The sequence below is a fragment of the Podarcis bocagei genome (assembly GCF_964188305.1).
Source record: "Podarcis bocagei genome assembly, chromosome: 12".
NCBI lineage: Eukaryota > Metazoa > Chordata > Lepidosauria > Squamata > Lacertidae > Podarcis > Podarcis bocagei.
In genome coordinates, this window is record NC_138137.1 from 37,178,304 (window position 1) to 37,449,521 (window position 271,218).

Consider the following 271,218-nt stretch of genomic DNA (forward strand, 5'->3'; position numbering starts at 1 on the left):
GGTATGTTACCATTAGCAGTGTTCTTGTTGGTGCTGTGGGTTAAACCACAGAGCCTAGGACTCAGAAGATTGGTGGTTCGAATCCCCGTGACGGGGTGAGCTCCCATTGCTCGGTCCCTGCTCCTGCCAACCTAGCAGTTTGAAAGTTGCACGTCAAAGTGCAAGTAGATAAATAGGTACCACTCCGGCGGGAAGGTAAACGGTGTTTCCGTGCGCTGCTCTGGTTCGCCAGAAGCGGCTTAGTCATGCTGGCCACATGACCCGGAAGCTGTACGCCAGCTCCCTCGGCCAATAAAGCGAGATGAGCGCCGCAACCCCAGCGTCGGCCACGACTGGACCTAATGGTCAGGGGTCCCTTTACCTTTACCTTTTCTCCTCTGTTCACAGGATACTTAGCAAGTATCTCTAGCCCAACACTCAGGTTCCAGTCCAGGTAAAGATAACTTAGCAATAAAAAGTTACTTAGCAATAAAAAGTTCTTGGGTCTGTACAGTACTGCATTTTCTTTGTTGTTTAGGTGCACAGCATCCTATTTTAGCTCTCGTTTTTTCCACATTTTCACCACTGCCTCTTCTGGTCCAAGTGTTGAGGGAAATGAAGAAGACTCAGGTGGAATCTACACACATGTTAAAAATGTTGTGAAAATGCTTTTTCTTTTAACTGGTTTTGAAAATTGCATTGAATTTGCTATAGCTCACATTCGCCTTCTAGTATCACAATTGTATATTGCACTTTACAACACATTCAAAATGTTATATAGTGGAGTCTCAACTCCTTTCTGTGAATCTCAGGTCTTCCTGCCTTCAGCCACTAGAGGGAAACCAAACCCCATTTGATGATCTTCATATACCCAAAGAGAAATACAGTACAGTACTCCTCAGATAAGAACAATTGTTCTATTTCATTACTGGCCTGAGGACTTACAGCTGACAGTGATCTGTGTGTGTGTGTGTGTGTGTGTGTGTGTGTGTGTGTGTGTGTGTGTGTGTGGTTTGAGCAAGTGTTACAGGCATAGCCTCAGACTCAGCTGATAAAAGTCGTGTGCTACAGGTAGCAGGTTGATCTCAGCAGACTCAGTTGAAAAGTGACAATCTAAAGGTGAAGCACTCACTTTGAAGGAGCAGGTATGCAATCTGGAGATGTTCCTGGATCCACGTTTGCCACTGGAGATCCCAGGTAGCTTGGCACTTATTGCCAGTCTTGTTTTTTAAAAAATAAAATTTTAATTAGGGTTTTCTCATTTTTTTTTAGACAAACACAAAAAACATAAACATACACATTGACACTACACACAAATAACACGTATAACTTTAAAACCTTATTTTCTTAACCACTTTCCCGGACTTCCCCCACCTCCCCTTCTTGCATCCCAATTCCAAAAATTTAGCTCAGCAAGTTCTTTATACCCAAATTATCCCTTATTGATATTTTACTTAATTCGTCTTAGTTAGCCAGTTTTAAACTTCTAAACCTCATTTTAATACTCGACATTAACCCCTTTTTCTAAGGTCGACCCAAGTTCCCTTTCACGAGGTTCCCAATTATTAAAATAATTACAAAACAACCTGTCAAATGAAAACATATAATTGTACCCCTTTGGATTCCAAAGCTTTCCCCCCCCCTTCCCCAGTTTCGATCCCCAGAAATTGTCCTTCAGTCTGTCAGTTCTCAGCCTGGATCTATCACGTCCGAGGCCCTTAAATTTCTCTCGGTCCCTTTCAGCCGGTTTTGTTGACAGTCCTTTATGTTGAACATCAGGTCTCGGAGCATCTTTGTCCCAGTAGTGTCTATGTTTTTTCCAACCAGACCTCCATATTCAAAGAAAGAGTCCAGGTCCTGCTTCTTACTCTTTCTAAGTCCAAGTGTCCCAAATGTCTCAAACATTCCAGTTTTCACCTTGATCAAATTTGTAATCCATAGGTCTTCCGGTCTCCCCATAGGGAAAAATCCCCAATCTTCATTCTCCATTTCGAGCCAAAATTTCATCATCCAAACCTTGCTTTCCTTATATTCCAACTTAACAAACCTCTGGTTGTCCTTTTTCACTTGCAGCATTTCCGCTCCTCCTTCGCATTCCTCCAAAACAGCACATGTATCTTCCTTTCCAGCTGCAGATTTTTCTTGAGTCAAGTCCTTAACCGCTTCCGCAGATTTGTTTATTTTAAGGTTCAAGGTTGTAAGATTTGTAGCCATAACATCACTCTGCTCTTGCAGCTTTCCCGGGAAATCAAACACCCTATCCAACTCTGCCTGTATTTTTCCATCTGCAGCCATTGTAATATCTCAGAACCCCCTCAAGAGGGATTCTGGTTACTAAGTGTTCTTTCTCCAACAATCAGGTTATTTTGTTCTTATTTCCTCTCTAATTTCAAAAACTTACAGTCCAATGTAACAAAAATAACCGGCACAAGTAGCAAAAAATAGAATTTCCTGACTTTGACAGCTCATTTGACAGCTGTCAAACTCTGTAAATATCTTCTACAGGCTCTCTCACGGATCGCTCCCGGATCCGGGGGGGGGGGTTACACTTCAACTCTAACGTTCAGTTCTAATCCTCCAGTAATAAACTTATATATCCAAGTCGTGAAATTAAAAAAATTTGTCTCGAAGAGAGGAAGACAGTCTCTCGAACTTAGTTATCTAATTCTTGCTTTAAGTTGTCTGCAAGGGGGGGGGGGGAGGCGGACTTCCTTTTGGCACCTCCCCCGGTCATACCGAATTCAATTGAAAGAGATTTTTAATTCCAATTTCCGTATTACTCACGGGTTGTTACTTTTTGTAGTCCAAATGATCAAGGAAAGAAGTCAGCGCTCTCCAGCCATGGCTTGCGGCTTCACTCCGTGGAAGAAGCGGTCTACTCACAGCACCACGCCACTCTCCGCCACCCGCTCCAAAGCCTTTAAAAAGGCTTCTTTGCAAGTCGGAGGGGGCGCAAATGGTGCCCATCGAGTCACCAAGTCCACAGGCTTCCGCGCCTGTGGTTTCTGAGGGTCCCCGCGTCGCCGCCGCGGCAGGACCCCTCTTCCACCGAGCCCATTCCCTCCGGAGCTCGGAGGGAATCCACCATTTGCTGATCGCGCTAACCCGGAAGTCCGTCTCACTTATTGCCAGTCTTGGTTGGGATGGCTTGGCCACAGTACTTCAAGCATTAGATTACTGCAATGCACTATTTGTGGGTCTTCCCTTAAAAGCACTCTGGAAGCTATCCTTAGTACAGAATGTTGCAGCGCAATTGCTAACAGGGGTAAGATTCTGGCAGAATAGTACCCCTGCAAAGATCTGTTCTGGCTGCTGATTTGTTACTGGGCCTTATTCAGCATTTTACTACAGTGGTACCTCAGGTTAAGTACTTAATTCGTTCCAGAGGTCCGTACTTAACCTGAAACTGTTCTTAACCTGAAGCACCACTTTAGCTAATGGGGCCTCCTGCTGCCGCCGCACCGCCAGAGCACGATTTCTGTTCTCATCCTGAAGCAAAGTTCTTAACCTGAAGCACTATTTCTGGGTTAGCGGAGTCTGTAACCTGAAGCGTATGTAACCCGAAGCGTATGTAACCCGAGGTACCACTGTATTGGTATATAAAGCCCCTTAACAGCTTCGGACCAGTTTTCTTTCCACATCTACAAGCAGTCAATCTTTTAATGTGGCAGCATATATGTCTTGGAACTCCCTGACTATTGACACTAGGTGGGTATTCTTGGTGTATATTTTTAGACACTTTCTAAAAACTTTATTTTAGCAAGCCTACAGAGACAGATAATTTAGTTATGCAATTGTGTACTGACTTTTAAAATTTTGCTGATTTTATCTTTGTCTTATTGTTTTATTACTGCTGGGGAACATATTTACCCTGAGGGCCATGTTGGTCATGCTCTCGAGGTCTGCCTGGCAGTGGTTGGTGGGGGTTAAAGCAGAAAGTGGGCGGGGCCAAGGCATCCATACACAATTTACACACACAGACCCTACTTACGTACACATGCAATGTATTGAGAAGGGCTTACTCCAACGTAAGTGTGCTTAGTGTTGTAGTTTTATTATATATTTTTGAAACCCACTTGATGACAGTTCTAAAAAACTGCTAGTAGGAGGTTTATATAACATTTATGTCTTTTTCTGAATTATCTAGCAATAGTCTGACAAGACAGTTGACACTAGGGATTGGAATAAAAAAGTCCACTTGAATAATGGCTCCAAAATCTTCAGGGAGCTTCTTAATAGCAGAGATTACTTTCATCTCTCTCTCTCTCTCTCTCTCTCTCTGTGTGTGTGTGTGTGTGTGTGTGTGTGTGTGTGTTTCCGTTTGATTCACATTATCCAGATATTGTCAAGAGAGGCACTTTGGCATTAAAAAGAAGACGTCTGTTGCCCAACACAGGTGCTCCATATCCCCTCACTCCCCTCTGAATATGTTCTCCTGGATATTTGAACTCATTATAGTAGCTAGGTGTTCCCTTACTACCTCTTTTCCTATCTGGAATGGATCCAGATAAACAGTCTCATCCAGGAATGTATGTCTCCATTAGTTCCACCTGAAATTGCTTCCTTAGAAAGTGGGTATTTGCAAGTATGCAATAGTTGTGACAATCAATTTGGTCAAGCACTGGCTTTTTAAAATAGTGGCAGTCCTGTTACCTCCTTTAAGATGGCAAACACCATTCCCTCACACAGTGAAGCATTAACCGCTCCCTGTTGTAGATTATTTTTATATTGAAATACACCCACCCACACCTCTTATGGCACATCTGGAAATTACTAGCACTTTTTCCCTCAGCATTTCAACATCTGTTGAGTGAGTTCTTCTGAATTAGCTGATAGTCACCTGACCAAGACAATCACAGCAGCCACCAGAATGAAGACGTTACTTGAATAATTGTTTCAAAATTTCTACGGAACTTCTTAATATCAGTTTACTTTCACTTCACTTTTTTGTCTCATTTTTGTTTTGCGTTTGTTTCTTATTTTCCAGCTAACACTCAGGGTGGAACAAGGCACTACTTCAAATGCACATGAGAGAACAGCAGCCCCATTTCCCCCTCATTCTCCCTATAACACGTGGTTCTTTAAATCTCATAATCTGGTGTTGTTTCTTGCCCCTGCCCCACATTGGTGGCTACTAGTGAGGACAAGGAAAAAACCCACACTCAGTGTAATGATGCCCAGAGGAAATGGAGCCTAATGAATTAGATGCTGGGGGGGGGGCATCAATGGAGAAGAAGGCTGTCAGTGTCTTCTAGTCATGATGGCAATATTACCTACAGTATCAGATGCAGTTGCTGAGGACCACAAGTGGAAGAATACTGTTGCACTTGTGGACTTCATGCTTGTGGACTTCCATGGGCACGAGATTGGCCGCTCTGACAGCAGAATATTTGACTACACAGACCTTTGGTCTAAACCAGGGCTCTTCTTATGGGAAAGGCAACTTGATACACAGCTCCTCTTCCTCCAAGTCTGGTTTTTTGTGTTGTTGCTTTTTTGGTAATGTGAAGAAGATATCAGGAGCACCTCAAATGGCAGATGTTGGGGGCGGTGGCATCAGTCCTCTGCCTAATCATCCTAAGGCCATGACCAATCCCACTGCTTGGAAGACGGTTAGCTGGTCAAACTAACCTGCTCCATTGTGTGCAGTGCAGGATGCCACCCGATTGCTAGTGTTGAAGTAAGGTTCAACTGCCAGACCAATCAGCTTCTGTATATGGATTGGCGAAGGGCAGAATTGCAGCTTGGTAATTATAGACCCTGCAGTCAATGGTCTTACAGGCTCCTCCTTTTAGATGGCAATATGAGGCTCAACAAACTTGCCCCACCCACCCACAAAAAATGTCCTACCTAAAAATGTGGCAATCCCACCTAACAAGGAAGCCTGGCTATGGAGTGGCCATGAGTCAGTCACTGTACTTCCATGTAACCCACAGGGTTCTTAGGATGAAATTGGAAGTTGGAAAACCACGTACGCCATCTTGAATTCCATGGAGGAAAGGCAGGATATAACGAAAATAAGGCAGAGATTTTCAGTTGCAAGAATGATGCCACACTTTCACATACAGCTGATGGATAAGCTGAATGTGTGTTGACTTTGCTATTTACATTTTTTTTTGGGGGGGGGAGGAGGAATTGTTCTGGCAGCCTAATCCTAAATATATTTGCTCAGAAGGAAACTCCACTGAGTTCAAAAGCACTTACTTCTAGGGAAAAATACTTAAGCTTGCAGGCAGCCTGATATAAATTTAATAGAAAAAAAATAGCCCCTTAAGTTTCTTTGCTGTAGTGCCTTTTAATAATTTAACTCTAAATTCTTCTCTTTTTTGAACTTACTTCACCTTAGACACAGCTGCAGAGGAAATATCATTTGCTTGTTGGTTGCAATTTACTCCTGGGGAGTTGGAAACGGGTTTCTTAACATCCTGTTGCGAAACAAATTTCCTGAGAACAGTTCCTTTGACTTAAATATAACTTTAAATTAATATAACTGCAGTCCTAAGAATATTTACTAGGAAATAAGGGGCTAACTACTTCTTACCTATGAATTGTATATAACAGTGGCCAAATCAGATTTGCCCGCCGTAAGTGACTTCCTCTCACCTACCCATCCTAGGGTTTCACATGCATGTCTGTCGTTGCAAAAAAACAGGTTTTGATTTGATTTGACTTGGAGGTAGGCTGTAGTGGAGGAATAATGGAGAGAAAGCAAGTGTTGTGACCTCACCTTCCCATGCCAGCTTTTCATTCTAAATTCCTGAATTATGGAGCATCTTTGCTTTTTAACAGGGCATTGGAGGCACTCTTACATTCCCCAGCGTTACACAAGTTACAGTTGGTTCCTAAGACATTTCATTTGTTGTTTGATAAGTTTAGTATTGAGCTAAGCATGCAATCCTAAAACAGGTGGTGGGAAATCTGAAGACATTTTAAACTGTTCATCCAACAATCTGCTGGGCTTGCACTAGGCTAAGTGAAGGGAAATGGCCTCAATAACCCATGTTTTTTCTGTCTTTTCCATGGAAGCTGATTAACAGATCAGCAAGATCATGGTGTGTGTGTGTGTGTGTGTGTGTGTGTGTGTGTGTGTGTTTGCCATGTTACGGTGCGTTTCCTAATGTCAAAAACAGAAGTGAAATTTTCATTCTGCCTGACTCATATATCAAGGAATTCTTGAAAGGCAGCAAACTCTGATTTGTCTTATTTCCATGGGAGCGGTGTGGTAGGTTTGGTTGTGGCCAATGTCTTCCTTTTTGCTCCTAAATCTCTTGCTTCTCATCCAGCCGGCTTTTCAGGTATCAGGTAAGCTCTTTTTCACTTCCATCACCATTGTGAACTTAGCACTAGGTGCATTTTTAACTGTTTACTTTTAAAGCATCTTATGGAAGCTAAAGTTGTACTATTAAAGCTAAATCAATGAAATTTCAGCTTCAAGGATAATTGTTTAAAAGAACAAAATGCATTTTAAACATGACAACAATACTATGGACCACTTATAAATACGGCACAGCGTTGGATAGTTTAAAATAAACTACAGAATTAGCATGAGAGGCATTTCTCTGTTCTCCATCAATCTTATTGCCTCTTATTCTGAATCCTTGTATTATCATTTTACCAGCAGTTGTCATATTGGAAGGTATGTGAAACATTCTCTCCATGTTCCTGTTATTTTTCTTAATTTTACAGACAGTGAGAGCTTTCTGATACATAATGAAAACCTCAAGCTTTGTATACAACCTCAGAAATCTGGTTCCATCATTGTGGACAACTGTGATGAGGATAATGAGGGGCAACATTTCAAGTGGGTTTCCAATGACCAGATTTTGAACATGGCAGTGAAGTTATGCCTGGCAGTGCCTTCCAAGTCAAACCTGGTTGCACTCACCCTCTCCCCCTGCAATGAGACGAGTGAACTTCAGAAATGGGAATGCAGAAATGAGAGCCTCCTAGCTCTCAAACAGGAAGACTTATTTTTAAATCCTGAAAGTGGCCCCCAAAGCCGTGTTACACTGTCTAAAGCAGCCACCAGTACCTGGAAGATCTATGGAATGACAGACAGTTTGTGTTCCAAGGGCTATGAAGGTAAGATTAAGAGAATCTGTTCTTGATGATCAGCTTGTATATGCAGTTCAAGCATGTTGCATCTGGGGTGAAAATAGACATGATGCTACTTGCATAACTTCAAATCATGTCAATAAACAACCCAAATTGGATAGCATTTGGATTTCAGCCACAAGTTTTCCCCACCCCTACCTGGAGATATCAGGTGTTGGTTCGCTTCAGTTAAAGTGGAAGTTGCATCCATGTATTCCTCCAAGCATGCAAAGGAATGGATGCTGAAAACTCCATGGATGGTGGAAACTGACAGACACAAAAAGTGCCTGTGTGTATCTGAGCATTCGTGGAGCTCTTGTATTGAGGACTTTGTCTTAATCATTTCTGCTTTGCCTAATTCTGTTCTCACCAGTATCTATCCCGTTTTCTCACTGGTATCTATCCAATTTCTTTCAGCTCTGTATACCTTAAGAGGCAATGGTTTTGGAGCCCCCTGTGTGTTTCCATTCAAGTATCAGAATAAATGGCATGCTCAGTGCATAAGAGAGGATGATGAACATGGACAACTTTGGTGTGGAACAACTGCAGATGTGGATAGAGACTCTTTACGAGGATACTGTCCAAGGAAAGGTAAACACTTAACAAGGTTTTATTTCAGGCCTTACTTTCCCACCATGTGATTGCTGCTTAGAGGAAAGTTTCTCCTACAAAGAGAAAAGGGAAACTGGTGCCATTGCCAAATTGTGCAACTACAGCAGAAATGGGTGGGGGACACTTCCCCCCTGTGAGTCGAAGCAAAATGAATTGTCCGTAATGTCAGGGCTCCCCAACAGAATCAGGCCTGCAGTTGTTCATTTGGGAGGATGAAGTTCCATTCAGATCAAAATTGAGTTCCGGAGCTGTGGTGGAGAGTCACTGAATAAAGGAAGCAGACAGATTACACCCCAAAAATTAGGTGTTTGCTGGGGAGCATCTGAGAGAGGGAAAGATTTTGATATTGTACCAAACATGCAATGGTAGTTTCCTTCCTTGAGGCAAGGAAATCAAAGCAGAGGGGAAGTGTCTCAGAAGATTTGTGCATTTTGAAATTGCTTGTGTGCAGTTTTCAGGATGTGCTTACACACTGACATTTAAGCCTGTTACGCAGGGCTCTCCATTCATCCATACATTGACTCTATATGCCTTTATATGCATTAGGTGTCTATGTTTACAAGCAGAAAGCCAATTCACAAAAACTAGCCTAGGATCTAAAATGCTGATTGCATGTGGGGTTCCAGGTTATTTATATGTGTATGTATATGTGTTGGTTTCTTCCTTGGATGCAACACGAAATGCAGGAACACTTGTAGGATTAAGGGACAATGCCAGTGGTTCTCCCCATGAACACATAAGCACCTCTATTTCTGCATACTGTTTTGGGTATTCTTCTGAAAAGTGGCATCGAGATTAATAAATATTCAAATATCCATCACTGGAAGATTTAGCTTCATCACTGATAATTTGATGATTTGACACTCACGTTTACAGATGACCGTGATGAATTATTCTGGACCAGAAACCAATGGACAGGGGATCTCTACCAGATCAATTACCTCTCAGTTCTAACATGGTACCAAGCAAGAAAAAGTTGTCAGCAACAGAATGCAGAATTACTGACTATCACAGATCTACAGGAACAAGCGTACCTGGCAGGTAGGACATAACAAGGCATGCCTGAAGAAGTGATTGGTATAATTTGATTTCTGCTAGTTAAGAAATGCTGTCTAAACTGTAAGCAGACATTACATGGCATAATACTGAAGTATCCTCCCACACAGTACAAGGCGATTTAATTTAGATCCAGCATGCCGGCTGAAAGCATTCATCTGATTAATTTTTTCTTGGCACAAGAAGGAAAGCTGGGAACCCTAGTAATGTTGAAATGAGTTTTTTGTTTCACCCCACCCCCGGCAACAAAATGCAATTCAACCAATTTTTCTTTTCCATAAATAGGATTAATAAATGATATATCTACTTACTACTGGATTGGTCTGAACGCTTTGGATCTTGACAATGGATGGCAGTGGATTGGCAACCATCCTTTTAGATATTTAAATTGGTCTCCAGGTGAGTGAGCATCTACAATGAGATCGACACTGAAAGCCACCCCCATTTAACAGTCAGTCACCAATGTAAAGCACTTCCAAGGATTTATTGGTGGTTTAAAACCCAGTGGATAGTGCTTAAAGTAATTCCTTTTAAATAGTCCAAGTGGCATTTGAAAATAACTCTTTGTGGTCCAGAATGCAATTCCTGCTGGGATTAGACAGAACCCATCTCTCACATTGTTAACGAAGGCTTTTCAAACTGTTGTACATGTACATTTATTTATTTCATAACATTTATATAATGCTTGATTGTAGAGAACAATAAAAAGTGGTTTACTATTATTTAATATTTAATATTTTAATTTAATATGGAAATATTAAATTAAAAACTTACGAACAATTACAAACATTTAGAATAAATTTGTTACAATATTATCAATTAAAAGCAACTTATGAAAAAGACATAAAAAGGGGGGATTTGAAAGTAAAACCTCAAAATTAGAAAAGGAAATACTACAGAGCGATCAAAAAATACTTGCAAAAATGTATAGACTATTAATGAAAACCACCCTAGAACAAGAGACGAAAGGGGAAAACATGTTAAAATGGGAGCACGATTTGGGATATGAGATAGATCTGGAAAGATGGAAAACTTTTGGGAGGAAAATATAAATTTTACTGCTTGTGATTTATTAAGGGAGAATTTCAGAAAAATGCACCACAGATGGTACTTAACCCCTGACAGATTGTCAAAAATAAATAAAAGGAACAACGACAAATGTTGGAAATGTAACAGAACAAAAGGTACATTATATCACATGTGGTGGACTTGCCCAAAGATTAAAATCTTTTGGGACATGATCCATGACGAAATAAAAAAATTGATAAGGACATCACATTAAAAAAAGGCAGAGGCATATTTATTAGGAATCTTAGATAAAGATATCCCCAAAGAGAAAATTAACTTATTTCTATACGCGACAACAGCGGCAAGAATTTTGATTGCTAGCTACTGGGAAGAGGAAAGCATCCCAACAAAAAGAGAATGGTTGGGGAAACTTTGCGAGTACCTGGAATTAGCAAAATTGACAGATATAATAAGGAGAAAATCCAAAACTATGGTTATGAAGCAATGGGAGTGTTTAAATGATTATTTACAAAACCAGGGCTCAACCACAAAAATCTGGTTGTGTTTAGAATAACCTTGTGCGTAATATAAAAAAAAAATACAGAGACATTAAGGAAACCCAAAGGGAAAATAGGAAGAACAGCGGCTCTGGAGAACGGATTATAAAAAACGCGTGACGTAAATGGTGGAAGTCGGTTTTTTTTTCTTTTTTTTTTCTTTTTCTTTTTTCTTTCAAAAGAAACAATTTGTTTAAGGTAGATATGGACAAGATGAAATTATACAATTGAATGTAAATGTGGATGGGAAATAGCTATGTATTGTGAGTGCTTATCTATTTTGAAAAAAATTCATATATGATCTGTTTTTTTTACTTTTTTATTCTCTTTTTGTTCCCTTTTTCTTTATTCTGATATCTTACATTTCATTTCACTGTGTTATCATGAATGGCATTTTATAGAGGTATAAATAACTGTAATTATGAAAAGAGACAAAATATTCTCTAATTCCTTTTCCTTGGATAGATGTATTTGTTTTTCTCTTTTGTATTTTCTTTTGTTGTGATTATGTATGTATTTTAACTTGTATTGAATAAAAAATTATTAAAAATAAAAAAATAAAAAGTGCTTTACAAAACCTACGAGTGACTATAGTTAAGTGGCTAACTTACTGTTGTGCTATGCTAGTGACTTTAAATTATATTGTTTTGACTATGTGTGTAAAAAGGTTTTTATTAAAGGTGGATGATGATATCTTCTAAAGGTGGAGTCTTCAAATAAATCATAAATAAAATTAGCACAGGGCATAAACAATGATCATTTATATCCCTCTTGCTTAAAGGCAGCCCATCCCCAGAAACAGAAAAAATCTGTGGATCAATGCAGTCTACAAATGGCAAATGGCAGAATGAAAAGTGTCAACAGAAACTTGGATACATTTGCAAAAAAGGAAACTCTTCACTGGATGTTTCTCTTATTCCCACAGGTAGGAGATTAAACCGAGAATGCTATTCATTTACCAAACCAAATTTCAAAAACTTGTTTCTAGTAATGGAGGTTTTTGCTATTTGTAGCATTGGGGCAATCCTTTGTTTTGGATGGAGGGGAGGTTGTAGTCTCCACCTGTCCCTCCAAATGCTGGGGTATCCCATTAAAGGAATCTGGGGGGAGTGGCCATATCTGCGGGACCAGACGGGACCAGGGCCAAAGCCACTCCCCCAGACAGCGGTCCCTGCGGGGGTCAACCCTATTTGATGTAAGTCTTAGGAACCCCCGTCTGGAATGACCTACGCATCACTTCTGGTGGGCGGGCCGGAAGTATTTTGATTGCCCCATGCCCAAGCCAAACCTCCTTCATCTGTATTCAATAAAGTTGTGGCCTGATTTGACCAAAAACCCAGTCTTATTGGTCTCTTATTATACAGGTTGGGGTATGGGAAGTCTGATGCCCAGTCCTGCAATGCTATTCATTTACCAAACTAAATTTCAAAAACTTATTTCTAGTAATGGAGGTTTTTGCTATTTGTAGCAGTGTACACGATGCCAAACGTTTCATTGGATTGAGATGCCAGAGTAGCAAAAAATAAGTTATCTATCAGGAAAGATCTCAAGCATGGTCTAAAGGCATATGTTGCAGAAACCTTGCTAAAGCTATATTTTTATGTAAACTACTGTGATATTGGTGAAAGGAGATATGTTCTCAAGTTGATGTGAGGGTAAACAAGATGACAGATCCTATGACATGTTTCCTCATGCTTCTAATGGCTCATTATCTTCCGCAAGTGGAATGATGCTTTCAGGTTTAATTTCACAATTTAATTCAGTAGAGGAGGTGATCTTCAAACTTTTTGCCTCTCCCACTTGCTGCACTATGCAAAACTACGCAAATTCAGTGTGAGTGACCCCAAGGACTGTTGATTACCACATTGGCAATAATATATTCACAGGATGAAACAGATCACCCTGTCGTGTTAATACAGATGTCTTGATTTGCCTCTGCTGAATTCTGTATATTTAAATTAAGGATGTGAGTCAATAATATTGTAACAGCAGATAATTCCTATTTTTTAAATCCATTAAATCATGCTGCCTTAAATATTATTATTCTCTTTTTAGATAGCTTAAAGCCTATTAAATGTCCAGATGGCTGGGCTGCATATGCTGGCCATTGTTACCGCCTTAACAGACACCCCAAGACATGGAAAGGGGCATTGCTGTCCTGTCGAAGGGAACGTGGAGATTTATTAAGTATACACAACACTATGGAACACAGCTTTGTCATTTCACAGCTAGGCTACCGTACGTATGTCCAGCAAGTTCTGCATTCCTGTTATTTGATGTTTGTGTGAGTATGAGAGTTGGAGCAAGATGTTTACATTTTTTGCTACCACATGTGAGTATGGAATGTTATTGAGACCTTGCCCCGATGAAGAACACAATGGAGGGATATTCTTTTGGAAGCACAACAAGGCATAAGCCATTTAAATGTGAGACATGGCACTGGCTTCTACAACCTTCCCCAATTAGGTTCCCTCTACCGCTCCGGCGGGAAGGTAAACGGCATTTCCGTGCACTGCTCTGGTTCGCCAGAAGCGGCTTAGTCATGCTGGCCACATGACCCGGAAGCTGTACACCGGCTCCCTTGGCCAATAAAGCGAGATGGGCACCTCAACCCCAGAGACGGCCACGACTGGACCTAATGGTCAGGGGTCCCTTTACATTTACCTTTATATGTTTTGAACCAAAGCTCCCATCAACCCCAGCCAGCGTAACCAATGATCAGGAATGATGATTGGAGTTTGAACTCCAAAATATACCAGAGGGTACCAGGTTGGGGAAAAGCTGGGCATTAGATGCTGTCTAGTTGTAGTTCTGCATTTCTGGACTGATGGTCCCCAGTGTAGTTTGTTATACTCAAACATGCGTAATTGGAAAGCAGAATACTTTCTTTTGCTGCACTTATACACCACAAAGCTGTGTGTGGTAGGATTCTGTTCAACACCTTCGAAAATAACATCTGGTAGCAAACAAATAAGATACATTTGTGTTTTTAGAGCCAACAGATCTTCTATGGATTGGACTAAATGACCAAAAGACTCCGATGTATTACGAATGGAGCGATGGCTCTACAGTGAGATTCACCAAGTGGCAGAAAGGAAAACCTACACAAATTAATGGTGTGCAAATCGACTGTGTCATCATGAATGGAGAGGTAAAAAATATGGAACCTCTAATATTGTCAGGAGCTGGAGTCAGGCGTACGTCAGCAATGAAACAATAAAGCACCAAATGTCAGTGAAGTTCACTTTGATTCAAAGAAACAAAACAGCTCAGTCCTAGTGGTCACAGCAACCCTTCCCAATAGGTCTTGCCCCAATGAACCAGTAGCGAGGACTGAAGTTCCTTGCCTTCCCACTGCTTTCTAAGGCTCCCCTCCAGGTTCCTTCCCTGGCAGCCTAAGACTCCATTGTCATGTCTCTCGTTGCTCCTCCCTCTTCATTTCTCTCTGTGTTCTAGGAGACCATAGGAGAGGGGAGCTGGTGACAGAAGGAGGAGGGAGGATCCCTGGATTCTTCAGCAGGCTACCTCATCTCTGTCTCCTGCCCCCTCTTTTCTCCTGCCTCTGAGTCTAGACTGCCCTCTGCCCCAGCCTCTTCCTGTTCACTAAAGCATGTTGCCTCTTCAGCTTCTGACATCTCTCCCTCCTGTTCTGCTCCCTCTTCTTCCTCTGACCACGCATTGTTGCCCCACAACCAATTTCCTGGCTCTGAGCCTTCTTCCCTTGGAGCTTCCGTGGCCAGTGCCTCCCACCACTCCTCAGCATCCAGCCTATCCATGATGGATATTTCCATTGGATTCATTTTTGTGTGAAAGACTGGACTAATAAAATATTGAGGATCTATCTTGCACTTCCACTGGTGTGCCTGCACAGTCCCAACTTGCAACTATCCTGTGCTACCTTTGCATTGTCCAGGTAAGCGGTAGCACTGGGGTCAGGAGAGTGGCTCTGCAACACGGCCCCAACATGCCAACTGCTTTTCTGGAGAGTGTATGCTAGAATTCTGTGAGAACAGAAAAATAGCATGTAGCGTGGTGCTAGAGGCACAATTTGTCTTGATAATCTCACATTTTTAAAAAGTGATTTCATAGCTTTGGTACCAGTGCTTGGGTGAAAATTGTGTGTTGAAATTTTGGAAGCCAAAAAAGTTGAAAAGCATCCTATTTTGGGTGGCAATGCTTCAATCCCCTGCATTTCTGATGTTCTTAACCATAACCAGAAAAACCCCAAAATGAATTATGCAATTAGTAAAAAATAAATTGCAGAATACATTTTGCAAAGTTAAAGACAGCATATAAAGAGAGTGGGATTCAGCTGGTCTTATAGCAGAATTTGGATTGCCTAGATAAATATTTTTTAATAGAACAAATGAATGCAGTCCTGAATTTTTGACTTTTAAAATTTTTCATAAGTGTGGATTAGACCACATTAGCCTTAAGTTCTCAGGATAGAAATGTATTTTCAAATGATACAAACTCCTGTTTGTCTGTCATTAACAACTTCTCATTATTTTTTCTTGGTAATTGTACTTCATTGGTTTAGACGCTAGATTTCATGCGATTGCAAAATGCAGTTTTCTTTTTTTAAAAAAAAAATAATATTTATTAGTTTTTCAACAAATTAAACACAACACTACAAAACACCAAAAAAGAAAAAACATACAATGCAATACAATACAAAGAAAAAAGAAACAAACAAAACAAAACAAAACAAAAACCATTTAAAACATAATCCAATTTCAACATCTTATCTTTCTTTCCCTTATTTCCTCGACCTCCTCACACCTCCCCTTTTGTATTCCACTTCTGTTAATTGTTTCAGCAATTCCTTTCCATCTTCCTCTGTTTTCTATCCTATAATTGTCTTAACACATTCTAACCATATTTTTCTCTTTAAAGCTCTATTAATCTATTTATACTTAATTCCTTGTAACATTTCTACTAAAGCCATATAACTTCATTCCACTTTTTCTAACATTCATTAATTTTACAGTATTTCTATAAATAGTCTTTAAACTTTTTCCAATCTTCTTCCACCGACTCTTCTCCCTGGTCTCGGATTCTGCCAGCAAAATGCAGTTTTCTAGCATGCACAACAATAGTTTTGCATTGACCAAAAATACATCAAACATAAAAAATGAAAACATTTAAGGCAGTGGGTCCTTCTTCATTGAGATTTATATTTCTTCACTTTTCTATCTCCAGAGGGGCTACTGGGCAGATAATTATTGTGAAGAGGAACTTGGTTACATCTGCAAAAGAGAACCATTGGCATTTCTTTCTGAAGAAGCTGAAACTGCCAATCCAGATTGCCAGAAAGTAAGTCTAAAGTAAACTGTGTAAGGTAGAAAAACAAAAAAAGGTAAAGGACCCCTGGAAGGTTAAGTCCAGTCAAAGGCGACTATGAGGTGTGGCACTCATCTTCCTTTCAGGCCAAGAGAACCAGTGTTTGTCGACAGACAGCTTTCCAAGTCTTTCCAAGTAAGTTAGGTGCCCTGAACTTAATATGGCAATAATGTGTGTCTATTGACTTTTTGAATAGGGCTGGAAAAGGCATGGATCCTATTGTTACTTAATTGGACAAACATCTGCAACATTTTCAGAAGCACAGGCATTCTGTGAAACAAACAAAGGATCTCTGACTTCTGTGGAGAACAGGTATTATTCTCCGCCCCCCCCCCCCATCCTGATGTTGGTTGATGCAAAGTAACATGCAAAGTAACATTTATGTCATGGGAATCAAGAAGTAAGGTAAGCTGAGGCTTGAGCATGCTCAGTTTGAAACCTGCAGGTGCTGCCTTGTGATTGGCCAAAGATCCGCAGGATACAGAAACCTCTTTTGGAGCAGAGACCTCTTTTGGACCTGACTAGGGTCACCAGGTGGGCCTGGACCTATTTCCCTAGGAGCAACCCCTCTCCATCGACTTCTATTGTGATTTGTGATTGGATCACCCAGACCCTCCAAATGTTACTATTTTCCAGGAACGTCCCTAATTTATAGAAGCCATCCCGGTTTCTGATTTAATCCTGGAATGTCCCACTTTTCCTTAGGATGTCCCTATTTCCAATGGAGAAATGTTGGAGGGTATGGAGTTATCTGACCCTCTAAGTTGTCTGAAGGCAATCCTGTATAGGGAAGCTTTTTAAATGTTTAATGTTTTCTTACGTTTTTATATATGTTGGAAGCCGCCCAGAGTGGCTGGGGCAACACAGTTAGATGTGTGGGGTATAAATAGTAAAATTATCATTATGGAATGGGACGTTCCTATTTTCATTGGAGAAATGTTGGATGGTGTGGATCACCCTCTTTGCTGGCATCGGTCCCACCAGCTTCTCAGGTCACGTGACTGAGTGGAACAGTCCTAAGATCCAGTTTGAATCCTCCTCCCTCCTGCGCTGCCCATCCCATGTCCCTGTTTCAGGGCTTATGATGGTTTAAGGCCCTCCAGGCTGGGAGGAACCAGGAGGGTCCTGGGAGATGTGCCAGCATAGCCTGGCTGAGCTCCACTAAGTAACCCAGGTAAGGTCAGCCCAACAAATTATGTTTCAGGATTCTAAACTGTCATTTTGAATTATCCGTTCTGCGTTTCTTGTGAATTTCCTATTTGAGCTGCCATCTGTGGCTTGACTTCCTACCCAGAGAGTCTTTAATTCCTTGTTATAGATTTACTGGTGGACCTGGACAATTTAGACTTTCAGCCTCCATGTGTTTCCACCTTAAATATGTACATGCTTTCTAGAATATATTCTAAAATTCTTAATATTATGCTGTACAAATATGAGTTCCATACAGTGTTTTATTTCTAAAAAAAATGTTTAGGGGTACTCTCATTTTCCTTCCCAGTTTGAAATATTGCCCCTCAATGAGGCCAAACTTAGATTCACAAAACGTTTAGGGGTATGTGTACCCTTGTGTACCCCCAGAAAAAAACACTGGTTCCATATATTACCTGAGCGTAGCTGAGGTTCACCCACTTTCAGCTACATGCTCAGGTTGCAATGTGTAAATGTATTGATCCGTGATGGTGGAGCTATAAGCGTAGCCACTCCCCCTTGCTCACTGTGATCCACCCCTTGCCCTTTGAATTGGTGAGAGCTGGCCCATCCATGGTAAGCCATTAATTTAATTTTAAAATATGGAAATTGGAAAACACAAACACACACAAACACAAATGGATTTTTAATACAATTGTTATGCATTCTTCTCCACAGATATGAGCAGGCCTTCCTGACTAGTCTAGTTGGCTTTCGTTCTGAAAAATATTTCTGGATCGGCCTTTCAGATGTAAAGCAACCAGGCACATTCCACTGGACCAATGGAGACGATGTTCTGCTCACCCACTGGAATGCAGAAATGCCTGGTAGGTGCTGCCTGAAGCCTAACTGAGATTGTATTTCACAAAGGGTTTCAATTGAAGTGGCTCTTGTCTTGTGTCTCCAAAAGGGCAGCTTCCGGGCTGTGTTGCCATGAGAACTGGGACTGCAGCTGGATTGTGGGACGTTGTGAACTGTGAGGAGAAGGCACCTTTCATCTGCAAACAACAGGCAGAAATTGTGACAACAACTCCTGCCCCAACAACAATTCCCCCTCCCCCATGCCCAGAAGGATGGCACCCAAGCAATTCTAGAAGTGTGTGCTTTAAAGTAGGTATAGCGCCTCTTGAGTCAAAGTTCTTGTATTTTTCAGTAGCAGAGCAAAGAGGGAGATAGTGGCTTTTGTCTGTCAGCGAACTTTTAAAGGTTTTTGGGAGTGCTATTTTTAGTTTCAGTATAACTGCTCATTGTACATTATTGTTATTTTTTTTATTGTGCAGTTTCATTAAGTTTATTTGAAGTTCAAGATTTAGAAGGTAGAGGGCAGAAGGTAGATTTCTCACTGGTTTGGAGGAGGCTGGGAAGGATTTCTGCCTCCCAAATATTTTAACATTATCAGCAACAAAATGCTGATATTGTTCCTGCCAGGGCACAAGCAGCAAAACGGGATGCAATGCCCCGGCTGCCGCCATCTGCTGCACAATTTGTGAAAACCTTCTTCCCTCTGCCATCAGTAAGTATTCTCAGTCATTCAGGACCAAGTGGCAGTCTGCTAAAACCATGTAGATGACAATCTTCTCCCCAGTGCACAATTTGCCAAGAATATATCAAATTCCAACATTACTATGTGACCAGGATCCAAACTGACCCCTGAAGACAACCCCACTTTCATAGTAGCGCAGTAGGAGAGCCCATAGCTCAAGCATAGGAAGCTGAGGGGTAAAGGTATCTGAACAGGGCCTGGAGATCCATGGTCCATTCCAAGCTGCAAGCCCATTACTACAATATAGATTATGCTTGAGGATGTTTATGGAAACGTCCTATCTATGGCCCAGATCCTGTGAGATTTGCTAAAGCCACTAATTCAGGAGTGGTGTTAAAGGAGAATGAGCAGCATTCTTAGTAGTGAGTTGCTGGCTCAAGATGTTCTCTAGAAGAGGAAAAAAACTGGGCTTGTGCATTAAACGAGGACTTGTAGTTGGAAAGACAGAAAGACATCTGTGACATGATGTCTCAAGAATGACCAGTTCCAGAGTTCCTCCAGGCAGGAGAAAGGACCAGCTGCACAAAGGAAAGGAAAGCTTGTGCCTCTTTCCTTAGTAAGCAGACCTTTCCATTCCCATGCTATATCCAGTTTCAGTTTTAGAAACATCTGGACAGACCCCAGTCAGACTGTCTCCCTTCTCAGCCTTGCCGCTGCAGAGATCCATCAGTCACCCTCCTCCAACGTGCGTCCACAACTCATGCTACCGTACATGAGCACACATTACTCAGCAGTGTAAACACACAACAGTGCTGGCTTGAGATGTGGATACTAGGCTACGTTTATTGAACATAAATCAGGACAAAGAAAACATGGCTTCTCTCCTTGTCGTTCTTCTCAGAGAGAGAGAAAAACAAAAGTACAGTGGTACCTCGGGTTACATACACCTCAGGTTACATACGCTTCAGGTTACAGACTCCGCTAACCCAGAAATAGTACCTCGGGTTAGGAACTTTGCTTCAGGATGAGAACAGAAATCGTGCTGTGGCGGCGCGGCGGCAGCAGGAGGCCCCATTAGCTAAAGTGGTGCTTCAGGTTAAGAACAGTTTCAGGTTAAGAACGGACCTCCGAACGAATTAAGTACTTAACCCAAGGTACCACTGTAATACAGAGCAGATGTTCCGCTCACGGGACTCCAGCAATCTGTACTGAAATGTCAACACAGGCATGTGACATGTAACAATCCCACATATCTGCAGCAAGGGTGGAATGGTATTCCCAACACTCCACACAGACAGGATAGAGAATTAAAAGTGATATAACATGAAGGGTGTTTTTTAAAAAAAATCAAAAAATCTAGAGCAACCTTGTCCATCATAAAATTTTGTAATCATCGATAATTAAGATAAGCTTTTTGCTTTGTTCTTCAGCCTGTTAATTGATGCCTCTTCTTACATCAGCAGCTAATTTGTGTTCTGGATAAACCAGTTGTCATTAGTTCCAGTCTCAAAAAAAGGAAGGGAAGTTTTGCTGACCTGATGCCTTAATGGCTAACCTTATTATGGGCTATTGCGCAGTGTCTGGGCCCAATGGTGGTTCTTCTCTCCAAAACACTCCTCCAAATCCGAAAACAACTCCTTCTCTCTGCGGAGGCGTAGGAAGGGGGGGGCGCCCTGGGTGTCATCGCTGAGGAGGGTAACATTCAGCGCACTGCCCGCCCGCAACTCCCAAGCCTACCCCGAGCTGTCGATGTGGTGATGGTGGGGTGACAAAAAAAAAATATGCACGGGGTACAACCTGACTTTGCTATGCCTCTGTGTCTCCGTGTGCAGCAAGTGAGGTGAATCCCAATTAATCTTCCTAAAAGCTGGTGTTTGTGACAAATATCTAATTGTATTCATATGCATCTAGGGCTATAACAAAGACCTTCGGGACAAGAAAACTTGGCTTGAAGCAGAAGATTTTTGTAGAACAATTGGGGGGAACCTCATGTCTGCTCACAATGAGGAAGAACATCAGCTGCTAACAAGGTTGGAAGTTCCATAAAATGTTTATTCACGTTGCCTCAGAATCAAAAGCAATGCTGATTAGGGATGGGGAAGAAATTTGTTCTGTTTGCATCTTAATGTGAACTTCCCAATTTTATGTATTTACACCCCTAAACCAGTAGCTGGAGCAAAATTCACATCTTTTTTAAAATTCACACTCTAAACCCCTCCATGTCTCTCATTCACACACTAACTAACGACACAGCACCAGAGGGATCCCTCCAAAATGCTCTTTAGAGAGCCAGCGTGGTGTAGTGGTTAAGAGCTGTAGTTCGCAATCTGGGGAACCGGGTTCGCGTCTCCGCTCCTCCACATGCAGCTGCTGGGTGACCTTGGGCCAGTTACACTTCTCTGAAGTCTCTCAGCCCCACTCACCTCACAGGGTGCTTGCTGTGGGGGAGGAAGGGAAAGGAGAAGGTTAGCCGCTTTGAGACTCCTTAAGGGGAGTGAAAGGTGGGATATCAAGTCCAAACTCTTCTTCTTCTTTATTCCAAAGGGTGAATCCACATCCTAAACGGGCAGAATCAGAGATCACAAAAGCAGTGTCATCCCTCTCTTCACCTTGCCAGGCTTTCCTGAAAGCAGATGCTGAGACTGGCACCTCCCAGCTTCCCTTTCATTCTGCCACTTCTTCTACACTCTTTCCAGTGGCAAATGGCTAGAAGCTGCCATGTTGTTTCTTAGAAGTCCTCCTCACAGAACAAGCTCTGTTCTTTGAAAGGGGGAGCCTCTGGGAAGTTTGAAGTGGCAGCTCCCAGCCAGTAGCTCCTAGAAGGTGTACCACTGCTATAACATTAAATTGTTAGGTCATAAAATTGTGGGTTTGTGGGTTTTGTTTTGTTTTTAAATGTACAGTGCAGCTCCCTGCTCCTGCCAACCTAGCAGTTCGAAAGCAAGTCAAAGTGCGAGTAGATAAATAGGTACCGCTCTGGCGGGAAGGTAAACGGTGTTTCCGTGCGCTGCTCTGGTTCGCCAGAAGCAGCTTAGTCATGTTGGCCACATGACCCGGAAGCTGTATGCCAGCTCCCTCGGCCAGTAAAGCGAGATGAACACCGCAACCCCAGAGTCGGCCACAACTGGACCTAATACCTTTACCTAGAGAGTATCAATAGTCCTTATTTTGAAAGTTTCAAATCTCTGTATTGAAATCCATTCTTTGTTTCCAGTTTTCTGCACTCTATAATTATTTTTCATATATTTTAGAATTTGTGACAGCTTGTGTTGGATTGGTTTAAATGAGTTGGAGCCCGATAAAGGATTTTCTTGGACTGATGGATCTCCTGTAAGTAAATGATTAATGCTGATGTATTGATACCAAAATTATTATTAGTTTTAAGGTTCAAGCACTCCTGCCCTCATACTAAACTCTGACAGATCCCATAGCAGTATTTTAAATGTTTAGCCACTGACATATCCAGCATTAAAGTCTTTGAACATATGCTTTCTATGCTATAACATTTTTGGACCCAATATTTAACAGCAGTTCCTGCAGAGTTGCTTCAAGTTGCTGCTTGCCCCATTGGATTTGTTTTATTTTTTTAAAAAAATAGTTTTATTATTAAGTAAGGAATGGTGCTGGAGGAGACTCTTGAGAGTCCCATGGACTGCAAGAAGATCAAACCTCTCCATTCTGAAGGAAATCAGCCCTGAGTTCTCACTGGAAGGACAGATCCTGAAGCTGAGACTCTAATACTTTGGCCACCTCATGAGAAGAGAAGACTCCCTAGAAAAGACCCTGATGTTGGGAAAGATGGAGAGCAAAAGGAGAAGGGGACGACAGAGGATGAGATGGTTGTACAGTGTTCTTGAAGCTTCCAGCATGAGTTTGATCAAACTGCGTGAGGCAGTGGAAGACAGGAGTGCCTGGCGTGCTCTGGTCCATGGGGTCACGAAGAGTCGGGCACGACTAAACGACTAAACAACAACAACAACAACAACAAGGAGCACTACATAAAAATGAACATTTGGCGCAGGAACGTTATAACAGGAAAAAACACACTGACAACCCAGTTTGCATGTAGCGCAAACCAAACTATGGCTGGATCTAGGCACATAAAAAAAGCATTCAGTTAAACACAGTGCAAACTTTGTATGAGAAAGACTGTCTCGCCAGAGTGGTGCATGCTCTAGTTATCTCCCGCTTGGACTATTGCAATGTGCTCTACATGGGGCTACCTTTGGAGGTGACCCGGAAACTACAACTAAGGAGCAGATGAGCTAGTTACTGCTGTGCACCCGGGGGTGGGGCCATGGGGGCGAGGCGAGCGTCCAAGGGGGGTGGATCGAGCTGCCCATGGCAGGCTGCTTCCTGGGGGGGGGGGCTGCAATAATTTGCCAGCAGCCTTTGTCCGTTTCCTCTTCAATTTGACAGCTCAGGGGTTTCCCCTTCCCAGGAAGCAGCCCGGTAGTGGTGGCAACGGCACACCACCTGCCTGCGACACCCAAGCCTCCCCTGAGCTGTCAAAACTAAGGGGGAAGGCCGCCGGCAAGGCGGCGCAGCTCCCCCCTTTCCCCAACGGCTCGGGGCAGGGTTGTGAGTCACAGACGGGCGGCGCGCCAAATGTCACCCCCCTCAGTGAGGACACCCAGGTTGGACCGTTCCCACCACACCCCTCTTCCTCCACCCCTGACTGGGAGTGGCCGCTGAGACCATATAACACCGGTCCTAAAGGATCTACACTGGCTCCCAGTACGTTTCCAAGCACAATTCGAAGTGTTGGTGCTGACCTTTAAAGCCTTCAATGGCCTCGGCCCTCTGACCTCTGAAGGAGCATCTCCACCCTCATCATTCAGCCCGGACACTGAGGTCCAGCTCCATGGGCCTTCTGGCGGTTCCCTCGCTGCGAGGTATAAATAATATATCATCATCATCATCATCATTATTATTATTAATTATTCCGCTTAACAAAAATGGAACTCCATATCATCATCTGGTGTCAAAGCGTGAGAATGCATAAACAATGCATATAAAGCACTTTGTCTTTGCCAGTGTAGCTGAGTCTCCTTTTCTGTAAATCACTAATGAAATCTTTATTCCTATTGTAGCTTGACTTACAAAAATACTTTTCGCCTAACTATTACAAAGACAAAGATTGCAGAGGAGTGATTCTACATTATTCATGGTGGAAACCGGAATGGTGTGAGAGTTTTCACAACTGGGTTTGTCAAATAAAGAGAGGTAAGATTACATTTATTTATTTGTTTGTTTGTTTATTTATTTGTTTGTTTAATGTTTTATTCGTTTTTACACATATTTTCCAGCATATCATCCTTTTAAACATCATTTCAAAATCTTTGGCTATCACAGCATAAGACTTCCTTCAACCTTGACCGATGTTTTTCTAAAATCTTTTCTAATTATGCATTTTGTTACTAGAGTTATTCCTATAAATTCAAATCTTAGTACCTATTCTTAATTCTTTTCACAATAACTTATACCGTATATTACTCTTACAAAGCTTCTTTTAAATCTACAAGCGATGTCAATTGCTTACAGTTGCTTTCCAAATATGTCAAAAACTTCTTCCATTCTAATAATAATAATAATAATAATAATAATAATAATAATAATAATAATTTTTATTTATACCCCGTCCTCCCCAGCCAAGGCTGGGCTCAGAGTGGCTTACAAGCAATAATAAAAACAAGTTGAATGATTACAACTTAAAAACAAAATTAAAATACAACATTAAAATATTGAAACATTAAAATATTAAAATGTATCCTCATCGCAGGAGGAGAAGGAAAAGAAAAAAGAAAGAGGGGGAGGGAATCAAATGGGCTCCAAGCCAAAGGCCAGGCGGAACAACTCTGTCTTACAGGCCCTGCGGAAAGAAATCAGATCCTGCAGGGCCCTGGTCTCATGAGGAAGAGCGTTCCACCAGACCGGAGCCAGAGTTGAAAAGGCCCTGGCTCTGGTTGAAGCCAATCCAACTTCCTTAGGGCCCAGGACCACTAGGGTGTTGCTATTTATGGACCTTGAGGCTCTCCATGGGGCGTACCGGGAGAGGCGGTCCCGTAGGTACGAGGGTCCTAGGCCGTGAAGGGCTTTAACGGTCAAAAGCAGCACCTTAAATCTGACCCTGTACTCCACCGGGAGCCAGTGCAGCTTGAAAAGCACTCCCAAGGCAGAGACCCCGTGAGGAGCCTCGCTGCAGCATTCTGCACCCGCTGGAGTTTCTGGGACAGCTTCAAGGGCAGCCCCGCGTAGAGCGAATTACAGTAGTCAAGCCTGGAGATGACCGTCGCATGGATCACTGTGGCCAGGTCGGGGCGGGAAAGGTAAGGGACCAACTGCTTGATGCGGCGAAGGTGGAAAAATGTCGCTTTGGCTGTTGCTGTAACCTGCACCTCCATGGAAAGGGAGGCGTCAAGGATTACACCCAAACTCTTAACGGAAGGCAATGGCACTAATTGGGCCCCCGCAAGAGAAGGGAGTTGGTCCCTCATCCCCATGCCATCCCGACCCAGCCATAGGACCTCTGTCTGTGAAGGATTTAGTTTCAATCGGCTCCCCCGAAACCATCGAGCCACAGCTTCCAAGCATCTGGTCAGTGTGTTCGGGGCCGAACTTTAGGAAAGTCTGGTCCTGCTAGTTCCAAATTTTCCCGGTTAATCTTGCCATCTCAGCATACCGGATTTTTCGCCCTATAGGACGCACTTTTCCCCCTCCAAAAATGAAGGGGAAATGTGTGTGCGTCCTATGGTGGGGGGATGCAGGCAGGAAAAGCTCCCAAAAGCCGCACACAAGCTCCGCACGGCTCTTGCGGGCTTTTCCTCAGGAGGGACAAGGGACTGACGCGGCCAGTCAGTCCCTTCTCCCACCTCATAGAAAAGCCCACAGGAGCCGCGTGCTACTTAAAGGGTGCGTGGCTCCTGTGGGCTTTTGCGGGAGGTGGGGGTATTGCCATAGCCGCGCGCAGCCTCTCCCGGCTGGAGAGGTGGCGCGTGGCTATGGCAGCAGCCTCTTTAGCCGTGTGCCACCTTTCCAGCCCGGAGAGTGTGCGCGGGGCTAAGGAATAGCCCTTCAACCCTCTCCCAGCTGGAGAGGTGACGCGTGGCTATGGCAGCTGTCTCTTCTGTTCCTCCTCCAGCTTCGCTTGAAGGGCGCTGCGCAGTTCTCCCTCTCCGCGCAGCGCCTCTCCTTCACAGGAGAGGTGTTGCGCAGAGAGGGAGAACTGCGCAGCGACCCTTCAGCCACGCGCTTGTCCTGCGAAGCTGGAGGTAGAACAGAAGTGTCTTCCTCTGCATCCCGAAGCCTGGGGCGAGCTTCGCGCAACTCTCCGCAAGCCGTGGGAACCCGGCGCGACTTCGGGGGAAGCTCAGGCTTCCCCCGACCCAGCCCCGCGCCGGGGGGGGGATAATTCCCCCCTTTATCCCCCCCCCCAAAAAACTAGGTGCGCCCTATGGGGCGAAAAATATGGTAGTTCATCAATTTCTCTTGCCACTCTTCTTTAGCTGACAAAAACAAACCCCTGTGTTGCAATGAGAACCAATCACAGAAATATAGACACAACACGTAGGCTAATAACTGTTAAATCATATATGATAGAATAATGATATCATTCCAAAGGTAGAAATAAATCTATTAGAGTGTTCATATATACAATGTAACAGACTAGTGACGCAGAACGTTGAGCCATATGTTCAAAATAGGCATCAAAGGTCAGTATTATGGGTAAATCAAAGGAAATTTGGTATTAGGCAAGATTTTGAACGGTGGTTATGTTAAAGGCCTTTGCAGATGACTTAGTCATAACAGTGGAAGAACCATTAACTAGTGCTAGAAAAGCACTAGAAAGAATAGAACAATTCGGACAAGTAGCAGGTTTCAAATTAAACAAGAAAAAAAATGTTAGTGAAAAATATGAACTGAGATTTGATTGATACATTGCTGCATCTGAGTGGAATAGAGGTTGTTAAAAAAGTTAAATATCTAGGAATCTGGTTAACATAGAAAAATATAAATTTATTTAAAGACAATTACACACCGGTATGGAATGGTATTAAGAGGGACTTAGAAGTGTGGAGAAGAATGAAACTATCCTTAATTGGTAGGATTTCAGTTATTAAAATGAGAGTGCTACTGAAAATGTTGTTTTCGTTTCAATCAATCCATATAAACGGAGTTGGTATCTTTAGAGAGTGGCAAAAAGCAATTTCAAAATATATCTGGCAAGGGAAGACGCCAAGAATTAAATTTAAATGGTTAACAGATATAAAAGAAAGAGGAGGCTTCTCCCTACCAGATTTGAAATTGTATTATTAAGCATCATGTCTTTGTTGGTTAAGGGACGGGATATTGTTGAAGAATACAGATATTTTAGATCTAGAAGGATTTGACAACAGATTCGGATGGCACGCATATCTATGGTATGGCAAAGTAAAAGTTCATAAAGGATTTGGAAACCACATATTTCAAAAGTCATTGTATGAGGTGTGGGATAGATATAAAAATTTATTAGAACGTAAGATACCATGGTAGCTCTCGCCGCTTGAGGCAATGAGTGTAAAAAAGAGAAATATGAGTAAAAATTGGGCCACCTATGAACAATTACTAATAGAGATGGAGAACCAATGGAAGCTAAAGCCATATGAAGATGTAAAATGTATGGCGAATGACTGGTTGCGTTATCATCAAGTCAATGAGATGTTTAAAGAAGATAAAAACAAAAATGGATTTGGATATACAAAATCAAGGTTTGAATTGGAGTTGGTAAGATTACTTTTAAATTACGACAAGTTCGTGAAGCAAAGTGAAGAGGACTTTTTTCTGCACTGCTGAAACTGGCTTTTTATTTTTTTATTTTTAAAAAAACAACATACTTGCTACTCACCTGGCCTTTTGTGATGAGGGAAAAAATAATGTGAAATTAATTTAGCTTTCATTATGAATGTTGCAGAGTCCAGAGCTTTGGCTGCCATTTTGATGAGAACAAGCTTGTTGTGAATACAGGAAGCTACTGATAGTTCTTTCACATAGGGTTATTAGCTGTGCCTCAGAAATGTAGAAATGTGAAATGCTAGAAATAACCCTTTCCTTTCTTTGTCATGGACTCCTGTTTCGTTTTTCAGGTGTACCATTAAAACCGGAACCAAGCGATGACTTTGGTATGTTGGCCCATACTGTCTTCTCTCACATCACACAGGTCTTCCTTAAGCAGCATCATGAAAGGTGATGGGGTGGGTCTGCTTAAACAGCTCTCTCAAGTCGAGGGTGCTTCTGTCAGGAGCCAAAGATACTTGTGCTCCCTGAGCCTGGGCACTCCAATTCCTGTCTTCCCTCAGAACAAGCAGCTTTTAAGTAGCCCTAAGGAATGCTGGGGAGGAACTGCTCTAGCAGTTCTCGACAGCCATTGAAAGTTTTCTGATGATGAATACGACAACAACAACAACAACAATTTATTTATGCCCCGTCCATCTGTCTGGGTTTCCCCAGCCACTCTGGGTGGCTGCCAACATAATATTATTATTAATAATAATAAAGTGATAAAACATCAAACATTAAAAACTTCCCTAAACAGGGCTGCCTTCAGATATCTTCTAAAACTCAGCTAGTTGTTTATTTCCTTGAAATCTGATGGGAGGGCATTCCACAGGGAGGGCGCCACTACCAAGAAGGCCCTCTGACTGTTTCCCTATAGCTTCACTTCTTGCAGTGAGGGAACCGCAAGAAGGCCATCGGAGCTGGACCTCAGTGTCCGGGCTGAGACACTTCTTCAGGTATACTGGGCTGAGGCTGAGGAGCCAATGGTAGATCTCCCTGGTCTGGGCTTCCTCACTCCTCTGAAATGAGTTACACAAAAATGTAAAAGGACTGTAGCTCAGTGGTAGAACATCTGCTTTGCATGAAGGAGGTCCTAGGTCCACCATATTTCCAGGAAGGACTGGGAGAGATCCCTGACTGAAACCCTGGAGACCACTACCCGGCAGTGTTGACAGTATACTCAACTAGATGGAGCAGTGGTCTGCCTTAGGCAGCTCCCTATGTTCCTAAGTTTCAGGTATTATTGGCTGCTCATTGTCTTATTCTCATATTAGTGAGCCTTGGGAGTGGTTCTCCTGCTGGGATCTTCAGAAAAACCTGACTGTCTGAAGTTTGGTTGCACTAGGTAACTATTGAGTGTGACTGAGAGTTAAGAGGGAAATTATCTCATAGAATCATGGAATTGTAGAGTTGGAAAGAGATCCTGAGAATCATCTAGCCCAAATCCTCTGCACATCTACTTGGAAGTAAATTTCACTGATTTCTGTTAAAGAAGAATGGTTCCATTCCTACTCTCCCTCTCGGACACAAACAATATCATCCACCAGGGATGAAGGCTAATCTGGTGCTTAGCCCAGACTGAAATAGGTCAAAACCATCCGTTCTCCTCAAGAGCATCTGAACCATGACCAACCTTTCACACACCTTGCCCAAAAACAAATATGGGTGGCTGACTAGCCACAATATGTGGAGACATAAGCTAGTACCTTTAAGCACGCACAGAGTGCTTTTTCTTCAGTCTTACATACTTGCATTTCAGCCCCCACCCCAAATCATGCCATGATCATCACCACTGAACTAGTCAAGTTTTTCTTCAGAATCTGTTGTTCATGGCTCCAAGGTGCTCTTTCATTTTAAGTATATATTATTACGGTCATACAGCTGTTTTGTTGTTGGTTTACTCTAATGTAGCAGTGCTAAAGCATGGAGTGCTGGGGGCAGGAGGGTGGACATGTTCACGGTGTGCTTCAAAACTGAAATAACACACATCACTGTTGGGGTCACCCCAGTTAGGACTATTAAAATTGCTTGGCTTCACCTCTGGTTGTGCGAAGTAAATTTATTTGTACTCTTGTATTTCATTTTATAATATTTAAAGTATCTTAAATTAAATGGGGAGGACATTTATTCTTCTTTTGCAGCATATCCATTTCAAGTAACTGAAGACGGCTGGATTGCATTCAGTGGCACTGAGTACTATTTCAGTAACACAACTTTAACTGCAGGAAGAGCCCGGAGATTCTGCAAAAAGCACGCTGGAGATCTTGCTGTTATTGAAAGTGGAAGTGAAAGCAAGTTTTTGTGGAAATATGTAAGAAATATATGAGATATATTTTCCCTTCTGATCACATATCACTAGGCTTTTTGTGTTTTTGGTTTTTGTTTTTTTTAAAAAGCCAGATGAATTGTTTGATCATGACCATTTTGTTGCCTGCTAAACCCTTTCTTCAGGATGTCACCAGAAGCTTGCAGAGATTAACGGTGCAATCCTATGTGAGTTATACTGCACACATCTTACACTCTGTGCAGCTTCCAACATATATAAAAACATAATAAAACATTAAACATTTATAAAACTTCCCCATGCAGGATTGCCTTCAGACAGCTGGGGGGGGGATCCTTACACTCTAACATTTCTCCAGTGAAAATAGGGACGTCCCAAGGAAAAGTAGGACATTCTGGGATCAAATCAGAAACTAGGGCAGCTTCTCTAAATCAGGGACATCCCTGGAAAATAGGGACACTTGGAGGGTCACTCAGCACTTCACTCAGCGCTGAAATCAAAGCTCTGTTTCTCCCACAGCCTCGATTGCAGCCTGAGGCTCTGCCCCTAGAGAGAATCATTTGCCCATCCTTTCTTCTCTGGTGCTTGAGAAAGAGAGAGCAAAGACCGACCCACACAAAAAACGGAGATTTGTAACTGAATACCTTTTTCATGTGAGAGTCAGCAGAGATACATTCTAAGTAAATTATCAACTGTCAGGCACTCTGCTTCTCTAGCATTAAGCTTCAGTGGAAGTTTCCATGCTACGCTTTCAGCAGAATGCATACAGAGAACACAGTTATTTTCCATTTCAATGTACACTTAAACACTTATACTTAACAATCATGGCACTTGGGAAATTCACGGGACTTTGGAATCAGCAGATTCTGCTGACTACTGCTCGTGTGGGGACGGGGGACGGGACAACTACGACTACCAATGGTACCTTCCCACTCTGCTGGGCAAAGCTGGGATCTCTGCCACAGCAGAGACATCTCAACCAGCAGCATTCCTCTCTGGGCAAGCATTGAGGTGACCATATGCCACCCTAACACACACACACACACACACACACACACACACACACACACACACACTGTCCAGGTATGAATTGAGAGAGGAGCCAGGATTGCTCTCTAACTTAGTCTGGATTCCAGTTGTTGAAGAAAAGAAATGAGTTTCATGCCCTGCTTTTAAACTCAGTTGAAGAGCACAATCACTGTTGCTCTTGTTTATCATTACTAGCTTCTTTCCATATGGCCTGATTTGTAAACTCTGAACTTCGTGTGGAATAACTGACATATTTTCAACTGGAGAACACCAGTAATTTATTGTGTTTCTTCCCCATCTTCCCCTGTGTATGTTGTAGGACATTACTTTCAGAACTGAAGGAAACGTTTTCATTGGTTTAATTCTGGGTCCGGATAGAAGTTTTGGGTAAGCGAACAGAAAAATAAAAAATGGAAATCAGATTTTAAAACGGTAATTATGTATTACGTTTCTCTTAGATAATAGCTAGATTGGCATTAAAATAATCTGGATATAAGGATTTTCTGCCAACATTTTGACTGTTTTGAGCAGATACACTGCGATGGTGCTACAGAGGCCATAGGAAGCTTGCATTTCTTGCTCTGGGAGTGCAGAGGGAGGTCTGATCTTGGAGAGAGAGATTCCATTCAACTACTTTGTCCCTATCTTGTCCCATTGCTATGAAAGCTCAATGTCAGTAAAGCTGGAAAGTGAGTGTGCCAGAAACAGGCTAGAGGGAAAGCCTGGCTCCAAAGGATCCAGCACCCACATGCCCCCAAACTGCAGAGAAATCTATGTTTCCAATGGAAATGAAATAATTTCATGGTCGGGGGGGGGGATTTATTTCCCTCTATCCATTCCCATCCATCTCTGGCTTGCCACTGGGATTGTATGGATTTACCCACACTTACCTTTGCACTCTTTTCCAGGCATGATCCATGCTTTAAAGTTCTGTGTCCATGTCTGAGCACCCCCTTCCCAGCGCTTTTGCCATGAAAACCCACTCTTTACTGCTGAATCAGAGCTAAGGACAAACTCTGGAAACCCCCCTCCCCTCTGAATGTCTGTTTGCTCCAATTGAGCACTAAAGAGGAGGTCTTCGTGGGGCTATCTCTGGGCAAGGAAAACAACAATGCTCGGACACAGAGCTTTAAAGTGTGGAAGCACGCAGTGCAAGTAGATAAACAGGTACCACTCCGGTGGGAAGGAAAACGGCATTTCCGTACGCTGCTCTGGTGTTGCCAGAAGTGGCTTAGTCATGCTGGCCACATGACCTGGAAAAACTGTCTGTGGAAGTGGACAAACGCCGGCTCCCTTGACCTTTAAAGCAAGATGAGCGCCGCAACCCCAGAGTCATTCACGACTGGACTTAATTGTCAGGGGTCCTTTACCTTTACCTACCTGGAAAGAGCAGGGCAAAAGGTACCGTATTTTTCACTCTATAGGATGCACTTTTTCCCCTCCAAAAAGTAAGGGGAAATGTGTGTGTGTCCTATGGAGCGAATGCAGGCTCCCTGGCTTCAGCGATAGCAAAGCGAAGCCAGGAGAGTCTGGTCTTTGAGGCTGGCGGTGGGGAAAAGCAGCGCTTCCCCCCACGCCAGCCCTACAGGCTCGGGGGGCAGCGGGAAGGCGCGTGACGCCTTCGCGCTGCTCCCCAACTTGGTTTTGAGGCTGGCGGTGGGGAAAAGCAGCGCTTCCCCCCAGCGCCAGCCCCACAAGCTCGGTTGAAAAGCCCGCAGGAGTGACGCGCTCTTTAAAGGGTGCGCGGCTCCTGTGGGCTTTTGCGGGAGATGGGGGAATTCCCCCACCTCCTGCAAAAGCACGCAAAAGCTGTGCGCTCTTTAAAGGCTGTGCGGCTTCTGCGGGTTTTCTACGAGGTGGGGGAATTCCCCCACCTCGTAGAAAAGCCCGCAGGAGCCGCACAGCCTTTAAAGAGCGCACCACTCTTCGGGGCGTTTCCCCAAGGAGGGAGAAGGGACTGACTGGCTGAGTCAGTCCCTTCTCCCTCCTGTGGGCTTTTGCAGGAGATGGGCGAATTCCCCCACCTCCCGCAATAGCAGAGAGAAGGTCTGGGAGAAGTGCACAGGCTGCGTTCAGCCTGTCCGCTGCTCCCAGAGCTGGGGGGGGGATCATATTTTTTTCATTGATTTCCCCCTCTGAAAATTAGGTGCGCCCTATGGTCAGGTGTGCCCTATAGAGCCCTGCTCTTTCCAGGTAGGTAAAGGTAAAGGACCCCTGACAAGCCCTAAGAATTATCTCTTTTATTAGGCTGTCAGCACTCCTTTGCCTCTCCTATTTACAATAGGGCTAACGGTGCCAACCTCTTAATTACAATCATACAATGTTATATTTCCTCCAAGGCTGTCACACTCCTTTCTCCCTGTACTTTCTTTCTCCTCTGAGAAAGATGGCACCACCCTCCTCTCTTCCTGAATCCTCCTGTTCCTGTACATAGCTTGGATGTCGTGCACCCCTAGTTTCTGTTGCCCTCTGCTCCCAACCACACTCTGAATGTGGTTCAGCAATAACGTTCAGCTTTTCATGACATACAGGAAGAGGGAGAAAGTACTTTTCAGCTGGTCTTCCTATCACACTGACCCACATTCAGACCCCATTCCTCACCATAGGAAGGTTTTTCAATGTAATGTTTTTTTTAAAAATTGCCATTATATCCATTAATCCTGCTCAGCATTCTTAGTGCTGCCAGCTTTTCTTGAAGAGTCAAGTCGCAGGCTTGGAAATTCAACGCCTAAATATTTCTTTTCTTAGCCTGACATTCTCTTTGTTAAAAACAAAACAAAAGTCACCGTAAACTTATGAAGTGCAAATGAAGGACTAAATACCGCATGTTATTTTCTATAGCTGGGTGGATAGAACTCCAGTGACCTATGTAGCCTGGGCACCCTGGGAACCCAACTTTGCAGACGAAGTCGAATTTTGTGTGGTCATGTATCGTGAAACAGGTAATTAGAATAAAATGTTACTATTATAAGCAGTTATTGAGAATGTGCATGCTTAATGGTGAGGATTAATGTGAATAGGCACCACACACTGAACCACAATCACTATTCCATCCAAAATTAAAACATTAAACCGAGGATAATCCATTATGTTATACCTCAATCATTGTCTTCCTTTGGATAGGACAGGGTATTAAAGTGTTTTAAAGGATACTGAGGCATGGGGCCTCTTACTACTACTAGCTATTTTTGCTATTATACAAAAGAAAACTCTGGTACTTGGAGACATAGGGAAGTTAAACAGGAGAAGGATTTTATTTTACAACAAAACAGTTAAAACAAAAGATTTTGTCAGGAGATAGAGTTCTTTCAAGAAACATAATAATAATAATAATAATAATAATAATAATAATAATAATAATAGATGTCACGGAGGGGTCACAGGACTGCGCTGTGCTGCCCGCCTCCCTGTGTAGGTGGGAGCCCAGGCGGCCACTTGTCAGGCACCCCCCCCCCCCGTGTTGGCCACGTGGCTATTCAGTGAGGGATTCGGCAGCAGGCAGGGCAGGGTGGGAATCCCTGTGTAGGGCACTTGGTTCGTGTCCCCCCTGCCCAAATTTGTGGGCCCAGGCCTATGGTCCTCCTGCCCACCAAGCTACGCCCCTGTCTGAAACAAGTTGGTACTTTCTGTCAGTTTCCCAACCTTCTGTAAATCAAATTACTGAGGCTCCTCTATTAGTATACCAGACCAGGGGATCACCCCACCCCACCTATCTTTTGGGAATTATACTTCTCTCACTGGAAGTTTCATTCCCTTCCTACTGAACTGAGACCCACGTAGAGTGTTCCCTTGCAACTCCACTTCTCCAGCCTCGAATTCAGCTACCTGGTTCTTATACTCTTGAAGGACACTCATCACTAGCTTTCAATCTAAGCTCAGAGACTTCTTTCTCTGGCTGTGGATATTTTCCTCAGGGCGGAATACACCCTGCTCAGAGGCTATTTATAGTATCCAGATGAATGCCAGGAACTCAACTCTCAACTGCTTTTCCTTTTTCCCTCCCAAAGTGGTGAGCCCGCCCTGCTCTGGCTAGCTGCACCCGCAGCCAGTCAGAGTAAGGCTGCAACTTAGCTCTCTGCATCATCACACTTTGGCCTACCTGAGCTTTCCATCACAGATACCAATCAAATACTTCTGACTAGACATTGTTAGGATTGGGTTGTAATTCAGCATTCTCTGAGCAAAGGAGTACAGCAAGAGAGAGTTTAGGAAATACTACCCCGACTTGTTGTTTATATGTTGTTTTAATAACTTGGAGGCTTTAATTAAGTCATTTCTAATATGAAGTACTCCATATATATATATATTACATTATAAATCACCTTCTATATGAAACAGCATAGTATACTTGCAGTACAGCTGTTATTGTTGCATTTTATTTTTGTTGCTAAGCTATCACTTGGAATACGTACCTGATGGGCTGTACTAGTGATTTGAGCTTACCTGTTGACTCATAACAACTTCTCTGTTCAGGCTTATGGAATGACATCAATTGTGAAATGGAGCATAGATTTATCTGCGAAAGGCGTAACAGTTCTGCCCCTTCAACTGTTGCTCCGACAACGCCTGAACCTCTTGGAGGCTGTCCTCAAGGCTGGCACTTCTTCGGTAACAAGGTAACTAATACAGCTTTTGCAAATATATTGGTATATCAGCCTTTTTTCAGATACTATGGCACAGACAATGAATACTTTTCCAGAGTAGTTGAATATGCACAGATTGCCCTCCATGTCCATAGTTCTATTCTACAGATTCCACATCCTCCCTCAGCCTTCAGTACATGCCATGAAGACTGAAAAGGTCTGTTGAGCTGCGAAAAAGGAAGTAACAGTGAAAGTGATAAATAATGTAAACTAAAACAAAACAAAACCTAATTGTCAAATAGGGGAATTGGCATTTTAAAAGCTCAAGATATATGCAAGCTACAGAAAAGAGCATTGAAAGTGGCTTCAAACTAAGTGTTCAGCATTTTTTCGTGCTTTAAAGTTAAATTAGCATTTATTAAATGACCATCTGAAAAAATACAGACTGTTTTGCTCCCTAACGCAGAGCCCAAATGCTGTTTTTCCAGGCCTCCTAGAGCCAACACTTTGAAGAGCCTTGTTCCTCATTTCTGCCTTCCTCCATCCTTGTCTGATAGCATCATGTGATGTAGGCCCTCTCTCAATGGCATATCTGCACTTGCAGAGCTATCAGCAGAGATAACTGCCCTTTCTAGAGTACATGATTTCTCCCCAACCCTGATCCCATTGGATTCCCCCTCCAGTTCGTGAATCGGGGGTGGGGGTGGTTACAATGACTCTAAAACCCAGTTAAACTATCAGTTTCTGCTACTGCTAACCCGGCACCATTTCGTGACTCTTGACTGCATTAAACAATTCATGGGTGATGGAATTTTGAAGTTTCCCCTGTTGTAAACAAAAATTGCCCTTTTCCCTTATGGGGTATCCAAGAGCCCACATAGAGTCGTTACATAGGTTCCCTATTGGTAGGAGAGAAATAACAGAGGCCAACCAGAGAATATTGAGAAGCAAAGCAGCTAGTAAGCTTGATCTTTATTGATCTGTTGCAACAGGGTGCTCCCCTCACCCGCAGGAGAGAGGAGGAACCCATAAAAATGGCGCAGAAGGCCTTATAAAGACTTTTGAAATTGCCACCCTGTAGATCAAGACCACCCCCAGAAACATCATACATACATCACAGAAGGGGTGTAACCTAAGACCACCCCTCAGATACATCATACCTACATCACAGAAAAAGGCAGAAAAGGCGGTCTTAAAACAGAAATTTGAATGTTGTTTTTCTCCTGTCGTTGTTTATCTCCTATCTGGCAGGTTACTTGATTGGATAGCCTGGGTAGCCTGGCCAGTCTTTTGTAGTGATAAATACTTAGTTCCTGGACCAGGTCACAGGGTCACACCCTATTCAAACAAAAACATACCCTTAAGACAGGATTTGTGAAGGAAAAGACAATGGGGAGGCTTTTCCATTTTCCTTTGACCTTACAGAGAAAACATTTGGTCGGTTTAGGAATCAAAATGGTTCCAGGTTGGTCTTCTTGTGCTGATCTATGTATGTGCTTGGTTGGTACGTGTCAGGGAACTGCCATCAGAGCATCAGGTGGTGGAGGGACTCAGGCAGGATGAAAGAGACTCAACTGCTGAAGCAGGGACCAGCAGGGGGAGGAGTGGGTCTCTGAGGGAATGCGAGCAGGAGGGAGGGCTCAGGGAGGCTTCCAGCGAGAACAGTGGGGAGGTATCGGAGTCTCCCATAGGGAGACCCATACCTCGCAGGAAACTGTCACGCCGTGAGTCCAGGAGACGCGTTTCCGTTAAGGAACTTCTTTGCTGGAAACGCTTCCGCAGGCAGCCACTGTCGGACTCTACTAGTGACTAGAGCAGACATGTCTGAGGAGCTCCGTCACACACGGAGGTTTGTGGGGGCGCACAAACTCTGAGGGAGCACGTTTTCACGCACAAGCAGCTAATCAAACCCTCACAGCAGTCCGACAGTCTTTGTACGCTGCCTGTGCAAGAGAAGGCATCATGAGCGAACCAACCGGAACCGGAGGAGCAGGGGCTGGAGCTGGTCCAAGCTTGGAAGATAGATACCGAGCGTTGGAGGTTCAACTGGCCCTGCAGACGGCGAGGCTGGAGGAGAGAAGGGCTCAGGATGCAGACAAGAAGGGGAGAGCCACTCAATTCCCCAGAAAGGTACCAGGATTGGTGCAGAAATTTGGGGGGGACCCCAAGGACTACCATGCTTTTAGGACAGAGATGCAATATGCCCTTAATGTGCAGTTCGATGAGTTCCCTGATGAGGAATCGCGAGTTGCTTTTGTAATTGGGCATCTTGAGAAAGGGGCTAGAGACTGGGTTCGACCCCTAATGGCAACGCACAATGACATACTAAAGGACACAATGAAGTTCTTTCGTGCAATGGATATCATGTTTTCCAGCGATATTGAGGAAGGGGTGGTGCGCAGACAGCTAATGGCTTGTAAGCAGGGGAGTCGATCTGTCCGTGAATATTGGACTGAGTTTACCATGCTGATTCACAGACTGAGTTGGGATTTATCGGCGGCACCCGTTCAAATGCTATTTGAAGAAGGTCTTTCTTCGGGGGTGAAAGACGAGCTGGCACGGAGCCCCAGGGCGGAGTCTATGGATCAGCTGACCAAATCTGCGCTGACCATAGGAGCGCGGCAGGAGGCAAGAGCCTTGGAGAGGCGGGAAGGGAGAGGGGAACGTTGGAAGGAGTTCCGCATTCCAGACATTCCTGAGCCAGCTTTCCCGCCGGCAGAGCCGATGGAAATCGGAACAGCGCGCGCGCGCGCATTTTCAAAAACCAGCGAGGGAGCTAAGAAGGAGGGAAAGGGCCCCCGGAAATGCTATCTCTGCCAACAGCCAGGCCACTTTGCCAGAGTCTGCCCCCAGAGGAAGGAATGGCAAGGGATGGTGGGAGCTGTTGAGGGGGGAGAAGAAGGGGGAGCGGAGCAGGTAAAAGCCAACGCCTGGTTGCCACAATTGGGGCACTGCAGCCAGGCCAAAGAGCAGTGAAAGTGCCCGTGCCAGAAGCTCCTCGACCTGCTCTAGTGATTGAAGTGTCGCTAGAGCTGCAGAATGGGCACCCCCTAAAAATAAAGGCGCTATTGGACTCAGGCAGCTCCTGCAATTTTATGAGCAAGGAGTTTGCTGCTGAACACCAGATACAGACCATCCCTTTAAGCAACCCCCTGCAGGTGACCACGATTGATGGCAGGGAGTTGTTGGGAGGAGGAGTCCGCTTGCAGACTGTCCCAATGATAATGAGGGTGGCAAGGCACACAGAACTGATAGCGTTTAATGTGGCCACCCTGGGAGGCGCTCCCATTATTTTGGGAATGAGCTGGCTAGCTCTACATGATCCGCTGGTTGGCTGGCATCAAAGAGTGGTGTCCTTTGGTTCAGCACATTGCCTAGAACACTGCAAAGGGGAGAAGGGTTCAGTAGGGGCCCAAGCCACCCTAGCAGGGACTGAAGTAATGGGGAAGGTGAAGGTACCACCACAGTATGCAGATCTCAGCGACGTGTTCAGTGAGAAGGAAGCTGACCAACTACCACCTCATAGACCCTTTGATTGTCAGATCAATTTACTCCCTGGAGCACAGCTTCCCGTGGGCAAGTTGTATGCCATGTCAGACAGGGAAATGCAGGAGTTGCGAGGGTTCATTGACAAGAACCTGAAGAGAGGCTTCATCAGAGAGTCCAAAGCAGCAGGGGGGAGCCCAGTGTTCTTTGTGGACAAAAAAAATGCGGACAAGCCGAGACTTGTATGTGATTTTAGGCGGCTGAATGCAGTGACTGAACCGGTGGCGTTCCCTATGCCCAGAATTGATGATATTTTGACCATGGTGAGGAAGGGAAAGATTTTCACAAAGCTGGATCTAAGGGGGGCGTACAACCTGATACGCATAAGGAAAGGGGATGAATGGAAAACCACCATGTTTACCCCTTTGGGGGCGTTTGAATACCTCGTTATGCCATTTGGATTACAAGCAGGCTCCGCGTGTTTTCAATCTTTTATGAACCACGTGCTGGGCCCTTTGCTCTACAAGAATTGCGTTGCCTTTCTAGATGATGTGTTGGTGTATTCTGAGAATGAGGAGCAACATGTGAGAGACGTCAGAGAAGTGTTGAGCAGACTGCAAGCCAACAGGCTGTGGGTCAAACTGGAGAAGTGTCGGTTCCATACCAAGGAGGTGGAATTCCTGGGGTACCGCCTGTCAGACAAGGGATTGGCCATGGATCCCGGCAAGGTACAGGCAGTGCTGGAATGGAAAACACCCAAAACCAAGAAGGATGTGCAGAGGTTCCTAGGGTTTGGAAACTTTTATCGTAAGTTCATCCGCAACTTCGCCCATCTGACGGCGCCCATCACTGACTGTCTCAGCAGTAAGAAGAAGTTTGTATGGACGGCGGAGGCGGAGCGAGCGTTTGAGGAACTGAAAAGGGCCTTCGCCTCTGAAGAACAACTTCTGCATGTGGATTTACGAAAGAAGCTAAGGGTTGAAACAGACGCATCTGACAGAGCCATAGGGGCGGTGCTTCTTCTGCAGCCGGGGAAGGAGGAGTCGGAGTGGCGTCCGTGTGCCTTCTTCTCGCGGAAGCTGAACAAATCCGAGAGGAACTACACGGTGTACGACCGAGAACTGCTTGCTATTCATGAGGCGTTCCGGAGATGGAGGCATCTGCTAGTTGGTGCACAACATAAAGTGCAAGTGTGCACGGACCATAAAAATCTAGAGTACTTGAGAACGGCGCGAGTGCTCAACCAAAGGCAGTTGAGATGGGCCCAAGAGTTCTCCAAATTTAGGACTTCCGGGGGCGGCGCGAAACTGTAATGGCGGTCCTCTTCGGGCTCTGAAGAGGGGCTCCGCGGAAAAGGGTCGCTCGCTGCGGCATAGCGACGACCCATTAAGATAAACCACGGGTAGAGTGAGCCCGTGGCCGTGGGACTCGGCGGGCACCAGAAGCTGCTCTGAAAGCACAGAAGGGACCCCGTAAGGAGACCCGGAGTGAAGGAGGGGTAGCGGTGCTGTGAGTTCATCGCTCTTTCCGCGGAAGCGAAGCCGCGCGGCTGTTACAGATGAGCGCTGATCCTTCTTCCTAAAATCAACGCTAAACTGCAAGCAACATACCCGTGAGTAAAGGGGATTAAAATTTGGCAAAAGAAATTCGGCTAATTTGGCTGAAAGCGGGAGACGAGAAAAGGGAAGTCCGTCTTCCGACATTGCTGACAAGATCAAAGCAAAGCTTTTAGAAACGGAAGCATTTGAAACGGGACTTTGGGAAGTTTAAACTTTTTCGTGCTATAAAATCTGCCTATTTTATTGAGCTGAAGGTGGAAATGGATATTGACTAAAAGAAGCAGCAGATGGTGACTTTCCTCCTATTTTTTTTCTTCTTTGGGCTGTATTTTTAAAGAGCCAGATTGTCGGGCTGCCAGAGAGAGAGACTGTGTCAAACTGCGGAAACAGTTGCAAACAGTGCTAGAAAGTAATTGTTACATTTGAGCAGAAAAGTCTGATTGGGATACTGTTACAAGCACCTTTCGTGAAACTCTGTCGATTTATAAAAGGTGCCTTGGGAGATCTTGAATTTATGAAGGGACTTTTGGATTAACGAATTTACTGTTCTGAAACAATTTGGAACTTTAATGGCGGATTACTTCCTTCTTTGTCTTTGAAACCGGGTGGCACTCCCCCTACAGGGCTTTCGGATTATAAAATCCTGGGAACTGACTTTTGTTTTGAATTCCATCTCACTGGCTGTTTACTCCTGAATTCGTCTTTCCCATGGAACAATAGACAATTTGACCTTGAACATTGACAGATGTGTAATGAGTGGTGCAGGGAGAACAAGAGCGTCTAAAGCAAAGGAATCTAAAGAGGCTAAGGAAAAAGAAAAGGAAAAGGAAAGAAGACCAGCACAATTTGTACAAACAACATTGACCCAAGGACGCCGATCGTCGGTTCCAGCTGTACTGGTGTCTTATAGAGAACAAGGGGAAATAACTGAGAAGTCCACTGAGGAAGATATGGCAGCAGGTGGGTCAGACACACTATTAAAACAAATATTGGAGCAACTATCAAGTTTAAATCAGAAGGTGGACGATCAGTCTGTGAAGATAGATAAAGCAACTTCCTCGATCCAAAAACTGACTGACCAAGTTTCCCAGCACACGCAAGCCATAGAGAAATTGCAAGGAGCAACAGCGGAAAATCGAGAATTAGCTGGAGAAGCAATCCAGAAAGTGGGAGTCCTACAAAAAGAGGTTGAAGAAATAAAAGGAGAAGTTAGGCCCCTGCACAAACAGGTGGGTGAACAACAAGTCTATCTGTCAATGGTGGAACTGAAAAATCGTGAGAGCAACATCAAATTGAGAGGTATTCCAGAACTCGAGCAAGGAGACTTGATTGGATACTTAACACAGGAATTCTCGAAGTTCTGGGGTTTAAAGGAAGACACGGATTTTAGGATTGTCTCGGCATACAGATTGGGAAGACTGGTAAGGAAAGACAGATCCAGAGACTGCTTGATAATTTTAAGAACAAAGGAAGAGAGAGACAAGATCCTAGGCCTTCACTTCAAAAAAGCAATTGAAATACAAGACAAAAGAGTGGAAATTTACAGAGATATTCCGAGGCAGCTGCTGGACCTTAGAGCCACCTATACAGAATTAGCAAAATTGCTGAGACACAACGCAATTCCCTATAGGTGGGAGTTTCCACAGGGATTATCCTTCACCTACAAAGAAAGGAAGGTTAAAATAAGAACACCTGAAGATAACCAAAGGTTCCTTCACGACCACGGAGAAGATCTCCAAAAAGGAGCGGATTGGCTTCCAGTTTTACCAGCACTAGCACCGCCCGGAAGTGGGCCAACGCCTATACCTTCGGGATCTGAACAAAAGAAAGACACCCCATCTTAAGAACATCTTAATTAGAACAGGATGTCTCTGCAGCTACTTAGTTGGAACATAAATGGCGGGAATTCTCCGGAAAAAAGGAGAAGGATATTTCATATCCTAAAAAAAGAACAATTGGATGTAATATGTTTGCAAGAAACACATGTGACTAGGCTCCACAGGAAAGTTTTAATCAATAAAAGACTTGGCCAAGAATTTATCTCATCAGACAAAGTTAAAAAAAGAGGTGTTGTAATTTATGCAAAGGAGAACCTGTCGCCAAAATTTCTATTTAAAGATGATCATGGAAGAATTCTCGCAATTGAAATCCAAACACAAGGGGAAAAGATTTTGATATTAGGAATCTACGCGCCAAATGATGGAAAATCAGAATTCTACAAGAAGCTGCATGAGACAATGATGGACTATCTGGACTATGCAAATATTATTGTGATGGGAGACATGAATGGGGTGGTGTCTACAAATATGGACAAATCTCAAAATCAAAACTTAACAACAGACGGCAGACTCCCTAAAACTTTCTTTGAAATGACAGACAATATGGACTTGATTGACATTTGGAGGACAAGGAACCCCTTGGGTAAAGAAGGAACTTTCTTTTCTGAGGCCCACTTGTCATGGACACGAATCGACCAAATTTGGATATCTAGAGGGCTGGCTCCGAAAACGAGAAAAGTGGAAATCTGCCCAAAAACCTGCTCCGACCATAATGCCTTAAAAATGGAATTGAGACTTTTCCCAACTGGATCCTTCAGATGGAGAATGAATGACACCTTGCTAAGAGATCAAGAGATTGTTAAGAAGGCCCAAAAAACGCTAAAGGACTACTTTGAAATAAATTTGAATACTACGGTGGAGAAAAGAATAATCTGGGACGCTAGTAAAGCTGTAATGAGAGGGTTTCTGATACAACAGAATACAATAAAGAGAAAATTTTGGAATGGAAAAAAGGAAAAAATTCTAGAGAAAATAAGTGAAGGAGAGAAAAAGCTGAGAACTAATCCGAAGTCAAAAGAGGTGCTAAGAGAGATCAAATTCCATCAAGCACAATATTCGAAATTGATTAACCAAGAGATTGAGTGGAAAATCAAACAAATGAAGCAGAGATCGTTTGAATCAGCAAATAAATGTGGAAAGTTGCTAGCTTGGCAATTGAAAAAAAGACAAAAGCTAAACACGGTCACAAACTTGGAGATTCAAGGAAAAATAGTTCAGAAACCAGAAGAAATAAGAAAGTGCTTCCACAGATATTTCAAAGAACTTTACGCACAGGGGCCTCAGAAAGAATCGGAAATAGACCAATTTTTGAGGACAAATGGACTATCCAAAATAAGTCAAGATAAAAGATCAATTCTCAACAGTAAAATAACTCAACAGGAAATTGAAGGTGCCATACAAAATATGCAACTTGGCAAATCTCCAGGCCCAGATGGTCTCACCTCCAAATATTATAAGACTCTGAAGGATTGTTTGATACAACCGTTGCTGGAGGTTTGCAACCAGATTATGGAGGGGAGAAGGGCACCGGAAACGTGGAAAGAAGCATTCATCACATTGATTCCTAAGTCAGAGAAGGAAAAGACTCAGCTTAAGAACTACCGTCCCATCTCACTCCTGAATGTGGATTACAAAATATTTGCAGACATTTTAGCAAGTAGACTTAAAAACGTTTTAAACGAAGTAATTCACAAGGACCAAGCAGGCTTTCTCCCTGGTAGACACATGTCTGATAACATCAGGAACATTATTGATATATTGGAATTGTTGAGAATTAGAAACACAAGGGCTGCTTTAATCTTTATTGATGCGGAGAAAGCATTTGACAACATTTCTTGGATGTTTATGAAGAAAAACTTGAAGGGGATGGGAGTGGGACGGGGGTTTGAAAATGGACTAGAAGCAATTTATTCAGAGCAAAAAGCCAAGTTGATAGTGAACAATGTGGTGTCGGATGAACTCCTAATTGAAAAAGGGACACGACAGGGGTGCCCTTTATCCCCTCTGCTATTTATCTCTGTTCTGGAGGTATTGCTGAATATGATTAGGGAGGACCAGTTGGTGCAAGGTATAGAGGTCGGAGCGAAACAATACAAACTGAAAGCCTTTGCAGATGACCTTGTCTTGACAGTACAGGAGCCAGTATCTAGCACAAAAAGAGTTTTGGAACTTATCTTGGAGTTTGGTCGGGTGGCGGGATTCAAGTTAAATAAACAAAAAACTAAGGTTTTGGTCAAAAATTTGACATCTACAGAGATAGAGGGGTATCAGAAAGAGACAGAGCTAAGTGTGGTTAAGAAAGTGAAATACCTGGGGGTATATTTGTCCACCAAAAATTTAAATCTTTTTAAAGATAACTATGAAAAATGTTGGTTGGAAATTAAAAAAGATCTGGATATTTGGTCAAGATTGAAACTTACCTTGTCAGGCCGAATTGCAGCTATAAAGATGTGTGTTTTGCCAAAAATGCTGTTCTTATTTCAAACCCTTCAGGTCGTGGACAGAATGGAATGTTTTGGAAAATGGCAGAAGGATATTTCTAAGTTTGTCTGGCAGGGCAAAAAGCCCCGAATAAAATTTAAAATACTAACCGACTCAAAAGAAAGAGGGGGGTTTGCCCTGCCGGACCTAAGGTTGTACTATGAAGCTGCAGCCTTCTGCTGGTTGAAGGATTGGTTCCTGTTGGAAAACACCGATGTCCTAGACCTGGAAGGGTTTGACAATGTGTATGGTTGGCATGCATACTTGTGGTATGACAAGGCGAAGGTTCATAAATTGTTCAAAAACCATATTGTCAGAAAATCAATTTTTGCCGTCTGGACGAAGTACAAGGACTTATTAGAAAGCAAGACCCCGAGGTGGCTATCACCTGTGGAAGCCAAGATTTCAAAAAAAAAGCCCAATATGGAGGCCTACTGGCCAAAGTATTGGGAACTGATTGAAAGAGTTGGAGATAATTGGAAGCTCCAAAGCCAGGACAAATTAAAAGGTAAGGTGCGAGACTGGCTACATTATGCTCAAATTCAAGAGGTATTCAAAATGGACAGAAAAGTGGGTTTCCAGTTGGAAAAATCGAAACTGGAGACGGAGTTGCTAGAACCAAAGATTAAGGTACTTTCGAGAATGTATGACCTGCTGCTTAAATGGAACACACAGGATGAGACAGTTAAATCTGCTATGATAAAATGGGCACAGGATGTGGGACACAACATTATGTCTGAAGACTGGGAAAGGTTATGGAACACCGGTATGAAATTCACGGCATGTAGTGCCTTGAAAGAGAACATTATGAAAATGGTATACCGGTGGTACATGACTCCAGTCAAGTTGGCTAAAATATATCATCTTTCTGATAATAAGTGTTGGAAATGCAAGGAGGCAGAAGGGACATTCTTTCACCTCTGGTGGACCTGCCCGAAAGTAAAGGCCTTTTGGGAAATCATACATAATGAGCTGAAAAAGGTATTTAGATATACCTTCTCTAAGAAACCAGAGGCCTTTCTCTTGGGCATGGTGGACCGGAAGGTGCCAAAGAAGGATAGAACCTTGTTTATGTATGCAACCACAGCAGCTAGGATTCTCATCGCTAAGTTCTGGAAAACACCAGATTTACCCACACTGGAGGACTGGCAGACGCAGTTGATGGACTACATGGAGTTGGCAGAAATGACTGGCAGAATCCGAGATCTGAGCGAAGAAACTATGGAGGAGGACTGGAAAAAATTTAAGGACTATTTGCAAAAACATTATAAGTTGTTTGAATGTTGAGATAGCGCACGATTAAGAAATGCTATGTTTCCGTAATTTATTTTAAGAAATGATAAAGTAAGTATTGATAGAAAAAACGAGAAATATTTGAAACAAATTATTATGTTTATTAACAATGTCAAAACTAAATTACAATTTTTTGAAATTGGTAACATAATATATTTAAAGGTACAATAAGATGGGAAACAAGATAACAAATTGCTGAACTGGTTAGAATAATGAACGCAATGCTGAGAGGATGTGAGGAGGTCCAAAAGTGAAATGCTGAAGGATGTTAAGGAAAGTTTCATAACATTTTTTCTTGTTTTTATTTTTTCTTATATATATATATAAAAAATGTTTCTTGTATCTTGCCATGTAAACAAATTTGTAAATCTATGAAAAGAAACGCAATAAAAAATCTTTAAAAAAAAAAAAAAGAGTTCTCCAAATTTAACTTTGAGATTTGTTATGTGCCAGGCCCAGAGAATGTTAGGGCGGACGCTCTCTCACGCAAACCTGAATATTTGGAGGGGGAGGGAGCACCCGAAGAAACCCATATCATTCCAGAGGACCGCTGGGTGTGTGGGGCGACTTTGGTGGGGCAAAGGGAATTGGTAGAGGGTACGGTGCAGGATGCATACGCCCAGGGGAAACTCAGGGATCTCAGAGGGGAGGAAGACAAACCCGGTGGTTTTGAGGAGAGAAATGGGGCATTGTATTATAAGGGAGCGTTATATATACCTGAAGGGGAATTGAGGGAGAAAGTACTCAAGCAGCTGCACGATAGCCCCACAGCAGGGCACTTTGGGCAACACAAAACCATGTGGCTGGTTACCAGGGAATTTTGGTGGCCCAAGGTCAGGGAAGATGTGCGGGAGTATGTGAGAGGGTGTGAACAATGCCAAAGAGCCAAGGGGGAGAGGCAGGCGCCGGCTGGTTTATTAGAACCACTGCCCACACCTGAGAGACCGTGGGAAGCAGTGGCAATAGATTTCATGACTGATCTGCCAAGGTCTAGAGGGAAAACAGCCATCATGGTTGTAGTAGACCTGTTAACTAAAATGGCCCACTTCATAGCCTGCTCACATGCGGTTACAGCAGAAGAAACCGCCAAATTGTTTGTAGAGAATGTGTTTAGGTTGCATGGCGCCCCCTTGAGGGTGGTTTCAGACCGAGGGAAACAATTTACTTCCAGGTTCTGGAGGAAGCTCATGAGCTTACTGCATGTAGAGGTTAATTTCTCGACGGCCCGTCATCCTGAAACCAACGGGCAGGCGGAAAGAGCAAATGGGGTTCTCCAACAATATTTGAGGTGTTATGTTAATGACAGAGAGAATGATTGGGTGGAGAAGCTGGCGTTGGCAGAATTTGCCTACAACAATGCAGAGAACGTGTCCACGGGGATGAGCCCCTTTTTGGCTAATCACGGGTGCCATCCCAGAGCCTTCCCAGGGGGGGAGGGGGAGAACTGGAGCGTTCCAGCTGCAGAACAGTTCGTGGAAGAAATGGAAGCGATCCATCGCCAGCTCCAACTCAACTTAAACAGGGCTAAGGAGGAATATAAGAGGCAAGCAGACAAAAACAGAAGGGAAGGTGAAAGCATCAGGGTGGGGGACCAGGTGTGGCTGTCAACCCAAGGGTTGCCATTCAAAGGAGGTTGTAAGAAATTAAGACCCAAAAGGCTGGGTCCGTTTGAAGTCATACAGCAGGTCAATCCAGTGGCTTTCAGGCTCCGGTTACCGAACCACATGAAGCTGCACCCAGTTTTTCACAGGTCGTTGCTGTCACCGTATAGAGGAGACAGTGAGGGGAGGGTCACTAGGGGACCAGCAATGGAGGAGAAGGAACACAGCTACCATGTAGCGGAGATCCTCGATTCCAGGTGGAAGGGAGATCAAGTAGAGTATTTGGTAATGTGGGAAGGGGAACCGGAGTCGGAAAACACCTGGGTTAGGGCAGAGGATGTCAATGACGAGGTTTTAATAGAGACTTTTCATCAGAGGTTCCCACGTAAACCTCAGCCTGTAGCGAGGTTCCGAAGGGAATACTTTGCCACCACCGACGAGGAAGAGGAGTTGGAGGGGTTCCCAGATTCTGAAGAGGAGGAGGATTCAGCTGGCCAGGACGACGATCGATGGAGAGAATTGTTCGAGACGTCAGAAGATGAGGAAGATTCGTTTCGGGGTTTTAGCCCTTCACCTCCCAGGGGGGAGGAATTGGGAGGGGGTGAGGGGGGCCCTGGAGGGGAAGTGGATGTCAGGGAACTGCCATCAGAGCATCAGGTGGTGGAGGGACTCAGGCAGGATGAAAGAGACTCAACTGCTGAAGCAGGGACCAGCAGGGGGAGGAGTGGGTCTCTGAGGGAATGCGAGCAGGAGGGAGGGCTCAGGGAGGCTTCCAGCGAGAACAGTGGGGAGGTATCGGAGTCTCCCATAGGGAGACCCATACCTCGCAGGAAACTGTCACGCCGTGAGTCCAGGAGACGCGTTTCCGTTAAGGAACTTCTTTGCTGGAAACGCTTCCGCAGGCAGCCACTGTCGGACTCTACTAGTGACTAGAGCAGACATGTCTGAGGAGCTCCGTCACACACGGAGGTTTGTGGGGGCGCACAAACTCTGAGGGAGCACGTTTTCACGCACAAGCAGCTAATCAAACCCTCACAGTACGCTTATGAACATTACCATATATCTAAGACCATAAAATTCCTATCACACCCTCTCCCTCACAGTGCTTCCAACTATTTGGCCTTCATGAAGAAGAAAGAAAAAACTGGTCTGATGCACAAGCTACTTGTGAAGATCTAGGAGGAAACCTGGCTAGTATTCCAAACAAAGTCGTTCAAGGTGCGGTCAGTTGTTTTAAAACACTCTAGGGGCTGCTGCCCCTAGTAGCCAACTCTGCCTACCCACCAGTTTCCATTCCATTGCCAACTTTTCTTTCTTTATGTAACCACCTCACCCCAGCTCCATGTTCCCCATCCCCCCACAGCTCCACAAACCCCCACCCCAATCCCTATTCTCCACTACACCCAGCCAGTTATGAGCGTGACTGCAGATGTGTGCAAATATTGTATAGGGAGTGGCCTCATATTTGAAAAGTCCTGGCACTCCTACTCAAGGTATCTTCCTGTCAGAGGAATTACTGGAATGTGATTCTAGCCATGACTAGTATCTAGTGATACTAACCATTTATTAGATAAAGGGCATTAGTTTAACAAATCTGTCATGTAAATATGTGTCTTTATTTTCATTCAGCATTCCTGACACTGCATTTACAAAGTGCTTCCACTGATCCTTGGATTGGACTGAGTAATACTTTTAGTCAAGGCACATTTGTATGGAAAGATAGAAGTGTTGTCTATTATACAAACTGGGCCAAAGGCTTCCCACTTGGGAATTATGGTGTAAGTACTGCCTGTGTGGGCTTTCATCTCTTTCTTTTGGATCCATGAAGCTACTGTCATAGTGGATATCTAATCCCTCCCAGCAGATTGCAAAATTGCAAGTAAAACTGGTGTCGAAAAGGAGCAGAACGCAGAAATCCCCAATTACGTGCATCCTATAACAGAACCCCGGTGTAAGTGGCTTCCATAGGGGAGCCACAGAATGAATGTGGTTGGTCAAGGGAGCCATGGACTCAAAAAGGTTGAAAACCATTGCTATAAAAGAATTGGGATTCAAAATGACTGCAACAGATTAGACAACGGATTCAATGGGTCCAAGAAATCCCAATCAAAATGTAATCAATGTTACTCTCCGCCTCCTGCCCCTTAAAACAAGAAATGTCCTCTGTAGTATTTATTTTATTTTTATTTATTTAATTTCTATACCGCTTTATATTTTTAAGAAAAACCTCAAAGGGGTTTACAGCATATTAAATCAATAAAACTTAAATAAAACAATCTGAAGAAAGTCAAATATAGAGTATACAGTCAAAGCAACGTAACAGAAAACTAAAATATCTTGAAGATTTCAAAATAAAACATTGCAAAGGAGGTCAACTACAGAATGCATACGGTATTTAACATAGTAGGGCTGGGTGAGTCTGGGCCCTGCCTCCTAGGCCAGGTGGAAAGGGCCTTGCGATACAAGGGCTGTATAACAAATTTGACCAAGTTTCAGACCAAAACACAGACCAGAGGCATTTCTTCTTGGAATAATAGTCAGACATCCCCAAGGACACCCCCCCCCAAAAAAAAAGAGAGTATTTTTCTATGCAACAACTGCAGCTCGGATTTTATATGCTCAAAAATGGAGGGGGAGAGAGCAGTCCCAATGAGGGAGGAATGGCAGTTGAGGATGACAGAATATGCAGAACTGGCTAGTTTAACCAGCAGAATTAGAGAACAAGAGGAAAGCATATTTAAGGAAGGTTGGAAAATGTTTCTAGAGTACATGAGGAATCATTGCAAACAGATTAGAACATTAGCAGGTTTAAATTCAGCAGTATAAGTTATGTTGAGATAAAATGAGAAAGAAAAGATAAGGAATGACTAGAATGTGCAGCTGCAATGGATGGTTGGAGGAAGCTGTGGAAAGGTGGAAGGGAAGTCAATGTTTAATTCTTTAATGTATGGTTATAATGAATGTAAAATAATTTGAATGATGAAAATCACAAAAAAATGGGGTGGGTGTGTTTCAAACCAAAACAGGCTGATTTGGGGAGATCCAGGCATTAGTTGAGTAAGGCTGATATAGCTCTGGATCACTGTGGGTTACATCTGGTTGGGTGGTCCAGAGTAATCCATGGTTATCAGTGGGTGGAGCATTAAGTAGGGAAGAGAGGCAGACATCAGGTGTGCAAAGGCAAAGAGTAAGGTGGCTCTTGTTTGACTTGTTACTTTCTTACATTTTCGTTCCTTAGAAAACCGTCTGCGTTTTTATAACGAAGGAACCTGAAAGAGAGGCAGGAAATTGGAGAAGTGGAAATTGTTATTCAAAGAAAAGCTACATCTGCCAAAGAAACACCGGTACGTGTTTAGAAGAGAAGTAACAGAGAACATTGCTAAATCCATCTTAATGAGTCCCAACCTGTTTTCTGTGCCATTTCATTTTGGCCAGAAAGAAAACCGGATTGTCAGCAATGTAGTAGAGATTCTATACTGCCTATTATACAGCAAAGAAAGCAGCAGTCATGACAGCATAATTTTATACATGCACTGAAGTGAACCGTGATGCCAAAGAACCGTAGTTACTATATGTGCCTACCAATATGCAACTTGATTTTTCTACAGCTCATCCTAAAAATAGGACAGTATGAGGCTGCTGACATAGGTTTAGTTCTCTTCTAGTGTAATAATATGGAGCCCAGTTCAGTTGATCAAATCACCGGCTTCTCCACTGACCTGTTCATTTTTTTAATTTTTTTTTAAAAGACCCAAACCCCATTTGTACAGCCACACTCCTTGGAGGGTGTTTATTGAACCCACCTTGAATAACTGCATAGTCTTTGGAAACAATGAAGATGGGTTTCAAATAGGTCTGTGAATACTTATTAGGAATTTGTTTGTAAAGAAAATGTATTCTGTGGTCTGATCCAGATCTGTCTTTAATTAAAACTTGGACTTGTCTACATTTAAAAGTACACAACAAGGTTTCTAAATGTTTCATTTCAGCTTTGTATAAGATGTTGCAGGATGATTGTATTCAGAAATTTAACAGAATCATAGAATGGCAGAGCCATCAAGTCCAACCCTCTTCAATGCGGGAATCACAACTAAAGAATCCCTCACAGGTGGCCTTCCAACCTCAGTTTAAAACAGAACTGTTTCGGTGTCAGGTGAAATGAAATTTAAGGATAGTGTAATGTGTAAAATGAGCTTTTGCCTTTTCTCTTTATTGCTTTCCTATAGACCTTGCATTATCACGCTCTAAAATGACGATTCCAGTCTCTGGCTACACCCTCTTTGGAAACAGCAGTTACTCTCTTGCTGGCCCCAAAATGACATGGGAAGAGGCCAGGAAAAAATGCAATTCTGAACAGGCAGAGCTTGCCAGCATTTGGAATCCCTACATTCAGTCATTCCTGTGGCTACAGGTGTTAAAATATAGGCAGCCCATGTGGATTGGCCTGAACAGCAAAATGGTGAGTATATGCAGTTAACATTAGTGTATTCACATCAAAGGTTTGTATTCAAAGGTGTGTAGTTAGAAAGTGCAGGGCTTATATAAACTCATTTTATTGAGCATAACTTCCCCCAAACAGCTTTGGATATAACCAATTGATAATGTATAAACATCCATAATAACCCAAAAGGTTTTGCCAAGAGAGTCCCTCCACCAAAGGCAACTCAACCACTCTGCATTTCTTGTTTATCTCCCAGAGAGAAAATCCTTTTCTGTTTCTCATACACACACCCTCAGAGGAATTGCCCATTCAGAAATAATATCCATTAAATAATATCATTTAAAGCACAGTAATACCGTTCATGAGCATTCTCAGAAGTACCAACTCCTGTACAGAATCCTGCTAGGGTGGCATGCATGTGATTAAACAGAAGAAGAAGAAGAAGAAGAAGAAGAAGAAGAAGAAGAAGAAGAAGAAGAAGAAGAAGAAGAAGAAGAAGAAGAACCTTTGCCTTCACTCTCATCTGTGAAAAGAAAAAGGTTCCTCATGCAGTAACTTAGTTCTCCAACGCATAGGTCTTATCTCTTGTAAATCCTATACCTCCCAGAGTGGCTGGGGCAACCCAGTCAGATGGACGGGGTACAAATAATAAAATAATAATTATTATACATTATGTTTATAAGTCCTATATAAAGGTCAGTTGTCAGACAAGAAGATAAGCAATTCAAGATGTTTTCTGCTGTGCAGGTGCATTTACATTCTCTTTTCTTCATGGAGGCAACTACCTTTCCATATTACTTCAGATGTTATAAATATAACAATGCCAGAATGACTTTCCTGAAAGATTATTAAGGGAGTGAATGTGTGTGGACATTAGAATGAAGGAGAAACCAAAGTAAATCACATGAAGTGGGAAATGAACCTCAAAGGTTTTTTTCAAGTGTTGTTCCACTGTGCATTTGTATTTTAGACTGGTGAGCAATACAAGTGGATCAACAACCGGAGACTGACATATACTAATTGGGCTCCTGAAGAGCCAAAGCAGAAGATAGCCTGTGTCTACCTAGACCTTGATGGTCACTGGAAAACAGGAACTTGCAATGAAACATTCTTCACTGTCTGTGACCGACATCATGGTAATCAAAGAAAAATATCTGTTTTAATGTGAGACATCAAACTCTAATTTCAATAAGGTCCCCATTTGAGCACAGAGATGAGAAAAGTGTTCTTGGTACTTCTGCCTCTTTCATAGGAAATAAATGAACAATATGGTACTATTCAAACTATCAAATGATAACAAATAGATCAGTGAAAATAGAGTGGAGTTTACAATAAAGAATCCAGTATCAGATAACTCCATTTAGGTCCCACTGGTTTTAACTGAAGAGACATAGGAGCGTTGTTGTTTTTAAGAAAACATTTACAACTTTCTAATTTTTATTTTCAGGCGATGTTGACTTTCTAAAGCTATTAATCCTTCCATGTCTCAGGAGGTTCACTGCAATGCTTTACCCACAAGAGCAGATGTTACAGTTTTGGGATGCATAACATTATCCCATAATTCTTTGTAGACAAATTGGTCTGAAAAATGCAAACATGAGAGAAGCATATGTGGGTTAAAAAGCACACCCTGTCATCTGTCCAGGGGTCTTTGAACTAGGCACCTTGAAAATTCATTTTGTGGTGAGAAAGAATGAAAGGATTTTCTTTCCACCTCTGATGCAAGTTTGACCTGTCAATCAAAACAAAGCTCTCCTTCCTTGTCCCCTCCCCACTGCGATGTCTGCTGTACCTTCCCCCGTCATGTGATGCTGGTGTTCTGGTACACTCATTTTCACAGTCAGCAAGCTCTTGTCTGAAGCAGTTTGTTTCAATCGTTGCTCTACATGCCCTTGTGAGTGGAGCACATTTGTCCAGTGGCATGGCAGCTCCAGGACGGGGTGAGCATCAGCTTCCTGCTTCTCACAGGGCAATTTCAAGATCCAGTTGGAGGCTGAGAAGTCTCAAGGGATTTCACGAGGGGCTGGTGGGCCAAGGGCTTCAAAGCCTCAAAGACACATCTGTCGGGACCATTTTCTTGACCATGCTTCCTGACCTGCCCCTCCCCTCGGTGTTAGTACTTCATCAAACTCTTTGGGTGTCTTCCTGTTTTACCTTCATAAGCTGCAAACCTGCAGCTGCTGCACAAATATCTGGATTGCCATCAAGCACTTCCATGGCCCCTGCTTTGTGCAAATAGTGCAAACAGATTCCATTTCTCCTTGTACAAGCCCAAAATTCCTCTAAGGTACCCTGCTTCATCCCCTGATGCATGATTTGTCCAAATGTTTTCCACACCCCTAGTATTTATAGATTTTTCAGGTAACTATATTTTTTTGAAAAAAAGAAAAATATGTTTTTTCCATAACAGGTGACATCCCAGCGGAAGCACCACAGCGCCTAGGAGAATGCCCTTCATCAAAAGGATACCCAAAAGCTTGGGTTCCTTCTCGGACTCATTGCTATCAATTCTACCCTACGTCAAATACATGGGCAGAAGCATTCATAAGATGTGCTCAGCTAGGTGGGTGCCATTTCGAATCAGATCAGTGGTAGTGGTGGTTAGTATCCAATACTATAGATAGAACAGTCCCTTTGAGTTCAGTGGGGCTTATAGTGGATACAGGATTCTGAACTTTGACCAGAGACAGAGGCTGAAATTCCTGCCAACAACAAATGTGTGCTATCTTTGGGGCAGTGGGGTTCTCTGGATGAAAACTGTGTTGTTTTAATCAGTAAGATTCATAAGGTTGGACAAACCAGGAGGAATGGAAGAAATAACCCTTCACCCAGAAACTTATTTCTTATTTCCTGAATCCAACAACAGAAAGTTTTAGCATTAAAAGAATATTGAGAGAGACCAGTATACAGGCCGGACACCAGGAATCAACACCATTAGGCTGCTGTCCTGAGCCTTCTCCTCTGATGGACTCACCATCCAGTCTTTCTCCCCTTCACTTGCTTTCTCCCCAAGCAGGCATGGTGTGGTCAGAAAGCTTGGTTTCTGTGGCCTGCCATTTTAATTTCCCCTAAACACGTATGAGCCCAGACTGAGTATTTCTCCACTGTTGGGGGAATTACAATGGTATGTGCAAATGGCAGTGCCTTTTTCCTGGTGGTGATGTAGGTGCCTAATGCAAGACTTGGTGAATGAAGGGGAGATGAATAGGGTAGAGAGAATAGGGGAGATGAAGTGGGTAGAGTTGCCAGTGCCTTGAAAATGAGTTTCACTAACTCATGTCTTCATTGCCCTAGAAAGATGCTGTCACCCACCCCACTGTTGCTGCCATCTTGGTCTGCCAGCAAGTCTCTATTCAGTTTTCATTTCCTTCCCACCATATCTACCAGTCCAGATTACTTATACTATTATTTCTCCTTGCATCACTGCAGCTCATTAAATGAAACTTGTATCCTGCTTCAGACTGATGGATCACATTGCAACAATTTCTATTTGATTAAAAAAATGAATTAATTAAATTGCTTCTGCTTTAGAGGCTGGCACAGCAGACATGACATCAAAAGCACACTGTACTTTTGCTTCTGTCTTCTGATGATCTTTTCCCCAACTTATCAATATAAAATATCTTGATAGAGTGTTAGCTTTCTCTTGGGTTGATGCTAGAAAGCTGTAGAAATGTTTTTAGTGTACTGTAACTTGAAGAACAGGGCGAATTATGGTGGTTTTTTTAAGTATTAAAGCTCCATTTTTTGTGAAGCATCTACCTTGCCAATTATTTTCTGTTGAAATTTGACTGAATGGCTTTCTTTTTCATTATGCACTTAATAAACGGACGAAGTTACAAAGGTTCTTCTCCACTAAAACATTAACCAATTGAACAGCAATCACAGAGATTTGAAAGACATGGATATACAGTAGAGGCTGGTGCCCATTTGGACTCGGAGGGCAGAAGGCAGGGAAGCCAAGAGTAAGTGAAGCCAACACAAGTTGGCAGAGCTAAAGCCAATGATAGGCAGAACCCAACCAGCTCCAGTTTGTCCCCATCCTCCTCCCTGCTGACTTACGCAAAGGCAACTCTGAGACAGACAGCAAGAGCAGCCCCTCAGTTATAAGTAAAAAAGTGGGGCTGGCCGAGGGCACATTGAGTTTGGTGGGGCAATGCCCTACGTGCTTTGAAAGGACCAGCCTCCACTGGGCAGACCCTTTCTCTTAGATCTCTATAACTTCATATTGTTGCCAGTACCAGTCTTAGCCTAATGGGCTGCTTCATGTTTATTTTTAATGGGAAGACAAATTTTAATGAGTTGACTTTACCCATTTGATGTTTTCTAGGTAGCACCTTGACTTCAATAGAAGATTTAGCTGAGCAGGAATTTTTGGTGGAACACACTCAGCAATTCCGTCGACGACAATTTTGGATAGGATTATTCAAAAATATAGATGGTGATTGCTTTACATTTAATATTTATTTTTAAGATAACAGATTTGTAATATTTATCCATGTATATAAGTATGTTAAAATATGGCACACATTTATTTCTTTATGAAATGAAAGAGCTCAGCTGGAAATACCGTCAGTGTTAGCAAACAGAGCTAGCAAATTCATCCCTGTTTGCATTTATGACTACTCTTGGCAAGCATTCAGGGGGGAAAAAACCTCACTCATGTTCAGAGTAATATCTCCTGGCATGTCCGTTATCATTTTGCCTTCTGCCCCTCCAAGGGAATCGTCGTTTGCTTTCTTGTACCCTTTCCCCACATCCTAGTGCAAGCCATGGAAGAGAGGTGTCTAACAATAATTAAATCCACAATAAAAAGTCATGATAAAGAAGCAATATCAAACCATTGGAGAAACAACTTTAAGAAGAACATTTAAATTGGCTGCATGTTAAAACTTTTTTAAAAAATTACTGATGAAAACAGAGAGTACTTCCAACCACATCATCTTAGTAGGCCAAAACTCTCTTTAACTCAAAAGCATGTAGTCCCTTCAGCGAGGGGGCAAAATGAGCCTTCCTTGGCAGGGAATTCAAATCCTTGGAGCAGCTGTTGAGAAGGTCCATTATCAATTTCCTCTAAAATAGACACCTGGTGTAGGTGGGACAGATAGAAGGGCATCTTAGGAAGATCTGCGCACTTTTAAAATAGGTTCAGGTAGTCTTCAGGTTGCCTGATCCCAAGCCATTTATGACTTCTGCCTGAGTAAACATGCATTGCATTTGACTGCCTGAAACTTCCATATTGTCAGACTTAATAAAATTAGGGGGGATAGTTTCCTCTTCTCATTCTACTACTTGATTGTTAATTCAGTTCATTATATGAAGATAGAAGAGCTAGTCATTTGCCACCAAAACAGAGTTGTTGGGATTTGCTACTGATTTAGCAAAACAGTTTTCAAGTATGAAAAACATGTATTTCCTAGTTTAGAGAAAGGAGAACAAGAGGTTTAGCAACTGACAATGTTAATTATAGTTTTGATCTGAAGTGCCCCATCTTTCACAGGACAACCACATAACTTTATCAAAATGTTGTTTCTGAGAGCCAGTAGCCATTCGAAAATATATGGTTTAGGGACAAGGGGGGCAGTAATGACAGAAATCAGAGATATCCTCACCATTTTTCACAAGCAGAAAAATGTAGGACATAAGCTTATATCAGCAATGTATTATACAATAATTGAGGTTGCATGCATATGTTCCAGACTGAAAAAGCTTCAGAAGAAGAACAGCAAGTATACTTTTAAAATGAATTTCCAATATAGAATGCATTACAACGTGTTGCTCTTCCCTTTATAGTCATTATAACAATCATGTATTTTTGTAATTAGGAGAATGGGTATGGGAAGATAACACTGCATTGGATTTTATTAACTGGAAAGGTGAATACCCCATATTTGATCCAGAATATGAATTTATGGGACCTGCTTCTAGTCTTCCTGACTATTCGAACGCATGCATTTTCATGTACGGTGATAGTGGAGAGTGGATCAGGGGAGACTGCGTACATTCACGTGGATTTATTTGTAAAACAAACAAAGGTAAGACTTCAATGTTTATTATAGTTGATTTAGTGATACCTATGATACAAAGCAGTATCTGAACGCTGAGAAGATTTGCAGGTCTTTTTTCAGCCATAATTCACTGGAACTCATTTCCAGCACCTATCAGGCGGGTGCCATTGCCATTATAAGAGAAGAGAGGCGTTCATGGTGAGTTCCGGCATCTCTTTTTCTAGAAAAATAGGACTGGAGACTTGTATAGAATCAATAATACACTCCTGTCTAACTTTTCTCTGGCTAGATTCATAGTACTAGAAGTATATCTTTATCTGTCCTCTTCTTAAATTTATCCATGAATTCACGTCTATGGTTCTGCTGCCCAGATGGGGTGGGTTTCCAGTTTCAAGCCTGCTTACGGGACTGAGATGGCTTTTGTGGCCTTGGCATATGACTTATACCAGGAGTTGGACAGGAAGAGTGTGGCCCTGTTGGTTCTGCTGAACCTTTCAGCAGCTTTTGATACCACCAACCATGGTATCCTTTTGTGCTGCCTTGCTGGGATGGGACTTGGAGCCACAGTATTGGCTGTTGTCCTGTGTTGTCCCTCAGAGTTCTGTTCTGCCCCGCATGCTATTTAATATTTATATGAAACTTCTGCAGGCGGTTGTCTGGGGTTTCAGGGTTCAGTGTCACCCATATGCTGATGACACCTACCTAGCTCTATTTCTCCTTTCCACCTAAATCCAAGGAAGCTGTCTCGGTTCTAAACCATGCCTGTCATCTGCAATGGACTGGATGAGGGTGAACGAACTGAAACTCAATCCGGCAAGATAGAGGAGCTCTTGGTCAGTTGGAAGGCAGAACAGGGAATAAGGATTCAGCCTGTAACATGCCCCCTGAAGACATAGGTTCACAGTTTTGACATGCTTCTGAGCACAGATGCCTAGGTCTCTCTGGTGGCCAGGAGTGCATCTCTGCAGTTAAAGCCAGTGCATGAGCTGCTCACATTCCTTGAGATATCTCATTTGGCCACACACCTTAGTTAAATCCTGCTTGGATTATTTTCATGTGCACTAAGTGGGTCTGCCTTTGAAAAGTGCTCAGAAACCTCAACTATCTCAAAGAGATGAAGCCAGACTCTTGACCACGGCTGATTATATAAGGGAACCTAGAAATCCCTTGTTACATTAGCTTCATTGTGTAATTTGCTATGGTATATTTTATTGCCCCTTAAGCATATCCTTTATTTTACAGTTTTTGAAGAGGCAAGTGGAGTACCTACAAAAAGTACAGGTAAGACTGTTTTATGAAAATAACCAAGTTAAAAGTATAGGCATGTATGTTATCTGGAGCACTGGACTAAACATCCCCCCCCCAAAAAAACCTTCCAATTCAAAATTAAAGAGACAAATGTCTGAGGGTATTTTGAGAGGTATTTTGACAGGTAGTGGGCATCCTTAAAATGACTGCTGGCAAACATTTACTCCCATCCTACCCCCCAAAAATTAATTATCCAGATGTAGCATTGTTCTAGGGCATTCTGGGAGGGAAACGGCAGCTGCCACACAAAAACAGAAGTGTCACTCCTAGCTGCTTACTCACATAGGCTATGTTGAGGAATCGCTGCGCCAAACCCCTTCAGACTAGTAACTGTAAGTTGTCACAGACTCCAAAGGCAAGCTTGTACTCTGATTCATTTCCATGTGTGATCTTAATATCACAAATAGGACATAGGATGCAGGTTTTGTTTGTTTTTATCTGATCAGATTTTTCACAGAAAGAGTATATCTAGATTAAATTAGGGTGGAGGGGAGATATAGGTACTTTGATGCCAATGTTGTCATGTAGATACTGCAAAATAAATCTAAAAAGCACAGGAGGAGCACTTATCCCACCACAGACCAGCACAGTCCTTTTTGGGTCCCACTATTATAACGCATGTGACAAAAAATAACAAGAAAGCCCAGACCACAAAGAAAAAAGAATTGCCGGAAGAAATATCAACAGCCTCAGATATGCTGATGACCCAACCTTGATGGCAGAAAGTGAGGAGGAATTAAAGAACCTTTTATTGAGGGTGAAAGAGGAGAGCACAAAATATGGTCTGAAGCTCAACATCAAAAAAACCAAGATCATGGCCACTGATCCCATCACCTCCTGGCAAATAGAAGGGGAAGAAATGGAGGCAGTGAGAGAGTTTACTTTCTTGGGCTCCATGATCACTGCAGATGGTTACAGCAGTCAAAAAATTTAAAAACGCCTGATTCTTGGGAGAAAAGCAATGACAAGTCTAGACAGCATCTTAAAAAGTAGAGATATCACCTTGCTGACAAAGGTCTGTATAGTTAAAGCTATGGTTTTCCCAGTAGTGATGTATGGAAGTGAGAGCTGGACCATAAAGAAAAAGAAGGCTGATCGCCAAAGAATTGATGCTTTTGAATTATGGTGCTGGAGGAGACTCTTTAGAGTCCCATGGACTGCAAGAAGATCAAACCTATCCATTCTGAAGGAAATCAGCCCTGAGTGCTCACTGGAAGGACAGATCCTGAAGCTGAGGCTCCAATACTTTGGCCACCTCATGAGAAGAGAAGACTCCTTGGAAAAGACCCTGATGTTGGGAAAGATTGAGGGCACAAAGAGAAGGGGACGACAGAGGATGATATGGTTGGACAGTGTTCTCAAAGCTACCAACATGAGTCTGACCAAACTGCGGGAGGTGTGGAAGACAGGAGTGCTTGGCATGCTCTGGTCCATGGGGTCACGAAGAGTCGGACACAACTAAACGACTAAACAACAACAACAAGTTAAAGTCCAAAGCTAGTAATTAAATTAAATTTACATTGCACTCACCGTAGGTGCCTCCCTGGGGCCCTGGATGCCCGAGCACCCACAAAGTTCCCCATGAAGGGGCCGGGCACTCACTAATTTCGGTGCCAGGGCCATGCATGCTGCGAATCAGAGACCAGGCTGAGGAGTACAATTCTGATGAGGAATGGTGGGAGCCTACCCCTCCCCCTGCTCATGGCCAGGATCCTGAAACTCTCTGGAGCAGTGAAGTAGTGTTGATTTGGAACAATGGTTCACTGAGGGGCACAGTTCAGAAGGCAATAGTTGGGCAGAACTGGGAGGTAAAAGCAAGAAGACCAGGAAGAGAGTGAGCTACCAGACTCTCTTGCACTGGAAGATGTGCAGCCTCTCAGTCCCAAGGCTAGGGACTGATAAGATAAGCTGGCTGTGCAAAAGGCTCAATGATTGAGAGGTCAGGTGGCTAGGAGACGAGAGGATGGAAGTGACTAGAGGGAAGTAGGAAGAACCTTAATTGGGAACACCTGCACTCTGAGAATGGTCGCTTGTTCCTTTGCTGCATTCATTAAACATTTCTATTACTGATAAGAGACTGCTTTTTCTTTGTACTGCTTATCTACGGCCGGGGGTGGGGAGCCAAGCCCTGAAGCCTGACACTGCATGGCCCCCACAGTCACAGGGCCAAGTTGGCACTCCTGGCACTCACTCTGACCCCATATTGGAGGGGCTGTAGCAGCATGGATGCCTCTTTTACATGGGATAATTGGGGCCTCAATGAACTCTCTAACTGAGGCATCACTCATCATCTTGGGTGACTCCTTCTTCTTGAGTACAAGAATTCTGAGTTGTTCACTACTATTTTGTTCACTTTCTTTCTGAAAGTGTTCATTTAGGGTTGTCATATGTCCGGAATTTCCCAGACATACACGGAATACTGCAGTCAGCAGCAGTGTCTGGGCAGAAATCGGGAAAATGTCCGGGGAAATCTGGGTGAATGGCAGCCCATATTGGTAGTGCCATTTTTGCTGATTTCCCATAAAAATAGTTTTAAAATGGCTTTTTTTTTTTTTTTTTGAGATTTTGCAAAACAACTTTTCTGTCCGGATTTTCACCGTTTGAAATATGGCAACCCTATGTCTTTAGTAGTGACATGGCAGGCAGAATCAACAGCTCAACCTTCTGTATGGGTCTGTATGGATGTTCTGCTGGGGAAGGTATTTGATGCTCTTTCTCTGTGTCTTACATATATATATTTCCCCCCCTGGTAGAGCAAGATGATGTTCCAGCATTACCGCAAGACAGACTGATGATGGTGATTCTTCCGGCTCTCCTCATCGTTATTGCTGTGGGTGTTGCAGTCTATATTTTCTACAAAAGAAGACACAGACAGCCATAAACTTTACTAGCGGATGTCGAGACCCTTTCGCATCAGGACAGCACAATAGTTTCTCAGAATCAGTACTCAGAATTTATTGTGGAGAAGCAAGAGGGGGATTAACACATTCAGGCTCAAATGCTATGCACATTTACATAAGAGTAAGTGCCACTGAACTTAATAGGACTTACTTCTGAATGAGCAGGTTTAGGATTATACTGATAATTCATTTATTTCAAAGAAGTAACCATTGTTGGGAATTGTCCCAATATGCAGGGGCACTTTCTACAAACGGAGTCAGGATGCAGAATGCTCTGAATGTGTAATGTTTATTCAATAAAAATATATTCTATGCAGAGTATTTTCTACTGGAATATTTTTTTTCCAAGCTAAGGATCATGTTGTTGGTATCCTTCAGTTTTGCCACAAAACAGTGAACCATTCACACATAAAGCCCTTTAAGAAAGCTAAGAACCCACTCATCAGGTAGGGGAGAAAAGGGCCAAGGATGGTGAACCTACTTCCTTCCTCCTCCACTCTTTTCTGAAGAGCCAGTTGCAGGTCCAAGCATCGTGCTCCCCAATCCCCAACTCAGATAAATAAGAGACCAATAAGACTAGTTTGGATGAAAACAGGCCACAACTTTATTGAATGCAGATGAAAGAGGTTTGGCTTGGGCATGGGGCATTCAAAATCCTTCTGGCCTGCCCGCTGGAAGTGACGCCTAGGTCAATCCAGATGAGGATTCCTAAGACTTGCATCAAATAGGGTGACCCCCGCAGGGACTGCCGTTTGGGGGAGTGCCTTTGGCCCTGGCCCTCCCTGGGCATGTGGACATGACCATCCCCCTAGATCCTTTAAAAGGCTCCCCCAGCTTTTGGAGGGGAGGGGCAGGCGGAGACTACAACTTCCCCTCCATCCAAGACCACGGATTTCCCCAATGCCCAAGTCCAGTTGTGACGGTTGCTATGAGGCAGGCAAAACCATCGGGTCAGAGGCACTTTGCCCAGTGGACAAATTCCTACCTGGCCCCGTAAAGAACAGCGACCACCGTAGCCACAGCAAAATTCTTGACTATCAGCCTAAACCAAGGGTGGGTGGGGAAACCCGATGAAGGAAAAAACAGTGCAGGTTGCTTAAATGGCCAAGGGGCGGACCCAGTGGAGCCTCCACGCTCTGTCAGCTCCACCCTCTGGCACAGCCCACATCCCAGCCGGCATCCCCATTCGCCAGGGTGCAGGCCAGGATCCGGTTCCTGATAGGAAGGGCACTGAAGCCATGGTTCCGTCGTCAGGACCCTTGTGGAACCTCTGCCATCCTGCAACGCTGCCGCACCAAAAGGGGTGAGCGGACTTGTCAGGATTCACAAAAGACTCCATATGTGCAGCCAAGGTGCTGATTCAGAAAGAGCAACTGCATGCAAAACAATTCCTTGTATATGCAGTTTGTTTCCATCTGGATTGTGCCTCAGCCATTTTACTTGTTTGGATGCCTTTCTGATTAGGGCTTAAAGTTCTACGCTTTTCTTTGTTTCCTTTAGTGTGATAAAGAAATATTTCTTTGCTCCCTTAACCCAGAAACTCACATTGGCTGCTGCTCTCAGCATAATGAGGCCAGGAGAAGAAGAAGAAGAGTTTGGATTTGATATCCCACTTTATCACTACCCAAAGGAGTCTCAAAGCAGCTAACATTCTCCTTTCCCTTCCTCCCCCACAACAAACACTCTGTGAGGTGAGTGGGGCTGAGAGACTTCAGAGAAGTGTGACTAGCCCCAGGTCACCCAGCAGCTGCATGTGGAGGAGCGGAGACGCGAACCCGGTTCACCAGATTACGAGACTACCGCTCTTAACCACTACACCACACTGGCTCTCAAAGTGCAATGAATTAGATGCTACTGGGCTGGGTAGAGAGGCTGTCAAAAGAGAAGGAAGTTTTCAGTGGCATCTAGTCATGATGGCTATGTTACTTCCATTACTGTAGGCAGAATCCCTCTGATCACTCACCACAAGTGAAAGAAGACTGTTGGACTCATGTCTTGCTTGTGAGATCCCCATCAGAAGCACTGGAGGGCCACCCTGAGAATAGAATACTAAATGGGCCTTTGGTTGATCAAGCAGGGCTCTACTTATGGGTGGGAGAAACTTGATTCACAGTTACTCCCCCTGACCACCACAAAGTCTGTGTATTTTGTAATATGAAAGCAAGAGTGGGAGCAGAGCTAGCAGAGGTACCAGGGAGGGTTACAGCACTTAAACACAATATTGAAAACAACTGAAAACAACTAACAATTATTAAAATGAGGTGGGCCCTCAAAAATACCTCAAAGGTCAAAAGACAGGGGAAAGTGGTGTGTCTTCAGCATCCTCCAGAAGCAATATAACGAAGGTGCCATGTGCACCTCTGTGGGGAAGGAGTTCCACAGTTTAGCGGCTGTCAGAGAGTGCCTTCTCCTGGCTACCTTCTCCCCTGAGCCTCTGAGGGTGGGGGAACTACCAAGAGCTGTTCTCTGCCGATTTCAGCAGCAAAGTGGGTCTGTATGGAAGGAGGTGGTCTTTGAGATATTTGGGGCATGAGCACTTTGAATTCGGCCCAGAAATGAACTGGCTGCCAGGGCAGCTGTTTTAAACAGCTCCTGAGAAGTAAGTCTCATCGATTTTAACAGGCCTTAAATGTGTAGGCGATTGCAACCTAAAGGTTCTTTCTGGTCATAAGCTTCCATTGTTGGCATCAGACACTGACGGGGAAGTGATTCTTGCTAAATAATAAATAATAAAAAGGTAGACTCCATTCACCCCAGTTATCTGCACAGGTCTAGGCTTGATTCACAATCACAGCAATGGGGTGAAAACTGCTTCTATGTTATCAGGGTTCCATGCTGCTCTGAAAATACAAATCTGATTCCTGGTTGAACTGATCTGATTGTGTGGTAGTTGCCAAATCTAGTAGTACACTTTTCCAGGTATTGCTACTGCTGGTGTTGATCACAATCTGCCCAGCCATATGGGAAAGAAGTTAACAGGAGGGAGGGTTCAATGTCCACCAATCGCTTTCTGATTATGATCCTCTTGTTAGACCTCGTTATAAGTTATATTGCTGATTACCTGATGGAACTGGCTGCATTATTTTCTGTTGCTTACACTCCTTTCAAGCACATTGGATTATTTAAAAACATTAAACTAAATATCTCAAGATGTATATTTGTGTCAAAGAATGTAGTTTTAATAGCACCAAATAGCACAATTTTTCTAAGCAGCAGGATGTTGCTGGTAATACACACAGAAATGTTTGAGAAGAGCAGTAACTTCTCAATAGATTCTTAGGGCATCCATTGCTATGAGCTCCTTTTATGACCCTCAGCTACTACAACAGCTGCAACTGTTCCTGTGCTAGAATAACTTTGCCTTACTAGTTCATATCCTCCAACATTTCTCCAATGAAAATAGGGACACCTCATTCCATAATGATAATTTTACTATTTATACCCCACACATCTTACTGGGTTGCCAAAGCCACTCTGAGCCACTTCCAACATATATAAAAACATAGAATCATAGAATAGAATCATAGAATCATAGAGTTGGAATAGACCACAAGGGCCATCGAGTCCAACCCCCTGCCAAGCAGGAAACACCATCAGAGCACTCCTGACATATGGTTGTCAAGCCTCTGCTTAAAGACCTCCAAAGAAGGAGACTCCACCACACTCCTTGGCAGCAAATTCCACTGTCGAACAGCTCTTACTGTCAGGAAGTTCTTCTTAATGTTTAGGTGGAATCTTCTTTCTACTAACTACTAATGTTTAGGTGGAATCTTCTTTCTACTGACTATGTGAAGCATCAGTATGCACAACATAATAAAACATTAAACATTAGGGGGGGGGCTTCCCTATACAGGATTGCCTTCAGACAGCTCAGGGGTCCGATAACTCCATACCCTCCAACATGTCTCCAATGAAAATAGGGACATCCTAAGGAAAAGCAGGACATTCTGGGATGAAATCAGAAACCAGGACAGCTTCTCTAAATCAAGGACGTCTGTGGAAAATAGGGACACTTGGAGCGTCTGCTAGTCTTCAAGATTGGATTACTGCAGTGGACTCTTTGTGGGTCTTTCTTTAAGTCTTGTCTGGAAACTGCAAACATCTACAAAGTTAATGAATACATAACTACTAACTATGTGAAGCATCAGTATGCACAACAATTTTACAGAACAGTCCTGCATCTCATGGGTGACGAACCTGGCTTGAGACACCTGGCTTGAGAGCAGTACATGTGAAAAGGATATAGGAGTCTTGGTTGACCACAAACTTGACATGAGCCAACAGTGTGACACGGCAGCTAAAAAAGCCAATGCAATTCTGGGCTGCATCAATAGGAGTATAGCATCTAGATCAAGGGAAGTAATAGTGCCACTGTATTCTGCTCTGGTCAGACCTCACCTGGAGTACTGTGTCCAGTTCTGGGCACCACAATTCAAGAAGGACACTGACAAACTGGAACGTGTCCAGAGGAGGGCAACCAAAATGGTCAAAGGCCTGGAAACGATGCCTTATGAGGAACGGCTAAGGGAGCTGGGCATGTTTAGTCTGGAGAAGAGGAGGTTAAGGGGTTATATGATAGCCATGTTCAAATATATAAAAGGATGTCACATAGAGGAGGGAGAAAGGTTGTTTTCTGCCACTCCAGAGAAGCGGACACGGAGCAATGAATCCAAACTACAAGAAAGAAGATTCCACCTAAACATTAGGAAGAACTTCCTGACAGTAAGAGCTGTTCGACAGTGGAATTTGCTGCCAAGGAGTGTGGTGGAGTCTCCTACTTTGGAGGTCTTTAAGCAGAGGCTTGACAACCATATGTCAGGAGTGCTCTGATGGTGTTTCCTGCTTGGCAGGGGGTTGGACTCGATGGCCCTTGTGGTCTCTTCCAACTCTATGATTCTATGATTCTATGAACCATCTTTCCCAGAGAGCCACATTTCTTCATGGTTTGGGGCTGCATATAAACATTCTTTTATAAATTCTTCTGAATTATCTGGTAATGGGCTAACCAGGCACCAACTCAGCAATTTGAATTGGGGGGGGGGAATCATTTGACCACTTTTAAAAAATATTTAGGAAACTTCATAACATCACAGATGACTTTCACTTCTCAATTCTTTTGAACTCATTATACTTTGCGGTTGATCCACATTTTCCAGATGTGATTGAGGAAGGAACTAGGCAGTGCTTACCAAACAGAACAGCTGCCCCATGTCCCCCAATCTCCTTTGAACGTGTTGCTCTTTATTTGCTTCCTGGTGTTATTTCCTTCTCTAGAAATGCACATTGGTTGTTGCTGGTGAAGACGAAAAACAAACAAAAAAAACCCCCATACTGCTTCATGATGCCAAGAGAACACAAAGTGTGCTGAATCAGATGCTACAGAGGGTGCTATCGATGGAGGAGAAGGTGGTCAATGAGAAGCCATGGTGATGATATTACCTGTAGTATCAGAAAGTGTATGTGTCTGATTAAGAGCTGCTGAGGACCACTGCAATTGCATCCCCCTTGATCCTTCTCACAGGATCTAGTTGGCCACTATGCAAATAGGACTAAGTAGGCCCTTCGTCTAACCAAGCAGGGCTCTTTTCATAGGAAGGGGAATTTGCTACACAGTTGTTCACCTCCCTCCAATGTCTGTATTTCCTGTAATGTGAAGTAGACATTGGGATCAGAGCCAGCTCCACCATTAAACTAAGGGGACAGTTGTTCAGGGGCAGTGGCGTCAAACTTCTGCCTCTGCATCCTAAGCCCCATGACCATTGTCCCTTAGTGGAAGACAGAGCAGTGTGTGCTACATGGCCTGTCCTGGCCTCACTAAACTAGCCTGTTGTGTCAGGCACAGTGCAAGCTGCTGTTTCATTGCCAGTGTTGAAGGAAGATTTGACTGCCATTCTAGTTGGCCTCTGTATGTGGAATACAGAGAGGCAGTGGGGCAAGAGCTTGGTCGTTTTAGACACTGAACTTAATGATTTTCCAGGATCCTCCATTCAGATGGTTATTTGGATTACTTCCGTTGTGAAGCACAGAATAAACCTTTCTCCCACCATTCCATTCTTTACAGTTGCTTCTACATTCCTGACATCTTATAGCAAAACTACTAATGCTACTACTACTACTACTACTACTACTACTACTACTACTACAAAGCATTTCGTAAACCCTGGTGGGGGGAGGGAAATAATATGGTGAGAATGTGCAGTTTAGCATTTTAAACTCACTTAAATCATAACAATATCATGAGTTAATGACCATAGGAATAAAATGGGGTCTCACATACATTGTCTCTCTTACACACTGTGCCAACAGATTCTCACTCTGTGACTTTTGAGCAACTTAACAACAAGCATCCACAGCAAGAACCATCCAACCTGTGATGGCCTGGGACTCGGGTTTGGGCTCGGAGCCAGAGGAGTCTCAGTCCGCACCGGATCCTTTGCCTCAGGCAGCAGCTGCACCTAGTCTGGGGCCTGATTCTGAAGAGCCCCAGTCGGCACAGGTTCCCCTGCAACAAGCACCAGCTGGGCCAAGTCAGGGGCCTGAGCCTGCCCTGGCTCCAGATGCGGGGATTACCTTGTTGCCTTCAGCTGGGCAATCACAGCTGCTCCACTACCAGTTGGGTCAGGAGAGGCTGAGGCGGCCTCTGAGTCTAGTAACCTGCCGACATCTCCCGAGCTGCAGAGACTGAGAGGTCTGAGAGAAGGAGAGACCTGAGTACTCGCAGGAGGAGACAGGGAGGTGATCAGGACCAGCCGTTACCCTGACAGAGATAAAAGGCTGCTGGACCCTGCCCCAGGTTGCGCAAGCAACGTTGCTATTTGCCAGAACCTGTCTGTCATCCTGTGCCTGGCCTTGCCTGGTTTCCTGCCTCGTGTCCTGCCTTGGCCCTGTCGGACTCACTCCTCATGGAACCCTGGGATTCAGGACCGGACCAGGACCGCTTTACTCAGGTTACCCCCAGGCCCAGCACACAACCCTTGTCCATAGCAACAGAGAGGGGGAAAAAACTAAAGACAAAAGAGGGTGGTGTTTCTCTCCCCTTCCCAGTCATGAGGAAACTTCTGGGCCTCAAAGGGCTGTTGTTGGCTATCTGCTTATGATGGACGTTATTCCCAGCCAACACTTCAACTTGCTTGGCTTACATCTGACAACCAAGACTATAGGGATGGGGAATCTCAGGCCTAGGGACTGTGATCCTCCAGAACCCCTAAGTGACACTTGGATCTTTCCCCCAGCCACACACACTTCCCAGCCACTGGCCCTGTTTTGTACCCCCTCCCCCTTGAGTATTTTGCCTGTCTAGAATGTATAATTGAAGTGTGAAATTAACATTTGCTGCTCCACCCACTGGTATGTGGTCCTTTGAAAGTCTCCTAGAACAGAATATGGCTCTCAGTCTGAAAAATGTTCCCCGCTCCTGTTATGGATCAAGACTAGATTACTTCTCTGGCAGGCTTCTTGGAATCAGATCCCTCCCCCGGTGGCAGTAATTAAGCAGATCAAAAGAAAGGAGCGTTCTTACCAGATAAGTTCTTTAATAATCACAGCAAGATACAAAGGAAGACATAGCATGCTAAAAAAATGCATTGTTCCCAGTAAAGGTTTTCCCTCTGTCCCCATTAATCTACGTCATTCCTGTGTCGGGTAATCTGATCTTGTTGCCGTCGTGCTTTCTGTTCTATCATTCTCAGAGCCCATCTAGTCTTAGGCAAAGGAGGAGTCAGGAATGCTTTCGAAGGACACTGAATCTACCAGCTGTCTCTCTCTCCTGGTGTTTTCTCTTCTAGCTGCTCCTCACCCAATATTTCCCAGCTTTTCCACTCTGGACTATGCCCTTCTACAAACCACTGTTCTAAATCAATACTGTCCTTCTGCCCTTGGAAAGGTTCAGAAAAGTAGGGGGCTCCCACTATTCCTCCTCAGTCCACTCCCTGACAGTCTCCTTCCACAGTGTTTCCTCTACAGGAGGAAGTGAGCACTGGAACAATATAATTATTTAATATGAACCATTAACAGTGTTTTTATCTAAATTGCAAATGCAAGGGTTTTCCATATACAGTGGTACCTTGGGTTACATACGCTTCAGGTTACATACACTTCAGGTTACAGACTCCGCTAACCCAGAAATAGTACTTCAGGTTAAGAACTTTGCTTCAGGATGAGAACAGAAATTGCACGGCAGCAGCGGGAGGCCCCATTAGCTAAAGTGATGCTTCAGGTTAAGAACAGTTTCAGGTTAACAACGGACCTCCAGAACAAATTAAGTACGTAACCAGAGGTACCACTGTATAAGCTGATTTACATCACTGACACAAAATTGAAAGGACTCCAGTAAACACATGAACATTGTCTACAATCACTGTAAGGTCTTCACTGTAGCCACACAGTTGCTCCCTCTCAATCAAGGATCCAACTCATTTAGGAGCTCAGAGAGCACTTAGAATACTCTAGTGGAATTTCCCCATGTTAAACCTTTTCAGCAATACACACAGACATTCTCCATTTCAGCATCAATCAAACAATTATACTTAACATAGTGTTCAGAACATTATTGCCTCCAACTGTGGAGGCAGAGCATAGCCATTATGGCTAGTGACGATTGATAGCCTTTTGATCTGCCTCTGGTCCTTTTGATCTTCATTTCCTGAGGCCAGAATCAGACCTCCAGCTAGCGGCTCTCTCAGAGCTTGGCCATGGCTTAAAAGCAGCATAGTTATCAATGAGGATCTCCTATGTACATCCTTCCTTAGCACTATGTACTGTTACCTTGTTTTGTTACCTTGTGGAGTTGTACCAGCCAAAAAAACTAAATGACTCATGGGTTTTCTGCAGAAATAGATCTTTTCCATGGAAGCTGGTTAGCAAAAGTGTGTGTGTGTGTGTGTGTGTGTGTGTGTGTGTGTGTGTGTGTGTGTGTAAGAGAGAGCCTAAGTTCCAGCCTAAGTGATGAGAAATGAATCTAAATATCCCACAGATGATATGCAAAAATAGATCTTTTCTGTGGAAGCTGATGGGTTAGCAAAAATCTGTGAGTGTGTGTGTCTGTGTCAGCACACACACATTGCAATCCATTTGTACTACTACAGTGAATTTCATGTAAAACACAGAAGTGAAAATTTCATTCTGCCTGACTCATTTATGAAGTTCTTGAAAAGCAGCAAACTCTGATTTGTCTTATTTCCATGGGAGTGGTGTGATAGGTTTGATTGTGGCCAATGTCTTCCCTTTGGCTCCTAAATCTCTTGCTCCTCATCCAGCCGGCTTTTCAGGTATCAGGTAAGCTCTTCTTCACTTCCATCACCATTGTTACCTTAGCAATAAGTGGAGCTGCATCTTTCACATAATTTTATCTGGTGAAATTTAAATCATCTTCAGAAAGTTAATGTTGTACAGCTAGGAAGTTAAATACATGAAATGTTAGATTCAAGGTTAATTGGTTTAACATTTTTATTGTTTATAACCATAAAAAAGGTGTGGAAGTTATTACAATAAATCAATGGCTAACATAGTTTTGAATACAATTTATTTATTTGTGTTCTATTGTTGAAATAAAGAATTTACTTCTCAGTCGGCACAGGTTCCCCTGCAACAAGCACCAGCTGGGCCGAGTCAGGGGCCTGAGCCTGCCATTCAGATATATATATAGATATATATTGTATAGAAGTTAGTCTTTTCCCTGTTACTTATTTTTGCACGATACAGAAATAAATTGTAAATATAAGATAAATATTTTTTGATCTAACAATATCACACAAGCAATATATCCAACACCTGCATTTACATCATAAAAAAGCATCTGGTTTATATATCAAGGGTATCCTTTGCACTGACACAAAGCTATTTGATCTAGTGGAACCTTCCATCAGTGAAATAGGGAACGTGACAATGTTTTCCATTTCTCACTCCCCTTGTATCTCCCTCCCACCCCCATGTGCCAAAGATCCCCCAAGAGTGCTGGGGTCCTCCCCATTCGGCTAATGGAGGGCTCCACTGGATCAATGAGCTTTCCTTCAGTGTGAAGGACAACACTGGTTACAGCCCTTTGGAGCCTCTTTCTCAGGAAGGGAAATCACCATATTGTTAGCTATACTTCAATAGAAGAATCATTTTTTGAAGTGGCTGGAGTTCTTTAATCATGTAGATGATGGTCTATTAACCTATGTAGTTTTATTTTCTAGATATGTTAGATAACCAATTGCTCAATTCATACTCCTTACTGTTGATACCAGTTTTAATGAATCAAGGATTAGTCATGCTTTGTTTTTGTATTATATTGCTTTTAGGGTTGCTGTTGTCTTTATTTGTAATTCACCTCTAGATTAGTTTCAAGCAAAAAGGTGGTACAGAAATTCTTTTAATTAACTAAAGCAATAATGTATCAGTTGTTCACCATATGTTTTCTTTTATTAAAAGCAGATGACCCAAAACATTGGTCACCTTTACCTAAATGAAAATATATGGCACAATACAAGGGTCATATGTTTTTCCCTGCACAGTTAAATTGTTGGGGTTTCGGATGGAATTGGCATCAGAGAGGGAAAGGATCAACTCACTCTTCCCTATCTGCACACCAGGTTGGCCCCAGCACTGTGGTTTTAACAAAATAGAAAGATGTTAAGGGAACCAATTTCAGATCTCACACATGCCTACTTTGTCCTTCAAACACATTAAAGAAATATAACATAAAAATATTTCTGTTGGCATGGTTGAGGGTTTTTAGAAGTTTTATTTATAAATATTTTTTTTAAAAAAACCCTCACCATGAAAATGAAATGTCGCTTAAAAATAGATGCCAACAACAATAGGTAAAGGTAAAGGGACCCCTGACTATTAGGTCCAGTCGTGGCCGACTCTGGGGTTGCGGCGCTCATCTCGCTTTATTGGCTGAGGAAGCCAGCAAACAGCTTCCGGGTCATGTGGCCAGCATGACTAAGCCGCTTCTGGCGAACCAGAGCAGCGCATGGAAATGCCATTTACCTTCCCGCCAGAGCGGTACCTATTTATCTACTTGCACTTTGACGTGCTTTTGAACTGCTAGGTGGGCAGGAGCAGGGGCCGAGCAACGGGAGCTCACCCCATCGTGGAGATTTGAACCGCCAACCTTCTGACTGGCAAGTCCTAGGCTCTGTGGTTTAACCCACAGTGCCACCCGTGTCCCTTGCCAACAACAATAGCATAGTAGTTAGAATAAAATAAGCTGCAAACTATATCTGCCACAAAGAATCAAAATTAGTGACTTATAAATGGAATAGGTTATTGACCACTGAATAATAAGGCACTGTACTGGATCATGAAAATAAAGTACAGTATTAACATGAAAGGCATTTCTCCCTTTTCTCTTTCAATATCACTGCCTCTTATTCTGAATCCTGGTATTACCATTCTACCAGTGGTTGAGATATTGGAAAGTATGTGGAACTTCCTCCCTAGTTTCCTATTCTTCCTCTTGATTTTGCAGATAGTGACAGCTTTCTGATATATAATGAAAACCTCAAGCTCTGTATACAATCTCAGAAATCTGGTTCCATCATCGTGGACAACTGTGATGAGGATAATGAGGGGCAACATTTCAAGTGGGTTTCCGACGACCAGGTTTTGAACATGGCAGTGATGTTATGCCTGGCAGTGCCTTCCAAGTCAAACCTGGTTGCACTCGCCCTCTCCTCCTGTAATGAGACGAGTGAACTTCAGAAATGGGAATGCAGAAATGAGAGCCTCCTTGCACTCAAACAGGGGGATTTGTTTTTAAATCCCGAAAGTGGCCAAAAAAGTCGTATTATACTTTCTAAAGTAGCCACCAGCAAGAGTACCTGGAAGATCTATGGAACAAAAGACAGCCTGTGCTCTAAGGCCTATGAAGGTAAAATTCAAATTCCTCTTTCTCTAGATGATCAGACGGTCAAGGCTGACATATACATGGTGCTAACCACATAACTTCAAAACATATCCAAAGAAAAACCATCTTGTAGCAGTCATGGGAGTCCAGTTTTCATCAGGACTAGAGCAAAGGGAGAGCAGCTGTTTAGCCCTGTTTGTTTCTGTCATGGTTATGACATAAATGTCTCAGCCCAGCCTCTTTATCTCTCTGACCATCTCTTTCTATATCTCTCTAACACACACACACTAGCATCTTACTCTTTCCTTTAACAAAGTACAGTGGTACCTCGGGTTAAGTACTTAATTCGTTCTGGAGGTCCGTTCTTAACCTAAAACTGTTCTTAACCTGAAGCACCACTTTAGCTAATTGGGCCTCCTGCTGCCGCCGCGCTGCCAGAGCATGATTTCTGTTCTCATCCTGAAGCAAAGTTCTTAACCCAAGGTACTATTTCTGGGTTAGCGGAGTCTGTAACCTAAAGCGTATGTAACCCGAGGTACCACTGTAGTGATAATCTGCATCCAGCCAAATTCAAGTACTGTACTAAGAAAGCTTTCATGTCATATTAGAAGTGGATGGCTTTATTTTTTGGTCTTGGAGGGCCCAACACTTGAAACACAAAATGCTGCTACCAGGACTGGGGTCTCTGGGCTGTAGACCTGGAGGTTCAAGGGTAGCGATGGTGTGTGTAAAATTCTATTCAGTTTGCATTTAAAGCTGAATCCAGCACATCTGAACTTTTGAAAAGCAATACGAAAACTGAAACACAGCTACCCTTCAAAATTCGCAGTTATCTAAATTTTTTCAATATTGTTCTCTGAGTATTCGCAAAAAGGGATCTAATAGGAAAGTGCATTAAAAAAAGAATATATTTGTGGAAATAACATACAAAATGCATTATGTAAGGGAAATTGCAAAAAAAAAGTGCATTAGTCAAAACTGCATATAAAAATGTGTGTATTAGGAGAAATTCATACTAAAATCTTATGACGATTTTTTAAAATCAAAAATTGCTGAATCTCTCCTTCCTCAGTAGACATATGCACCCTTTCCAATAGATGTTTAAATGATGTTTTAAAACTGTAAGAATTACCGGGGTGGGGGGACATGCAAGGATAGAAATATAGCCCAACAGTATCAATTCAATTTCTATTAGTTCCATTTGTTTCATTGGTTCCACTAGTTCTATTTGCCTGAGCAGGAAATGCTTTCACTTCCTTTGCATTGCTACAAGGGGCCAGATTTACCAACACTGGGTGGTTGGTAGCTTTCTGTTTATTTCGCAACTCTACTCCTGTGTAGAAATTTCATGATGGGCACCAGAGTTTACGTGTGCATACCATGCAGCCTACTTCAAAAAGTCTTAGGAAGACAGCAAGAAACTTTGTACCATGTCAAAACTTTGGCTCATCCACATTGTATTGTCAGCAGCTCTCCAGGGTTTCATTCAGAAATCTTTCCCAACCTTTCCTGGGGACACCAGGGACTGATGATCCACTTCAATTAAAAGGGAAGTTGCACATGTGCATTCATGCAACAGAATGAATGTTCAAAACCCAGTTAATGTCAGCGGGGAAGCCTGTCCACACAGAAAGTCAACATATGCATCTGAGTATATCTGGCATTCTGTATTGAGGACTTTGTCTTCATCTCTTCTGCTTATCTACTTCTGTTCTTATCTCATAACAAATTATTTCATCATTGCATCTATTCAATTTTCTTTTAGCTCTGTATACCTTAGAAGGCAATTCTTTTGGAGCCCCCTGTATGTTTCCATTCAAGTATCGGAATGAATTGTATGCTCAGTGCATAAGAGACAATGATGAACATGGGCGACTTTGGTGCGGAACAACTGCAGATGTGGATAGAGACTCTTTAACCGGATATTGTCCAGTGAAAGGTAAACAAAAAGGGTTTGTTTGAGCCTTTGCCATTGTGCGTTTGTTGCTTAGAGGAATGCCCCTCCTAACAAAGAGAAAAGGGAACTAGTCGTTATTGCATCTGTTCTACAGGTTGTGCAACTTAAGAAGAAAATGAGGAGAGGGATCTTTCTCCTGTGAATCAGAACAAAATGAATTGTCAGTAATGTCAGGGTCCCCTTACAGGATCAGGCTCACACTTCTTCAATTGAAAGGAACAGACATCAAGCCAAAAGCAAGGTCCACAGTAGAGGTGGCAAACTGCTGTATGCAGGGTACAGCCAGTTTTCCTCTGGCCCTATCATCTCCTTTGAGCCAATCAGCTGTTCAGTGGGGAGCAGCTAAGATGGAAAAGGATTTTTATATTCTCCAAAGTGTGCAATTGCAGGTCTTTCCCCTGCTGCAAGAAGATCAAAGCAGAGGGAGAAATGTCTTGGCAGACTTCTGTCCCTTGCAAATAGGCTTTTGCATTTTTTTCAGTTGCATACCTGCAATTTTCAGGATGCACTTATACCTTGGCATTTGACACATTGAATAGGTGTAAGGCAGGGCTTGTAGTTTACCTGCACATTGACCTTCTTTGCATTGTTTTCATGGGATTACTGCACGGCTGCCAACAGAGAAGAGGTCAGATTTTGGGGAGTCAGCTGGGGCCCTAGACTCTTAGCTTTAATTTTTAAAAGATGGAAGCCAGTTGCACAGAGTTGACTAAAGACTCTTTAAGCGGACATTGTCCAGTAAAGGGTAAAACCGAGTTTGTTTATTTATAATATACAGTTTTATTTTTAAAAAAAATCATGGGGAGTACAACATATAAGAATAAGCCAGGCCCTTACTTTGCCATCATGTATGAGCTGCTTAGAGGAATGTTCCTCCTACACAGAGAAAGGGAAATAGTCATTATTGCCTCTGTTTTACTGATTGTGCAACATAAGCAGAAGATGAGGGTGGGGGGAACTTTCCCCTAAGAGTGAGAGTAAAATAAATAGCAAGAATGCCAGAGCTCCATACAGGATCAGGTCTGCACTTCTTAACATGAAAGGGATTGAGATGATGATGTAGTTCAGTTCAAGACAAAATCAAGGTCTAGAGCAGAAGCGGGGCAGCCAGATTCCATTTGTCCCTTGGTCTTCTCCCAACCCTCAGCTGTTCAGTGGGGAACAGCTGAAAGAGTTTTTATGCTGTATGAACCATGCAGCTGCAGATCCTTTCTCTTAGGTAAGAAGACCAAAGCAGAGAGGGAACCAGAAGGTACAATTTGAGTAGAGCTACTAAAATGAAATATATGCCTTTGTTTCTATGTGGAACAATGGTCTCTGTGTGTGATGGTGTGTTAAAGATGAGTGTGTCTGGTCCTTCCTGTTTTGGGATCTGGCCAGTGGTGACTCATGCAGTGGGTGGGGTAGAGTTGATAATACATCCATGCATTAGGTGTGAATGTCTACAGGGATTAAGCCAACTCATGTAAACTAACCTGAAACCTGAAGTCCTCTTTGCACACAGGGTTCCAGGAAGCGTAAATAGAAATTGATGTGGTTAAGTTGCTGCGCCTGAAGATATCACCACCTAATGCTTAAATATTGCAAATGGGGCTTCGGAAGCCACATTATTATGGAGGGAGGCCCAGGGTGCTGCTCTATATGATTTGGGTATCCTCTGGAAAAGTGGTATCTTGATTAATCAGGTTTGTCTCACTTGCAGATTTAGCTTTGCCATTTGTGATTTTATAATTTGACACTAGTGTTAACAATGCTTACAGATGATGAATTCTTCTGGACCAAAAACCATTGGACAGGGAATCTCTACCAGATCAATTCCCGCTCAGCTCTAACATGGTACCAAGCAAGAAAAAGTTGCCGGCAACAGAATGCAGAATTACTGAGCATCACCAGTTTACATGAACAAGCGTACCTGACAGGTAGAACATAATAAAGCACACCTAAAGAAGTGATCAATTCTAATAATATTTTGCTACATAATCAATATTGTCTCAACTATAGGGAGCAATTTCATAAACATAATATAATAAGTACCCTTACTCCCAGAAGAATTAATTTGAATGTCATCTATTTCAAATGATCCCACTGCAGATTATTCTTTGCATTCATGGTTACCAGATCTCCTAGCAGGTCCTCTGTGTCTTTGACAACAGTAGAAGCAGAAATTAATTGATTAAATCTAATAAAACATAGCATCTGTATACTAGATGAAATGTTTCATCATATTAATTTCTGCTTAATATTTAGCTATACTGGAATAAAAGCTGCCACCCTAGAAGCGACTTTTGTTGTTGTTTAATTTTGCTTCCTTCCCACCCAGCTTCATAACTACGGATCCCATAGCTACATAATACCAGACAACTGATTTTCTTTTCATTGAATAGGATTAATAAATAGTATGACTGCTGCCTACTGGATTGGTCTGATCAGCTTTGATGCCGAGAGTGGATGGCAGTGGACTGGTGATCGTCCTTTCAGATATTTAAACTGGGCTCCAGGTGAGTGAATCGTAATATATATATTCTATCTGAATCGTAATATATATTATTTCTCCCGTGTTTTAGTGTTTTGTCCCTGTAGTTTCTTGTATAGATATTCCAAGAATACTATTTTCTCTTGAGATATAAATACTTCTGCAAACAGGAAAACAAATAACATGCATTTATATTTAAAACATTACGAGCTACTTTTTAGCAGAGCTCCTAAAAATGCAGAGCCTCCAAATGAATGATAAATACAGTGTTGCTATGTTAACACAGGGCATAGATAATGATTGTTTCTCTCAATCTTTCTTAAAGGGAGCCCATCCCCAGAAACAGAAAAAATATGTGGATCAATGCTGTCTAAGAATGGCAATTGGGAGAATGATAAGTGCCACCAGAAACTTGGATACATTTGCAAGAAAGAAAACTCTTCATTAGATGTTTCTTTTATTCCTTCAGGTAGGATGCTAACCTGGGAATGAAGGTCACATATATTTCATTATGTCATAAGTTGTGGAGTTTGCCAATGACAATATTAAATTTTTAAAAATCTTATCTCTAGCAGTGGAGGTTTTGCTGTTTGTAGCAGTATATGCAATATAGAACACTTTACTGATGTCAGGCAGCAGAGGAACCAACCCCCATGGCAGTTTGCCAGGAACAGATAAGACAAGGAAAAGTCCTTACCGTCTGCTTTTTCATTCAATATTCACAGAGAGAGGCTTGGGAATGCAGCCTTTTGGAATAATGACATTGTCCCAAGTAAATCTTCACACACACCCCTCACTCCCACTTCCTCATTCGTCAACAGCACCACCACCCCTACGGTAGCTGCTTAGGGCCATTTGTCTTCGAGCCCTTTGCTCTCCTGCATTTAAGGTTCACTGGGTTCCGGTAGATGGTGGGTCTGGAATGCTTTCTAGTGACAACGTATCAGCCAGCTGCTGCTCCGGCTCTGCCTCCTCCTCCTCTCCCATTATTTCCCAACTTTCCCCCTCATCTGCCTCTGAGCTGTGGCCTCCCTCAAACCCCTGTTGTAATTCTGAACTGTCTTCTTCTCTAGAAGGGTCAGGCTGGGGAAGCAGTCTCCACTGTTCCTCCTCTGCCCAGTCCCTGACAATTGGACTGAGATGCCAGAGGATATATTGTCATTAGCTAAGAATAACTTATCAACTGTATTATTAAACTTAACAGGTAGCATTCCCATCTGTTGTTGCCATTACACAGCAATCCCACATTCCCATAGGTGAAATAAATGTATCTGAATACAATATTGTTGGTAATCCTATTGACAATAATATCCTCATGGTAAAGAACTGGCTACTCAGTCTTATTAATATTAATTATCAGATTTGCCTCTGATATTTTTTATATACATAAATTAAGGAATTGAGACTATCACATCCTAATAGCATAACACACTTTCTTCTTAAAAAAATCCTCCAGTCATGCTATCTTAAATCTGATCTCTTTTTAGATGGCTTGAAACCAATTAAATGTCCAGATGGCTGGGCTGCATTTGCAGGTCACTGTTACCGACTTAAAAGAGACCTTAAAACATGGAAGAATGCATTATGGTCCTGCAGAGAAGAAGATGGAGATTTAATAAGTATTCACAGCATTGAAGAATACAGCTTTGTCATATCTCAGCTTGGCTACCGTGAGTATATCTAGAAAGTTTGGTTCTTCTGGTATCTGCTAAATATGTGAGATTAAGAGAGAGAGTTTTAGTTTTTTGTTTTTGTTACCACGTGCAAGAAGGGAATGTTACTGAGTCTCCCACCCTTGGGAGAAAAAGCACCAGTCTGCTGTATTGAACATGAGACCCGAGTGTGAGATATGGCACTATTACAGACTTCACCAAACCTAGGTCTCCAGCTGTTTCTGGACTACAACTTCCATCATCCCTAGCGGTATACAAATTTAATAATAATAGGATCCTGTGAAACACCTGGGTTTATTGCAATTAAAGTCTGTGAGCAACTAAACAAGATGCATTTGTTTTTTTAGAGTCAACAGATCTTCTCTGGATAGGACTGAATGACCAGAAGATTCCCAAGTATTATGAATGGAGTGATGGTTCTACAGTGAGACTCACCAAGTGGCAGAAAGGAAAACCCGCACACATAAATGATGAGCAAAGTGCCTGTGTCATTATGAATGGGGAGGTAAAAAACACGGAAACCCTAACAAAGATGTATTTCCTTCGATTCAGTTTTGTGTGAAAGATCAAATACATCCAGGTCCTGCTTTCCGAACACAATGCGTTCCCAGGAATTTGTTTGTTAGGCGAGCATTCACATAACAAGTTGACAATTTACATTACAGTGGTACCTCAGGTTACAGGTACCACTTTAAGCAGAGGCTTGACAACCATATGTCAGGAGTGCTCTGATGGTGTTTCCTGCTTGGCAGGGGGTTGGACCCGATGGCCCTTGTGGTCTCTTCCAACTCTATGATTCTATGATTCTATGATTCTACATACACTTCAGGTTACATACGCTTCAGGTTACAGACTCCACTAACCCAGAAATATTAACTCGGGTTAAGAACTTTGCTTCAGGATGAGAACAGAAATACTGCTCTGGTGGCGCAGCAGCAGCAGGAGGCCCCATTAGCTAAAGTGGTGCTTCAGGTTAAGAACAGTTTTAGGTTAAGAACGGACCTCCGGAACGAATTAAGTACTTAACCCGAGGTACCACTGTATTTCTTATGGGAACATTTTTAATCTGTCCAATCACTCTCCCTCCTCCCTCCATGGTTTCTTCCTGAAATGGCTGCAGCCAACCAAGAAAAGAGATCCAAAGGAAGAAAACTGATTTGTCCAATCTCTCTCCCTCCCTGCATGGTTTCTGCCCTAAAGAGGTTGCCACTGACCAGAAATGCACAAACAAGTAAGGAGGGAGAAGATTTTGGCTGCTTGGATTTCTGAATCTGCGGTGGGCATAGCGAGGTCCGGGTACTAATTCTTCATTTCCGATAACAAAATTTGTGGATAATGAGCGTTCTGATAGCAGGACCTGTGTGTATAGTGGTGCACCTGGTGCACCTTCACAACCCCAGTCTGTCCTACTGTCCCAGTAAGAGGCAGTGCTGGTGTCAGGAGGGCACCTCCACATGACACCTTTCCCCATACCAACTGCTCTTGTTGAGACCTAATTGTACGTTACAAGGAGGCAGCAATTTCCATTCCATCTCATGTTAGTCACAATCAGCGCTGTTTCTCTTCTGCTACATGTAGAACCATCTTCTTGAGAATGTCACCTTTAGTCTTTTGATTTTTGTTTTTAAAAGAGGAAGCATTTCACAGATATGATTGTGCCAGTACTTAGGTGGGAATTGCTTGTTGAAATATCAGAAGCCAAACATGTGGCTGAATAAAACTTCCACTCATTGGTGGTTACTCTCCAAGGCAAGACTAATTGTTGCTTCTCATAAGAAGAAAAATTACAAATAAATTCCACAACTAATAAAACTAAATTGCAGAATACATTTTGTAAGGCAAAAGATTGTGCACAATCTGTAATAACTGAAGAATTCAAGAGAATTCAGCAAGAGAATTTGAATTGCCTAGTGTAATAGGTATGAGTTACTCGTGCATAAACTGGTGCCTTTCTCAGTTAATTTGCCTTGTTAAACCTTTCTGACTGCACAGCCCCTTCTCATCGTGGCTGCCTCAGTCACTGGCAGAATCCGTCAGTGGGCGTTTCTTGAACCTCTTCCAACATAAAAGTTGTTTGACACCCAGTCTCCTCCTCCTCTCACTGCGCGGGAGTCTTCTGTGCAGGGAAGGCGTGGGTAGCGGAAGACCTGGGCTCTCCTCACTGATGTCCAGTGAAGAGTCCTGGAGCCCTCTCTCCAATTTCCGCTTCTGCCCCCCTTTATCCCTGGTGTTGCGCTGAATGGCTTCCCCCTCTACTGAGCTGTTTCTCCCCCTGCTGCTGGGTCCTTCGCCAGCATCATCTGGGAGCCTCCCCTTCGCCTCTCGCTCCGATGTCAGTTCCCTGACAGAAAGCTTGGTATCAACACAAAAGACATCAAGCATCAAGAAAATGAGGAAGTGTATTCTTCTGCACTGAAATGTGTATTTCTTCGTTTTTCCCTTTCCAGAGTGGATATTGGGCAGATTATTTCTGTGAAGAGGAACTTGGCTTCATCTGTAAAAGAGAACCGTTGGGATTTCTTGCTGAAGAACCTGAAAATGTTGATCCAAATTGCAAGAAAGTAAGTCTAAAGTAAACTGTATAGTAGTTTAACAAATGAAAGTAGATTGATAAATAAAAGATTAGGAAGAGAATTTATAACATCGGACAAAATTAAGAAAAGAGGAGTAATATTGTATATAAAAAACAAATATGACCCACAGCAGATCTTCATGGACGAGGAGGGAAGAGTGATAGCTGTACAGTTAAAGTCGCAAGGCAAATAATAATGATAATTGTGGGGATATATGCCCCAAATGAGAGGAAATCAGAATTTTACAAATCTTTTGAGGAAAAATTATTTGATTACATGGATCAGAAAATAATAGTAATTATTTCCCTTGGTTTCCCTTGAAATGGACAGAACAATAAGGGGAAAAAAGACTCAAAAGAAGGGAAACTCCCAATGGCTTTTTTTAAGTTGATGGAAAGCTTGAACCTAATAGACATTTGGAGATTCAAATACAGTGGTGCCTCGCTAGACGAAATTATTTCGTTCCACGAGTTTTTTCGTCTAGCGAATTTTTCGTCTTGCAAAGCACGAAATCCCACAGGAATGCATTGAAATTCAATTAATGCGTTCCTATGGTCAAAAAAAGTCCAAACAAAGCCAAATTTGGTACAACAAGAGTTTATTTAGTGCTCTTTAAAGTCACACATACTGTAAAGAGCATTTCAAAAATTGAAGGAACAATAAATCAAGTTTCTAAACATGACAGAAAAACATTTAAAAATCAACAAAGTGTACAGTACATTTTCTAAGACTCTGGGGGACAACTCAAAGAAGGTTCCTCTTCCACTCTTTGCTTCTTGCTGAAGAACCCCCTCCTCAACTGTTCCCACAGCCACCCACCACACAGAAATTCAAATCCAGAATTTTTTTTAAAAAACAGCAGTGTGGCCCAATGGTCACAGAAAATCATAAAAATGCAGGAAAAAAACACACAAGCTTCCAGATTCTTGCAAACCCCTCCCCAACACCAAGTCCTTGAATTCCGAACACCCCAACCCAAAATCCAAACCCCCCCAAAAAAAGTTTTAAAAGTTTAAAAGAAGTTTTGGAAAAGCTTCAAAAATCACCAAGGTCTTCAAAAACCTCAAAAAAGGCTACCACACCGCGTTCTATGAGTTGCTCCTCGAAGTCAAGTCACAACTGTATTAACGGTGTTAAAAAAAAGGAAACAAACTTGCAAGGCGTTTTCGTTTTTCGTCTTGCGAAGCAAGCCCATAGGGTAATTCGTCTTGTGAAGCAGCTCAAAAAACGGAAAACCCTTTCGTCTAGCGAGTTTTCCGTCTTGCGAGGCATTCGTCTTGCGGGGCACCACTGTATTGATTAGAAAGACAGTACACTTTTTTCTCTGAGCCAAATCAATCTGCCGGAAGAATAGACTCCAGTGAACTGACAATAAGAGTGGGGAACGTGGAGATATTGCCAAGGACTCTCTCAGATCATAATGCAATATTATTGGATTTGAGAAGTGAAGGGAATTCAACATTTAGATGGAAATTGAATGAAGGCCTATTAGATAATTAAACGATTCTACAAAAAGCCCAAAAAACTATAAAAGGTTATTTTGAATTAAATTTGAATAAGGAAACTGATATAAATATGGTGTGGTAGACTAGTAAAGCAGTAATGAAAGGTTTCTTTATACATCACAATACGTTTCAGAGAAAGTTAAGGGAGAAGAAAAAGATACTTTCATTAAAAATGAAAAAGAGTTAACTAAGAAACCTGGAAATACATTGATAAAACAAAACATTAAGGTGCTGCAAACCCAATTTTCAACATTAATTAATCAAGAAGTAGAATGGAAAATAAAATATATAAAACAAACAAAAATTGGACTTGCAAATAAACCAGGAATGCTTTTGGCATGGCAACTGAAAAAGAAACAAGACCAAAATATAATCAATAAGATAAAAGTAGAGGAGAAATTAAAAGATAGCCCAAAAGAAATTAGAAAAAAAATCTTAAAATTTTATAGAGACTTATATAAAGCTCGAAAAGAGGATTTAGAAAAAATGGAGGACTATTTAAGACAGAATAATTTACCAAAAATTCTGAAAGAACAGAAAGATCATTTAAATGCACCAATAACAATGATAAACTAACCTAACAGTGTGGTCTTTTCTATGCTAAAGGGGAAGGAAAGGGAAGCTTTGCAAATGATTTAAAAGGGGGATATTTTAAAGGTCTAATAGCCTGCATTTCCACACATTACTTTGCTGCATGTTTTATTTTTTAAAACCTCTGTTTGTATTATGCCCCAAAATTTCAATCTAGGAATCCAGGGAAATCTTATTTTATAACTAAATTCTGACACATTCTGGTTTCAACTGTACAATTTCTATGATACCTAGTGCTGGATGTGGATTTCTGTTTCAGTAAAGTTTCAGCAACATTGCTACCAAAAACACCTCTCCAAACTTGTAATACTGTAGTAACATGTGGTTGTTGGTTCTTCTATATGAACAGGGCTGGAAAAGGCATGGTTCCTATTGTTACTTAATTAGCCAAACATCTGCAACGTTTTCAGAAGCAAATACATTCTGTGAAACAAATAAGGGATCACTGGCTTCTGTGGAGAACAGGTAAAAGGAAGCCCATGGGTTTGTTGTTCAGAGGGCATGTTTTAGTCTATTCTCCCCCTTGTTGGGCATGAAAGAGGGGGAAAATGACTTTCCTGTGACTATGGGCTGTTTCCAACTAAGGTTTACTCAGAGTAAACCTTCTGAAATTAATTAACATATGTTATCCATGCTCATTAATTTCAGTGGGTCTACTTTACTCTGAATAGGACTAACAACTTTTTTCTGTTTCTGTGAATGAAAGGTGCAATGCCTTTATTTTAAGATGTTAAATTCTTTGGCCACATAACAAATATTAAGATTTGACCTGCAGCATGCGACTAAGCTACTTTCTTGAATGAGCGGCTCCTCTCATTTCTTGTGAATTTCCTATCTGATTTGCAATCTGTGGCTTGCCTCACTTTCCTGAAACATCTGCACTACACAGAATCATAGAATCATAGAGTTGGAAGAGACCACAAGGGCCATCGAGTCCAACCCCCTGCCAAGCAGGAAACACCATCAGAGCACTCCTGACATATGGTTGTCAAGCCTCTGCTTAAAGACCTCCAAAGAAGGAGACACAACCACACTCCTTGGCAGCAAATTCCACTGTCGAACAGCTCTCACTGTCAGGAAGTTCTTCCTAATGTTTAGGTGGAATCTTCTTTCTTGTAGTTTGGATCCATTGCTCCGTGTCCGCTTCTCTGGAGCAGCAGAAAACAACCTTTCTCTCTCCTCTATATGACATCCTTTTATATATTTGAACATGGCTATCATATCACCCCTTAACCTCCTCTTCTCCAGGCTACATGGATCTTGCAGTCTTTCCGACAGATTTAATCATTGTCTCAGTCTGTGTTTTTCTGTCTAAAGTGAGTGAATGTTTTCTAGAATTCCTTCTAAGATCCTTAATGTTATGCTGTATGTGGCCACTTGTGGCCTAATGTGCAGTCTGGGCTGAGATTCTTCTGTTTCACAGTTTCTTTCTCTGGATGCCCTTGTAGTTTTTGTTTTGTACTTGTGAAAGAGTTGTAGTCTGAATTGTGCTGATAAATGCAACATGGATAAATGCAACATGTATTGCTTTGTGATAGTGGACTTGTAGGCTTAAGCACTTCCATTTTTTCACTGTGAGCTATCTCTTGTCATTCCAAAATGTGCATTTTGACTGGATGAGAGCTAGCCTGTTTTAAAATGTACGAAATTAATAATCATTTGAATGCATCAATTACACATCGTTCCAGTGTGGTGTAGTGGTTAAGAGCAGTGGACTCGTAATCTGGTGAACCAGGTTCGCATCCCCGCTCCTCAGCTGCTGGGTGACCTTGGCTAGTCACACTTCTCTGAAGTCTCTCAGCCTCACTCACCTCAAAGAGTGTTTGTTGTGGGGGAGGAAGGGAAAAGGAGATTGTTAGCCGCTTTGAGACTCCTTAGGGTAGTGATAAAGCTGGGTATCAAATCCAAACTACTATTCTTCTCTTCTTCTTCCCTACAGATATGAACAGGCCTACCTGACTAGTCTAATTGGGCTTCGTTCTGAAAAATATTTCTGGATTGGCCTTTCAGATGTACAGCAACGAGGGACATTCAAATGGATCAATAGAGACAATGTTCTGTTCACCGACTGGAATTCAGGAATGCCTGGTAGGTACTGCCTGAAGTCTATCAGGAATGTTTTGATGGCAAGGGAAAAAATAGATATACAGTCGTACCTCAGTTTTCAAACGTAATGGGTTCTGGAAGACCGTTCGAGTTCCAAAACGTTCAAAAACCAAGGCGCAAAAGGCAGTCTGCCAATTTTAATAGAGAAAATTGAGAAAAATAACTCAGCGGAAGCTGCTTGACTTCCAAGGCGTGTTCGAAAACGGAAGCATTTACTTCCGGGTTTACGGCGTTTGAAAACCGAAATGTTTGTCAACAGAGAGGTTCAAAAAACGAGGTACCGCTGTATAAGAAGGAAAATTCCTGGATGCCATGATGCAAGTTGGGTGCAAGTACTCTTTGGTGAGAGAACCACAGCAAAGATTTAATATACATACAGTGGTACCTCAGAAGTCGAACATAATCTGTTCTGTAAGGACGTTTGACTTTGTTCGACTTCCAAGGTGCAGCTTCTGATTGGTACTTGCAGACAGCGGAAGCCACATTGGACGTTTGGCTTCTGAGGAGCGCTCAAAACCCGGAACACTTACTTCCGGGTTTTCGTCGTTCAGGAGCCTAAACTTTAGGCAATAGAGCCTTTCGACTTCTGAGGTACCACTGTATATATTCAGCTAAGTAACTCATTGAAATGTGCTTTTCCATGCAGCATCCAGAAAAGCTTGCACAGGCAGCAAAACTTGGCTTAGTTCCAAAGTGTTGCAAGTGCCTATGTTATTGGAACAGGATCTCAAGAGAGGCTTGTTAGAGTTATGTGGTCTGAACTTGGAGCAACCAGCTTAGCCCTCCTCACACACTGAGCTTCTCAGATAGACTGAAGGAAAACAAATGCTTGATTACCTAGTCCAGTGGTAGTCAAGCTTTTTATACCTACCGCCCACTAATGCATTTTTCAAATTTCCTTACCGCCCACCAGTGCTGCAGTAACATGGGGCGTGGAACCCTCTGCCACCCACCTGGAATCCTGAAATGCCCACTAGTGGGTGGTAGGGACCAGGTTGATGTTAGGTACTGAAGTTCTCACCCTGGGCCAGCAGGGGGATACTGTAGATAGTTTTCACTCAGGTCTACATATGCAAATAAGGAATTGAAAGTGACATTCAGTGATTGGATAGTTATAGAAAGTTGTTACTGTTGCATTGTAGTGGAGCTCTATATAAGCAGGCTGGCTAAACCCTTCAGTTCAGTTCTGTTCTGGGCCTGTGAATAAACAAGAGCTGTTTGAAGAATTGCTGTGTCATCTGATATGTTCACCCACAACTTAACAGTTGACTATCCCTGACCTAGTCCCTCCAAGGTGAGCTAAGCCTGGCAGGACAGCTTACTCTTTGGTCTTAACCCCCTCATCCATTATTTAGACTTAAGCAGGTTATATGAGGTGGGCTATCCAACAGAATCATATTTTACAAAACCTTTCTCTAGCTGTTTTGAGTGTCTATGAAGGACAAGCTCAATTGACGTGGCTCTTGTCTTGTGTCTCCAAAAGGGCAACAATCTGGCTGTGTAGCCATGAGAACTGGCACTTCAGTTGGACTGTGGGATGTTGTGAACTGTGAGGAGAAGGCAGCCTTCATCTGCAAACAGTGGGCAGAAACTATGACAACAACTCCTGCCCCATCAACAATTCCCCCACCCCCATGTCCAGAAGGATGGCTTCAAAGCCCTTACAGAAGTGTATGCTTTAAAGTGGGTATACTGCTTCTTGAATCCAAGTTCTTGTTTGTTTCAATATCAAAGCAAAGAGAGAAATTACTTTTGTCTAAGTGAACCTTTTGAGATATTTGAGGATGTGATTTTTAGTTTTCAATTTAACTGCTTGGTGCAGGATTTTGTTGTTATTATTTTTTAAGTGGGTTTTAGTTCAATGTTTTGTACTGTGGTTTATTTGAAGTGTCAATATTCAATTGCCTTTTAAATGTTCCTCCACACAGGGCACCAAGCCAAAGTAGGGGTGCCACTGCAGGGTGTTTCAATTATGATGTAGTACACACGGGTGGCGCTGTGCTCTAAACCACTGAGTCTCTTGGGCTTGCCGATCAGAAGGTCGGTGGTTCAAATCCCCATGACAGAGTGAGCTCCCTTTGCTGTGTCCCAGCTCCTGCCAACCTAGCAGTTCGAAAGCATGCCAGTGCAAGTAGATAAATAGGTACCACTGCAGAAGGAAGGTAAATGGTGTTTCTGCGGGCTATGGTTTCCGTCACAGTGTTTCATTGCACCAGAGGCGGTTTAGTCATGCTGGCCACATGACCCGGAAAGCTGTCTGTGGACAAATGCCTGCTCCCTCAGCTTGAAAGTGAGATGAGCACCGCATCCCCATAGTCGCCTTTGACTGGACATTACCATCCAGGGGTCCTTTAGCTTTGCTTTTCTTTTTAGTGCATGTGCAGAACAGAAGGCAAAAGTCAGGAGGGGCACTGAATTGTGTCCTTGCAGAGGGTGCCACTGAAATTTGAAAGTCCAAAGTCCACCCCTATCTCCCGGTAGGGATGGGAGGGGACACTTCCTGAACTCCCATTTTGTCAACATTAACCAAAGTTGTTCAGTAAGACCAGATACCAAACTGCCCCCCTGAAAGACACCCCCACATTGATAGTAACACAGTAGGTGCTTTTACTAGAGTCTGAAGATCCAGGGAGTCCAGTCTACCTGCAACCCTATCACCAAGAGGGTGGAAATGAGGCTTAATTATGCTTGAAGATATTTATAGCAGCTACATCTATGTATCTAGGGTCCAAATCTTGCGAGATTTGCTGGAGACTATCAGAACTGGTGCTCAAGCAGAAAAAGTTACATTCGTTGTTGTCGTCGTTTTATTGTTTGTAGCCCACCCATCTGACTGGGAGGTGCAACTCTGGACAGCTTTCAACATTTTAGATATGTTGATCTTTACACATTAAAAAGCTTCTTCCTCTACAGGGAACTTTGTAACCAGTGAGTTGCTGAGCCATACCCTTCTATAGAAGAGAAAAAGACTGTGCTTGTGCAGTTAAAATAGGACTTGCAGATGGGAAGATAAGATTTGTGCTTCCTAATCTGACTAGCTGTTTCAGGTACTGCCAGTCCTGGACTTCCTTGTGCAAAGGCAGGTAGAAGAGACAGCTGGTGGAAAGGACAAAACATAGGAGGAAAGTTCTAATGAGCATCGGTGGGAGTTTCCCACCCAAATCTATTTATTTATTTTTTAAAAAAATTGTGCACATGCTTTTATGCCATGTCTGCTTTGGCCCTTAGCTACCATTGTTACATGTCAAAGAGGGGTTCGTGCAAACCATGCAGATCTCACTGTGAATGGAATTTGCAAGATACTTACCAATATGCAATTGTATTTATATCCATTTAGGCCTATACAAGTAACATGCTAACTTGGTTTGAAGCACAAGATTTTTGTAGAGCAATTGGAGGAGACCTAGCTTCTGCTAACAGCGAAGAAAAGTTTGGTTTGTACCAGCAGTGAGTTTCATGAAATGTTTATTTCTTCACATTGTCTCAGAATCAAAAACTGTTCTGGTTACGGATGGGGAAGACATTGTATTCGGCTTGCATTTCCATGTGAATCTCCCAAACACCCGTCTCATTTGAAATTCACACACTAAAATGTCCTTCCTCTCTGTTACACACACTAACTATACTGAAAAAAACAGGTGGCCCTTTATCAAAAAGAGGGGAAAGAATCTACCTCATGCTACGCATCTCTGAGAATCACCAGTTGACTTCTGTGAAATATGTGCACTAGGTAGACTGAAATATGTACTGAGGTGTTTTGGCCTCAGACCCAACTTCTGCTTTTTAACTCAGTGTCTTTGGGAACTTGTCTGTCCATTGTAACTATCCATGCCCCCATGTCAGACATTTCGGTATAGTGCTGATAATAGGATGGTATATATTTTTTAAGGTTCAAATGTGCCCATCAACCAACCAAAAAGGAGGTAGGGGTCAGGGTTTATAATATAGTCACCTGTAAAGATTTAGAATAAATAATAATAATAATTTAATTTATTATTTATACCCCGCCCATCTGGCTGAGTTTCCCCAGCCACTCTGGGTGGCTCCCAATCAAATGTTAAAAACAGTACAGCATTAAATATTAAAAACTTCCCTAAATAGGGCTGCCTTCAGATGTCTTATAAAGATAAGATAGCTGCTTATTTCCTTCACATCTGAAGGGAAGGTGTTCCAGAGGGTGGGCGCCACTACCGAGAAGGCCCTCTGCCTGGTTCCCTGTAACTTGAATTCTTGCAGCGAGGGAACCGCCAGAAGGCCCTCGGCGCTGGACCTCAGTGTCCGGGCTGAATCATGGGGGTGAAGATGCTCCTTCAGGTATATATACAGGACCGAGGCCATTTAGGGCTTTAAAGGTCAGTGCCAACACTTCGAATTGTGCTCAGAAACGTACTGGGAGCCAATGCAGATCTCTCAGGACCGGAGTTATGTGGTCCCGGCAGCCACTCCCAGTCAACAGTCTGGCTGCTGCATTCTGGATTAATTGCAGTTTCTGGGTCACCTTCATAGGTAGCCCCACGTAGGGCGCATTGCAGTAGTCCAAGCGGGGAAAAACTAGAGCACTCTAAAATTTTCTGCACTCTAAAATTATCTTTTATATATTTTAGGTTTCGACGTCATTGTTGGGTTGGTTTAATTAGGTTGGAGCCTGATAAAGGATTTACTTGGAGTGATGGATTTCCTGTAAGTATGCTAATGTATTGACAGGAAAATTAATATCATTTTTACAAAACCATTTTGAATATGAATGTTGAAGCTCTTTTGCTTTCTGGTCAGATCCCATAGCATTGTTTTAAATGTTTAGTCACTTACCGGTAAATTTCCAGCATCCGAGCCTTTAAGCATAGGTTTGTATGCAATCTAATTTTTGGACCCAGCACCTATGGCAGTTCCTGCAGAGTTGATGAAATTGCTGCTTATCCAGTTGGATTAGATTTGTTTTTGTTTTGTTTTTAAAATAGTGCTCTTATGTATTATTATTATTATTATTATTATTATTATTATTATTATTATTATTATGTAACAAACAGAGCATTAAACAATGCACCACTAGGAGCACAAACACCTACATGTAATTCAAAAATGAACTATGGTTTAGTGCAAATGGGAAAACAAAGATTGTGGCTGCTGCCCTCCTTCCCTGGTCCTGCTGGTCCTGTACTATCCAAAGCAAAGCCATGATTTGCAAAAGTGGCCATTACAGTTAAAATATTTTTCATCATCTCAGGCTCTTCTTCATGTGCCTCCTCCATGAGAGGTTTGGAGGGTGGCAACATGACAAAGGGCCTTTTCTGCAGCGGCCCCCTGCTTGTGGAATGCTCTCCCCAGGGAGGTTTGTTTGGCACCTTCATTACATATCTTGAGGTGCAGGCAAAAATATATTTCTTCTCCCATGCCTTTGGCTAATTAAACAATCTATGGCTTTTAAAACTGGCTATGAATTTTGTTTGTTACTATGTTGTGTATTTTTGTGTTTTTATATTGTAAACCACCCTGTGATTCTCGGATGAAGGGCCATACAAAAATGTAATAAATTTTACTATTATTATAATATTTATACCCTGCCCATCTGGCTGGGTTGCCCCAGCCACTCTTGACAGCTTACAACACACACACAAATAATAATAAAACATAAAACACTAATAGTAACAATCAGATCCTGTATAAAAATTCACAATAACTTTAAAATAATGTATATCAAATAAAGCAATATGCAATAATCCATTAGAATCCAATAGCAAGCACTAAAATTGGACTCCAGCTGTTCTCCTTCGTGTTGAAGTGGACGCGGTAACAATACAGGCAAGAATTGGCTATCTGTGTCTAAACTATGTAAAAAGACTTCAAGTACAAGATCTTCAGGCGGTCATGAAGTTGGACAAGAGGCACTTAAGAGATCGCCTCTATAGGTCCGATGCAGAAAGGGATTTAACCATGATTGCCTCTACCCAAAGTTCACCATGGTTCCCACTTATCAAAATGGAGCACACTCAAGCTAGTTATCTGACAAAGCTCCCACTTGCCATACTAAGAATCGCTTTTACAGAATTATGATTTCAATCAATGCCCTTGGCGGTGTTGGATGGACGGTACAGCGAAGTACAGTACAATGAGAGACTTTATCTGTGTGGGCAACCTTATGTACAGGACCTGTACCATTATTTACTGCAATGCCCGCTATATACAGACCCAAGAGACTGATTTATAAAACCCCTGCTTACGAATGGAACACACTCGAACAGGGTGGAAAGGGTGAAATGGCTGCTGAGTGATACGGATGATTTTGTAACTTATAAACTATACACACTGGCAGCTAAGAAGATTAGGAGGAAAGAACTAGACAAAATTGCAGTCAATTGCAAAGGTGATTTGGACATTTAAGTTGGCACATTCTACCTGAGAATCCCCAGCTAGTCTATTACATGCAGCAAACAATTTTTAGGAGATGTGATTGCGATTTATCATATTTGTTATGCCTGATTTTTATGGTTATTGTTGATTTTTTTATGTTCTTCTTGTAAATGATGCCATGGCCTTTGGCTAGTGCAATAAAGTCTATGAATGAATGAAACACTAAAATTTAACACCAGCAAGTAATATTTAAACAGTTTACACTTATCAATTACAATAAAGAATTACTTATCCATAATCGATAAAAACAGCAGCAAATCACAATACATAAAAAACCACAATGCGCGTTCTCATTAAAAGAGAGCACGTGTTGCAGTGGGGGCCAGACAAGACACCCCACTGTTGCTAGGCATGTTTGGGATGCTTGGCCCTAGCAGGGATTGGTAGCCAGAGTTGCTGGGGTAATTTGGATGTTGCCAATTTGGGGGTGGGAACAGAGTTTTTTTTAAGCAGTGCACACAGCAATCTGCTTTCTTTTTTGCTGTGTGCACCGGATCACCCGCCCACCCGCCCTTGATTTGGGTCTTATGTGTTGACCTTGCTATGCCTGTCATGGGGTCGCCTGCTGTTGGGGCAGGGGCCTGGTAGAAATTTTGTCCATTTGGCTGATTGGCTGGTGCCATTTGGATTTTGCCTACTGCGTAGCAAATCGTCATAACTTTAAGGTTGCAGTTAGGCATTGGTTAAAATTGGTTGGAGGAGGGGTAAGGATTGGCTGGGCCTGCCCCTCCAATGCTGCTGCTGCAAGGGAATTCCGTTAAAGGAATTCAGGGGCTTGCCATCCTTTTGTCCAAACCCCTGGAATTGGGTTTGAGCCGCGTAAGCCCCTGGGAGCATGCGGGGAGAAGCTGAGGGCCTGTGTCACAGCTCCAGTTCTCCCCAATATTGTTTCCCCTCACTGACTTTCGCTGGAATCCGGAAGTCAGCTCTGTCCCCAAGGCGGGGGGACAGATAGTCCTATCCTAACCAATGCCTAAGCAACCACTCACATCCATATAAAAAAATTCCTTCCTGTAGCACCTTAAAGACCAACTAAGTTAGTTCTGGTATAAGCTTTCGTGTGCATGCACACTTCTTCAGATACACTGAAACAGAAGTTGCCAGATCCTTCTATATATTGAGAAGGTGGGGAGGGGTATTACTCAGAAGGGTGGTGGGAATCGGAGATTGGCAGATAGCTGAGATAAGCCTGTTGACGACTCTTAACGACTGTAATAGGTCGACTGTAATAGGTAATGAGTTGTAGTTCAGCAGCTTCTCTTTCCAGTCTATTTCTGAAATTCCTTTGTAGTAAAACAGCTACTTTGAGATCTTGTATAGAATGTCCTGGGAGATTGAAGTGTTCTCCTACTGGTTTCTCTGTTTTGTGATTTTTGATGTCAGATTTATGTCCATTTATTCTTTGGCGTAAGGTTTGGCCTGTTTGTCCAATATAGAGAGCTGAGGACACTGTTGGCATTTGATGGCATACACAATGTTAGACGATGAGCAATTAAATAGTCCCGAGATGGTATGTGTGATGTTGTTGGGGCCAGTAATGGTGTTGTCCGGGTGTATGTGGCAGCAAAGTTGGCATCTGGGTTTATTGCAGGCTCTGGTGCCAGTGTCCGTGTTAAGTCTGGTTGTAGTATTATTGTGGGTTAGGAGTTGTTTAAGATTGGGTGGCTGTCTGTAGGCAATGAAAGGTCTTCCTCCCAGAGCTTGAGAAAGAGAACTGTCATTGTCCAGGAGAGGTTGTAGATCTCTGATGATGCGTTGAACTGTTTTAACTTGGGAGCTGTATGTGATGACTAGTGGTGTTCTGTTATTTTCTTTTTTGGGTCTGTCTTGCAGCAAGTTCTCTCTGGGTATCAGTCTGGCTCTGTTGATCTGTTGTCTAACTTCATCTGCTGGGTATTTTAGTTCTGAAAAGGTTTGCTGTAGATCTCTTAGGTGAGAGTCTCTGTCTGTAGAATTGGAACAGATGCGGCTGTAACGTAGTGCCTGGCTATATACAATGGACATTCTATACAAGATCTCAAAGTAGCTGTTTTACTACAAAGGAATTTCAGAAATAGACTGGAAAGAGAAGCTGCTGAACTACAACTCATTACCAAACTTAAAACAATGGAGAGACCTGGTCTGAATAGAGACACTGGATTCTTATCTCATTATACATGACTAAGCCATCTCTCACCTCCTCACCCCTTGCCTTTTCCTGTAAGACCTATTACAGTCGTTAAGAGTCGTCAACAGGCTTATCTCAGCTATCTGCCAATCTCCGATTCCCACCACCCTTCTGAGTAATACCCCTCCCCACCTTCTCAATATATAGAAGGATCTGGCAACTTCTGTTTCAGTGTATCTGAAGAAGTGTGCATGCACACGAAAGCTTATACCAGAACTAACTTAGTTGGTCTTTAAGGTGCTACAGGAAGGAATTTTTTTATTTGGACTATGGCAGACCAACACGGCTACCCATCTGTAACTCACATCCATGTATGTTAATAAAGTTGTGGCCAAAATTGCGCCAAAAACCTTAAACAAAAATTCTGTGTGATATGTGAGTTATTAGGGTAGGGGTGTCTTGGGGACCTCAACACGCAAAACATACAAAACAATGTAAAAGGATTAAATTAAATTAATGAATGAATGAATGACAGTTTCAGTATGATACTGTGGGCGAATCAGCTGATATGTCTGCCCTGCTCTGGCCCACAGTGGGAGTGTGGTGAATTGGTAGGCGGAGGTAAAACATGTTCAGTCGTTGGGAAAACTTGCAATGACAGGAACTGTTTCTTTATAATAGCCTTTCGCACCCAGATTGTATTAACAGGGAAATGACAGCTCATCTTTCTCTCTATATATACATACATACATACATACATACATACATACATACATGTGCACAGGTGTATAAAGAATGCTACTGTAAGTCTGTATCCTTTTCTGTAGATTTCTGAAGATTTTTATAAAGAAAAAGAGTAATGAATATTTATTCCTACTGCAGGTAGACAATGAACCATATAGGTATTCTTCACGTCATGTCAGAGACGAAGGATGTGTAGCAGGGTATGCAGCTTTTATGGGGCTGGCACTTTCCTCGTGTGAGAATATGTTGTGTTGGATTTGCCTAATAAAGAGAGGTAAGATTACTTTTGATTTACAACTAGTTCATTAAGCAAAGTGAAAGGGCCTTTTTATTATGGTACACACTGAGGTATAGTATGTTCCATTTCAGTGAGAAGCAGGAATCTAGTGCATGGAGGTCATTGTGAATTCAGAAGTACTTATTGACACAATGCATAGTTAAACCATGGAAATTGTCCCACAAGAGGTAGTGATGGCAGCAATATTTCTGAATACCAATTGCTACAGAGGGAGAGAGCATCCCTGTGCTCCGATTCAGCTTGCCGGTTTCCTACAGGCGTCTAGGTGGCCACTGTGGGAACAGGAAGCTGTACTAGATGGGCCATTGGACTTAATATAGGAAGCCACTGAAGGCTGCTTCGCATTATATTATTATTTGTGCCTCAGAAATGTAAAAATATTGGGGTGTGGCCACAGCACCTGAGGAAATGGCCAACTAAAGAGAGAGTTCTGTAAAGGCACCTGAATCTTCTCCTACTTTTGAGGTTCTGCAACACTAATCCTCCCTCCATGAGCTAGGAAAGGGAGAATTCATATACAGGTGAAAATGAGAGATCTGACCGCCCTATTTTCAGCCCAAAGACCATGTTTCCCCTTCAAGCTGTCAAGAACATCAGGCTGCATCTAACATAGCACCTTCAACACAAGATGTCCCAAACACTCCTAGGAAAGGAGAAAGCAACATCTGAGATACATTTGTAGTACAGCAACTGAAGCTACAAATAAGAATGGTGGAAAGATCTAATAGTTCCTATGGAGACTCAAGCTTAAAAAAGATAACATTAGACTGGGCCCTCTCACAGATACAAGAACTTACAAGCAGCAACAGCAGGCACTGCACATGAAAGGAAGATACAGTGGTACCTCTAGTTGTGGACTTAATCTGTTTTGTGGTACAGTTTGCACCCCAAAAAGTCCACAACTAGAGCGCCTCTTCTGCGCATGAGCGTGGCGTGAGCGAGCACTTCTCGCATGCGCGGGTGGTGAACCCGGAAGTAAACACTTCCGAGTTTGCCGCGTTCGTAAGCTGAAAGTCCGTAACAAGAGCAGAACACAACACGAGGTATGACTGCAAAAGTTTTAGCAGAATGAGAAAGCTGAAATACTTGATAAACTTAAAGGGGCAGGAAATGAGGGACTTCCTGTGTGCCTTTTTCATCAGGGATTGTTGGAGGATGATCTGATTGAATTCGTTGTTCCATGGTTTAAGTCTGTTCACCCTGGTTTTATCTTAACCACAGATGATTTCGCTTGCCATTGTAGCATCTGTGGGGTTGACCTTACTTGTGCCTCTAGGGGGGAAAGGCAGAAGTAGCTTCTATGGGAAATACCGTATTTTTCACCCTATAGGACGCACTTTTTCCCCTCCAAAAATCAAGGGTAAATGTGTGTGCGTCCTATGGGGTGAATGCAAGCTTTCGCTGAAGCCTGGAGAGCACACCGACCCCTCTCGCTCCCCAGGCTTCAGGAAGCTATCCGCAAGCCTGCGGAGCCCGGCGGGAACTCCCACAGGCTCCAAAGGCTTGCGGATAGCTGCCTGCAGCCCGAAGCCCGGGGAGCACAGCACTGTGCACCCCGGGCTTAAGGCAGCTATCCGCAAGCCTGCTGCGCCCGGATAGCTGCTCTAAGCCCAGGGTGCGCAGACCCACTGAAGGACTGGTTGTACGTGCTAAATATATTAATGATTATTCAATATTTATACACATAACACCACATACAGTATCCATATTGGTGAATGCTCTGAGTTCTGTTGTGAAAGCAGAATATTGGTGTGGGGCTTTTTAAAAGGTAAGTATTTCATAATATTTTATCATTGCAAAGAGCACAAGTCAAGCTCGGGGGGGGGATTCTTTATTTCCCCCTCCCCCCCCAAAAAATAAGTGCACCCTAATGGGCCGGGGTGCTCTATAGGGCGAAAAACACGGTAGGTTTTTTTGCACCTGCCTCGATGAAGCAGTCATATTCTCTTTTGAATCCTCTTATTACTTCATCTTGGCTTAGCAGTCTTCTTCTGTGATTTCACTTTTCTACTGTTCAGCTGTTTTTTATATGAATGCATCCTTGCTAGACATATGCAGAGCAGCAACCTGGATATCCCAAGCACATTCCCCAGGCACTATAAGATGGAGCCTTTGCATCCTCTGGAGCAGCATTCCGCCCGAAGGTCTTACAGCAGGCTGTCCTACACAAATCACTTGTTGCAGTTGGGATCCATCCTAGTTCACAGAATAATAGAATAGTAGGCCCAACCCGGGGGTGCTACACCAGCAAGCAAAATAATAGCATTGTACCTACCTGAATGGTAGAATTGCTTGTCCAGTGTAATGGATCACTGGGGCCACACCCTTGCATGACCTAGAACACCTTTTCCCACCTCTGTTTGCACCTCTGTTGGCTTTCAGTTAATGGTTTCTCATAGGAAATAGGTTAATACTATTATGGCCTCCAGTTCTGGACTGTTCATGCCTGGTGAATACGTAAAACTGAAGAGGCAGGAACAAAATAAATGAAGAGGGGCCAGCCCATTTCCTGTAAAAGGCTACTCCTGCCTTTGTCCACTAGAGGTACAAGTAAGCCCAACCCAGTGATGCTATACTGGACAAGCAAATCTACTCTTCAGGTAAGTACATGCAGGCAGGGGCGTAGGAAGGGGGTATGGGGTGCCATCCTGAGGGGGGTGACATTTGGCTGCCCCCCTGCCCCGACTCCCAAGCCTACAGTGAGCGACAAAGCAGCAGCAAAGCAGGCAAAAGCAGCAACAAAGCATTGGCAAAGCGTCACAGCTCCCCCCTTCCCCCGGCTCACTGTAGGCTTGGGAGTCACAGATGGGTTGCACCGTTGCCCTGCCACCCACACTCCCTGCTGGAGGAGGCAGGCAAGCAGGCAGGGGAGAGGACAGCTGTCATCCTTGAAGGGGGGTGACATCCGGGGCGCGCCCCCGCCCGTGACTCCCAAGCCTACAGCGAGCGACGGCCCTGGCGGCTCGTCAGGGCCGTCGGCAAAGGGCCATCGGCAAAGCAGAGCAGCTCCCCCCTTCCCTCGACTCGTCTCCCAACTTGGGGATGGGGTGACAAAAAAATTTTCCACCACCGGGTACCATCTGACCTTGCTACGCCTCTGCATGCAGGGCTTTTTTTCAGCCGGGACTCACTAGAACTCAGTTCCAGCACCTCTCAGGTAGGTGCCATTGTCATTATATAAGAGAAGAAGGGAGATTTTCATGGTGAGTTCCAGCACCTCCTTTCCTAGAAAAATAGTATTGGGTTCATGGTATCATATGTACAGTCATATATACACATTATCACTTTTGAGAAATATTTAGAAAGTACTTATTTATTTTTTGTACTGCCCTTCGATCTGGTATGCAATGTAATGTAACAGTGATTAATTTTATTTTGATACGACCTTGCATAGGGTTAACCTCATACACTTACCAGCTTTGGTCTGGTTTTTGTAAACACTTTTATTTTTATGTACTCCTGTTTGTAATATGAAACAATGCAATGCCATATAAATCACACTATTATAAGCAATATGTGTTTGGTTTTCAGGTGCACAGTTAAAACCGGAACCACGCAGTGATATTGGTATGTTGAGTGATTCCACCTTTGCTTAGGTCACGTGTGTCTCTCTTAAGCAGCACTATAAAAGTGGAGGTGGAGCTGCCTTAACAGCTCTTTCAGGCTACTGATGGTTCTGTCACAAGCCAAAGATGTGTGTGCTTCCTGGCTTGGGCATCCCAGTTTCTGCCTTCCCTCAGAACAAACAGGTCTTAAGTAAAAAAAATGGGGAAGGGGCTTCCCCAGAGGTTCTCTTCGGCCACTGAGGGTCCTGCTATTGGGATTTCAGCTCCGGTCGTCCGAGCTGATAAGGCTCATCTTCTTTTGAGCCCACCCAGCAGAGCATTAAAACAACGCCTGTGATGGCCTGGGAATCCGATTCAGAGGGTGAACCGGAGGAATCCCAGCCTGCACAGGAGTCCCCGCCTCCAGGGCCGGCTGAACTGGGGCAGGGCCTTGATTCTGAGGAGCCTGCACCTGTGCCAGATCCTCAGGAGCAGGCACCAGGTGAATCCACTCTGGCTCCAGAGGTGGTTGAGGACTCAGTGCCTACAGGTGAGACTCCCCCTGGGCCCAGTAACCCTTCAGCCTCTCCTGAACTGCAGAGGCTCAGGGCAGAGAGGCGAAGGGAACTGGTTTCTCCCAGGAGGAGTGCTCACCTTAAGGCCAGGAGAGGCGGGTCTCCTGGGGGCCGGGACCACCCCTGGCCTCAGAGAAGATAAAGGCCAGTCAGCCCGGTCCCAGGTTGCGGGAGCAACGTCGTTGTTGAGTACCTGTTCCTGCCCGGACCCAGACCTGACCCTCCAGTGTTCCTGTCCCCGCCCGGCTTCCTGCTTCAGACCTCACCCCGCTCCTTGTGAACTGTTTCCAGGCTAGTGACCCAGGACCGGACTTTGACTACGCCAACGGTAACCTTCCCCCCGGGACCAGCACAACGCCACAGCGGAAGGATGAGATAATATGGGCTACATTGCTATGCTTTATTACTAAGCTATGCAGAGAGCAAAGAAATACAGTGGTGCCTCGCAAGACGAAATTAATTCATTCCGCGAGTTTTTTCGTCTAGCGAATTTTTCGTCTTGCGAAGCACGGTGTCGGAAAAGTTTTGGAAAAGCTTCAAAAATCACCGAAAACCTCAAAAAAGACTACCACACCGCGTTCTATGAGTTGCTCCTTGAAGTCAAGTCACAACTGTATTAACAGTGTTAAGAAAAAGGAAACAAACTTGCAAAAAACGCAAGACGTTTTCGTCTTGCGAAGCAAGCCCATAGGGAAATTCGTCTTGCGAAGCAGCTCAAAAACCCCAAAACCCTTTCGTCTAGCGAGTTTTTCGCCTTGCGAGGCATTCGTCTTGCGGGGTACCACTGTATACATGTTCTCTCTATGAGAAGCAGAGAGCAACTGAACAAAGGAAACAACAGAACAAAGGAAACAGGAAACCAGTAACGTCACATCCCGTCTCCCTTTCCCATGAGAATCCAACAGTATCTGGACTCTGTGGAATGTAAACAGTCCTGTGACTGCAAGCAACTGCTCAGTGAGGAAACAGAAACTAACACCTACCAGGAGCCAATGGTAGCTGCTTTCTGGCCTGGGCTTGCTCATTCCTCCAAAATGGATTACATACAACTGGGGAAGCTCAGTGGTACAACTGCCTTGTATGCAAGAGGTCCCAGGCCCTGCTAGAAAATGTGAAGTCATAAGATAGTACCTTTAAAAACATATGCAGTGTCTTTTCTTCAGTTTTGCATACTTTCAGCAAATAATTCCATGGTTGTCATTACTGAACCGACCAGTTTTTTTTTTCATTGGAGATATATTTCCACAGTCCTAGGTGCTTGTTTTATAATTTAATTTGAAAATAAATTATCAGGGTAATCAAACTGTAATAGTTTTAAATGTACCATGATGTGACAGGGGAATGGAGAGGGAGAAGTTGTTCATTGTGTGCTTCAAAATTGAAATCATATATCTGACAGTCTAAAGTGGACGAGATCATTGAATTTGCTTAGCTGCACCACTGGTTGTGTGAATTAACGTTATTCACACTCTTGCATACCATAAAGGATGGCTAAGAAATATTTTGATATTTAATATTAAATTTAATATTCATTATTAAAATAATAAAATTGCTTCTTTTTGTAGAATATTTGTTCAGAAGAATTGAAGATGGCTGGATTGAGTACAAGGGCAATGAGTACTATTTCAGTAATGAAGAGACATCTCTCGAAAGAGCACGGGAATTCTGCAAGAAACATGAAGGAGATCTTATTGTCATTGAAAGTCGCAGTGAATGGCAATTTGTGTGGAGATATGTAAGAAAAATATGGAGCATATGCTTTCAAATCAAGTATAGCTTGGTTTAAAAAAAAGGGCACATAAATTATTTGATCAAGGCCATTTTTATGTCTGCTAATCATTTTCCTCTGGATGGTGGCACCAAAAGCTTGCAGAGATTAGCAGTGCAATTCCATGCATGTCTACTGAAAAGTAAGTCTCATTGTCTTTAATGGGTCTCATTTCCAAGTAAGTGTGTAAAATATTGCAAGCTTTGTGGTCATATACTACTATCATAGCATAAGCCAAGGAAATGAGGCTTGCAAATATATACTATATGTGTGTGTGTCTGTGTGTTTCACTCACCCCCAATAATCATCACATATCCAAAGCATTGTGCTGAAAACACTTTCCACGTAATCAGGGTTCTACGCAGGCATGGATATATGAATGTGATTCCTGAATGGACTGGTGAGATTGTGTGGTGTAACACATGGAGTTCCTACTTACTGAACGCAATGTGTTCTGTGGAAATCCTTTGGTAGGCAAGTTTGCACAATGAGTCCACGAATTCCATCCATTCCTATGGGAACATTGCAAATGTAGGATTTGTTTGATCACTCCCCCACCCCCTCTCCAATCACCAAAAGAGAGACAAAGTAAAAAAACTTATTTGTCCAACCTCTCCTGCTCTCTGAATTGTATGATCTCGCTTCCCCCCACCCCTCTCTGATTTCTGCGCCAGAGTATAGCAAGGTCTGGGCATAATTATTTAAGTGCAGATAAGTGAATTTTCGGATAGCAAGCATGCAAATAGCCAGACCTGCGAGTATTAAACTCTCAAGGCATTGCTAGTGCTGACACTTATTGCTATCTGTTAATAAGGAAATTAAGATGCAGTGAGGTACAGTTTGTGATTATCATCCTCTTGTTGGATCTCAGCAGAATTTCTATTGCCCATTCCTGTTGGGATGGGCATATTCTGTGGCTATATTGTACTACTTCCCAGCACATTTGTATTCTTTTAAAATCTAGGAATATTTGCTTCGATGTGAATTTTTTTTGGCGAAGCATGTAATTTTAATGGCACCAAAGTTAACCATCCCACCCAGAAATAATTGTCTAAGGAACTTGATGGTGCTGATAATACATAAAATAACATTTCAGAGAACAGAATGCTCTTCTAAGTGGACAACTGGCCTGGGAAACAATGGGCATGAAAGATTATTAGTGGGATACACTGTAACTGATTTTATACAGTATAGAAATAAAAACATTCAGAAAACCAGCTAATTACATCAGTTAAAGTATAACATAATAAAAAACTTTCTTTCATGTTTACCCTCATTTTAATTGACATGTTTTAATTTGTTTTAATTGTAAAGCTTTAATTGTGTTTTTAAACAAACACATTATGTTCATCATTACAAGCTTCCTATGGAATAACTGAATTATATTGCTCTGGAGAATACCTGATTATTTTATTGCTGCATTTACGTTGCATTTACTCCCATTTTTCCTTTGTATGTTTTAGAGCAAGTATTATGGATCTGATTATTATGGAACTTATTATATTGGTTTAATTCTGGGACTCGATAGAAAGTTCAGGTAAGTGAACAAAAGAAGAAGTCGAAATCAGATTTTTAACAATTGTAAATACTAACTTTATTTTAGATCATAACTAGGCTAGCATTAAAATTTAAGTCTTCTGTATATAAGGATTTTACACCTGCCCACAATTCATCAGTTACTTTTCTGATTGACTCTGCAGTCCTGTGGTTCTTTTGATGGTTTCCTATGAGAACATCAGATTTCCTTTCCTGAGAGTGGAGAGGGAGGTCTGAGCTTGGCAGAGACAGCTGGATGTTAGTTACATTCTCCATGCCGCCTAAGGAACTTCCATGGCCATTGCCTTGCTGAAATCAATCTCCAATGACTGGAAAGTGAGCATGGCAGTGACTGACCAGGAGAAGTCTTGGATCCAAAAGATCCAAAATCTTCTTAGTCTCCAACCCTGCCCCTGAACTACGGAGAAGCTTGTGTTTGTCAGCATGTGGAAATAATTTAATGGCAAGGGGGATAGAAAATGATGGGGGAGGGCACATATCCTGCCCCACCTTTAATTCTGCTCTGCCACCACTGGCACCAACTATAAGGGGCCTTTGGTACCTAAGGAACCAGAAAAAAATGGCTCCTGAAAATGGTTCAAAAAGCACCAGAAATCATGGCTGATGCCTTGTATAGCCTTGGGGTGGCATCCAAGGCCTTCTTGGGCCTTGGACACAACTTCTAGAGTCCCTAGGAGCCGTTGCGGCACACACAATGTGACTTCATGATGTCACAGCACAACATGATGTCACAATACGCCGCACGCCGCTTGGCACCCATAATCTGGGGCCCAAATCAGTGCCCCTGTCTGCTACAGTGAGCCCAGCAATGCTTGGGATACTGCAGTTCAGCCTTTTTCATTATTTTAGTTCAGTTAAAGTGTTAAGTTGTGGGCGAACATTTCAGACGACACAGCGATTCTTCCAAAGCAGCTCTTTATTTGTAAGCTGGAACAGAACTAACTGAGGAGCTCAGTTAGCCTGCTTATATAGAGCTCCAGAACAATGTAACTGTTGCCATTTTCTAAAACTATCCAATCACTGAACGTCACTTTTTGATCCTTCATTTGCATAACTATCTACAGTATCCCCCTGCTGGCCCAGGGTGAGAACTTCAGTACATAACACCCCTCCCCACCGAGATAAGGCGTTAGTTACAATCGTAATGGTTTCCTTATATACAGCACTACACGTAATGGTTCAATTAGGCACAAAAGCATATCGGTTACATTTCACATACTTAAACCAACAGTGATACATGTCCAACAACATAGTCCTTTAAATAAGTTGGGCACTTGGAAACTCTGCCAGACCGCCGGGGACTGGTAGCCAAGTCCGGGGGGCCACCCAATTCTTGCTGAGGCTGTGGTGCGGCCCTAGGTGGCGTTGAAACCAAATCCCCTGGATCCACTGCTGTGGGTGGAGCCTCCGCAAGTGGAGTGGTCTGAGCCTGTGGTAAGTCTGGCAGACCCGCTGAAGTGGCTTGGTTCAGCTCCACACTGGCAGTTTGCGATGGAGGTGTAGGTGGAGCCTCGCCATCTGTAAGTGTCTCTTCCGGAGCCACGAGCGCAGTTGGGGGCACCATGGTAGTGTCCAAGTCCCCAACCCTGCGCCTAAGCTGGTCTATGTGCCGGCGCCACAAGCGTCCATCTTCGAGTGCCACCTGGTACAAGCGAGGTCCAGTGACTCCCACTACTGTGGCTGGCACCCAAGGAATGTCCTCCACATAGTTCTGGGCAAAGACCTGGTTTCCTGGAACAAATGACCAGGCGTTGGCACAGCCTGGGGGTTCAGCCATGGCAAAGTCCGGTTGCAGCCGGTCGAGCGGTGACCTGAGGCGGCGGCCCATAAGCAGTTCAGCAGGACTCCGCCCTGTGGCCGCATGAGGGGTGATGTGTTGCACAAACAAGTATTCGCCGACCCACTCGTGCCAGTCTCCCCGGTCCAGGCGCACCAGTGCCTCTTTTGCTGAGCGCACCATTCTCTCTGCTTGCCCGTTGCTGGATGGATGAAATGGTGCCGTTAGGGCATGGCGGATTCCCAGTCCCAAAAGATACCGCTCAAAAGTGCCTTACGTGAACTGCAGTCCCTTGTCGGAGACAAGGACATCAGGACACCCATGCGTCGCAAACAGGCCTCGCAGCACCCGGATGACGGCCTTGGTAGTGGTGGAGGGCATCAGGGCCACCTCCAGCCATTTGGAATAGGCGTCCACCACTATCATAAAGGTCCGGCCATGAAAGGGGTCGGTCAGATCAATGTGCACCCTCGACCAGGGTGTCTTGGGCGTCTCCCAGGTGTGTCCCTTAGCTGCCGGTGGTGCAGGCCTCGATTCTTGGCACGCTTGACAGGCGGACACCTAGGCAGTGATGGCATCGTCCATGTTAGGCCACCAGACGTAACACCGAGCCAACGCCTTCATTTTGACGATTCCCAGGTGGCCAACGTGCAGAGCCTCCAGGACACGTTGACGGAGTCTTTGGGGAATCACGACGCGGTCTCCCCACAGCAGACAGCCGCAACGAGCCGAGAGTTCATGTTGTCTGGTTGCGAACGGTTGGAACTCCGATGCAAAAGGCCCTTGTGGCCACCCCCTCCACACCCAGTTGAGCACACGGCTGATGGTGCGATCCTGGGCAGATGCGGAGGCCACAGTGACAGCCGATACAGGTGCTGCCGGAAGAGCCTCAATCAGGAGGAGCGATGAAGCTGGAGCCGGGTCTTCCACAAACGCTGGAAGAGGGCAACGGCTGAGGGCGTCGGCATGGCCCATCGATTTCCCCGGGCGATGGACGAGCCGGTAGTGGTAGGCAGCCAGGAAAACAGTCCATCGCAGCATGCACGGTGAGAGGACCGGTGGAGTTGGACGATCACCGGCGAGGAGGCCCAGGAGCGGCTTGTGGTCAGTGATGAGGTCAAAAGTCCTGCCATAGAGGTATTCATGGAACCTCTTCACTCCAGCCACAAGTGCCAGTGCCTCCTTGTCGAGCTGGCTGGAATTCCGTTCAGTCACAGATAGCGTCCTGGAAAAGTAGGCAAGCGGTGCTTCTCTTCCATCTGGAAAACGGTGACTAAGGACAGCGCCGATGCCAAAAGGTGAGGCGTCGTAGACAAGGATCAGTGGCCTGGCTTCACTGTACTGTACCAGCACACTGTCCGATGAAAGGAGAGCCTTGACCGCGTTGAAGGCCACCGTCTCCCGATGTCCCCAGGAGCAAGGCGTCTTTGTGCTGAGGAGTCGGTGAAGAGGCTCAGCCACCGTGGCTTTGTGGGGCAGGAACATGTTATAAAAGTTCAGCAGCCCCAGGAACGCCTGCAACTCTGTCTTGTTCTTTGGGATGGGGGCCTGCTGGATAGCGCGGATCTTGGATGCGGTCTGGTGAAGGCCGGAGGCGTTGGTAAGATAGCTCAGGAACTCCACCTGTGGAACAGCGATCTGGCACTTCTCCCTCTTTACCTTGAGCCCGGCCTCTTGAAACCTGGTCAGCACGGCACAAAGGCGCTCGAACAGCTGCTGGTGTGAGTCTGCGGACACCAAGACGTCATCAAAATATGGTACCATGCCTGGAAGCCCTTGCAGGAGACGCTCCATAAGGCTTTGGAAGATGCCAGGAGCCACACTCACCCCGAACTGCAACCGGTGGCAATGGAATGCCCCTCGGTGGGTGACGATCGTCTGGGCTTCAGCAGTGGCATCATCGACGGGCAGTTGTTGATAGGCTTGGGCAAGGTCCAGCTTACCCAGGGAATGCAGCAGGTGTTGGACAACAGGAACCGGATAAGCATGCTACTGAAGTGCCTTGTTGATCGTGCACTTGTAGTTAGCGCAGATTCTCACCGACCCATCTGGCTTGACAGGCATGACGATGGGGGTTTCCCACTTGGCGTGGTTAACCGGCTCCAAAACTCCTTGGGCGATCAGCTTGTCCAGTTGTTTGTCCACCTTAGCCTTGAGAGCAAAGGGAACCCGGCGTGGCTTTAGCTTGATGGGGGCGACTTATGGATCAAGGTTAAAGGAGATGGGCGTACCTGTATATTGCCCCAAAGTGCCGTCAAAAACCTCGGCAAAGTCTTTGACCGGACCCTCAGTCTCTGCGTTAGAGATGCAGTTGATGCCGGTGACTTCCAGGCCGAGGGCATCAAACCAGTCTAGCCCTAGGAGGCTTGGCCGCTGACCTTCAACCACCACCAGTCGGAGCAGGCCCGAAAAATCCTTGAAGGCGATCCGGAACCGGCCAACACCTACCACGGGAATGTCGTTTCCCTGGTAGTCTCTCAGGTGTACGCGGTGAGAGTCAAGTTGCCTTTTGGACACTCTGGGTACCAGTCTTTTGATGGTGCTCCAAGACACGATGGACAGGGCAGACCCGGTGTCGATCTCCATGTCACATGGAGCTCCTTCAATGAGCACCGTGACGTTCAGCTTGCGTCGCGTAGGCGAGTCGGTTTGGCCAACCGTGGTTCCAGACGGGCAGCGGCAGTTGGTGAGACCATAACAGCTTTTCTTGGCAGACTGGAGTGAAGACTTGGACTTGTGAGTCAGTGAAGGGGGGGTGTCAGACGGAGCCGATCGGCAGACCTTAGCGATGTGACCCCTTCTGGAACACGTCCGACAGATGGCGTCTCTGAATCGATACTTGGCACGGGAATGGTTGCCTCCGCAGCCGGCACATTCCGGTTGGCCCTTGGACTTCTGTTGGAACTTCCTGCGCTCCCGCTTTGTCTGGTGCACGTCATTGTCTTCACTGGAGGATGCCTCATCACTGCTGGCCTCTTCGTGATGTACTGGAACTGGCTTCCTAGCAAGACGTGGGCTGCTGGACTTGCTGATCTCCTGGGCGGAGCGTTCAGCAGCTTCTGAGGCCACAGCCTCCTCAATGGCTTTCTGTAGCGTGAGGTCTGGCTTGGCGAGGAGACGCCGTTGCAGATGGATGTCCTGGACCCCGCAGACAATTTGACCCATCAGGGCATCATCTAAGTCTCGGAACTCGCAGTGCATTGCAGCCTGTCGCAGGGCAGTGGTGTAGTTGTTGGTTGACTCCCCCTCTGCCTTGTTCCGGTGGTAGAACGCATGGCGGGCAGCAATCTTGGACGGCTTTGGCGCGTAGTGGTTGCGGAGCTTCTCTTGGATCGCGTCCCATGGTGTTGCCTGGACTGCTTCGGGCGCAACCAATGCTCGGGCTGTCTCAAACACCTCAGGCCCACAGAGGCTGAGGAATAGGCCCCGCTTCCGTTCCTTTGATACTGCTTTCAGCTCATTGGCTTGGAGGTAGCAGTCGAACCGAGCGAGGTAGGAGTCCCATGATTCAGAGGCTGGCGCAAACGGCGGTAGAGGCACAAGTGAAGCCATGATTCCGATGCCGGCATGGAGGGCGATGGATGGAACACAATGCTCTAGCCAGAACAGTCAGCTCTGAATTGGTTCTGTCCAGTGATTTTGCTCAGTGATTCAGCTCAGTGATTCAGCTCAGTTCAGAGGATGGCCTCATCTGGCTGTGCTCTGATGTCCATCGATCCCATCCTCGTCGCCAGTGTTAAGTTGTGGGCGAACATATCAGACGACACAAAGCAGCTCTTTATTTGTAAGCTGGAACAGAACTAACTGAGGAGCTCAGTTAGCCTGCTTATATAGAGCTCCAGAACAATGTAACTGTTGCCATTTTCTAAAACTATCCAATCACTGAACGTCACTTTTCGATCCTTCATTTGCATACAAACTATCCAATCACTGAACGTCACTTTTCGATCCTTCATTTGCATAACTATCTACAGTATCCGCCTGCTGGCCCAGGGTGAGAACTTCAATACATAACATACAGTTGCAGTGTTTCCATAGAGCCCCAGGCTACCTCTTGCTTCAGAGTTTACCTGGTGGATGGGTCCTTTTCTCAAAGAGCTCAGTAGCACTTTTCATCACTGCTCTGACTTTCCAATTAACAACAACAACAAATATACATTTCTTACCTGCCTTTCACCAGAAGGTCTCAGGGCAACTTGCAATGTACAAATGCAGTCTTAAGATTTACTAGGCTGCCACAACTGCCTTGTCTCTCACAGCTATATTAGCTCTGAGGGTGCTGCTTCCCTCTTTACAAACTTACTGTGCTCTGTTTGCTCCAAGGTTTGGGGGGGGCACAGCCCTCCTTTTTCCCTGTGGCCAGTGTGGTCTAATGGCTAAACTGTTGAACTATGAGTTTGAGGCCAGAGCTTCAATTCTCACTCAGCCATGAAACTCAGTATGTGACCTTGGACCACCAATGTTTCTCACCGCATGGTGATTAAAATATAATATTATACAAAATAACTGGCAATCTGCTCCCCTATAATAGCAACTCAATCTTTAATGATAATGATTAGGTGTTTTTTGTTAACAGTATTTTGGATGCTGCCAATAAAAAAATTATGGCAATGCTGCCAGATACAAAATTCAATTCAACATCTAAATCTTTTCTTAAGCTGGTGTTCCATTGGCTAAAACAAACAAACACCCACAAAAACTGAAAACCATTGTCAAAGTATGCAGTGTAAATGAAAGAGAAATTATGCTGTTCTGTTCAATGATTTCATATTGTTTTCTCAAGTTGGTTGGATGGAACTCCAGTGACCTTTGCAATGTGGGCACCCAATGAACCCAACTTTTCAAATGATGAAGAAACCTGTGTCTTCATGTATAGTAATTCAGGCAAGTAGAATAAAAGATTACAACTTTTAAAAGGGGGTGCATATATAATCAATTGTGGGGCAACTGATTAATTAAAATAAACTACCACAAACGGAACCTGTGTCACATCACAATAACAATTCTGGCCCATTGAAGATGTGGGTGGATGGAATAATATTATTTTGCATTTCTAATTGTCTTCCTTTGAATATCTCATAATATTAAAATGTTTCAGAGGACATTTTGGGTGTGTCCACACTAGGGCACTAAAACATATGTGGATCACTACTTTCATTAATGCATTTGCTCACCTCAGTTCACACACAGAACAACGTAACACTTGCCAGCGTATTGTGGTGGTTAAGAATGGTGGACTTGTAATCTGGTGAACCGGATTCAATTCCCTGCTCCTCTACATGCAGCTGCTGGATTACCTTGGACTAGTCACACTTTTGTTGTGGGGGAGGAAGGGAAAGGAGATTGTTGGACGCTTTGAGACTCCTTAAGGGGAGTGAAAGGCGGAATATCGAGTCCAAACTCTCCTCCTCCTCCTCCTCCTCCTCCTCCTCCTCTTCTTCTTCTTCTTCTTCTTCTTGCTTGCTGCATTAGACCAGTGACCCATCTAATCTAGCATGCTGTTAGCGCTGTGGCCACCAGATGCCCATAGGAAGCCTGTAGGCAGGACCTGAGCACAATAGCAGGCTGCCTTCCTGCTGTATCCAGAAACTGGTATTCAGAAGCATATTGCCTCTGACTGTGGATGGGGGTTAAGTAGGCAGTGACCAGCCTTGTCCTCCATTCATTTGTTGAGTTTGTAGTCATCACTGCCTCATACTGGAGCAAATTCCATGCACTGTGTGAAGAAGTACATTGTTTTGTCTCTCCTGATTATTCCAGCTTTTGGTTTCATTGCGTGTCTATGAGCTCTAGTACTATGGGAGGGACAGGACTTTTCTCTGTCCACTTTCTTCCTGCCATGCATAATATAATGCACTTGTATTGTGTCACCTCTTACTTGCTTTTTCTCTGAATACCTCCCACCAAATATTGTAATCTTTCCTCTTAGGGAAGTTGCTTCATCCACTTTATTATTTTGGTTGCCCTTTTCTGAACCTTTTCCAACTCTACAATATCCTTTTTGAAGTAAAGTGATGACAGCAATACACAGTATTCTAAATGCAGTTGCTCCACAAAGTTGTACGTAGAATGGCGTCACAATCGCAGTGTTGTTTTCAATTCCTTTCCTAATGATCCCTAGCAGCGAGTTTGCCTTCCGCCCAGCTGCTGAACACTTGGCTGACATCTTCTTCAAGCATTCCATTAGGACCCATGGTCTCGTTCCTCATCAGTCACCACCAGTTCAGATCCCATGTGAAATTAAGATTTTTGGCAATGAAACAAGAGCAACTTCTCAAACTGGGACTGGCTCATCAGCAGTTGAGATTATGTTTGCTTCTAGGTTACTTTCTACAACCAAAGTATTCTGAGGACATGGAAAGTCTTTTCTGACTGGGGTTGGAAACACCACACTGTCCCTTAAAAGGCTGGTATTTCATCCCTGCTGCTCTACTTGCAAGAAGGTCTTTTTTTGAGGCTGCGGCCTAACATGCCTAACCACCAGGCATCTGTGCTGCCATTGTTTCTAAGGATCTGAACAAGCCAGTGGGATCTCATCCTTTCCTCAGACAGTTTCATAGTGGGGCCATCCTGAAGTCACCTCCACACAGCATAGATTTCCCTCATGGAAGTCTGCTTCTTTTCATCTACTCTCAAGAGTGCTCTTCCTAGTGGCATTCACCTTTGCTCAATGGATCTCAGAGCTCAAAAACCTTCATGTGTTCCACAAGGACAGTGTAACAGTCTGAATTATTTCTTCCTTTCTCCCTAAGGTTTGCCACCTTTACACTGCCAGCAGGAACTCAGTTCTTACCTCCTTCTCTCCTCCTGTTTATCTTTCTGAAAGAGACTAGCATTCCTTTGATATCAGTGTTTGTGGACCTTGCAGCTTGGGTAAATTAGATTGGAACAATCACTTACAGCATAGTGCTGAGGCCATCTCTACATGCATAGTGGGGGCAGAGAACGATTTCTTACCTGTATAGGGGATTTCTGTGCATGTAATAAGATGAACTCAGGTCCCACACTGTAGGTCTTGGGCTGCCTCAGCTTGTGGAGGATTTTTTTCTAGTATGCCTGACCTCTTTTCTAGTTTTTACTTCTTGTTTATTGTTTGACAGAGTGTTTGTTGTTCTGGTTGTGCTATCTTTGTGCCTTTTTCAGTCTCTTAGAGTCTTATATTTTAAAGAGCGAAAAAGAGGACACATTTGCTAACTTCTACTTTTAACTGTGGATCACTATGATGACTCCCATTTTACAAACCCATGGAAAGGAGTACATGTCCTGGAAAAAGAGGACATATGAGATCTCTACTAGGAGGGAGGGGTTTTTGTGCGTGTTTTTAGTTTGCAGCAGGAGTAGCGATTTTGCCAGCAACCACTAAGTGAAGCTTGACTTCCACTTTCATCTTATTATGTGTACGACAATCCCCTGTATAGGTAAAAAATGGTCATTCTTCATTTGGGAGTGATTTCATTTTACTGATGAACACCTAACTTCTCTATTCAGGCTTATGGAATGACGTAAACTGTGGTGCTAAGACCAGATTCATCTGTGAAAGGCATAACAGTTCTGTCCGTTCAACTCCTGCTCCCACAACGCCTGCGCCTGTTGGGGGCTGTGCTGATGGCTGGCTTTTCTTTGATAACAAGGTAACTAAGAAAGTGATTGCAAATATACTGGTATATTGCCCCTTTTCAGTTATTATAGCACATACAATGTTTTCCCAGAGCTTGTGAATATGAAGAGATTGCTCTCCATGTCCACACTTCTATGCAAGGGCTCTTTATAGAGGTTCAAAATGAATGTGCACCTAGCTCAGGCGTTATGCCACCATGATACCGCATCTCTCCATGCCACCACCCCATGTATCTTTGTACATACTAGAAAGTCTATTGCGTTGCAAAATAGAAGTGTCAGGAACAATGAAATATGTTTTTTAAAAGTGGTATCTTAAAAGCTTGATTATGGGCCAGCTACCCAAAAGAGCAGTGAATTTGTCTTCAGACTAAATTTTCAGCATTTGGTTATGTTATTGTTTATTAAATGACAATCTCCCGGGGGGGCGGAGCTATTTTCTGCCTGAAGAGGAGCCAGTGAGCAGTGACTGGGTTGGAGAAGGAAGGTAAAGTAGTGTATGATCTACCATTTAAAAACCTTTGCAGGCTTGCGGAGGGTCAGAGCAGGAATTGGGTAAATTCCCCCCACCTCTATTTTCCACTGTGTTGGTTAACTTTTTATTAGTTCCTGGCTTCTATATGAAGAAATTAACTACACCACATCCTCCACACAATCTGAATCTCTGTCAAGTCCGTGAATCTGAGGGTTGGGATTTCTCTCTAAAGCCAAGTTAAAATATCCATGTCTGCAACCCAGTACCATCTCATATGGTTGAGTTCACTAACCATTTCATAATTGATGGAATTTTGGAGCAGTGCTTCCAGTTTTTTGGCTTGAATGAAGAAGAAAGGAAAAACTGGTCCGATGCACGAACTGCTTGCAGAAATCTAGGAGGAAATCTGGCAACTATACCGAACAAAGCTACACAAGGTACAGTCGGTTCTTTTAGAACATGTTGCTCACATAGACTTAATGTTGACTCAATAATAATAATTTGTTGTTTCTACCCCGCCCATCTGGCTGGGTTTCCTGAGCCCAGGGGTCTGAACACTCATCCTCCACCACCACTTTCTGAACAAGGCCCAGGAGAAAGGAGCCCTTCCTAAGTGGAGTGAAAACAAGGGATGCTTATTGTAATCATAGCCTGTTTGTGTTTTTTCCAGGCAAAAATGTAATGAGCTGGATTATGTGGTCCTTTTTAAAGCAGGGATAGCCAATGTTGCATCTGCAATATTTTGTTGCATTAAGAGAATGTTCAGGAATGATGGGAGATATAGTTTTTCTCTGTAAGAAAAACAAGTTTAAAATGTTTTTGTTTTTTAAAAAGATGCAGTATAGTAAGATCTGAAGTGGACCATAGTGGCAACTTCTGCATGACACAATTTTAAAAAACAAAACAAAACGACGAACATAAAATATAACTAGATCAGTTCATGGTATCCTATATTGATTACTTATAAGTGAGGGAGAGTATTTACCAAATTCTTTATGATGAAATATGTCCTTCTTTTTATTCAGCATTTTTCATGGTGCACTTAGAAAGTGCCTCAATTGATCCATGGATTGGACTGAACGATATTATTAGTGAAGAGAGTTTTCTATGGACAGATGGAAGTGAGGTCTACTATACAAACTGGGCCAGTGGTTTTCCAAATCGTGTAAGTCCTGCCTGCAAAGGCTTTCATCTTTATTATTTTCAGATACAAGAAATGTTCCCTATTTTCCATTCCTGCAGTAAAATTATATATATTCAGAGTGCCTTCTCAGCATTATCACTCCATTAATGTACCAGTCTTCCCATGCCAATCTTGCAAGGTTAGCTGGCCATGTTTTGATATTTAATACGTGGATTGGTATTATGATTGTTAATCCTCATTTTACTCTTTATTGTTCAGTTTACTGTAGTTTAAATTGTTGTGAGCCACTCCAAAAATACTCCAGAAGAAGTGTGGAATAGAAATTTTACAAATAGATACATTACATAATTGATAAAATATATAGGAAGCATCCAAGGTCGGCAGCATGTTCTGAGGAGCCTCTGACAATTTTGACTTAAAGCCAGTTATATTCTTCAGAGTTGCAATTTTTCTCTCAACCTTGCTGCTTTTATTCTGTCTGAATTTTGCCAACGAGTTAAGGACTTAAGTATAATCTGCCAATGCTCCATTTCCTAGTTAGACTGAATTATTTCCTTCCCACAGCAGCAGTGCCATTCACTTCAATTGTACATCCCCTTGTGTGCTTGGGAATTAAGAAAATTCTGAAAGGCATCTCACCCATTATGTTACACATCTTCCTTGATCCACTGGCCAGTAAATCAGGCACTGCCTCTGTCCAGCAATGACTTTTTCTATCTCGGCTTACTAGGACTTAGTTGCATGCAAAGACAAATCTCTCCCACCCCATCTCCTCACCTTCTGCACCCTCTAAATACCATATATTCTAGGGGTTCCCCCAACCCTCTGAAGCAGATTTGGGTAGGGCATGAGGTGTATCCAAGGGAAGGGGGAAATCCCATTGTGCAAGCAGAAATCCTTGTACTGATAGGATGAGTTATTAGGAGACCACCCACTGTTATTACTCCAGTTTGATGCTCACACCCTTCTTTAGAACAGCTGTGGGGAAGGTCTTTCTGCAAGCCTAAGTAGGCCTGCCAAGCCCTCTTATCTGGCTGGACTTTTGAAGTGCTGTCCATCAGCGGATTGTCAAGTGACCTTATCAGCTGATGTCATTGTGGGGAGGGGTACTTAGTGGTAATGTACTATGCCTTCCAGTACCAGAACTGAAAAGCAGGGCAGAAGTGCAGAAACAGCAAAGGGAGCTATGCAGCCAGTTAGCAAGAACAGGCATCTCAAGCCAAGCAGCTAGTTGGGGAAAGTGTTGTACCAGGAAGAGTTGGGCATCATGTGAACAGTTTTATAGCTGGCTCTGCTACCTAATCTACTTCCTGTAAACATCAGGTGGCCCTTGATCCAGAGCATGCATCAGTTACTGATGCCTACTCCTGAGTAGGTTCCAGAGACAAGACGTTTTGTGTTGCCAAACTAATGCTACACCTTTAGTTGGGGCTTTGGTGTGGACTTTGCACCATCTGATCTTGGAATCACACAGGTAATTGTGGAGTCAGGTGCTAGGCTGTGCAACCTGATAGATTTTAGCAGGTACTCTGATTTTACAGGTGCCCTGAGTGGTGGCAATCTCAGGTTATATGTCAGGCTCCACTAATTCCTCTTCATCCCAGGACACACTGGGGCCAGCACCTCCTTAGAGATTTCATTCAATGGTGGAGGCTGTTTCTTGGCTGGATTGGGTAGGACAGTAGTGAGAAGCGACAAATATTCATCTTCAAACTTGGTTCTAAAAGGATACGGTACTGCTTTCATCGAATTTGAGAAGTACAAAAGGAGGGCTTTTAAGCACAATCTACAACAGGCATAGGCAAGCTCAGCCCTCCAGATGTTTTGGAACTACAATTCCCACAATCCCTGACCACTGGTCCTGATAGCTAGGGGTGATGGGAGTGGTAGTCCCAAAACATCTGGAGGACTGAGTTTGCCTATGCTTGATCTAGGATAAAAGAATTGCCTCCTGCGCAAATTGATGGCACTTGTCTTATTTGATTTTTATGTTTTAATTCCTTAGGAAGACTGTGTTTTTATTATTAAGGGGACTGGAAATTCAGGAGGAAAGTGGAGAGATGGACCATGTTCTGCCAGGAAAAGCTACATCTGCCAAAGAAACTCTGGTACGTTTAGAAGAGAAAAAACAAAAAATATTTTGCAGTTCAGATTGCTTTCTAGAGTCCAAAGCCTGTTTTCTGTGCCATATCATTTTGTCAAAAAACAAAATTAGATTTCCAGTATTAGAGATTTTGTATTTTACTGTATAAAGAAAAGAATGCAATCGTGACAACAATATTTTATAGATATACAGAGATGAACCCTGGTGTCAAAGAACCTCAGTTGTACACTTCCTGATATGGGACTTGACTTTTCACTATACCATCCCCAAAATAGGACAGAAGGAGGCTGCTGGAAAAAAGTTTAGTTCTATTTCTTTTTAAAACAATTTTTATTAAAGATTTTCATTGTTTACAAAAGCACATGCACATGGGGGTTTTGTGTCAGCGTCACTTGGGTAGGTTGTCTTTCTATTCGCTTGTTATGTTTCCTTGGTAGTGAGAGAGGTTAGGGTTTTTTTATATATATAAATTTTTATTGGTTTTACAAAAAATTTTAAAACAATACAAACATATAAAAAGACATACAAACACGTATAGTTTCATAACCTTTTTTTCATAAACCTTGTTTCTCGGACTCCCCCATACCTCCCCTTTCTGCATCCCAATGTCCAAAATTTTCCAGCAACTTCTAAGTTAGTTCTGTCAAGCATATGTCTTCTTAATCTTTCCCTCAGTCTAATCTTATACAGTGGTACCCCGCAAGACGAACGCCTCGCGAGACGAAAAACTCGCAAAACGAAAGGTTTTTTCGTTTTCGAGTTGCCTCGCAAGACGAATTTCCCTATGGGCTTGCTTCGCAAAACGAAGCTTGCCCCCGGGGACAGCGGGTCTTCTCTTTTGAAGCAAGGGGCCGCGGGGAGATAGCGATCTCCCTGCAGCCCCTTGCTGCAAAAGACGTCCGGGGGAAGCGGGGAAGAAGCGCTTCGCTTCCCGCTGCTCCCGGACCTCTTCTGAAGCAAGGGGCTGGGGGGAGATAGCGATCTCCCTGCAGCCCCTTGCTGCAAAAGACGTCGGGGGGGAAGCGGGGAAGAAGCGCTTCGCTTCCCGTTGCCCCCGGACCTCTTCTGAAGCAAGGGGTTGCGGGGAGATAGCGATCTCCCTGCAGCCCCTTGCTGCAAAAGACCGGGGGAAGCGGGGAAGCGAAGCGCTTCGCTTCCCACTGCTCCCGGACCTCTTCTGAAGCAAGGGGTTGCGGGGAGATATTGATCTCCCTGCAGCCCCTTGCTGCAAAAGACCGGGGGAAGCGGGAAAGCGAAGCGCTTCGCTTCCCGCTGCTCCCGGACCTCTTCTGAAGCAAGGGGTTGCGGGGAGATAGCGATCTCCCTGCAGCCCCTTGCTGCAAAAGACGTCGGGGGGAAGCGGGGAAGAAGCGCTTCGCTTCCCGCTGCTCCCGGACCTCTTCTGAAGCAAGGGGTTGCGGGGAGATAGCGATCTCCCTGCAGCCCCTTGCTGCAAAAGACGTCCGGGGGAAGCAGGGAAGCGAAGCGCTTCGCTTCCCGCTGCCCCCAGGACCTCTTCTGAAGGCTGGCGGGGGGCAAAAGTCTTTGTCCCCCCTGCCTGCCTTCCCAGGGGCTTTTAAATCGCCCGGGACAGCGGAGAAGTCCTCCGCTGTCCGGGGGGATTTTAAAATGCCGCCCGCCAGCATTTTAAGATCGCCCGGACAGCGGAGAAGTCCTCCGCTGTCCCAGGGTTTTTTAAAATGCTGGGGGTGGGAAGAAAAGCCCTTGTCCACCCCCACCCCCAGCCTTCAGAAGCGGTCCGGGGACAGACTGTCCCTGGTCTGAAGGCGGTTTCCCTAGGAACGCATTAATTGATTTTCAATGCATTCCTATGGGAAACCGTGCATCGCAAGACGAAAAAACCGCAAGACGAAGAGACTTGCGGAACGAATTAATTTCGTCTTGCGAGGCACCACTGTATCGCTGTAACCCTTTCATTCTCCAAACCTCGACATTCTAACATTCATCAAGTTTATGATAGTCCTTAAGATAGATTTTAAATTTCTTCCATTCTTCTTCCGCCGTCTCCTTCCCCTGGTCGCGGATTCTGCCAGTCATCTCAGCCAATGTCATATAGTCCATCACTTTCATCTGCCATTCTTCCAGAGTAGGTAGATCTTGTGTCTTCCAATACTTTGCGATAAGTATTCTTGCTGCTGTCGTGGCGTACATAAAAAAGGTTCTATCTTTCTTTGACACCAATTGACCGACAATGCCCAAGAGAAAGGCCTCTGGTTTCTTAGGGAAAGTACATTTAAGTACCTTTTTCATTTCGTTATATATCATTTCCCAGAAAGCCTTAATCTTCGGGCACGTCCACCAAAGGTGATAGAAAGTACCTTCAGTTTCTTTACACTTCCAACACTTATTATCAGGCAAATGATAAATTTTTGCTAGCTTGACTGGGGTCATGTACCACCTATAGATCATTTTCATGATATTTTCCTTTAAGGCATTACATGCCGTAAATTTTATACCGGTGTTCCACAACCATTCCCAGTCAGCAAACATAATGTTATGACCAATGTCCTGTGCCCACTTAATCATAGCCGATTTAACTGTTTCATCTTGTGTATTCCATTTCAGCAGCAAATTATACATTCTTGACAAATTCTTGGTATTGGGTTCTAACAATTCAGTTTCTAATTTTGATTTCTCCACCTGGAAGCCAGTTTTTCTATCTTGTTTGTAAACCTCCATTATTTGATAATAATGGAGCCAATCTCGTACTTTAGGTTTCAATTTCTCATGACTTTGTAATTTCAATTTATCTCCATCTTGTTCCAAGATTTCCCAATACTTTGGCCATTCGGCCTCCATATTGAGTTTCTTCAATGCCTTAGCCTCCAAGGGTGACAACCATCTAGGGGTTTTGTTTTCCAACAAGTCTTTATATCTTATCCAAACATTAAATAGCGCTTTTCTGACAATGTGATTTTTAAAGGCCCTATGCACTTTGATTTTATCATACCATAGATAAGCATGCCAACCAAATGCATTATTGAAACCTTCTAAATCCAAGATATCTGTGTTCTCGAGGAGCATCCACTCTTTCAGCCAGCAAAACGCTGCTGCTTCATAGTACAGTTTTAAGTCCGGCAGGGCAAATCCCCCTCTTTCTTTTGCATCTGTAAGTACTTTAAATTTTATTCTGGGCTTTTTGCCCTGCCAAACAAATTTCGCAATGTCTTTCTGCCACCTCTTGAAACAGTCCATCTTGTCAAGAATCTGCAAAGTTTGAAACAAAAATAACATTCTAGGCAATACATTCATCTTGATAACTGCAATTCGGCCTAACATTGACAATTTCAAATTTGACCATATTTCTAGATCTTTTTTAATTTCTGACCAGCATTTTTCATAGTTGTCTTTATACAAGTTCAAATTTTTAGATGTCAAGTGAACCCCTAGATATTTCACCGAGGTTAGGGTGACCTAGGGTGTGGCTGGTTGTCTTTGGTTGACTGCAGTGGGATTTGTGTGTGTGGGAGGGGTGTGTCGTTGGGTTAAGTTAGCCATATTGATTCTTTTAGTTCTTTTTTAGTGTCATAATATCTAGCCATGTTGCAAGTGACAGCCTGGTGCAAGTGCACTTTCATTTTAATAAGAAGAATAGACCCCCATGAGTACAGCCACCCTCCGAGGTCTGTTTTTGGACAGAAATTACCAGAACAGAAACAGAAATTTTTATCATCCACGAATGATGGTGGCTAGGAAACTAATTGAAGAATAGTCACTTGACTTCTCTGAAAAGAAATGAATGTGTTTCAAGTAGGTCTGCTGGCTGCTTCTTAGGAATTTGATATGCTTCTTTTGTAGCTGTAAAGAACAGAGTTTGACTAACATGTTGGTTTTAATGTTTCCCTGCAAATTGTTAGTACTTTCAGATGTTAAATCTTGGGAGATAATAATGTTCAGATATTTCAGTATGAAATGAAATCAAATTTTAGGAATATATGCAGTCTAGAACAATCTCTGGCTTTTTGTTTTTGCCATAGATCCCGCATTACCATACTTTGAAACAACAATTCCAGCCTCAGGCTATTTCCATTTTGGGAATAGCAGTTACTTTTTCATTGGCAACAAAATGACATGGGAAGAGGCCAGGAAAAAATGCAATTCTGAACAGTCAGAGCTTGCCAGCATTTGGAATCCCTACATTGAATCATTCCTATGGCTAAAGGTGTTGAAATATGAGGAGCCTGTGTGGATTGGTCTAACTAGCAACACGGTAAGAACGTGCAATGTACGTTAACATAATACTACTTTTTCACTCCAAGGGTTTGTATTCAGAAGGACATAGTTAGAAAGCACAGGGCTTTCGTTAGCTGACTTTATTCAAAACTAGGGGCTGTCCCTGCTCACTGCTCACTGCACTTGCCAACCCCACCTACCCTTTTGGCAACCACTCTCTCCCCACATTCGACCAACCACCCTCCCTTTATCTACCCACCCCTTCATCCTCCCTGCACATCCTCCCTGCATCATTAATCATCATTATTATCATTGGCATAAATTTAAATCTAGTTCTTCTTTCCAATGGAGCCCAGGGTTGCAAGCCATGTAGGGCTTTGTGTGCTAGTACTAAGACCTGGAGACCTGCAGGTATATGGCGGTGTACAATTTTTTAATAATAATAGGGCCTGGTAGGTCACTAGCAGCCAATGCCGTGTTTTCAGAAATTATTATTATTATTATTATTATTATTATTATTATTATTATTATTACCTACCCTTTTCCCTGATAGGGACTCAAGGCACCTCACAGCTAGATATAGTACAACTAATCAATGCAAGGCATCAGATAACAAGACTTGATCAGTTGCCAGCAGTCTAAACACAGTGATTAGGGAGCAATATATGTAACATAATGCCCAGTTGGGACAGAACAGGAATACTTGCCATTTCTCAGTCAATTATATACATTCACTAACCCAAAGAGGCCTCATTCTGTCGAGAAGAGTCAGAGCATGAGCTAGTCTAAGCAATTTCTCAATAATTGGTGACACAGGGTCACATTGGGCTGTCCCACTTACCAATCCAGCAGCTGTATTCTGCAGTAGTTGTAGCCTCTAGGTCATCTTCAAGGCAAGACCCACATAAAGCACTTTGGAGCAGCTCAGGTGAGAGACACCAGAGCATGGACAACTAAGGCCCAACTATCTCAGTTCAGGAACAGATATAACTGGATGACTAGCGCCCATCTAGCCTTTGATTGCTTCCAGACCCCTGTCCAAAACCTTCCTGGCTTCTCCAGATTCAGATGGAGCAGATAGAGTTATGTGTCATCAGCATACCCATGACACCATGCTTCAGATCTCCAGATGACATCTCCCAAGGGTTTTTTCAATAGATATTAAACAGCACAGGGATGCCTTCAGTTGTCATAGCTATAGCAGTACCCAGAATTCATCACCTGATTGTGTTTCTGTAAATAAAATGAAAGGGGTGTGTGGAGATGATGTGGAGCTCATGTTTTGGGAAATAAACTACAACCAGCATGTGTTGTTCCAATGTGCATTAGAATGGTGAGCACTACACATGGATAAACAACCGGAGACTGATGTATACTAACTGGGCACCTGAAGAGCCAAAGCACAAAATAGCCTGTGTCTTCATGGACCTTGAGGGTCATTGGAAAACAGGAACTTGCAATGAAACATACTTATTTATCTGTGAGCAGCATCACGGTAAGCAAAGAAATATCTCTCTTTTAATGTGGGGCACAGCACTCTAATTCCAATAAGGTCTCCATTTCAACACAGAGCTGAGAACTGTACTCTAGACACTGATCTGATAGCATCTTGATAAAACAATTTATTCTGATTTTGGAGTATACAATTCTGAACACAGAAATCACTTTCGCCCAGTGTGTTGCTATCTATATAGATATTGTTCAGTTCCTTTTATAGGAACACCATCTACCACTCCCACCATAGGTGGAAATATGTGCCTTTATGTTGCTGTTTTTGCAGCTCCAGCACTTTGGGAAGAGATTGGGAGTTTATATGTGATAAGATCACTGGTGGTGTAATGACACCTCAAAATTATTTTAAGAAAGGATTCTTCCACCCTTGCTGAAATTGTTTTCACAGGCAGCTTGCTCCATATTCTTTCATAGTGCAAGACAAACGGGGGGGGGGGAGATTAATTTCCAACACTATATATGATGACTTATTGTTGAAATGCCTCCAGTGAAATACATCAGAACTTGGAATTCTTAGGAATCGTTCAGCTTCAAGTGAGAATAGCATAAAACACCCAAGGACAACATCCTGATACTTACAAACAAAAACAACACGTTACTACCTTCCTATGCATTTGATTGATTGATTGATTGATTGATTGTGGCTGAAACAACCTAATTTTGTGTGTGTGTGAATTTAATTTTAAATTCTCTTCCATTGTATTTTCTTCTTTGTTTCTTTAGTTCCTATATGTTATGGAATCATACGTTTTTGATTAAAGAAATAAAAATAAGTATTTAGATTTTGGGGTTGGCTTTCTATGTAAAATCATTCCCTCTGATTAAAAGCTTGACCTGTCAATCACAGCAGAGCTCCCTCTCCTTGTTTCCACATCTCTCTGGTGTTTGCTCTCCCTTCTCCCATCATCTGGTATGCTAAAGGTAATTTTGCTTTCAACAGGCACCTGTCTGCAGCAGTTTCTTTAAATGTTTGGCTTGCCGTGGCACAGTGGGGTCCACCGTGGCACAGTGTGCGAACTTGTACAGATCCAATATCTCCTTTTATAAGCCAAATGGGTATCATGCTTTGCCTTATGACTCAGGACCTGTCTAAACCTTAAGCACTCCTCTTGTATTTCTAGGTTTCTAAGATGCCTTTATTTTTTAAAAAAGAAAACTACTTGCTTTATAACAGGTGCATTCCCAACGGAGGCACCACAGCTGCCAGGAAAATGCCCTCCTCCACCAAAAGATGACGGGAGAGCTTGGGTTCCTTTTCGGGCTCATTGCTATAAATTCTACCCTGCTTGGGAACCTTGGGGGCAAGCAGCCTTCAGATGTTCTTATTTTGGTGAGTGTCATTTTGAAAAAGGAATTGTTTTACAAATGAGAATGGTAGGAAGAAAAATGGTACAGCCCATGGCATGCAGGAAATTCTTTCTTTCTGGCACAATCCAATAATAAAAAGTTTTATTATCAAAATAATACTGAGAATAATGTGTTACAGACCTGGTATCAGGGATCAGCACCAACAAGCATTCGCTGATGGCCTGAGTTCCCTGAACACCAGCCAGTCTTCCTCTCCTTGCCCAATCCCAAAGCATTGTTGGTGCAGCCAAAAACCCCTGTTGCCGTGGCTCACCTTTTGATTCCTCCATAATGCCTCTGGGCCCAGATAGAATGTTCCTTCCCTGGGGCCACAGAAGCCCCATGGGATAATTTAAATAGTGCTTTCCTGATACACTGACTTTTTGCCACTGGCGGCACACAATGAATGAAAGATGGGCCAGGGGCAAAAGGAAAGCAGAGGAGAGCTCAAGCAAGCAGAGTTAGCCCTACCTGGGAAGGAGTCTTCATCATCTGTGCCTTCACTGCCCTGGATAGGGCCTTTGCCACTTCACCATGCCTACCAGGGGACATCACTGTTGCCAAGAACAGATTGGCAAGAGCTGCAGAGGGCCCTGTCAAACCTGGCATTGTTCTGCCAGTGTGGCACCATTCAATACTTGTTGTCATATTGTGGAGGTCTTACCTGTCCTTCAGAGTAAGTTCCCAGGTCAGGTTACCACAATACAAAGTTAAAACCAGCCCTGAGATTTATGGGATGTAAAACACATAGCTGTCAAGTACAACATTCCTAGAGTGGGCATACAAGGGGACAAACTTCCTCTGCATGTGACTAGAGGTGGGCGTTGCCTTACCTGCCCAAAAAGGGCAAGGCAGGGAGCACACTTCCTCTTTGGCTTTTCTCTCTCTGACTCCATTCATCAAAGAAGCAACATCTCTTCAGCTAGAGATGCCCTGTTGGCTTTCAGCCAAAAAGGGACAAAGGAACTCTCTCCCTATGGGATAGATTCAATGTGTACATATTTTGTAACCTAAGTCTGCCTTCAGGGATCCAATTGTGAACTGAATGATACTGTGATTAAACTTCTTTTTACTGACTTTAAATAAGATTGTCATGTCTATTCTTTTTAAGAGGGACAAAAGGAGATTACCAGGAATCTATATTAATAAGCTTAAACAAGCTTGCAACAAAGCTAACTGCTGTGTGTTTAAAAAGGGGAATGCACTCTGCTAAGTAAAGGGACTTGCTAATACAAGTTACTGGTATATGAAGAATATTATTTAACAGTATATCCTCTCCTGCCTCCCTGAACATTCCCACAAGATTTACATACATCAGGTGTGAAAAGCCAGGGGAAAGAGGGGCACCATCATATGGCAGAAGTGATAACATGAAGGTGCAAGAGGACATATCTCTGTGGAACGAGAATTCCACAACTTAAGGCCATAGGCCTGCTCTCTGTTGGGCTGCCATTCCTTGCACTTCCAAGGCCAGTGGAATTACCAAGAGGGCAATCTGAGAGTATTTATACTGAAGAGATCAGTTTCCGATACCTGAGGCCTGCACTATTTAGGGTTTTTAACACAAATGGGATCACCTTGAAATGTGCCTAGAAATGAAAGGGCTACCTGTACAGATGTTTTAAATTAGGCTGTATCAGTTCTAAGTGGAACCTCAGCCAATCATCTGCCAGTTGCATCCATCCATCCATCCATCCATCTCCACCAGTTCATATTGCTGAATATACTACTATTTCTGCTGCTGCTGCTATATTTCTCTGAAGAAAACTTGTATCCTGTTTCAAACTGATCGACCAAATCGCAACAAATTCTATTTGATATAAGAATGGGTTAATCCGAGTTCCTCCTACTCAGCAAACATGACATCAAAGTCACACAGGCACCCCATTAATATAAATACTTTGAAAGGGTATCATCTTTCTCTTCCAGAGAACTGAGGTGATCCCCCCCTTTATGTGTAATTAGAAATACAGAGTGAAAAACGTTTTCAGTACTGGAGCTCAGGATTTTTGTGAACCATCTGATTTGTAAAAATGACATTTCTATTGAATTTTTGATTAAGTGGTTTTCTTTAACTGTTAATTATTATTTTCTACAAATGGGTAGGTTACAATGATCCTTCTCCAATAGAAATTATGCAATAGAATAGCAGTCACAATCATTTGAAAGAAAGATATATATATTTTCTCTAAAGTATTCAGAACTTCATAATGCTGCCAGTGCTGGATAGTGATTCCTTGGTCTTATCTTGTTAGGCAGTCTTTTTCAAGGAGAAGATAACTTTTTAATGAGTTTACTTTATTCCTGTGGTATATTTCCTAGGTGGCACCTTGGTTTCAATAGAAGATTCAACTGAACTGGATTTTTTGTTGGAGTACACTCGGCAATTCAACAAGGAAAATTTTTGGATTGGATTGTTCAAAAATATAGATGGTAATTGTTTAACACACAATATTTATATACATAATAAATGTATTATCTGTATTTATTCAAAAGTGTCCTCAAATATGACATACATTTCATTTGGAGGGGGGAGTTTGGACATAAAAGAGCTCAGTAGCAAAAGCTGTTGGTTGTAAGTGAATGGTGCTTGCATCTTCTTGGCAAGCATCCAGGAAAAAGGAAAACGCTCACCCATTATCTGAGAATTCATCAACTAGATGGTAAACAGTAGTATAGGAAACATCTATGCCATGGGTCGGCAAACTAAGCCCCAGGGGCTGGGGCTAGCCCAATTGCCGTCTGGATCCGGCCCACAGATGGTCCGGGAATTGCTGCGTGAATCGGCGTGGGGATTCTGATTGTTCGGGCTGCCCCATTCCCCACCCCCCTCACACATACCGTGGCGGCACCTCCTCCCTCCCTCCTCCTGGCTTCTCCCTGCCCTGCCTAGAGGAGGAAGTCAGCTGAGCACTATTTTAAGCAGCCCCTCTCTGGAGTCAGCCCTTTCGTGCAGCTCATCACCCCACCACCACCACCAGCCCCTGCTGCTCGCAAGGCACAGGTAAGCAGCCACCGGGGCTCATCCGGTGCTGTGAAGAAGGGAGGGGAGAGTTGTGGGAGGGGGTTGTTTTTTCCAAAACATAGTCCAGCCCCCCACAAGGTCTGAGGGACAGTGGAAAAAGTTTGCTGTCAGAAATCAGAGGCACTCTCCCCTTATTGTTAGTGTATTCAGTGTTCTGATACGATAATGGCAGTAGCTTGCATATTCTCTAAACTGAAAAAGGTGAAGAGGAAAAAGGATCACTGTAATTTTAAAACACGTTTCCATATAGTATGTTTTACAGTCATGGTGCTACTCTTCTCCTTTCCGTCATATTGCTATTTATATATTTTTATAATTAGGAGAATGGATGTGGAAAGATAAAACTCAAGTGGGTTTTGTCAATTGGAGAGGTGAAGAACCTGCACTCAATCCTCAAGCTTTTCGGGGTCAGAAATGCATTGCCATGAACAGCGATGATGGGAAATGGTTCGTTACGGATTGCCACGATCGTATGTCATTTATATGTAACACGCCCAAAAGTAAGTCATAAATTATTATTAAACTAAATTTTAGCCATAATTCTGATATAATACAAGAGGGGAATATTGAGTTATATAGAACTGCAGTTAGTGTTTCTGTGATTCTACAAAACAGACTTTTCCCTACCTCAGCAGTTTAACAACCTTCCACCCCCTGCTATGCTTACTAGCAAGTTCTTAGCATTCTTTCCAAACTGTCAGTCATTCCTTTTCTAGCACAAACTGCTGGTATTTTGTATTTTGGTTAAAGGAAAAAACACTAGGTATAAGAGAAAGAGAGTTCCCTGGATGCTTAAGATCCAGGTTTGAGGTAAGTACGCTTTGGTGTCTCTCACCAGAGCAGAGATTTAAAATCACAAAATATGCAGTGAAGTAAAGCATTGAAATTTAGGTTGTTAGACCTTTAAAATATCCTCTTTTAGGTTGCTTCCAAAGTTCCCCACTTCCCTTAGCATAGAAGGAAACCACACATTTGGCTGGTTAAAAATGGTTTACTTACAAACACTTCAAAGGCCAGATTCATGTGCTTTTCCATACAGCAGTAAGAAAAGACAGGCAGTAAGACTTAGGTTCCAAAGTGATGAGAGTTTCTAAATCGTTTGTAGAGAAACACAAAGATGGCTTGTTTAAGCCATGAATGCAATAAACATTTCAAATGGTTCTCATTTTTAAATAGTAATGTGTTGGATTGAAACTTCAAAGTTAGGAAGAGCCCTGTCTAGCATATATTGCTAAGTTATTTTCATGTTGTGATATGTCAAGGCCCAAAGCCTGAAAAATATAAAGTTTTCCCTACAATTTTGATAAATCTTGCCTAATATCCAAGTGGATGTTGCAATCAAATATTTGAAAATCAGCTTTTTTGTTGTTGTTCAAATAAAGTTGCACTAATACGGCCAGTAAAGCGAGATGAGCGCCACAACCCCAGAGTTGTTTGTGACTGGACTTAACTGTCAGGGGTCCTTTAGCTTTTTTAATACAGTATACTTTACCATTAAGTGTTTGACAACATTTGAAGGACCAATGGGCCAAATCATCTTTTGGTGAATCAAATGCCCAAACCTGGATTCTTGCGCTGGGGAGTGGGGGTGGGGGCCAGACCTGCTAGCAGAGAGGTTGCTTAGGTTTCCTTCCACTCAAAACTCCCACTGGTTCACTTTCCTGCTGATCAGAACTCTTGAGCTAAACAGCAGCAACATTCCCTTGCATAACTATCTTCCTACTGGGCTGAGTAGGAAGTTCTGTGGTTTGCACAATGTATATGATTACACCTTAAGCATGTCTTTTATTTTGCAGTTAATGACAAAACAACTAAAGCACCTACAAACAGCACAGGTAAGACTATTAATGACACATGGTCATTCTGCTTGGATAGCTGGCACTACCCCCCTCACTGGTATTACTAATGTCAGTATTTTTTAAAAAAATATAAATTTCATACATTTATATGCCGCTTAGAAATTCTGTATATTAAGTGGTGTACATAAAATTTCTATTCCAAACAAAACATACCAGGGGTGGGGGGAGAGACAGTTAAATTCCATTATTATAAACAACAGCACCCTACCTTGAAATGCCAGCTGAAATAAAAAAACCGTTGTCATGCCCCTGAATGTCAGCAAGTAACATGGCAGGAAGAAATCGCTTTAGAACAGAAAGCAATGACTAGAAAGTCCAAGTTCATAGAACAAAAACAGCACTGAAAGTGCTCATCAAATATCAAATTCCATGATGAATGAACTACTGCTCCACACTAGAAGGGTTGGTGCAGCATGGATGACCCCATCCATAGGCTAATCCAGCCCACAACAAATTCTCTAATCAAGGCATCGCTCTGCATGGTGAACAACTCCTCCCTCCTGAGCACAACAAGACTGTGTTGTCCAATACCATCAAACAACTGGTGGCCATTTGGCTTGGTGGGCTTGCCTCCCCCGGTTGTATTCATGTCTTTGGTAGCAAAATGGCAGGCTGTAATCAGCAGCTGAACCTCCTCTCAGGAGGTTTGTGGAGGCTACTGGGGGTGGGGAGGAATAAGGACAGCTCTGCTTTCTGGTAAAGAACTTTTCCTTTGAAGTGAAAGAGTTGGAGAGTGGGAGAGAGAGATTTTGATTTATTGGAAAATTCCATAGTATTGCGTGTGAAAAGTGGGGAGGCGGAACACCTGAGGTTAGGTTCCCCTTTCACGGGCACATGCACAGAATAATGCTGTCATTTTTAGCCACAGTGCTGAAACTACTGGGGGAAGATACACTATTGCTTGGACACATGGAAATTGTTCAGCAGTGTCCCACAGCTTTGGGGTTACATTCCTTCATAGCCCTTTCTTTTAAGAGGGTCAATCTGTTTCTACTTTGAGTAGAATAAAAGCTGCTTCTATACATGCTCAGGTTGTGACTCCACATATCTTCTGCATCCCATTTCCTCCCTACAAATATGATTACACCTTAAGCATGTCTTTTATTTTGCAGTTAATGACAAAACAACTAAAGCACCTACAAACAGCACAGGTAAGACTATTAATGACACATGGTCATTCTGCTTGGATAGCTGGCACTACCCCCCTCACTGGTATTACTAATGTTCATGGTTTGCAAGTTCACAACACGCTGTGCTTAGGTGCAGTAAACACCACCCAGACATCCTTCTTATCATAGTGTAAAGCATTTAATGTCTTGGTTTTGTATGTATCTATCTACACCTTTTCTCTCATTGGCAGTGCAAGAAGAAGATGTCTCTGCATTTGCACACGGCATATATTTGAAAGTCGTTCTCCCAGTCATCTTCATCCTCATCGGTGCAGGTATCACAGCCTGTATTTTCTACAGAAGAAGAAGAAGAAGAAGAAGAAGCAGGCAACTATAAACCACAGCAGGCTTTGACAATCCTTTCCATTGTGATCGTGTGATAATTCTTCAGAAAAAAATGGCTCAGAATCACATGTGGTGGATGAAGAGGGAAATTAACAAATGTAGGCACTAATGCTATCTGTATACATTTACCTGGAAGTAAGCCCATTGAACCCCCATTCAGACTTACTTCTGAATTGACAGGTGTAGGATTGCACCATTCATTCATTCATTCATTTCCAAGAAGTAACCATGGCTGAAAGTTACTTGTCTTAAGCAGCAGTATACAGAGGTACTTTCTACAATGAGACTCATGATGTAGAATGCTCTGAATACATATTATCTAGTATGAGTAAAATCATAAGTTGTACTGATTATATTCTGATTAAAGATTATGCAATTCAAAAAAAACCTAAGGGTCATGTCAATGTTATCCTCTGGCAACCAAGGTGCTGCAATATATTCTTGCCCCAATTCAGTGGGCCATTTATGCACAAAGGCCTTTTCAGGAAAGCTAAAATCCCACTTGTTGTGAGGAGGAGGAAGAGCAGAAGGGTGAATCTCCTCCAGAAGAGGCAGTTTTCAAGATTAAAAAAAGAAGCCTAGGTGTTGTTGCAGAGAGTGTGACTGCATGCACAGCACCTAACTGTGTGCCTGTAGTTCCCTATAAAGCTAGGTCTGTTTGTACCTCTGTGTGCAGTGGTGTAGGAAGGGGGTGGGTGGTGGGTGCGGACCGCCCCGGGTTTCATCACTGAGGGGGGTGTTCAGCGAACAAATGAAACACGGCTGAACTCGCTGTGTAGGGGAGAGCGTATGGATAAGGAGTCAGCATAGCTATGTTCTGCCCCTAAGGTCAGAGGAAGCATGCCAGAATTGCACTGGCAGTGCCACAGGGCTTTCCCCCTCCCTCTCCACCAGTGGGGGAGCGTGTGCCTGTGCCGCTGCCCCCTGAACCCACACAGGCCTAGCCATTGCCCTTAAAGCCACCGCCGGGAGGCAGAGGCAGGTGAGAGTGGAAAGCGAGCCATCCCACCAGCACTTGGGAGCTGCGCGAAGCCACTTCTCCCTTCACTGCCACACACTCTGTGTCTTTTAAGCACCTACACTCAGGTATTCATGGGTTTCTTTTCCTGAGTAATGGCCTGTGTTTTTGAAGTTGCAAACAAATTAACAGGGCGACTCTTTCCTCCTTCTCTCTCTCCCCCCCTCTCTCTGTGCCCCCTCCCACCTTTCCACATATCCCCACTTAACTGTTTCCTGCCTCACTTTAAATCCTTTCTCACCTGAAAAAACACCTTTGGGAAGCGATTTTGCCCTTTTGGCTCCTTTCCCCTAGAATTATAGTATTGTAGAGTTGGAAGGGACCCTGTTGAGTATCATCTAGTCCAACCCTCTGCAATGCAGGAATTTGCCGCTGTCCCATTCTTTTTTACATTTGCTCTCATCCCTCGTTTGCCCTCCTATCTAAATTTACATATCACTCTCCCTCTTTCTTTACCTCTCTCACACACGGTTACCTTGGAGTAGACTCACTGAAATGAATTAAAAATCCAAACATTAATTTCAAAGTGTCTTCCCTAAGTAGAATTTAGTTGGATGTAGACCGTTGTTACCCAAAAAGATCTGCACAAACCAGTTTATCTGAGTGTATTATTTTCAGGGGGGGGGAGAGACTCATTTATTTATAATTGCTTAATCATATGGGACTGTCAGGGAACTGCCATCAGAGGCACGGGAGAAGGAGAGGGTCTCTGATTCTGCAGGGGGAGGTCCAAGCGCTAGAGGGAGACTTAGCCGGGAAGAAGGGGAAGAGAATGAGTGTAACACCAGGGATCCAGGAGAGCAACGGGACAGGGAGGTGCAGGGGCTCCAGGACTCTTCGTTGGAAGTTAGCGAGGAGAGCCCAAGCACCCCGCTGCCCATGCCCACCCTGCGCAGGAGACTCCCGCGCAGTGAGAGGCGGAAACGATTGGGCGTCAAACAACTCTTATGTTGGCAACGCTTTAAGAAACGCCCACAGACAGATTCTACGAGTGACTAAGGGCAGCCACGCAAATATGGGCTACGTAGTCCGGAGGGTTTAACCAGGCAATCCGATGCTCAAACGGAGCAGGATTACGCACGAGTAACTCCCAACCACTACAGCAATCTGTCCCTGAAAGTTGCTCGTGCGCAACAAGCAGAAGGGGGCACAATGAGTAGGACCGGAGGAGCAGGAGCCACGGGAGGGGCGGCTGGAGGCCAATCGCTGGAGGAGAGAAACCGCGATTTGGAAGAGCACTTAGCCATCCCGATGGCGAGGCTGGAAGAACGACGGTCGCTGGATGCTCAGGGGAAACCCACCCCCATAGCGAGGAAGGTACCGGGGCTGGCGCACAAGTTTGGGGGAAAGCCTCAAGAGTATGGGGCGTTTAGAACAGAAATAGAATATGCCTTGAAGCTGCAGAAAAATGATTTTGAAAATGATGCAGTCAAAGTTGCTTATATTGTGGGGCACTTGCAGGACGGGTCGAGAGAGTGGATTCGACTGCTCATGGCGACGCAGAATGACGCCATGGAGGATCTATCGAAATTCTTTCAGGCGATGGACGCTATGTTCAGTAGCGATGTGCAACAGAGTGTGACCAAACGGGAACTGCTAAGCTGTAAGCAGGGAGAAGGGTCAGTTAGAGACTATTGGTCACGTTTTGCCATAATTGTTCATCGTCTGGGGTGGCAGCTGGACGCGGAACCCATACAAATGCTATTTGAGGAGGGGTTGTCACCAACGGTCAAAGATGAGCTTTCGCGCGCACCCCGCCCACAGTCTATGGACCAGCTGACCAAGGCAGCCCTTGCGATTGGAGTAAGACAGGAAGCGCGGGCTCAGGAGAGGCGGGAAGGGAGAGAGCAGCGTTGTCATGACTACCGCATTCCTAGGATGCCTAGTCAGCCTTCCCCGCCGGCGGAGCCAATGGAAATAGGCGGTGCACGCGCCCAGGAAGTTTCAAACGCCAGCGAGAGTCGCAAAAAGGAGGGAAAGGATGTAAAAACGACCGAGAAATGTTTCCTTTGCCAAAAGCCAGGACATTTTGCCAGAGTCTGCCCACAAAGAAAGGCCTGGCAAGGAATGGTGGGGGCCGTGGGGGGCGAGGAGGAGGAACCCCAAGCTCCGGAGTAGGGAAACGGAAACGCTTGGCTGCCAATCAGCGGGCACAGCAGCCGAGCCCACAACCAATAAATGTGCCCAAACCAGATTCTCCAAGAGCAGCAATTGCCATTGAGGTGGTGCTTGAACTCCCAAATGGGCACCCAGTGAAGGTTCAAGGTAAGCTGGACTCAGGAAGCTCATGCAATTTTTTTAGCAGGGACTTTGCCTTAGAGCATCAGCTTCACCTGCTACCTCTGGATGCACCTCTGCAAGTCACCACCATTGATGGGAGGGAACTGATTGGGAGGGAAGTTATGCACCAGACCCCACCGATGAGAATGAGAGTGTCTAGGCACTCAGAGACAATCGCCTTCCACGTTGCCTCATTAGCAGGTCCCCCAATAATATTAGGGATGAGCTGGTTAGCGCAACATGATCCGGTGGTGGCGTGGCATCAGAGGACCGTCAGCTTTGGGTCTGACTACTGCCTGAAGCACTGCCTAGGAGGGGAAACGCCAAGGATGAGCGTAGCCAGAGTGGCAAGCACTGCAGTGGAGGGTAAAGGGAAGGTGCCACCACAATATGCTGATCTGAAGGAGGTGTTTAGTGAAAAGGAGGCAGATAGACTGCCACCCCACAGGCCGTTCGATTGCCAGATCAATTTGCTCCCTGGGGCGCAGCTGCCGGTGGGTAAGCTGTATGCCATGTCAGACAGAGAGATGAAGGAGTTACGGGACTTTATCGAAAAGAACCTAAAGAGAGGGTTTATAAGAGAGTCAAAGGCAGTGGGGGGCAGTCCAGTATTTTTTGTGGACAAAAAGGACACTGATAAACCGAGGCTGGTCGTGGACTTTAGGGGGGTAAATTTGGTGTCAGAACCTGTGACTTTCCCGATGCCCAGAATTGATGACATTCTGACGAGAGTGAGGAAGGGAAAGATTTTCACCAAGCTAGATCTGAGGGGGGCTTACAACTTAATCCGGATGAGAGAGGGGGATGAATGGAAGACCACCATGTTCACACCCCTGGGGGCTTTTGAATATCTCGTTATGCCTTTCGGATTACAGTCAGGCTCCGCCTGTTTTCAAGCGTTCATGCACCACGTGTTGGGGTCTCTGCTTTACAAGAACTGTGTAGCATTCCTGGACAACGTCTTGATTTATTCAGAAAATGAGGAGCAACATGTGAGAGATGTCAGGGAAGTGCTACAACGATTGCAGAAACACCAGTTGTGGGTCAAGCTAGAGAAATGTCAGTTTCATGCCCGAGAGGTGGAGTTCCTGGGGTACAAGTTATCTGACAAAGGCTTAGCTATGGACCCAAGCAAGGTGCAAGCAGTATTGGAGTGGAAGACCCCAAAGACACGAAAGGATGTGCAGAGGTTCCTAGGTTTTGGCAATTTCTACAGGAAGTTCATCAAGAACTTCGCACACTTGACGGCCCCAATCACGGACTGTCTCAGTAGTAAAAGAAAGTTTGTGTGGACGGAGGAGGCCCAGCAATCCTTTGAAAGATTGAAGAAGGCATTCGCGTCGGAGGAACAATTACTACATGTGGATTTGGAGAAACCAATGAGGGTGGAGACGGACGCGTCAGACAGAGCCATCGGGGCGGTTCTGTTGCAGCCAGGACTGAACCAGCAAGAATGGAAACCGTGCGCCTTTTTCTCGAGGAAGCTGAGCAAGTCGGAACAAAACTACACCGTGTACGACCGAGAACTGCTAGCAATTTACGCCGCCTTTCGTCGGTGGCGCCATTTGCTGATAGGGGCGCAGCATAAGATCCAGGTCTGCACAGATCACAAGAACTTGGAATATTGGCGGACAGCACGGGTGCTCAACCAGAGACAGATTCGCTGGGCGCAGGAGTTTTCCAAGTTTTCTTTCGAAATCCAGTATGTGCCCGGCGAGCAAAACGTGAGAGCAGACGCTCTCTCGCGGAAACCAGAGTATTTCGAAGGAGAAGGGCCGCCGGAGACCCGCCACGTCATACCCGAGGACCGATGGGTGTGTGGGGGTACTCTAGTGGGCACGAGAGAACTGGCAGGACTCACTAGGGACGATGAATTTCCCGGACCAAAATCAGGGAACTCCAAGAGGGGAGGGGAGCACCAGAGGGGTTTGAAGAGAAGGAAGGGGTGTTGTACTATAGGGGGCGATGTACGTACCGGGGGAGGCTCTAAGAAGAAGGGTACTCAAACAACTACATGACACCCCTACAGCGGGGCATTTTGGGCAACACAAAACCATGATGCTGGTGACCCGACAATTTTGGTGGCCACGGGTGAGGGAAGATGTACGGGAATATGTAAGAGGGTGTGACCGCTGCCAGAGGGCCAAAGGGGAATGCACGATGCCAGCAGGTTTGCTGGAACCCTTACCCACGCCAAACAAACCCTGGGAGGTGGTGTCAATTGATTTCATGACGGATTTGCCCAAACCGAGGGGGAAAACAGCAGTAATGGTAGTAGTCGACTTGCTAACCAAAATGTGCCACTTTATCGCCTGCTCCCATGCGGTGACGGCGGAAGAAACGGCACGGTTGTTTGTAGAACACATTTTTAGGCTGCATGGCACCCCCTTGAGGGTTTTATCTGACCGCGGAAAACAATTTACTTCCCGGTTCTGGAGGAAGCTCATGAGCCTACTGCAAGTCGAGGTCAGCTTCTCGACAGCGAGACACCCAGAAACCAATGGGCAGGCGGAAAGGGCAAACAGTGTACTCCAGCAATACTTACGCTGCTACGTTAGCGAAAGGCAGAATGATTGGGTAGAGAAACTAGCGCTAGCAGAATTTGCGTACAATAATGCTGAACATGTGTCCACCGGTATGAGCCCATTCTTGGCCAATTATGGGTGTCATCCCAGGGCATTCCCGGGCAATGAGGAACAGAGCTGGAGTGTGCCTGCAGCTGAACAGTTTGTGGAAGAAATGGAAGCGTTACATCAACAGCTCAAGATGAACCTAGAAAGGGCTAAAGCCAGTTACAAGAAGCAAGCAGATGAACACCGGAGGGAAGGGGAAACCATTAGGGTGGGGGATCGCGTGTGGTTGTCCACTCAAGGGTTACCCTTTAAGGGAGTGTGCAAGAAGTTGCAGCCCAGAAGACTGGGCCCGTTTGAAGTTATACAACAGATAAACCCAGTGGCGTTCAAGCTCAGGTTGCCCAACAACATGAAAATACATCCCGTGTTCCACAGGTCCTTGCTCTCACCCCACAGAGAGGGGCGGGAATTCGAGGGGCGGGAGGTAGAAGTCTTGCCACAACCACAGGTAGAAGAGAGGGAACACCAGAGCTCGGCCGCAGAGATAGTGGATTCAAGGTGGCGAGGGCGGCAGGTGCAGTACTTGGTGGCGTGGGAAGGAGAGCCCTGGTCGGAAAACACGTGGGTGCCAGCAGAGGCAGTTGGCGACGAGCATATGGTGGAAGTGTTCCACCGACGGTTCCCAGATAAACCCAAGCCCTTAGAGCGATTCTGGGAAGAACAGTTCGGCACCACGGAGGAGGAAGAGAGTTTCGAAGGGTTTTCAGAATCCGAAGAAGAATCGGATTGGGAGAGTCATTCCTTGGGTGGGAACCTTAGCAGGTGGGAAGAGGTGTTCACACCCACAGATGAGGAGGAGAGCTCTTTCAGGGGTTTCCTTGGCTCGCCGACCAGAGAAGAGGCCGCAATAGAGCACCCGGGTCGGAGGGGGAGTGAAGGGGGCCCTGGGAGGGAGGTGGATGTCAGGGAACTGCCATCAGAGGCACGGGAGAAGGAGAGGGTCTCTGATTCTGCAGGGGAAGGTCCAAGCACTAGAGGGAGACTTAGCCAGGAAGAAGGGGAAGAGAATGAGTGTAACACCAGGGATCCAGGAGAGCAACGGGACAGGGAGGTGCAGGGGCTCCAGGACTCTTCGTTGGAAGTTAGCGAGGAGAGCCCAAGCACCCCGCTGCCCACGCCCACCCTGCGCAGGAGACTCCCGTGCAGTGAGAGGCGGAAACGATTGGCCGTCAAACAACTCTTATGTTGGCAACGCTTTAAGAAACGCCCACAGACAGATTCTACGAGTGACTAAGGGCAGCCACGCAAATATGGGCTGCGTAGTCCGGAGGGTTTAACCAGGCAATCCGATGCTCAAACGGAGCAGGATTACGCACGAGTAACTCCCAACCACTACAGGGACTAAATTGCATTATGTTGTAAGGACCTTTCATAAAATCTTAGAATTGTAAATTTGGAAGGGACCCCAAGGATCTTCTAGTCTAACTCTCTGCGATGCAGGAATCTCAACTAAAGCATCCATGACAGATGGCCATCCAACCTCCAGTTACAAACTTCCAAGGAAGGAGAGTGCAAAACCTCCCAAGGGAGTCTGTTGCACTGTTGAAGGTCTCTTGCTGTCAGAAAAGTTCTTCCTGGTGTTTCGTCAGAACCTCCTTTCATGTAACTTGGAGCCATTGTTTTGTGTCCTGCCCTCCAGAGCGGGAGAAAACAAGCTTGTTCCATCTTCCATGTGACAGCCCTTCAAATATTCAAAGATGGCTGTCATATCTCCTCTTAGTCTCCTCATTTCCAGGCTAAACATACCCAGTTCATTCAAGCACTCCTCATAAGGCTTGCTTTCCAGACCCTTGATCATCTTGGTTGCCCTACTCTGCACACGTTCCAGCTTGTCAATGTCCTCCTTAAATTGTGGCGCCCAGAACTGGACACAGTATTCCAGGTGTGGTCTGACCAAGGCAGAGTAGAGTGGTACTTGATCTAGAGAGTAGACTTCTGTTGATGCAGCCTAGAATAGCATTAGCTTCTTTTGCTGCAGCATCACATTGTTGACTCATATTGTGGTCTACTAAGACTCCTAGATCCTGTTAACATATATTGCTGGTAAACCAAGTGTCTTATATTGGTGCAGCTGGTTATTCCTGCCTAAGCGAAGAACCTTCAGGCTGAAAGGGACTAGTGGGACTTAGAAAATCAGAAAGGAAAATCTCTTCTGGTGGGCTCCAGCGTCACTTCCTGCAATTTGGGGATTTTTTTAAAACATGCAATTTTGTAAAGCACTTACCTAGATTAGGGAAGGTTTAAGAAGGCAGTCCTCATCTGACCACAACACCCATAGGCACCAATTCCCTATGGCTGAGGGGATCTCAGACCACCCCACCCCCTGCAAAATTGGGATGGGGGCTATGCCCACCCACCCTCAGGGGCCTGACCTCACTGTGGCGGGCCTCACCGGGCCTTCCCACGCCTACGATCAGCCCCATTAGGCTTTCCCACCCCTGTAGCCTAAGATATCTCAAAATGTTGTTATGAGGATAAACGGAAAAGAAAAGAACCAAGTATGTCTCCTCGAGGTCCATGGAGAAAAGGTGGGATATAAACATAAAGATAAATAAAATAAATACGTAGCGAGTGATTTTCAGTATCTATGAATGCGGCCCAGCTTTCACACACAGCTGGCAGATAATCTGAACACCTGCTGACTGAAACTCTTGAATTTTTCCATTGTTCATTTGCCATTTAACTTATAAGGGGGAAACCATATATATATTTGGTTCTAATAGTTCAATATTCATTTAGAAGAAAATCCCATTGAATTAAAAGGGATTTATCCAGTGCTGCTGCTGCTTTTTCAGCCGGAACTTTCTGGAACTCAGTTCTGGCACCTCTCAGGTGTGCACCATTGCCATTCTAAGAGAACAAGGGAGGCGCTCGTGGTGAGTTCTGGCACCTCTTTTTCTACAAAAATAGCACTGGATTTATATTCATGGAAGAATTCTTAAGCTTGCAGCCTGACATAAATTTAATAGTAAAATTTCCAACTCTTCATTCTCTTTGCTTAAGCACCTGTAACAAATCTGGCATTTTAAGGGAAGTGATTTATAGACAAATACTTCCACTTTGGGGCTCGCTGAAGTTTGGCCTCAGCTGCACAGGGTATATAGTTTTGTTTTTCAGTTACAACTTACTTGGAAAAGGATTTCCTAACAGCCTGTTGTGAAATATAATTCTTGAAAACAATGACATATATTTCTTGAAATATATGTCCTACGCGTGCCTACTAGCAAATAAGGGGCTAACTACCGCTCACATAGAAGTTCCATACCCTCCAACATCCCGCAGATAAAAATAAGGACATTTATCTCCACAACCTCCCCTTTTTTTTGCCCCCTGCTGAGCATTTCCGATCAGAAGAAGGGTGAGTTCCACCACCATTACACCAACAGGACACTGCACACACACCCTCCACCCTCCTGAGAAAACTCCTTAGTCCTGATTTTATTTTATTTTATTCTTTGGTAGATTTACCAAAAGAAAACCACATACCAAAAAGAAAAAGGAAAAAGAAAAAAGGAAAAAGAAAAAAAGGGGGGCAAGATTACATGCAGATGCATAAAGCATTTTTAATTTTAATTTTTTTTAAAAAAAAAATGAAGACCCCCAACTCCATTCACCCTTTCTTCCTGCCCAGGGCACAGTGGTGGAGGAAGCCTCTCTGGCGCCTGGGGTGGGGACTGTGCACGTGTGGCAGCCCTTATGGATGCTGCAAGTGCCCTTAGCTGCTTTACAGCTGGGGGGGAGGCAGTGGGCCATCTTGTCCCCCCTCCACAGGGTGCCACCTGGGGTGAGCCGCCCCCCACCCCATCATATGCCCCTGGCAGGGCAGCCCTGCGCTTCTCCCACAGTTTAAAAAGCCATAAATTGCTTAATTAGCCAAGGGCTGCTTCTCCTTCCACAGTATTTCACCAGAAGAGGAAGTGAACATTGGAACAAATATATTGTCAGCATATCAGCAAACATGAAACCAAATGTCGAAAGAAGGTAGTATGTGACGAAGCACTCAGTGCATCTTTCACAATGAAAGTGTAATGAGTTTAGTATCAATTCTTGGTGTTCTTTTGCATGGCAAAGGTATGTATTAACAGTTTCTGAAGGAACTCCCTGCAACGGCAGTGATGGAGCCAAATAACTTACGATTCTTTAACATGAACCAGTATCACTGCCACAAAGTTTTAAGAAGACCAGGAAACACATGAGCACAGTCACGTGCACGCAAATACCATTCTCTCTCTTAAGCTGGGTTTTGCTGCCTCAGTCTGTGTCTGTCCTTCCATCTCAGCTTTCACTGTGATCTTCAAATAGGTGCCAGAAAAATAATTGCTTAAAAAATAACACCATAATTAGACAAAAATAAATAAATCTGAGCAACATTAAACTTGACCTGTTTCCAAGGACACAAGGCCTACAGAAAGGACACAACGGACATCATCCCTAACTTTTCTAAGGTAATATAACCTAGTTGCCCATAATGGTGCCCACTCCCTGCTTCAGCTCTCCCATGGAGCATGTGTAACCTATTGGTATTTGGTTATTATAAAATAATAATTTCCTGGGTGCCTAGATCCAGACGCTGGGCAAGCCCTCTCCAGTCAGTGAGCCCAGCAGAGATTTAAAATAATGAAACATGCAGCAAAGTAAAGCTTGGGAATGTAGACTGTTAGACCTTTAAAATATCCCACTTTAACTCACTTACAAAGCTTCCCTTTGTTTCCGGTTAGCATAGAAAAAGCCACACAGTTTGGTAAGTTAAAAAAGATTTTTTTACTTACAAAGTTTCCAAAGATCAGATTCATGTAGTTTTCCATAGAAAACTAGAAAGAAAAACACAGGCAGAAAAACTTAGTTGCAAAATTTGATAACATGGTTTCTAAACACATGGTGTGGGCTCTGAGTGACAAGCCCAGGTGTCCTCCCTGGCCAGATTCACATAATGGAAGAGGGGCGAACAAAGAAACTTCACCTCCTTCATCCCAAGGTGAGGGGGTATGACCCAGTCAAGTCTAGCAAAAATAGCTTTCTCTATGGTTTTAACTCCCTCATGCTACGCATGCTGTTTATATGAGGCTGAATTTCCCACATATCCTTGTTTAAGTGATACGCAGCAGCAGGTTACATACCAATTATTCTTGTCCTTTGCCTGGTAAGTTGTGTGGGTGGGTTGTATATACTTTTGCTTTCATGCGCCCCAGAACCTGCAGTGATTATTGCTGGGACTGACTTCATCCACTAAATTCAGCCTTCTGAAAATCAGCTCTGAAACCCTCAAGATTTCAGAAAAGACTAAAGCCTGCAGAGACTATAAATTGTGTGTGTGTGTGTGTGTGTGTGTGTGTGTGTGTGTGTGTGTGTGTTCCAGCTCTCTTAAGGGTTGGTGGCTTGGAATATCATCCAGTGCATTCTTAAAGAACTAGACAGTGGTAGAGCATATGGTACTGTTGCCTGGGGCAAGTGCATTGCTTCAAGGGCGCACACTGCTGCCCTGGTAGCCCTGTACAGCTGGGGTCTGACTGTCCTACCCCAGCCTCGGAAAGTGGTGCAGGGGTGCACTCTCACATTGGAGCCTGGGAGTGGAGCTGTGGCCAGCTGCCGCAGTTGGGCCATCATGCAGGAAGCTGCCTCTTCAGTTCCTTCGCTCATTGGAGCCAGGCTCCAAAGGCTTGACCCGAGCACAGCTTCCCTCACTGCGACTCTGGCCTCAGTGAGGGAGCCAGTCATGGGAATGCCTGGTTGTGCCCCTAAAAAAACCCCCAACGCTTCTCTGCCCTACCCACGCTACACCACTGGACCTAGGTTATTACAAGAAGGAGCTACAGTGGTACCTCAGGTTACATACGCTTCAGGTTACATATGCTTCAGGTTAAGAACTTTGCTTCAGGATAAGAACAGAAATCGGGCTCTGGCGGCGCGGCAGCAGCAGGAGGCCCCATTAGCTAAAGTGGTGCTTCAGGTTAAGAACAGTTTCAGGTTAAGAACGGACCTCCGGAACAAATTAAGTACTTAACCTGAGGTACCACTGTACATAGATGGCTCTTAGTCACAGACTGTATCTGCACACTCTTCAAGTATCTATAGGGTGCCAAGAAAAGGGCAGGAGTTTCAAACAAGAGTTTTCACTCTCCTGAAATCCCACAGCAAATCTTACAGAGTAAACTTTGTGGGCCAAGGATGCAGTTTGAGTCTTAACCTTAACACACTCAGCCTCCATGCTGTCTGTGGTCACACAATTGGGACATGCCAGGCCTTACACAGTTCCAGACAGCTTTTTGTTCTGAGCAGCTGATCTCACTGACTTTAGCCACAGAGATTCCTTATTGGTTTGATCTGGGACTTAATCTTCAAGTCATGGCTTAGCAGTAGCATAGTTAGAATCATAGAATCATAGAATCATAGAATCATAGAGTTGGAAGAGACCACAAGGGCCATCGAGTCCAACCCCCTGCCAAGCAGGAAACACCATCAGAGCACTCCTGACATATGGTTGTCAAGCCTCTGCTTAAAGACCTCCAAAGTAGGAGACTCCACCACACTCCTTGGCAGCAAATTCCACTGTCGAACAGCTCTTACTGTCAGGAAGTTCTTCCTAATGTTTAGGTGGAATCTTCTTTCTTGTAGTTTGGATCCATTGCTCCGTGTCCGCTTCTCTGGAGCAGCAGAAAACAACCTTTCTCCCTCCTCTATGTGACATACTTTTATATATTTGAACATGGCTATCATATCACCCCTTAACCTCCTCTTCTCCAGGCTAAACATGCCCAGCTCCCTTAGCCGTTCCTCATAAGGCATCGTTTCCAGGCCTTTGACCATTTTGGTTGCCCTCCTCTGGACACGTTCCAGTTTGTCAGTGTCCTTCTTGAATTGTGGTGCCCAGAACTGGACACAGTACTCCAGGTGTGGTCTGACCAGAGCAGAATACAGTGGCACTATTACTTCCCTTGATCTAGATGTTATACTCCTATTGATGCAGCCCAGAATTGCATTGGCTTTTTTAGCTGCCGCGTCACACTGTTGGCTCATGTCAAGTTTGTGGTCAACCAAGACTCCTAGATCCTTTTCACATGTACTGCTCTCAAGCCAGGTGTCACCCATCTTGTATTTGTGCCTCTCATTTTTTTTGCCCAAGTGCAATACTTTACATTTCTCCCTGTTAAAATTCATTTTGTTTGTTTTTGCCCAGTTCTCTAATCTGTCAAGGTCGTTTTGAAGTGTGATCCTGTCCTCTGGGGTGTTAGCCACCCCTCCCAGTTTGGTGTCATCTGCAAATTTGATCAGGATGCCCTTGAGTCCATCATCCAAGTCGTTGATAAAGATGTTAAATAAGACCGGGCCCAAGACAGAACCCTGTGGCATCCCACTAGTCACTCTTCTCCAGGATGAAGAGGAACCATTGATGAGCACCCTTTGGGTTCGGTCAGTCAGCCAGTTACAAATCCACTGAGTGGTAGCAGAGTCAAGACCGCATTTTACCAGCTTCTTTACAAGAATATCATGGGGCACCTTGTCAAATGCCTTACTGAAATCAAGGTAGGCTATATCCACTGAGTTCCCTTCATCTACCAGGCTTGTAATTCTGTCAAAAAATGAGATCAGGTTAGTCTGACATGACTTATTTTTCAGAAATCCATGCTGACTATTGGTGATCACAGCATTCCTTTCTAGGTGCTCACAGACTGTTTGCTTAATGATCTGCTCCAGAATCTTCCCTGCTATTGATGTCAGACTGACTGGGCGGTAATTATTTGGGTCCTCTCTTTTCCCCTTTTTGAAAATAGGGACAACATTTGCCCTCCTCCAGTCTGCCGGGACTTCGCCTGTTCTCCAGGATTTCTCGAAGATGACTGCCAGTGGTTCTGAGATCACATCTGCCAGTTCTTTTAATACTCTTGGATGCAGTTCATCTGGCCCTGGAGACTTGAATACATCTAAACTAGCCAAATATTCTTGTACTGTCTCCTTAGTTATTCTGGGCTGTGTTTCCTTTGCTGAATCATTTGCTCCAAATTCTTCAGGTCGGGCATTGTTTTCTTTATCGGAGAAGACTGAGGCAAAGAAGGCATTGAGGAGTTCAGCCCTTTCTGTGTCCCCTGTTTGCATTTCACCATCTTCTCCTCTGAGTGACCCCACTGTTTCTTTGTTCTTCCTTTTGCTACGAACATACCCATAAAAGCCTTTTTTGTTGCTTTTAACCTCTCTAGCAAGCCTGAGTTCATTCTGTGCTTTAGCTTTTCTGACTTTGTGTCTACACGTGCTGGCTATTTGTTTGAATTCCTCTTTGGTGGTTTCCCCCCTTTTCCATTTTTTGTACACATCCTTTTTTAATCTTAATTCAGTTAAAAGTTCTTTAGATAGCCACCCTGGCTTCTTTAGGCACCTTCCTTGTTTCCGTCTCATTGGTATTGCCTGACGTTGTGCTTTTACTATCTCCCTCTTAACAAACTCCCAGCCATCATGAACTCCCTTTCCTTTTAGTATTGCTGTCCATGGGATCTCACCCAGCACTTCCCTAAGTTTTATGAAGTCGGCTTTCTTAAAGTCAAGAAATTGAGTCCTAGTATGCTTGGCTGCTCCTTTCCGCTGTATAGTAAACTTCAGAAGAGCATGATCACTCGCGCCTAATGATCCTTCCACTTCTACCCCACTAACCAGGTCATCAACATTGGTTAGGACCAGATCTAAAATGGCTGTTCCTCTTGTTGCTTCTCCCACTTTCTGGACAATGAAGTTGTCTGCAAGGCCAGTGAGGAATCTGTTTGACCTTATGCTCTTGGCTGAGTTTGACGTCCAACAAATATCCGGGTAATTGAAGTCCCCCATTACTACTATCTCCCTTCCTTTTGCATGCTTGGCCATCTGTTCCAGGAAGGCATCATCTATGTCCTCCGTTTGGCTTGGGGATCTATAGTAAACTCCCACAATGAGGTCTCTGTTATTCTTCTCTCCCTTAATTTTGACCCAAATGCTCAATGAAAATCCTGTAGTTACTTCCTTCCGTAGCACTGTGTACTGTTTGTTGGTTTGGTGAGTTGAACCAGTCTATGTGATGGGAAATAAATCTAAATAACCCAAAGATTTTCAGCAGAAATAGGTTTTTTCCTCTGAAGGAAGCTGATTAAAAGTTTAGCAAAAAATCTAAATGAGTGTGCTACAAGTGTTTCATAATGCCAAAGACAGAAGTGAAAATATCATTCTGCCTGACTCATTTATGAAGGAGTTCTTAAAAAGCAGCAAACTCTGATTTCTTTTATTTCCACGGGAGCGTTGTGGCAAGTTTGGTTGTGGCCAATGTCTTTCCTTTTGTTCCTAAATCTCTTGATCCTCATTCAACCAGCTTTTCTGGTATCAGGTATGCTCTTCTTCACTTCCATCACCATTGTTACCTTAGCAATAAGTTGAGGTGCATATTTCAGGTACTTTTATTTGGTTAAATTTAAATAATCTTCTGAAAGTTAAAGTTGTACAGCTTTGAAGTTAAATCCATGACATGTTAGATTGAATGATAACTAATTTAATATTTAAGTTGCTCACAACAAAGAAAACAGGTGTGGGTTACAATAAATTAACTGCTAACACAATTTTGAAAACATGTTTTTAAACTGTGTTCTATTGCTTCAAGAAATATTTTGCTTTTTACCTATACAGAGGTCAGTCATATCCCTGTTGCTTATTTTTGCACAATACAGAAAAAATGCTAAATATAAGAAATTCTTAAACAATAACATGTTAACAATATTATTCATGAAAAATACTCAACATCTTCATTAAATGACAGTGTTTGCTGATGATACATTGATAATGGTGCAAGATTCAATTGTTGTGCTTCAGTCTTTGAAAGAACACTTAGAAATCTTCCATCAAACTGCAGGATTGCAAATTAATTATGCAAAATAAAAAATACTACCAATTAATTTGATGGTGACACTTCAAAAGCGGCTGACAGAAATGTCAAAGATAATTAAAATACCTCAGGATAATCTTAACAGTTGATCTCAAACAATTAAATCAAAGAAATTATGAAGCTTTGTTAAAAACAATAAACAAAGAACTGTTAAAGTAGAAGCTCACAAACCTTAGCTGGCTAGGTCATATCATGGCTAAAAAAATGTCAAGACAGCTGGCCAGAGGTAGGTGGAACAGTATTTTGGGAGGGAGAATAAAAGGAGCCATTTCTGAGGAAGTTTAAGAGAAAGCAAAAGGGAGAGTTGTTTCTGGTCTGTTTGTGTCCACTCTGAGGAAAATATCTATAGCTAGAGAAAGGAGACTCTTAGCTTAGATTAAAAGACTCTATGCAGTGCCTAGGGAGAGTATTCAGCCAGGAGTTAAATGGGAGGCTGAGTTTGACCCAGGAGAAGTAGAAATTGTGAGGTTACAGTTTACTTAGGTCTCATTCCAGTCAGGAGGGGAGAGCTCCTCTAGAAAGAGAAGACTCCCAAACGAGTTAAGAGGGGTGTGGTGATCCCTTGGGTCTGTTACTTGAAATACCTCAGGAGTGTGATTGTAAAAAGGTAGGGTAACTGACAAAAAGTACCACCTTGGTTAGGAACCAAAGAATTAAGCTGTGGAGGAAGCTGTGTATGTGACACCGAAGTAATTATGTTTCAGGAACTGAAGTAACATAACTGAAAATAAGCAAAGCATTTACCAACTTGCCTAGAAACCTGTAACATCTAATGGAAGCACGATAACTGAACATAAGCAACTGAAGCTTAAAAGAAGCTGTGTGCTTACTACCTTGATTGGAGGCCTATAATGGAATCCATTAGACTTAGTGTAAATATTAAATAAGTTAACTGCTTCTTGAAAGTACATTATTTCCTGACACATCCTTTGTTTTATTAACTTTGTTCTATAAAATAAATATTATCTGTTCAACTTCTGCCTGGATCTCCACGTATCAAAGTTTTCCCTCACACAAGAACCCAAAGTTAACCTGTTGTTGTGATTATAGTATGTGTCCATAGGTAGGAGCTACCGCAATTGGTGTACAGCAGTGGGATCCACCATATAATTGGTGCTAGAAGCGGGATCCACTACAAGAGCCATGTGCAACTTTCTCACAAAGTTCCTTCCTATTATTTTTCCTCTCTTAATTTTACAGAGAGTGACAGCTTTCTGATATATAATGAAAACCTCAAGCTTTGTATACAGTCTTGGAACACTCGTTCCATCATCCTGGACTACTGTGATAAGAGTAATGAGCGGCAAAATTTTAGGTGGGTTTCCGACGGCCATATTTTGAACATGGCGACAAAGTTATGCCTGGCAGTGCCTTCCAAGTCAGACCAGGCCCGGGTCACACTCTCCTCCTGTAATGAGACCATTGAACTTCAGAAATGGGAATGCACAAATGATACAAAGTTCCTTGGACTTGAACACCAAGGTTTGTTTGTAACTCCTGAGGGTGGTCGAAAATATCGTGTTATGCTGTCTAATGAAGCCACCAGCGAGAATACCTGGAAGATCTATGGGACTGAAGACAAATTGTGTTCTAAACACTATGAAGGTAAAGTTCAGATAATCTGGTCTCTTTTTTTAAATGACCAGCTTGTGTATTTGCTTCAAGCATGATGAATCCCCTGCATCGGGGGTGAAATAGACATGATGGTAATCATGTAACTTCAAAATATATCAGTAGAAAAACCAAACTTGATAGCAGTCATCAGGACCACAATAAAGGGGCAGCAGAGGCTGTTTAAAACAGTCTGCTTCTACAGTGACAGACTTGGGTAATGTGGCACTTCGTGAGAGGTCAAAATTTGGCACCCCCACCCAGCACTCGTTCTGCCTTCTCAAAGACAGGTAAGGAGTCTCTTGGCTTTGGGAAGGAGGCATGAGGGCTTGGGCAGGGGCCTAAAGGCAACCTATCACCTTCCCAAAGATTGGAAAGTGCTAACTAGGCTTTGGTAAGGAGACAGAAGGACTTTAGGACCCTGTCAGGGCCTTGTGCCTCATTCCCAAAGCCCAGTATCTTGCTTACTGGGCTCTGAGACAGCGCCCTCTCTGCTCAGCGCCCAGTGTTTGTGCCCTGCTCGCACAGCCCTAAAACCTCCTCTGGCTTCTGCCATGGTAAAGACAAATATTTTGCCTGGCCTCTCCATCTCTCTGACTGTCTGTCCTCTATCTCCCTAACACACATCCACACACACACATTAGTCCCAGAAAGGGACCCTTTTTGTAATGAGCACTCAGCACATTACTCTTTTCTTTAACAAAGTAGTGATAATGTAATTCCAGTCAAATCCAAGTACTATGAAAACTCCCATTACTTTCATGTCACAATAGAACTGGATGTTGTTGTTGTTGGAGATTCTAACACTTGAAAGACAAAATGCTGCTACCAGTCCAGGTCTCAGCTGTAGACCTGGTAGTTCAAGGGTGGGGGTGGGGATTAAATTCTATTCAGTTTGCATTTAAAGCTGAATTTATCACATTTGCTCTTTTGAAAACGTTAGGACAACTAAAACAGAGTTTCCCTTCAATATTCACAGTTGCCTGAATTTTGCAATGTAGTTCTGCAACCAAGCATTGCTTACAATAAGGTATCTATTAGGGGAAAGTGAGCACAAAAAATAAACATATTTGCAAAAAAATATTTTGGGGAAAGTTGCTTGCAGAAATATACACATTAGTCAAATCTGCATATAAAATGTGCCCCATATGAGATATTCACACTAAAATGCTGAATAAATCACGAGGATTTTTTAAAGTGCAAATTCCTGCAGAAATGTGGAAAACTGAATTTACATTTGGGGGGGGGGAAGGAAACTGAGAGAAACAAAACTGACAAATTCTTCCATCCCTAGTCAAGGGGTAAAAGCTAACTAGGGGAAATATCAAGGGGAAATATCAGGAGTGACAATGGTGGAGTCTGCTGTCAGAAGGCAGCAGTAAAGGGGCAGAGAACATGCTCCAGGGTTCAGTCTTATTAGCAAGGGGTGGAGTCCAGTAGTAAATGAGCAGGACATAAACAATTACATTGTTCAATTCAAGTGTGGATGTGTTCCTCATATATACCCCCTGATACAAATAATCACTCCAAACTCCAGCTAGATCACAAGAACAGAGCAAAAGCTAAAAATGTTGAACTCTAGCAGCTGAGAGAAACTGCAGAACATTAAGGCTTATGTGCGAACATAGATTCAAAGCACATCTCCACAAGGAATCCTGCAAACTGTGGTTTGTTAAGGGTGCTGGGAACGTGTGATTTCCCTTTCTCTCACTGAAGATGCTGCACTGAAACATTCGCCACTTCCAGGTGCTGCTTCACTCCTGTCACAAAACACATATGTGCCTTCTGCCATAGCAAAATGTTCAAGTGAAGTTTTTCAGTTGCAAATGAAACTGAAAATCCATGCCAGGATACAACTATCACTGAACAGTATGTGTTCCATTTCCCTTTAGCTCTGTTTGCCTTAGAAGGCAATACTTTCACCTCCTTTGTGTTACAACTCAGGTCTTCCCAAACTGGATGGGCTGTACTTTTCTGTTTATTTGGCCACCCAACTCTGGAATAGGCATTCCATTATGGGCACTAGTGTTTGAGTGTGCATACCATGCAGCCTACTTCAGAAGGACTTGGAAAGATAGCAAGATGCCTTGTCTGAAGACAGAATGTTGGCTCGTCTACCTCTTATTGTCAGCACTGGCTGGCAGTGGTTTCAACCAGGAGTCTTTTCCAACCCACCCTGGACACACCAAGGACTGATTATTTACTTCTATTAAAGAGAAGTTTTCATGTATGCATTGATGCAATAGAATGGATGTTCAAATCTTGAGGGATGTGAACACTGGGGAAAAAGTGTATGTGTGCATCTGCGTGTGTGTGTGTGTATATATATATATAGAGAGAGAGAGAGAGAGAGTTTTGTATTCATTTCTTCTGATTTAGCTAATTCTCATAACTGTTTGAAATCAGTCCGGCATAACACAGTCTGTTCAATTTGCCTTTAGCTCTGTATACTATAGAAGGCAATGCCTTGGGAGCCCCATGTAGGTTTCCATTCAAGTTTCGGAACAAATGGTATGCTCAATGCATAAGAGATGATGATAATCATGGACAACTTTGGTGTGGAACAACTGAAGATGTGGATAGAGACTCTTTAACTGGATATTGTCCAATAAAAGGTAAATAATTTCATCTCTCTGTGGTAGCTTATTTTAAAGTTTTAAGTGTCTATACACTTATTGCATTTATAAATTTTAAATTTATTGTTGTAAATTGTTTTAAATGTTTGTTTTCCTTCTGGGATTGTACCCCCAACTATGTTTTACAAGCTGGTCTCCGACCATAATAAATTATCTAGCAGGTAAACAATTAAAAAAGTTTTGTTTAAACCTTTACTTTGCCATCCTATATTTGATGCTTAGAGTAGATGTTCACCTACAAAGAGAAAAGAGAAGCTGTCTCTGTTGCCTCTGTTGTACAGATTGTGCAATTTAAGAAGAAAATGGAGGGTGGGGATCTCTCCCCTGTGAGTCAGAACAAAATGAATTGTGAGTAATGTCAGGCTACCCTACAGGATCAGGCCTGCCGTTTTTCATTGGAAAGCGGTGGTTATAAGGATGCAGCTCAGTTCAGGCCAGAACTGAAGTCTAGACCAAAGGTGGGGAGCTGTCAGGGACTAACCAGATGAGGAGGAGTGGGAGAGACCTCTGCCCCAGCAGGCTTCCAGGCAGGAGGCACATGAAAATCGTATGGACCCAGGTCATGGTGGTTTGAGACAAGACATACCCCAGAAGAGGAAGCAAAGAGTTGGAAAATAATGGAGGGTGAGGAACAGGAGCAAGCTAGCAGGTGCCCTAGTCCTGAACAGAGAGAGGAGTCAGGTGTGATAGAAACAGTACAGCAGACAAATGACATCATGGCACTTGAAAGCCTGGTAGAGCTCCCTTCTTATCCTAGAACAAGATGCTCCCTTTGTGTCTCAGAGCAGAAAGCCAAACAGAGACAGAAAGATTCCCATGCCAGCCAGGAGGAGTCTCGGATGTAGGAAATCAGCGCCAGGGAGACGGGCGGGCACCCTGGGCAACAGCTCAAGCTTAAGGGAGTACATTCCACAGCATCTGTGTATTCTGTTTGATACTAATAAAAGGACTGAAAAGCCACTGTCTCTGCATATATGGATTTACTCAGCAGTTATCTCCATGAGCTGTGTGCCGGCTCCCTCGTAACAGGAGCTGCTGGATGCAGGATGAAGACAGATTTCATCTGGTTCCCTCACACACTTTTTAGACCTGCATCATTTCATGGCACAGTAATTTAGTTTTACTAGCAAACCAGAAGTTAAACTACCGTATTTACTCAAATGGAATGTGCATCTTTTTTGGCCAAATTATGTTGCAAAAAATAGGGTGTGCATTAGATTTAATGGTGCATTTACATTCGGCAGCAAATACTTTTTTGGTTTCAAGGTTTTGAAAATTGAGGCGTGCATTAGATTTGGTGGCGCATTAGAGTCGCATAAATGCACTAAGCCATTTCCAGCCCCAGGAGCATTTACATGATACACCTACTGACACACTAATGTGTTGTGACATACAGTTTGGAAAGTTCTGGTGTAAAGTGTGTAACTGCACGTCTTTTCCCTGCTGCAAGAACAAAGCAGAGGGCAAAATGTATTGGCAGACTTCTGTTCCTTGTAAACATGCATCTATGGATTTTTTCACTCATATACTGGCAATTTTAAGGATGCAGTTGCATACAGAAGTTTATCTATTTGCATAGCTCTGAAGTGGGACTTGCAGTTTACCAGCACATTGACTTTATTTGCATTGTTTTGCTGGGATTACTGCAAGGGTTTTGACACATGGGTCGAAGGGGTCAGATTTGGGGGAGACAGGGAAGCCAGACTCCTAGCTTTAATTTTGAGAAGAAGTATGTCAAATGGGCAGATGTGAATAAAGACACTGTGGATATTGTCCAGTAAAGTTAAACCCATTACAAATTCATTTATCTGCACTTTTATAAAAAAAAAAATATTTCAGTGGATGGTATAAGATAGGCAGCTTTTAGTTTATCATCATAAATGCGCTGTTTAGAGAGATGCTTCTCCTACAAAGAGAAAAGGGAAGCAGCTATTATTTTCTCTGTTTTATAAATTGTGTAATTTAAGCAGAAAATGTGGGGCGACAGAACTTTCCCCTGTGGATCAGAACAAAATGGATACCAATAATGTCAGGGCCTCCTACAGTATGAAGCCTGTACTTCTTCATTAGAAAGTGAGAGGGATAAGCATGTAGTTCACTTCAAAATCAAGGCCTACAGCCGAAGTAGGGTGCTAAATTCAGGGTGCAGCTAGATTTCATCTGGTCCCCTGGTCTCCTACCAACTACCAGCTGTTCAGTGGGGAGTAGCTGAGAGGGAATGGGGTTCAGATATTGTACAAAGCATGCAGGTTCTTTCCTTGTGGTAAGAAGCCCAAAGCAGAGAAGGAATTTGAATGAGTGGAGCTCCTAAAATTAAAATGTTCCTCCATATTTGGGGAATGTGTGTAATGGTATGTTAAAGGTGAATGTTTGTGCTTGGCTCTGGGCTTTGGGCTCCCATTCTGGAGTCTGTCCAGTGATTATTTGTGTTTTTATGGAGTGGGGTGTGACAAAGCAGAAGTGAGGGGAGGGGAGCTCTGGGGTCAAAGGTGAATTTAGGGAAGCTCTACAGGTTCAGTCACACTGGGTGCACACCCTCAGGAGCTCTGCCAGGGATGCCACATGATTATTTAGAATGGATCGTGAAAGGAGGAGGTGAGGTAGAATTTTGGCATTGCCTAGGATGCCATTGAAATTTGAGACCCCAAGGAACACCACTGCTGGGGTAGTACAGGCCACACATTATTTATTCTTGTTTTTATTTATTAAATTTGTATGCTGTGATGGCCTGATTGCAGTTCCAGGACCTGGGGGCAGGTATACATGTTTCTCCCTTGCAGATATCCACACTGAATGCATGAATATGGAGCTTGAGAAGCCCTCTGATTATGGAGTGAGGTCCAGTGATGCTGCCCAAGTATCACATAAGCTTCTATGTTTCTCCATAACGTTTGAGGTATTCTTTTGATAAGTGTTAAGTCATCAAATGTATCTCACTTGTAGATTTAGCTTCACCATTTGTAATTTTATAATTTGATGTTAATGTTAACAATGCTTACAGATGATGAATTTTTCTGGACCAGAAACCATTGGACAGGGGATCTGTATCAGATCAATTCCTACTCAGCTCTAACATGGTACCAAGCGAGCAAAAGTTGCCAGCAACAGAATGCAGAATTATTGAGCATCACCGATTTACAAGAACAAGCATACCTGACAGGTAGGACATAACAAGGCTGACCTGAAGAAGCAATCGGTGTCCTGTGATATTCTGCTAATTAGTCAATACCATCTCAACTATAGACAGCAACTTCATAAACATTATATAAGAAGCAACCTCACCCCAGAGGAGTTTCGAACAATCCCCATACAGGTTATCCGTTGCATCTCAGGTTACCAAAGGATCTGGTAGTTCTTCTGTGTCTTTAACAACTGTCTGAGGAACTGCATGTAAAGTTGTGTGGGTTGAAGATGATGAAGCATTGTACCTGCATACTAGACAGAATGTTTCATCTAATTTCTGCCCTAGAAGCATAAAAAATGAGTACGGTCGTACCTTGGTTCTTGAACGGAATGTATTCTAGGAGTCTATTCGAGTTCAAGAACCAAGGCACAGCTTCCAATTGGCTGCAGGAGCTTCCTGAAGCCACTCAGAAGCCACTGAAGCCATGCTGGAAGTTCGGCTTCCGAAAATCGTTCAAAAACCAGAACAATCACTTCCAGTTTTCGGTCGTTTGGGACAGGAACGTTTGAGTTGCAAGGTGTTCGGCTTCCAAGGTTCCACGGTATTTCTTTCATTTTCTCATTGGCCCCTGCCTCCAGCTTCCTAACTATAAACCTCATGCTACATAATATCTGCTTACCTGGGGCTCCGGAGGAGGATGCTTGCCACACAGTGTGACTGCAGCTGGGCCCAGGAGGCTGCCATCTTCCTGCCCAGCCAGGGGATGGGATGGCCACCTGGTACCCCTCCCCACTTCCGGCCATGCCGTGGCCTAATTCAACCCAATACCAGTATCCTGTGTCCACTCTGTCAGCCCTCCCTACAGCAGCTGCAGACATCATGTGCCTGTGGCAGTGATTCAGTATGACTGATATTCTTTTCCTTGAATAGGATTAATAAATGATAAGAAAAATGACTACTGGATTGGATTGAACTCTTTCGATGTTGAGAGTGGGTGGCAGTGGATTGGCGATCGTCCTTTTAGATATTCAAACTGGGCTCCAGGTGAGTAAACATTGGCATGCCAACAACTAAATAAATACTGAAAGCCATCTCCATTTAGTATTCAGTCACATGTGGTATTATTATTATTATTATTATTAAAAAATGTATACTGCCCTGTAATGTGTATGGGTTGCTCGTGCGTAAGTTGCCGCCTCTCCAGGCTTTGTTGCCTTGCTAAACCTTTCAGTCTGGGCAGCCCTTCACTTCGTGGCTGCCTCAGTCGCTAGCAGAATCCGTCAGTGGGCGTTTCTTAAATCTTTTCCAACATAAAAGTTGTTTGACACCCAGTCTCCTCCTACTCTCTCTGCGCGGAAGTCTTCTGCGCAGTGTGGGCATGGGTAGCGGAGGACCCGTGCTCTCCCCGCTGGTGTCCGGTGAAGAGTCCTGGAGCCCTCTCGCCGATTCCCCCATCAGCCCCTCTATATCCCTGGTGTTGTGCTGATTTGCTTCCCCATCTGCGGAGCTGCCTCTCTCCCTGCTGGGCCCTTCTCCAGCATCATTTGAGAACCTTCCCTCCGCCTCTAGCTCCGATGTCAGTTCCCTGACATGCCCTATTCCTTCAGGTCTCAGAAGGGTTCACAGGATAAAATCACAATATAAAAACACAGAATGAATAATCAAAATAAATATGGTAAATGCTTCAAGGCTGCACTCAGCATTGTTGCATTAATTACCTCTCCCCTCTTGGTACAATAACTTTAACATACCAAATAACACTATTAGAGGCTCCAAAACTTATTACTTCAATTTCGGTTATTCTATCTTCCCAGAATTTTCTGATTTTAGGACATATCCAAAATATGTTACACATCCCAGCATTTTCTGCTTTAGGGCTCCAATAGGCATCATTCAATGTACTATATATCCAATTAAGACATAATAGTGTCTTAGATACCAGCAGAAGAAGAAACACACATTTAAACACATACAGAGTTATTTTCCATTTCAATGTCAATCGAACAACATATTTGGGAGAAGAAAAGGCTAAGGAAGTAAACCCGACACAAATCTGGAGTCCCTAAGACAGTGGGATGGCACCTAGGGGTGGAGGAAGTGGGGGGCAGGGGGGCCAGATTGCCCTGGGTGTCACCACTGAGGGGGGTGACAAAATGCTGTGCGGCACTCACGGCGGGGCCTGTAGCGCACCCGAGCCACGTGTCTCTCCTGGGAGTGACACGGTGGGTTGGGTGCCCGCAGGCTCTGCGCTGCCCCAAATGGTCCGCCTGCTGCCTCCCCCTCAGCTGTAGGTCGGCTGAGCGGGAGGAGGCAGGCAGACTTCTCGGAGGCCCCGTAGAGCGTCCCGCTCCAGCTCGCCCTGTCCCACAGGCAGCTGATCAGCTTGCTGCGTCGCTGGTGGCACCTTATACACCCCCTTCCAGCAACTCCTGCAGCCAAACTAGTGTCACACGTATTTCTCTGCTTTCTTTTGAACCACACCAGTAAGGCCAAGAGTGGGGTCTTGTCATCTGGGTAGCCCAGGACTTCCATACACACTGTCCAGGCTTGCACCACGAGGAGGTCATTTTGGTGCTGTTACTGCAGCTGTTTGAGTTCATCCCCAGAGGCGCACTTTATTGTCTCTCAAGACAGACAGATGTCAACAATAACAACACAACTTACCCATTCCATAAAAGGGCTGTATATACATGCTTTAATAAATCAATAAAGTATATTGGTATTTAAAATCTTGTAAGCAGCATCTTGAAATAAATAATAATTACAGTGTTGCTATGTTAGTACAAAGCAAAAAATAATTACAGTTTTTCTCGCTCTTTCTTAAAGGTAGCCCATCTCCAGAAACAGAAAACATCTGTGGATCAATGCAGTCTGAAAATGGCAAATGGCAGAATAAAAAGTGTCAAGATAAAATTGGGTACATTTGCAAGAGAGAAAATTCTTCATTAGATACTTCTGTTATTTCTTCAGGTAGGATGCTGCACTGGGAATGAAGTTTACCTTTATATTGTTGTACCATAAGTTATGGAGTGTGCCAGTGTCCAATATTTCTTAAAGCTGTTCTCTAGTAATGGAGGTTTTGCTATTTGTAGCAGTGTATGCAATGTAAAGCATTTTATTGGACTCAGATGCTGGAGGATATTTTATCAGTAGCCAAAAATAAGTTATCTATCGGTAAAGATGTAAGGCATGGTCTAAAAAGGCATATGTTACAGGAACCTGGACCACATATGGCGGTGCCTGAGTAGATTTCCAAGGGATGGATATAATCTAGAATTCAATCGTGAAAAAAGATGGGAATTATAGAAAAGAAAGAAATATATTGGAACTCCTGTACAAAGCTCAGTCTTCCCACTACACCTAACTTTGTGATTATTACATTTTTGTGTAAACCTTTGTGATCCTTATGAATGTGGTATATAATTATTATCAGTCAAGTCACTGAAAAGCTGTGAGTTGTGTGCAAAGAACCGTGATGGTGGTGTGGGCGATTCCTCCGCACAGGGCACTGAGCCAAGGGGGAACAAAATAAATAAATAAGTAAATAAGGAATGAATGAATGAATGAATGAATGTGAAAATAAGAAATATTGGGGAATGCCAATTTTTGTCCTCGCTCAGGGTGCCATATTCCCAAAGCCTGCCTCTGAGGAAACTATCTGCTAGGACTGCTGAGAATATATGAGTTTATGCCATGCTATAAAAGTTTATATGTTCTATGACATTTCCTTGTGCTCCTGCTTGCTCAAGATCTTGTGCAAGTGGAAGGATGTCTTCAGATTTAATTTCACAATTTCCTGAAGTAAAGGGTGGACTCCTCAGATAGCCTCCACTCACTACACTTGGCTGAGCTGTGCAAATTCATAAAACATGCCTCACAGGGGGAGAGTAACCCCACTTCCCAGTCCCACCTCAGATATTGTAGACTTGGCTCACCACCATTTTGTTACCTCAACTGGGTTTTGAAGTGGTTGCAGAAGGGGGGGGAGGGTCTTACCAGAGGCCTCTTCCTCAGAAGCTTTGACCACTTGTGGTGGTGCACCCTCTGCGGGTGCAGCTATTTTCAACACTGAGCAGGACTTTGAAGTACAGCTAATGATAGTGCTTTCTCGTGACTTGGTGCAAACCTAGGACCTGTTCAACAACTTTCCTGGGATGAGGGAGCCCCATGTTGCCAGGGTTAAGTCTGGTAGACCCCAGTAAAGGGGCTTCTGCATCATACATGACGTTTGTCTCAGTCCCAAATTCTGCCATTGGATTAATTGACAATGCATAATTTGTAAGGACCGTGTGTATATGTGTGTGAGAGAGCAGGTTGTGTAGCAGTTAAGGCATTGGGTAGGATCCATAGTAATTAATCAAAAGGGGTGCTGTTCTTTGGGTTTGCCTTCCAGGAAATTGGGGTACCCTGTTAAAGGTATCCTAAGAGAGGTGCTCATAAGCCCAGATGGGGGTTGAGGACCATAGCACTCCCCTAGGTAGCGATTCTGATGGGGTGCTCCTATTTGGTGTAAGTCATAGGGCATTCCTATCTCAGAATCGACCCCATCACCAGCAGTCAGCAGACGGGCTGACTGAAAAGGGAATCACCCAATGCCTGAGCCAAATTCATTTACATCTGTAATCAATAAAGTTGTGGCCTGTTTTGATCCAAAGACATAGTCCTGGTTGTTGTTTTTTTAAAAAATAATCATGTATGCAAGGCACCAGGCAGTGAGCTCAGTGCACCTGAGCATGCAGTTGTTGTTTTTTTAAGGAAATCCATCCAGTCATGCTATCTTAAACATGATTTTTCTCTTTTTAGGTAGGTCAAAGCCTATTAAATGTTCAGATGGCTGGGCTGCATATGAAGGACACTGTTACCGCCTTTACAGACACCTCAAGACGTGGCCGCAGGCACTATCATCCTGTCGAAAGGAAGGTGGAGACTTAATAAGTATACACAACATTGAAGAACACAGCTTCATCATTTCTCAGCTAGGCTACCGTAAGTATATCCAGAAAGTTTCGTTCTCCTGGTATCCAAGATATATGTGAGATAAAGGGGAAGAGAGTTTTTGAAGATTCAGGACAGATAGAAGAAAGGACTTCTTCACGCAGCTCAGAATTAACTATGGAACTCGCTCCCAAAGGAGGCTGTGATGGCCACCAACTTGGATGGTTTTAAAAGAGGATTAAACAAATTTGTGGGAAAGAGGGCTATTGATGGCTACGAGCCATGATGGCTATTCTCTGCCTCCACAGTTGTAGGTAGCAATGCTTCTGAATACCAGTTGCTGGAAGCCACGGGAGGGGAGAGTTTGCTCTGGTGCTCAAATCCTGCTTGCTGGTTTCCCAGAGGCATCGTGTTGGCCACTGTGAAAACAGGATGCTGGACTAGACGGAGCAGCAGGCTCTTCTTATGTTTTGTTGTTGTTGCCACAGGCTGGAATGGAATGTTATTGGGACCCCTTCCCTGATTAAAAATATTTTGGAGGGATTGTCTGTCTGTCTGTTGTTGTTGTTGTTGTTGTTGTTGTTGTTGTTGTTGTTGTTGTTGTTATGATGAATATGGGACACAAAAATGTCAAATGTGAGATATGGCACAGACTATTACAGCCTTCCTCAGCCTGGTTCCATCCTGATGTTTTGAACTACAAACCCTATACATTTCAGCATAACCAATGGGCAGGGATGATGGGAGTCTTATTCCAAAACATTGGAGGGTACCAGGTTAGTGAAGATGCTAATGCATCTGTAATACGGCATTATGTGACTTACACTCCAAAATAAACTTTTTGGCTTGCCCAGGGGTGGGAGAATTCAGGCCTGGGCTCTCAGTCTAGCTTTTGGGGCTCTCCGTAGGCGACACGCACTGGATGTGTTCAACATCCACCATAAGAGCTTTTGCTTTGCTGGTAGTGACTCTTGCTTTTTTTTCAAATATTTTTTATTGATTTTTTAACACATAATTAACACATATCAAACACAATACAATGACAAACAAACACATAAACATGTAAAATTTCAAAACCTTCTTTTCATAACCCTGTCTCTCCGACTTCCCCGTACCTTCCCTTTCTGCATCCCTGTTTTCAAATTTCTTCCAGCAAATCCTCACTTCAAAGTTTAATTAATTAACCTTTAGACCCTCTTGTCATTACCAAATCAATACAGCAGTAACCTCGTAGTTTCCTAACCTTGGCGTTTTAGCATTCATTTACTTTATAGTAGTTCTTAAGATAAACTTTAAATTTCTTCCAATCTTCCTCCACCATCTCTTTTCCTTGATCTCGGATTCTGCCGGTCATCTCAGCTAGTCCCATGTAGTCAATCACCTTCGTCTGCCATTCTTCCAGTGTGGGTAGTTCTTGTGTCTTCCAATACTTTGCTATAAGAACTCTTGCTGCTGTTGTGGCGTACATAAAAAAAGTTCTGTCTTTCTTTAACACCAATTGGCCAACTACGCCCAGGAGAAAGGCCTCTGGTTTCTTAAGAAAGGTATACTTAAATACCTTTTTCAATTCATTATAAATCATCTCCCAGAAGTCCTTAATCCTTGGGCAAGTCCACCAAAGATGAAAGAATGTACCTTCAGTTTCTTTACATTTCCAACATTTATTATCGGGCAAATGATAAATTTTTGCGAGCTTGACTGGTGTCATGTACCACCTGTAAATCATTTTCATAATATTCTCTCTTAAGGCATTACATGCCGTAAACTTTATACCGGTGGTCCATAACTGTTCCCAGTCAGCAAACATAATGTTATAACCGAAGTCCTGTGCCCATTTAATCATAGCTGATTTAACCGTCTCATCCTGTGTATTCCACTTCAGCAACAAATTATACATTCTTGACAAAGTTTTAGTATTGGGTTCTAACAATTCCGTTTCTAATTTAGATCTTACCACCTGGAAGCCAATTTTCCTGTCTTGTTTAAATACCTCCATTATTTTATAATAATGGAGCCAGTCTCGAACTTTATGCTTCAATTTTTCATAGCTCTGTAGTTTTACCTTATCTCCCTCTTGCTCTAGAATTTCCCCATATTTTGGCCATTTCGATTCCATATTAAGTTTTTTCAGCCCTTTAGCTTCCATTGGCGACAGCCACCTTGGGGTTTTGTTTTCCAACAAGTCTTTATATCTAATCCAGACATTATAAAGAGCTTTCCTAACAATGTGATTCTTAAAACCTTTGTGGACCTTTACCTTGTCGTACCATATATAAGCATGCCATCCGAAAGCGTTATTGAACCCTTCCAAATCTAAAATGTCTGTATTCTCAAGGAGTAGCCAATCTTTCAACCAGCAAAAAATACTTGAGAGGGAACCTCTTTTCTTTTGTGCAGTTTTACTCTTGGCTCTTGTTATTATCTCCTCTGCTGGGCCACTCATATCAACCAAGGTCGTTCCCCCGTCTAGGAATTTTGAGATGGAAAGTTCCACTAACTTGGTTTTTGTAGCACACTTTGCAACTATTTCCCTGCAATCCCCTAGAGGGAGCAGTCCAAAAACAAAGTATCTCTTTAAAAGTATCCAATAAAGTCTATAACAACAATCCTCAAGTATCTTTTCTGAGCTTCAATATAGCAGTTAAATCTCCAAAGCAGAGCAGTCCAGTAACAAAGTATTTTTAAGGTCTTAAATGTAACAGTTCTAGATGACAGTTCTCAATAGGTGCCTTGTTTAGGCAGTCCGTTCCAAGGAATCAAGACAGTGGACAGACGTTTCCCTTTAACATTTTCATGCAGGTAATCCAGAATTCACTTTTCTTCCACCCCCTGCCCCTGCCTGCACGGGGGGATTTAGTCCCAACGTCAAGGTTACTTAGTTCAACTTACGTTTCTCAGATTTTTCTCAGGTTGCAGCTTTATCTTCCTTTGCTTTAAGTCTCATGCAGTCCGGGAAAGGCAGACTTCCTTAATTTATACCTTTCCCGTTTTCGGCCAAATTCTCTTAAGATATTTGTAAGATCCCAATCGATTTTTAAGTCCTACTCACGGGCTTTTAATTTGTAATCCAGATTCAGGAAGGAATCGGCGCTCTCCGACCATGGCGACGCGGCTTCGCTTCACGGGCTGGGTGACGACTCTCAGCACCGCGCTTCACCCCCGCTGCCGTTCCGGAGCCTTTAAAAAGGCTCCCTCTCGATTCCGGGGGGGCGCAATGGTGCCCACCGAGTCTCCTTGCTTACAGGCTTCCGCGCCTGTAATTTTAAAGGGTCCCCGCTTCGCCGTAGCGGCAGGACCTGAACTCGTGAAGCAGACCTCCTCCGGAGCTCGGAGGGAGATCCGCCATTAGCCGATGGCGCCGACCGGAAGTCCGGCTCTTGCTTGCCTAGATGGAGAAGACAGTATGGCTGCAAGGGTCACTCGCCTAAAATTCAGAGTGGGTGGCAGTTGCAGTCCTGGCGCATCTCCCCAGGAGCAGAAAAAATCATTTTGCCCTCACAGCTGGCCATTGGAATACTCCTCAGCCAGCTGTGTGGGATGATGGGATTGCCTGTCAAAATTCTAAATATTCTGGGCCAATCAAGACCCTGGAGGGGTGGTTTGAGCAACAGATCCGAGTACTAGTCTTCACTCTGGTCCACCTGTGGAAAATTAAAAGCCTGCTGAGCATTGGACTGTCAGCACAGTTGGCAGAAGAACAGCCTTCCCACCAACCCTATATACTGTTCCTTGGGCACCTCGTTTTGAAGACTTTGCTGTGGTTCAAAATGGTTGGTGTATTAGGGTCTGGGAAGGAATTTGCCTGCAAACAAATTTGGCCTGTTTGGGGTTTCTGTCTTCCTAATAGTAATCATCACAACTTTCAGCAGATAAGGTATTGGGTGAAATCTTTAGTCTCTCTTTAGGTGTGGGCTGACATGGTGGACTACCCCAACCACAAGCAGGTGCGATATCTCAGGGTATCCTGGAAAAGTGTTCAGAATCAAAGTTCTGTCCTGAAGGCAAGTGGGGAGCAGCTGGGCTTCTAATTGCAGCCTAGGGCAGGCCACCTTAGTTGACCCACATCTTGAGGTGGCCCTTAACCTCAGGCATGACCCTGCCCTAACTTCAGCCTTCTCCTAGCCAATACACAGCCAGTGCCTAAGCCTACCTACATCTGTAATCAATAAAGTTCTGGCTAATTGTTAGTCCCCAAAAGTTGTTGTGGCAACTTTGTTCCTCCTGCCATCACTTGCCGCTCCCTTCCACAGAGAGGCTCACTGCACATGGGTGTGCAAAAACCCATAAGTTATGTGTGACTGAAATGTAGCATTGCTCTACCCACTCGTGTTTTTGGCCCAACGCACAACTGGCAATGCTCCTCGCAGGACATTCTGGATCCCTGGCTGATAAAAGTTCCCCTCCACTGAGCTAGCTGCACATTAACGTGTCTAATTGGGTGCTAATTCCCCATTTGTACCCCACAGAGCAGTGTAGCACAGGATCCTGTTCCACGCCCGAGTTCTTTGTAACTAAAGTCAGGGAGTAAATAACGTGATGGATTTGTGTTCTTAGAGCCGGAGGATAGACTATGGATAGGACTGAATGACCGGAAGACTCAGATGTATTTTGAATGGAGTGATGGATCCACAGTGAGACTCACCAAGTGGCAGAAAGGAAGACCCACACACATAAATGATGTGCAAAATGACTGCGTATTCATGAATGGGGAGGTAAAAATAAGGAACGCTAATAGAGATGTATTTCCCTTGGATTCGTCTTTGTGTGAAAGACCAAACAAATATACTGGCAGCTAATCTGACACTCCCACAGCTGTACTAGTGCACACCAAACTTTCCTACACTGTCCTTGTACTGTCCAGGTAAGCAACATAATTGGTGTAAGCAGGGTGACTCCACAACACCCTCCCCACCATGCCAGCTGCTCCTGTTGAGAGCTAATTGTATATTGCAATTCTAGGAGAACTAGGGGTGTAAGGAGACAGTGATTTGCATCCCATCCTTTGTTAGTCATAATTAGCACTGTTTCCATACCACTACATGAAAAATGATCTTCTTGAGAATCTCGCCTTCTTTCTTTTTCTTTTTCTTTTTTAAAGAGGAAGCTTCTAGCAGATATGATTGTGCCATCACTTTGGTGGTGATGCTTCAGTTCTGGGCATCGCTAAGTGTACCTTCCCATAAATAGAAAAATTAAAATAAATTACACAGTTCATAAAAATAAATTGAAGAACACATTTTGCAAAGTAAAATAATATGCATGATCTGCAAACAAATGTAAACAATGCATTTTTAAAGACAAGATAATAGAAATCTGAATTTTATATCGGAAACGTCTACAAAGGTGGGAATTAGGCCACCTCACCTTCAGTTCTCCAGTTGGGATAGAAGTATATTTTCAAATGCTACCAATTTTTTGCAGGCTGAAACCTGACTTTGTTTATCATTAACAGGCTTGAAATAAATCTCTCTCTAATCCTTTTTTCTTGGTATTATTGGTTTAGGCCGGGGGTGGAGTGCCATTTTAGCTCGTTATCTGCACCACCACTCACAGTCTCACAACTTATTCTTTTTTCTCAGTATAGAAATTCATTATTGTAGAGGCTGTAGAATTCAGAGCAGTGCAAATGTAATGGGTGTTTTGTGCAGCTGTCCCCCTTGTGCAACAATAGAAAACTTTGCATCAAGAAAATGAGAAAGTGTAAAGACAGTCTACCCTCCTTCACTGAGATACACATTTCTTCACCTTTCCATCTCCAGAATGGATACTGGGCAGATAATTTTTGTGAAGAGGAACTTGGTTACATCTGTAAAAGTGCACCTTTGGCAATTCTTTCTGAAGAACCTGAAATTGCTGATCCAAATTGCCAAAAAGTAAGTATAAAGTGAACCATGTAGTAGTTTAAAAAGTGAAATAAGGATATATGCCATCCATTTCTATTCTTAATATTCTATTCTATAAGATTCTAGTCTATAGGATTCATTGCCCATTGATACAGAGGCACCTCTAGCCTTGAGATAAGCTGTACAGTTTTTCTCTCCCATATACACACCAATTGCATTCTCCCATCTTCAGCAACTACAACACCATTAGCTTTCCCCACTTCTTTTATTTTTTACTCCTAGCAATGGGAAAATCTAGACTGTTGTCCTAGAGTGTTTTCTGTTACTTAACTTTCTCTTTCTTTTATTTGTTTATTTATTGAGAATAACAATTTATTAGCTGCACTGCTAGGACTTAAGGTTGCAAACAATGATAAATAAAGCAAAATAAAGTAAACTCGGGAATCCAGCATCACTGCTAAAAATGTATAAAACCTTGCCAGGTGGTGAAAAGGCCAAAGAGAATAAATGTGTTTTGCACACCCTCTGGAAGGCAAATAAATAAAAGCAAATGCAGATCTCAGGGAGGAATTTGCAGTGCCTTGGGGCAACTTTTTTCTCATGAGGGCAGTTCCAGCAGATACACATTATACCATCCTCCCACTGCCCATAACAGGAAGAGACATTCTTATAAATCTGTGCTGGTCTCCAGGGTATCAAATGCTAAGCTTAATCAAATTTACTTGGAACCAAGGAAACTTCACTTCTGGATTATAGCCTGTAGCCACACTTCAAATTGAGCTCTCATGTGCTTATGGAAGTGTGTGTTCTTCGGGGTTGTCATAGAATCATAGAATTGTACAATTGGAAGGGACCCAAAGGGTCATTTAGCCAACTCCCTGCAATGCAGGAATCTCAACTAAAGCATCCATGACAGATGGCCATCCAGCCTCTGCTTAAAAACCTTGAATGAAGGATAGTCCACCATCTCCCAAGGGAGCCCATGGTCTAACAGCTCTTACTGTCAGACATTATTCTTGATCTCCATTCTTGTAATCAGAATACAGGTCCTGCCCTCCAGAGCAGGAGAAAACAAGCTTGCCCATCTTCCATGTGACAGCCCTTTAGATATTTGAGGATGGCTAGCGTATCTCCTCTTTCCCTGGCTAAAAATACCCTGCACCCTCAACCATTCCTCATAAGGCTTGGTTTCCAGACCCCTGATATCTTGGTCACCCTCTGTGATGGCCTGGGAATCCGATTCAGAGGCTGAACCGGAGGAACCCCAGCCTGCACAAGAGTCCCTGCCTCCAGGGCCGGCTGAGCTGAGGCGGGGCCTTGGATCTGAAGCGCCTGCACCTGTGCCGGATGCTCAGGAGCAGGTACCAGGTGACTCCACTCTAGCTCCGGAGGTGATTAAGGACACAGTACCTACAGGTGCGCCTCTCCCAGCCCTGCCAGAGGAAGGTGAGTCTCCCCCTGGGTCCAGTAACTCCCCAGCCTCTCCTGAACTGCAGAGGCTTAGGGCAGAGAGGCGGAGGGAACTGGTTTCTCCCAGGAGGAGTGCTCGCCTTAAGGCCAGGGGAGGCGGGTCTCCTGGGGGCCGGGGCCGCCCCTGGCCTCAGAGAAGATAAAGGCCAGTCAGCCCGGTCCCAGGTTGTGGGAGCAACGTTGTTGAGTACCTGCTCCTGCCCGGACCTGCCCTTCCAGTGTTCCTGTCCCTGCCCGGCTTCCTGCTTCGGACCTTGCCTCGCTCTTTGTGAACTGTTTCCAGACCAGTGACCCATGACCGGACTTTGACTACGCCAACGGTAACCTTCCCCCCGGGACCAGCACACCCTCCTCTGCACACATTCCAGCTGGCCAATATGCTTCTCAAATTGTGGTGCCCAGAATTGGACACAGTATTCTAGGTGTGGTCTGACCAAGGCAGAATAGAGCAGTGCTGTAACTTCCTTTTATCTGGACACTATACTTCTGTTGATGCAACCTAGAATAGCATTAGCTTCTTTCTTTCTTTCTTTCTTTCTTTCTTTCTTTCTTTCTTTCTTTCTTTCTTTCTTTTTGCTGTATCACATTGTTGACTCATGTTAAGCTTGTAGCCTACTAAGACCCGTAGATGCTTTTCACATGTACTACTGACAATCCAGGTGTCCCCTGCCTTATATTGGTGCAGCTGGTTCTTTCTGCCTAAGTGCAGAACCTTACATTTGTCCCTGGTGAATTCCACACAAAACGTTTTGCGATTCAGATAGTGCCCCGCGTGCATTTGAAGATCCTCTATTGAATACATGGAGCATTTCCTGAGTCAGAGAAAAGTATTGGACAAGGGAAGCTTTTGCATATGCCTTGGAGCCTCTATGTGTACATTAAAGGCCCTTTATCAGTCTTTCATTGTTAAGATATTTAAATGTAAAGTTTCTCTTTTATCCCTTAGTTATATATCAGGATTGTTCTGTTTTCACTTTTTGGTTTCACACTACTCCAATTTTCAAAAGGGCAAATAATAATAAAGATTGTCACATTGGCTGGGGTAGCACCTTACTGGCAACAGTGCTGAAGGTCTCTGATTCATTGATCTATCCAATAAAAAAGAAGCACTGCGAGTTCGTGCACTGGTGGGGTGATGACATCATTGTCCCTGGCAACATATAGGAGAACTCTGTGTAAGTTCCATGATGTCCAATGGTGGATGTGATTCTCATCTCAGTAAATGTTCAGCAGCACCATTAAAATAAACGCAATGTCTCCATCCTGGTAATATTGTGGTAACATATGGTTGTTGGTTCTTCTATATCAACAGGGCTGGAGAAGGCATGGTTTCTACTGTTACTTAATTGAACAAACATCTGCAACATTTTCAGAAGCAAAGACATCATGTGCAGCAAATCATGGATCTTTGACTTCTGTGGAAAACAGGTATCAAAACTAAATGGTCTTGCTGTTTGGAGGGCATATACTGTATTCCTTTCTTCTTCCCTTTGCTGGACATGAAAGAGAAATTATTACTTTTCTTGTGACTATGGGTTGTTTCCAGCTAAGGTTTGCTCACATTAAACTTGCTGATGGACATAAATTATCCGTGCTCATTAATTTCAATGGGTCTACTCTATTGTGAACAGGACTAACAACCATATGTGTTTTATGTGAGTGAAATGTGTAATTGCTATATTTCTTTGTCACATAATGAATATTAAGATTTGACCTGTAGCCTGTGACTAAGCTACTTTCTTGAATTAGCTGCTCTATGTTTCTTGTGAATTTCCTACTTGATTTGCAATCTGTGGCTTGCCTCACTTTCCTGAAACTTCTGCACTGCATGGACCTTGCACTCCTTGTCACTGATTTCATTACATGCAACTCCCAGTTTACACAGGGCACTGTGTGTCTAAGTGAAATTACATATATTTGAAACACCACTGAAAAAGCCTGCAAACACCTCATTCTCCTCTGCCCCCACCCTGTTCTGCCCATTTTTGTATGGGGTTTGGGTCACTTCCAGGTTCAACGTGATGCATGCATGCACAGACACACACATATTGGCTGTGCCTATAATGGTTGCTGCCTGTATTGTCCCTGGGTGGTGGGGAGACTTTCAAATCCATTGTTTTTCTCTCTCAAGTGAGTAGATGTTTTCTAGAATTCCTTATAAAATCCTTAATCCTACCCTGTATGTATGTTACACATGTCGCCTAATGTGCAGCCTGGGCTGAGATTCTTCTGCTTCAGTTATTTGCTCTGGATGCACTTGTATTTTTTGTTTTTCACTTGTAAAATTGCTGTAGACTGAATTGTATAGATAGATGCAAAATGCAGGTATATTGCTTAGTGATAGTGGATCTATTGGTTTAGACACTTCCCATTCTCCACTGTGACCTGTCCATCGTCCTGCTAGGCTCTGTACTTCAACAGGAGTACTGTGGTAGGCCATCAATTTAGTTTTAATATATAGGAAATTAAAAATAATTCGAAAGAATTGATTACATATTCTTTTCCACAGATATGAACAGGCCTTCCTGACTAGTCTAGTTGGACTTCATTCTGAAAAATATTTCTGGATCGGCCTTTCAGATGTAGAGCAACCAGGGACATTCAACTGGACAAATGGAGACGGTGTTCTGTTCACCCACTGGAACTCAGGAATGCCTGGTAGGTATTACCTGAAGTCCATCAGGAATGGTATTTCACAAAGGCTTTCTCCAATTGTTTTGAATATCTGTGAAGAACAAGGCTCAGCTGAACTTTTCTTGTACTTCCAAAAGGGCGACAACCCGGCTGTGTTGCCATGAGAACTGGGACTGCAGCTGGATTGTGGGATGTTGTGAACTGTGAGGAGAAGGCAGCCTTCATCTGCAAACGATGGGCAGAAGGTTTGACAACAACTCCTGCTCCCAAACCAACTCCTCTGCCTGCATGTCCAAATGAATGGCATCCAAGCAGTACTAGACATGTGTGTTTTAAGGTAGGTATACCATTTCTTGAGGATGCAGGTGGTGCTATGGTCTAAACCACAGAGACTAGGGCTTGCCAATCAGAAGGTCAGTGGTTCGAATTCCCGTGATGGGGTGAGCTCCTATTGTTCGGCCCCAGATTCTGCCCACCTGGCAGTTCGAAAGCACGCTAAAGTGCAAGTAGATAAATAGGTACTGCTCTGGCGGGAAGGTAAATGATGTTTCTGTGCGCTGCTCTGATTCGCCACATGACCCAGAAGCTGTCTGCGGACAAACGCCGGCTCCCTCGGCCTATAGAGCGAGATGAGCGCCGCAACCCCAGAGTCGTCTGCGACTGGACCTAACGGTCAGGGGTACCTTTACCTTTACCTTTATACCATTTCTTGAGTCAATTTCAGTGCCAGTTCTTGCTTGTTTCAAAACAAGGATGGATACATATTTCAGTACTGTATGTCCGTTTTAATTTCAGTGTTACTGCTCAGTGCAGGTTTTTTATCGTTACTCTTTTTATAGTGGGGTTTGGATCCATGATTTATTTGAACTGTAAATATTCAATTGCTTATTAAAAGTTTTATAGATGGGGAGGGTGGAAGGTAGATCTCTGGTAGGTTTGCAGTAGATCAAAATGGACTTACAGAACTGGCATTAGAGCAGAAGAAGCAACCTTCTGACCTTCTGTAGAAGAGAGACTGTGCTTGTGCAGTTTATCCAGGACTTTCAGATGGAAACACAGAGAGATTTGTGCTTCCCTGTGTTACCTGCTCTCTCAAGAACCACCAGTCTGGGAGTTCCTTGTGCAAAGGCAGGAGTAAGGGCAGCAGGTGGGAGGGACAAAATGTTGGGAGGAAAGTTCAAACTGGCATCAGTGGGAGCCTCCTGCACAAAGCTATTTCCGCACATTTTAAAAACATGTACAATTATGCCATGTCTGCTTTGGTCATTAGCCACCATTGTTAAATGCCAAATAGGTGTTCATGCAGACCACACAAGATCTCACTGTGAATGAATTTTGCAAGATTTGTTATTACCAATATGCAATTGTATTTATATGCATTTAGGCATATTACAAAGAAAAAAAGAACAGGAAATCTTGGTTCGAAGCGCAAGATTTTTGTAGAGCAATTGGAGGAGACCTAGCTTCTATTCACAGTGAAAACGAAAGAAATGTTATAACGGAATTGTGAGTTTCATTAAATGGTATTTCCTTCACTTTGTCTCAGTATCAAAAAGGGTTGGGGAAGACATTTGCATTTTTTCTTGTGAACCTCCCAATTGACACTTCCTGAACCAAGGTGTGAACCCAAACACCTCTCTCCTCTGAAATGCATGTACTAAAATGGCCTGCCTCTCACTCATTTCCCTCACGCCCCTCTCTCTTTGCACAGGTTCTGTAGCTGCAGTTTGTGTGTAACTATCTTACAATGCAGTTGTACCTTGGAAGTTGAACAGAATCCATTCTGGAAGTCCGTTCAACTTCCACAACGTTCAGAAACCAAAGTGCGGCTTCTGATTGGCTGCAGGAAGCTCCTACAGCCAGTCAGAAGCTGCGGAAGCCCCGTCGGAAGTTTGGCTTCCTAAAATAGTTTGCAAACTGGAACAGTCACTTCCGGGTTTGTGGCATTCGGGAGCCAAAACATTCGAGAACTACCATATTTTTCGCCCCATAGGACACACTTTTCCCCCTCCAAAAATGAAGTGGAAATGTGTGTGCGTCCTATGGGGCGAATGCAGGCTTTCGCTGAAGCCTGGAGAACGAGAGGGGTCGGTGCGCACCAACCCCTCTCGTTCTCCAGGCTTCGTGCAGATCTCCGCAAGCCGTGGGAGCCCGTGCCGGGCTCCTGCTGCTTGCGGAGAGTTGCCTGCATGCCGAAGGCTGGGCGCGCTGAATTCAGCGCGCCCAGGCTTCGTGCAGCTCTCCGCAAGGCACAGGAGCCCGGGGCTGGGCTCCCACGGCTTGCGGAGAGTTGCCTGTTCTGGGGGCTGGGGTCGGGGGAAGCTCAGGCTTCCCCCATCCCAGCCCCACGCCGGGGGGGGGAATACTTCCCCCCTTTATTTCCCCCCAAAAAACTAGGTGTGCCTTATGGGACGGTGCGTCCTATAGGGCGAAAAATACGGTAAGCTGTTTGAAAAACCAAGATACGATTGTAAAGGAAACACAACTTGCTATATGTTGAGGTGGTAACTTTTCCTACTGCCCCACACTTTCCAAGAGCACCTCCTGTTTCCATAAATGAACCATGTGCATAGGGTTGTGTGCATGTCCAGTAAGAGCGAGGCTCACTTGTAGGGTGATGGTTATGTGGGTGGAAAAGCAGCATGGCCCTGCTTGTCTGGGGTGGGGGCTCTCCGGCATCATCAGTGGCTTGCCTGCCCCGGGCGCCAACAACTAACGCTATGCCACTGCTTTGAGTCGCCACTTTGCCAAGCTTTACTAAAAGTAAGAGCTGATGCTGGCTCCTCCCATATTTCATATTATCCCACCACTTCTTGAACATTCATCCCAGTGACCGGCAGCTGGGAGCTACCGATTTTCCTAGAAGGCACTACATTGTCACATAGTTAGCTTTGTTCTGAGGTAGGCTTCTGGGAAGCAAAAGGAGAAAGTTTTATCAAATGTATAAATGAACTCATGGGCTGCAGAGGACTGGGGACACCTGGATTATAATGTGGTCAGCTATACAGAACCAATAACTTAGTTTGAAATCCAGGTGTGCTTAAGAATTGACCATGTGAGCAGAAATTAGACACACACAGTTCCTGCTCCAAACAGCACACCCGCTCCAGAAATCTGATACTGTACCAAAAATTAAATGTATGAACTGGTGATAGATTCATTTATGCTATTTTTCTAAAGAATATCAAGCTAGTCACAATACAGACAACTTCCCATTGACACGCGTTGCTGCAAACCCGTAAGTGGCACGGCAAAGCACAAAAACAGCCCCAAAGAGTGCAAAAATGGCACAAAAACAGCACATAGCAATCTCATTAGCTTTTCCAAGGGCAATCCCAGCAGCCTTTGCATTGACCTTTGAGGCCAGTGGAGAGTTGGAGTTTGAGAATGGAGGTTTGGAGGGAGCAATTGTGGCAGAGTTCAGTGGTCTGCTGTTTTTATAAAAAAAAAGGTTCCCAGAGGTTTTGGAGGGTGTTTACAGGCTTTTTCAATGGTGTTCAATAACATGGTTTTACTTAAAGGTATGGTGCCTTGGAATGTATCTCTTGTGTAAATGGGGAGTGGTCTGTACCATGAAGTTTAAAACACCAACTGTATCTACATCCATACTCTGTTTGCAATTTTCTGATCTCTGTATATTTATTGTTATATATTTTAGAATTAGGAAAAATTATGGTCATTATTGGACTGGTTTCAGTGAGTTGGCACCCAATAAAGGATATACTTGGAGTGATGGATCTCCTGTAAGTAAATGACCTCTTACTCTCGAACTGAACTTTGACAGATCCCATAGCAGTGTTTTCGATTTTAAGTCACTGGAAATTTTAGTTTTTATAAACATGATTTGCTTGTAATCTCATTTTTAGATTCAACACTTACGGCAGTTACTACAAAGCAGTGGTGGAGCTTCATGCTCCAGCAATGGGGGGTGGAGAGCAGACGAGGGCGTGGCTGGCTGACATCCTGGGGGCATGGCACGCGTCCCGGGAGCATTGTGCACTGCCCAGAGGAGCGTGGCATGCATCCTGGGGCCGTGGCGCGCCGCCTGTGGGGTGCAGCGCCCAGCGCGGGTCAGGTAGGCACCCCACCAGGATCGCGCTGCTGGGGGTAATGCGCTCCCACCGCCCCCTCTTCTTCCACCAGTGCTGAAGAGTTGCTGCTTGGATTAGATTTGTTTTTATATGTTTAAATGAACATTTTTTTTATTTCAAAAACAAGGATACTAGAGCAGGACAGCACACGTTGACTGCCTGGTTTATGTTGTTTTGAGTATGTGGGCAGGTAGGCTGCATTCCTGGAACCAACAAGTGTTAAAATCTAAGCAATGATTCAGATTCCTGGAACAGCCAGGCTAGCTTCTTGGTAAGGTAACTGGCCATCCCAGTAACAAAGGAAGTGGTTTGGCATTAGAGGAAAAATGGGTGGGGGCCCCTCCCTCAACTCGCTTGTAGTTAGAAAGCCAAAGGCATGGGCCACAGGGCCAGTCATCTAGATAACTTACAGTGACCAGAACTGATTCTTTATAATAACCTATAGGATCAACACAATATTAATAAACAAATGACAGCCCATCTCTCTCTCTACATATGCACATGCACACATGTGTACAAATCTTTCAAAGACTGCAACATAAGTCTGTCTCCTTTTCTGTATATTACCGCTAAAGCTTTTTTTTTTTTTTTTTTAGAAAGAGTAAGAAATCTTTATTCCCACTGTAGGTAGACTTTGAAAGGAATTTTTATGTTAGTGATCGTTACCATGAAGACACGGGATGCAGAGCCATGTATGTCTATAGTTCGTGGCAGAATTCTGACTGGTGTGAACATTTTAAGAATTGGGTTTGCCAAATAAAGAGAGGTAAGGTACCCTTTTAATCTAACACTAGTTCATTAAGCAAAGTGAACAGGCTTTTTGCTGCTCTGCTGAAACCTGGCATTTTAACATGTTTATTACATGCCTAACTTTTCAGAGGAGGAAATAATAATGTGAAATACATTCAGCTGTCATTAAGAATGTTGCAGAGTTCAGATCCTTGGCTTTCATATTATGAGATATGAAGTACAGGTGTCTCCCCACTTGCACATGATGAGCATGCATGCTCCCGCTGACATGTGTGTCCTTTTTGGCACCAAAAGGGGCAGGAGCAGTACAAGGTGTGGGCAGAACAGGGAAATCCCCACTCATGTTCATCCCAGCGACGCACATGGTAGCCGGGAACAAAACCCCAGTGTAAGTGGGGATCCCCCTGTGTTCCATTTTGATGAGAACGAGGGATCTAGTGCATCAAACTCTTTGTGAATACAGAAGCCACTGATTGTTCTGTCGCATTATTCTGTCAGAATTACAGAAATGTCATATGCTATAAATGACACTTTAATTTTTATGTACTCCTGTTTGCAATATGAAACGATGTAAGAAAATAGAAATTACGCTAGGGGCCATTATAATTAATGTGTTTTGTTTTTCAGATGTAACAGTGAAAAAAGATCCAGTCGTTGGTTTTGGTATGTTGGGTGATTCCACCTTTCCTTGGGTCATGCATGCCTCTTTTAAGCAGCACCATGGGAAGTGGGGCTGGGGCTGCCTTATCAGCTCTCTTGGGCCATTGATGGTTCTGCCAAAGATGCAAGTGCTCCCTGGCTTGGGCTTGTTCAACTCTGCCTTCCCTCAGGTCACACAAGTTTATTTTTTTTTGCAAGTGAATTTTTATTGTTTTCCTTACATATTCTTTTCCAACAAATTGTAATAGCACCATACATTTCCTTTGACTCTGCCAAGTCACGACCCCCCTCCCTCCCCACAACTGGTATATTTATCCTCTTTCCATCACACATATCATTCTCAAGTTACTACTATTATACATTGGAGGTATTATGTCAATCCTGCTAGTGTCTTGACCTCTTTACAATTCTTCTTTAAGTATTCAATAAATTTACTCCAGTTATTTTGGTATCTTTGATCTCCCTGGTCCCGGATCCTCCCTGACAGTTTGGCAAGTTCTGCATATTCTGTCAACTTCGCCTGCCACTCCTGTATAGTTGGTATATCTTGTACTTTCCATCTGTGGGCCAGAAGGGTCCTCGCGGCAGCTGTAGCATACATGAACAAATTTTGATCTTCTATTTTAATTTCTGTTCCTATTAAGCCTAATAGACACGCTTCTGGTCTTTTGGGGAAAGTATATCTAAATATTTTTTTGAGTTCATTATAAATTGCTTCCCAAAACTTTTTTACCTTATCGCAAGTCCACCACATATGGAAATAGTCCCCATCTGCCTTTTTACATTTCCAACACTTTCTTTCTTTTTTCCTATACATTTTAGCTAATTTTACTGGCGTCAAATGCCATCTATACATCATTTTTAGCAAGTTTTCCTTCAAAGCCATGCATCCTGTAAATCTCAAACCCTCCTTCCATAATCTTTTCCACACATCCAATTCAATGTTATGCCCAATATCAATTGCCCATTTTATCATTGATTCCTTTACTTCTTCATCTTTTGTATACCATTCTAGCAATAAGCTATACATTCTTGATAAAGTTTTATCTTTACAGTCTATTAACTCGATTTGGAATTTCGATTTTTTATCTTCGAACCCATTTCTTTTTTTGTCTTCCTTTAATAAATCGCTGATCTGATGGTATTGCAGCCACCCTGTTAACCTCTTTTCAATTTGGTCGTATGGTTTGAGCTTTATCCCTTGGGCTGTTTTCCTAGTAATATCCTCATATGTTATTCTTTCCCCTTCCATGTTTGCTTTTTTTGTTGTCAGCACCTCAATTGGTGATATCCACCACGGTGTCTTTCTTTCCAGGAGGTTTTTATTCCGATCCCATACTTCATATAAAGATTTCCTAATCACATGGTTTAGAAAACCTTTATGTACCTTTACTTTGTTATACCATAGGTACGAATGCCAACCATATCTATTATCATGGCCCTCTAAATCTAATAGGTCAGTGTTTTCTAAGGTCAGCCAGTCTTTTAACCATACCAAGCACGATGCTTCATAATATAAAGTCAGGTCTGGTAAATCAAAACCTCCTCTCTCTTTCTTATCTACTAGTATCTTCATTTTTATCCTTGGCCTTTTTCCCTGCCAAACAAACTTCGCTAAGTTTTTTTGCCAATCCTTAAATTGTCTTATTCCTTTTACCACTGGTATTGCTTGAAATAAAAATAGCAGTCTAGGTAATATATTCATTTTTATCACAGAGATTCTGCCTAATAATGACAATTTTAGTCTACTCCATATATCCATATCTTTCTTAATTTCTTTCCATACCATCTCATAGTTGTCCTTGTATAGGTTTATGTTTTTTGTTGTCATCCAAATTCCTAAATATTTTATTTTTTTAGCTATCGCGATTCCTGAGTCTGCTTGTAATTCTTCCATCTCTTCTTTCTTCAAATTTTTCGCTAGCATTTTCGTCTTATTTTTGTTAAGTTTAAACCCTGATACCTTCCCAAACTCTTCCATTCTTTTTATTGCCTCTTTCACACTTTGTTTTGGTTCTTCCAACGTTAAGACTAGATCATCCGCGAAGGCTCTTAACTTAAATTCTTTTCGTCCCACCTTAATGCCTCTGACTTCTGATGATTCTCTTAGCTTCTTATTCAAGACCTCTAGAACTGTAATAAATAGCAAGGGAGACAAAGGGCATCCCTGCCTAGTACCTTTAGTTATCTCAAAGTTATCTGATATGTTGTTGTTAATTATTAACTTTGCTTTTTGGTCCGAATAGATCGTGCCAATACCTCTCAAAAAATTTTCACCAATTCCTAGTACTTTTAAGTTTTCTTTCATGAAATGCCAAGAAACATTATCAAACGCTTTTTCCGCGTCTATAAACAATAATACTGCCTGTTTCTCATTTCTGACTTCAAGATATTCAATTATATTTATCAGGTTTCTTACGTTGTCCCTTAGTTGCCTCCCCGGCAGAAAGCCTGTTTGGTCCTTGTGTATCACCTTATTTAACACCATTTTTAGTCTATTCGCTAGTATATCCGCAAATAGTTTATAGTCGTTATTCAATAACGAAATTGGTCTGAAATTTTTTACATCTAATATATCCCCCTCTTTCTTCGGGATCAGTGTAATATAAGCTTCTTTCCAGGTGTTTGGCATCCTTCCTTCTCTTAAAACTTTATTCATTACTTCACTTAGAACAGGTGTCAGGTATTGCGATAGTGTTTTGTAATACTTTGCTGAGATACCGTCCGGTCCTGGGGCCTTCCCTATTTTCATTCTTTTTATTGCCTTCGTGACCTCTTGTTCTGTTATCTCCTGGTTAAGCATTCTTTTTTCTTCTTCTGAGATTTGATGTAGTTTATGGTCATGGATATGCTTTTCTATTCTCTTATTGTCTTCTTTATCTTTCCTATAAAGATTTCTATAGAATCTCTGAAATACTTTTCTAATTTCTTTTGGGTCCTCAATCATTTTATCCCCGTCTTTTATTTTACAGATTGTGTTCTGTTTTTGTCTTGCTTTTATTTGCCAAGCCAAGAATCTCCCAACTTTATTGGCCGACTCAAAATTTTTTTGTCTCATAGTTTTTATTTTCCATTCGATCTCCTGTCCCACCACCATGGAGAACTGAGACTGCAGCATTTTTATATTTCGTTTTATTATTTCATCTTTGGGTTTTGTTATTAGCTGTTTTTCGTTCTCGATGAGCTGGGACAGGATCTCCTCTTTCTTCTTCTCTCTCCCTCTTTTCTGGAAGCTGTTTTTTTGAATCAGGAAACCCCTCATCACCGCTTTGCTCGCGTCCCAGACTGTTTCAATTGGTGTTTCTTTGTTTAGATTCCATTTAAAATAGTCTGTTATTGTCTCCTTTGCAGTTTCCACTACTCTCGGGTCATTAAATAAGCTCTCATTCATTCTCCATCTATGTATAGAAGGGTCCTTTCCTTTTAATTCCATATATAGCGGATTATGATCTGACAGGGTTCTTGGGAGGATTTCAATTCTAGTTACTCTTGGTGTTAGAATCTTAAAGACCCAGATCTGATCTATTCTGCTGAAGCTTTGGTTTGGTTCAGAGTGGAATGAAAATTGTCTTACTGTTGGGTTCCTTAATCTCCAGATGTCAATTACTCCCAATGTATTGGCCATATCAAAGAAGGCCTTTGGGAGTTTGCCTTCATATGTATTTCGCCTCTTTGTTAATCTATCTAAGTCCGGTACCACTACTCCATTAAAGTCTCCCAGTAATATCAATTTCTGATCTAAATACTCTAACATTATTTCATTCAACTTTGTGTAGAATTCCGCTTTCTTATCGTTTGGGGCATAGATCCCCACAATCAGCCATTTTCCCCCTTGGAACCCAATTTGTACAATCAATATTCTTCCCTCATCGTCCTTAAAAATTAATTTTGGGTCATGCTTCTCTTTTACATATATTACCACGCCTCTCTTTTTGTTTGAATCTGACGCGATAAACTCTTGGCCCAGTTTTTTATTACTTAAAATTCTTTTATGCTTTTTTGCTACATGCGTTTCTTGCAGGCATATGATATCTAGGTTTCGTTTAATCAAAACATGGTTAACTTTTCTTGTTTAAATTGTTCATCCCATTAACATTCCAGGAAAATACTTTCAGGTTCATTATTTCTTTTATCTACGAGTACCCACTCAGTTGCGCTAAATTTACTGTTCTTTGTTGTTGTCTTCTTCTTCTGATTCCTCTCTCTCTTCTTCTTGTTCCTCCTCTTCTTCCTGACGTTGTTCTTCTTTCTCCTTTTCCTTTCCTTCCTCTTTCTGATCCTGTCTTGGTTTTATTTTCCCTGTCCTCCCTAACTCTTTGTCGTATCTTCTGAATAATTTTTCTAACTCTTGGGGGCTAGTTAGTTTGAATCTTTTATCTTTAAAGTAAAAGGAGATTCCTTCTGGGAATTCCCATCTATGCTGAATTCCATTCCTTTTCAGTAGACTCACCATTTCTTTATAAATTCCCCTTCGTTTCAGAAACCTGGCAGGGATCTCCCTAAAAATCAAGATTTTCACTCCATCTATGCATAGATTTTTGTTGTAATTCAGTCTCAGTATTTCATTTCTTATGTCCAATGAGTTAAACATGACTAGGACGTCTCCAGGAAGCTTTTTTACCCTTGCCTTCGTTGATCTAACCTTTATTCTAAATACATTCATTATCATTGGGCCAATATCTTCTTCTCTTAGTTCCATCCACCCAGCCAGTTCTCTTATTATTTTATCTCTTATATTCTCATTTGGCGTCTCCAGGAGACCCCTGAATTTCAAATTTCGCTCTTTTTGACGCATCTCCAGAGTAGATAGATTATCCAACATCTCCTCCTGTGCCATATTCATTTCTGTAATTTCTCCTCTAATTTGTTCTGTCTGTCTTTTTACTTCCTTTAGATCTTTCTGATTGCGTTTGTTTGAATCCTCTACCACCTTAGTTCTTATTTCCAAGTCTTTTACCTTTCCTGTCAACTCTCCCACCACCATTTCCAATTTTTTGTCTAGCGCTTCCTGGACCTCCAATAATTTTCTCTCTATATATTGCTCATTCTGCTTAAACTCTTTTCTTATTTCCCCCAGTAAGCTCTCATATTCCTTGTTTTCTTTTCCATTTTCTTGCCTAGATGGGCATCTCTCTGCTGGGGTCCCTATTCCCTTTTTCCCATTTTTCCCGGACATCTTAAATATATATTATACAAAAATTTAAATCTTATATATATATCACACAAAGTCAGTCCACACGATGTTTCAGCCAGCCACCAGGGGAGCACTTTCCCGCCTTCTTTGCTTTTAGAATGTAATTTTTTTTAGCTCCCCACACGGTGGCAGTCCCTAATCCACGCGCTGTATCTTCACTCCCAGCACGTCCCTCACTTCTATCCCTCCGCTCCCCTCGTCCTCCAACACACAGGAGGCAGCAGGGAAGTCCGAGAGTCTTCAGACAAATATTCCAAAGGGCAAAAGGTAATAGTTTATTTGTTATCCTCCGTGTGTTTTCTTCTCTTCTTCTATCAGTCCATAAGGTTGTTTCAAACCACGTGCGGATTGTGTAAGGCTCCCAAGTTCCCGAAGCGTAATTTCCGGCTTCTTCTTCCTCCCGATGGCGGAGGGGGGGAGGGAGGGGGAGATTAAACCCCCCTTGTTTTCTTTGTTCCTTTAATATTGGTCTTGGCCCCCTCAAGAAACTGTTAAAAGTCAGTGTAGAAGCCTACCGTCAGGGTTTCTCCTTGCTTTCTCTTTGAGTCAGCGGTCCAAATCTTTTTGTAAGTCCAGTATAGCTGCGCCCCTCTTCACTTAAAATGGAGGAGTGCGGTGAATTATTTAGTAATTTGCCTCCGTCCGACAGAGACCCGTCCCAAGCCAATCAAAAGACACCTACAGTACTTTTTCCCTAGTAGTCATTTCAAAAGTAGCTTTGCCTCAACACTTTGTAATTCGTGTTTGAGGGCTTAAAAAGTAACACTCACTCAGCAGAAACTTCTTTTCACTCCTCCTTCCTCCAACCTTCCGTCGTGCACCATTTTCTCCCAGTTGTCCGGGACGGACTCCCTTTCTGCATCCCGTAACTCGCCGAATTCTAGTAGATTTCAAGTTTTAAAGCAGTGCTCGGATTTGCTCCGTCAGCTGTAGGTCCGAATTCGTTGTTGGTTTTCGAAGCTAACTGCTTTCATAAGAAGTCTGAGGCATCACGGTGTGGGTTTAAAGTTGCTCCCCCTTCGTGCCCGCAGCTCAATCCTGTCCCTGAGTCTATTATTGAGACCCAGGGAGCAAGAGAGCACCTCTGGGCACCGCTGGGTAACAGCGCCCCTCAGGATCTCTTCCCGAGGTTCCGAGGTCTGCGTAGCCTTCGCGAAACCTCTCAAATAGCCCCCACACCACTCGAGATCCCCCGGAGGGTTTATCTCGCACTTCTTATCATGGCTGCAGTTTCCGCCAGAAGTCAGGTAACACAAGTTTAAGTAGCCCCAGGGAAAGTGAGAGAGGAGCCACCCCATCAGTTTCTTTTCATCCATTGGAAATTCTGTCAGGAGCCAGAGGCAGCTGCTTCCTAACCTGGGCTTGCTTGCTTGGATTACGTATAATTGGGGAGGGACTGTATCTTAGTGATAGAGCATCTGATTTGCATGAGGGAGGTCCCAGGTCCTCCATATCTCCAGGTAGGACTGGGAGACATCCCTGACTGAAACCCTGGAGATTACAGCCTGGCGGTATTGACAGTACTCAGTTAGGAGGACCAGTGGTTTGGCTTAGGCACCCCCTATGTTCCTGAGTGTCAGATCTCCTTAGCTGCTGTACATCATATTCTTATAACTTCTCCTCCCCCACCCCTTTATTATTTTTGCATTTTCATTGGCTAGGCTAAGAAGATTGTACCGCTTTGGAGTGTAGGATTGTCCCTCCACTTTTTTTCCAGGCTGCACTACCAGTGCACAATTTAATAGCTTGATACACACAAATTAGCACACACACTGGCAGAATGTGGTTCTCCAGCTTCAGAAAAACCACCTGCTTGCCTGAAGTTTAGTTGTACTAGGCAACTACTGAGTGTGAGTGAGAGCAAGAGAGATGTCATCTCAGTACAGTCATACCTTGGAATTTGAAAGGCTTAGTCGCTGAACGTTTTGGCTCGCGAACAATCACAATACGGAAGTGAGTGTTCTGGTTTTCCAATGATTTTTGGAAGTCAAATGTCTGGTGTGGCTTCCCCAGCTTCCAATTGGCTGAAGGAAGCTCCTGCAGCCAATCGTAAGCCACGCCTTGGTTTTCGAATGGTTCCAGTAGCCGAATGGACTCTCGGAACACATTCCATTCTGCAACCAAGGTACGACTGTACTAAGTATGTCTACCCAGAATTAAGCCCCACTGAAATAAGTTCAAGAGTGATGATGTCACAACCCCACTGCCCTTCTCCACAAAAAGATCGCCCATCTTGGGGATGAAGGCTGATTCTGTTTCATATCTGGTCCGAAACCCAGACTGAAAAGGCCAAGAAAATCAGTTCTCTCCAAGAGCATCCAAACTACTACTAAACCTCTCATGCACCTTGCCCCTCAAAGGACCACTGGTACTTTACCAGCTACCTTATGTGAAATCATAAGACAGTACCTTTAAAAATGCAGTGTCTTGCATACTTGCATTTTAGCTCATGTCCCCCCCCCCAAATAATGCTGTTATTATCACCACTGAACCAACTTTTTTCCCCCTTGGGAAATATATGTCCATGGTTCTAGGTGCTCTTTTCATATTTTACTTTTGAAATATTTTATCGGGGTAACCAAACTGTTTTGTTTTTAGTTGAATGTGAACAGGAATAAAGCATGGAGTAGAAAAGGGGAGTGTGGTGGTGGTGGTGGGGAGTCCTTGTAAGTTTCAAAACTGAAATAATGTATCTGTCTAAAGTAGGAGGGTCCTCATTAAGATCACTGAAGTTGCTTAGCTGGACCGCTTGTTCTGTGAATTAATGTTATTCACATGTTTATATACCTCTTCAAAATCTTTTGATGAAGGGTAGCTGAGAAATATTTGAAATCAAATAAATAAAAATATGCTTTCTTTTGCAGAAAATGAATTTATAAGAATTGAAAATGGCTGGATTTTGCATAATGAGAGCGAGTACTATTTCAGCAATGTGGGTTCATCTGCAGAAAGAGCATGGGAATTCTGCAAGAAGCAACATGCAGATCTTGTGGTCATTGAAAGTGAAAGTGAAAGACAGTTTTTGTGGAAATACGTAAGAAATATATGGAACATCTGCTTTCTTAATCAAATATAGCTGGGTTTTAAAAAGAGCCAGATACATTGTTTGATAATAGCCATTTTGTTGCCTGACGAACATTTTCTTCTGCATGGGGTCACCGAAGCTTGCAGAGATAATTAGTGCAATCCTATGCATGTCTGCGGAGAAGTAAGTCTCTTGACTTCAATGGGTCTTACTTTCAAATAAGTCTGTAGAAGATTGCAGCCTAAAAGACCTAATTTGAGCCTTTGTGGTCGTATGCTTCCATTGTAAAACAAGGCACTGATGGGGAAGTGAGACTTGCCAAATAGAAATCTATATACATTCCTCTCACCATCACCCCACCCCCCAAATAATTGTTACAATTCAGGCATGATTCACAGCCACAGCAATATGCTGATAATAGTTTCCATGTGATCAGGGGTCCACACAGGTATGGAAATAGGATTCCTGAATGGGCTGACCAGGTTGTGTGATAAATGCCAAATCTAGTACTAGACTTTCCAGGCATTGCTTGTGCTGGCAATTATCTCAATCCGTCCAACCACATGAGAAGAAATTTAACAGGAACTGAGGTACAGTGCCCATCAAACAGTTTCTGATTATGCTCCTCTTGTTAGGTCTCACAAGAAGTTATATTTTCCATTCCTGTTGGAGCTGGCATTTTCTGTGGCTATATTGAACTACTTTCCAGCACACCGGGTTCTTTCAAAACCTAAAAATAGTTGTTTCAGTATTTATTTTTGTGACTAAGCATGTAATTTTAATTCCACCAGAGTTAAAAATGCCATGCAGAAATCGTTTTCTAAGAAACTTGATGGTTCTGGTAATATGCCATCAAATGTTTGGGAAGAGCAGAAACTTCTCAATAGATTCTATGGGGCCTCTCTTGAAAGTATGGTGGGCTTATCACTCAGAGTTTCACCTTCTGTCTTCACCTGCCCAACCACCCTTTCTACCTTTCTCTTCACCCATTATGAAAACTTCTTTCTAGCCCCTTCGTATCCCTTCCCTCTTCTAGTTGGTTAAATGTTTAGTTGGTTGGTGGTTATTTTAATTTGGGTATAACTGTAAATTGCTTATTATTGCTGCTGCTGTTGGTTTCTATTAATTTATTGGTTTGTTTGTTGCTCATATAGGATATTTTCTTTTCCAATGTTTTATGCTTTTTTGTGATTTTATATATGTTATAAGCCGCCCAGAGGGGCTAGGGAAACCCAGCAAGATGGGTGGAATATAAATTTTAAAACTATTATTATTATTATTATTATTATTATTATTATTATTATTATTATTATTATTATTTCTTTCCTCTTTATTTTCTCCTTTTATGTCATTTGTTACTTTTCCTCTTCTTTGTCTTCACTAAGAATGACAAATTCACTAAATGAACAACAGACTAGGTAAACACCGTGCTATATTATGGCCTGGAAGCTGGTGGAGTGGGGTGCAATGTTACTGAGTTATATAGAAAATAGAAATCTTCAAATAACCAGCTAAAATGGAAACATTTTTTTAACAAACTTTCTTCTGTGCTTACCCTCATTGTAACTGACAGGAAATAGGCATACACACAATGGAATATTGGGCCTGGTCCACCTCAATAAAGTACTGGTTACGCTACCACTTTCGCTGCTCTCCATCAAGCCTGCTCGCTGATCTGCTCAAGGACTCCTATAAATCAAGATGGTATCAGTACCTCGAAAAAAAGATTGAATCTTTAGGCATCGAGCTGGAGCCCCTGTATAATTCTAATGAGCAATACATTTTCCAAAATATCCTAGCTAGACTAAAGGATGTGGAGAGACAAAATATTATGGCGGCTGTAAACAAAATTTGCTCCCCCATATTCTATGATTTAAATATCTTAGATAGCAGAGTCAATTACGTCACTAAATTAATAATCCCAGCCCAACGTAGGGCTTTTATGCTGGCCCGGTTGAATGTCTTTCCCTCAGCATTTGTCTGGGGAAGATATCAAAACATCCCTAGAAACAAGAGATTCTGCAGATGCTCTATGAATGTCCCGGACACTGTAGAGCATATTCTCTTTCATTGCCCATTGTACAGTACGCTCCGTCAACGCGTGCTGTCCCCTCTTTTGGGTGGTCTGGAACCCCAGCAAGGTAAATGTGCGGGATTCTGCCTATCCGACGTTGACCAAAGGGTTACGGCGGGGGTAGCCGAGTTTTTGGCTGCAGTCCTCCAAGGAGCAGGTTAACAAGGAAAACCACTGATTTTATATGTATATATATATATATATATATGATTGTAGCCAACTGCTGCCTTTTTATATATATTTCAAGGCTTTTACATGTTATTTTCCTTCTTACGGTTTTATTTGCATAATGCCTAATAAAGGTTTGATTTCGTAACTGACAGGTTTTAATTTGTTTTAATTGAAAAGCTTTAATTTTATTTTTAAACAGCATGGACATGCTATGTTCGTAATTACAAACCTCTTTCTGTCTTGCCTGATTCTGCACTTCCTATGGGACAGCTGAATTATCTTGCCCTGGAGAATATGTGATTGCTTTATTGTTGCATTTACTTCACATTTTTCTTTGTATGTTGTAGAATCAGCTTTATCGCAGTCATTATGACCATTATATTGGTTTAACTGTGGATTTTGAAAAAAATTACCGGTAAGTAAACACAAGTAAACAAACAAACAAACAAAAAGTGGAAATCAGATTTTTAGTTCTTGTGCCCAAAATAGCAGTTGTCATTTTCATCACTGGATAACCTTCCTTTGCCTAGAAGGGACACGGGTAGCACTGTGGTCTAAACCAGTGTTTCCCAACCTTGGGCCTCCAGCTGTTTTTGGACTACAACTCCCATCATCCATAGCTAGCAAGACCAGTGGTCAGGGATGATGGGAATTGTAGTTCGAAAACAGTTGGAGGCCCAAGGTTGGGAAACACTGGTCTAAACCACTGAGCCTCTTGGACTTGCCGAGTGGAAGGTCGGCGGTTCAAATCCACGTGACAGTGTTGAGTTCTCATTGCTCTGTCCCAACTTCGGCCAACCTAGCTGTTCGAAAGCATGCCAGTGCAAGTAGATAAATAGGTACCGCTGTGGTGAGAAGGTAAACAGTGTTTCTGTGCACTCTTCCACTCATCACTGTGTTCCATTACACCAGAAGTGGTTTAGTCATGCTGGCCACATGACCCAGAAAGCTAGCTGTGGACAAACACCAGCTCCCTTCGCCTGAAAAGCAAGATGAGTGCCACACCCATAGTCACCTTTGACTAGACTTACCATCCAGGGGTCCTTTACCTTTTTTAACCCTTCCCCCCTCTCTGCTCTGACTCAACACTGGGTCTAACAGATCTCAAAATATACCTTCTATGATTTACTTACTTACTTACTTACTTACTTACTTACTTACTTATTGCATACCTCCACCATAAGGTCCCCAGGTAGGTTACAACAATGTAAAAATACATTCTTAAAATTTACTATGTTGCCACAACTCCTTTGTCTCCCCCAACTTTATTAAGACTGCAGGCACCACCTTCCCAATGACAAACTTACTGCGCTCTAGAATCATGGAATTGTAGAATTTTAGAGTTGGAAAGGAACCCCCAGGGTCATCTTTTTCCTCCAAGCCTTCTGAGGGCACAGCACTCCTTTCTCCTTGTAACTGGTATGGTGCAATGGTTGGAGTGTTGGACTATGGGAGGCATAGGCAAACTCCAGCCCTCCAGATGTTTGGGACTACAATTCCCATCATCCCTAGCTAACAGGACCAGTGGTCAGGGATGATGGAAATTGTAGTCCCAAACATCTGGAGGGCCGGAGTTTGCCTATGACTGGACTATGGGCTTGGAGGCCAGAGCTGAATCTCCTCTCAGCCAAGAAGCTCAGTGGGCCAGTCACTATTTCTCAGCCCAATGCATCTCACTAGGTTGTTGTCATGATAAAACAGAGAAGGGAGAACTATGTACGCCATCTTGAGCTCCACAGAGGAAAAGGTGGTGTGCTGTATACATGTAAAATAAATAAATGCCTTCTTTATCCATTGAGGAAGAGGGCACTGCCCTACCTGCCTGAATCCTAGATGTTGTATATAGCTTGGATGTGATGTGTCCTTAGTTCTTGCTCGTATTTTGCTCTGCTCCCAGCCACACCCTGAATATTGAAGCAAAGACAGTCTCCCTCTCCCAATGGCAGCCCCTTATGATGCCGCTGGAAGAGACTGAGAACAAATCCTGGCTGATAGTTGTCACTTTCTCCCACACCTGGAACATCCATCCTTTCCTCCATTCCAGCCAACTAAGGAGCAAAAAGAAGGCATGACCGACCTTACTTCTCCCCACCACACCGCCACAAGCCACCTTCACTTCTCCCTCACTGCTGCCCCTCCTCATATAATACATCATGTAATGTATTATATGAGGCAGGGCTTAGCTGCTTCCCCCAGTGTCTTATTCAAGTTGACACCCCTGATGACATATCAACCAGGCACTTGATTTAATGCTTGGGTTTTTTTAAAAAAATGCAGATTTAAATTGCCCTGATTTGAATCAGTGCACCCTACTGCCTTTTCTTCTATGGACAGTTTATGGTTCATAATCACTGAGAAGAAGTGGATAGCTTAATCACAAATTTTGTTAAGCTTCATAATTGAGATAATGTTATCTATTAATATTATTTTATGCATTATCTTAAAGAAAAAGTTTTCTTGCCTCAGGCATAAAATCCAAATAACCTTGTGGTGATAAAAAAATGATATTAAGGAAAGTAATGGGCAATTTGATCTGCTTTAATAGCATCTCAATCTTTAAAGATAATGATTGTTTTCGGAGCCATTTTGGCTCCATTATTTCAGCAATACTGCTGGATATATTTAATGTTGTGTCCTCAAAAAGAAAATCTGACAGTGCTGTGCGATAGAACACTAAGGTCAACAGCTAAACTGTTTTATTAGCTTGGTGTTCTTTGGCCACGGAGCTCAAAAAAAACCTGAAAACCGTTGTAAAAATATGCAGTATAAATGAAAAAGCTATGACTTTGTTCTGTCCAATACTGTCATATCATTTCCTCTAGCTGGTTGAATGGAACTCCAGTTACCTATGAAGCCTGGGCACCCAATGAACCCAACTTTTCAAACGAGGATGAAAATTGTGTCGTCATGTATTATAGAACAGGCAAGTAGAACAAAATATTATCATTCTTTTTAAAAAATCTGAGAATGTGTGTGCCTGATAGTGGCACAAAAATTAATTTATATATAGATAACTACTACACACTGAACCTTTAGTCATGATAACTATTCGGTCTGAATATACACTGAAGGCCATTACCTTGCTTTGAACACAACATATTGCAGTTATTAATATTGCTCATTTTGAAGCAAAAGGGTGAATATAAACTGGCTCTTCTTGAAATAAAAAAAGAGTCAAATCCAAAAATATGATTCAAAATCTTTACTAACAGAACTTGTTCCAAAAACAAACATAAAACAAATAATGTAACACCCAGATAGTTGCACAATATTGTGTGCTGCCCCACCCACCCCGCACCCTCTGGCTACACGCATGTGATCCAATGTGGAGTATGGAGAAACAGGCTGCCAGTTGAATGGGGAAGATGCCAAGTGGGTGACGTCCAAAAAATCAAGGCAGCTGCAAATCCACACTAAACTACCATGTGGATGGGCGTTATATTTGTATCACATAAGCAAGTGTATACAACAAAAGAGATTTGGGGAGATGCTATACAGACATATACCGTATTTTTCCCCCTATAGGGCGCACTGGCCCATAGGGCGCACATTGTTTTTTTTTGGGGGGGGGGAAATGAATAAAAAAAATTTATCCCCCCCCCCAGTCCCCAGAACAGGCTGCTATCCTCAAGCCTTGCGAGCCCGGCGGCAACTCCCGCCGGGCTTGCAAGGCTTGCGGACACCTGTGCTTCGGGCTCCAGGCTGCTGCCCACAAGCCTTGCGAGCCTGCGGGACCTCCCGCCGGGCGCGCAAGGCTTGCGGACACCTGCCCAAAGCACGGGGCATCCTCCGGAACTGTAAGTAGTTCAAATTGGAACTGTAAGTAGTTCAAATTGTGAAAAACTGCTTACAGTATTTTATTTTATTGTTACATTTCTCCATAAGCCCCACTGTCTTCCAACATGGAACTTATGCAACATACAGTTCATGGACAGCCTCCCTTTGAAGCACATTGATCAGACTGAGACCAGCTTAAGTTCAGAAAAGTTATTGTACCATGTGCCTTCAGATTGTGTACTGGCATAATTGGTATATATACCACAACAATCAAGGGCAGTGTGTTGACCTGCAAGCTCTATTTCCAGTACAGTAGTAGTAGTACTTGCTGTCAAGCCTTTATTTGTAATGCATCCTTGAACGGCTGTTGGTTATTTTTCATTTGGGAGTGATTTAATCTTACTGATCAACACAAAACTTCTCTATTCAGGCTTATGGAATGACATAAACTGTGGCTATGAGAAGAGATTCATCTGCGAAAGGGATAAGAGTTCTGTCCGTTCAGCTGCTGCTCTCACAACGCCTGCACCTGTTGGAGGCTGTGCAGATGGCTGGCTTTTCTTTGATAAAAAGGTAACTAAGAAAGTGATTTCCAATATACTGGTATATTACCCCTTTTCAGTTATTATAGCACATACAGTGAATGTTTTCCCAGGGCTTTTGAATATGCAGTGATTGCTCTCCATTTCCACAGGTCTATGCAAAGGCTCTTTATAGAGGTTAAAATGAATGTGCACGTAGCTCAGGGGTTAAACCTCCCATCATGATTACACATCTCTCCCCTCCATCCCGCTTCCGCCGCCCCATGTCTATAAGGACTGAAAAGGACTGCTGTGCTGCAAAATAGAAGTGCCAGATTTTAAAATAAGAGGTGGTATTTTTAAAGTTTGGTTATGTATCAGCTACTCAAAAGAGCAGTTAAATGGTATTCAAACTAAATTTTCAGAATTTGGTTATGTTAATTTTTATTAAATGACACTCTTAGGGGGGAAACAGGTTATATTCTTCTCAAAGAGAAGCTCAAATGCTTCCCTCCTATACTGCTCCTACAATTTGAAAAGTGTAGGCGTTCTTTCATCTGACGCAGGCAATCTCATCTTGTTGCATAGCAGAGCTGGCTGTAGAAAAAACAATACCAAAACATTTAAAAGGCAATGACATCATCCAAAGCATCAAATTAAAAGCAATAAAATGCAGTTTTCAATCATTAGTTTTCTGACATTTATTTCTAAAAGAAAGTGGATATCACAGCTCTTTATTTTTCTTCACAGTGCTTCAAACTATTAGGTTTGAATGAAGAAGAGAGGAAAAACTGGCACGAAGCACGACTTGATTGCAAAGAATCCGGAGGAAATCTGGCTAGCATACCAAACAAAGAAACACAAGGTGCAGTCATTGCCTTTAAAACATGCTGTTCTTATAGGCTTAATGTTTTGCAAGTTCAGGAGCCTGGGTTCAAGTTACTTTCATGCCAGACAAACTGTTACAGGTGGCTCCTTGCCACTCTGGTAACTTGAGAAACTGCAGGACACATGGAGGAGCTGCTAACCAGGAAAGTGCAACAATAAAACAATGAATAGGGTGATGATGCAATGACCACTGCAATAGACACAAGATAATATCAACAAGGCAACTATCTGCAAACAAACAATAAACATCCATAAACCTCTGGTAAAATCCTGGCCTTGCTTCTTCTGTTGTTGTTTAGTCGTTTAGTCGTGTCCGACTCTTCGTGACCCCATGGACCAGAGCACGCCAGGCACTCCTGTCTTCCGCTGCCTCCCGCAGTTTGGTCAAACTCATGCTGGTAGCTTCAAGAACACTGTCCAACCATCTAGTCCTCTGTCGTCCCCTTCTCCTTGTGCCCTCCATCTTTCCCAACATCAGGGTCTTTTCCAGGGAGTCTTCTCTTCTCATGAAGTGGCCAAAGTATTGGAGCCTCAGCTTCAGGATCTGTCCTTCTTCTATGATCTTCCAATTCAGCTCTAGACCCTTCCTAAGCTGAAAGCTTTTTGTAGTAATTTTGGCCTATTGTTGCATTTTCCAGGTGCAGAAGAGCTTGTGCTGGATTAGTTGCTCGTTTTTGTTACCTTAAGGCAGGGTGTCTGGAATCTGATGGGCTAAAACTCCTGTTAGCTCCAGCAAACATAGCAAATGGACAGGAATGGTGGCAGATGCAGTCAATAATACCTGAGGGGCACTGTGGTGGAAACTCCTGAATTAATCAAACTTTATAGGTTTTTTGTATACAAAATATATCAGTTCATGGTATTGATTACTTATTGGTCATGGTGGTGAAATCCACCATGGTGAAATTTTTATGTTTTATTCATTTTTTGTTTGTTTTTTTTTGTTTTTTAGCATTCCTTATGGTGCAATTACATAGTCCTGCAACTGACCCTTGGATTGGACTGAATGATTGTACTTCTAGTTATAGTTTTGTATGGACAAGTGGAAGTGGAGTCTACTTTACAAACTGGGCCCCAAATTTTCCCAATTACAATGTAAGTCCTGCCTGCAAAGGCTTTCATCTCTCCCCCTCCCCCAAGATGAGAAATGTATCCTATATTCTATTCCTGGAACGCCTTCTCAGCATTAGCAACCCCATTTATATATATCTCTCTTCTGCCCCCCATCTACTTTGAGGGGCATCTACTTAGTTTATCTTTTAGTGCTGAAGTATCAAAAATAGGCAGGGATGCGGGTGGCACTGTGGTCTAAACCACTGAGCCTCTTGGGCTTGCCGATCAGAAGGTTGTTGGTTTGAATCCCCGCGACGGGGTGAGCTCCCGTTGCTCGGTCCCTGCTCCTGCCAACCTAGCAGTTCAAAAGCACGTCGAAGTGCAAGTAGATAAATAGGTACTGCCTCGGCGGGAAGGTAAACGGCGTTTCCGTACCCTGCTCTGGATCGCCAGAAGCGACTAAGTCATGCTGGGCATATGACTCCCTCGGCTCCCTCAGCCAGTAAATCAAGATGAGCTCCACAACCCCAGAGTCGTCCGCAACTGGACCTATTGGTCAGGGGTACCTTTACATTTTTATCAAAAGTAGGCAGTGCAGTTGTAAACAGATTCTGAAGAGCCTCTATAGAAGTTGGTGTGAAACAACTTATATGCCAAATAAGGCATGTTGCTTTAATTGTGTCAATTAAATTCGGTCTGGATGGTTGGAAACTTCCCCTCAACTCTCTCTGGACATTTTTATTCTGTTTGCATTCTGCCAGTGGATGAAAGATTTGAAGATAATCTGTCAATGCTTAGTTTCCTAGTTAGAGTTAACACCTTCCTCCCCAAAACCCACTGAAGCATTGCCATTTGTTTCAATTGTACATTTCCTACTGAGTTGGGGAATTCAGACATTCTGAAGGGCATCTCACCCATTTCCATACACACTTTCCTTGATCTTCAGACCGGTAGGTGCTGCCACATCTTTCTCAAATAGCAATCACTTATATTAGGTCTTACAAGGATTCAGAAACATGCTGAGAAAGTTGCAAGAATCTGAGATGGCTTCTATTGTAGCATTTAAAATATTGTCCTGTCAGTGTGCTGGTGGGATGAGTTATTAGAATACCACCCACTGTCTAGGTAGAGTTACTGCTCCCCTTTGATGCTCACACCTGACAACCCTTTCCTTAAAAAGCTGTGGTCAATCTTCTGCCAAGGCTACGCCCACATGCCAATCACCAGGTGTCATTAGAGCAGGAAGAAAGGAGGATGGACTTCTGAAGCACTACATGTTGAAATCCTGGCAATCAGCTGACTTTCAAGTACCTTGACCCCTGCTGCCATTGTGGCATCAGGTGATTAACCAGCTCCCCCCCCCACACACTACATTTAAACTCTACATTTAAGCCTGGCTGCCATTTTATTTTTTCCCAAGACTAGTTTTCAGGAAGTGTCCTGAATCCTCACTCTGATACATGGACTCCCTCTTATGGAGGAGCTTGTGCAGAAATTTATCACACTGGGTACTCAGTGGTAATGTACTATTTCTGCCAAGACTTGAACTTAAAGGTGAGGTGGATGAATTGTCCTGCAGGAAGAGTGTTTCAATCCAAGCTTCTTGTTGGAAACAGTACTGTATCAGGAAGAGTCAGGCATCATGTGAGCAGTTTTATAGCCGGCCCTGCTGAATACCCTACTTCCTGTAAACTTCAACAGGGCCCTCATCCAGAGCATGCATCCTTAAAACATGCCTTACCCCTGAGTAGGGTGCAGAGATGGGAGGCCTTGTGTTGCCAGACATGCAGTGCACCTTTAGCCTAGGGTTTGATGTGGACTTGGCACCATCTGATCCTGGAATCACACAAGCAATTGTGTAGTCTGGATTGTGTTGAGTTGTATGATCCATTAGCTTTCATCAGGTATCGTGAATTCACAGGCATCCTTAGTTGCAGCAATCTCAGGGTGTTTGTTGGACTCCACTAACTCCCTTTGATCCCAGGATACAATGGGGCCAGCCCCTCCTTAGATATTTAATTCAGTGGTGGAGGCTGTTTCTTGGCTGGGTTGGGCACGACAGTGATGAGTAGTGATGAGTGATGAGAGCTATCAGTGATGAGAACTATCCATCTGCAAACTTATTTCTAAAAAGACAGGATACTGTTTTCATCTAGTTTGAGAAGTACAAAAGGGAGGGCTCTTAAGAAAAATCTATGACAAAAGGATTGCCCCCTACACAATGTAAGTGTTTTTATTCCTTAGGGAGAATGTGTTTTTATTATGCATGAGCCTCTAATGATGGCAGGAAGGTGGAGAAATGGACCATGTTCTGACAAGAAAAGCTACATCTGCCAAAGAAACACTGGTACATTTTAACGTTATTGATTACGGATGTTTGCAAGTTGATTATTGATTACAGGTGTAAGCAATTTTTGGTGTAGGCATTGGGTATGTATCCTAAATCAACTAGTCAGATTGCTGATTTTTTCTTTTTGGCTTGGTTGAACTTGGATTAAGGTTCACCCTATGACAGGCACCCCCAAACTCGGCCCTCCAGATGTTTTGGGACTATAATTCCCATTATCCCTGACCACTGGTCCTGCTAGCTAGGGATGATGGGAGTTGTAGTCCCAAAACATCTGGAGGGCCGAGTTTAGGGGTGCCTGCCCAACAGAGTGATCCATCAGCTCGGGACAGGTGTCATGGCCCATCAGCCCCCATCTGCCTACTATCCCCTCCTTTATTGGGGTACCAAATCTTTTTAGCAGGAGGGTGTGGGATCCCCAACACTGTCCCCTCCAGGCTAAGGATCCAACCCAATGCTTTACCCACCATAAAGTTGTGACAGTTGGTGACCACTGCCACGAGGTAGGCAGAAACCTCTAGACAGGCCCAGTTCATCAGCAATAAAAATCCCTACGTAGCGCCAAATAGAATGATGGAGAATCTCCATAGCTGGATCTTGAGCATGGCCTGCCCACTTACCTCCAGGCAGGACCGGAGGCTGATACATAGGGAATAAGGGTGCGGGATCTAGTGGCAAACAAGCCAGGAACCACAATAGTGGCGCCCATTTATGAATGACATGGCCATACCCACTAGCCTGCCTGTCATAGTCCCATTAAACAGACAGGCTCCCGCCAACTCGCATGACCACAGGAGGGGGATTTTGTCCCCCAACGGATGTGCGGGAGAGGAAGAAGGTGCCCAGCTCAGCTGTGGTCGTGCCAGGCCACAAACCATCACTCCCAGGGGACTTAAGGTAAGTGGAAAATCTGCCAAAGAAACACTGGTATGTTTTTAGAAGAAAAGTAACAGAAAATTCACCCAGTGCTATACCAGCTGCACTGGCTCCCGGTGGAGTACAGGATCAGGTTTAAGGTGCTGGTTTTAACCTTTAAATCCCTATACGGCCTAGGACCCTCGTACCTACGGGACCGCCTCTCCTGGTATGTCCCACAGAGGAACTTACGGTCTTCAAATAAAAACATCCTGAAGATCCCAGGCCACAGAGAGGTTAGGCTGGCCTCAACTAGAGCCAGGGCTTTTTCGGCTGCGGCTCCAATCTGGTGGAACGCTCTGTCACAAGAGACAAGGGCCCTGCAGGACTTGACATCTTTCCGCAGGGCCTGCAAGACAGAGCTGTTCCACCAGGCCTTTGGTCAGGGCGCAGCCTGACTCCCTCCTTTGGCAATCTTCACAGAACTTTAGCTTAATGGTTGCCATCAATTTGATTTTATTTAATTTTTATAATGAAAAGTTTTTAGAATGTTGCACTATTTTATTGTTGTTAGCCGCCCTGAGCCCAGCTTCGGCTGGGGAGGGCGGGATATAAATAAAAATTTATTATTATTATTATTAAAATAATATGCAAATCAGATTGACTTATGGAGACCAAAGGCAGTTTTCTATGTCATATCATTTTGTTCATAAATAAAAATTAGATGGCCACCTGTCTTTGTATTAGAGATTCAACACTGAGCTGTATAAAGAAAAAACTGCAGTTGTGACAACTATATCTTATAGGTGCATAGAAATGAACTCTTATGAGAGAGAGCCTCAGATGTGCACCTGCTGAGATATAACTTGGCTTTTCACCCCTGAAATAGGACTGAAAGAGGCATAAGTTGAGTTCTATTTCTGTGTCATAATATCTAACCATATTCAACATGATAGGATTCTCTCATAATCTGTGCAAGTTCATTTGGCCAGAAGAACAGAACTCCATGTGTACAGCTGTCCTCCTAAGTGTATTTCTTGAACCCACCTTGAATGACTGAACAGAGGTTTATTATAGGAAGCTAACTGAAGAATAGTTTCTTGAAGTCTCTGTGAAGAAATGAATGTGTTTCAAAAGGGCCTGTTGACTACATGTTGGGAATTTGGTTTGCTTCTATTGAGACTATAAAGGAAATATATTTTGATGCCTTATCTGTGTCATCTTGAACTAGAACTAGAATGTTTTTGTTGACATTTAAAATGTTGATTTTCAAGGTTTTTAAATGTTTCATTGCCAATTTTTAGTAACTTTGAGATATTAAGATGTATGTGATAACAATATTACAAAATTTCAGTATCCAGTGAAATAAAATATTTGTAACAAATAAAGTCTAATCTGGACTTTGTCTTTTCTCTTGATTGCTTTCCTATAGATCCTGCGTTATCACAGCCCGAAACAATGGCTCCAGCCTTTCGCCATATCCCTTTTGGGAATAGCAGCTACGCTTTCATTGCTCCCAAAATGACTTGGGAAGAGGCCAGGGAAAAATGTAATTCAGAACACTCAGAGCTTGCCAGCATTTGGAATCCCTACATTCAATCATTCCTATGGCTGTGGGTGTTGAAATATGGAGAGCCTGTGTGGATTGGTCTAAACAGCAATATGGTAAGAACTTGGCCAACCAAGCCAAGTTTGAGGCAATCAATCCAGGTGGGATACCAGTGATGGAATAACACCACAGTTTAAGAAGGATATTGACAAGCTGGAACATGTACAGAGGAGGGTGAGCAAGAGAATCAAGGGCCTGGAACCATATCTTATGAGAAACAATTTAGAGAGTTGGGTATGTTTAGCCTGGAGGAGAGAAGACTGAGAGGTGATATGATAGCCAGCTTCAGATATCCAAAGGGCTGTCACACGGAAAGGGTGGGGCAAGCTTGTTTTCTTGCTCTGGAGGGTAGGAGAAATCAGCTGGAGGGTTGGGTTAGCTGAGCTGTTGGGCCTCTTCCAACTCTATGCAATTCTCTGATTCTATTGAGTGTATGTGCAAGTGAAATGAACGGGGAAAATAAATGATGCAGAATTCATGTTGTGGGAAACAAAGATTTTTCTAAACCAGCATGTATTGTTCCATGTGCATTTGGATTTTAGACTGGTGGGCGCTACACATGGACAAACAACCGGAGATTGGCATATACTAATTGGGCACGTGAAGAACCAATGCAGAAAACAGCCTGTGTCTTCATGGACCTTGAGGGTCATTGGAAAACAGGAGCTTGCAATGAAACCCACTTTTCTGCCTGTGAGCAGTATACTGGTAAGCAAAGGAAGTATCTGTTTTCATGTGGAACATTACTTTCTAACTCCAATAAAGCCTCCATTTGAGCACAGTACTGAGATATGTGCTCTTGGCACTTTTGACTATTTTGTAAGGAATAAATGAGTAAAAAGTTACTATTTAATCCACCAGGTTAGAATAATAAACAAACAAAAATAGAACGGAGGCTACAACTAGCTTCCAAAGGAAGGAGGGGTAACGAAGTAGGGGATCTTTTTCCTGCTTTGAAATCCCTCTTCCCGAATGGTCTTTCTCCTTGAGTTTTTTTACTGTTGTAGCTTTGTAATTAGCTGCCCTACCCTCTTGTGAGAGGAAGGGTAAAAAAATATAACAACAACAATACTTATAAATAATTTCCATTGATGCTTATTCAATGAGATTGCTACTGAAGCAGATTGTCTAACCACATGCTTAAGGATATGGCTTGCCACTAAGGATACAACAAAATTGTGTTCTGCTAAACCATGCAGACTGATCAAATGGTGAACTGAGCCTTGTTAAAGAAATTTATTCTACTTTCAGAATATACAATTCTGACCACAGTAACCATCTTCATCCAGATTGCGGCTAAGTTTCTCATTATTTCTCCACACCCACACCCACCATGTGGGTGTGTATTTCAGATTCTAGGTGTTGCTTTATAAAATCACCTGATTCTGCTCAGGCCAATTCCCTGACTGTCCAATTCAGTTTGAGGGGTAGAGTTCTCTTCCCCCTACCTTCACTTCTGTTCACTATTCTGAATTTTAAAAATGACAGTAGTGGCCGACATTTGCCAGCATGGTAAGAGCATGGATAAAGTCTGCCAAATTATAAACCAATTGGTCCAGGCGTTTTTACGCTAAATACCTTGATTAAAGTTTGCTTTTGAAAATGGGATGAGGGGAGAGAGAGAAAATGCCTACAACTGTTTTATGTTTATTTGGGACATAAATTTGTTGGTAAGGTTCACCCGCCCTGAGAGTAGGAATCCTGTCACATTGCAGAACAATAACTGCAGAAGGATAGTGGCAGCTGTTACAGTTCGGGTGGATAAAAAAAAAGAAGGTCAATCTCCCCTAGTGTTTTGTGGACAAATTGGCCTGAATATGGGAAACATGGAAGTCTCTGGGTAAGAAACCTGCTATCAGTCCAGGGGCTGTTTTCTAGGTACTTTTAAAGCTGATTTTTTTAACCTTCTAAATATTTCCTCTCTTTTTTTTAACAATAACCATCCTGGCAGCTAACAAGAAATACAGAATCAATTCTTTATTCAACCCATCTTCATTTGGCCCATCTCCAGGAATGCAAGTGAGGGAATTGCTATCAGTCCTTGCTATGTTATTAAATTAATTTCTGGAAACACTGTCTTCCAAAAAGCTGCCAGAGGATTACACTCCCACCATAGGTGGAAATACGCGTCTTTTTTGCAAATGTCTAAAAATGACATGTTACTACCCTTCAATACTTTTTTTTTTTTAAATTCTTGACAGGAATTGTGAATGCAACAATCTAAATTTGTCCCTTTGGTGTGTATGTGTTCAATTTAAAATTCTCTTGTACTTTCTTCTTTGTTTCTTTACTTCCTAGATGTTACAGAATTATATGTTTTTGATTAAACAAATAAAAATAAATATTTAGATTTTTAGGGTTGGAAAAACTAAAGGATTGGCTTTCCATGTAAAACCATCTTCTCTGATTAAAGAGCTTGACCTGTCAATCACAACAGAGCTCTCTCTCCTAGTCGCCACTTCACTCTGGTGTTTGCTCTCCCTTCTGACATCATCTGACTCTGGCATCCTGGTGCACTAAAGCAGTGGCTTTCAACCATTGCGTCGTGGCACCCTGGGGTGCCTTGGATGATGGTCAGGGGTGTTGCAGGCATCACTGGCCAATGTCCCTCTTTTCTTCCCTCCCTCTTCTGATGCCCTTTCAAGTCTCTGCCTCCCAAAGGCTTGTGCAGCTGTTTGCTGCAGCAGCCCTGGCTACAAGCTCCCCAGGCGAATCGTGCCTCTGGGGCTGGCCAGGGGGTGAGGGTTGCCAGGAACTGAGGCGGCCGTGGAGTAAACAAGCAATTGGGTGAGGGAGCCCAGCCAGCCAGTCCAGCAGGTGCCAGCCCTTGCTGTTGGGAATGGACAGGCAAGTGTGAGGCTGGGGAGGCAGGTGTTGCGCTGGCCTTTCTTATGCATGCTGTGTGCAAGGCCTGCCTGGGAGCTGAGGGCCCGGTGCTGCCACTGCTGCTTCCCAAGGTAAGGTGCTGGCCTCACGTTAAACTTTGGCCAGTCTCCACTGGGCCACTAAGCCTGGGGGCACCCACTTCCCAGGCCCCTGTGGGGGTGTGCGGAGGCACCTCTCTTGGGGGCAGGGCGTGGTGATGGCTCAGAGAACAGGGATGTTGGCAGCTGCTGCCCAGAGGACTCCCAAGGAGAGAGGGGAGAGGAGAGGAGGCTGAGGGAACACTGCGCAAGGGTGTTTGAAAAAGGGTGAGAGGCTGCCAGCTCTGCAGGCAAGGGGTGACATAACTGGGATCCTGCGCCCCCACAGGGCTGCCACAGAATGTAGTTGGTCAGTGGAGACATGGACTCAAAAAGGTAGAAAACCTCTGCGCTAAAGGCATTACAGTGGTACCTTGGGTTACATACGCTTCAGGTTACAGACTCCACTAACCCAGAAATAGTACCTCAGGTTAAGAACTTTGCTTCAGGATGAGAACAAGAATCATGCTCTGGTGGCACAGCAGCAGCAGGAGGCCCCATTAGCCAAAGTGGTGCTTCAGGTTAAGAACAGTTTCAGGTTAAGAATGGACCTTAACCTGAGGTACCACTGTAGTAGGCACCTGTCTGTAGCAGTTCATTTAAATGTCTGGATTGCACAGTGGGGGTTCCCTGCTTTGACATGTGCAAATTCATACAGATCCCATTTCACATTTATGAGCCTAAGTTCTCTCTGAGATATCGTGCTTTGCTTCATGATTTCTCTGAACCTTATGCACATCGCTAGTGTTTATAGATTTCTAAGATGCCTGTTCTCTTTTTTGAAAGAAAAATATGTTCTCCGTAATAGGTACAATCCCAACTGAGGAGCCACAGCTCCCAGGAAGATGCCCTGCATCAAAAGAAGATGGGAAAGCTTGGGTACCTTTTCGGGCTCATTGCTATCAATTCTACTCTGGTTGGTATGAATGGCCAACAGCTTCCTTCGAATGTACTCAGTTAGGTGGGTATCATTTTGAATTAGATCACAACATGAATTTTCCATTCTAGTTAGTACGGAAAGCCAGTGTGGTATGGTGATTACCTGCACTTCAGTTCTCTCCTATACTTCTCTCCAGAAGTAAGTCCCATTGAGTTCAATGGCACTTATAGATGCCTATGCAGATATGGGATTTTAGCCCTGGACTTTGACAAGAGAGGCAGAAGCTCAAATTCCTGCTCACCCAGAAAGCTCACTAGATTACCATGGGCCTTTCAGCTTAGTATATCTCAGTTGCAAGGATAAATTGGGAAACATGATGAGCCCAGCGTCTTATCGTAAACTCTCATTGGAGGTAATGTATGATGAAAATGTAATAAATGTAATAAATTACCAAACATATACAGTTAATGGGCTGACACTAAAGAACTGTGTGGCTATTTTCCTTTTATGTGCAGTTAGAAATATAGAGTGAAATATGTTTTAAGTATTGGAGTTCAGGATTTGTGCTAACTTGCAAAAATGACATTTATTTTAAATAAAATAAAAATCCTTCCAGTAGAACCTTAGAGACCAACTAAGTTTGTTATTGGTATGAGCTTTTGTGTGCATGCACTTCTTCAGATGCACTGAAACAGAAGTCACCAGACCCTTATATATAGTGAGAGGGCGGGGAGGGGTATGACTCAGGGTGGTGGGAATGGGTGGTTGACTGATAGGTCTGGTAAACCTGTTGACGACTGTTAACAACTGCAATTAGTCTTAGAGGAAAAAGCAAAGGGTGAGATGGCTAAAATAGCTTTATCATGTATAGTGAGATAAGATGAGAGAAATGTTTGATAGTATTACTGCATTTCACCACATAATGGTCACCACCGCATAATAGTCGCATCCCCTTTTTTGGACCCCGAAAATGGTCCCAGAGCATTCCTTGCATAATAATCGCTGGGTAACTACTTCTGAGGCTCCTCTAGGCCTGAGGCCTCTTCCTTTCCTCCTCCAGCTGCCGCCACCCCTGTTCCCCTCATACCTCGCCAGCTTGGCCATGAGCTCCTAGCAGGAGTGGAGCGAGTGGGAATGTTTCTTCCCACTTTCCTCCTGCTGCTTTTTTATCACTGTTTCAGTGGGAACCGATGCTGGGGATGGCTGGGACATGTGGGCTGAGGGAGATACGGTGGGCACCGGCAGGCTTGGCCACAGGCACTGCTGTCACCACTCATTTGCTGTTCCCATGGCGTTCCTTACTGGAACTTCCTGTCTAAATTTGAATGGCTGTTCCGCTCTTGCAATTCAAAGCATAGAGCGGTGACTATTGTTCACCATAGAGATTCTGATAGGTGAGCGATGCTGCTGCACATCAGTAGGCTGGGCAATGGAACATATGCCCAGAGTGGCTGGGGAGGCCCTGCCAGATGGGCAGTTTATTATTATTACTATTATTATTTATTATATGCACAAGGAGGGGCTTTGCTTTTTACAGAAAGGTATGCTAGTGTCTTTCTCCGTAAGTGTTTTCTCTCCCCATGGTCCCGATAACAACAGTTATTTTGTCTCCAGCTCGTGCTTGCCCTCCCCATGCCATCGGCCCAGCTCCTCAGATCCATCTGCTGTTGTCCCCATTTTTTCCTTTGCATAATGGTCACACTTTTGTATTTCCCTGTGTAATAGTTACACACATACCCTTTTGGAATGGAAAAAAGCGGCACCAAAAATGTGACCATTACACAGTGAAATACAGTGTCCTTAAAAGTTTTTCTTGACTATTATTATTGGGGAAAGGAGCTAGGTTGCAATGATTCTTTTCTACTACAACATTATGCAATAGGATAGCAATTACACTCATTTGAAAGAAAAAGATATGCACTTTCTCTAAGGTATCTAGAACCTTATATTGTTGCCAGTACTGCACAGTGAATCATTGGTCATACTCTGTTAGGCAGTCTCATATTTTTCAAGGGGAAGACAACTTTTTAATGAGCTAACTTTACTCCTCTTCTGTATCTTAGGTGCCACCTTAACTTCGATAGTAGATTTAGCTGAACTGCATTTTTTGATGGATCACACTCAACAATTATCTCATGATGAGTATTGGATTGGAATGTTCAAAAATATTGATGGTAACCGTTTAACATTCAATATTTAATGTATAATATATTATTAATGCAAAAATATGTTCAAACATATGGCATTTCATTTTCGTTTTGGTTTTTGGAAGTAAAAGAGCTCAGCAGGAATAACTGTTAGCGCAAGTAAATGGTACTAGCAAATTCACATCACCTTGTATTTATGAGTCTGCTTGGCATGCATTCAGGAAATTCACCAATTTTCTGTGAGTTCTTTCATGGCATGTGCACTATCTTATTGCCCCCTGAAAAGTGAAATTATTTGTTCCCCCACCCCCCGTTCTTTACTCATCTCCTATCACAAGCCATGGAAGCATCCAACCAAACTCCACTGGGAATAATAAAAGGGTTATATGTGAAAGGGGGCAACTACATAAAATGTGGCAAAAAATCAATTTACCCCAAAAAGATGCCAAAAAAGGTCTGCTTGGTCAAGTTCTTTGAGCATCTAAATGATAGCAATCAACAAGAATTTCAACTAGATAGTAAATGGTAATAAAGGAAGCAAACCTCCTTTCAAATCTTTAAGCCCTGTCCCTAATCACATCCCTTTTAGTATGATTATTGCTCTGCTATCTGCCCCAGATGTCCCTCTGGGCATATTGGGAATATAAACATACCCAGCTGAAGTGAAGGACATGAGGCAGGAGTTGGTAATGCAGGTGAGCTGTGCATAAGCAAGCTGCCAGCTAGCTCTGCCGAGGCTCTTTTTATTAGCACAATATGCAAAACCAGTCAGATACATTTTGGACTGTGACCTTTACACATCTTCCAATCCCAAGATTGAGGGGTAGTACAAAGTTATTTTGGCACCTGTTTCCACCGCGTCACTTTCCCCTTGAACAATGTATGACTACTAAGAAAGTAAAAGGTTAGATAGAGGGCATGATGTTTAGACCGCTGCGGTTTGTCTGAGGATGGAAGTGTGCTCCACACCCGGCGATCATTCCTTCACCCAGCTCCTTTAAGTGCTCCTTCTAAGACTGGATTTAGACTCTGCTATCTCTCAGAAGACATGATGAACTAAATCAAACAGGAATTATTGTCCCATATCTCTGCTGAAGTCCTTTGAACTGAGATATGAGGCCTCAGACCTTAAGGTATCCTGGACCCAAGTTGTTCAGGGTTTTGTGTATCAACATAAGAATCTTGAACTTGGTAGTATGGGGACCACTTATATGGCACTTTCCCACAATGAGCTGTGTCCAAAGCAGCTTACAGCAAACATTCAAAATATTGAAATGCAAAGCATTGGAAATTCGAATATACAAAATGCAGAACATGTCAGTAAATTCAAAAAAACCAAAAAAGGAACAATTTGGCAAACATAGAATAAATTCAAAAGGCTTAAGTATCAACACACAAGGCAAAACAACAATAAAGGTTCTTTTGCTGGTCTTGCTTCATTCCAATGAGGCTTAAATACAGTTCAGAGCAGAAGGGTAGATGGCATATAGCTGGTTCCAAAAGCTCTCCTCCAGAGGAGGGTGACAGCAGCAAAAGGCAAATGTTGGGGAGCACAATGATGGTAAGTCTCGGGGGGCATTGGGGCAGTGGCATAGCAAGGGGGGTACGGCAGGTACGGTCTGCCCTGGGTGTCATCACTGAGGAGGGGTGACAAAATGGCAAAAATATGTGTTTTTAAAATAAATTTTAAAGAATTGGGCTCACAAGACTTAAAAAAAGAAGAACAACTTCCGCACCCACTACACACCCCTTCCTATGCCACTGGTAGCTAGGTGAGGTGGGGCACTGGGCGGCACACCACAAGGCCTGCAACGTGCCTGAGCCATGTGTATCTCCTGAGGGGGAGGTGGCAGGTGGATTGCCTGCAAGCTCGGCACTGCTTTTTTGAGCAGTGCAGGGCTTGCGTCTCCCCACTGCCTCTGCCACCCTAAAGCTGAGGGAGAGGCTGCGGAGAGGCTCCACGCAGCTGCCCTGCCTTGGCTTGGCCCGCCCCCATGGCAGCTCACCCCACCCCCGGCTGCAGGACGCGTGCGCCGCACCAGGCACCCAAGCTGTTAGCTACACTGTTGTATTGGGGGTGGGTTAATGCTGCCCAAAATCACTGAGATCATTAGTGCATTCAGTGTTCTGATATGATAATGGTGGTAGCTTGCACATTTTCAAAACTGCAAACGTTTGAGAGGAAAAGCAGTCAGTTCAGTTTTAAAACATATTTTCATATCTGAAGGCAGCCCTGTATAGGGATGGTTTTTAATGTTTGACGTCTCACTGGGCTTTTATAATTTGTTACAAGCCGCCCAGAGTGACTGGGGGAACCCAGTTATATAGGAGGGGTACAAACTACTATTACTACTACTAACATTATTGTTTTTGTTAATATTGTCTTACACTTATTATTCTACTGTTTTCCATTTCATTATGTAATTTATTTATTTTAATAAATAGGAGAATGGATATGGAAAGATAACACTGCACTGGATTTTGTCAATTGGGACAATGAAAAGCCCACAACTGATCCTGAGTCATACTATTTTCATTATGAGAAATGTGTTTTCATGAACAAACAAAATGGGAAGTGGTTCAGGGAAGTGTGCCGCTATGGCAAGGGATATATATGTAAAATAAACAAAAGTAAGTCTTAAATGGTTATTAGATTTAATTTACCTATAATTCTGATTCAATATAGTAGTTTAATTATGAGTAGAGCTACTGCTTAGGACTTTTTCCTATCTTGGCATTTTAACAACACCCCCCCCCCCGAGCTATCCTTACTAGCAAGTTCTCAGCATTCTTTGTGGCAATCTCTCCATAGATATACTGTCTACCATCCTTTATGTCGCATAAGCCGCTTTTCATCAAATGGAGGCTCTGCTTTTTGTTTTTACCGCTCTTTGTCACTTCCTACTGTCTGTTCAGCTTCTGGCAGACCTTACTGATGCTTCCAACTGTTGACACCCTAATAATAAATGGCAGAAGTGATGACAGAACCAAAGCTGAAGCATATTTATTTTTTGCTCCTAATAATATGATAGCCTGTCTTTTAAATATAATATTAACATTTGATAAATACCTAATAATAAATGTTCTCCCCCTTTATCATTTACAGTCCCTAGAACTGTGGAGTTTTTATAATTCATAATGTTTTTTTATAAATCAGTCCTTTTCTTCAAGAGGGAATATAATTTAATAGTTTCCACACTGACAGGTTTAAAGTTGAGTTTATACTTGATGCTGCTATCACAGGGATTTGGTGAATGCACTAAACATTTCAGATTCAATGCTTGTTTTACATTTTTTAATAGTCAAGTTTTGTATTGAAACATCAGCATTGGTAAGCACTAGTAAAGAATCATGCCTGACTTTTGGTTTTGTATTTTGCTGTGATATCTATAATTTACACAGTAAGCATATCTGCATATCTTTTGTTTTATAGTTATTGAAGAGATGACAGCTCCTTCAAAAATGCCTGGTAAGACTCTTATTAAAATAACTAAGTTAAAGTGTTAAGCATCTACCATTGGCAACAGCAGGTGGGTTTTTCCCTTAGACAATTTATAAGATTTTCTATCAAAAAGAGTAAATCCAGATTAATGGGGCCAGAGGAAGGAATGCAGGCTGACATTCAGGTGGACACTGCAAAGACCTTGCAGACATCAGGTCATTTTCCCTACTACAGCTCAGCTCTCACTCTTTGCTCCCCATTTGTAATGAGAATGGTAACCTTATTCTAAATCATGGAAGTCTCATAAATGGTACAACTGAGGCCGCAACAACCTCTCTGATCAAGATCAAGTCATTACTCAGAATGGTGGGCATGCTGATCACAATGATTCTGAGTTGTTTCACTACTATTATGTCATTTTGCTTGGAGGGCTGCCACTCCCATCCCCACCCCGGTAGCAATCATGTCTTTTGTAGCAGGATGGCAGGCAAAAATCAACAGCAGAACCTTCTCTCGGGGTAATTCCTACCAGATATGTGGGCACGAACTGGTTCTGCCGGCTCTACCGGGGAAGAAAGGATGGCAACTCTTTTCTGGTGAAGAACAGATACTAGGAAGCAGGAGAGGTGGAGGATGGGAGAGAGATCTTGATTTAATGGAAAATTCAATAGTGTTGCATGTGAAAAGTGGGGCGGGGGGGGGAGAGGGTAAGTTCCTCTCTCATCTGCATATCCATAAAACAATGGTATCCTGTTAAGGTTGTAGTGCAAATTGCCTTGACATTTGGGAATCGTTCAGCTGCACTGAAATATCCAATGTCTTTTGGGTTGGATTCCTTCAAAACCTGCCAAAACTCTTTCTTTAAAAAGGGCCTTTCTTTTTCTACTTCAAGGAGAATCAGAGCAGCTCTCATACACAGGTTCTGATTCCACATCAGTTCAGCTTTTGCATCTCCTTCCCTCCCTGCCCCTCCCCCCGTCAGATGGCCATTTCCTTGGTTTGTAAGCTCACAGCAGACTATGCTTAGGTGAAGCAAACAACACCAGGGATGTGTGACTCTGTTGGGTTTGGCTTCTTTCAGCTTCTCATTTTTCCATCTTAAATTCATTTCTCATCATTCCCCCACCCATTTGCATTCACAGGGTTCTGAAAATTCAACATCATTTTAGTGTGATTTTTTTTTTCTGAGCAAAAACATGTTTGTGTGCAATTTTCCCCAATATAAACATTTTTACAAAACAATTTCGCTAAATACAATGCATTTTTGTATGTTATTTTAACTGATATCTGTACTCCTTACTCCAGTATATGCATTTTTGAACATATTACTTCACAGGATAACTGGATTACAAATTTCAGACAGCTGAAATCTTTAAAAGATGGCTGTTTTTCATATTGTTTTAGAAAGTGTGAATTTGGTGGGTTTGACATTAATTTATCCCTTAACCCTAAATACCACCCAGCTGTCTTTCTTAGTCATACAATGAGATAGTCATTGGTTATAGTATAAAGTACTTACTGCTCTCTCTGTGTGTATGAAATACATTTTTTCCTCATTGGTAGAGCAAGAAGACAGTCTGGCATCAACACATGGCAAAGTTCTGAAGGCGGTTCTCCCGATTATCTTCCTCCTCCTCATTGGTGTGGGTGTAGCAGCCTATGTTTTCTACAAAAGAAGAGGCAGACGACAAGAAATCACTGGTAGCATTGACAACCCTATGTATCACGACAAAGTAGTCATTCTTCCAAATAAAGATTCAGAAATGGGTGAGGATGAAAAAGAGGGAGATTAACAAATGTGTAACTCTATACGCATTTCCCTGGGAGTAACTCAAATTGAGCTCACCAGGACCATTGATGGAAATTAATTGTTCTAAGCTGCAATATGTAGTGGTACTTCCTGTGACAAGACTCATGATGTCACAGTGTAAACATGATTATTACTTAGTGAAAACAAATGTTATATGAAATATTTTCAAATTAAAGATTACTTGACTTGAAAAACTAAGTGTGAAGATTCCTATCTTACTTCAGAGCCCCAGTCAGTCGCTTATGTTCAGAGCCACCTGTTGAGCTCTTCCCCTTTCAAGGTTAGGGTTCATCTCATCCCTGGGTACTTTCTTGTTGTTGTTTAGTCGTGTCCGACTCTTTGTGACCCCATGGACCAGAGCACGCCAGGCAGGTTTCCTTATTTATCCTTCTGCCACTTAGGCTACCACTGGTTTGCTGCCCCAGACTTTACAACCCTATTTCCTCTCTTCTCTATTTCCTGGATCCTTGGTAATGCTGCCAATCCCCTCTTATTCAGCTGTAACCTCTCCTCCATTAATTCACCACAGGTAGTGCCCCTTTCTCTTATTCCAGTGCCAGTCAGTATCCTATTCTCATTCCTTTCCCGTTTACCACGTGGTTATCTGCTTGTTCCTCCTCCATTTCACACTCTCTCATAAACAGGGCTGGTTGGAAACATTTTGCTGCTTGAGGCGAAGCTGGTGCTGCCCCCCTCCCTACCAAAGCTGCCTCCCCACTGCCACCGAAGCCACTGCCTGCCACTATTGAAGGTGGCCAGGGAGAGAAAAGGAAGCCCGAGAGGAGCAGGTCGCAGCTCAGGAGAAGGAAGGGGAGCAGGCAGCTGAGGAGGAGCAGCAGCAGGCAGTAGCCAGGGAGGAGGAGGGCAACAAGCTTAGGAGGCAAGCAGCACACTCCTTGGGACCCAGATCTTCTACCCCTCCTGACTGTTCCCCAGCCAGCCACCTGAGGCCACTGCCTCACCGTGACTCACACATTCCCTTTCCTGGCCAGTTCTCCCTTGCCTTTGCACCTCACCCCTTATTTATCTGGGAGTAAAGGGCTGTATTGCTCTGGAGATTATTTTGTATTAATTTTTGTCCCACCTTTCCTCCGAAAGGAGCCCAGGGTTAAAAAAATAACCAAGTGCTAACACAATAGTTTTAAAACAAAAATAAAAATGAAATGAAATTGAAATATTAATAAGAACAACTAAAACATACATAAGCAGCTTAATTAAGATTTCACTCAGTAGGGGATGTTAAGAGAATTACAAGAAAACCAGAAACAGGAACAGAAATTGCTGAGGTTGCCTTACTTATCCAACGCCCGGAACAGAAATCAATCCAACCAATATGATCAGTATTCCCTACTGCTGTTGTGTACAATCCGCAAAGGACAGATAACTGATTACATCCATTTGCATTGTGTTTTCTTTGCATTAAATGAACGGGGTGGAATTACATAATGCCACCAGAACTTGCATAATTAATGTAAGTTACATAATTTTGGCAAAATAGGCCACAGGACAAAGTTGCAATCAATGGGATAAATGTCCAGAAAGGACAGGGGCAAAGCATCCATACACAACAAACTCATGTCCTCACTTAGACACACACATAATGTGTTCAGAGGGGTTTCACATATCTGGAAATCCCTGATGAGATGTTCATATAGCATTTCCTTTTTTCTGAATTAATTCTTCTGAATGATCTAGTAGGATCCAGACCAGACAGTAACAATGTCTGCAATAAAGAAGTGACTTGAACAATTTTTCCATTTTTTTCCAGGAAACTTCTGAGCATGACAGCACGCTTTCACTTCTCTTTCAGCTTGAGTCACATTTTTTCAGTTCTCCTTTGGGGCAGGGGGCGAGGGGCTAGGCATTACTTGGACTGCACAAGACACAAGAGCAGCCCCATGATCCTCCCCACCTCCTCCGCACATGTTGTTCTTTATAGCTCGTGCCCTGGCGTTATTTCCTGCCCCTGCTCCAGAAATAGGCATTGGCTGCTGCTGGCGAGGACAAGAAAAAACACTCAGCATAATGATGCAGGGGAACACAGAGCACAGCAAATTAGTTTCTACAGAGGTGGAGGTGGAGATATCAATGGAGGAGAAGGCTGTCCATAGCTTCTAGTCCTGATGGTTATATTGCTTCCAGTATCAGAGGCAGAAGACCTCAGAATGCCAGCTGCTGGGGCCCGCAAGTGGGAGAATGCTGTTGCACTTTTTGTGAGCTTCCCATAGGGCTTCACCATTTTGAGAACACAATCTGGACGAGATAGGGCCAGGCCTTTGGTCTAATCAAGCTTGTCCTTTGGGAAGAGGACCTTTACATACAGTTCTGCTCTGCCAAAGTTCTGTAATGAGAAGGAGACCTTGGGAGCAAACCAGCCCTACCATTGGGCAAAGTCAGGTGATCACCTTAGGTGGCAGATGTTGGAGGGCTGTGGCTTGTCATTTTTCCATCTTAAATTCGTTTCTCAACATTTCCCCACCCATTTGCATTCACGGGGTCCTGAAAATTCAACATCATTTTAGTGTGAGGTTTTCTGAGCAAAAACATGTTTGTGTGCAATTTTTCTCAATATATTCCTCTGCCTATTTATCTTAATTTAATTTCATTGTACACAGGTTGTACAATGACAGTAAAGGTGGTATTATTATTATTATTATTATTATTATTATTATGCCCCCTGACCACCATCTTCCCAACTGGAAGATTGGCCCACTCTGCTAAACTAACCTGCTGCATAAGGTGAAGTCCAGGATGCCAGTCCATTGCCACTGTTGAAGGAAAAGTCAACTGCCACTCCAGTCTGCTTCTGGATGTGGAATGATAAAGAGCAGTAGTGCAGCTAATTGAGTTTAGACCCTGGACTTAATGGTCTTAAGGGGTCCTCCTTTTAGATTGCAATTTTCATTACTTCAGTGCTGAAGCACCAAATCAGCATCTCTCCCCCACACTCCTGGCTATTCCATTATTTACAGCTGCTTCCATATTCCTGATTAGTTATAGCAAAACAAATCAAAACAAACATATTTGCCAATCATAATTTTACAAAAAAAGAGAGAAATACTATGAACACATGCCGTTCTGCATTTTAAACTCATTTAAACTGTAGTACTTTCATGACTACAGGAATAAAATGCAGTTAGCTTCTGCTGCCCCAGAAAGGATAATATATTTTGTCCTGTCAGGGGGAAAGGTGGGGTATAAATAAATAAATATATAATAAGCATATATTTTAAAAGCAGAAGTAAAATGAGCCTCTGCAACCATGCTGTCAGTGGCAACCTTGACTCTATATATATATATATATATATATATATATATATATATATATATATATATATATATTAGAAACAATGTGGTTTAAAATTGGATGGGGGAACTGTCTGTTGAGATTCCTGCATTGCAAGGGGGTTGGACTAGATGACCCTCTGGGTCCCTTCCAATTCTACAACTATGATTCTAAGAATGTAGGATACTGTGTTGATCATTGTCAGCCCTCTGGATTCCAGCATATCTATATCATGGCAGGTGCTAATGTGCTGTTGAGTGAAAGGCAGGCAAGGACACCATTGTACACCTACACCAAAATATGAATTTTGTGAGTGGTTTTAAGGTCTGTGGCTAGAAAGTATGGTATAAAAGTAATAAATAAATTTAAAGAAATAGTAAAAATGAAATTTAGTTCTCCAGAAATATGAAGAAACTCATCAAGGCATTTCAACTATTGGGTGTGGTTGTTTGTTTTTTTTAAAAAAATCCTTCTAAATGTGAAGCTCCATATAAGACATTAAATGTGAAGTGCAACATATTTATATGCCTATTCTCATTAGAAAAAAGTGTCAGCAGTTATGAAGTAAGAGTCCTGTACATGTATGGGTTATATAGCCTGCTACCCTCCACATATTCTACAGTTCTTGAAGATGCCTGCTGACTTCTCCCTGTAGCCAAGAAAGATTTCCTTTATATCAGTGGCTCCCAACCTTTAAGAGTCAAAGGACCCCTTTTAATCCCAAAAAATTGAAGGGTGCCAAGAGGATCTTCTGGCCCCGGTATACTGTATTCAGATTAAGTCCACTGCTGCATTTGTCAAAGACAAAAAAATGCAGTATTGCAAAATTTGGCTTTGTGTACATTATAACATGTCAAACACAGAAGTGAAATTTTCATTCTGCCTGGCTCATTTATGAAGAAGTAACTGAAAAGCAGCAGACTCTGATTTTTCCTTTTTCCATGGGATCTGTGTGGTAGGTTTGGTTGTGACCAATGCCTTCCTTTTTGCTCCTAAATCTCTTGGTCCTCATTCAAGTGACTTTTCAAGTACCAGGTAAGCTCCACTATTGTTACTTTAGTAAGTAAAGGTGCACCTTCAATAAATTTAACTGTTTACATTTGAATCATCTTCTGGAAGTTAATGTTGCGTCATTAAAGTTAAATCCATGCAACAGGAGATACAATGAGAAGTAATTAAACATTGAATCTGCTTATAGCAATAAAATCAGGTTTAAATTACAATAACATCACAGCCAACATCATTTTGAATGTAATTTACATCATGAGTTTTTACTGTTGCAAGAAAGAATTTGTTCTTTCTACATGCAACACTCCTCTGCATCCTGTTACTTTCTTTTTCACTATATAAAAATGAACTATAAATATAAGAAATGCATCAACAATAACATTTTAACAATATTAAACAAGAAGAATATCTGACATATTTATGTACACAACAAAAAAGGCATCTTTTGTTGTTTCCATTGGGGTCCTTTGCACTGACCTAGAGCTCTTTGATCCAGTGGAGCCTTTTGTCAGGAGACAATATTTGCCATTCCTCCTTCCTCATGTGTTTCCCAAGCTGTGCCAAGAGGTCTCCCAAGTCTCTGGAGCAAATTGAGAGGAAATACATGGCGAAGGAGAAATGAGGAATTTCCAAAATATTGCCTTCCTCCCTGTTTTGCAAACAGAAAACTGCAGGATCAAAGAGCCTTCCTTCAGAGTGAAGGATCCCACTGAGTGCATTCCTTGCGCTTTAGCAAATCTAAATTACACCTCTTCCTCATGAAAGGAAAGCATCATATCCTTACTGTTCTTGAATATAATGTGATATTTCTCAGGTTATTTATTGGTATGGTTGGAGTGTTAAAATCATGCAGGCTGTTAGCCTACATGACTGTTTTTACTGTATCTATTGGGTAAGAATTTGTCCTGGTGTTTTTTATGACTGTTGATACTACGTTTAGGATACTGTATTTCTCATGTCTTATGTGTATTTTTTTATAAAAAAAATCACCATCAGACTAATTCCTACTGATGGGCAGTATAGCAAATGGTTTTAATTACATAAATAAATAGGAAATCAGTTGGTCACCACATATTGTGGGCCATAGAAGATGTCTTGGTGTTAATAAAAGCAGACAAGTGGGGAATATTTGGATGAGATCAATCGTTTGGGTAGGCAAGAGGAGCTAAACCTTTTTCCTGCTACACATTTGTCCAAATCCTCCACCAAAGCTGTTTTTAGCCATGGGGCAGAGGAAATTTTTTCACAGAATGCTGGTGCCAGCATATTATTCCCTGTACAGTGCAGGATAGGGGTGGGTGGCAGGGGGACAAATAGCTTCAGGGCACTGATGTGGAAGGATAGGTGAACCTGCTCACCTCTGTTCTCCAGTCCAAATTGCCCCCAGCCCATTATTTTAGCAATAAATAAATTTTAAAAATAACAATTAGGAAGATTCAATCTCAGATGTCTTGCATCATGTCTAGTTTGGCACTCAAAAGGAGTGAAATATTTTTTTAAAATTCATTTTTTAAAAAGCTTTATTTATAAATGTATGGGTTTTTTGTTTAAAAATGCAGTATTTTGAGACTAATCAAATGATTAAAAACTTATTCAGAATAAAATAAACTGCAAACAGGATTTGGAAGAAGGACGTCAAAGTCAGTGTCCTGGCTAGGAATTAAGCAAGTTATGGACCTCTGATAAATAAGACGCAGCACTGTAAAATGAAGAATCAACATGAGAGGCGTTTCTCTGTTTGCTCTTTCAATCTTATTGCCTCTTGGTGTTATCATCCTGCCAGTGGTTGCCATGTTGGAAGCTATGTGGAATTTTGTCACCATGTTCCTATAATTTTTCCTCTCTTGATTTTGCAGAAAGTGACAGCTTTCTGATACAAAATGAAAACCTCAAGCTTTGTATACAACCTCAGAAATCTCGTTCCATCATCCTGGTCAACTGCGATGAGGATAATGAGTGGCAACATTTCAAGTGGGTTTCCGACGACCAGGTTTTGAACATGGCAGTGAAGTTATGCCTGGCAGTGCCTTCCAAGTCAAACCTGGTTGCACTCACCCTCTCCCCCTGTAATGAGACGACTGAACTTCAGAAATGGGAATGCAGAAATGAGAGCCTCCTTGCACTCAAACAGGGGGATTTGTTTTTAAATCCCGAAGGTGGCCAAAAAAGTCGTCTTATACTTTCTAAAGTAGCCACCAGCAAGAGTACCTGGAAGATCTATGGAACGAAAGACGGCTTGTGTTCCAAGGGCTATGAAGGTAAAATGAGAGAGTTAATCCTCTTTTTTTAGATATTCAGTTGGTGTATCTGATTCCAGCATGTTGAATCCCCTACATCTGGGACCCAAAATAGGTATGATGCAAATCACATAACCATCAGTCCAGACTCCAGCTATATCAGAAGGACAAAATAGGATCTAAAGGCAGAGTACTAAAGAAAGTGGCTCAACTTAAGCACCAACTATATATATAGTCAGGGAATTAAAGATCAAATTGAAAAATTAAGCAGCTAAAAAATACCCCCTTCATACAAACAATAGCTTTTAGATGTTAAACATACCTTCATATATCTGATATAAACATACATATTACTGTTTTATAATATTGTTATTTTTATGGATTTCACACACAGAGCCCAATACTTAATTGCTGCTGACTGTTGGTCTGACTGGTTGATGTCCTCAAGTGATGGCTGGGCAGTCAGGAGGGTTCAAGCTTTGGCTAGGTAGAAGCTGGACCAACCAGCATGGGCACCTGAGTGGTGGCACCTTTGGGAACTTAGTACCCTTCCTCTACACTACTTTCCTAACCCTGTCTGGAGACACCAGAGGCTGACAATTCATTCCACATAATGGAGGAATTGCATGCATTTATTCTGTGTACATGCAAAGGGATGGATGCTCAAAATTCCACTGAGGTGAACATGGAAGCCTGTACACACAAACAGTGCATATCTGAGTTTACATAGAGTCCTATAGAGGGCTTTGTCTTCATTATTTCGGCTTTATTTGTGTTTGCCTCTCAATAGTGTTCAAAATTATTCCAGCCTAACATGATCTGTCCAATGTTCCTTTAGCTCTGTATACCATAGAAGGCAATGCCTTTGGAGCCCCCTGTGTGTTTCCATTCAAGTATAAGAATAAATGGTATGCAAAGTGCATAAGAGATGACGATGAAAATGGACAACTTTGGTGTGGAACAACAGCAGATGTGAATAGAGACTCTTTAAGTGGATATTGTCCAGTAAAAGGTAAGCACTTAACAATGTTTTGTTTGAGCCTTTACTATGTTATTGCGTATTTGCTGCTTAGAGAAATGTTTAACGTACAAAAGGGAAGCTGTTATTGTTGCCTCATCTTTACAGATTGTGCAATTTAAGAAAAGAAAATGTGGAAAGAACTTTTCCTTTGCAAGTCAGAACAAAATGAATTATCATTAACATCAGGACCCCTACAGGATCAAGCCTCCAGTTCTTCATCTAAAAGGAACAGAGATAAGGATGTAGTCCAGTTCAGGCCAAAATCAAAGCATAGAGCAGACATGGGTCCTTCTGGCCTGCAGCCAGATTTCACCTGACTCCTTGGTCCTCACAACCATCAGCTGTTCAGTGGGGAGCAGCTGAGAGGCAACTGGGTTTTGATGTTGAACAAAGCATGCAGTTTTCCAGAGGCAAAAAGACTAAAACAGAGAGAGAACCTGAAGGTACAATTTGAGTGGAGCTACTAAAACTTTAACAGATGCCTCCCTTTCTATGGGGAATAGGTCTCTCTATGTGATGGTGGGTTAAACTAAGTGTTTGTGCCTGAGTCCCTCCCAGTTTGAGATCTGTCCAGTGGTGGCTCATGCAGTGAGTGGGGCGGAGGCCATGGTGTCCTCCCAGCAGCAGTGTCAATGGAGATGGGGTGAAGCAAAACAGCAGTGAGGTGGGAAGAGCTCTGGACTGGTGCCGGCCATACAGGTGCAGGTACATTCATGCATTAGGTATGTTAGGTATGGATGTTTACAGGGAGAAAGCCAACTCATCAAAACTATCCTGGAACCTGAAGTCCTGATTGCACACAGGGTTTCCAGGTCCTGGGGAAGCACAAATGGTTAGATATCTAGGTATGTGTAGATAACCACACCTAATATGTGAATATGCTTTGAGTATTCTTTGGAAAATTCAAAGAATCTAGATCATTAAAGAATCAAATATATCTCAGCTGTAGAATTAGCTTAATTATGGGTGATTTGAAGATTTGACACTCAAGTTAACAATGCTTACAGATGACCATAATGAATTCTTCTGGACCAGAAACCATTGGACAGGGGATCTCTATCAGATCAATTCCCAGTCAGCTCTAACATGGTACCAAGCAAGAAAAAGTTGCCAGCAACAGAATGCAGAATTATTGAGCATCACCGATTTACATGAACAAGCATACCTGACAGGTAGGACATAACAAGGCATACCTGAAGAGGCAATCAGTGTCTTGTGATATTTTGCTAATTAGTCAATACTGTCTTAGCTCTAAGCATAAATTTCATGAAAATTATGGAAAGTGCCTTTCCACTCCTAGAATATCTTAGGATGTGTACACACACAGCCTTAAAGTACATTTGCTGCCTTACATAGATGACTTTTTTGTGCAAATCATCACCTTCCTATTGTTGGTATATTGTTCTTTTGGTGTTTTAAAGTGCCTTTTGGTTGAAAAAAAATGTAAAATATACTTGGAGAATATATAGTAAAATACTTCTGAAACTCTACATTTATTTATTTTGGTGTTGTATGCACCGTGTTATGTTCTCTTTTAATCAGTGGAATACAATTCTGACGTTGTTGTTGTGAACAAAAAGCCATAATCTTACATTGTCTCTCACTTTCCCAATACTTTTAGACATAAGACCCATGTGTCTTCAAAAACTGTATGAAAAGCAGAAATTCATTGGTTGAAACTGATGCTGGTTGAAGCATTGTATCGGCATACCAGATGAAAAGTTTTTTCTGATTAATTTCTATTTGGTACCCAGCTTTATGGGGGGGGGGGGTCTGACATCAATATACATCTCCTAGCTATATAATACAGTTTAATTGATTTTATTTTCCATGAATAGGATTAATAAATGGTATACCTACTTACTACTGGATTGGTCTGAACAGCTTGGATCTTGACAGTGGATGGCAGTGGATTGGCAACCACCCTTTCAGATATTTAAACTGGGCTCCAGGTGAGTGAACAACTATCTGCCAAATCAGATCAATACTGAACAACATTGCTGCCTAATATTCAGGCACAAGTGCCAAAAATTTGAAGGGATTTACAGGAGGTTAGACTATCCAGAATATACTATCTAAAGGAATTAGTTTTGAATAATCATGCGGCATTTAAAAACAATTCTTTGTAGCCTTCTTGTAATGATTAAACCAAATAGTTTAACTTTCCCTAAAGTTCTTGTACCATGATTCTGAGAAGATCTGGCACTTTCTGTCCATTCAGCTTCTTCTGTTTTTTAAGAGCTCTGTAGAAGACAGCAATCTTTTAGTGCACATTCTCCCATCACAGTGTTGAAGTGGTAGGGGAAATGACACTTAACAGAACATCAGTTCGCAGTGGCGTAGCGTGGGTTGTCAGCACCCGGGGCAAGGCAAGCAATTTGCGCCCCCTAACCCGTGGATTTGCGCCCCCTAACCCTAACCCCCAGATGTTGCGCCCAGTACAGCCGCCCCCCCTGCACCCCCCACGCTACGCCACTGCTAAGGGGACAAGGAACACGCGTGGGGTGGGTGGAGAAGGATGTGGCTAATAATGCAGGAGGGGGGTCTAAGGGGAAAAGGAGCTCGCATGGGGTGGGTGGAGAAGGAGCTTTTCGGAGAGCTGAGCGGGGAGGGGGGAGGGAAAGAGCACTGTTGCTTTAAAGGAGCCAACCGGACAGCAGCCACTTACAGCAGTGTAAGCAGCTCCTTTCCACTCCCGCTTTGCTCCTTCTCTCCCTCTTTGCTGCTTTACACAGCTAATGGCAAATCCCCTGCAACCCAAGTCCTGCTCAGCGGATCAGCTGAGACGCTGGGAGAATTGTAATTTCCCCCTCTCCCTCATCCCGTGCCCTCCTGTCCCCAGCAGCCTTTTAAAAAACTTTTTTACTGGTTTTCACTGCGCTCGTGGCTCAGAGCCCTCCTGTGCCCTGCCGTCCCTCTGCAGCCTCATTGCTCCGTTTAGAGAGCGCACGGACCTTTGCAAGCTGAGGCTGCAGCAGCTGTTGCTGGCTACGCGGCGCTTTTTCCGGGTCCCTATGGCTCCCGTCTGTCCCTCCTCGCGTGTAAGCGGCTGCTGCCCGCTTTGCTGGCATGGCTCTCCTTCCCTCCCTCCTCAGCTCCACCCCCTCCTCCTGGCTGTAAAGCAAGCATGAGTGCTCGCTCCACCTCCTCCTCCTCCCGGCTTTGCTGCTGCTGCTGCTGCTGCGCGGCTCTTTTCCTCCACCGACGGGGCGCTGCGCCTTGGAGAGGTTCCCGCTTCCTCGAGGGGGGCCGGCCAAACGCGCCCCCCAAAATGTTGCGCCCGGTGCGGCCGGCACCCCTGGCACCCCCCACGCTACGCCACTGTCAGTTCGTGCCATAATTCTTAAAGTAATGTAATTGCCCTCCTCCTGCATAGAATATGGAATTGTGGTGTAATTCAGTAGTCACAATCCAGTGAAAAGGTACCTAAACCCAGAGATTTCCAGTTATCAGGTAGATCACAGATTATGCACACCCACCCACTTCCAATTTGCATAGCGGGTACACATTTGTACTCATTTTTCAGCTCAGATGGTTTGCTTCATTGTTCACCAGTAAAGGTGATTAGACTGAAGATATGGTGATAAAATGGTGGCTCCACAATTATGGAATGCAATTCCAGTAGAGATTCGGCAGACTCAAACTTTTAAAGAAGCCTTTTCAAAAGCTCTTGATGAAGGGGCAATGGATGGATGAGGTTAATTTACTGGAAAGTGGCTCATTTATTATTGTTCTATGCTGGTTAGTTTCAACTTTATCGTTTCTGGCCATATATATATAAAATGGTTTTGTGCTAATTTAAAATATTGTAGGCTGCTTTGTGAAAGATCAACTCAAACTGCAGTGTTGCAGTGTTAACACAGGACTCAATGATCACTTGTCTCACTCTTTCTTAAAGGGAGCCCATCCCCAGAAACAGAAAAAATCTGTGGATCAATGCAGTCTAAGAATGGCAAGTGGGGGAATGATAAGTGTCAAGAGAAACTTGCATACATTTGCAAAAAAGCAAACTCTTCATTAGATGCTTCTGTTATTCCTTCAGGTAGGATGATAAACTGGGAATGAAGTTTACCTATATCTATATACCGTATTTTTCGCTCTATAACACGCTTCCAACCATAACACGCACATAGTTTTTAGAGAAGGAAAACAAGAAAAAAATATTCTAAATGAAACAGTGGATGTATGATTTTTGTGGTTCATGCTGTGGCCACAGACATGTGATCTGACAGTGAGTTTGGAGCAGCCCAATGCAAAAATCCTGAGGAGCCATGTGGATCCGTGCTTTGTAATCACGTTTTTGCACCACTGCTGCCCCAGGCAACAGTGGGTGCGTGATTGTTTTGATTGTTTTGGTACAAGCTGTAGCCATGGACATGCTATGTGATCTGATGGTGAATTTGGGGTGACCCAGTGCAAAAATCCTGAGGATCCATGTGGATCCGTGCTTTGTAACCACGTGAATGAAGGAACTGTCAGTAATGTATGGTATCTCCAATACAGTGATGAAGGAAGGGGGGGAGCTCACACTTGTCCTAGGCAAAGCAGCCAACTCCTATAGGCCTAGGTGCCGTCACCCCCCCATTAAATATTTGAGGGAGTCATCCTCCCCCCATGCTGATGGGCATTGCCATTCATATAAGGTACCAGTGTGCATGCACTTTGTCTTGAGATCCATTGCAGTCTGTGAGATGGGGCTTACCTGTACCTGCCCCCCCAATATTTTATTGAAGTTGGAAGAGGGAGGGAGGGAGGGAAGAGAGATGGAGAGCTCACATTTGTCCTAGGCAAAGCAGCCAACTCCTATGGGCCTAGGTGCCTTCACCCCCCCCCCATTAAATATTTGAGGGAGTCATCCCCCACCCCCCATTGTGGTATGTGCGTGGGGCTTACCTGGCTGTCCCCCCAATATTTTTTGAAGTTGGAAGAGGGAGGGAGGGAGGGAAGGAAGAGAGAGGGGGAACTCACATCTGTGCAGCTGCCTTGCCTCGAACCGGAGCAAAAAGAGGAGGAGGAGACTCAGGGACACGAGCCTTGTAAGCCGCTTTGTTTGAATTTACCGGTGAGGTGCTGGGGGAGGGACGGAAGGGGATGTCCTCTTTGTCCCTCCTTCCTGCTCATTGTAAAGAAAGCAGAGTAAGAGCCGCTTACATTTGTGTAAGGGAGAGCCATAGAGCAGGCAGACACTGAGAAAGAGAGGCTGTCTCCCTTTCCCCACCTTGGCTTTTACACGCTGTGTGCAGCTCTTGCCGGCTTCCGAGCTGCCTCCTTTCTCCCACCTCGCTAAAAAGCCATAGAGCGGGCAGACAGGAGGAAGAGAGGCTGTCTCCCGACACTCAGCTGTTGCTCAGCTGTTGCCGGCTTCTCAGCGAGCCAAGCGGAGGAAGAGAGGCTGCCGAACAGCCAGCAAGAGCGGCTCCTCCTGCCTGCATTCGCTCCATAATGCGCACACACATTTCCCTTTACCATTTAGGGGGGGAACTGAGTGTTATGGTGCGAAAGGTACTGTAATTGTATCATCATTATGTATAGAGGGCGCCAGAGTCCAAAATTACATTTCTAACAGTAATACAGGTTTTGCTGTTTGTAGGGGCATATGCAATGGGAAATGTTTGATTGGACAGAGATGGCTGAGAGTATTTTGTCTATCATATCAGTAAAGACCAGTAAAGGTCTAAAGGCTGTGGGCAGGCTTTCACAACTTTGTGAGGCATCGGGTAAGCCTTGGTCTTGGCTGGAGAGGAGATTATAGACTCTATCTCCCCCTCCTTGGTGGAAGGTATCCTGTTAAAGGGATCCAGGAGAAGCAGCTTCTGTCTGGTGCCCAGATGGGGACAGGGCCATAGCAATCCTCCAACGAGGACTTTCACCAAATGCCTGTGCCAAATTGTTCACATCTGTAACAAATAAAGTTGTGGCCTATTTTAATTGATAAAACCTATATACTGTTGTCTTGTCTGGTTATTCACCCCCTTAGGGGAACTGTGGAGTCGCAGGGTCCTGGCACACAAGTGAGTCAATGACAACATAATGGCAGATCAGAATTTTTAAAGCTCATCCAGTCATGCAATCTTAGATATATTTGTTTTATTTTTAGATGGCTTTAAACCAATTAAATGTCCAGATGGCTGGGCTGCATATGCAGGTCACTGTTACCGCCTTAACAGAGACCTTAAGACATGGAAGAATGCGTTATGGTCCTGTCGAAAGGAAGGTGGAGATTTAATAAGTATACACAACACTGAAGAATACAGCTTTGTCATTTCTCAGCTAGGCTACAGTGAGTACATCCAGAAAATTCTGTTTTCCTGGTATTTGGTGTGTGTAAAAGAGAGAGGGCGGGGTTTTCCCCGTAACCACATACAATTATACAATGTTACTAAGGCCCTCCCCTATTGAAAAACACCACAGAGTGATAGTCTGTTGAAGTGATTAAGGTGCACAAACAAGTCAAATATGAGAGATGACACTGACTATTATAGCCTTCCACAACCTAGTGCACTTCCATCAACCTCAATCAATATCACCAATGGTCAGGGATGATTACAGTTACAGCTCAAAATATTTGCAGAGCAGCAGCTTGGCGAATGCTGGTCAATTAGACGCTACTCATTTGTAGTTCAGCATTCCATTAATCTTTATGTAACTAGCTGCACATGTCAAACTGAGCTACAGTTCAAAATGGCCTCCCATTTCCAAATCTATGCACCATAGAGCTGTGTGCAGTAGGATCCTAGGCACTCTGGACTGGGGGCAAATAAATAAGACGGCTTTATATTCTTAGAACCAACAGATCTTCTATGGATAGGACTGAATGACCAGAAGATTCAGATGTATTATGAATGGAGTGATGCTTCTACCGTGACATTCACCAAGTGGCAGAAAGGAAAACCACAACAAATAAATGATGTGCAAAACGAATGTGTCATCATGAGTGGGGAGGTAAAAATATGAATCCTATAAAAGAGATGTATTTCCTTTGGTCTTCAATACATTTATTCAGCCTATTACACAAAAGACTGAATAAATGGATTGAGGGCCAATCTGGCACATTGAAAGCTAAAATTCCCAGAATGGTTTAACAATCATTCCCTCTTTCTAGGCTGCCCTAGGAATTGAAGCTCTGTTTGGACTCACTTGCCAGCCCCATGATCTCCTAGACCTTGCCCCCAAATGCCCACACCTCACCAACTTCCTCACCACACACTTACCTTCACTAATCCCTTGAATTTTCTCCAGCCAAGTGAGACCAATTCTTCTTAAATTTCTATACTGTCCTTCATCTGAGGATCACAGGCTGGTTTACAATGGCAGTACTGGAAACAGATTACCAGGCCAGCTGGCTGGCCACTGCTTCCTCCTTCCTGCACTGCTCTCTCTGCCATCATGCCAACTCAATGTCCTAATCATCATCAGCAGAAGTATCAGATCCTCAAGCTGAATACTTCATTAGTTTCAGCTGAAGATTTCAGTGAAGTTCAAATGTAATAGGAATTTCGTGAAGTTGTCCAACTCATGCAAAAATGGAAAGCTTTGCATTGACACAAAGACATCAAGCAGGAAGAAAATGAGAAAGCCAGTGGACCCCTCTTTACTAATATTTGTATTTCTTCACATTCCCATCTCTAGAATGGGTACTGGGCAGATTATTTCTGTGAAATGGAACTTGGTTACATCTGTAAACAACAACCTTTGGCATCTCTTCCTGGAGAACCTGAAGTTGCTGATCCAAATTGCCAGAAAGTAAGTCTAAAGTAAACTGTGCAGTGATTTAAAAAGTGAAATATGCATAGACACCAACTATTTCTCTTCTTAAAGCTGTCCATTAATACAGAGGTACCTCTAGCCTTGAGGGAAGATGTAAAATTTATCTTCCCACTCCCCTCCAATTTCGTACCCTTCCTATGGCCACTCAAGCCTCTTTAGCAACTACACCATGGGTCAGCTTTCTTTGCTTCTTTTCCTTTTTCCTGCTGACTGCAGGAAGGCTGCTTTATCAAAGATTGAAAGACAATATCAATTTGGATAAAGTTTCAATAGAGAGTTTCTAATCAATAGAGTTACTGCTTCTCCCCCCCCCCCAAAAATAGGGTAATTATACCCTTGTGCCTATTAGTATGGAAGAGCCCCCTTTTTTGCTGATCTTACATTAAAAAATGGATCTAATGGATCTAAAACAGCTACTACATCAACTATTTCTTCTATTTTTTAATAATTTGTTTCCAGAATGTTTAAACTTGAGAACAGATCCACTACATATATGCAGAATACCCTGCTTCCACTGCCAACAACAGGAAATATTCCCATATATCTGTCTTAGTCTCCAAGGCATCAAGTGTGAACAGTAATCACTTGGAATCACTTCTTATGGATCATAGCTAGTAATCAAAATATGGTGGAGGTGCTTATGGGAGTATTTGCTTATAGGGGCAGTGCAATTCCTTCATTTCATTCAAATAATGGTCTGCATGCATTTGACAGCATGAAGCATTTCCTGGTTCAGAGAAAGATATGGGGCATATGAAGATTGTGTGTATGTCTTGGAGATGTAATGGGTGCATTGAAGGTCCTTAACATCGATTCACTGCTTCATACTTTTTAAATATTTCAGTTTTATTTCAATCTCTAGTTATTGCTCTATTTTAAATTTTTTGTTTCACCCAACTGCAATTTTCAAAATAGCGATGGGCACAACTGCTTGTGATGCAACTCAGGGGCAGAGCACATGCTGCAGGCCTCAGAATCAACTCTTGACATTTCAAGAGGATTTTGTACAACACTCCTGGAAACCTTCTGCCATACTGAAGGAGATAAACCAACTATCTAACTGTTGCAGACAGCTTCATATGTTCAGCTCCAGAAACAGTTTGTAAAAGTCACACTCATCATTTGGATTTCTACCAGATGTATCCCTAAAATCAGCTCTAGACTCTTGTATCAATTGCCTGGGCTCAGCTCAGTTGGTAGAGCATTAGACTCTTAATCTCAGGGTCATGGGTTCATGCGCCACGTTGAGCAAAATATTCCTGCATTGCAGGGAGCTGGTCTAGATGACCCTCATGGTCCCTTTCCAACTCTACAATTCTATGACTGTATGAAATGGCCAATGTATTAATTTCTGTTGTTGTTTAGTCGTGTCTGACTCTTCGTGACCCCATGGACCAGAGCACGCCAGGCACTTCTGTCTTCCACTGTTTCCTGCAGTTTGGTCAGACTCATGTTTGTAGCTTCGAGAACACTGTCCAACCATCTCATCCTCTGTCGTCCCCTTCTCCTTGTGCCCTCAATCTTTCCCAACATCAGGGTCTTTTCCAGGGAGCCTTCTCTTCTCATGAGGTGGCCAAAGTATTGGAGCCTCAGCTTCAGGATCTGTCCTTCCAGTGAGCACCCAGGGCTAATTTCCTTAAGAATGGATGTGTTTGATCTTCTTGCAGTCCATGGGACTCTCAAGAGTCTCCTCCAGCACCATAATTCAAAAGCATCAATTCTTCGGTGATCAGCCTTCTTTATGGTCCAGCTCTCACTTCCATACATTACTACTGGGAAAACCATGGCTTTAACTATATGGACCTTTGTTGGCAAGGTGATGTCTCTGCTTTTTAAAATGCTGTCTAGGTTTGCCATCACCTTTCTCCCAAGGAGCAGGTGTCTTTTAATTTCGTGACTGCTGTCACCATCTGCAGTGATCATGGAGCCCAAGAAAGTAAAATCTCTCACTGCCTCCAATTCTTCCCCTTCTATTTGCCAGGAAGTGATGGGACCAGTGGCCATGATCTTCATTTTTTTGATGTTGAGCTTCAGACCATATTTTGCGCTCTCCTCTTTCACCCTCATTAAAAGGTTCTTTAATTCCTCCTCACTTTCTGCCATCAAGGTTGTGTCATCTGCATATCTGAGGTTGTTGATATTTCTTCCGGCGATCTTAATTCCAGCTTGGGATTCATCCAGCCCAGCCTTTCGCATGATGAATTCTGCATATAAGTTAAATAAGCAGGGAGACAATATACAGCCTTGCTGTACTCCTTTCCCAATTTTGAACCAATCAGTTGTTCCATATCCAGTTCTAACTGTAGCTTCTTGTCCCACAGAGATTTCTCAGGAGACAGATGAGATGATCAGGCACTCCCATTTCTTTAAGAACTTGCCATAGTTTGCTGTGGTCGACACAAAGGCTTTTGCATAGTCAATGAAGCAGAAGTAGATGTCTTTCTGGAACTCTCTAGCTTTCTCCATAATCCAGCGCATGTTTGCAGTTTGGTCTCTGGTTCCTCTGCCCCTTCGAAATCCAGCTTGCACTTCTGGGAGTTCTCAGTCCACATACTGCTTAAGCCTGCCTTGTAGAATTTTAAGCATAACCTTGCTAGCGGTGACATGAGTGCAATTGTGCCGTAGTTGGAGCATTCTTTGGCACTGCCCTTCTTTGGGATTGTGATGTAGTCTGATCTTCTCCAATCCTCTGGCCATTGCTGAGTTTTCCAAACTTGCTGGCATATTGAGTGTAGCACCTTAACAGAATCATCTTTTAGAATTTTAAATAGTTCAGCTGGAATACCATCACTTCCACTGGCCTTGTTATTAGCAGTGCTTTCTAAGGCCCATTTGACTTCACTCTCCAGTATGTCTGGCTCAAGGTCAGCAACCACACTATCTGGGACATACTCTATGCAATTTCAGTGGTACCTCAAGCTGGACGAAGATTCCTGTTTTAATAAACTTTCAGCAATGTCACTAAAATAAACTCAATCTCTCAATTCCAGTGTGTTTTCAGTAAGTTACTTTAAAGATAATATTCGGGTGGTACTGGACACCTGTTAAACTATCATATGTTATAAAAGGAACTTCACTGCTATGCTGGAGGAGATGCAGTGAAAGAGGATTGGTACTTCATGCTTCATGTGGTGGGATTGCCCTATAGCTCAAAAAAATTGGAAGGGTGTATTTTTCTAATTAGGCAAAATTACAAAAAAAAAATTCCTATACTTAGATATTATTCTAATGCTGTTATTGATTGGAAGTGGTAATAAACATAATAATAAAATAAATTCAATATTCCACATTGTTGTTGTTGTTAAATAGAGAATTGTTCACAATGTTGCTGACTGCAGAGCAGCTGGAACTAGCTAGTCATTGGAAGGAGGGTTCTGTGTTCACAAAGGAGGGGTGGTACATAAAAGAAACCCCCATCTTAAATCATTAGTAGAACTGACATAAAAACGTGCAGTGAGAATAAACTAAATAGAATATAAATAGAATATAAATATAAATATAAATTCAAATAGATTTGAATTGGATATGTAGTGGTAAAATAGATAATATAAGTAACCACAGAAAGTGGGGAGGGGGACGATATTAAGATTTGGTTTTTTAAATTGCTTATGTAAATTTATCTTTGTTGTAATATTTGTAAAATGAGAAAATAAAATTATTTTAAAAACCTCAGTGTCTCCAACCTAATACTGCAATAATAAGTGGTTGTTGTTTCTTTTATATTGACAGGGTTGGAAAAGGCACGGTCTGTATTGTTATTTAACTGGACAAACATCTGTAACATTTTCAGAAGCAAAGAAATTATGTGAAACAAATAAGGGATCTCTGACTTCTGTGGAAAACAGGTATTAAAAAGATTTTCCTTCCAGAAGAAAGGAACAAATAGAAGTGTTTTTAATATCGATGAAATGCAAAATTGGTTTATTTCTGAATATTCTAAGATTACTAGCAGAGAAATAATCGGTATGGATTGTGCTGATACATGCAATATGTAGATGTGTTGCTTCATGACAGTGGACCTGAAAGCTTAGGGCATGTGTGTGCTTTTACCTTTTACTTTGTTTTTTTTTTTTATAAAATTTTTATTGATTTTACAGAATTTTAAAGAACAAACAAACACTTAAAAAGACATACAAACACGTATAATTTCATAACATTTTTTCATAAACCTCTTTTCTGAGACTCCCCCATACCCCCCCTTTCTGCATCCCAATGTCCATAATTTTACAGCAACTCCCAATTGTTGCTTTCCAACCTCTGTCATCTTAGTCTTCTCTATGATCTGACTTTATATCACTGTATCCCTTTATTCCTAAAAACCACAACACTCTAACATTCAACAAGTTTATAGTAGTCCTTAAGATAACTTTTGAATTTTCTCCATTCTTCTTCCACCGTCTCTTTTCCTTGGTCACGGATTCTGCCTGTCATCTCGGCCAGTGTCATATAGTCCATCACTTTCATCTGCCATTCTTCCAGAGTGGGTAGATCTTGTGTCTTCCAATACTTTGCGATGAGTATTCTTGCTGCTGTCGTAGCATACATAAAGAATGTTCTATCCCTCTTTGACACCAATTGGCCGACAATGCCCAAGAGAAAGGCCTCTGGTTTTTTAGGGAAAGTACATTTAAGTACCTTTTTCATTTCATTATAGATCATTTCCCAGAAAGCCTTAATCTTCGGGCATGTCCACCAAAGGTGATAGAAGGTACCTTCAGTCTCTTTACATTTCCAACATTTGTTATCGGGCAAATGATAAATTTTTGCCAGCTTGACTGGGGTCATGTACCACCTATAGACCATTTTCATAATGTTTTCCTTTAAGGCATTACATGCCGTAAATTTAATACCGGTGTTCCATAACCATTCCCAGTCAGCTGACATAATGTTATGACCGACATCCTGTGCCCACTTAATCATAGCCGATTTAACTGTTTCATCCTGTGTATTCCATTTCAGCAGCAAGTTATACATTCTTGATAAATTCTTAGTATTGGGTTCTAACAATTCAGTCTCTAGTTTTGATTTTTCCACCTGAAAGCCAATTTTCCTGTCCTGTTTAAAAAACTCCATTATTTGATGATATTGAAACCAATTTTGTACTTTATGTTTCATTTTCTCATGACTTTGTAATTTCAGTTTATCTCCATCCTGTTCCAAAATTTCCCAATACTTCAGCCATCCGACCTCCATATTGAGTTTCTTCACTGCCTTAGCCTCCACTGGTGACACCCATCTGGGGGTTTTGTTTTCCAACAGATCTTTATATCTTATCCAGACATTGAACAATGCTTTTCTAACAATGTGATTTTTAAAGGCGCTATGCAGCTTGATTTTATCATACCATAGATATGCATGCCAACCAAAAGCATTATTGAAACCCTCCAGATCCAAAATGTCTGTGTTCTCGAGGAGCATCCACTCTTTCAGCCAGCAGAAAGCTGCTGCCTCATAGTACAATTTTAAGTCCGGCAGGGCAAAACCCCCTCTTTCTTTAGCGTCTGTCAATATTTTAAATTTGATTCTGGGCTTTTTGCCCTGCCAGACAAATTTCGAAATATCTTTCTGCCACCTCTTAAAACATTCCATCTTGTCAAGAATCTGCAAGGTCTGAAACAAAAATAACATTCTGGGCAATACATTCATTTTAATCACTGCGATTCGGCCTAACATTGACAATTTCAGATTTGACCATATTTCTAGATCTTTTTTTATTTCTGACCAACATTTTTCATAATTATCCTTATACAAATTCACATTTTTAGATGTCAAATAAACCCCTAAATATTTCACCTTCTTGACCACCGTCAACCCTGTCTCCTCTTGGAATTTCTCCTTTTCCATATCTGTTAGATTTTTTCCCAAAACCTTAGTCTTTTGTTTGTTCAGTTTAAATCCGGCCACTTGACCGAATTCTTGAATTAACTCCAACACCCTTTTTGTACTAGTGTCTGGCTCTTGTAAAGTAAGTACTAAGTCATCTGCAAAGGCCCTTAACTTATAATGTTTAGCTCCGACCTGTACACCTTTAACCTGCTGGTCATCTCTAATCATATTCAGCAACACCTCCAGAACTGAAATAAAGAGCAGTGGGGAAATTGGGCACCCCTGTCGTGTTCCTTTTTCTATCTTAAGTTCCTCAGTTATTACATTATTTACAATCAATTTAGCTTTTTGTTCAGAATATATTGCAGCCATACCATTCTCAAAACCTTGGCCTACCCCCATCCCATGAAGATTCTTTATCATAAAACTCCAAGAAATATTGTCAAAGGCTTTCTCCGCGTCCACAAAGATCAGTACTGCTTTAGTATTTATATTCACCTCTAGCTTTTCCAAAATGTCTATTATATTCCTTACATTGTCTGCTAGGTGCCTTTTTGGGAGAAAGCCTGCTTGATTCTTATGAATCTTTTCCATCAACACTTTTTTAAATCTTTTTGCCAGAATGTCTGCAAAAATTTTGTAATCCACATTAAGTAGTGATATTGGGCGGTAGTTCTTCAGTTGAGTTTTTTCTGTCTCTGTCTTTGGTATGAGTGAAATATATGCTTCTTTCCACGATTCAGGTGTCTTTTTTCCCTCTAGTATCTCATTACACACTTCTTTTAATGGTTGAATCAACCATTCCTTCAACGATTTGTAGTATCTGGAAGTCAGTCCATCTGGTCCTGGAGATTTGCCCAGTTGCATATTCTGAATGGCAGCCTCTATCTCTTGTTCTGTTATTCTCTGGTTCAGATCCATCTTACTTTGATGAGAGATTTTTTGTAATCCATATTTATCAAGGAACTTGTCTATATCTTCTTCATTTTGCGGGCCTTGAGTATAAAGTTTTTTAAAGTAACTCAAGAAGCAATTTCTAATTTCATTAGGTTTAGATATATTCTTTCCATCCACTTCTAGGCTTGTAACTGTATTTAATTTCTGCCTTTTCTTCAATTGCCATGCCAGAAGTTTGCCACATTTATTTGCTGATTCAAATGTCTTTTGTTTCATTTGCTTTATCTTCCATTCAATCTCTTGGTTCATCAATTCCATATATTGTGTTTGATATAACTTAATCTCTCTTAAAATCTCCTGGGACTTTGGTTTTACTCTTAATTTTTTCTCTTCTTCCTTTATCTTTTCCAAGATCTTTTCCTTTTTCTCATTTTGTTTTTTCCTCTTTATTGAGTTTTGTTGAATCAAAAAACCTCGCATCACGGCTTTGCTTGCGTCCCAGATCACTCTTTTTTCCACATCAGCCCTCAAATTTATTTCAAAGTAGTCTTTCAAAGTTTTTTGGGCCTTCATAAGGGTCTCCTTATCTCGAAAGAGGGTGTCATTCATTCTCCATCTGAATTGACCAGTTGTTGTAAGTTTCATTTCCATTTTCACAGTGTTATGGTCGGAGCAGGTTTTTGGGCAGATTTCTACCTTCTTAATCTTTGGAGCCATGCCACTAGTAATCCAAATTTGATCGATTCTGGTCCAGGTCAACATTGCTTGGGAGAAAAAGGTTCCCTCTCTCTCCAGAGGGTTCCTTGTTCTCCATATATCTATCAAGTCCATGTTTTCTGTCATTTCGAAAAAGGTCTTAGGAAGTCTCCCTTCCTTGGTGACTGTAAGTCTTTGTGCCTTGTCCATGTTGGTGGAGACCACACCGTTCATGTCTCCCATAATTATCATATTGTAATCCAAATAGTCCGTCAGAGTTTCATGAAATCTCTTGAAGAAGTCAGATTTGCCTTCATTTGGTGCATAGATTCCAACAATCAAAAATTTTTCTCCTTGTACTTGTATCTCCACTGCCAAATATCTCCCTTGTTCATCTTTAAACATCATTTTTGGAGCCCATTTCTCTTTTACATATATCACAACTCCTCTTTTTTTGACTTTGTCTGATGAGATAAATTCTTGTCCTAGTCTTTTGTTTATAAGTAATCTCCTGTGAGCTCTGGTTATATGGGTTTCTTGTAGACATATCAAATCCAATTGTTCTCTGTTCAAAATGTGAAAAACTTGTCGTCTCTTCAAAGGCCCATTGAGCCCATTGCAATTCCAACTAAGGAATTGCAAAGCCATCTTGTTATTTTTCTAACACTCCTCCAACAGCTCCAAGTTGTTGCTCTTCCTCTGATGGTGGTGGGATATGTCCAAACGATAGATTCAGAATGTCTATTGCTCTCCTCTGTTCTGCAATTGGGTCCACGGTTCCCTTCTGTAAGTCCTCTTGATTTCTTTCCAAAAATTTCTCTTTATCTTGAATAGACTTTATTTTCACCTTCTTTCCCTTGTAATCAAAGGACAGTCCCTGTGGGAATTCCCACCTGAAGCGGATGGAATTTTTCTTTAACAGAAGAGCCAAGTCCTTATAGAAGTTTCTCAAATCCAAGATATATTTTGGGATGTCTTTAAAAATCTGTACAGCTGAATTTCCAATTTGCAAGGCCTTTTCAAAGTGTAGTCCTAGTATTTTGTCTCTTTCTTCCTTAGATCTAAGTGTAATCAGACAATCTCTCGGGGTCTTTCTATTCTGCTTTTTACCCAGTCTAAAGGCTGTTGTAATTTTAAATTCGTCTTCCTCCAAATCTTCCCAGCAATCAGCAAACCCTTGTGTTAAAAACTCTGCGAGGTTGTCACTTTCGTTCTCTGGAATCAATCTCAATTTCAGATTTCTCTCTTTTCTCTGTAATTCCCACAGAGCCAAAGTTGCGTCGTGCTCATGGACCTTTTTGGCAATCGGTTCTAAATTCTCTTGGGTCTCTCCAGCGATAGCTCTAGCTTCTTCGGCAATTTTACGTGTAGCAGAATTTCCTCAACCAATTTGTTTATAGATTCTGTGTTCTGGTCTAATCTTACTGATATTTCTGTTAATTTTTGTGTATTTTCTGAAGTCTGTTTTGTCAGAGACTCCAGGGATTGGTTTATCTTAAGTAGGGCTTGTGTCACAGCATCCATGGAGACAGCTGTCACTTTTTCTTGTCCTGTTGTTCCTGTAGGTCCTGCAGAAGTTACGCCTGTGATCGAACCTCTTTTCTTTAGTTGCTGTTGCTGCTGCTGGTGCTGTTGTTGTTGTTTGGTCTTGGCTCTTGTAACTATCTCTTCTTGTGAGCCACTCATGTCAAGGTCGTTTCTCACGGGAGCTGTTTCCCACTGGAAATTTCCACCGTCTTAAGCTGAGCCGGCCTTTACTTTACCCTCTAGGGGGAGCAAATCAAAATGTCCAAATACAAAGGCAAAAAGAATATCCAAATATGTAAGAAAAGGAGAAAGAGAAAAATCAAAACAAGTATAGCAGGAGGCTTGTAACTACAAGTTGCCACAGTTTCCCAATAGATACTGTCTCAGCCTGCTCTGATATACTGTAGCCAGGCAATACAAAAACTTTATATCACAATGTAACTTTCACAGGAAGAAGTCAGTTCAGTGTCCTATTGTCTTATTAGGCAGACCGTTTCAAGTTCTTGAGACAGCAGAGACAGCAGAGGATTTTTCTTTTAAATAAATCATGCAGTTGCCAAAGTCTCTCTTGCCTCCCCTCTACTCTGCTAGCTAGAGGGGAGATCTAAAGTCCAAATGTCAGGTTTAATTAAACAAAAACAAAGTCTTTGACGGATGCAGCTTTTAAATTCCGTTGCTTTCACTTTCATGCAGTCGGGGGAGGGCAGACTTCCTTAATTTTTCACCTCCCCGTTTTCAGCCAAATTTCCAGATTTTAATTCCAAATAAAGATTCCGTTTTACTCACGGGTTTTTTCTGTCCAAAATTTACAGGAAGGAATCGGCGCTCTCCACTAATAGCGACGTGGCTTCACCCTGCGGGCTGGGTAGCGATTCTCAGCACCGCGCTCCCCCGATGTCGTTCCGGAGCCTTTAAAAAGGCTCTTTCTGCGGTAAAGGGGGGGCGCTTTTGGTGCCCACCAAATCTCCTCGTTCACAGGCTTCCGCGCCTGTGATTTTAGGGGTCCCCCGCTTGCCGTAGCGGGACAGACCCGAACTCGCAGGGCAGTCCTTTTCCGGAGCTCGGAAAAAGGACCGCCATTAGCGCTGGCGCCGACCGGAAGTCCTCGCTTTTACCTTTTACTTTGAAAATACTATGGTCTATAAACCCAACTGGTTCAATGACACTCTTGCAAGATGCCCACCTAGGCACCACATAAGACTAAAGCTGTCTACATACCATACATTTGACGTGCACACCCCGGAAAAAAGAATCATGAGAACTGTAGTTTATTAAGGGTACTTTGAATTATAGCTCTGTGAGGGGTAAACCACAGTTCCCAGAATTCTTGAGTTGTGTATGCTTTACACAGCCTCTCTGGGTCAAGCAGCACAGCCACATAAGGCATTTAGAACATTTACCTCTATGTTGCGATTTGAACACACATGCACCCAATTTATGCGAAGGTAGCTGAAGTTAACTAAGTATACAGCTACCTTCTGCATGTGATCTCCTTCTGATCTCCTGCATCTGAAGATCTCCTTCAGCATTTTGATCAGCAGGACGAAAGCATATTTTTCATATAAATTACAGGTATCACCAACCACAATGATTCTGTAGTGGAGTCTGACACTTTGGATTTATAGCTGTTGAACTCACTTTTGCTTTGATGTACAGAGTGGCCAACTCCAGTATGTCCTGAAAATTAACTTTTTCTTAAAAAAAGAAGAAGCACCCACTTTTAATGCATTTATTACTCATTTTTCTCCACAGATATGAACAGGCCTACCTGACTAGTCTAGTTGGGCTTCGTTCTGAAAAATATTTCTGGATTGGCCTTTCAGGCATACAGCAACAAGGGACATTTAACTGGACCAATGGAGATGGTGTTCTGTTTACCCACTGGAATTCAGCAATGCCTGGTAGGTACTTCCTGAAGCCTAACTGGAGTAATATTTTACAAGGGGCTTCTACATTGTCATTAACAACAACAACAACAACAACAACAACAACAACAACAACATTTATATGTCACCTATCTGACTGTGTTGCCCCAGCCACTCTGGACAGCTCCCAATAAAATATCAAAAACACAATTAAACATGAACTGTTATAAACTTCCCTGTACAGGGCTGCCTTCTAAAAGTCATATAGTTATCTATTTCCTTAACATCTGATGGGAGTGTGTTCTACAGGGCAGATGCCACTAGTGAGGTCTTCTGCCTGGTTCCCTGTAACTTCAATTCTTGCAGTGGGGGATCTACCAGAAGAACCTCAGAGCTGATCTCAGTGTCCAGGCTGAACAATGGGAGTAGAGATACTCCTTCAGATATACAGGGCTGAAGCCGTTTAGGGCTTTAAAGGTCAGCACCAACACTTTGAATTGTGCTTGGAAATGTATTGGGAGCCAATGCAGATCCTTTGGGACCAGTGTTATATGGTCCCAGCGACTGCTCCCAGTCACCAATCTAGCCGCCACATTCTGGGTTAGCTGTAGTTTATGAGTTGCCTTCAAAGGTAGCCCCACGTAAAGCACATTGGAGTAGTCCAGGCAGGAGATAACCAGAGCATGCACCACTCTGGTGAGACAGGGTGAAGGCAGACAGGGTGTCAGCAGGCATAACAAGTGGAGATGGTAGACTGCTGCCCTGGACGCAGAATTAACCTGCATTGGGCAGCTGTGTGTTAAGTACTTCCTGAAGCCTAACTGGAATGATATTTCACAAAAGGCTTCTACATCAATGTTGTTGTTGTTGTTGTTGTTGTTAGTAGTAGTAGTAATAGTAATAGTAATAGTAATAGTAGTAGTAGTAGTTTTACACATATGAACAGAAATTCAATTGAATTGGCTCTTGTCTTGTGTCTCCAAAAGGGCAACATCTTGGCTGTGTTGCCATGAGAACTGGAACTGCAGCTGGCTTGTGGGATGTTGTGAACTGTGACGAGAAGGCAGCCTTCATCTGCAAACAATGGGCAGAAGGTGTAACAACGACTCTTGCCCCCACACCAAGTCTTCCACCTCCATGCCCAGAAGGATGGCGTTCAAGCAGTACTCGAAATGTGTGCTTCAAGGTAGGCATACCAGTTCTTGTCTGCTTAAATAGAAAGGCAAGGCAGAAACGGCTCTTCTCTATCAGTAAGCCATTTGAGATATTTGAGGGTGTGGTTTTAGTTTTAAAGTCAATGTTCAATGCAGGTTTTTTGTGACTCTCTTAATTGTGGAGTTTTACTTTAATATTTTGAACTGTAGTTTATTTGAAGTACAGACTTTTTGTATTTTAGTGGAGGAGTGGGCAGAATGTAGCTCATTGGGGAGGTTAGAGGTAGATCAGAATGGATTTTTGGCTCTCAACTATAGATCATGGTTTATGATATTTATGGAGAGTGTGTCCAGAGGGAATGTTTTCTATGTATCTTTGTCATCTATGAATTCAAACACAGGTTCAAAACAACCAAGAATATTCATTTCATATTTGGCTGAGCCCTAAAATATGTGACTCTGGAGCCTAAGGAACTGAAATAAGATTCTAAATGGCTGCCTCACAAGTATCCACCAGATCTTTCAGATAGTTCACCTTGTGTAACATTGGTTCTGGGAGGAAAAATCCTTCAATTTACTTTTTAGAAAGAGTTTTAGATATCCTCACTTATCTTATTAAATGAGATTTACAGCAAAAACAAAACACAATGCATCTAATTTTAGTAGTGATCCAGATTTTTTGCACCCTGCCAGTGACAGTAGCAAAAAAATATTCCGAAAACTGGCACTCATCATACTTTTTTCTACCAAATGTGACCTTGCCAAAGAAATTGACTTGGGGGAAGTAATTTGTGATTTGTCAAAGAAAAGGGCTAGAAAAACCTTTTAACTGAATTGCTATTACAGTACTACTATTACTACTACAGCTATCCACTCTTCACCAATAGGTCCCAGGGTGGGTTTCAACAATTTAAAGTTTAAATAAGGAAAAATGGATTACAGTGACAGGAATAGGGTGGACAATATAAAATGTTTACAGCTGTGTTGGGATAAAAACATGGGTGCTGGAACTGGTTATTGCTCAGAAGCAAAAGTAGTCAAATCAGATGTATAATATGAAGTTGGAGAACCAATAGAAAAGAGTATCAGGATATGAACCTTGGTTAGGAAATAAAGAAGGGAATTACCAATATTCAGGGAGAGGGAACGTTATAGATTTAAAACAGATTAATATTACTTATGTTTAACTATATTTTTATGCCTTTAGGCCTATAAAAAAGAGAAAGAGAGCAAGAAATCTTGGCTTGAAGCACGAGATTTCTGTAGAGCAATTGGAGGAGACCTCGTTTCTGTTCATAGTGAAGAAGAACAGAAAATGCTATCAGAGTTGTGAGTTTCATATAATGTTAATCCTCATTGTCTCAGAATCAAAAACTCTTCTGGTTTAATGACATTTTAATATCAGCTTTCCAGTTCACACTTCCCAAACCAATACACATACCAAAACCTATTTCTCTTTTAAAGTTAACACTCTGAATCCTGCTGCATCACACACTTCAGCCATGGCACAAAACCACATGGTACCCGAGGCATCACTAGAAATTGTCATTTATTGCAAACAGAGGAATTAATCCAAACTGGCAGAAGTGGAGGTCACAGCAACAGTGTCATCCCTCTCTCTTGCTCGCTGCGCTTTCCTGAAAGGAGGAGCTGAGACTGCCACCTCCCAGTTTTCCTTTATCCCACCATCTTTTGCAAACACATTGCAATGACCAACAGCTGGCAATGGCCATTTTTGTTTTCTAGACACCCTCCTCAAAATAACACTACATTATCACATAGTTTTCTCTTTTCTGAGGAGCAGGGAATTTCTGGGAAATAAAAGAGGTAACTCCCAGCTGCTTGAACCCAGAAGGAACACAACTGTCCTACCCCCAAATTGCAACATGTATCACAATTTTGCTACCCATGTACAGTCCAGCTGGTTTTGGGGTTGGAGCACATCAGTTCAACCTTGGTTATTAGCACTTTAAATTGTGACTTTTTAAAGGCACATTTTGCTTGCATGCATAGCAAAAGGGAAAATTTAATTGTTTTTTATATACTTGGTGAGCACAGACAGCCACTTCTTAAAAAATAAAATAAAAACCACATAAAATATTAGAGTAATAACACTGTTAAATGGAATTAAAAGAAACAAATACATCACTTGGTGATGTATTGCAACATAGAAGCAGTAGCAGGGAAAGGGTTAAGTCAAGCATAACTTGTCCTCCAGAGGTTGTTGTACTCCAACTTCCATCAGTCCCAATCAATCTGGTCACTACTCATGGATGATGAAAACTGTACTCCAACACTGAGAGTTTGGATCACTTTGGCTATCCCTGAGATAAGTGTTAATGGATGCGCAATCATTTATTTATCTATTAAGTACCATGTCAGTTTGGTTTTGTGGTGAAATGTTCCCCAAGAATGCCCAAAATATAAAACAACTGAGTGATAGCATTAAGTATGAAATAAAACAATACAGTTGCAAAGAATAAAGGTCCATTCTATACAGAGTAAAGTGCATACACCTACAAGAATGGTGTATGGGCTTTAATTGACACCACATTTCTTTCAAAATAAAAGGAAGTGTTGTGCCACAAACATACATATAACAAAAATATCATAGTTACCGGTACATATCAGTGTATTAATCCTGTGTCATTATTACCTTTAACAACAAGGAATTTCACAGACCTTGCAACCATAGCACACACTACTCTGGCCGACTATTTGAGTGTGTGAGAAAATTGATGAGATTTGTGTGGGGTCCATGTCTGCGTGACAATCCTGGGGGAGAAAAGTTTATGTTTATGAAAGTCTGAATGATGATCCTAGGGCAGAATGTGTGTACGCACACACATTTGGGGATGATTCCTGGGACCAGGGCACGAATGCATCAGGCAGCAATATGTCTTAGGCTTGCCCTCTATGGATTGGCTGGTAGGTTACTTCTCTCTAAGAATCACCAGTTTGACTTCTGTGAAATAGGTGTTTTGTTATGAAATGGGTTTTGATTGTTTGGGTTCAGATCAAACCTCTGCCTCATACTCAGTTTCTTCAGAAACTTATTTATCCATCATCACTTGTTATGGCCCCATTTTGGTGTGGTGCCCATGATAGTTTTATAAGATTTCTAAATGTGCCCATGGACTGCATTGGGAACTCCTAGTTCAGGGGTCAGCAAACTTTTTCAGCAGGGGGCTGGTCCACGGTCCCTCAGACCTTGTGGGGGGCCAGACTATATTTTGAAGGAAAAAAGATGAACGAATTCCTATGCTCCACAAATAACCCAGAGATGCATTTTAAGTAAAAGGACACATTCTACTCATGTAAAACACACTGATTCCAGGACCATCCGCAAGCTGGATTTAGAAGGTGATTGGGCCGGATCCGGCCCCCGGGCCTTAGTTTGCTTACTCATGTCCTAGTTCATAATACAGTCACCTGTAAATATCCAATGACTTAGCATGTAATGCAAGCATGCCTAAGAAATGACCACGTGTAATCTGAACACACACACAGAGTTCCTGCTCCAAATGGCTCATCTAAGGTGATCCTCAGAGTAGTCATTATATTGTAAATTTTAAAACTCTTGAAATCAACTCTCTGCTTACAATATTTTTTTATATATTTTAGGTCTTCTGCAGACTATTATTGGATTGGTTTAAGTGAGTTGGAGCCAGATAAAGGATTTACTTGGAGTGATGGAACTCCTGTAAGTAAATGATGAATACTAATGCATTGTTGGTAAAATTATTTGCAAATTCATTTATAATCTTAGTATTCAAGCCTCTTGTTCTCTTGTTCTCATAGTGAACTTTGATTGAGACCATAGCAATACTTTAAAAGTTTAGTTATTGAAGTGTCCAGCATTAAAGTATTTATAAATGTGATGGGTAATCTAATTTTTGGACCCAACACTTATGGCAATTACTGCACAGTTGCTTGAAGTTATTGCTTGCTCAGTTGGGTGTGTGTGTGTGTGTGTAAGGAACATTTAATTTAATTTTTTTAAAAAAGGAAAAACATGAGAACACAGACTAACTATCCACTTTGCATATAACGCAAAGCCAAGCTATGGCTTAGGGCAAACAGAGATTGTGGCTGCTGCATTCCTTCCCTGGTTCTGCTGGTGCTGCACTACCTGAGGCAAACCTGGTTTGGGAAAGCAATCATTTCAACTAAAATAATTAGAACAACTTAAAGTAAAAACAACAACAACCCAGATGCAAATTATTTCATCTTTTTAAAAAAGTAGAGTGATAAGATAACCAGAAAAAAATGCATTGGCTTTTCACCATCTCCTTAAATCTATGCATTTCCATTACCATGATGCTGTGGGCTGACCAGGTGATACATCTGCTCCCCTCTAGCCCAGATGACATGGCCAGGCATCTGAATAACTTGCAGAAGCTTACACCTGTAACACACACACACACACACACACACACACACACACACACACACACACAGTATTAATGTGAAAATGACAGCCCATCTCTCTCTACGTATATACATGCATACAGTATGTGTGTACAATAAGGTTACCAGATTTTTTTTTCAATGAATCTGGGGACACTTTTCAACTTCAATGGATTTTGTATGAGGACTGATTTGTAAATCCAGGGACTGTCCCCGGGAAATGGGGACGTCTGGTAACCTTAGTGTACAAGTCATTCAAAAACTCTAAGTCTCTCCTTTTCTATATGTTACCCTTGATGATTCTTAGAAAGAAAATGAGTAAGAAAACTTTATTCCTACTGTAGCTAAACTACGAAGAGAGAAGCTTTCTCTATCAAGTTTTAAGAGATAAAGACATGGGATGCAGAGGAGTGGCTTCATTTTATTCGTGGTGGAAACCTTCCTGGTGTGAGCATTTTCTGAATTGGATTTGCCAAATAAAGAGAGGTAAGATTCCTCTTCATTTACAACAGGTTCATTAAACAAAGCCAACGGGGCCTTCATCTGCTGCACTGCTGAAACCTGATTTTTTAAAAACATGATTATTAACCTTTTGCCTTTTGAGAAGAGGTTAAAAATGAGAAATATGAAACACATTTAGCCTTCATAATGATTCTTGCAGGGTTAATATCCTTGGCTTTCATACTGAGATGTAAAGTACTCCATTTCAATTAGAACAAGGAACCTGAGCCATGTACACCATGGTGAATATCGGTATTTGCTGATAGTTCCTCTGCATTAGGTTGTTAATTTTGCCATGGAAATGTAAAAATAACACTTTCATTTTTACAAACTCCTGTTTGTATGAAATAACGTAATACAATAAATTTCACTATGATATAATAAATATGTGTTTGGTTTTTCAGGTGTGTCACTAAAACCGGAGCCAAGCAATCATTTTGGTATGTTGGGTGATTTCACTTTTCCTCAGCTCACACAGGTCTATCTTAAGCAGCACCATGGGAAGCAGGGGTGGAGCTGCCTTAACAGGTCTTTCAGGCTATTGGGGGGTCTGTCAGGAGCCAAAGATATGTTTGCTCCCTGGCCTCAGCTTCCCAGTTTCTGCTTTCCCTCAGAAAAAAAGAGGTCTTTTGTAATCTAATGGAAAGTGGGGAAGAGGCAGCCCCAGTGATTCTCTTTGGCCGCTGACAGTTCTGTCATGAGGATCCCATGGTAGATACTCTCTGGCTTGGGCTTTCTCGCTCCTCAAATTGGCTACATTCAACTGGATCCTTTGCATGCAGAAAGCCACAGGTTCTGTCCTTAGCATCTTCAGGTATGGATTGAAAGATTCCTTCCTGAAACACTGGAGAATTGCTGGCTGGGTGATTTAAAGCTATTCACATGTCTGAATACCACTGTGAAATCTTTTGATGCAGAATAGTTAAGAAATATTTTAAATGAAATTAATACTTCTTCTGTTACAGAATATTCATTCAAAAGAATTGAAAATGGCTGGATCTTGTATGAGGGCAATGAGTACTATTTCAGTAATGAAACAGCAACTGCAGAAAGAGCTCGAGCATACTGCAAGAAGCATGGTGGAGATCTTGCAGTCATTGAAAGAGAAAGCGAACAAAAGTTTTTGTGGAAATATGTAAGAAATAATTGGAACATATGATTTCCTAATCAAATATAGCTGGGTCTGCTGAGATGTAAGCCTCATGGGTTTTACTTCCAAGTAAGTGTGTAGAAAATTGTAACCTAAAGGATTTTGACTTTCTGTGGCCATATACTTTCCCTGTAGCATCCGGCACTAACAGGTAAGTGAGGCTTTCCAAGTTTAAAAAAGAATGTATGATCCACTCACTCCACTGAACATCACAGATTCATGCTTTACTCATGAGCACAGAAGAGTGCTGAAAAATGTCTCTGTGAAATCAGGATTCCAGACATTCAGGGTTCTTACATTCATTGTTTAATTTCCCCCCTCCCTCTCCTCAGTTAAAAAACAAAAAAGTGCAATTCACTAAGTGGAAGAGTGAGCTGGGAAATAGTGGGTAGAATTCTGGCATGAAAGCTGATTGTTTGAGTTGCACTGTAATTCTTACATAGAACCCAAAATCTTCAATAAACCAGCTTAAATCAGTGAAGCCCTACATTAGTATATTACAACATGATGCAAAATTTTCTTCCATGCTTAGTTTAATTTTAGCTGGCATGTTTTAATTTATCTTAACTGGCAACCTTTAATGAAGTTTGTAAAAAGCACAGATGCTGTGCTCATCATTACAAACCTTTCTGTATTGCCTGATTTATGAATTCTGCACTTCCTGTGGAATAACCTACATTGCTCTGCATCTGAATACTATATTGTTTCATTTACTTCTAATTATTCCTTTGTATGTTGTAGAACAAGCTTTATGGAAGTTACAGGAACATTCACATTGGTTTAATATTGGGTCTTGATAGAAAGTTTGGGTAAGTAAAGAAGAAGAAAAATTAAAAGTGGAAATCAGATTTTTAACAACATTGTAAATCTAAGTTTCTCCTAAGTAACTAGGCTAATATTAATTAATCTAAGCTATAAGATTCCCCCCCCTCCACAGTTGATCTCTAAAGGAAATTTAGGACTCTTCCAAATACAGAGGTACATTACCTGTAATGGTGTCCTGGAGGCTACATGAAACTTCAGATTTCCCTCCATGACCACGAAGAGGAAGCTTTAATGTCAGTTACCTTCTCCTCACCACCTCATAAAATCTCACAGCCTAATAACATGAAAGCCCCAATTTTGGCATGGCTGGAAAATGAACATGGGGGAGGCTTGGATCCTATGGATCCAACACCTTCCTAGTCCCACAATGTACCCCCAAACTGTGGAGAATACCATTTACTAGGCTGTCACCACTTCTTTGTCTCTCTAGGCTGTATTAGGTCTCGGGCTGCTCTCCCCCTGTGAACTTTCTTTTTATGCACTGAGGAAGAGGGTACCACCCTCCTATCTGCCTGACTCCTACAGTTGTTTTATGTATCTTGAGTGTGGTGTGTCTCCAGTTATGTCTGTCTTCTGCTTTCCTCCCAGCCATGCGCTGAATGTTGGAGCAATGACATTCCCCATCTCCCACCTACGGCCCTTTGGGATGCCACTAGAAGAGACTAAGAGTGCTTTCCAGCTGATGGTTGTCCCCACACCTGACATACCTGGCCTTTCTTCCATTCAGGCCAGCAAAGGAGCAATGTGAAGGCATGCCCAACCTCGATCCTCTTCCCTTGCATGAGCCATCTGCTGTTCTCCTTCACTACTGCCCCCCTCCCCAATCAGGACATTAAGGTTGCAGTTGTAAATGAGGTTTTTTTAAAAAAATGTGTGTAAATTAAGAACCAATTTGATCATTTCTCACCTATGAATGTTACATTCCACCTATAAAATACAAGCATTTCATTTTCTTCTAATTAAAATGAACTGCCCCAGTAACTGTAAGAACTCATACTTCACTACCTGTCAGCCATTGGGCACATCATCATCATCATCATCATCATCATCATCATTACTACTACTACTACTAATTCATTTTTGAGGATAGGGCTGGGCCAGGGCTAAAGCCTCATCACCAATTTTGTTAACCCTAATAAATGAGCTGTTCATAGTTCTATCTATTAACATTATTTGAAGCAAAGTCTTAATGCATTATCTTAAAGTCATGAGTTTACTAGATTTTAATAGTCATGCAGCATTCCATGAAGTCTTTTATATGAAAGAACTGAATTCAGGAATCTGGCAACCTGTAATGTTCTTCTTAAAGAAGATGTTTCCTTGCCTCAGGCAGAAATTCCAAATGCTTCCTGGCATGGTGATACAAAATTATTATTAAAGAAAATAACTGGCAATTTGCTCCTCTTTAACAGCATCTCAGTCTTTCAAGATTAGGATTGTTTTCCTAGTCATTCTGATTACATTACTTCCGTAATTTTGCTGGATATTCTTAATGCTGCCAACTTAATGCTGCCCTGCAAGGTTCAACAGTGAAATGTTTTCTGGACCTGCTGTTCCCTTGACTAAAAAAGCCCACAGACAGCAAAAACCATTGTGGAAATATGCAATGTAAATAAAGGACAATTACATTGTTCTGTCCAATACTGTATCATTTTTTCTAGCTGGTTGGATGGAACTCCAGTGGCCTATGCAGCCTGGGCACCTAATGAACCCAACTTTGCAAATGATGATGAAAACTGTGTGGTCATGTATTACAGCACAGGTAAGTAGAATAAAATACTACCATTAAAACAAAAATCTTGAGAAACTGTGTGTTTGAGGACGGGGAAAGGGATTAATAAAGAACAAGTACAACACAGGCTTATCTGGACTTACCTGTTGCCCCCCTCTTTCCAGGTACAGGTCCTCTCTTTAAAGCTCCATGTCCCAGAGCTTTCACTGCAAAAACCCACTTTTTAAAACTGAAGCGCAACAAACAGCAATTTGGGTTTTCCACAGATTGCTGTTTGCTCCGATTGAGATTTAAAGAGTGGGTTTTCATGGAGAAAGCTCCAAGGCAAAAGAAAGAAAGAAAGAAAGAAAGAAAGAGCACTCGGACATGGAGCTTTAAAGTGCAGACTGTGCCTGGAAGCAGGGAGGAAAGGCAAGTGTGGATAAACCCTGAAACTATAGTTGCAATGACTATTCCATCCATAAATATACATTGTTTGGGAGGGGAAATTCATTATTTTACAGCTCTTGAATTGCCTTTTTAAAAAATATGACATGGTATTAAAAGTTAAAGGATGCTGTATATTTATCACATGAGCAACTTTATAGGGCAAGAGAGATTTGGGGAAATACTGCACTGTTTCAATGCTATTTTAATAACTTTGGGACTTTTAAGCAGTTTGTATTGTGAACAACTGCTTGCTTATTCCATCTACACATTGTCCCCACTGGTGGAGGAAGAGGAGTGCGGGGGGAGCACTCCACCCCCGGCAGCGCAATTTCGGCAGGGTGCCATCACGGCTGCCCCCCCACCCACGCTGGGTGCCCCACCCCCGCCTGCTCTCCGCCACTGATTGTCCCATTTTCTTCCAATATGGAATAAGTTGCTGCCGCTGCTCTTTGTTATTCTCAAGCCTTCATTTGTACTGTATAGCTGAAGGACTGCTTGCCCTTTTCAGTTTGCAAGTGATTTAATAACTTTTCTGTTTAGGTTTATGGAATGATATCAATTGTGGTGCTGAGGACAGATTTGTATGTGAAAGGCATAACAGTTCTGTCCGTTCATCTGTTGCTCCCACGTTGCCTGTACCTCTTGGAGGCTGTGCTGAAGGATGGCTTTTCTTTGATAAAAAGGTAACTAGTGTAGTCATTACAAATTGCTTGGCATACTAGTCCTTTTCGGATAGCATACAGTGAATACTTTCCCCAGAGCTGCTGAACATGCAGAGGTTGCCCTTCATGTCTTACTCAGGTGTTCTGTATAGAGCTTAAAATAAAGAGGCATGTAGACCAGGAGGCGCAGCTTGTCATTATGTTGTCACATCCTTCTTCCCCACTAAGAACTGAAAAGGACTATTGTGTTAGAATAGTAAATACCATTTTTTTAAAAAAAAAAAATCTGTATCTGAATAGTTTAAATTTTTGATTAAAGGGGGATATTTTAATAGCTCAAATTAACAACTGTAGCTACCAGGGTGGATGTTCTCCCCAGTTCCTTCCTCTGCCCCATTTTCCATCCCATCCTAATCCCCTTCTAACCAGCAAATCCTATGGGGTAGGACTGCTCTACACGGGTGGTGCTGTGGGTAAAACCTCAGCGCCTAGGACTTGCCGATCGCATGGTCGGCGGTTCGAATCCCCGCGGCGGGGTGCACTCCCGTCGTTCGGTCCCAGCGCCTGCCAACCTAGCAGTTTGAAAGCACCTCCGGGTGCAAGTAGATAAATACTGACCGCTTACCAGCGGGAAGGTAAACGGCGTTCCGTGTGCTGCGCTGGCTCGCCAGATGCAGCTTGTCATGCTGGCCACATGACCCGGAAGTGTCTGCGGACAGCACTGGCTCCCGGCCTATAGAGTGAGATGAGCGCACAACCCTAGAGTCTGGCAAGACTGGCCCGAACGGGCAGGGGTACCTTTACCTTTATTTGCTCAATACTGTTTCATGATTGCTACTTTCATTAACCATTACATCATGTATGGAATTTTGGAGAGTTGTTATTTCCCCCTACAGTGCTTCCAGCTATTTGGTCTTAATGAAGAGAGGAAAAATTGGTCCTATGCACGAACCACTTGCAAGAATCTAGGAGGAAATCTGGCAACTATACGAAACAAAGCTACACAAGGTGCAGTCAGTTCTTTTTAAAACAGATTGTTCATATAGACTTGACATGTTAAAAGTCCAAGAGCCTCGACTCAAGTTACGTTTGTGCCAGAAGAAGGGTTAGAAATGGCTCCTTTGTGGCGCCTGACTACTCAGGTGGCTTGAGAAACTTCAGGCCATGAGGGGGGGGGGGCTGGAAACCAGGGCAGTGATGCAGCAGTGCATATTACCAGCTCCTTCCACATGGCCGTAGACCTCAGCGACAGCTCAGTTGGTATATCATGAGATTCTTAATCTCAGGGTTGTGGGTTCAAAAGTCTCACGTTGGGCAAAAGATTCCTGCATTGCAGAAGGTTGGAGGTCCCTTCCAACTCTACAATTCTATGATTTTATGATTCCCCAAGTAGCACAGGAAGAATCTACTCTGCAAAGATTCCCACAAGACAAGTGCAAGAAGAATAAAATGACCCCGTAGTTATTCTGTATAATGCATTTGGTGGCTGCAGTTGGATAATACTTGGGGAACTTGAGAAAGAGTGACTGCTATTTTAATAGCAGTTAAAAGAGATTTAATAGGCAAGATCAATAGCTGGGGTGGGAAAATTTTTACCTGTTGAGAGCTGTATTTGCTTGAGGGGCCATCCATTAGGGGCTGCAGGAATAACGAGGACGACAGAAGGTTGGATGCAAGTGAGCTGTGCAGAAGCAAGCTGAAAAGCAAGCCTTGCAGAGCCTCTTTTTATTGGATAAAATACAGTTGGAAAAAGAGGTAGTGAAACCACTCTGAACTTTAACATATTCCATCTAAGCACATTCTAAGCATTAGCTAATACACGTGTCAGCAGGTGTTTCCCGTAGGCATTGTGAAAGTGGATTGCGTCTGTGTTCCTTGTTATGCTTTAGCCAAGCATTCTGTCTAGTAAACAGATCATATGAAAGGACAAAAGGTCAGGGGGGAAACCCTGTCTACTTGCCAAGAGGCCACAAGTTCATGGAGCGTGGGTCCAAGGCTCCTTGGCACACTGTGGCATGCCGGGTGTGAGGTGTGCCTCAGAACAAGCAGAGCGTTACCTCCATAGCTCCAAAAGGTCAGGGGGAAACCCTGTCTTCTGGCCAGGAGGCGAAAGTCCAGAGAGTGTGGGCACAGAGCTCCTTGGCACGCTGTGGCATGCCGGGTGCGAGGTGTGCCTTACCTCCACAGGGGCTGCATACTGTCAATGGGTAGAGCTGAAGGCAAAAGTGGCCAGGGCACCCTTTCTCTCTCCCAACCTTTTCCTCCCTGCCCACTTCTCTGCCACCATTTCCCCTTTCCCATCACCCATACGAAATTAGCCTGATAGCCAAAATTAAGCTACCCACTCCAATTTTATTGTCTTCCAAAGCATAATTTTGTACATGGACTATATTTGGCAAGCAACAATGCTTATATTGATAAGATAATGAGTCTTAATTAATATGTATATTGTCAGTCTGAGGGAAATAGTCTGTTGTCCATCATTTTGAAAAGAAAATGGAGGGACTATTTGGAAAAGCATTACAAAGAAATGAAATCGAGGGCAGGATTTGAGATAGGAACAGTGGAAGAAAAATGATAAAGTAATTGTATCAGAGGGATTTTGGTAATAGATGAGAATTTGATACAGAATGCAGTAGAAAAGAGTTTGAATAAAAATACTGTGGCGATGGGAAGTCAGTATATGAAACAATGTATTTAATTTGAAGTTAATTTGTGAAATTCAATAAAATTATATTGGGGGAAAAGAGAGGAAAATGGGTGGTGATTCAAAATCTTAAAAAGGCAAAACTTCACTTCACCAAACATCTTCTCAGTTCAGATCTAGACCCTTCTTAAGCTGGGGAAAAGCTTGTTTATTGTAAGGGTGGCCTATTAATGCTTTATCCAGGTACAGAATGTGGTGTGCTGGATTCAGTAGCCCTTTTTGTTATTATGAAAACAGGGTAGTCAATGTGATGTCCACCACACTTTGTGAGACTGTAACTCCATTAAGCCCCAGGCAGCATAGCCAGTGGTCAGGAATGGCGGTAGATTTAGTCCAACAGCATCTGAAGGCCAGCACACTGGCAATTCTTGCATTAATCAAATGTGTTTTGATGATGGTGATACAACAGGAACCCAAACTATAACTAGATCACATTATGATATATCATAACTGTCAGGGGTTTAGGTGCAGAGGCACGGGCAAGGGAGGAAACAGAGAGCGAAGGGGAGGAGACAGAGGAAAGGATGAGTGATGACGACGACCCGAGATCTCCCAGTCTTTCCAGTGAATCAGAGGATTCACAGAAAGGAGCACCAGTGGCCAGGGCAAGGGGGGCGTCTAGGGAGGCACCCCAGGAAGATAGAGCCAGAGGAGACTCAGGGGGGAGCAGCTGGAAATCGGGACCAGCGTCACCGCCAGGAAGCAGGGAAGAGGAAAGGAGCCAGGAGGGAAGCGCTGGCAGCTCACCACAGGAGGGAGGGCAGGAGTCAGGAGTGGCCACACCTCCATCGGGGAGCGAAGAAACGGTTAAGAGGAAAGTGGAAGGTTGGGCGCGCGCGCCAAGTTCAAATGCAGAGGAAGGCGGCGCAGTGAGCAGCCCCGAAAGGGAACCGGGTCCTAAAGCCCGGCGCAAGGAGGCAGAAGGGTCTGGGTCAGCGTCAGAAGAATCCCGGAAGGAAGAAGCCCCGGGGGGTAGAGGGACCCAGAGGAGGACAGTCAGGAGGAAAAGGTGGAGCAAGGCTAGGATATTAAGTTGGTGCGCACGGGGCGGAGACTCAGACGGAGCCTCGCCGATCTAGCTAGTAGACGTAGAGTTGCAGACAGCAGCGTGAGAATGGAAACTGTAATTCAATAAAGACTTTTACTTAATGACCGCTGGCTAGCGTGATCCTCTGTGAGCTAGGATCTTGAAGCAGCTCTGACAGTAGGCTCCGTCTCCACATTGTGGGCATCTGCAGCCTCGAGGAGAGGAGAGAAACAGGCGCCCACTAGCGAGCTCACGAACGGCAGGAGACATGACGGCTGAGCAGCAGATAGAGGACCTCAGAAAAGCAGTGGCACAACTGAACGCCGAGGTTCTCGCATCCAGGAAGAGAGAGGACGAGGCAGCTGCCGCCTGCAGGGATCTCCAGGTCAGGTTAGACGTACTGGCAAAGCAACCACCCCGGCAGGAGGGAATTGGGTTGGCGAGACGGACAGGCGGGCTGCTCTCTCACTTCGATGGGAACCTGCAACAGTATCCCAACTTTAGAGCCGACGTACTGTGCGCACTGCAACTGTTGCATAAAGACTTTAGAGATGAACAGGAGAGAGTGGGGTTCATCATGTCCCATCTGCATGGGGAGGCGAAAGCATGGTTGCGCAATTTATGGAGAGATAACGATCCGGCGCTCCAGAATGCGGATGCCTTTATTAAAGCGATGGATGGGTGTTTCTTATCAAGTATTGACATTGATCTTGCACGGAAGGAGGTGCATGGGCTGAGACAAGGGAGGGCCAGCGTCAGACAGTATCATGCACGCTTTTTCGCCTTGGTCAGCGCCCTGGACTGGGACAGAGATTCGGCTCCTGTAAGAGACCTCTTTTGGGAGGGACTGCACAACTCGATTAAAGATGAGATAGCGAGGGGGGAGAGACCCCGAACCACCCAGGAGGTCGTTCAGAGGGCACTGGCCGTGGGGGTGAGGCTGGAAGGACGTCCGTGGAGCAAGGACGAAGGACGTGGAGGGCGCGAACCAGCCGGGGGCCCCTCCTTCTTTCCCAGAGAAGCAGCGCGAACGCAATCCACGCCTCCGCCAGGAGGAGGAGCCGAACCTATGGAGGTTGGAGGTGCAAGGGCTCAGTCAGCAACCAGAGCCCTAGCACCGGCAGCAGTGAAGGCGAAGCCTCCTAGAGGGACCAGGAAGTGTTACGTCTGTGAGCAGCCAGGGCATATGGCGAAAGAGTGTCCCCAGAGGCCCCACAAGCTTACTGCAGCCTCAGCAATGGTGACTGCAGCAACGCAGCAGGGAGGACCACAGCAGGGAAACGACAATGTCTGGCTGGAGGAAGAGGCACTGGGGCCCAGCCAGACGTGTTAGTGACGCAGTCCCCAGAAATTTTACAGCCAGTGAACCCCCTCCCGCCCAAACCAGTAGTGAGGCTCACAGCATCTCTCCAGCTGCCCAATGGAATCACCATGGACGTGCCAATCACCATCGACTCCGGCAGCAACGCGGACTTTATAGGGCAGGAATTTGTCGACAGGCACGCTGTGCAGTTGCTGCCGGCCACACTGCCCCTGCAGGTTGTCACGGTGGATGGCAGGGAGCTGCTAGGGGGGCAAGTGGTGAAGCAGACGCCACCAATGGTGATGCGACTTGGGAATCACAGGGAAGTCATCAGCTTCAACGTCACTCAACTGTCTGACACGCCCATTGTATTGGGTATGAGTTGGCTGGACAAGCACAGCCCAACGATGGCTTGGTTCCAGAGGCAGCTGGTCTTCGGCTCTTCCTTTTGTGCTGAACACTGCATCGTACCCAGGCAGGAAGGAGAGGAAGAGGAGTCACAGCTGCTGCTAGGCACGCTGCAAGCGATTCCCCACAAGTACGCAGAATTTCTGGAAGTTTTCTGCGAGAAGGAGGCGGACAGGCTACCCCCTCACAGACCATATGACTGCAAAATTGACCTGCTGCCGGGGGCGGCGCTGCCTAAAGGGAAGCTGTATTCCATGTCTGAGGACGAACTGCAGGAACTCAAAGACTTCATCGATCATAATTTGGAGCGCGGTTTCATCCGGGAGTCTAAGGCAGTGGGGGGCAGTCCTGTATTCTTTGTTAAGAAGCGAGACACGCCCCGAAAAAGACTCGTAGTGGATTACAGGATTTTGAACAGTGTGACCAAGCCGTCGGACTTCCCCATGCCCCGCATCGACGACCTCCTGGCGAAGGTACGGAAAGGAAAGGTGTTCACCAAGTTGGACCTGCGGGGGGCGTACAACCTCATTCGCATGCGGGAAGGTGATGAGTGGAAGACAGCCATGTTCACGCCACTGGGTACCTACGAATACAGAGTTATGCCTTTTGGACTACAAAATGGCGCTCACGTTTTTCAAGCATTTATGCATCACGTGTTGGCGGGACTTCTCTACAAGACGTGCGTCTGTTTCTTGGATGACATCCTGATCTTTTCGGAGTCGCAGCAAGAACATGACAAGCACGTCAAGGAAGTGCTGGGCAGGCTAAAGCAACACAGGCTCTACGCCAAGCTGGAGAAGTGCCAATTTGACGTGCCGGAGGTGGATTTTCTGGGCTACAAGCTGTCTGCCAAGGGGCTCGCCATGGACAGCGCCAAGGTTCGAGCGGTGTTGGATTGGAAGAGCCCACGCAACCGGAAGGAGGTCCAACGGTTTGTCGGCTTTGCGAACTTCTATCGCAAGTTTATCAAGGGCTTCGCGATGCAGACGGCGGCCATCACTGACACCCTTAGCTCCAAGAAGAAGAAGTTCATCTGGACAGAGCAGGCGGAGCAGTCCTTTCAGGCCCTTAAGCGTCTCTTCGCGTCGGAAGAGCAGCTGCTTCATGTCAACCCCAGCATGCCGATGAGGGTGGAGACAGACGCTTCGGACAGAGCAGTGGGGGCGGTCCTGCTGCAGAAGGACCCGCAGGGCGTGTGGCGGCCGGGAGCGTTTTACTCCAGGAAGCTCAGCAAGTCCGAGCAGAACTACACCATATGGGACAGGGAGTTGCTGGCCATTCATGCAGCGTTCAAGGCGTGGAGGCACTTTCTGATCGGCGCCAAGCACACGGTGCAGGTTTGCACGGACCACAAGAATCTGGAACACTGGCGCACGGCACAGTTCCTGAACCAGAGGCAGATACGTTGGGCTGAGTTCTTTGCGGACTTCGACTTCCGAATAGAGTATGTCCCGGGGGACACCAACATCATGGCAGACGCTCTCTCCCGCAAGCCACAGTATCTGGAGGACGCAACACCAGCGGCCGCCATGCACATCTTTGCACCGACAGTGTGGGCGTGCGCCGCGGCGACCGTGGACCTAGAGGCGGTGCGGCGAGCGTTGCAGGGGGACTCCTTCGCACAAACGAAGATGGCAGAGGTGCGAGGGGGCAAGGCAGCGGCCGACGGTTTCCAGCTCCGAGATGGCTTGCTCATCCGTAAAGGGGCCATCTACGTGCCGGGTGACGAACTTCGAGCCAAGGTGCTACAGCAGCTGCACGACGCACCCACGGCCGGGCACTTTGGCAAGGAGAAGACGGTGGAATTAGTAGCCAGGGATTTCTGGTGGCCTGGAATGAGAGGGGAGGTCGCAGACTACGTAGCGAGGTGTGACACCTGCCAGAGGGCAAAGCCGGTGCACAAACCGCCGGCTGGACTGTTGGAGCCGCTGCAAACTCCGGTCGAACCTTGGGAAAGGGTGGCTCTGGACTTTGTCACGGATCTGCCCAGCTCAAGGGGCAAGACGGCAGTGTTGGTGGTGGTGGACCTGTTCTCCAAGATGGCGCATTTCATTCCGTGTGCTAAGGTGGCCACGGCGGAGCAAACCGCCAAACTGTTCATAGACCACGTGTTCAAGGTTCACGGTCTGCCACGGTCTATTCTGTCCGACCGCGGGCGGCAGTTCATCTCGAACTTCTGGCAGAAACTGATGGGTTTCCTAAACGTCAAGATCAATCTGGCGTCGGCGAGACACCCGCAGACCAACGGGCAAGCGGAGCGAGCCAATGCCATCATGCAGCAGTACCTGAGATGTTATGCAAACCAACAGCCTGCGACGTGGGTGGATTACCTGCCGCTTGCAGAGTTTGCCTACAACAACACGAAGCACGTATCCACGGGCGTCACGCCGTTCTTCGCCAACAACGGGCGGCACCCTAGAACCTTTCCGGGACTGGAATGCAGGGGAGAAGGGGAGCCGCAGTCAGCAGATGCGTTCGCGTCGGAGCTGCAGGAAGTCCACGATCAGCTGCGGCGCCACCTGGAGCTGGCTAAACACGCATACAAGGTACAAGCGGACAAACACAGAAGGGTTGGCGAAGAGCTCCACGTGGGAGACTGGGTCTGGTTAGCAGCCCACGCAGTGCCGGCCAGGTCGTTGGCCAAGAAGAAACTAGGGCATAAACAACTGGGGCCCTACCAAGTCGAAGAGCAGGTCAACCCGGTGGCTTTCAGGCTGGCGCTTCCGGAGGGTTCCAGAATGCATCCGGTGTTCCACAGATCGGTGCTCACTCCCTACAAGGCACCGCACAGGTTCCAGGAACCCGGAACGGCGCCGAGTCCGCTCAGAGAAGGAACGGGGCACGCGGGAGTGGCACAGGAGGAGCGCATCAACGAAGTCACGGAGATTTTGGACTCCAGATGGGGGGAAGAGGGAGTAGAATACTTTCTCGCCAGGGAGGGCACCCCGGCCAGTGCGAACAGCTGGGTGCCGGGCTACGCTTTAGACGAACCTCTGCTCAAAGACGAGTTTCATGCCCTCTTCCCACATAAACCTATGCCAGCAGACTTTTTCGACGACTGGCTTTTCACGCCCACGCTTTCGGACAGCACGTTCAGGGGGTTCGACTCGGACGAGGAACCAACACGAGACGTCCGTTCCCCGGAGGGGTCACCCTCGGGATCTGTCTCAGAACCCTCGTATTGGTGGGACGATAGGCCGGAGGAGCAGTTCCGCAGGAAGTGGCTGGACTGTTCCGGCCGAGCAACGCCGCCTGGAGGAAGTGCGGGAGAGACGGACATGGACATTTTCGGGGACGACCCTGGTTTCGAGCACGGCGGCACAGAGATGGAAGAGGAGGTGACTGTCGTCAACGAGAGCAGAGAGGAAGACCTGGAAGAGTTCCGCTGGAGGCCTGCCACGGGAAGCGACCGATATCCGACGTTCGTCCCTTTGCAACAGCAGCCCCCAGCTCCAGCACCGGAAGGAGGGGAGGGGGGACTGGGGGGCTTCGAGGGGGGGATGGATGTCAGGGGTTTAGGTGCAGAGGCACGGGCAAGGGAGGAAACAGAGAGCGAAGGGGAGGAGACAGAGGAAAGGATGAGTGATGACGACGACCCGAGATCTCCCAGTCTTTCCAGTGAATCAGAGGATTCACAGAAAGGAGCACCAGTGGCCAGGGCAAGGGGGGCGTCTAGGGAGGCACCCCAGGAAGATAGAGCCAGAGGAGACTCAGGGGGGAGCAGCTGGAAATCGGGACCAGCGTCACCGCCAGGAAGCAGGGAAGAGGAAAGGAGCCAGGAGGGAAGCGCTGGCAGCTCACCACAGGAGGGAGGGCAGGAGTCAGGAGTGGCCACACCTCCATCGGGGAGCGAAGAAACGGTTAAGAGGAAAGTGGAAGGTTGGGCGCGCGCGCCAAGTTCAAATGCAGAGGAAGGCGGCGCAGTGAGCAGCCCCGAAAGGGAACCGGGTCCTAAAGCCCGGCGCAAGGAGGCAGAAGGGTCTGGGTCAGCGTCAGAAGAATCCCGGAAGGAAGAAGCCCCGGGGGGTAGAGGGACCCAGAGGAGGACAGTCAGGAGGAAAAGGTGGAGCAAGGCTAGGATATTAAGTTGGTGCGCACGGGGCGGAGACTCAGACGGAGCCTCGCCGATCTAGCTAGTAGACGTAGAGTTGCAGACAGCAGCGTGAGAATGGAAACTGTAATTCAATAAAGACTTTTACTTAATGACCGCTGGCTAGCGTGATCCTCTGTGAGCTAGGATCTTGAAGCAGCTCTGACAATAACACTTATGACTATATCAAACACTTATAGGTGAAGGCGTACATTTGCCAAATCCTTTTTGAAAAAGCGTGTCATTGTTTTTATTTAGCATTCCTCACAGTGCACTTAAAAAGTGCTACAACTGATCCTTGGATTGGACTGAATGATATTAATATTGAGCGCATGTTTGTATGGACAGATGGAAGTGGAGTCCACTACACAAACTGGGCCAAAGGTTTTCCAGGTTATGGTGTAAGTCCTGCCTGCAAAGGCTTTCATCATTTTTACCCCAGAAACAAGAAATATCTTCTATATTCCATTCCTGCAGTGAAACTACATGTGCAGAGAAGCTTCAGTGTTAGCACCCCATTTCTGTACCAATTCCCCATTCAATCTCTGGCTGGTGTCTCCTTTGTTTATTTTTAGAGCCAGCTGTCTCAAGCTAAGCAGCTAGTATGTAAAGTAACAGTTAGGCAACACCTAACCAGTTTTATAACTGGTCTGCTATCCTACCCCACTTCCAGGAAGCATCAGCTAATCCCTGATCTAGAGCACGTATCAGCTACTGATTCCTACTCCTGAATAGGATCCAGAGATAGGAAGCCTTGCGCTGACAGATGCACACTGCACTTGTAATCTGGATTTATTCTTGCCACTATCTGTGATTGGGTGATTGTGGAGCCTGGTATTTGTCAAGAGAAGTGCTATTTTTCTAGAAAAAGAGGTGCCGGAACTCACCATGAACACTTCCCTTATTCTCTTATAATGGCAATGGCACCCACCTGAGAGTTCCAGGGAGTTTTGGGTCAAGAGTATACAAGGAAAGTTTCAAGTACAAACGGATTGGCCCCTACATTGTATAAATACCTACTGTGTTACCTGTCCCTTTGTTATACTTTTATTTCTTAGGAGGACTGCATTTTTATGATGAAGGAGCCTGAAAAGCTGGCAGGATATTGGAGAGATGGGCCATGTTCTGCTAAGAAAAGCTACATCTGCCAAAGAAACACTGGTATGTTTTTTAGAAGAGAAGGAACAGAAAACAGTGTTTTAATGCAGATTGCATTATAGAGTCTAACTCCAGTTTTCTGTTCTGGTAAAAAAAAAATTAAAAAGCTGATTGCCAGCTTTAATGACTGAACTGAGGTTTTGTCATCTGAGAATGATGGTGGATAGGAAGCTAATTACAGAACAGATTCTTGACCTCTTTGGAAAGAAATGGAGGTGTGTTGTTAATGGTCATGTTGACTACATTTTAGGTATTTTGTTTGCTGCTTTTGTGATAGTAAATTAAATGTATTCTGTGGCCTCATCCATATATGTTTTTGAAGAAAACTTGACTAAGTGTTATAGATGGCATTTAAAATGTCGATTTTCAAGATTTAAAATGTTTAGGGAATAATAGTATTCAGAAATTTAGTGACAGGTGTGTGTAGTCTAAACTGATCTCTGTCTTTTCTCTTGATTACTTGCCTATAGATCCTGCATTATCACACTCTGAAACAACAATTCCAGCCTCTGGTTATGCCCCTTTTGGGAACAGAAGTTACTCTCTCAGCAGCCCCAAAATGACATGGGAAGAGGCCAGGAAAAAGTGTAAATCTGAACAGTCAGAGCTTGCCAGCATTTTGGATCCCTACATTGAATCATTCCTATGGCTGTGGGTGTTAAAATATGGAGAACCTGCATGGATTGGCCTAAATAGCAATATGGTAAATACATATGATATACATTAACATAATACTGTACTACATATCCACATCAAGAACATGTGTTCAGAAGGACATAGAAAAGACTTTTATTACCTGACTTTATTACGAATATCCTTGGTAAGCATTACAAAAGCTTTGGATATCGTCTGTGGGTTACCAATGAGCTATTTCCAGTGCCTATACTTTATCTGTACATGAAATCTTAACAGAAATATAACAATTTCCAGTCTGTAAAGGGGCTTCTGCACTCAGTGCAGCAGCACACCCCCAGGCAGCAAGATCTTTAGTAGTCTTTAGTCTCGACTCCTTTTTCACCCTCAGAAAGAGAAATCAATCACTTCTATGTTGCTTTAGGAGGGGTGGGGCAACAGGTTCCATAGATGACTTGCATTGTCTACAATGAATACAGTAAACTAAGTACCATACTGGATCAACACCAACCAGGATTCTTCTATATATATTCAAAACTTGACATCCTTTTCCTTCTCTCTGTGGTTCCTTAAATTTATTTTTAATATCTTAATATATACTCATAAAACTGCAGGTTATTATAACAATCCTGCCAATGTTCTTATCTGTTTACAATTTATCTGTAAATATTCAATCAACTATTTCCATTCTTTTATAAAATGTTATCTTGATTGTATATTGATGTTAGATATACAGGAAGATGCTTCCTTCCTGATATTTTAGGTACTTGGATCCCAAGATGTTCAGGATTTGATATGCTAATACCTTGAATCAAGCCCCATAAGTCAATGACAGCCAATGAAGTGATTTCTGGATGAGTGACCCACACATTGTCCCATCAGGCTGCCCCACTTACCAATCTAGCAGCCACATTCTGCAGTAGCTTCAGTCTCTGGGCCTTCTTCAAGGATAGCCACAGATACAGCACATTAGAGTAGTCCAGGTGGGAGGTCCAGGAATGGACCTGATTGGCAGATATAAAGTGGACATAAGCTCTCCTAGTCAGAGAAGCCAATTGAGAGGCCAGCAATAGTTAGGAATCCTGGAGCACTCCCAAACTATGACCCTGTTCCTGCAGGGCGATTGCAACCCCTTCCAGGACAGGTTATCCACCTAATTCCCAGACATAGGAACCACCCCTTCACAGCACCTTCATCTTATCAGGATTCAGCCTCAGTTCGTTGGCCCCCGCATAGCCTATTACTTCTTCCAGGCTCCTATCCAGGCTCCTAACCTTCACAGATTCTCATGATTCAGATGGAATGAAGAGCTAGAGCTTCATGCCACCAGCATACTGAAAACATTGTGCTCCAAATCCCTGGATAGAGCCATAGCTACAGAGGGGTTAGTCAGGTTTTTTTGCACAGGGTGGAGCCTCTAGAAGGGCACCATTCAGGCTCCCAGCCTATGTCTCTCTCTGTGTGTGTGTGTGTGTGTGTTTGTGCAAGCACAAACATGTGTGCAGGGGGTGCCAACCTGGATGAAACAAAGCCTAGTTTTGCCCCTGCCTTTGATAGCTCAGAATTGTTTCATACTCATGACTTCAGACGTCATAAGTATAGTACTACTACCCAGACTTCATCCCCTAAAGGATGATGAAATGTGTGTATAAATAAAATGAAAGGGAAAGAAAAGTAAGTGTTGTGGAGTTCATGTTATGGAAAATGAACTTAAAAGCTTTCTCTGGGCCAGCATGTGTTATTTCACTGTGAATTTGGATTTCAGACTGATGAGCAATATAAGTGGATAAGCAACTGGAGACTGGTATATACTAACTGGGCCCCTGGGGAGCCAAAGCAGAAAAAAGCCTGTGTCTATTTAGACATTGATGGTCACTGGAAAACCGGAACTTGCAATGAAGCATACCTCTCTTTCTGTGAGCACTACCATGGTAAGCAAAGAAATGTACTATTGTACTATAAGCTGAGAAATGTACTATTGACATTTTTGCCTCTTTCGTAGGGAATGAATAAAATGTTACTTTTCAAACCATCAGGCTATAATAAATAGTCAAACAAAAATAGAATAGAGGTTGCAATAAACAATCCAGCATTAGGTAACCATGCTTAGCAACTGAACAGACTCAGGCATGTGTTTTAAGACAGCAATTCTATACACATTTACCTAGGAGTAAGCCCCATTTGACATTACTGTGAGTAAGCATCCAGGAGTACTCAGAAACTATAAACCTATTATTTTAGGGGGACTTCTTTGACATGTGCAAATTTGCAGAGTTTCACCTCCCATTTCACCTTCTACATTTCCAGGATTCCTCCAAGATACTCATGTGCACCTCAAGATTTTGGATTTGTTCAAATCTTATGCATATCTCTGGTACTTAAGGGTTTCTAAGATACCCGTTCAAAAAATAAAATATTTGTTTCATAATAGGTAAACTCCCAACTGAGCCTCCACAAGTCCCAGGGAAATGCCCTGACTCAAAAGAGGACCAGAGATCTTGGATTCCTTTTCGGGCTCATTGCTATCAAATCAACAAGCCTTCAAATGGATGGCCGGATGCATCCTTCAAATGTACTCAGTTAGGTGGGTGTCATTTTGATTCAAATCACAACGTGATTTTTCCATGCTAGAAGATTCCTAGTTAGCGTCCAAAGCCAGTTTGTACACCGGTTAGTGTTGCAGTGCAGTCCTATACATATCCTAGCATGTCTATTCAGAAGTATGTCCCATCGAGTTCAATGGGGCCTATAGCTAAGTAAGTGGGTACAGGCTTTCAGCCTTGGACTTTGACCAGAGAGACAGGGGTTCAAATTCCTGCTCACTCACAAAGCTTACTGGGTGCTCTTGGGCCAATCCCCACCTTTCAGTTTAAACTTATCTCCCAGGATTGCTGTGATGATAAAACAAGAAGGGAATAAACCTGGCATATCTCTCTGAACTCACTGGAGGTACGGAAGACATAGGGGGGTTAGTTTCTAGGGATTGCGTGTAAAGCCAGAACAACCCTGGAACCACCATCCACACAACCACCCCTACCTGTCCAGAGCCAGCACACCGAGAGTGTCTTGCCCCTTATGCAAGGCGGAGAATTCTCATGCTGGCTCTGGGAGGCTCCCATGAGATCTCACTGCAAACAACAGCTTCTTTCTTACTCTCTGAATCCAGCAACAGAAAGATTTACTATTAAAAGAATATTTAGACAACCTGATATGCAGGCGTGGTATCAGGGATCAGGACACTCAGGCATTGGCTGATGATCCAAGCACTTTGAAGGACAGCTCCCCTCCGTGTGTCCTCACCTGAAGCATGCAGGATTGTCAGTGTAGCCAGAAACCCCACTTGCTGTGGCTCGCCATTTTCTTTCCTCCACGGTACCTCTGAGCCCAGACAGAAGGTTGCTCCACTGGGGCCAGAGAAGCACTGTGAGGGAACAAAAATGGTGTGTGGCAGCAGCAGTGCTTTCTTGCTAAGCTGACTTTTTGCTGCTGGCAGTGCACATGCCTGCCCGTAGGTAAAGTGAGAGGAAGAGAGATTGGCCAGGGGTGTGAGATAAACAGAGGGGTGATGAGGTGAGCAGAGTCCTTGCTGCCTGGAAAAAGGGCTTCACTAAGAAAGGGACTTTGCCACCCAGCTCACCATTCCTGCATCCTGGGGGCAGGTGTTTTCATCAACACTCCTGACAACTTCATTATTGCCAAGGACCACTTGCCAGGGCTGTCAAGAGTCCCATCAAACCTCATGTCAGTTCTACCAGTGCATGTCTAATACATATATGATGGTGATTTGTCACCTACCCATCACCATAAGGTCTCAGGGTGGGTTACAGTTATATTTTTAAAAAAAACAATATTAAAATAGGAATATTTTAAATAAATTAAAAAGAATAAATAAAATTTAAAACAGGAATGCAATTTTTAAATGAGCTTACTTTACTTGTATGATGTTTCCTAGGTAGCACCTTGATTTCTATAGAAGATTCAGCTGAACTGAACTTTTTGATGGAGCATACTCAGCAATCCCAACATGCTGACTATTGGATAGGATTGTTCAGAAACATAGATGGTAATGGTTTAACATTCAATATTTATTTATAATACATGGGGCTGTGCCCCTGCTTGCTCCACTCATCAACACCCGCCCACCCACCCCAGCCATTCCCCCCACATTAACCCTCTAGACCAGTGTTTCCCAAATTTGGGTCTCCAGCTGTTTTGGGACTATAACTCCCATCATCCCTAGCTAGCTAGCAGAACCAGTGGTTAGGGATGATGGGAATATTGGTTCAAAAACAGCTGACGTCCCAGGTTTGGGAAACACTGCCCTAGATCTTCCTCCCTAGCTTCCCCCTTACCCACTTTACTGAAACCTTGGCCGTGGTATAAACCTGCCATTTCCTCTCTGTTCCTCCCCCTCATCCCTGTTTTACACAAACCTTGCTGTTGTTTTAAAGCACCATTGCCCAGTCAGTTCTGCCCATCCATGCTTTACTCAAACCTCTGCTATGGTAGGGCTGCCATATGTCCAGATTTTCCCAGACATTACTGGGAATTTCTGAAAGGCAGCACTGGATCTTAGGCAAGTCATACAGAAAACTGCGCTCAAACCAGGGTGGCGTGGTTTTTACTTTTGGAAATATGGCATCCCTATGATTTACAACAGCCATTTCCCTTTCTCCCCCAAATGTCTCCCCATTCCTGCTTTACTCAAAATGTTGCTGTTGTAAACTGCCACTTTCCTTCCTCTCGCTCTTTCCCGGTCTGACTTCATGCAAATCCAGGGTCGTGCAGCAGCACTACTCTTTTTCTCGATAGTCTTTATGCCATTTATTTTACTTTTATAATTAGGAGAATGGATATGGCAAGATAACACTGCACTGGATTTTGTCAACTGGAAAGATGAAGAGTCCACACCTGATCCTCAAGCTATTTTCAGTGATAGTGATAAGAACTGCATTCTCATGAACAGCCACAATGGGAAGTGGTCCAGGGAGCACTGCGGATACTCTAAGGGATTTATATGTAAAAGACGCAAAAGTAAGTCTGAAATGGCTATTCAGCTGCATTTCACAATAATTCTGATGAACATTGAGTCACTTGTCTAAAGTTAGTGTCTTAGGACACTCTGCTCTAATTGCTCTCTGACTAGATTATGCTACTAGAAGTTTATCCTTGTTGTCTCTTTATTTGCCTTCTTCCTAAAGCTCTCCAAGGAAGGGGCTTCCATGTTACTACAGAAAGGGACTTTTCTCTCTCTTGCCATTTTAACAATATTCCACCTAGTCCTATTCTTACTAGGTAATCTTTCTAGACTGTCAGTCATCCTTTTTCTAGCATAAGCCACATTTCATCAAATTGATACTCTGCATTTTGTCTTTCCTACTCCTTGTCACTTCCTATTCTTTTTTCAACTTTTGACAGACTTTACTGATACTTCCAACCAACTAAATACTCCCTAATAATAAATGGCAGGAGAGAAGGTAGAACCAAAGCTGAAGTCTATTAATTATTTGCTACTAACTATAGAATATTCTGTCTTTTAAAACTAATAAGGTTATTAACATTTTATCTAATGGTCAAGGTTCCCACAATCATTCTCAGTCCCCAGAATTGCTGTGTGATAAATATCATAAATTTGTCATTTTCCTCAAAAGGCAAGAGCATTTAGTAGTCTCCACATTTACATATTTAAAATTCAGCTCATCATTGCTGATCTTGCTAAGCAAAGGGATTAAGTGACTATACTAAACACTTCAAATTTAAAACTTGGCTCCCATTTTTAAATAGTAACATATATTTATTGATTTTTTTTTATTGAAAGAAGCACACCCAAAAGCAAATGCAGTGTCTAAAGTGCATAATCATGTTATTTTCATGGTGTGATATGTCAGGACCCAAAGTTTGAAAAATAAAAGGATAAATATGCTTCCTATAATATTGTCACACACACATTTTTCAGGCACTAGGGGATTCCAGAGGTCCCATCACATACCTTTGGTTTTTGTTTCATTGGGAGGAAAATCAGTGGAGGCATAAGATGAAAGTGCACACAGCATTAAAACTCCAACAGGTTTTTTTACCTGTTAGGTTTTGGAGGGGAGAGTGTCTCCAACCCCTTAGCTTTGGATTCATCACAGAGAGTGAATCAGGCTTCTTTCCAGCTTGGTTTCCTTGCCAAACCAAGACTGCCTATTATTTGTTCTCCATCAAAGATAACACCAGTACCAGCCAGAGTCAGAGTAGGGCGAGGACATGCCAACCTTTTTTCTAATCTTCAGCTGTATTTTTGTTGTATTCTTTAGCCACTGTGGCTATGCTCTGACACTGCAGTTGGAGGCAGCAATGCTTCTGTTCAGTTGCTGGAAACCACAGGAGGGGAGAGAGCTTTTGTGCTCAAATCCTGCTTCCTGGTTTCCCACAGGCATCTGTTTGGCCTCTGTGAGAAGAGGATGCTGGACTAGACGGGCTATCGGCCTGATCCAGCAGATTCTTCTTATGACAAGCTATGAAATGTCAGTTGACCAATCCTACATTTTTGTTCTAGATGGGAATGGCACCAGGATGTGCTTGCTGGCATGCTGCTTAAGTTTCTTCTCACTCCTCAGCCTGGTTCACTCTGTTGCTAATCTATGCTACTTTTTTATAAAAAATAATGATTGCATACCTAACTTTCTTACTGTTCTGAGAACATAAGCATATCTTTTGTTTTACAGTTATTGAAGAGACAACTAAAGCACCTACAAAAAAGACAGGTAAGGCTGCTTTGTGAAAAGAAGTCAGGAAAAATTATAAGCATTCTTGCGATCCGGAGCCCTGCACCAAACATTCTGAGAAAAGAACTTCTGGTTCAAAGCTGAAGAGAGAAATTTCTGGGGAAAGGTGGAGGCATTATAGCCCTCTACTGGGGGAAAAGGGTGGTGACGACTCTCCTTTCTGGTACAGAACTGCCACTATGAAGCGGAGAATTGGGGGTTGTGTAATGGAATATTTCACAGTGTTTCAGATGGAACATGAAAGAACAGAATAGTATTCTGTTTAAGATGTAGTACAAAAATAACTGGGGGGTGGTACACCATTGCCTTGGCATTTTGTAGTTTTTTTTCAGCTGCGTTGGATTCCTTCACAGCCTGCCAAAGCCCTTTTCTTTAAGAAGGGACAAGATGTTTCTGACTCCACATCTGTTCTGCTTCTGTATCCCCTCTCCGTGCCCTCCAGCCATGTGGCCATTTCATTGGTCTGTAAGTTCTTGGCACACTATGCTTATGAGCTGCAAACACCACCCAGCTATCCCTCCATTTCATACAAGGGGGTCTATTTGTGTGTGTGTTTCTCTATTTGTGAGTTTGTGTGTGTGTGATATATACATCTTTCCCCATTCACAGAACAAGAAGATATTCCTGCATCAGCACATGGCAGAGTTGCAAAGGTACTTCTACCGGTTATCTTCATCCTCATTGGCATGGGTACTGCACTCTATATTTTCTACAAAAGAAGAAGTAGAAAACAACAAACCACTGGCAGCTTTGAAAACTCTCTTTATCGTGACAGTGAGATCGTTCTTCACAATGATTCAGAAGTGCTTGTGGATGATAAAGAGGGAGATAGGCTGTAATGTGGGAGTAAGTCTCATTGAGCTCAGTAGGAATTACTTCTGAATTGTCAGGGGTAGGATTGCATTATTAATTCATTTCCAAGAAGTAACCATATGCATATGCAGAGGTCCTTTCTATCACCACATTCATTGTGTGGCATGCTCTGAATGCATAATTATTATTTAGAAAAAAACATATTCTAAATAGAATAAATTCAAATTAAGGTAATTTTAATCTGTTGTAGTATTTTAATTTTTGTATGTTTTTAAGTATGGTTGGGATTTCTCCTTGATTTTATTGTTTTACCATTTTGTAAACTACTTTGTGGTTTTTAAAAAATCAAGAGGTGTATACATTTTATGAAATAAAAAAATAATAAATTAAAGGTGACTTGACTTGAAAAACTAAGGACCATGTCATTGATATCCTCTGGCAACCAAGGTATTGCACAATATTTTTCCCTAAATCAGTACAGTGTCCATGCATAAAGCTAAAATCCCACTTGTCTGGTTTTATAGGAAGAGTATGGGGTGCATCTAGCCCTCCTCCACTCTTCCAGGGAAGCCAATCCTCATATTTATTTATTTTTTTAAAAAGGAATTCCATATGTGCAGCTCTGCTGGTTCAGTACCTAATTTTGTATATGTAGTTTCCGTTCCAAATAGGCCTATTTAGGGCAGTACATGCCTTTAAAAAGGCTACTAAACATTATATGGGCTTGTGTGGGTTTATACAACAATAACTATACTTTACTCAGAAGCAAACCCCACTGCATTAAACAAATCGTGTATACCGGATTGCAACCTGAATTGGTTATTCTTAAAAGGTACCACACAGAACAGTTAACAAGGCTCCCCATACACTTCCAGGCCCATAGGAAAATATTATCATCCACAGACAAACATACTTTATTAACTCTTTTTTTTTTAAGATGATGTTTATTGAGAATTTTAAAGTTACAAAGAAAGAAGAAAGAAAAGACAAGAGAAGGAGAAAAAGAGAGAAAGAAGTAGATAAACATAACAATTAAACAATACAGATCAATAAAAACCAAAGTGAAAAAAGTAACAAAACACACAATACATCTAAATCAAAAAACAAAAATAAAAAACAATTAAAAAACAAGTCTAATATTCCCAAATCCTTAACTTTCATTAACTTATTTCAACGACCTCCTCCCACCTCCCTTTTTTGTATTCTAGTTGTTAATTATCTCAGCAAATCCTTTCCATCTTTCACAATATTCTGTCATTTAAATTACCTTAATCTATTTTAACCTTATCTTACCTAAAAAACTCTAAAACTTAAAACTTATATATACCAAATTCTTTTAACCATAACACATTCTTTCATAATTCTTTTTGACATTTCTGCTAAGGCCAAATAATTTCATTCCAACATTTTTCTAATACTCATTAATTTTACAATGCTTTTCTAAATAAATTTTGAAACTTTCTTCCAATCTTCATCCATCGTCTCTTCTTCCTGGTCTCGGGTTTTGTCAGTCCTTTCTCGTCTATCTAGTCCATCAACCTGGTGCTCTTATGTCCGAGGCTCTTAATCTTTTTCTTTTACTATCTGTCAAAAGACGTTCCGTTCACAGTCGATGAACTTTCCCCATAAATTTCTGTCTCTGACACCCCGTTCCCAGGTTTGAGACGGTGGAAATTTTATCTTCCTTTACTCTCTCTCCTGCAGGCTTAAACAGTCAAAAATCCCCCTCTTTTCTCCTGCTTCCAAGAGGGGTTTTGGTGATGATGAATGAAGTAAATTTAGAACTTTATATACGACTTTCCAGACTTTTTGCTTACAAAGTTTTTGCTTCAATCTATTTACAAAAAATGGGAGGTGGACTTCCTGTTTAGAACCTTCCCGTTTCGGTGCCAAATTGAAATATTTCTTAATACTTAATCCAATTTTCCGTTCTACTCACAGGTACTTGTTTAGAGTCCAATTGTCCACAGGAAAAAGTCAGCGCTCTCTGGCAACGGCTGTGCGGCTTCACTCCGTAAAAGTAGCGGTTGATTCAAAACACCGCACCACTCACCCCACGTTGCTTCGGACCCCCCCCCCAAGGGTTTCCCTGCGAGTAGGGGAGGCGCTCCTGGTGTCAGCCGAATCCCACGTTCCCAGGCTTCCTCCGCCTGGGATTTTTAAAGGGTCTCCGCCTTCGCCGCAGCAGCAAGACCCGATTTTCACGGAGCGGGTTCCTCTCTGTCAGAGGAACTCCGCCATTGCCGATGGCGCTGTCCCGGAAGTCTCATACTTTATTAACTCTTATGCCTTCTTTCCAGAATATGGAATAAGGAATAGTCAAAGTATCCTACATATTGATAACCTGAAACTGATAACCTGTTTATTGATAATATATTGATAACCTGCAATGCACTCTATGTGGGTCTTTTACAGAGATGCAGCACAGTCTTATACCTCATAGGTGAGGAAATATTTTTACCTGAGAGCCATGTTTGCTTAAGGTCTGGGTTTCTAGAACAACAATCAGTGTCTAAAGGTGTCAGGGCCAAAGCATACATACACAACCCACTCACCCCACTTATACACAATTATAATGCATTTGGAGGGGCTCCCGCCCAATTGCAGAGAAAGAGGAAGCTTATGGCACACCAATGAACTCACTGCTGAGATGTTCAAATATAGCATTTCCTCTTTTCCTGAATTAATTCTTCTGAATTATCTTGTAATATCCTGGTCAGTCACTCCAGCCATGGGAATGAAGAAGTCACTTGAATAGTTCAGTTCTTAAATTTACTGTTCTAGCCAAAGGCCATGACAAACTTGTATTAAGCAATAGTATTAATAAAATAATGCAAAGCATCCATTCATAATGTAAAAATCTGCAAAGACTATTGCCAAATTCCTGAGTGTTAAAACAGTTTCCCTTATGCATCTAACACCTCCAATTCTAATATTATTTTGCCTTTTAAAAATCCAATTTGCAAACATTCATGATGTAAGAGGGAAAAGTTCCAAAGACACCAACAAACTCAAATCCAGCTTGATTTCAGATTAAACCTCTGAATCACAACAATTTATCACAATTTTATCTAATTCCGATCTCCTGATTATTTTTTACAGCCATTATATAGAGGGCCACTCTCTGTGTTATGAAGCTGTTATTGTCACTCAAAAGAAACCAAACCATTTCTGTTCATTCTAACACTTCAAAAGTGTTCACAAAAGGCAATACTGAAGGAGAGACTATAATGTAGTCAATAGCACTTCCACCATGTTTGTATATTGACCTTTAGAATTTATAAATTGTTCTTGTTGTTGGCATCTATCTGTCTTGGCAGACAATGGGAGAGTGTGCCTTTGGAGGTAAATTTAAACCATTACAGTGCCTACTATGGCTGTAGAGACCAATACAGGAGAGACATATTTTATAGTAGGAGGGCAGATGAAGGTATCTGGGTATGCTTCTGCAGGTACACCATGGTGTTTCTTCTCTCTGTGTTCCTCCTAGCAGTCTTTCTTCCTCTGGTCACTGCTGTGGATGTTCACTGTCTCCTGACTGTTGTGTTGTGTTGTGTTGTGTTGTTGTGTTGTGTTATGTTGGAATAGAAATTTCAAAACTTTCAGGCCCTGTGCATTATATTTCTTGTCCAAAGAACAATGTGAAGTTAGGCAGATATCTTCCATGTCTAAGCCTAAAGGCAGTAAGATACCCTTTGCAGTTGCTCCAGTTTGGGCATTAAAATCTCCACACTAAAAAGTATAAATACTCTGGAGAATTCATATGCTCCAGTATGGATGTTAGCTCTGACCAAATCTTGGTGGTCTGTGACAAACTATTAGTAGGGGGAAGGTAGATGTTTATACAGAAAAGAAAGATTCCTAATTCACTTTTGAGTGGTGCCAACAAAAGTTGATCATTTGAATTCCAAAATTTGCTAACCAAAATTCTCCTGCCAAATCACATATAATAGTTTGTGGTCAAAACCAGTTGGACACTGCATAATATATATTTTTTTATTTTTTAAAAAACAGTATTCGTTCCATGCCAAATATTAACAACACAATCCTATATCCACTCAAAAGTAAATCCTACTAGTTTACCACACAATCTTAACCATGTCTACTCAAATGTAATTCCTATTGAATCAGGATTAGGATTGTAGAATTACTCCCAGAAAAAGTTGGTATAAGGTGCTGGGAAAGACCAGATTCCAAACAGGCTATGGGTGGATCTTCCCTCCTGGTTTACAACATTAAGGATGGGTTAAGGAATGATTTACACAGCATAACGGACACATTACATTTAGCTTAGAGTGTTAATAATGTGTTATTAAAATGTTGCAGAGGAACCATGGTTGCCATGAACCAGCAATAGGGAAACCGTTGTTACCAACAAAACAAGGTAGAAACATTTTAAATTTACCAGTACACCCTGTGACGTTTTAGAATAATAATAATAATAATAATAATAATAATAATAATAATAATAATAATAATAATAATTTATTTATACCCCGCCCATCTGGCTGGGTTTCCCCAGCCACTCTGGGCGGCTTCCAAAAGAATATTAAAATACTGTGATACATCAAACATTAAAAGCCTCCCTAAACAGGGCTGCCTTCAGATGTCTTCTAAAAGTCTGGTAGTTGTTGTTCTCTTTGACATCTGGTGGGAGGGCGTTCCACAGGGAGGGCGCCACTACCGAGAAGGCCCTCTGCCTGGTTCCCTGTAACTTGGCTTCTCGCAGTGAGGGAACCAGTGATTACTCTCGCAGTGAGTAATGTCGTTCTAATAATGTTTTAAAGGTCAGTATAGATCCAGCCTATAAATTAGACAAATAAACTTCCCAGATCAGCAGCCAAGGAAAAATTACAGTACACTTCTGTTCCTCTGGCCTCCTTAGGAGGAAGATGTCAGATGAATACACCATTAACACATTTTAATGCCATCATAAATTGCACATACATTTTATATTTCTCTTCAAAAATTATTTGATAGATGATTGTGATGATGGTGATTATTAGTTTATTGTCGTTACTGAAATTGTTTCATGTACATGCCTACCAGGAGCTTTGGCAGCTGGGCAGTTTGTGCTTCTTTGATCTTCTGGACCTTGTGCTGGAGGTGCACAGACAGACAAGGTGGCTGGGTAGGCCCAGATGCTGCTGCTGAAACCCATAAATTTATTCCAAGTCATGTGATATACACACCATTACCCAATATGCAATGTCCGAGCTGGGCAACAAAGGGAGTGGGAGGAGGGCTCCCCTTCTCTTTTAGACTTCAGAGCAAGTGAGAGGGCAGCAAGGGGGTGTGGAGTCCATCCCCTGCCTGCTGGTTTAAAGGAGGAGGAGCTGTTTCAAAGGGTGCTTTTGCAAGCATTTTAAGGCAATCTCTGTGCTCCCCCTCCATGAATGAGCAGTTGGGCATGGTACCCTTTGGATGGGGCCATGGCCCCCAGTTTGGAAATCACTGCTCTTTATCTCTGAAGCTCAAATAAGGGGCAACCAGAGTTCAAATCCCTGCTAAGTCATGAAATTCACTAGGTGGCCTTGGACCAGTCACAGTCTCTCAACCTATCCTACCTCACAAGACTGTTGTGAGGATAAAATGGGGAAGAGGAGAACAATGTATGTCACCTTGAGGGTGACAAATGTAAGATGTGTGTGTGTGTGTGTGTGTGTGTGTGTGTGTGTGTGTAAGATATAAATGCAAGAATAATATATAAATGTAAGATATAAATGTAAGAATAAAGAAAATAAATAAGTGATTTTCAGTCCCTGTGAATGAGGCCCCACTTTCACATAATCTGAATAGCTGTTGAATGGCTTGAAACTGTTGAATATTATATTTATTCACCTTTTTAAAAAATGAAGTTTATTCTGGCAGCCCAATCCTAAACAAATTTGCTACAAAGAAAATCCAATTGTGCTCAAAAGGGTTTACTACCAAGGAAGGGTGCTTAAGCTTGCAGCCTGTATAGATTTAATAGTAATATTTTCATCACTTCTTATTTTCTTGTTGTGCCTTTTCACATTTTACCTGCAAATACTTCCACTTTTGGACTTACTGAACTTTAGGCTCAACTGCAGACAACATAATGGTTTATTAGCTGATAATAGCTTACTGCACTCAAGGACTTGAAAACTGGTTTCTTAATATCCTGTTGCAAAATACATTTCTTGAAAACAGTGTCCATTTGACTTAAATAGAACTTAAAGCTGAATAGAAAAGCCAGATAATAATGAATAGTAAAAGTGAGTCATCCTACATAGATTTCAAAAGTGCATACTAGTTTGAAGAACCTTTCCTAACTATAGGAGCCAAGTACAGGTTTAGCTCTTAGGGCCTGCACAACGATCAGAACCACTATAGGGTCCCGTCCCCCCCGTTTCAATTGTAAACCCCAAATTTATTGTCTTCAACCTTGGGTCCCCAGACGTTGTTGGTCTATAACTCCCATGATCCTCAGTCAGCATAATCAGGAATGAAGGGAGAGGTAGTCTAATAACACCTGGTGATTCTAATAACACCTGGAGGCTCGAGGTTAAAGAATGTTGGCCTTTTTAAGTATAATTGTTTAACTGTACTTTGAAATGGAAAATGACTCCATATGTGTATTGCTAAAGGGGCATGGAAAATTCCAGTGCAGCTAAGAAGAGCTCTCCGGGTACCTAAGAGGCTGATAATTAACTGTTGAGGGTATGTCTGCTGCTCTCTCACATGGTGTTTAACTTTAGATTACATGGGAGGGTTATTCAGTTGCAAATCTCCATTTGGAGGGAGTTCTTTGTTCTCAAGCCACAGCAAAATAAAAGTATGCAAATAAATCTGTCCTGGAGAATAAAGCTTTAGGCTGGATGTAGGCTAATGGAGCCTGTGTGTGGAGCAATATACCTTTGATTTCAGGCCTGTTTGGAGTAATATTATATTTCTAAGAAGATGTTCCTGTGCTTGAACAAGCATAGGATTTTATACAACTATTTGGATGCATCATTATTAAGACTATTCAAAGAAAGTTCTATTAGTAAAGCTTTGGAACCATATTTTGGTCTGGACAATTTTTATTCTAAGAGAGTCAGATTTTATTCATCCTATTGCTTTAAGTTGCACAATATTACTATCTGCAATAGGTCTAGTATACCTCACAATGTGGACTGTCAGCCGTTTGCTCTGCCTGTGATCTGCATTAGTAGGTAAAGTCATGGGCAGGTAAAGTCATGAGAAAGACCCAACACGGAGTTGTACAATGGGGGTGGGGAACTTGTGCATCTTCAGACGTGGTTGGACTCCAACTCTCATCAGTCCCATCCAGTATGGCAGCAGTCAAGGATGATTCGAGCTAAAGCCCAATAACATCTGTAGAGCCACAGGTTCCCTATCCCTTTAATAATGTGGTCAGTTTTGTAAAGCTCTGAACATTTAATAAACCAGATTTAATCTATAAACCACCTTGAGTCCCTGTAAGGGAAAAAGGTGGGATACAAATATAATAATAGTAAATGATGAGGCTGATAAGCTTACCATGCACTGAAACATCAAGCTCAGCTCCAACATGGCCTCTATGAAAATGGTTTGTGTTGTTATCTCTTTATGTTTATTCTCCAAGCCAATGCTAAGAGAAGTGAATCCTAGCTTGTACTCCTGCTTGACTTGCTTCTTTCTTCGGGCAGGCAGGTAGAGAGAGCAAGCTTTAGCCCCAGGGACTGAATGGGCCCTCCAAGCACCTATATCTGGATTTTGGGACCCTCCCAAGACACCATTCCTGTGTTGTA

At 43.1% G+C, this 271,218-nt stretch overlaps 5 protein-coding genes across 6 annotated transcripts; all 5 read left to right on the forward strand.

Annotated features, from left to right (window-relative positions):
- The first annotated feature begins 7,120 nt into the window (after window positions 1-7,120).
- Window positions 7,121-63,266, forward strand: LOC308569356 (macrophage mannose receptor 1-like). Of its 2 annotated transcripts, XM_081163138.1 has the most exons (30): window positions 7,122-7,281; window positions 7,666-8,061; window positions 8,491-8,664; window positions 9,562-9,726; window positions 10,027-10,140; window positions 12,088-12,231; window positions 13,362-13,544; window positions 14,300-14,457; window positions 16,509-16,622; window positions 16,846-16,961; window positions 18,516-18,664; window positions 18,748-18,947; window positions 21,232-21,350; window positions 22,572-22,650; window positions 24,414-24,546; window positions 28,443-28,478; window positions 30,276-30,445; window positions 31,767-31,834; window positions 34,289-34,389; window positions 35,921-36,063; window positions 49,392-49,506; window positions 49,918-50,066; window positions 51,527-51,632; window positions 52,515-52,747; window positions 53,700-53,865; window positions 55,140-55,292; window positions 57,060-57,170; window positions 58,555-58,764; window positions 59,980-60,018; window positions 62,799-63,266. In XM_081163138.1, exons 1-30 carry the CDS (start codon window positions 7,221-7,223, stop codon window positions 62,924-62,926), a joined length of 4,233 nt encoding a protein of 1,410 aa, XP_081019264.1. In that variant the 5' UTR covers window positions 7,122-7,220; the 3' UTR covers window positions 62,927-63,266. The 2 variants fall into 2 exon arrangements, 1 of the variants encoding a protein (XP_081019264.1); XR_014000681.1 differs by lacking the exons at window positions 59,980-60,018; window positions 62,799-63,266 and adding an exon at window positions 56,566-56,694 and having other exon boundaries at window positions 7,121-7,281; window positions 58,555-58,571.
- Window positions 63,267-72,048: 8,782 nt separating this feature from the next.
- LOC308569466 (macrophage mannose receptor 1-like) lies at window positions 72,049-131,613 on the forward strand. Its single transcript, XM_081163388.1, has 30 exons — window positions 72,049-72,218; window positions 74,401-74,802; window positions 76,544-76,717; window positions 78,496-78,654; window positions 79,120-79,233; window positions 79,534-79,677; window positions 80,696-80,878; window positions 81,229-81,386; window positions 83,329-83,442; window positions 85,900-86,015; window positions 87,490-87,638; window positions 89,140-89,339; window positions 90,994-91,103; window positions 92,261-92,336; window positions 97,054-97,189; window positions 100,745-100,780; window positions 102,899-103,068; window positions 104,565-104,638; window positions 111,219-111,319; window positions 113,909-114,066; window positions 114,850-114,964; window positions 115,553-115,692; window positions 117,677-117,779; window positions 121,774-122,006; window positions 123,299-123,464; window positions 124,656-124,811; window positions 127,151-127,261; window positions 128,174-128,353; window positions 129,650-129,688; window positions 131,073-131,613. The coding sequence occupies exons 1-30, from the start codon at window positions 72,158-72,160 to the stop codon at window positions 131,216-131,218; spliced, it is 4,224 nt and encodes a 1,407-aa protein (XP_081019514.1). The 5' UTR covers window positions 72,049-72,157; the 3' UTR covers window positions 131,219-131,613.
- Window positions 131,614-146,327: 14,714 nt separating this feature from the next.
- On the forward strand, window positions 146,328-188,207 carry LOC308569366 (macrophage mannose receptor 1-like). The gene is made up of 19 exons (XM_081163182.1): window positions 146,328-146,497; window positions 148,250-148,654; window positions 151,102-151,275; window positions 154,298-154,456; window positions 155,351-155,464; window positions 157,247-157,390; window positions 159,224-159,406; window positions 163,910-164,067; window positions 165,115-165,228; window positions 167,981-168,096; window positions 169,178-169,326; window positions 169,440-169,639; window positions 170,687-170,808; window positions 172,961-173,045; window positions 174,021-174,159; window positions 174,771-174,806; window positions 182,862-183,031; window positions 185,615-185,682; window positions 188,090-188,207. Exons 1-19 carry the CDS (start codon window positions 146,437-146,439, stop codon window positions 188,196-188,198), a joined length of 2,706 nt encoding a protein of 901 aa, XP_081019308.1. The 5' UTR covers window positions 146,328-146,436; the 3' UTR covers window positions 188,199-188,207.
- A 425-nt stretch (window positions 188,208-188,632) lies between these two features.
- Window positions 188,633-207,753, forward strand: LOC308569467 (macrophage mannose receptor 1-like; the record flags this gene model as incomplete). The annotated part of the gene is made up of 12 exons (XM_081163389.1): window positions 188,633-188,639; window positions 189,475-189,617; window positions 190,316-190,430; window positions 191,406-191,548; window positions 193,751-193,853; window positions 196,141-196,373; window positions 196,860-197,025; window positions 200,089-200,241; window positions 202,224-202,334; window positions 204,753-204,938; window positions 205,741-205,776; window positions 207,313-207,753. The coding sequence occupies 12 exons, from the start codon at window positions 188,633-188,635 to the stop codon at window positions 207,540-207,542; spliced, it is 1,626 nt and encodes a 541-aa protein (XP_081019515.1). The 3' UTR covers window positions 207,543-207,753.
- Window positions 207,754-211,714: 3,961 nt separating this feature from the next.
- LOC308569355 (macrophage mannose receptor 1-like) lies at window positions 211,715-263,871 on the forward strand. The gene is made up of 30 exons (XM_081163137.1): window positions 211,715-211,880; window positions 213,710-214,111; window positions 214,929-215,102; window positions 216,119-216,283; window positions 216,950-217,063; window positions 219,010-219,153; window positions 221,209-221,391; window positions 221,896-222,053; window positions 222,741-222,854; window positions 226,608-226,723; window positions 233,577-233,725; window positions 234,676-234,875; window positions 236,051-236,172; window positions 238,468-238,546; window positions 239,598-239,739; window positions 240,159-240,194; window positions 240,720-240,889; window positions 241,646-241,713; window positions 243,391-243,491; window positions 244,431-244,573; window positions 245,449-245,560; window positions 254,346-254,488; window positions 255,146-255,248; window positions 255,716-255,948; window positions 257,644-257,809; window positions 258,310-258,462; window positions 259,831-259,941; window positions 260,724-260,912; window positions 262,589-262,627; window positions 263,258-263,871. The coding sequence occupies exons 1-30, from the start codon at window positions 211,820-211,822 to the stop codon at window positions 263,485-263,487; spliced, it is 4,320 nt and encodes a 1,439-aa protein (XP_081019263.1). The 5' UTR covers window positions 211,715-211,819; the 3' UTR covers window positions 263,488-263,871.
- The last annotated feature ends 7,347 nt before the right edge of the window (window positions 263,872-271,218 follow it).

Excerpts from the sequence above, each read along its gene's own strand:
- LOC308569356 (XM_081163138.1), top strand. The coding sequence starts at position 7,221 with ATGTCTTCCTTTTTGCTCCTAAATCTCTTGCTTCTCATCCAGCCGGCT. Across the intron at positions 12,232-13,361 it reads TGTTTCTCTTATTCCCACAG|ATAGCTTAAAGCCTATTAAA; the intron begins GTAGGAGATTAA and ends TTCTCTTTTTAG. Across the intron at positions 57,171-58,554 it reads ATTATTCAAAAATATAGATG|GAGAATGGGTATGGGAAGAT; the intron begins GTGATTGCTTTA and ends TTTTGTAATTAG.
- LOC308569466 (XM_081163388.1), top strand. The coding sequence starts at position 72,158 with ATGTCTTCCCTTTGGCTCCTAAATCTCTTGCTCCTCATCCAGCCGGCT. Across the intron at positions 91,104-92,260 it reads AAGTTTGGTTTGTACCAGCA|GTTTCGACGTCATTGTTGGG; the intron begins GTGAGTTTCATG and ends TATATATTTTAG. Across the intron at positions 97,190-100,744 it reads GATTTGCCTAATAAAGAGAG|GTGCACAGTTAAAACCGGAA; the intron begins GTAAGATTACTT and ends TTTGGTTTTCAG.
- LOC308569366 (XM_081163182.1), top strand. The coding sequence starts at position 146,437 with ATGTCTTTCCTTTTGTTCCTAAATCTCTTGATCCTCATTCAACCAGCT. Across the intron at positions 169,327-169,439 it reads CTGGAACTCAGGAATGCCTG|GGCGACAACCCGGCTGTGTT; the intron begins GTAGGTATTACC and ends TACTTCCAAAAG. Across the intron at positions 173,046-174,020 it reads CTTGGAGTGATGGATCTCCT|GTAGACTTTGAAAGGAATTT; the intron begins GTAAGTAAATGA and ends TTCCCACTGTAG.
- LOC308569355 (XM_081163137.1), top strand. The coding sequence starts at position 211,820 with ATGCCTTCCTTTTTGCTCCTAAATCTCTTGGTCCTCATTCAAGTGACT. Across the intron at positions 222,054-222,740 it reads GTGTCATCATGAGTGGGGAG|AATGGGTACTGGGCAGATTA; the intron begins GTAAAAATATGA and ends TCCCATCTCTAG. Across the intron at positions 244,574-245,448 it reads GGCTTTTCTTTGATAAAAAG|TGCTTCCAGCTATTTGGTCT; the intron begins GTAACTAGTGTA and ends TTCCCCCTACAG.